At 29.0% G+C, this 203,502-nt stretch overlaps 17 protein-coding genes and 1 pseudogene across 40 annotated transcripts; 8 read left to right on the forward strand and 10 right to left on the reverse strand.

Annotated features, from left to right (window-relative positions):
- Nucleotides 1-2,805: 2,805 nt before the first annotated feature.
- Nucleotides 2,806-8,964, forward strand: LOC126838673 (uncharacterized). Its single transcript, XM_050573286.1, has 9 exons — nt 2,806-2,957; nt 3,160-3,183; nt 3,479-3,511; nt 4,890-4,925; nt 5,131-5,157; nt 7,122-7,184; nt 7,544-7,558; nt 8,405-8,509; nt 8,823-8,964. The coding sequence occupies exons 1-8, from the start codon at nt 2,903-2,905 to the stop codon at nt 8,461-8,463; spliced, it is 312 nt and encodes a 103-aa protein (XP_050429243.1). The 5' UTR covers nt 2,806-2,902; the 3' UTR covers nt 8,464-8,509; nt 8,823-8,964.
- Nucleotides 8,965-10,772: 1,808 nt separating this feature from the next.
- On the reverse strand, nt 10,773-11,186 carry LOC126837942 (uncharacterized). The gene has a single exon (XM_050571958.1). The coding sequence runs from the start codon at nt 11,184-11,186 to the stop codon at nt 10,773-10,775; it is 414 nt and encodes a 137-aa protein (XP_050427915.1).
- Nucleotides 11,187-24,352: 13,166 nt separating this feature from the next.
- Nucleotides 24,353-30,576, reverse strand: LOC126838675 (uncharacterized). Of its 2 annotated transcripts, none has more exons than XM_050573299.1 (7): nt 30,143-30,576; nt 29,971-30,032; nt 26,159-26,443; nt 25,188-25,335; nt 25,062-25,126; nt 24,693-24,729; nt 24,353-24,629 (listed from the first exon to the last, which is right to left on the reverse strand). In XM_050573299.1, exons 2-7 carry the CDS (start codon nt 30,001-30,003, stop codon nt 24,508-24,510), a joined length of 690 nt encoding a protein of 229 aa, XP_050429256.1. In that variant the 5' UTR covers nt 30,004-30,032; nt 30,143-30,576; the 3' UTR covers nt 24,353-24,507. The 2 variants fall into 2 exon arrangements, with proteins under 2 accessions (XP_050429256.1, XP_050429254.1); XM_050573297.1 differs by having other exon boundaries at nt 29,971-30,116; nt 30,502-30,539.
- A 12,917-nt stretch (nt 30,577-43,493) lies between these two features.
- On the reverse strand, nt 43,494-50,019 carry LOC126838883 (protein inturned). Of its 4 annotated transcripts, none has more exons than XM_050573657.1 (20): nt 49,861-50,019; nt 49,622-49,785; nt 49,294-49,537; nt 49,017-49,203; nt 48,876-48,961; nt 48,532-48,806; nt 48,383-48,472; nt 48,020-48,097; nt 47,790-47,952; nt 47,671-47,715; nt 47,466-47,525; nt 47,128-47,393; nt 46,921-47,022; nt 46,396-46,484; nt 46,254-46,334; nt 46,013-46,188; nt 45,084-45,145; nt 44,165-44,351; nt 43,993-44,093; nt 43,494-43,752 (listed from the first exon to the last, which is right to left on the reverse strand). In XM_050573657.1, the coding sequence occupies exons 2-20, from the start codon at nt 49,726-49,728 to the stop codon at nt 43,641-43,643; spliced, it is 2,511 nt and encodes an 836-aa protein (XP_050429614.1). In that variant the 5' UTR covers nt 49,729-49,785; nt 49,861-50,019; the 3' UTR covers nt 43,494-43,640. The 4 variants fall into 4 exon arrangements, with proteins under 4 accessions (XP_050429614.1, XP_050429616.1, XP_050429615.1 ...); XM_050573659.1 differs by having other exon boundaries at nt 47,128-47,182; nt 47,252-47,393; nt 49,622-50,019; XM_050573658.1 differs by having other exon boundaries at nt 46,399-46,484; nt 49,622-50,018.
- A 1,437-nt stretch (nt 50,020-51,456) lies between these two features.
- LOC126839432 (pterin-4-alpha-carbinolamine dehydratase-like) lies at nt 51,457-53,591 on the reverse strand. Its single transcript, XM_050574783.1, has 3 exons — nt 53,315-53,591; nt 51,963-52,085; nt 51,457-51,859 (listed from the first exon to the last, which is right to left on the reverse strand). Exons 1-3 carry the CDS (start codon nt 53,315-53,317, stop codon nt 51,683-51,685), a joined length of 303 nt encoding a protein of 100 aa, XP_050430740.1. The 5' UTR covers nt 53,318-53,591; the 3' UTR covers nt 51,457-51,682.
- Nucleotides 53,592-54,583: 992 nt separating this feature from the next.
- LOC126839431 (endoribonuclease dcr-1) lies at nt 54,584-71,282 on the forward strand. 7 transcript variants are annotated; one of them, XM_050574776.1, is made up of 31 exons: nt 54,584-54,746; nt 56,927-57,009; nt 57,667-57,818; nt 57,891-58,068; nt 58,190-58,315; nt 58,813-58,982; nt 59,045-59,267; nt 59,393-59,725; nt 60,270-60,397; nt 60,475-60,712; nt 60,783-60,895; nt 61,233-61,359; nt 61,428-61,655; nt 62,272-62,445; nt 62,811-63,024; nt 63,085-63,242; nt 64,092-64,273; nt 64,380-64,591; nt 64,730-64,977; nt 65,433-65,459; nt 65,727-65,798; nt 66,196-66,336; nt 66,794-66,937; nt 67,590-67,802; nt 67,870-68,014; nt 68,699-68,883; nt 68,942-69,218; nt 69,326-69,546; nt 70,552-70,720; nt 70,892-70,964; nt 71,032-71,282. In XM_050574776.1, the coding sequence occupies exons 2-31, from the start codon at nt 56,989-56,991 to the stop codon at nt 71,201-71,203; spliced, it is 5,064 nt and encodes a 1,687-aa protein (XP_050430733.1). In that variant the 5' UTR covers nt 54,584-54,746; nt 56,927-56,988; the 3' UTR covers nt 71,204-71,282. The 7 variants fall into 7 exon arrangements, with proteins under 7 accessions (XP_050430733.1, XP_050430735.1, XP_050430736.1 ...); XM_050574778.1 differs by lacking the exon at nt 65,727-65,798; XM_050574779.1 differs by lacking the exon at nt 66,196-66,336 and having other exon boundaries at nt 54,585-54,746.
- A 6,271-nt stretch (nt 71,283-77,553) lies between these two features.
- On the forward strand, nt 77,554-86,404 carry LOC126838860 (exportin-4-like). Its single transcript, XM_050573624.1, has 21 exons — nt 77,554-77,762; nt 77,827-77,932; nt 78,556-78,731; nt 79,389-79,496; nt 79,601-79,720; nt 79,836-79,992; nt 80,195-80,319; nt 80,408-80,565; nt 80,672-80,846; nt 81,601-81,867; nt 81,988-82,159; nt 82,250-82,427; nt 82,531-82,690; nt 82,780-82,952; nt 83,083-83,251; nt 83,369-83,662; nt 83,725-83,905; nt 83,992-84,110; nt 84,829-85,050; nt 85,161-85,253; nt 86,010-86,404. Exons 1-21 carry the CDS (start codon nt 77,706-77,708, stop codon nt 86,202-86,204), a joined length of 3,405 nt encoding a protein of 1,134 aa, XP_050429581.1. The 5' UTR covers nt 77,554-77,705; the 3' UTR covers nt 86,205-86,404.
- Nucleotides 86,405-87,599: 1,195 nt separating this feature from the next.
- On the forward strand, nt 87,600-98,253 carry LOC126838361 (SR-related and CTD-associated factor 4). Its single transcript, XM_050572719.1, has 18 exons — nt 87,600-87,879; nt 89,078-89,206; nt 89,280-89,441; nt 89,502-89,655; nt 89,865-89,944; nt 90,018-90,140; nt 90,209-90,336; nt 91,487-91,634; nt 91,991-92,160; nt 92,287-92,525; nt 92,594-92,802; nt 94,135-94,306; nt 94,394-94,618; nt 94,691-94,804; nt 94,864-94,986; nt 95,088-95,807; nt 96,106-96,393; nt 96,453-98,253. Exons 1-18 carry the CDS (start codon nt 87,850-87,852, stop codon nt 97,736-97,738), a joined length of 4,500 nt encoding a protein of 1,499 aa, XP_050428676.1. The 5' UTR covers nt 87,600-87,849; the 3' UTR covers nt 97,739-98,253.
- Nucleotides 98,254-98,889: 636 nt separating this feature from the next.
- Nucleotides 98,890-102,911, forward strand: LOC126838375 (GRIP and coiled-coil domain-containing protein 1). 2 transcript variants are annotated; one of them, XM_050572737.1, is made up of 10 exons: nt 98,890-99,126; nt 99,195-99,307; nt 99,658-99,789; nt 100,000-100,404; nt 100,481-100,645; nt 101,368-101,506; nt 101,594-101,826; nt 102,033-102,245; nt 102,298-102,509; nt 102,571-102,911. In XM_050572737.1, exons 1-10 carry the CDS (start codon nt 99,054-99,056, stop codon nt 102,752-102,754), a joined length of 1,869 nt encoding a protein of 622 aa, XP_050428694.1. In that variant the 5' UTR covers nt 98,890-99,053; the 3' UTR covers nt 102,755-102,911. The 2 variants fall into 2 exon arrangements, with proteins under 2 accessions (XP_050428694.1, XP_050428695.1); XM_050572738.1 differs by having other exon boundaries at nt 101,597-101,826.
- Nucleotides 102,912-108,533: 5,622 nt separating this feature from the next.
- LOC126837947 (DNA-directed RNA polymerase III subunit RPC7-like) lies at nt 108,534-109,387 on the reverse strand (annotated as a pseudogene).
- Nucleotides 109,388-112,032: 2,645 nt separating this feature from the next.
- Nucleotides 112,033-124,911, reverse strand: LOC126839182 (transcription elongation regulator 1). Its single transcript, XM_050574297.1, has 17 exons — nt 124,581-124,911; nt 122,635-122,877; nt 119,604-119,967; nt 119,101-119,286; nt 118,916-119,027; nt 118,581-118,852; nt 118,387-118,519; nt 118,056-118,317; nt 117,788-117,981; nt 117,556-117,725; nt 117,281-117,489; nt 117,064-117,214; nt 113,909-114,184; nt 113,603-113,809; nt 113,257-113,520; nt 112,637-112,714; nt 112,033-112,571 (listed from the first exon to the last, which is right to left on the reverse strand). Exons 2-17 carry the CDS (start codon nt 122,871-122,873, stop codon nt 112,344-112,346), a joined length of 3,345 nt encoding a protein of 1,114 aa, XP_050430254.1. The 5' UTR covers nt 122,874-122,877; nt 124,581-124,911; the 3' UTR covers nt 112,033-112,343.
- Nucleotides 124,912-124,957: 46 nt separating this feature from the next.
- LOC126839183 (coiled-coil domain-containing protein 149) lies at nt 124,958-129,450 on the forward strand. 2 transcript variants are annotated; one of them, XM_050574299.1, is made up of 12 exons: nt 124,958-125,100; nt 125,307-125,445; nt 125,543-125,683; nt 125,929-126,048; nt 126,614-126,718; nt 126,802-126,977; nt 127,054-127,126; nt 127,930-128,014; nt 128,085-128,229; nt 128,476-128,624; nt 128,682-128,729; nt 129,132-129,450. In XM_050574299.1, the coding sequence occupies exons 2-12, from the start codon at nt 125,440-125,442 to the stop codon at nt 129,278-129,280; spliced, it is 1,197 nt and encodes a 398-aa protein (XP_050430256.1). In that variant the 5' UTR covers nt 124,958-125,100; nt 125,307-125,439; the 3' UTR covers nt 129,281-129,450. The 2 variants fall into 2 exon arrangements, with proteins under 2 accessions (XP_050430256.1, XP_050430255.1); XM_050574298.1 differs by lacking the exon at nt 124,958-125,100 and having other exon boundaries at nt 125,145-125,445.
- Nucleotides 128,928-132,214, reverse strand: LOC126839184 (copper chaperone for superoxide dismutase). Of its 2 annotated transcripts, XM_050574301.1 has the most exons (7): nt 132,156-132,214; nt 131,920-131,962; nt 131,302-131,512; nt 131,033-131,228; nt 130,904-130,970; nt 129,836-130,017; nt 128,928-129,635 (listed from the first exon to the last, which is right to left on the reverse strand). In XM_050574301.1, exons 2-7 carry the CDS (start codon nt 131,929-131,931, stop codon nt 129,494-129,496), a joined length of 810 nt encoding a protein of 269 aa, XP_050430258.1. In that variant the 5' UTR covers nt 131,932-131,962; nt 132,156-132,214; the 3' UTR covers nt 128,928-129,493. The 2 variants fall into 2 exon arrangements, with proteins under 2 accessions (XP_050430258.1, XP_050430257.1); XM_050574300.1 differs by lacking the exon at nt 132,156-132,214 and having other exon boundaries at nt 128,934-129,635; nt 131,920-132,149.
- Nucleotides 132,215-143,324: 11,110 nt separating this feature from the next.
- On the reverse strand, nt 143,325-144,276 carry LOC126838960 (uncharacterized). Its single transcript, XM_050573783.1, has 2 exons — nt 144,180-144,276; nt 143,325-143,851 (listed from the first exon to the last, which is right to left on the reverse strand). Exons 1-2 carry the CDS (start codon nt 144,256-144,258, stop codon nt 143,577-143,579), a joined length of 354 nt encoding a protein of 117 aa, XP_050429740.1. The 5' UTR covers nt 144,259-144,276; the 3' UTR covers nt 143,325-143,576.
- A 587-nt stretch (nt 144,277-144,863) lies between these two features.
- LOC126838764 (uncharacterized) lies at nt 144,864-156,435 on the reverse strand. 8 transcript variants are annotated; one of them, XM_050573444.1, is made up of 8 exons: nt 156,266-156,435; nt 153,294-153,513; nt 149,572-149,706; nt 146,353-149,451; nt 145,996-146,144; nt 145,693-145,801; nt 145,426-145,610; nt 144,864-145,159 (listed from the first exon to the last, which is right to left on the reverse strand). In XM_050573444.1, exons 4-6 carry the CDS (start codon nt 149,440-149,442, stop codon nt 145,777-145,779), a joined length of 3,264 nt encoding a protein of 1,087 aa, XP_050429401.1. In that variant the 5' UTR covers nt 149,443-149,451; nt 149,572-149,706; nt 153,294-153,513; nt 156,266-156,435; the 3' UTR covers nt 144,864-145,159; nt 145,426-145,610; nt 145,693-145,776. The 8 variants fall into 8 exon arrangements, with proteins under 8 accessions (XP_050429401.1, XP_050429400.1, XP_050429403.1 ...); XM_050573443.1 differs by having other exon boundaries at nt 146,353-149,470; XM_050573446.1 differs by having other exon boundaries at nt 145,426-145,462; nt 146,353-149,706.
- Nucleotides 156,436-162,091: 5,656 nt separating this feature from the next.
- On the reverse strand, nt 162,092-167,941 carry LOC126839319 (putative lipid scramblase CLPTM1). Its single transcript, XM_050574584.1, has 11 exons — nt 167,594-167,941; nt 165,551-165,763; nt 165,274-165,429; nt 165,015-165,203; nt 164,756-164,873; nt 164,598-164,697; nt 163,942-164,192; nt 163,441-163,616; nt 163,126-163,372; nt 162,889-163,056; nt 162,092-162,386 (listed from the first exon to the last, which is right to left on the reverse strand). Exons 1-11 carry the CDS (start codon nt 167,627-167,629, stop codon nt 162,235-162,237), a joined length of 1,806 nt encoding a protein of 601 aa, XP_050430541.1. The 5' UTR covers nt 167,630-167,941; the 3' UTR covers nt 162,092-162,234.
- A 271-nt stretch (nt 167,942-168,212) lies between these two features.
- Nucleotides 168,213-178,305, forward strand: LOC126839320 (eukaryotic translation initiation factor 5). Of its 4 annotated transcripts, none has more exons than XM_050574585.1 (12): nt 168,213-168,582; nt 168,745-168,850; nt 175,749-175,863; nt 175,941-176,200; nt 176,264-176,367; nt 176,435-176,615; nt 176,684-176,847; nt 176,918-177,061; nt 177,273-177,404; nt 177,490-177,627; nt 177,717-177,902; nt 177,967-178,305. In XM_050574585.1, the coding sequence occupies exons 4-12, from the start codon at nt 176,044-176,046 to the stop codon at nt 178,081-178,083; spliced, it is 1,323 nt and encodes a 440-aa protein (XP_050430542.1). In that variant the 5' UTR covers nt 168,213-168,582; nt 168,745-168,850; nt 175,749-175,863; nt 175,941-176,043; the 3' UTR covers nt 178,084-178,305. The 4 variants fall into 4 exon arrangements, with proteins under 4 accessions (XP_050430542.1, XP_050430543.1, XP_050430545.1 ...); XM_050574586.1 differs by having other exon boundaries at nt 175,957-176,200; XM_050574588.1 differs by lacking the exons at nt 168,213-168,582; nt 168,745-168,850 and adding an exon at nt 169,402-169,420.
- A 1,775-nt stretch (nt 178,306-180,080) lies between these two features.
- LOC126838503 (protein amnionless) lies at nt 180,081-184,136 on the forward strand. The gene is made up of 8 exons (XM_050572995.1): nt 180,081-180,332; nt 180,495-180,767; nt 180,844-181,040; nt 181,265-181,514; nt 181,578-181,811; nt 182,407-182,557; nt 183,175-183,346; nt 183,631-184,136. The coding sequence occupies exons 1-8, from the start codon at nt 180,293-180,295 to the stop codon at nt 183,742-183,744; spliced, it is 1,431 nt and encodes a 476-aa protein (XP_050428952.1). The 5' UTR covers nt 180,081-180,292; the 3' UTR covers nt 183,745-184,136.
- Nucleotides 184,137-203,502: the final 19,366 nt, after the last annotated feature.

Raw genomic sequence — 203,502 nt, forward strand, 5'->3', positions numbered from 1 at the left:
GACACTATTATTCTTAAAATAATTGTATTATTTAGGTTTCCTTTTTAAACACATATACAAATACTTATTTTGGAAACATATTTGAGTCGAAATATAGTGTACTATTTGTATAATAACAGAACGTTAATTTATCTAAAAACACTAAATTCTAATAAAATATTTTGTTTGCAAAAACAATTTTTGGATACATAAACTATATTGAAACAGTTTTATTAAAGTAGGACGCAAGTGGCAATGTTATTTGTAAGATAACAGAACGTTCATGTTTCTAAAAAACACTTGACCCAGATAAAACACATTAAACATATTTCGTTAGCAATAAACAATTTTGGTTATCGTCGTATAAAATAATTGTCCAATATTTCAAATATTCCACATATTTTTTGAACCTAATAGGTCAAAATGTTAAATATATTATTACGCTGAGCCTCAAGGCAGAAAACTATTGATAAATAAGTTTCTTATTAAAAGTAACTCGTTCAAAAAACAAAATTATTTGGACACAAGATGTACCTTGCGATACCTATAAATTTAAGTAATTAAAGAACTCTTCCAAAAATACAATAACTTAATCTATGGGTAATATAAGGGCACATTACGATTTTAGTTCGACTGGTATAATGTAAGGTTGGTCCAACTAAAAGTATGGCTATTATGGGGCCAAAGTAAATTTCCAGTTGAAATAACTAAATAATAGGTCGTATGTGGATGTGTTTTTTTTGTGTCTGAAGTCAATATTACGTTTTTTTTTTGTGTACCGATCAAATTGAGTGGCGCCTTTATAGATCTTAATCATATACGATTGGTACTTTGGTGGGTAAAAATAGAACTAATCTAGAGAGATGTGTACGAAAATTTCTAAGCAACGTTTTTTTTTTTAATGGTGCCATATTCTATTTTACTATTGATTTTATACCAATATCCTACACAGAAAAAAATACATGGTAGGTTCCACTTAATCCGTCAGATAATAAACAGGGACAATATATAGGATAATATATAGGGACGTAATACATTACTAGGTGAAATAAATAAATAAATAGTTAATCCAACTAAATGTTTACTGGAAAAACTTTATATTTTATTATTTTAAATAGATATTTATTGTGCCACTATAATAACCATACTTTTAGTTGGGCCACCTTTTCATTAAACCTGTGCAACTAGAAATGTATTGTGCCCTTATATTAACCATAAATTTAGTTGGACCAACTATGAATTTTTGGAGAGTTACTTAATTACTCAATTTTATAGCTAACAAAAGGTACATCTAGTGCCTAATATATTTTGTTATTTCAACGGGTTGCTTTTAATAAGAAAATTATTCGTCAATGATTTTCTGATTTGAGGTTCGGTATATTATTATATTAAATATTTTCACCTATTTTGTTAAAAAAATATGTGAAATATTTGAAATATTGGATAATTATTTTATAATTATTTTATACAACAATAACCAAAGTTGTTTATAGCTAACGAAATATTTTTTTTCGGCTAAAGTGCTTTTTAGAAACATGAACGTTCTGTTATCTTACAAATAACATTGCCACTTGCGTCCTACTTAAATAAAACTGTTTCAATATAGTTTATGTACCATTTGTTAAAAATCGTATACTGTATTCGTTTAATTTTTTTTCGATCCGAAAAAATTTCCAAATTAGGTAATTGTAAATGATTTTAAAAAGGAAAAACTAAAAATTACAATTATTATAAGAAAAATAGTGCCATATTCCGATTTTACTATTGATTTTATACCATTCTCCTACACAGAAAAAAATACATGGTTGGTTCAACATAATCCGTCAGATAATATAGATAGGGACACAATACATTTCTAGGTGGAATATATAAATAAAAAGTTGGCCCAACTAAATATGCCCTTATAATGACCATACTATTTATTAAATGAACCAACTTTTTAATTAGTCCAACTAGAAATGTATTGTGATTAGGTTTAGCTGGACCTAAAATGAAATAATCTACATTTTATATACAGAATGGTCATCTTACCGTGAACTACTCAATATCTCACTGGGTTTAAATAATAATTGAATTTTATTTTTTCATAATGTTTTTATAAAATGTGATCTCTATTTCTTAAAAAAAATGTTGTGTTTACCTCCTACCCACTTAATTTTGTTGATAAAAACTTTTAAAACTTAAATGGTAACGCATATATTTCTTTAATTTTTTAATTGGGATTAATGTACTAAAAATGTTAATTAAACAATAAGTTATAAAAGTTTGAAAGTTAGGATGGGAGGAAAGTGTGGTTGGAAAATACGCTCAGATAAAAATAATACTTCACTCCACTCTAATTCCTCCTACCCTGAACTTTAAACTTCAATAAATAGAGACTGTTAGAGTGTGTGGCTGTTGAGGACATATCAGTCGTTCTGTTCACTGTTTGTTGTAAAATCGGGGATAAGATGAGTCATAGCAATGAGATTTGTAGCTTACTCAGTGTATGTGCGTTTAGTTTATTTTAATAAAAATGTAGTGTTACAATAGTACATAGCAGTAAAATGTATTATTCTATGTATGCAGTTTTACAAAATAATTGAGAGAAATACACCGGTTTTATATGTTACATTGGAATATTTTAAATATAAGGCAAATATTATTTTTTAACGTTAACCGAAAATGTTTATTGCTAACATAATGTTTGCTCCATCCAACAGGGTTTTTGGACACATGTACTGTTTTGTTTATTCACAAACAACATTGCCGTTTGCATCATACTTAAATAAATCTGTCACTATACACATAGTATAAATCTTGCTAAATAATGTATATTATGTACATTTACATTTTTCTCTGTACATTTTTAGGTTGTGTATCGTAGAATTCGTCGTCTATCGTAGAAGTTTTTTTCAGAATAACAAGAATTCATTAGTACAATATGAAAAAATCTACTATTTTATTTGTATTTTTTATTATGATGGAATTAGCATTGGGTAATTATAATTTATAGTTTTTTACAATACATTCTCAGGTTCAACACTATAATTACCATAGTTATATCATGTATGGTTTCTACTTAAATGACAAATTGTATTGAAAGAAGTTAACTTCATGAAGAAATTATTTTCATTTCATTATTATATACGCGAGTATGAATTTGTATTGAAACTTAATTTTGTTGTATATATATTATAGTCACACAAGGTCGACCATATCCAAGTATGTTTTATAAATTATATACAGCTAGTTTATTGGATAATATAGATCTAAAAGTAGAAAACAGTACTCTTAAAGATTACATTTATTGTACATATTATGTTTTTGGAGTATTTACACGGTACCAAAATTAAACAAAATATTTGATAAAATTAATAATTTTATTATGAAAAACTGCGTCTAGGAAAGTAATAATACGTGTAAATAAGGATATGTACTTGACTGTATTTTGCTATACAAAATTATGTAAATATTTTGTTAGTTAACAGTTATTTTATTTGTGTTATCTGTTGGTTAGGTGAGAAAAATGAGGACACAAAAAAGTTGCTAAGTAAATTCACGTTGTTTCTTAAAAATAAATGGGTCAAAACACCAAGTACGATCGACCTTTTGGAGCACTCCCCCGCGGTACTTTTCCAAATTCAACCTCCATGTGTGTTCCGACAATAAGAATGTTTTTCGACAGTAAATCAATTATTTTTCTTTTATTCTGGTTCTTATCATATAAATTGGTTTTCATATTTTTAGTTTTTTCCTTTACTCTTTTTTTTTAATCATTTTTTTATAGTATCTTCGGAAATAAGAAATATTTGTTAAAAATTAGTTTCTTTTGGAAAATAATGGATCTTTTCGAGTAACAGAAAGTCATTTAATTAAGTTTATAATCTAAAATGTTTATTTTTCCGTGTTGCCCAATATTTGAGAAATTTTCTCATCTTTTTTAGAAAGCTGCATAGTGCAATTGAAAAAAAAATCACAGTAATCAAAATAGTTGAAATAATTATGTTTAAAGTTAATGTACTTTTTTGTTTTTATTAAAATTATAAACTCAATTATTAACATTCTGTTTCTCAAAAAAAAAAATCTATATTCTTTCAGAAAGCTTAGATAATTTTACATAAGACACCTTTTTTTAATAGTTTTATATTTATGGCAGTAGATACTATACAAGAATGATAAATACAAAGTAAACAAAAAAAACTTAAAATACTTTACACGATTATGGCTAAAATAATTGAAAATATTCTTTTCATCAAAACAGACATGGATGGTAAATTTCAAAATATTTCACGGCGCCTGAAAGATCGTTCATATTTTGCGTTTTGGGCCATATATATACATATCTGTTTTTATTACTCACCGTGCTTACTTATTTATATGTATACCATTTTAAAATGACGATATTTCTAAACAAGCAGCCAGTATGAGTCCTTACTACAGTTATTGAAGCAATAATGGATAATTTGACTACCTCAAAGAAAACTAATCAATAGCTTGTTACATTTATTTTAAGAAATTTATGAAAATAAATTTAATTCTTTAAATATTACTCTACATTGTTGAAAACAATATTATATAACAGAAAATTAAAGATTTTTTACATTCATTTAAAGTTAGCAAAACAATAATTTGATTTTTATAACCTGTTGGTTTCCTAACAAAAAATATAAAATGTGGACATTTTAATAAATTTTCAAAGGTTAATATTTAAAAAAAATCGTAGATGAAAATGATTCTAGGCCAGATAAGTCTAAAAAATGTCATTAAAGATTTATTTATTTTATGTAAATGCTGCACCAGAGTATTAAAAAATTGTATAAAACATGATTTCTAATTAAACTCATTTAATTTTTATGTTTTTAAATACTATTATGTCAATTTAAAGTTAGGAAACATTAATTTGATATATATATTTTATTGGATTATAGGTGCTGATAAGAAGTTAAAACATTCTGTTGTAGTAGGTATGAACAGTAGAGTTAGTAGTTACCTAATGTACACATTCCTTATTACATTTTTAAAATGTAATTATTTTTTTGTAGAAAATGTTAGCCGTGTAAAAAATGTTATATTTAAAATCGATTATTTTCTTACATATTTACTATTAAAAATGTTTTGTTGTTTAACAATATGTTCTCAAATAAATTAAAAATTGTTTTTGTGTATTAGACGTTGGGTGTTCAACATTCAAATTCGGTATGTTTTCTAATAACCTATTACTTTGTTTCATGAAATTTTGTTTGCACAATTGAACTGTGGTACCAAAAATAATCACGGTTATAGCTAACTTAAATTAGACGTCCTAAATCTCTTGTTCATTTATTTTGAAATGTGGATTGTTGATAGTTCTATAATCGAGCATTTTTAAAACAATTTATAAAAGTTGTATACTACTCCAAAATCAATGAATTTGGAGTTTGTTGATTAGAGATCACGCTTTCCTTTTTAAACAAAAATTAAAGATGTTTAACATTATTTAAAATTGTAGTTAATTATCCGTTGTTTTTAAACTCATTGACATTCAAAAGCAAATGGTGTTAGAACTGATTGGTAAATTGTTCTAATTGTAAAATTATTTTTTACTTTTTACTTTTTTACTATTTTTTAGAAATACATGTTGTAAAAATAATTTTTTTTTATTTTACATTTTATTAATAGTCCTATTAAAAGTACTTAATAATTGCAAATAGATTATTGAATTCATTTATTTTTTAATTAAATCATTTTTTTTTGTATACCATTAGGTCAGTTCTTTTTCTTGTCACATATATTTTAAAAAAATGTTGAAAATAAATTTAATTCTTTAGAAGTATACTTATTACTCTATATTGGTGAAAACAATATTATAAAACAGAAAATTAAAGACTTTTTATAATAATTTAAAGTTAGCAAAACATTAATTTGATTTTTGTAACCTGTTGGTTTAGGTAGTAAATCGTCAAGTGACTTAAAAGGGAAGGTGTTAAAGCGTATTCCAAGTAAAGTATAGACAGTAGAGTTAATAATTACCTAATTTACACATTCTTTATTATATTTTAAATATTTAATTATTATTTTTGTATACCATTAAGTCAGTTTATTTTCTTGTCACATTTATTTTTAAAAAAATATTGAAAACTAATTCAATTTTTTAAAATTATACATATTACTCTATATTGGTGAAAACAATATTATAAAACAGAAAATTAAAGACTTTTTACATTAATTTTAAGTTAGCAAAACATTAATTTGATTTTTATAACCTGTTGGTTTAGGTAGTAAATCGTCAAGTGACTTAAAAGGTAAGGAGTTAAAGCGTATTTCAAGTAAAGTTTAGACAGTAGAGTTAATAATTACCTAATGTACACATTCTTTATTATATTTTAAGTATTTAATTATTATTTTTGTATACCGTTAAGTCAGTTTATTTTCTTGTTACATATATTTTGAAAATTAATTTAATTCTTTAGAAGTATACATATTACTCTATATTGGTGAAAACAATATTATAAAACAGGAAATTAAAGACTTTTTACATTAATTTAAAGTTAGCAAAACATTAATTTGATTTTTATAATTTTATTTTGAAATGTGGATTGTTAATAGTTCTATAATCGAAAATTGTTAAGACAATTTAAACAAGTTGTATAATACTACAAAAATCAATGAATTTGGAGTTGATTAGAGATTAAGCTTTCATTTTTAGTCAAAAATTAAAGATGTTTAACTTTTTTTTAGAATTGTAGTTAATTATCCCTTGTTTTCAAAGTAATTGACATCTAAAAGCAAATGGTGTTACAACCGATTGGTAAATTGTTCTTATAGTAAAGTTATTTTTTACTTTTTACTTTTTTACTATTTTTTAGAAATACATGTTGTAAAAATAATATTTTTTATTTTACATTTTATTTTTAGTCCTATTAAAAGTACTTAATAATTGCGAATAGATTATTGAATACATTTATTTTTTAATTAAATCATTTTTTTTTTTTGTATACCATTAAATTAGTTCTTTTTCTTGACACACATATTTTAAAACATTTTTGAAAATTAATTTAATTCTTTAGAACTATACATATTACTCAACATTGTTGAAAACAATATTATATAACAGAAAATTAAAGACTTTTTACATTAATTTAAAGTTAGCAAAACATTAATTTGATTTGTATAACCTCAAGGTTTAGGTGGTAAATCGTCAAGTGAAGAGAAGTCAAAAGAGAAGGCGTTAAACCGTACTCAAAGTAAAGTATAGGTAGAAGTAATTACGTAATGTACACGTTCTTTATTATATATTTAAAATATAATTATTTTTTTTTTATACTATTAAGTCAGTTCTTTATCTTGTCATTGTCCTTCTTTTTCCCGTGTTTTTCATCGAACTATTTCTCTGTAACTGTGTAAGTTAAAACCACCAGCAACACATGAGATGTGTTAATATTCTTCTTCTAGAATTAGAATAATAACCCTCCTAACAGTTTTAAAATCGTGTAAAAAAATGTTATATTTAAAGCTATTATTTTCTTACATATACTATAAAAAATGTTTGGTTAATAAAAGTTCTCAAATAAATGAAAAATGCTTTTTGTTTTTTTGTTTTTAGGCCGTGCAGGAAAAAGTATGTTTTCTCATCACCTATTACTTTGTTTAATTAAGTTTTGTTAGCACAATTGAACTATGATATCAAAAATATTCACGATTAAAGCTAATTTTTCTTTTAATTAACAGCTTTTAACGGATACCTGTTTTGAAAATGTGATAGAGCTCTACTTTAATTATATTTAATGTGATGCTATCATTAATAACTTATACAGGATACATTTTTTATCATGAGCCACTCAATATCTCACTGAGTTTAATAAATAATTGAATTTTTTTTTCATAGTTTTTTTATATTATGTAATATTTTTTACAACCTTTTTTGATTGGTTGATAGCCAGTTTTAGATAACTATTTTTACAGTTATAAAAGTTTAAAAGTTAGGACAGGAGGATAAGTGCACCCAGATAAAAATTATAATACACTAAACCTTTCCTCCTGCCCTAAACTTGAAACTTCAAAAACTTCAAAAACAATTACCCAAAACTGGTTATTGACCAGTCAACATTTTTAGTAGAATATTCTAAATTTAAAAAGTTTCAAACATATTTATGTTCCAAAAGTTTCCATCAAAGAAACTAGTTAAGGAGGAGAGTAGGAACATAATAATTTGTGAGAAATTAAGATCACATTATATAAAAACACAATGGAAAAAAATAATCAATTATTAATTAAACCCAATGAGATATTGAGTGACCCATTATAAAAAAATCACCCTGTGTAACTAGGCATAAAGGTTAGTGCAGTTGTGCAACTTAGATTAAAATACATCATTATGTGCTTATTTAAAATTTTACATCTATTAATTTTGATTTATAGTCTTCGTTATATTTTAATAATACCTAATACTTTGTTTACTTGTAAGTTGTTTCAGCTGCCGCAGAAAAGTCCTGTATAGGGCCTACTCCGACGAAAGAGGACTAAGATACAAATGCTTAAACATGTTTCCGCAGTCCATGCGTGTGCAAATGTAGGTAGTCGTTAATTATTTTTAAAAGATAATTTGTTTTTAATAAAAAAGAAAACGTTATTAAAGGCACGTTTACACAATAAGAGTACTCTTGCCATAGTACTATCAAGTCGCCCTTGATAATGTGATGGCACTTACATAACAATTCCTTGCCCGCGTCTTGATAATGGCATAGAAAGGTTAACGTGATTATATGAAAATACAAAACATAATTAAATTACATTGTTTTTTTTTTAACCTAGGTAACATTATAAAAATTAATTCTATTTAAGCTATGAATTAATAAAGTTTATATATTTTTTTTTTTTGACAGAGAGGATCCAATGACAACAATCCAAATTGCAGAAATATACAGTTATAAATACAGCTTCAAAATAAATATAAATACAAAAAATTAAATTGTGAACCCAAACTATTACTAAACCAAAAACATGTATTTCACGAATTCATAATAAACTTCTACTATCTGGCAAATTAAAAATATCTTGTTTTGCATTAGTACAAGTTTTCAAACTTGGTTACTATATTTTCACCCGATTTATTATTATAGTTGTGTTCAATAACAGTGTGTGTATGATTCCTCCTCTATTTTTATAGCCCATTTCAACATTTTGCATAATCTCAGAGGCACTTTTTCAATTTTGAATTTTAACCCTTTACAAGTTTGATTTAAAAATTTGAAATTTTATAAAATGTTCAAACGTTTCTTATTCATAGTAAGAAAAAGATATCAAAAAAGTGCTTTGTAGGATCCCAAGTAATTAATAGTAAGTAATAATATTTTCCCTAGGAAATGTTGCGAAGGTAAAACTCTCGTTGGGCCATATGTATTAAGTTTGTAACACAGCACCTCGTGTAGGCAATTATAATGTTTCGGCGTCGTCGGCGACAAAAGACACGTCGTTTTATTTTATTGATCCAATACAACTGCTATTAATTTACTTGTTCACGTCAATTTTGTAGAATTAAAATATTTAAAAAAAGAGCTTGTATTAAAATCTTTTGCGACCAAACATTGAACTCAATATGATATATGGAACGCCTAATGGACTTAAGTCGGCTGCTTATGAAAAGGCTAACTAATAGGAGGCTGCCATTTTGTGAACAGTTATTGTTTCGTCCATGATATGTATTGTTTTTTCTATGATTTATCAAATATAAAACGGAGCTATAATCGTATAATCATCATGTTATCATCGCCTATCGTAACATTTCTATGATTTATACCCGGTGATTCTCTTAACGTCTCACACTAGTTTGTTCTTAAAATAGCTTCAATTTTTTAGTTTTTCTTTTTGAAAACATTTTAGATCACGCTATATTACAATATAAGACAATATTCAAATTTTCATATTTTTTAGTATTTTCTCGAGCTTTATCAATTGTTTAAACTTAAACGGTAACGTATATATTTTATCAACTTTTTTAATTAAACTGTCCATTTCTCAAGTTTGTTGTTTTCGATTTGACAATAAATGATTCATTTAAATATTTTATGACCGCACTTAGTTTTTGTACAATCGAATCATTATTTTGATATAAAAATTGATTTCGCGTTTGTGTTGTGTACACAAACATATTACAATTTGCTAATAAAACCATATCAACTTGAAATACAAATTTATACATAGGGTAATAAATGTATACGCTACAACGTTATTTTTAGATTAATTTTTTAATCTACTTTAGTTATTTTGTTCTTTTTCGTTTTCGTATGTACGTATCTATATATTTAAATGTACAATGTTATAAAAAGTTTATAACATGTTATAGAAAAGGCTGCATGGTCAGAAGGATTATCATAAGAATTAGTAATCAATTTAAAAGCTTATAATTTTAGATTTATAACTGTATAAAATATCAAAAAAGTTAAAATTTAGTTGTAATTACTATATAAATTATCATAAAAGTTGTAAGAAAATGCAAAAAATGTAATGATGGAAGGTTAGGTTGGAATGATGTAAAAAGAAACAACTATACTATATTATCTAGGTAATTTATTTCAATAACATAATACATTACACATGTTATGCTATTGTAATTATTTCAGTTTTACACCCTGGACTTATAATACTCATACTTTGATATACCACCACACCTTAAGCACTTGCGCATATTATATACCTTTAATGTTTCATGCCGCGTGTACTTCTAGCGATTAAACTTCAAACACTGAAGCCCGACACTTGGTTATTAACCAAGTCTAACTTCTAGACATTTTATTTGATATTCTTCTCCTTCTTCTTTCCAGAATTTCCATCATTTATCTAACGGGGAGAGATCTAATTACTTTTTCTAACGCCAGATTGAAAAGTACAGGGGAAAGCGCATCTCCCTGTCCTAGGTCAGCTCTAACTTCTAAACTTTCTGGCAGTTTATTCGCAACTTTTACTTTACAGTATGTATCGGTATTGCTCTCTTTTATTAGCTGGAGTAATTTGGTCGGTATACCAAATTCTTCCAGTGCTGACCATAATTTTTTTCTCATAATACTGTCGTACGCCTGTTTAAAGTCCACAAAGCAAAGATGCACTTCTCTACCATACTCATAGTACTCTTCTAACAATTGTCTGATAATAAAAATGGGGTATGTGGTGGATTTCCCTCTCATAAAGCCGCTTTGGCAGTCCCCAATTATACCGTCGGCATAGACTTCCAGCCTTCGCAGGACTGCCATCGACAAAACTTTATAACGGGTGTCTTTAAATTTAAAAAAAAAATTACCATGAATTTCAAACAAGCAGCACCGAACACTAGCTTTTTTTAATATTATGTAGAATCGTACTAACTTTTCCGAGTGCATACTTATATTACGTATAAGATATGAAGATAAAAATGTTTTAAGTACTGAAAAATATAGTAATCTGCATGTATAATCACCCTGTACTCAATAAAGTAAACAGCTTTTGGATACAAAAAAATAAGACACGACTTGTTTACGCGTAAAAGTTTGGTCAGTACAAATAATAAAATTGTTTTCGCGGTTTCTTTAAATAAATAATATTTCAGTGGCGAATTTCACTGTAAAGTACGTTACACCGTTTTAAGTCGTACTCGAACCGTAGAAGCCATATCGTTTCAAAGTATAATTTTTTCCCCAGAGCAATAGCGGATTTTAAGGATGGCGTTCAAAGAAAGTCTTATCAGAATAGTGGTTTTGTCATTTATTGTTTTAGTAATGACTACAGGTAATTTATTATACATTTTTACAAATATATTATTGTAAATAATGTAACAAACAATCATTTTTTAAATATTTATAATTTTTAGTCTAATACGTATTTATTATATTATAATTTTAATAATTTCATAGTGAAACTACACATGATTTAAATAATTCAAGTCTTTGGTGTCAAACTATGGGTGTTAATTTAAACGAGTCATAATTTACATAATTTTTCATTCTGCCTCGCAGTGATAATTCTTTATAATTTTCAAACTTAACGTTCACGGTCTTATTAAAGTCCGTAACTTGAGTTTTGTAATTACCAGAAGATAATGATTTTTCTGAACATGTAAATTAAATTAATTCTAAAGCTATCGGAAACGTGGGATTTTTTTGAAACGTAACTGTTTGTGAATACTATATGTATCCTTGGTAAAATTGGCCCTAACATTTTTGTTCAGTTATTTGAAACACTTTTTAAGTCAGTCTCGAAATTAAATTTAAAAGTACAGAGGCGATCCTGCGCATAATTTATTATAAAGTCGGTATGTCTAGTAGGCATATTGGTGAGGTTGCTGTTAAGTCCTAAATTAATAGCAAAAAAGAACTTAATTGTTTCAAAGATGATAAGAACATAACTTAAATTTTATATAAACAAAATATTTATTTTTAATTTTTAACTTTTTGACCCTAAAAAAAGTTTTTGAAAAATTAAAAAATTTCTAGGGTTAAAAAATAAAATTAAATTATTTTCTTAAAATGTGGTTAAAGCACTCTTAATTAGAATTTTAACTGTGCAGGTTTCATGTCTATACCACTATCGGCGGTTAAATTACAGAGTCGGGAACATGATGTGTTTTTGGATAATTTTTTTTAAAAATTGACCTACCTAGGTCCAAAAAATAATTAAACAATTTTTTTTTCATTTTTTTGTTATTAAGGACCTATAAAGAATGTATGATAAAAATTTCAAACATTTTTTAAGTATAGTCGCACACCCATTAGGTGATTTCACGTGGAATGACCCCTAACCGATTCGAGTGACGGAAAATTGTTTAGTGTGACGTGATCTACCGGTGGTTTTTTTACCACTAGATGGCGCCCAAGCAAATTACAACCTCCAAAAACATATAAAATATGATTCAATGTGTTTTTCTGCGGAGTGGAGAAATTTACTGTGTGTGTGTGTTTTCTTTTAATCATTATTGTTGTTGTTATTATCTTAATTTTTTTTTCAGTCATAGCCGGAAGACCTGGAAATCCTGGAGGTGAGCGTTTATTAATACATTTTGTTTGCACCAAAACGAGCCTAAATAGAGCCTCACAGAGATTGAATATTTTAAGACAAAACACTTTATAAAATAATAGAAAAATGTCTTTAGAAATTTGTAATTGTTTTGTTTTGCTCAATTCGAATAGCTATCTAAACATTTGTTTAAATATAACACCTAAATTAAATGTCCATATATAAATTACATTAACAGGCTCGTACAGCCATGGATTTCTTCTCAGAGAAGTCAAAAGATCACTAATAGTGTAGTACAATAGTATAATAGTATAGTACATAGGTCACAGTGTTGGGAAAGTTCCTTTTTAAACGGAACTCGTTCCGTTCCCCGTTCATTTCCTAAAATAAGAACTCGTTCCACTTTTCGTTCCTTTTTGCTAACCAAGTTATTTAAGAAATTATTATTTTGAATTTGATTATCAGGTTAAAATTATCTTGTGATTTCAAGATATTACGTTTTTCGTCAAATTATTTATTTAATATCATTGGAGGCATTATATTAAAATCATTAATATCAGATGAGTATATTAAATAATTTTAAATTTTAAATTTTAAATCTAATTCAAAATTATAGGTACATCAATAAGTCGAAAATATGGGGAATGGAAAAACAAAATGAATAACTATTTCCAAAAAATAAGTAAACATAATTTGTTTTATTAAAATTTAAATATACTAGCATCTATTCAAAAGGCATCAATCTATTATCTATATAATATGTTTTATAACTATAAACTATAACATAATAAATAATAAATATCAGTTATAAATATCAATTGCCAGTAGTGATATGAAAACGGTCAACAATAATCTTCATCAACAGTCGAAATCTTATTTAAAACGCTTAGAAACAAAAAAAACTACACTAAAATAGGTTTTTAAAAATGTTAAGGAACTGTAATTTTCGTTCACGTTCCTCAAAAAAAAGAATTCGTTCATTTTCCTCGTTCTTTTATTTTTAAAAGAAGCAGTTCCAAGCTTCGTTCCTACAAAAAGAACTGTACAAAAAAGAAAGATTTTAATATAACGTATTATCGGTTATTTTAAAATATGTCTATTAAATAGTCATTTACATAATATTTTTATTCTTCCACCATGATAGAAACACAAATGTCTCGGTAAACGACGAGTTGTAAACCATTTTCGTCGTTTGGTCAAATATTTCTACCTTCTTTTAAATTAATACAATTTAACGTCATGTAGGGTAACAGGGCCAGTGAATGAACAGGTCCATAAAATGAACACTTCTCCAGTTTTATTTAAATAATAAGGCATACATCGATTTAATACAGTGATGTATTTAGCTTAACACTATTGTAATTATGATAAAGTAACACTGTAAATTATATTATCATAGGTGCATTATTTGATTACTGTTCATTTGCTAGGAAAACTTGTTTTTTTTTATAAACATGCTTTGTTTTAACACAATAAATATGTGACTTTAATGTTGCACAATATTTTGATATATGATACAAATATACTTTGAGTCCAGAAATTCTCTATTACATAGAGTTATGTAATTAAAAAATTTGAAAATCCTTAGGTGTTCATTCACTGGTCCTGTTACCCTATCTATATGTAAAATATAAAAAAAATGTTTAGACTATAATAACCTTAATTTATTAATTTTGTTATTTTCTAGAAAGCAAAGAAACTGAAAAAAGTATGTACACGTTTTGATAATAAATAATTATCATATCTTATATGAACCCAACGTAGTTTTGTTTGATATAATTGTACATTAAATTTATTGTATTGGTCACTTTGGATTATTTTAACTTGATTTTTTTATTTAGCAAGCCCGCCAGCAATCCAAGGTATGTTTACGTTTACAAAATAATAAACAGTTTACATAATATTTGTATTCCTTTAATAGTAATACTTTTACTTATTTTGTAATTTTATGTACTATAATAATTTAATTTTGACTAAAATACTTTACGTTTATACGTTTACGTAGATAAGTAAACAATAGTTACTCATTGTTTAGAATATAATATAATTATACGTTACTGTATCTATAATTAAGTTAACTGAATATTATTTTCTAGGATCGGAATCTGTCGGTATGTATTCTTTTATGCATTTAAGTAAATAATAATTCAGATGAATTTTACATTTATTACAGTATTATAATCATAATTACACGATATTGTATCTAAAATTTAACTAACTGAATATTATTTTCTAGGATCGGAATCTGTCGGTAAGTATACATTTACGTAGATAAGTAAATAATAATTTTTTATGTTACTTATATAGTCTGATAATAATTCATTAAATGTTGCAAATTTAATAATTTCTAGAAAGCAGTGCTGGTATGTATACGTTTACGTAGATAAGTAAACAATAATTTAGGCGAACTCTGCATTTTTTTCAATGTATAATACGTTATTGTGTCAGCTATTATTTAATTCAACACATATTTTGATTAACTTCTTAAATAATTTGCTAAACATTTTGACTGGTAATCTAAGACTCATTTTATAAATTATTAAAACGTTATAAGTATTTAAAAAAAAAAAAACATAATTCATTCTTACATATTTAAGACCATTACATTTTTTTTTTTTTGGACTGTAATAACTTAACGTTTATACGTTTACAAAATAATAAATAATAATTTACATAATATTTTTATTCTTTTAATAGAAATAATTATATTTCTATTTTTAATTAAATTTAACGTATAATACTAACTTAATTTTTATTTAAATTACGTTAATCTATATAAGTAAAGAACAATTTTGAATTTGTTACAACATTATATAAATATACGTTAATGTATCCAAAAATTAATTAATTGAATACTATTTTCCAGGAAAAAAACCTGCCGCTATGTATTCTTTTACGCATTTAAGTAAATAATAATTCAGATGAATTTTACATTTATTACAGTATTATAATCATAATTACACGTTATTGTATCTAAAATTTAACTAACTGAATATTATTTTTTAGGATCGGAATCTGTCGGTAAGTATACATTTACGTAGATAAGTAAATAATAATTTTTTATGTTACTTATATAGTCTGATAATAATTCATTAAATGTTGTAAATTTATTAATTTCTAGAAAGCAGTGCCGGTATGTATACGTTTACGTAGATAAGTAAATAACAATTTAGGCGGAATCTGCATTTTTTTTCAATACATTATACGTTACTGTGTCTAAAATTTAATTCAATGATTATTATAAATGAATTATTATTATTTTCTAGGAACAACACAACGTTCTCTTTCCGGTAGCATACTTTTAAGTACACATATTTTATTTGGATTTTTACAATACATAATATTTTCAATACCTAAGTTTTAAAAAAACCATATAAGTAGATAACTTTAAGAAAGTTGTTTTTTTGTTTAGTCGTTATCGTTCTTAGCTTAAACTACTTAACCGTATTTAATGAAATAGACATTAAAACCATTTCATATTTATTGAACTATTTAGGTTAATTTTAAATGTTCACAATATATAATTATACGTTACTGTGTCTAAAATTTAATTCAATGATTATTATAAATGTATTATTTTCTAGGACCAGCACAACGTTCTCTTTCCGGTATGCATACTTTTAAGTACACATATTTTATTTGGATTTTTACAATACATAATATTTTCAATACCTAAGTTTTAAAAAAACCATATAAGTAGATAACTTTAAGAAAGTTGTTTTTTTGTTTAGTCGTTATCGTTCTTAGCTTAAACTACTTAACCGTATTTAATGAAATAGATATTAAAACCATTTCAAATTTATTGAACTATTTAGGTTAATTTTGAATTTTTACAATATATAATTATACGTTACTGTGTCCAAAATTTAATTCAATGATTATTATAAATGAATTATTATTATTTTCTAGGAACAACACAACGTTCTCTTTCCGGTATGCATACTTTTAAGTACACATATTTTATTTGGACTTTTACAATACATAATATTTTCAACACCTAAGTTTTAAAAAAAACCATATAAGTAGATAACTTTAAGAAAGTTGTTTTTTTGTTTAGTCGTTATCGTTCTTAGCTTAAACTACTTAACCGTATTTAATGAAATAGACATTAAAACCATTTCATATTTATTGAACTATTTAGGTTAATTTTGAATTTTTTCAATATATAATTATACGTTACTGTGTCTAAAATTTAATTCAATGATTATTATAAATGAATTATTTTCCAGGAAAATTAAAACGTACTCCTTCCGGTATGCATACTTTTAAGTACACATATTTTATTTGCATTTTTACAATACATAATTTTTTCATAATAATATATATGTGTGTGTGTGTGTTTCACTGGGAGTATACTAAAATGATATAACTTATATAAAATTAATTTTTTTTCAGCACTCGAAACCGCAAACAGTAATAAAAATTGTTTTTTTATTTTATAACATTATTATAAATATCAATCTAATTTTATAGAAATCAAAATTTTGTTTTCAGACACTTTAAATTCGTCTTGGAGGTAATATAAATTATTTTAAATGATGTTATTTGTATTTAATAATATTGTAAATGTGTCATTAGATTGAGGGACAAAAAATGGTTTTAATCGTGAGTATAACTTTTATAAAATGAAATAAGGTATCAAAAAAAAAAATTATTCTCATTTTATTTAAAATTATAATTTATAGATTAACATTTATTAATCATTATTGTAATAGCAATTTTTATTTAACTACATAAAATGTTTGACCATTTTCATTGAAGTTATTTAAGGAATTCACATTTTTCATTTAAACATATTTTTAGTGTCAGTTAAAAGAAAACATTGGTTTCATTTTAGTGCTTAGTAGTGAGTATACTATAATGATTATACTTTTATAAAATTTAATCATTGATAACTAAAAAATATTTAAAATATTTTTTATTATCTGTTAAAAAAAATAAAAGTAACTAAAAGCATTGCAACTATATTGATACGATATTTTTTTTTAGGTTGCGCCATAATGTGAAATAGGACAGATGTGAGTAACTAGTTTAATTCTTGTATAAATAACATTTTTTTGTGTTATAATTCAAAATGTTTTAATTACAGAATGCTGATCCTTAATTCATTATCACTCATTTTATTCATATAAAATACTTTACATACTGATATTGATTGTTTAGTTATAATTAAATTTTTGTGTTACAAAAATAACTTATAATATAAAAAATGTATTATCCATTATCCTTGTTATTTTTAAATCAAGTTTTAACAGTTTTCTATGTAATAAAATTTCAAGTAATTAAGTTTCTATTAAAATGTATTTTCACCTATTTTTTTAATAATTTCCTTTATTATAATATTTAATCGATGACATAACATAATGTATTTATGAATTGTATTATACTACATATATTCATTTAATTATGCTTTGATTTTTTGATTCCTATTAAAGTAAGCCAGCCAAAAATCACACATAACTTCCTGACTGAAACAAAAGCAGAACAAATAAAATCTGTTTCAATCAGAAAAAATATTATATAGTTTATGCTACTTTTTTAATACTTATAAATGTTGTACTACATCGACTAATACAATTACTCAAATGTTAAGCGTTAAAAAAAAGTGTGCTTTGATAGTTGAATTTGTATAGACTAATTACATATTATGTACTGCGATTTGATGACTATCAATCGCAATAGTTTATAATTTATGAAATTGAAAATAATATAATAACTAAAGTAGATTAAAAAATTAATCTAAAAATAACGTTTTTATGCGCCTTCAAAAGTATAAAATAACCCTCCGGGGGTCTTGATATCCAAATAGGACAGATGAACTAGAAAAACGTGGGGCGCAACTTTCTACTTACATATCAAAACCTAATTTTTCATGCTAATGCATTAAGTTGTCTCTCTAACTGAACGGATCAGAAAGTGATAGTATGACTTTTTTTTGGGAATCAAATTTAATGGATTTCCGTGCCACTTGCCTTAAATTTCATTGCAAATTGAAAAGACTTAATTGCTATTCTCTCAAAAGTTTGTTTTATATAGGTTGCTTTAATTTTTTTGTTAACTACCTACTTGCTTAACATTTAAAGTAATGTGGTGCTCAATTTTACATGACATGTCATTAAGTATTATTTTATTTAGAAGAGAAAAGATTAATGAGAAGAAAATGTTATTATATACTCAGACTTGTGAAGTAGTAAAGATGCGCCCCGCGTTTTTCTAGTTCACTGTCCTATTTGGATATCAAGACCCCCGGAGGGTTATTTTATACTTTTGAAGGCGCATAAAAACGTTATTTTTTGATTAATTTTTTAATCTACTTTAGTTATTTTATTCTTTTTCGTTTTCGTATGTATGTATCTATACATTTAAATGTACAATGTTATTGCTGCATGGTCAGAAGGATTATCATAAGAATTAGTAATCAATTTAAAAGCTTATAATTTTATATTTATTACTGTATAAATTATCATTAAAGTTGAAATTAAGTTGTAATTACTCTATAAATTATCATAAAAGTTGTAAGAAAATTCAAAAAAATGTAATGATGGGAACAGGTTTGAACCTGGTACCGCTCATATCCGAGCACCGTTCACGCCCAAACGCACGTTGCTGGCGGGTGAGAAATAAGTCTTTTTGAATTGCATAATTCCACCCGGAACGACAGACAAGAAATCGACCTTATTTTAACCCCCTTAGGGGTGGAATTTTCAACCTCTTGTGGATAAATAATGCATTGTCATCGAATTGTGAGCTACCCTGAAAGTTTCAGCCGGATAGCTAATAGGGAAGTGCTTGAAATTTCAGTTGTAAGATTCCACCCGGAACGACAAACAAGATTGTAAGTTCATAAAAACGTTATAATAAAAAAATGATTTATTTTGACAAAAAACTAAACAAGTAATAATTAATAATTTAATCGATGATTGATAATTGAAATTAAATTATTTCTGTGAACATCAATACAACAGTTGTTAAAGGTGATAATAATAATAGTCTAATTATAAATATCACAATAAATAGTAGCTTTAAATGCGATAGTATGTATAGTTGATTTGTTTGGTATTCATGATTAACCAGCTTAAATGTTGAAAATTATGTTTTATTTTTAAAATATTTGTACAAGTTTATTTCTTTAATACCAAATGTTGTTCCTTTACAACTTGAAAATCATTTTTTAATATTTAACAGTTTTTGTGGCGTAGAAAAACAATATACTAACGCCTTTTTAATCTACCAAATTAATATATTTATATATATATATGTTATTATTATAGTATTGTGTAGAATAAATATATAAAGAACTTACATCATTTATCTTCGTTTAAAATGTACAAACAATATAATTAATACAACACTAAGCAGCGGTTAGAAAGTAACCGCCATCTTTTGTTGGGGATATTATAAACATAACCTTGAAACACAGAATTAGCATATAAATTCCTTCTAACTGTTTATTGAATACGTTAGTAGTTACATGTATATCATGGTATTGTATTATATAAGTAAGTTCTGAGTTATAAACTGTTTTTTTTCCTTTGCCATCTCTGAATAAATTTTAATAACAAACGATTATAACATAAAGTAATTAATTGTTTCTTTTAAGGTTTTAGATATTAACTATTTTTTTTGTCAAAGAAGTTTTGCAGTTTATGTGTAGCGTTAATAATCAGTATTATCGTTTGGCGACTGAAACCGTCAAATCGACAAATATCGATAAATCGTATTTTTATTTTCACATTGTCTTGTTGATTTGACAAAAAGACTGATGGAAGCCACAAGTGTTTTTTTCATGACGTTTAATCTACAAAGTTCTTGGCCCGATTTATATTGAATAGAACGCTATATTTTCTTCAACAAAAATATTTTTTTTATCAATTTTTATACTCCTACAACCCATATAAAAAAGGTAGGTGCTAATAAATAAATTAAAAGTGCCTTAATTGTAATACGAACAATGTTTTTTATTATTATTAAATAAAACGCTGTATTGTATTTTACATAAATATTATTTTTGATTGTTTTAATATTCCCACAACCAACAAAAAAAAACCCCAAGATAAGTGCATTATAAATAAATCAAAAGTGCATTAATACGAATAATTATTTTTTTATGATTATATAATATATGTTACATTCAATAAAGTTTTAAATTAAATCAATTTCGTGACATGCCATGTAATCGTAGACTTAACCACGCAATAGGAAATATAAGTCTGTATCGAAGATTATTTTTAAAAACATTTGCACCATGCATATTGGATTTCCTCCTATCTCTTTTCGTATTTTATCGACAAATTTTATGCCTACTCCACGAACTTCTTCTAAGGAGCTGTCGCTATCGGTCACTATCGATTTTATTTCGGGTAAATGATATGTTTCCTTATACTTCCTAGTCATTGTGACACTGGTTTCTTTAAGATATAACTTGCATTGTTCAAGATTATCGTAACACACTGCATAATTTTTGTAAATGTTTTTGAAATCCGTGTCGTCATGCAAAGACATTACTCTATCAAACTCTTTTAAGATAGTAATTTCGAAAGTGTTTACGTCTCTTTGATAGTTGCCGGATTCGCTAAGTCGGTTCGTATACGAAATTGTTATTTGCAACGCTATTATTTTCATCATGCCTGGTTCTGGTACTCTCCGAGTGGATCGATTCCTGTCAAGTTCATTTCCGAATCCAATCCCGGAAACCGTACTTCGACACGAACCGAGTCGGTGGCCAAAAATTGTTCAAAAAACAATTTGAATGCTCCCTCGTCGCGAAACAGCCACAAAGAGCCGAACGGATGCGATTCAGACGTGGAGGACCGCATTAATCGTTTAGCCCGGTTTTCGATGAAGTGTTTATGCAGTAATTGTTTGTTTCTTCGTATTGCGTTCATCAGGTCGTCGGGCGATTGTTTCGGTTTTTTTAGGGATGAAAAACACCATTTATTTTGCTGCCGGTGTTCGCATTTTTCGAATTCCATATTGAAACAGTTATCGGGTTTACACCTGATGTGTTTGATGCGCTTTGCTATTGCGGAATGCAAGCGTTCGTCCAATTCTAATTTTTTCTTTGAAATAGCAGCATCTACCGCCCATGTACCGTCTTTGATGATTGAATAGAAGAAAGTGTGCATTTGACGGGCCCATAAGAAAATTGACCATAGATCGTCCATCCGGTCGTTGCTCGGATCCACAAACGAATCGTTCATCATAGTCGCCTCATTGTCGAACGTAAAATCGTCGACCTTCTCCGATGTGACAGCCTTGTTAGCGTTCATCAAAACTAACTTTCTCGTCGAATTTAAATGCAACAGAGTGCTGTAAAGGTATCCGCATTCCAGTCGTTTGTTCAATTTGTCTGTTAGTGTCTGCAAATCTTGTAGGGGCCAGTCGTTCAAACTCTGACGATCGTATGGGTTTGGGATATCCGGGTAACCGGTAGCAAACTCCTGTAAGCTAAGCAATGTGTTTATGGACTTCTCGATTTCATCCGCCTGGTCACCGTACGACCGATAGAGAAATTGCGTTATAAAAAAAACAACATCACATACCACGGTTTCAATACAGTCATTTTGTAACTCTACGCTGTAGAACAACCTGTGAAATAACAAATTACATAGGAATTAATTTCTATTGGCCACTAACACGGTTAATTTTAGAATTATATACAGATTAGCTATATGAGGGCTATACACAAAAACGGCTACCGACTATACATGGGATTCCCGAATAAAATTTGGACACCGTGTTTTGAGTACAGCACCCCGTCTATACAAATATGATCCAAAATCAATTCTATCAATTCGATAAAAGACGGTTGTGAAGATTTTACTTACTCGAACTTGTAAATGTGACTTTCAATGTACTTGTGAGACGTGTCGATCTTATTTTCAGTAAAATAACAACCGTCGTTGCTTACATAAAGTTCTTATTTGCACAAAAAATCGTGCGGTGCGCTTACACATGGTTGACATGTTTTCGATACTTTGCGTTTACAAGGTGTCGGTTTGTATGGACTTGTTGTATGGATATCATATACATCATATCTTGCCCAATATATAGCTTAGAAGATATTGTACATGTGCGAGTTATAACTATAAGTTGCAACTTTTGAAACTTAAATGTTAACTTATACGTTTCATTAACTTTTTTAATTTATAATAGTGTATTAAAAATGGTGACCGGTTGATTTTCAGGTTTTCGACAACTACTTTTAAGCTATAAGAGTATTAAAGTTATGATGGGAGGAGAAGTGTGGTTGGGAGAAGCGCGCAGATAAAAATAGTACTATAGTAATACCTTTCCTCCAGCCCTAAACTTGAAACTTCAATAACTCCAAAAATAGTTGTCCAAAAGTGGTTATAAACTGATTATTAACTTAGTTGGTCAGAAAAATACCGATGTTGATTATTTTTTTAAATGAATTCACCGTCTTGATTTAATTCTCTCTTATCTCTTTTTGACGTTTTTGTATGATTTCGCACATCGGCGCATATATCAAAAGTGACACCGAGCAAAAACTCAGTTTTTTTACTTTAGAATAACACCTGTGTGATATTTTGATGTGCGTTTCCATTTCCACTGTTTACATAAATGAAAATAATATGTTCATAACGATGGTTTATGTACAATTTTTTTTCACGTTCAAAAGACGTAAGTAAACATTATTTTGATACAATGTGCACCTAACGTCGACTAATACAGGGCTTTAGAAATTCCAATAAGTGTACTGGTCCTGAGAATATCACATATTTTTTATGATTATTTTGGACATGGTCAAATTGTTTTTGGGGTAGCTGGTATCGAATTTTACATCAGTTCTCGATTATTATACTCAGCCAAAAAAAAACTTGAGTGAAAAAAAAAATTTAAACCTAAAACTTGTACTTTAGTACTCAAAACTTACTAGAATCACTCTAAATACATGTCCATACAAATATTGTCATGATTCGATCATTTTTTTTTTTTTATTAATATTTTTAAGAATTAAGACATTTTTTACATCCAATATCGACGTTTTTCCACTAGTATAAAGTAAAGTTGACCATAATGTTCCGACAATTAATAGGCGTAGTAATCTAAGACATATTGTTTAAAACCAACATTAACCGATTTCTGCAACTTTCCGTACTGCATTAATCTTGTAAAATTGCTTTCGATATTCAAGTTAAAAAATAGTACATTTTTAGGTTACTTTTAAGGTCATAATATAATGATTTAATATTAAGTTTGATTATAAACTTTTTAAGTTATTAACATAATATAAGGCTACAAGGTGTAGGAAAGAGCCAATTTGTATCCATCAAAGTATAATACAAAAATCGAAAAATATACAAACAAATACTTTGTTACACATATTTATTAATTCTTTAGCAGTTATATAAATTCATTAAATAATCTATTAATAATTAAATATAAAAATGTCTATAGTGCAATATTTTTGTAAATAGTTAATTCCTTAATTTTATTTAGATAAATATACTGTAATATGTGAAACAAGTTTAGATTTTTTAAATATGTTTTTAGCTTGCAATAAACAAAAAATTACTAAAAACTTTATAAATTATTAGTACATACTCAAAAACGTTAAATGTTTCAACGAATAAATAATGCCTTGAATTTATTGCTGAGTGTAGTATTTTCCTTAGTTATTAGAGTACCAGATGGATCTCCAAACAGTGGACTTTTACTTAAATATTCAAAAAAATCTTCTTTGCCTGGAAATATTTAAATATTAATCAATAAAAATGTACACTACAATGCTGTATCTAAGTATTTACCGTTTGTTGAAAGAAAATTCTTGTATATATTTGCCATCTAAAAGTTTAAAGAAACACATTATTATATTATTATATGATTTAAGACAAAATGCGTATTCATTATACGATAATATTAAATTTATACACAAATCTACTCTATAGGCTACATACTTAAATATAAAAATATTTAAGTGCTAAAATAATAAATAAAATATTAAAAATTTCAAAAATTAGGTTTTTTATATCTAAGACTACCATGCTTAAATAATGTGTTAAAAAATTATTGATGTTAATTTTTCAAGGACAGAATTTGAATATCATCTTTCCACCTGGTAGTATGATTAATCATACTGATAGAGTAAAAATAATATTAAAATTAATACTTCCTACCCTTGCCGTAGCCGCCAACATTTTTAGTATTTTTCGGTACTCCGTCGATTCAATTGGTAAACTTTCTGTAAACAGTTTGTAGATAATAAAAAAAAAAAATTTAATAAATAGTTAAGTTTTTACTACCGTTATGGCCAATAGTTTTGAGTACTTCTAAAATTTCTTCTTTGTGTTGGAACAGTTTATTAAAAGAATTCCATATTATATCTACGAAAGCTTCTCTAAAAATTTGGTAATTTGGAAGCAGCTTGTCAATCTCTTCTTCACTATGTCTCTAAAAAAATATAAGAAGCGCATATTATGTCAGTTTAATAATGACTTTTTTGGTAAGATTTAGATGCTAACAAATATTATATATGATGATTCATTAAAGATAATACACGTCAATTTTAAAGACACATTAGTTATTGTTCTTTACAAATTTTGACACACTCAAATTTGTATTCTTCCTGGTGTTCTATCAATTTTCGACACTTAAATGGTAATTTAAATACTTAAATAACTTATTTAATTAGGAATAATTTGCTGAGAATTTTGTCTGGTCGATAATTAGTTTTGGATAGTTACTTTTAAAGTTACAAAAGTTCTAATACTTTAAACTGTTTAACTCTTCTTTACCCTCATCTTTCCTTTTCTTAACTTATTACATAAAAATAGTACTTTAGATATTCAAAATCTATTCAACGTTAATATTAAAATTTACATTTTTCAAGTATTATATCGTCAATGTTCACAATATATTATACATAATTTGTTCGCATTTGATGATTTTTTTAATTTATAATTTGGTTGAAGTATGTATAGGATTTTTTTTAGAATTTTCATGGTTGGTGAGTTGAAAATTAATGAAAACATCAAAACTAAAAAAATTCTAGAGTGCCGGTGAATCGACCATTAAACATGTTTGATAATTATTCTCAACTTTAAATGTTAGTTCACTATTTACGTTCCCTTTCAAATTTCTAAAGTTGGACATTCTGAAAAATTGCGAAGCTTGGATAATTTAAAATATTACACAATTAAATTAAAAAAAAAGTTTTTTCATAAGGAAAAACTACAAAGTTCTAAAAATGGACCAATAAAAAAACTGAACAAACCTGTGACAAAACAAATATTATTGGTTTCATATCTTTCAACTTGCTTTTTGATAATAATTTTGGATTTTGTTGTTTGAATTTTTCGTAGCACATTGGATTATTTTTATTATTAATTAAATATATATATAACTCTGCTTGGTGAACGGTGACGAATCCTTTGAACTTGTCAAAAACTAGTTTCTGTAATTCTGTTGAGGAGATAAAACCATCACGATCGCTGTCGTACTCATTAAATATCGTTTTCCATTCCTTGTCTGTCAACTGATCCAGATTTGGATTTATATACTAGAATATTATGAACGATTAATTTTTCTTTTTTTTATTAATCGCTTTTGAGATTACACATTATAGCAGACAATAAATCTAGTTGAAAATTTAAAATTTTAAAATCTTTTGAAAAATACGAAAACATTATTTTTTGCACTAGAAACTTATTATATTTTGACATGGATATTTCTTTTGGCTCGGATTCAATAAAAAATCTGTGCGTGGGTAACGTTACATGGGACATTTGTGCGTGTGGCGCGATTTAGTAGTTGCTTTGTTTTTATCCGATAAATAATTTTGAATGTTATGGCCAATGATTGGAGATTAGAAAAAATAAATATGAGATTAAAGATAAGAGACAAAACATTAGAGATTATTATAATAAATTAAATATAAGAGATAAAAAACCAGTACAGTGGGGTCGGGGCATAGTGGGGACGGAGCATAGTTGGGTCGGGGCATATTGGGAACGGGGAGGTCACAGGTTTACAGGAATTTTTAAATCTGAAAGTGATAAAATCACTTTCGAAAAAACGCTTCGATGCAAATCGGTAGTTAGTATTTTCAAGCCAGTACAGTCCAAACCAAGCACAGTATAAACCAGCAAAGTTAGAAAGTTTTAAATGAAGATTCTGTATTTACAAATGAGCATCAAAGCGTTTATTTAAAAGCGATTTTATTCGAGAGGACTAGTACAGTAGAGTATTGGCATAATGTAATCAAAGCAATGAGGAAACGGAGTGGTCACAGGTCTACAAGAATTATTATAAATAAAAGTGATAAAATTGAATAAAATCGCTTTCAAATAAACGCTTTGATGCTCATTTGTAAATACAGAATCTTCATTTAAAACTTTCTAACTTTGCTGGTTTATACTGTGCTTGGTTTGGACTGTACTGGCTTGAAAATACTAACTACCGATTTGCATCGAAGCGTTTTTTCGAAAGTGATTTTATCACTTTCAGATTTAAAAATTCCTGTAAACCTGTGACCTCCCCGTTCCCAATATGCCCCGACCCAACTATGCTCCGTCCCCACTATGCCCCGACCCCACTGTACTGGTTTTTTTTTTTTTTTGCAAAAACTTAGTGGACCAAATAACACATATACAATGTCTTGTTATATTTTGTTGGAATGGTCGACGATTCATGTTTCAATCGTTTGTACTCCATAGTTTAAATTATAATCGCTTATTCTCAATAAAATTAATATTTATGTATTATATACTTCCATTAAAGCAATCTCAAACAAACTATTTATACTTCACAGATTATATTATTTCAAAGCTATATTATACTTCTATTTTACTAGATTGACAATGTACAAAATAAAATGCAACTAAAAAAACCTTTTCATAGATCCTTAAAATGTAAAGGGTGGGATAGTGAAACGGGTTTTTACCATTTAAATACATTAGAAAATCGCCGTTTTACTGCCTCATCCTGTATATTAATTTCTTGTTATTTTCTAAAGAAAAATCGATTTTCTTACATTTAAATTAAAATAAATCGTATACTGGTACTGTGATGGAGAAAACAATAAAATTTACCTACATTTATTACTTATTAGTTAAATATTACTAACATGTATAGCCACTAGCGGTCGGCTGTTGCCTGTTATTTAACAATAACCTATTATGGAGATTTTAAAAATTGTGTTTTTTTAATAATAGCATAGGAGCAGTATCATGATATTAAATGTTCACGAGATCTGATCTAGTCACAAAATAAAGTATTATCATTTATGACTTAATTATTATTAAAATTTATCTTAATAGTAATGGTACATAGTAATAAAATAATGAAATATTTTTTACAAAATTAGAGCTACAAGTTGATAAACTAAAAAAATAAAATTAGCACGAAGCAGATTATCTAATATTAGACAATTTAAACAATCAAGCGTGAATCTCTTTAAATGAATAACAGTATAACAATATACAAAACATAAGTTTTCCTTTAAAAAAATTGTGTAATAAAAAAAACATTTTGAGGCGGTATACTGCATAAAAACCAACACTTAATCTGAATCCAAAAAACAACAGTCCTCTTCATTATTTGCAGGTAATTGGACATTAAATACTCATAGTTAACCTTCGGTAAGGTTATATAACGCAGGCTATAAAATAACGAGATAACGACAGTGGTTTTGTCGTATCAGAATCATTAAATGTCTTAATAAGTACACGGATAGGTTTTTTTCCCAATAAATCGAGTGTCTACTATAATCAGTTACACGATTTAGTCGCCTAGGATATCATGTAATAAACACAATATTATGATACCGATCATTGGACCCTAACCTAATCTAACACGGATAGACGTTACCAACTGATAGTTTTTAGTGTCTGTTCGTTTCTCACATCTGGTACACTGGGTTTTTAGTTAAAAAAAAAAAAAAAAGAACATTGTGTAAACTTTAAGTCAAGAGTGGTACTTGAGCACAAAACCTAATAGTATCATTCTGCATAGATATAAATAAAATTGTTTTAATGATTTGATCAATTTTTTTTAAAGATTTTAAGTGTTTTTGTTAAAATATACATAATCTGCGAAAACACAGTTTCCCGGCAATTAAAAAAAAACTGTAGTGCCGAATTTTTTTCCCGTTTAATATGTTATGGGTACATATGAGTTCCAACTACTGGCAAATTTTCAACCCAAAAGTTTTAAAATTACGGCTAAAAACCCCGAAAAACAAAAAAACTTGTACCCCCTTTAGGGGGGCGGGAAATGGGTATATTTTGAATTTGACAAAACTGACGTGCGCGGGCTTACCAAATAAATATTTTTTAAACATTTCAACTCGATCCGACTCTTTTTCTTGATACTATAGCCAGTAAAAGTTCTAACTTAAAAACTCGTACGGTTTTTTTTTTGTTTTTTCAACTTTCGTCTGTGAAGACTTAAATTTTTTCAACTTTTACCCCCCCAAAGTACAAACTAGACAAAATTTGTGATTTATAGAGTTGCTATTCGAAGGAATTGGTCTAGTATTAAAGAAGTTACAGTGTATACAGATAAAAAAAAAACATACATCAGAGTAAAACCAATACCTTCTCGCTTTGCATCGAAGCTAAAAGTTAGAGATAATAAAAGAGACAAATCGGGTTTCTGCTAAGAAAAACGTTAAAAAAATCTTAAAAATTCATAGAAGTTTTCTTTTTTACATTAAAAACATAAAACAAATGATAATTTTACTTTTCAGATTTTGATGTGTTTATTTTGTGCTTTTTGCAGACATATTCATCCTTACATAGATGAAATATGAAAAACAACTTACAGTCACAGTGCTGCATCATTTGAATAAAACTTTATCTAAATAACACATTATTCATAAAAAAATGTTCTAATAATTTCAAATTTAATTAATAGAATAAGAATTTGCACCACTCTGCTCACAACGTTATCCATACAATAATCTTAACAATCGTCAATCTCTATCGAAAATTTGTTACCTTCTATATTTTAATGCAATAGGTTTTTATGTTATTTTGGTCATGTTTACTACAAGCTTATAAGTATTTCTGATTTTTAAATACATACCACCATAGAAGCTCCATCCACTGTATTGGACATATATACTTGACCTGTGGTAATACTCTTCTCTACAAGACCCAAGACACACAAAAGTAGTACAATATTTTTTGAAAACATTGTAATTCAAAATATGAACGTGGCGTGTATGAAACCTGTTATGAAATGAAAATTTGCTTACTGATACTCACAAACGGTCTTTTCGCACTATGAAGTATAAAAAGATATTTTATCGACGCGTAGGTTTGAATTGAAAATATATTTATTTGCTTTTAAAAGAAATGGTTTATGTGTTTTCTGCTGTTGTTGTCGTTGTAAGTGTTCTCGTTTGTACAAATGTTTTGAATACGAAAATATTTCACTAGAAAAACAATTTATTGTTTGTTGTGTAGGCCGATATGATACCAATAGTTGTTGTTACACTATGCAAATTGTTTTTTTTTTTTTAAGTTTCTACACCTACTTTTTGCGCATTGGAGAAAAAAATAAAATCGTTGTAAAACAAACACCCTTTATTATTAACACACGACTCACGAGTACCTTCAAATTTATTGCAAAACACTACAGGCGAACAGGCCAACATGGCGGCGGTGAACCAGCGTGGTACGCGTACAGGCCAGCATGGCGGCGGTGAACCAGCCTGATGGCGACGGCGTGGTACGCGTACAGTCCAGCATGGCGGCGATGAACCAGCGTGATGGCGGCGGTGAGACAGCGTGATGGCGACGGCGGAATACACATACACTGACGGACGACTTATGAAGCTGTAGCGGGGTACTCTGCGCGCACATTCTATGACTTATTCGAGGCCGTTACATTGATAATAAAAATATGGATAGGATATTCCCAATTACGAATCGAGGCCACTATATTTTTGCGGTCTTGAACTGATAAGAAATTGAGGCCGTTTGTTTACAGTACTGCATATTATCTTATTTAGATTATAAATTAAAAAAAGTGAATTCGTATCAATTTCGTTTTAAAACACGTAATTTAAATAAGAATGTTATAATTTTGCAGTGACATTTTATAGATTAATTATCGACGTTTTTTTCCGTTAAGGTAAAGTAAAGATTGAAGGTAGAATTACATATTTTTAAAAGTTGCTGCATATCGCATTTTAACGTTTCTAAAATGACAAATAAAACACATAAAATTGTTCTCGAAAAAATATATATAAACGCAAAGTACACTATATATATATATGTATCCTAATAGTTATGAGGTCAAACTATGTTAAAAATAAAAAGTCCGAGATCCATAATTTTATACACAACAATTTAACAAGTCTCTTCGTTTTCACTAAAATAACATAAAGTAGGTCGTTTGAACTAAAATATATTACATTCGATAGTCAATAAAATATCTGTTTTAGCAATAAAATTTATAAATTCGGTATGTAGAAATTCACACTTCTGTACATCACGGTCGAACAAATGTCTACGTTTTCACTAAAATAAGGGAAATTCGGTAGCTACACACTTTTATATACGACGGCTGACCGAATTTATATGTCTATCACTATAATAACTTGAATTCGATGAGTCGACCTAAACAACATTCGGTGAGATTAACACTTTATGCATACGACGGTCGAGTAAATTACTACATTTTTTAATGTAAAAATAACAACAAATTGATTAGATAAACTAATTTTTATTTTTTGCCACTTGAGCAAAAATTAATTAGCCGTTTATAACCTTTGCCCGGGACAAAATATAAAATCGATTAGGTACCACGAAACCGGCAATTTCGTGGTATATATTCGATCGATTCAACAGTTATACATTCAGTTTAACTACAAATCACAGACTGTGCCCACTTGTTTTACATACAATTCATAAAGCAATTTCGCGAACATGTACCGATTAATTTTTATGTTTTTGGCTATAGCCAGCGTTCGGTGTTCGCTCGTAAACGTGGATACGACGTCCGACTCCAATCGTTTCAATGAATCAGTTACACCTATTGAACCTTTTTCGCATAAGCAATGGATACACATTACCGTATCGTACAACGACGACGACAGTTATTTGGAAGTACGCGAAGCATTATTAAATTATGGAAAATGGACCGATCCAAATTGTAAGGAGATAACGTCTCCGAATGGTTTGAGAATCACAAAAAATAATCCGGTGACCATTCGATTGTGTGGCCGTAAAGACTCACCAACGGGTACCGAGGGCGAGTTGCTCTTGGCGCTTAATTATTATCAAGATGTTTACAAGGTAACGTTTGATGTGCCGTGGGCCATAACCTCTCCAAATAAGTTCAATTTGAAACCCCTCATTAAAGATGATCCGAAAGTGGTCTGCCAGGAAGACAGGAATGAGTCGTGGTCGAATGCAAAAAACATTCGCTGTTACAAAATAATTTAATGTGGTTCAACATTACCGAAATCGCATTGTATTTTTGGGTAGCCTTTAGTGAATACTTTGTGCAATAAAAATTATATTTTTGGGCGTTAATGTAGTCTTTACTGAATACTTCTTGTTAAAAAAATTGTATATATGTAATATTTGTTTGGTAAATAAACAACTAAATAATAAATTAACCATTATATTAATTGTGAAGCGTCTAGGCTTAGTCAATAATCCCGGCAAACTACTATTTTCCAACTTTAACTAGGCCGTCCATTTTTTTTTCAATTTTTCTAATTATATTTTAGGTCATCATGGGTAAATATTGTTGGTACAAATTCGGTTCTAAGCGTAGATCTTTTAAACATGCTCTGAAAGAAATATAAAACAAATTGAAATACGTTCTGTAATAACATTTGATATTAGTGCCCATCAAATTATAGTTTTTATACAAATTGAGTTAAAAGTTTAACTATAATAGTCAATTGAAACATAATGAAATATTTTAAATTTGTGTAATAAAAATATAAAATGTTAGTCTGTAAAGCTACTAAGATTAGAAAATGATGAATCTGTATGAACCATAGTTTGTATTAAGTAATTTAGATACTTACAACACCAAGAATAACTCCTCGCAAAGTTAAAAGTGTGGTTTTGAACTAAATCGTCACCCTTAAAACGAAAGCTACATAACTGTAAATAACTATGTATACTATGGTGTATTGGTAAATAAATTCCTGGGTAATGGGTATACGCCTTTTAGCTTTGATACAAATCAGAGATGCTATTGGGTTTACCATGATGTGGGCATTTTTGTTTCTGTATACACTGTAACTTTTTTTAATACTGAACCAACCCCTTCGAGTAACAACTCTATAAATCACAAATTGCATCTAGTTGTTACTATAAGGTGGATAAAAATTGAAAAAAAAAATTTCTTCACCCTCAATATTTTGAAAACCAAAAAAAACTATTCGAATTTTAAAGTTTTAACTTTTACTGACTATAATTTTGAAAAAAAATTGTTAGATCGAGTTGAAATTTATAAGGAATATTTATTTAGTATCCTTGCACACGTCAGTTGTATCAAATTTAAATTATACCCATTTCCCATCCCCTGCAAGTTTTTTTGTTTTTCTGGTTTTTTAGCCGTAATTTTAAGATCTTTAAGTAGAAAATTTGCCAGTAGTTAGAACTCATATAACATCATATAACTCCATAACATATTAACCGGAAAAAAATTGCTATCTAGTATTTAGTAGCTTCAGTATTGCTGATTCGATCAAATTTATATTATAATGTATTTATAATATCCTTATGTCACCTTATGACAGAACAAAGTGGGTGTTGGGAACATCTGTCATGTGTTATGTCTTTTGAGCAAGTAATAGGTTAGGAAAGTAACGTATTAAAACTCAAAACTGTACGTACACAGTGTAGGTAATACATATAATAATTGCGGTGATGCATTTTAAAATAATGGAAATGACACAAAACAAAGTTCATTATTACTATGCATTACATTACAGTTACATATTGTTTATTATTATTAAATGTAAAATACATTTTCCATACATTAATTTTTAATATTTCAAACAAAATGAAGTATATGAAAGGTCCTATAAATATGCAAACCGACATTATATGAACAAAAGAATAGCTCCATCAGATAGTACCAAGAGTAAAGTCTGTCGTACGTCAAAAATTCAATATATCGAGACAGAAATCGGAGACGTTAATGGCTGAACACAAATTGCGGAAACGGTATGCATACGGTATATTTTTGGTATATTTTAGGCTTCACTGATATTGTAACAAATAAACATATTTTAACATAAAAAACTATAAACCTAATATAATAACTGTGTTGAGGTAAATTTGTGTTCATTTTTGATAATAAATTGTGTACCCGGTATTATTTTTTTTTAATAGTATAAAAATATAAAATGTATTGTTGTTTTAGTGTATGCATTTGAATTATAAGTAGGTAGTGTATCTATCACCAAGTAAAATTTTATTAAATATAACCCTTTAGGGGCTTCTACGCCTACGTACTTTTGGTCGAAAACAACTCACTCTAATTCAAATGTACTGTTCCTAAGAATACTCCGATTTAGGTTTTGAAAAAATATTTGAGTTCTTCAAAACATTTTTAAGGCATCGGTCGTGGCACAATTTTAAAACTATTTTCATTTAAAAAAGTTAAAGTTTGCATTTTTTGATATTGAAATAATTAATACACTAAAAATAATTTTTAAATTTTGCCACGGCCGATGCCTTGATAATGTTGTGAACAATTCAAATGTTTTTTAAAAACTTAAATCCATTATTCTTAAGGACAATACGTTTGAAGTAGAAACATGTGATTTTGTACAAAAATAGATCCTATATGCGCTATAAAAGTTTAAAGAAAAAAAAATTATCAAAATAGATACTTCATTTCTATGATAATATGTATGTTTAAACATTTTAGCTTAATGTTAAGTTTAATAAAAAATTGCCTATACAGTGCGCCTTAATAAATGATAGTGTAGAGCCCCCTTAAACAAACTATGTTAGAGAAGAAATGTAGAGAAAACAACCAATAAGCTTAAAGAAACTTTATATGAGACAGAAAAAGAAAAAGTAGTTGTAGCAACAGATAACCTAGACTTACCAAAAGTAAATTTTTGTTTTATTTAATCAAAAGGCATACCTACGGACTTCGTAGGTTTGAACACGACTTATATTTTTAGAACTTTAAATAGTCCTTTATGATGTACAGGTAACAAATCTTATAACTGTGCATAGAACCGTTCAAATGTTGTTTTAGTTTTATTTTTTATTTTTTTTTTAATATTTATTAAATCATAATTTTTTTCTTAAGCTATTGTAGTGCCCCTTAACTATCGTACAGAAAAACAGGATTTTTAAAATGTATATTTAAATATTTTAGTTTTAAGAAATTACAGGTCAAACATTTTTCAGCCGGCAAATACTTGATAACACCTCCCCGTCAATATTTCATAACGCCGGCCCTGCCAATAGTATGTTTTCGCCCCACAATTACGATTGTAGATTAATATCAATCCACCTTGTGTGTTTTCTGTAGTATCGATATGTTTTTTTAGTATAACATTGTATTACATACAGTTAATAGATAATATGTACAGAATACAGAATATAATATACAGAAACTATTTTAGCATTTATTCGAACTGATTAGGTTAGGTATATGAGATGTCTAACAACATCTTTAATAGGCATCTATTGTGTTTATAAAAATGTTTAGATAATAAAGGATTCTATAAGAAATACGTCCATCCAATGTTTGGGCACTAAAATAAATTTTCATTTTTATAATTTAAAATTGTAATGCTTTAAGTTTTAAGTATTTTTAGTTATTAAAAGCCGTATTTATTTATTAACTCTTTATTATATTACCACATTAAGTCTATAATGTATACATTTCATAGTATTGACTATTGTTACTTAGTTTAATGTGTTCATACGAACAGTAAAAGTATGCTAAAATATTCTAGCTCGAATATTGTACACGTTGCAATATTACTATTGACGTCAGTTAAAACGCAATTTACTTTAAACACCTTGATTGGTTAATATAGATCACGCCATAATATTATGCTAACTAAGACAACAAGTCTATCTTAACAATATTTATGCGTACTTAAATTCTATGAAGAATAAAATATAAATAATTTTTTGCTATTTCAACAGTTTTGACACAGAAATTAGGGTAAAATAAGTTGGCAGGTAGAATTACATATTTTTTAAAGTTTCTGCAAATCGAGTTTTAACGTTTTAAAAACGACAAAAGAACTTAAAATTGTTCATGAAAAAATATATACAAACGCATAGTATAATATACATATAGGTGTATACATATGTGTATCTTAATAGTTAAGATAAGGTCAAACTATGTTGAAAATCAAAAGTCTGAGATCCATTTGATTTCATACACAACAATTAAAGAAGTTTCTACGTTTTCACTAAAATAACACCAAGTAGGTCGTTAGAACTAAAATATATATTCGATAGTGTATAACATATCTCTTTATGCAATAAAATTTAAAAATTCGGTAGGTGAAAATGCACACATTTGTATATCACAGCCGATCAAGTTTCTACGTTTTCACTTAAATAACGGAAATTCAGAAGCTAAAGCTACACACTTTTGTATACGACGGCTGACTGAATTTATATGTTTATTGCTATAATAACATAAATTCGGTAGGTCAACCTAAACACTTAATGCATTCGACGGTCAAGTAAATGACTACATTTTTTAATGTAAATATAACAAAATACTGAATATTTAAACTAATTTTATATTTTGCCACATGAGTTGCATTGCTAAAAATAAGGCAATATGCACACGTTTTTTTTAATATCGATAGGAACTATTTAGAGAATGATGAATTAATTTGACTAGAAAACTATTACCTATTTATTTGTATTTTTTTTTTCATATTGTTCTAAATTATTTTATATTATGCAATTATAACACTTGAAAATAATTAAGAATATTAATTTATTTTATGCCAATTGAGGTGATAGTTTTATCATAGTTACATTTTATTAACTTTTTAAATTAAGAAAAATTTGCTGAACATTTTGACTGGTCGATAACCAGTTTTGGATAATTAGATTTAAAGTCATTCAAGTTTAAAATTTTAAACGGGTGTAAGGGTGGGGAGTAGAGATGTTTTTATCTGCGCGCATTACTTAACCACCCGTTCCCCTCCCGTCATAACTTTTAAAATTGAATAACTTGAAAACTAATTATTCAAAACTGGCTGTCGACCAGTCAAATAATTCAGCAAATTATTCTAAATTCAAAAAGTAAATCAAATATATAAGGGACGGAGTTATAATATTAAAAAAATATATTAAATTTGTCCCAGCTAATAACAATACAATTATAAAAAAAAATAATTAAAAAAGTCTAATATCTTCTAAGTTATTGACTGGTCATAGTTAACCAATCACCCGGTACAGACTCTCAACATTAGAAAAAAATTAACTATATTTATTCTTTTTAAAAGGCATAATTTTAATAAGGTTGTAATAATTATTTTTAGCGCAATATATAATATACATAAATACATATATGTCTCCTAAAAGTTATGAATAATAATCAGTTAATAAAAATCACGGCCGATCTAATTTCTACGGTTTTGCTAACATAACGTAAATTCGGTAGCTACACAATTTTGTATACGTCGGCTGACCGAATTTATATGTCTATCACTATAATAACTTGAATTCGATGAGTCGACCTAAACAAAATTCGGTGAGATTAACCCTTTATGCATACGACGGTCGAGTAAATTACTACATTTTTTAATGTAAAAATAACAACAAATTGATTAATTAAACTAATTTTTATTTTTTGCCACTTGAGCAAAAATTAATTAGCCGTTTATAACTCTTTGTCCGTTACAAAATAAAAAATCGATTAGGTACCACGAAACCGGCAATTTCGTGGTATATATTCGATCGGTTCAGCAGTCATACATTCAGCTTAGCTACAAATTACAGACAGTGCCCACTTGTTGTACGTACATTTCATAAAGCAATTTCGCAATCATGTACCGATTAATTTTGATGTTTTTGGCTATAGCCAGCGTTCGGTCTTCGCTGGTAACCGTGGATACGACGTCCGACTCCAATCGTTTCAATGGATCTGTTTCACCTATTCAACCTATAGCGCATAAGCAATGGATACATGTTACGATAACGTACAACGGCGACGAAAGTTATTTGGAAGTACATGAAGCAGATTCAGATTGTGAGGAGATAACGTCTCCAAATGGTTTGATAATCACAGAACATAATCCGGTGACCATTCGACCGTGTGGCCGTAAAAGCGCATCATCTGGTACCAAGGGCGTGTTTTACTTGGCGGTCAATCGTGATGATGTACAGTCGTGGTTGGATGTACATCAAAAGTTGTCTTTTGATTACAAGGTAAAGTTTGATGTGCCGTGGGGCATCGGTTCAAATGTGTTTGAGTTGGAAGCCCTTAAAAAGGATCCACTGGTATACTGCGAGGAAATCAAGAAAGCGTCGTGGTCGAATGAAAAAAACATTCACTGTTACAAATTATTTTAATGCACAACATAACCGAAATCGAATTGTATTTCTGGGTAGTCTTTAGTGAATAGTTTGTTCAACAAAAACGATATTTTCGGGCATTAATGTAGTCTTTAGTGAATACGTCTTGTTAAAAAAAATATATTTTTGTAATAGTTATAATATTTGTTTGATTAAATAGACAACTAAATAATAAATTAACCATTTTTTTTTTCAAATCATCTAACTATATTCTAGTTCATCGTGGGTAAGTTTTGTTGGTACAGATTCAGATATAAGCGGAGATCTTTTGAACAAGCTCTGAAAGAAATAGAAAACAAATTAAAATCCGTTCTGTAATAATATTTAATATTAGTGCGCACCAAAATATAGTTTATATGAAATATGATTTAAAAGGTTAAATATAATAGTGAATTGAAATATAATTAAATATTTTTAATTTATGTAAAAAAAATATTTAATGTTGGGTTGTAAAGCAACTAAGATAAGAAAATAATGAATCTGTATGAACCATAGTTTGTATTTAATAATTTAGATATTTACAACGCCAAGAATAACTCCTTGCATAAAAATTGAATTTATATGGAAAAAAAATGTTAAGCAGCTCTTGGTTATATATTAAATAACATATAGTAAAGAAATTAATACTTAAACCTTTTAAAGTTTTTTTTTTTAATAAGCCACAATTAAAAAGATGAATTTTCTAAATGGCCTAAAACAACTATTTTTACACAATTTTATTACTTAACTCTGTATATAATATACTTTTTGATGTTTTAAAAAAAATTTTCATTTTTACATATCTTAGGTTCAATTATTTTAACTTTTCAAATTTTAAAAAACAGCATTAAGCCTAAAAAAAAATCCAGTTCCAAATACTTATTTAAATTTTTTCTGTACTTCGATAAATTTTAATTTTTTATTTTATAATTAATAGTAGAATACCTACCTAGAATAAATACCAATTTGTTTATTATCATATGGGCGTAGTCAATTAGTTTTTAAATAAATAGGAAATACTTACATTTTTGTTAAAAAAAATTGTACTTATAACAAATGTAATTAACAATACCTAGTAAAATAATAGGTATATCTGAAGCACTGAATAAAAATTCCCCAATTCAGAACAATACATTGTAAAATTATTAGTACTGAAGCTAATTTGTGTGTATATTATTATGCGATGCAGAAAGCAAGAGAAAACTACTGCATTATCTTTCCTGAGGATAATGATGAAATGATGATGGTTGTAGAGGTAAAGAGTCCCCCATTCGGATCTCCGGGTGAGGACTGCCAATAAAAGGTCGTCAAAAGAGAGGACGAAGAGGAGAATTTCATCATTCAACCAATCTACGGATTGAAAAAAAAAAAAATTATTATGTTGTATATTAAAATACAACATTAACGTTTGATAACTTTGGTTTGATAAGTGTTTGCTCCACCCCAAATGATTCTTTTCGCCAGCAGCCTACAATTATTATAGCTTATTATTACCTATATTTATATATGTATACATGGAGTGATCCAACTAACGTAGGACACTTATTTTCTCTGAAAATATGATTATTTACAGAATAAATATCCTGTAATCTTAGTAATCTGTAGATAAGAACCGTTTGTCTATCATTATTTCAAAATCTTTTATAGTGATTTCCTAGTTGTTAGAATGTTATCGCCAATTAGACAATGGGAACATAAATATGAAATTTATGTGCTACCGGGTTTGGAAAACCGACAAAATATAATAATTATTAAGAGGAAATGGAGGAGTATCTTTATAAAGTCATAGCTAATGAACAGATAAATGAAAATTAAAAATTAAAACGCATATTTCTACGTTTTAAAAGGCGTAATTTTAATAAGGTTGTTATAATTTTTTCAGCGACATTTTATAGAATTAATTTCGACGTTTTTCCATTTGGGTAAAGTAAAGTTGGCAGTTCGAGTTACATATTTTTAAAAGTTGCTAAAAATCGAGTTTTAACGTTTAAAAAACGGCAAAAGAACGTAAAATTGTTCTTGACAAAATATATATAAACGCATAGTATAATATATGTGTGTACTTAAGCTAATTTTATATTTTGCCACTTGAGTTGCATTGTTGAAAAATTAGGCAATATGCACACGTTTTTATTGAATATCGGTAGGAACTATTTAAAAAATGACTAATTAATTTGACTAGAAAACTATTACCTATTTTGTAATTTTTGTATTTTTTTCTTTATATTTTTTTGTATCTTTGTATTTTTTTTCATATTGTTCTAAATTATTTTACATTATGCAATTATAACATTTGAAAATAATTAAGAATAATAAATTTATTTTATGCCAATTGAGTTTTAATGTTAAAAATTGAGGTGATAGTTTTACATGTTTTTAAATATGACAGTCGATTGTAAAAATACATACAGACACATAGACACGGTTTTATAATACACGGAAATATATACACCTTCAACATTAGAAGAAAATAAGCATAATTATTCGTTTTAAAGACGTAATTTCAATAAAGTTGTTATAATTTTTTCAGCGACTTTTTACAGATTAAAAATCGACGTTATTCCATTAAGGTAAAGTAAAGTTGGCAGGTCGAGTTACATATTTTTAATAGTTGCTGCAAATCGGGTTGTAACGTTAAAAAAACGGCAAAAGAACGTAAAATTGTTCATGAAAAAATATATGTAAATGCAAAGTATAATATACATATAGGTATATATATATATATATACATATGTTTATCTTTCTAGTTATGAGGTCAAACTATGTTAAAAATCAAAAGTCTACGTTCCATAATCTGATGTACAACAATTGACCAAATTTCTTCGTTTTTTCTAGGATAACATAAAGTAGGTCGTTTGAAATAAAATATAAAATTTTCTGTTTATGCAATAAAATACCGTAAATTCGGTAGCTATATAGTAATAGAGCTACACACTTTTGTATATGACGGCTGACCGAATTTATATGTTTATCGCAGTAATAACATGAATTCGGTGAGTCGACCTGGACACTTTATGCATTCGACGGTCGAGTAAATTACTGCATTTTGTAATGTAAATATAACAAAAAACTGATTACTTAAACTAATTTTATTTTTTGCCACTTGAGTTGCTTGTTGAAAAATTAGGCAATATGCACACGTTTTTATTGATTATCGGTAGGAACTATTTAAAAAATGACTAATTAATTTGACTAGAAAACTATTTCCTGTTTGTTTGTAATTGTTTTTCATATTGTTCTAAATAATATTATAAACGCATAGACCATAGTATAATATACATGTATCCTAATAGAGATGAATAGTTATCAGTCTCATTGATTACTTAACCTGTTTTATTTTTTGCCACTCGAGCAAAAATTATATAGCTGTTTATAATACTAATTCTTTGTCCGGTACAAAATATATTTCCGCCTTTCGGGCGATTCTGTGGTAGGTATATATTCGATCGATTCAGCAGGCATACATTCAGTATAACTACAAATCACAGACTGTGCCCACTTGTACGTACATTACATAAAGCAATTTCGCGATCATGTACCGATTAATTTTGATGTTTTTGGCTATGGCCAGCATTCGGTCTTCGCTGGTAAACGTTGATACGACGTCCGACTCCAATCGTTTCAATGGATCTGTTTCGCCTATTGAGCTTTTTTCGCATAAGCAATGGATACACATTACGATAACGTACAACGACGACGACAGTTATTTGGAAGTACGTGATTCGTTTTTAAACTGGGGTAAATGGACCGCTGAAGAATGTAAAGAGATAACGTCTCCGAATGGTTTGAGAATCACAAAGAGCAATCCGGCGACCATTCGATCGTGTGGCCGTAAAGACTCGTCGTCGGGGACCGAGGGCGAGTTTTACTTGGCGGTCAATCGCAATCAAGTAAGGCCGACCGATAGTGATTACAAGATAAAGTTTAGCGTGCCGTGGGCAATAACCTCTTCAAATGTGTTTTATTTGGAAGCCCTCAAAGCTGATGAGCCGTTGGTGGTCTGCGAGGAAATCAAGAAAGCGTCGTGGTCGAATGAAAAAAACATTCGCTGTTTCAAATTATTTTAATGCACAACATAACCGAAATCGAATTGTATTTCTGGGTAGTCTTTAGTGAATATTTTGTAACATTAGTAGTAGAAAACAAATCAAAATCCGTTCTGTAATAATATTTGATGTGAGTATAATGTATCAAATATGTAATAAATCATAGGAAAACAATAACTGTACATAAAAAGGCAGCCTCCTACCGGGGTACATTTTTATAAGCAATACGCGTTCCATATATTGAGTTCAGTGCACTCTACTCAAACTCATAAATGCATAATATATACTAAAAAATGTTGTATTTCATTTTTGAGTACTTTATTAAGTTTACTCACATAATATAAGTGAATATTTTTTTATTTATCTAATATCCTAACAATACAAATTTTTTTACTTCACAAAAGGAAGTTGCAATTAACAATTTTGTTTATTTTGTACACGTATTTGGTGTTTACTTTGAAGTCAATGAGTACCTCTTGATGAGGTACCTCTATGATGATTAAATTATAAACTTACAGTACATCATTACCGGATACTTGCATGGACTTGTGATTTATGAACAGATTGTTGGTATAATAATTCGACAAGAAGTTTAATTGGGCGTCACCGTTTTCCGCCAAAGGTTATACTCCGAATTTCGCCAAAATAAGTAAAAATTTGTTACCTAAAATGCTTCAAAAACCCCTGAACCTTTTTTATAACGTTTTTTTTTTTAGTCATAAAATGAATTTATATATTTTTTGAAAATATCCCCAATTAATATTTATTTTGTTAACCTAATAAACATATCATAGGATATACCATCTATATAATATACTGTACTAAAATTTTAAAACAATATTACACTGACTGTGAATTCAATTTGTACTGCAAAAATTAACCGCCAACGATAACAGTTCAAATATTTTTTTTTATTCATTTATTTAAAATATAATATGAAAGTAAATTATAATTTTTTATATTAAATAACATAAAATGACAAAAGTATTTGATCACATTATAATATTGGTCCAGTTATAATTAAACATAATTAAACAGTAACGTATTAACAAAAAATAATAGTCATAATAATTACAAACATTAACAAATTTATATTTTTATAAAATCAATAGAATACTACAATTTAGGACATTATATCATATATAATAGGTAATCATGCCTTAAAAAAACTAGTTTTTTATCCAGCTGCACTTATACCCAATTTAAATGCAATTTCAACCATGTTTTGAGGTGTACCGTCTTCATAACAAACGTAAATTTCACGCTTCGTGGGTTCATTGAATAGTTTCCTAAATAGTTTAAATAAATATTATCCACGTTAATATACTACACTATACATGACTATTAGAGATAAAATTCACACAAGCACTTGCATAAGACAACTTGTTATTATTATTAATGACTTTGGCTCGTGATTTTTCACGTATATAAGCACACACATGGACTCAACAAATCCGATTGTAAATTTATATTTACCTTCTAACTTGGGAAACAATTTTTTTTAAAAATGCACACTCAAGAATACTTACCCAGTCACCCAAAATGTAAATGCTGATGATTTTTTAGAAGAATTATCAGTGTTGGACGATACATTGAACAATACACTGACCTCATTGATTTCTGTTTCGTCCTGCATAAAACATAAATATTATAGTAGTTAAAATCTGCTAAAAATCACACAGTACACATTATTTTTTATACCTGATTACATCTATTAAATGTTTCGCGAATTACAGTAACAGTTGAATTAAACTTTTCTTCGATTCTCTCAACGATGTGTTTGGCTCCCAAATCATAATTGTACATCGACGGAGAACATAACATTATACCAGTATGACAATTTAAATCCATATAACAATACAACATATTTAATTTGTTAACACTCATCCTTTAAAACAAACATTTGTATAAATTAGTGATTATTTTATTTATATTTATATGTATTATTTAATATGTCATTTAGTAGTTACTTATTACAAACGTTTGCAAAGGAATGGAGTTTCAAAATTTAATTTGTTAAGCTAATTAAATGCTATTCAACTATACTGACCAATCTGTTATTTAATAGAACATGAAAGAGGGTCAGCGGTGAGAAGTAATAGTATAGAGATAAAAAGGAGAATTAAAAATTATGATTTGCAAGCAGAAAATAAAAAAATACAGGATGAGTACGAGACTGGTGAAAAATATATAAGGAAAACACAAATGAAACCAAAAAGATTTGTACCTAAATGTTTTTATTTTCTTAGTTAATAAGTTTGTCATTGTTTTTGTATTATTTTTTTGTAATCATTTTAATGATTATGAATTAATAGAAAACATAATACATATCAAACAGTGGTTCTTAGTCATTTCTAGGTATTTACTATTAATTAAACAGTGGTGTAACTACAGTGTAAAGCGCATTACTGTACAAAATAGCATTAAAATAATAAGCCTCCAGTGGCAGCTATCTGCCTGCTCTAATAGTAGCTATGCCAATGAGATTCAATATAGTATATAGATGGATAATGCTCTCATATTATTTTGATGATTCCTCTTGTATTTTAAAAGAAATAAAATCCAAGTAAAATTGTATTAAAAATCGATACATTTGTATTTAATCTATAACTATTCTTACTTATTAGATAACGTTGGTGAATTCTTTATACCATCTGGCATATCAATTGATCGAGAGCTTTCCTGCAAATAGTTTTAATAAAATACAAATCTAGTAAAAATATAAATATATTATAAACACATAATTTTTTTTTTATTATTCTTATAGTACAACTGCAATGAACCTGCAAAGCCAATCACAAACATACTAGAACTGTCCTAAAACAAAAGAGAATATGAGCTACTGGACACACTCTGGATGGATAGTGTTATGGCACTTGTTGCCGACGGTGTTACAGCTAGCTGTTCGGGGATGTCAAATAGCCATCATCACAGTGAGTTAAAGTAGAGTTAGAATGGAGATAAGATCAAAATCGCAAGACACGAATACTTGTAGAAAGAGTTAGGATAAAGTATGAGGTGCGAACAAATTCTTTAACTTAAGCCTTAAGAGTCGGCCAGCGACAACTGAATACTCTTGACTGATGACAAGTGGTATACTGAAGTCAACTGACAAAAAGGCATTGAAATTTAATGTCTTTTATAATAGTTAAACTATTGCAACTAATTGTTATTTTCATTTTCAAACGTCAACGGCACCAACCAAACAATGAAAAATCATTTTGAGTATCATAATTTAGATCTAGAAGAAATTAAAAAAAACTTTCTATGAAAAAGGTCATAAAGTCGTTAACATAACAAACATACAAATGAAGGAACTAGACTATAACAGTACACTAACTCAGCAACCATCCAACTATATGGGACAACTCAAAAGACATAAGGCGTCTCAAATGCTAGAAGTCATATTATGACTTAGTTAAGTTAGACTAAAACAGAAGCCACTTTACTTGGAGTACTTGTGAACACTGTTCATTGTGAATTATATTCATAGAGACCGTACAGTTTTCTAACTAAAACTTTTAAGGAAAAAAAATCTATGTATAATACCGAAACAGTGCAATCATCATCCGAATAGTCAGACCATTCCAATGAAGATGCTTTCATCATGCGTTCAGCTCGACGCCCCAGCACTGGGCCTTGTGTAGTATATAAACTATCTTCAGTGCTTTGTGCACCACTACTTGTTAAACTTGTTTCTGACAATGAGTCCAGTTGTCTTGAATCTAAGTAAGAAAAATAATAAAAAATATGAATAAAATGTTTTTCACTTATTCACTTAATTTAGTACCAGTGTATAACAACTGTGAAGTTGATGTATCGTTTTTATGTTTTAATATTGAAGTAATTTCTGTTTTTTTTATTGGAGACCCTTAAACACAAATTTTAAAAAATACAATTAAAAACAATTTTAAGATAACAATCAAACATACAACCATTGGCCGTTTTATTATTTCCACTGATATTCGATGTTGAGTTTTTAACAAATTCTTGATTTGCATCATTTACATTGCCTTCGATCCTTAAAAAAAAATGATATGCATGCTATAATAATCATGTAATTTATTAAATAACTAAAATCATTAATAAATGAACGACCGGTATAGTACAGTGGTCACATAGCGACCAACAGTGATCAGTTTAATTTCCAGTACAGGGTAAAATTTCTCGCAGTGCTACAAAACCTTTTTATCAATTTTATGACCGGGTGTCAGTTCAAAATTTGCGTATCATTTTTACAACAAAGTTAAAATCTGTCCCAGATGTGCAATTTTTTAATTATAATTAGCCATTTTTTATTGAAATTAATTAGAAGATGATGTTTTTATGTTTTCTATGAAGACTACATAAGTAGTTTCTATAAGTATACAATTAATAACTAGCTGTTGTATTTGAACAGTTTTTAAAAGCTTAAAAGATAGTAGAGATTATGAATTAATAATTTATAGCTAAAATACCATTTTTCGGCAAATTCATCAATATTCATATTGATTATGTTTTCAAGTGTATTTTCAGCTTCTTCAACATAATCCGCACAAGGACCATCACTTGTTTCAGTTCTACGACAGAATGGCTTGTTAATAAAAATGTCTACTAAGCATATATATTTTTTCATCATATATAATCAATTTATACAAATAAATATTCATCAAGAATATACTCACACAAGATAGTGTCCGATTTCTAGTAATGTTGCCAACAGGTTGTATCCTCTTCCAACTAACAATAAATACCATTTAGCTTTAGGCAATGTATAAACGGACCCAGATACAGAATAATTTGATCTACTTGAAGATGGATGCACTTGTTGAAATATTATTAGGCGTTCTAGGTATTCCGTATTCAACAAATGAAAAAGACCTTTTTGTTGACAGAACATATGAATATCTAAATGATCTTCATAGTTTAGATGTGTAGACAATAAGTATTCCTAAAACAATACCTAGTAATTAATTATTATTATTTATGATTTGAATCAAATATTGTACAAAATAATCTTTACCTTATAATACACTGACGTCCCAATTATAATATACGGTCTAGGTTCTCTAGTGTCTTCATACTAAAAAATTAAAGCATATCTAGAGGTGCATTTTATTCATTTAACATATTGGCTGTTTTAACCTCGTTCGTTTTAATTCGTTTTTGATTTTTATTTAACTGTAGTTCGTCAGAATTATAAGAAAAATACTTAAATTTATACTAACCATGTAATTTGCTTCAAATTCATTCAATATATCATCCAACTCCATCTTATTATGAAACAAAAATTAAATCAATCATTTAAAAATGTAACTCTTGTTTATAAAATAAAATTTGAACTTACTTGCATACTTCTTACTAGAGGAATGGTCATAGAAGCGGGAATGTATTTTTTCATTTTTTTCAAATCAACAATATTTTGATACATGTTGATGCTTAGCAGCTCTGAGAATACAATTGAAAAGTATTTATCTAATGATGGAAAATTTGCAGTATTTGTAAAACAACTGAAAAATTTAAATTTAAAAATAATTTATAACAGTGAACAAGTAACAGAGCTTTGAAAACATTTACCTATTCAAATTTTTGTAGCAAAAACATAAATTTCTTACAATATTAGCTATTGTCCATTTGGCATATATTAAACATAATCTGTAAAATTAATATTATTTATTTAGATCCCACACAATTAATTTGAGTTAAAAAAATAACAGTAACATTGTGATAGACTTAATATCAAAACTGAGGTGTATTCGACTTCTTCAACCCTAAATATGATAGTAGTTCTTATTGGTTTTAATTATTATGTATATTTTATATAAAAACGTATTAAATAATATTTGAATATTTCATAGACGTTTTTAAAATCTCATATTTTGTTCTTTTACTTATTAATTTTTAACTCTAAATCATAAATTATTTACAATCCATTCTTACTTTGCATTTGGTACAATAAATAATAATGTACCTTTTCCTTCAGTCCAAAATAACACATGGACAAGCTGATCATTATACAACATTGATGTGCTATAATTAAAAATACAAAAAAAAAAGTGATTCGCAACATTTGGTCTAGTTAAATCTACCTTTGAACTTGATGTTTTACTATCTGTGGAACAATATGTAGTATAGTCTGAAAAGCTCCTCTAATTTTATTGAAAACCGACGATGAATTAGGAAAAATATAGATAGCATCAGATTTATCGGTTAACAGGTACAATGCTGTAATTGGACACTTCACCAGTTCAGATGTGAATTCCTCATTATCCTTTTTTGATAGTAAATAATTTGATAATTGCAGGCTAACATTCTTATTCATATCCACCAAACTAGCCGACACTCTCTGAACTACTAATCTGACCTATTAGAGACAAATTGTTAATAATAAAATATTTTATTAAAAAATAATAAAATAATAATAATAAGTTACTGTAGTTGGAAGGCTTATACTTGACAAGATTTCATCTAGTGTACTTGCCGTTACATTTTTTCCATTTATTATTTTAAGCCAGTCTCCTATAAAGAATACACATTAAAAAAATAGTACATTACGTTACAATTAAATAGTTACCTATTTTTATTATTCTCTGATTGTCAACAAAACTATTGGGAATGGTAGATGCAACCATTACACGGGTACCATCCTTAAAAACTGTGGTACATAAACCTAACAATCTTTCAGATAATGTTGCTCTCCTCCCAAGATTACTACAAGCATCATCTCCAACGTCAATTGTAACTTCTCTAATTTCACCTTCCTAAAAATAATTTCTTTTTTAATTTATTTAAATAAAAAGAAGAGACATTTTTTTTAACACAGTTTAAAAACTAAAATTAATTATAGGTACCTGTGTATCCAAAAAGGTAACTTTGTTTGTGTTCCCAGTATGTTTAAAACTATCATTTCTACCTCTTTCTCTTTTTCTTCGTTTTAGCAGCCTAACTAATTTACTAGCAGTGGTTTTAGTTTTTTTTTCAGTATTAGCTAATTCAACGCTATGCTTGCCAAAATCATTCAGTTTTCGGGGAGAACTTTTAATATAAAAGAGTTCACCATTGTCGTTTATTTCATTTTCCCATTCAAAATGAGAACTAAAAAAAAAAAAAACAATTTATACAAATTACATTAAAAAAAAAAATAAGCATTCAATTTCAATTTTTCAAAAAATGTCTTACACGTTAGAATTGACATCGCTACATTCACAAGACGAATGAGATGTATCGCTTCCATTATCGCTGTAATACATTTCATATGGTTCAGAGTTTACTTTTTTTCCAGCCATACTATTAAAAGTAAGAATTATTTGACTAAGATAATCATTTAGTTAACACAACACCAACTACGTACCATGAAAAAAAAAATTGTCAATTTACAGTTCAGTTAAAATAAACTTTGTAGTTGGCGCTATATTTACTGTTATACTGTGACGTAGTGAACACTTGTGGAATTATTGATAACATAACGCAAAACTTGTGATAATACCAATATGGCTGCTATGGTTTTTACACGGAATAGATAAAATCAAAAGGGTCACTGACAATGTAAACAAAACAGTTTACAAAAACCATTTTGTCAAGATCTATTTAGTTATATTATGTGTTGTATCTAAACACGACTAAAAATAATATTGTACAGCTGATATAACATTATAGTGGGGTAGCCTTAAGAAGATGGACGCCGCGTTTTTGTGTGATAAGTATCTTGCCTGGGGCCTGATTTTTACTCAAGAGTAATAATATTAATACATATTACATGTTTTTACACACAGTAATTTTGAGTATTACTCAAAGTCTAAGAGGTTTTTGTTTTTTACTTGTCAGACAGTAATAGATTTCTTTAGAAGAATATTGTGGCTGCCATGTTATCATGATTATTGTCAACTTAATATTAAGTTTTATTTACCCCAAGGTAATACTAATAACCTTGTTACATAGGAGAACTTTAATTATAACTTATGATACACAAATTCAACTGAATTCTGACCGAACCATTAACTTGAGAATGAAATTTCCCGTAATATGGCTTTATCAAATCTTAGATGTATTTATTTTTTAATAATTTACTTCAAAAATTAAAAACTTCGCAAGGGATTGATTTATATAATCTATAACTAATATTTTAATTAAAATATTCAATTTTTTTTTTTTATGAAGTATAGGTTAGAAAGATTTTTACTACACATACCATTAACATTTAAATTCCATTTTAAAATATTTGTATAAATACACTTTACCGGATACCTTTTTTTTGTTTGCCATACAATTGGTTTTTTATGCTAAAACGAATTTGAACTGGGAAATAGGCGGACTTCTTTAGTTCAAAAGTTACAGCTACTTGAACTTTGAAGTTTTCCCAATACAACAGTAGGCGATGGGACTATGCCCCCCCCCTTCGTGGTCTTTTTTTGTTTGCCAGACACGTGACACCGCGTGAAGCATCCAGAGTCTTGCCCAACGATATTCTTAAAGTGGAAGTAGCTCTAACTTGTGAACTAGAGAAGTTCGCCTAATTCTGACTTCAGATTCGTAAACAGTGTAAAAAAAAACACTTAAACGTGCAAAAAGAAAAAAAGGAGACCGGTAAAATGCTTTTACCATATAAATATATAAAAAATATATCATATAAAATCATATAAGTTCCAAATCGTAAAGAATATATTTTTAAATATACCTAATTAAATTCTAGTAGCTAATAGGTCTAAGTCATTATTTGTTAGTTATTTAAATGTAATAAAACTGCAACCGTATGCTTAAAACAGTTTAAAAACTTAATAAAAAGCCATGGTTGTTGCCATGTTTTTGTTTTTGCAATTAATAGCCTTCTACTCATTCTCATTATTCATCAAAGCGCTTTTTTTTTAGAATAATTGTTTCACTCTCAGTGTATACAGTATTAGCCTAAATTTTTGTGTTATCAAACTATTCTAAGTAGTCAAAATGTTGTCACGCTTTTCAGTCCAAACATAATGCATTCCACGGAATGCTAATAGTTAGTAATAACTCAAGAAGTATAGCGTTTTAAACATATTATTGATTATTTATTTTTTTAAGTACAAACATTTATTTTTAACAGCTAAATAAATTATGTAAATTACCATTTGAATTTCAAAACAATAGGTGATTATTGAAATAAATACTGTAAACAGGAATGATTTTAGATGGAAATGCTTGTAGTTTGCATGCGATCACTTGATTATATTATACAAGTAGGTATATTTTAAAATATACTACAAGTCTCTAAATATTTTTCTCGATTTTGTCCATAAACGTGGCAAGATTCACATCGTTTGTAGATAATCCGCTCACGTCGTGAGTAGCCAATGTGACTTGTACTTTATTGTAAACATTGAACCATTCTGGGTGATGATCCATCTTTTCACTTTTAACTGCAACTTGGGCCATAAACCCAAATGCCTGAAAAAAATATATACAGTTTTAATTAAAACTCAAAAGAAACATTTTTTTTTCTGTATATTTTTATGTTTCAGTAAAATTTATAGAAGGCAAAAATGTTTACTTGGATAAAGTCAGCAAACAAGAATTCTTTATAAATAGCGTCTCTATCCTTCACCATAGTCCACTTATTGGAAAATAATGGAGCCAACAGCTCATCCCGTTGTTCTTTTGTTAACAGACTAGGCTGAAACATTACACATTATGTTAATAAGTAATTAAAAAAAAATTTTGATTAAAATTTAACATCTGTAGCACCACACAAATAAAAAAGTATTCATAAACTCAAATTTACAGGTTCAATAGAATGCACCTCTTTTCAAATATGCCACTGCACAGTAGCTGAACTAAAATTAGGACTTTGAACTGAAATATTTTGTTGGCGGTTTTGGGGTTTTCCAGATGTTGAAAATTACAGGTTTTAAAAATCGTTGAACACCAGTTTTTTTAATGTACTTGGGTGTTATTTTTGATACTTTTTTTTGTAACTTCCTTGTCACATTAATATCATTTTGTGATCTAGTGCAGCTCAATTCATAGTAATACTAATGCATTTTTGTCATAACAAAGTATACAATATGACATCCGTCTCTTGTAAATGGTATGGCAGTGTGAAGATTAATATCGAAAATTGATTTGTGAAAATTTAAACCAAAGTTGTTTCATGAATACAAAACAATTCTCAAGAATTATTGAAGAAACGGCTGCATTGACGTTGACTCTATACTTTAATATCCGTACCTCAGAGCAAAAGTGTATTGGGTAAAAAATTTCCATTTACCAGTTTTTTAGTTCCTCTTGATTTAAATTTTGCGCTCTATTCACTGATATACCTTATACATTGTTTGGACTCTTAGATGAGTCAATCTAATATCATCCATTGAGGTAGATCATCCATTTAAATTAATTAATTACTATAATGAATTAAATAAATAAATAATTATTAATAAATAGTTTTATATTTTCTCCTGTAAAATTTACATTGTAACTTATTGATTTATGTAATGTTATAATACAAATGTATTATAACTAAATCAATTTTAAAATGTATTCAATTTTTTTTAATAATATAAATAATCAGGTATCTTTTATATTATTTATAAAATATTAAAAATTATTTTAGAAAAATATATTATTAGCCACTCACGTTTGGTTCATATCCACTGGCATAGCTCTTTGAATTAAAATATAAAGTTAGTTAATAAAATAAAATAGTCTAGTTTTATTAATGTATGCAATTTTGCAAATTCCTTTACTTTTCTAGTGGCATAACGACCCTCTATGTGTCAAAAAAACTAAATATTTTAATGAAATATTATACAAGAACATATCCTAACGTCTATCAAAAAATTAATAATTACTTTTTTTAACAAAATATGTTTATTTTATTGATCCTAGTTTTTGTGATTTACTCACCATTTTTCTAGTGGTTTTTGTCGAATATTGGAAGAACAATTAACACTGGTTTTGTCGAAGTCTTGAACAGTAATGTAGTCCTTAAAATATTATACTGAGGCAACTAATAATGTGAAAGTATTTGAATTCCAAAACATCGGTTTATTTTGTTGCTTGCGTCGTTGTTTATGTAAACATAATCGAAACTATTCAAGGACAAATTTCAAACCGGTTTCTTGATAGCTATTTAGTTGTTGATATTCGAGAATCAAAATATGGATAATTCACAATATTATTATTAAGAACGATGCATACTACTAAAAAAAATATGCCAATTATATGGTTAATTATAATTTTATTATTTCTTAACGTTTATTGAAAAAATGAAAACAAATCTAATTTTATTTTATATGCTTTAATTACTTATATTATGCTATTATGACGGTGTTAATATTTTGAAATTATTTCCCCGGCGATAATTTATTTGTTGTTATCAGCTATAGGTAGCTGTTAATTGTTATTATTTTTTGTTCTTACACAAAAAAGTTTTGCTTATCACCGTTTAACGATGCACATCAGAAGCATTGATTAAAATGTACAAACGTCAAACGTGTGACATTCCTATTATACTTAATATTTTGTTTATGCGTTATTAAAAAATATCTTAAATATTTAATAAGGAAATTTTTTTTTTTATTATTATAACATACTTTAATTAAATGTAAATTAAAAACGAAAGGAAAAAGTCGCAAAAATAATGTATTGGTCGGAGCACCCTTTTCGATCGATAAACTGCAGAGTGCAGATTTGTCCTATACTAATGAATTTTTGGATCACATTTATGAGCGGTTGTCTTTTAACCATGGACCTTAATTCTTATAAGTTGTACCAAGGTGGATTTATCCACCTTGATAAATCCACCTTGAGTTGTACTATAGACGTTTTTAGAATTGGAATATATGTATAATTATAGGTAGGTATAAGAACTCGAATGTTCATGTCCAAGTGACGTCATCGAGGCCCTTAGACAAATGTCCATTGGAACAAGCCATAATCTTGGATAAAAGTTCTTTGGAACAAATGACTCATGGAATAAAAAGTTGGTGGAACTACCTTTGGTTGTGATCCGGCAATCGGCATTAACTTAAACAAGGGCGGCAACCAAGGTGGATATAAATCCAACTTGCATAATGCATATTGCGTGGGGTCGGCATATTGCATAGTGGTAACTGGTAAATTGTTATCATCTGGAAGCCTATGACCGAACGCCAAATAAGAGATAACAAATGGCATTCTACCCGGTGGCCGTTTAGGATTTGGGTATAATATAATACATATTACAATATCTTTAAATATATTATTAATTAAAACAATTTGTAAATTGTAACACCTATTACTTATGTTTAAAATTTTTCTTTTTTGTTTCCGACGTGTTATTATTAGTTACTAGTCGGTGAGTATTCTATATCATGTATCAACTTTTTATAAATGTTGTTATTAAAACATTTAATTTAATTTAGTAGACTTTATGCAAGCTTGTTGTTTTTTTAACACTTCCTAATCAACCAATCGGAATGTTTAATTGATTATTTTCTACTAAACTAACTATTGTAACTGAGAGTTACGAAATCGCTCTCAAGTCTCAACATTTTCTCCTAGAATGTGTGGAAAGTTTTTCTTTATTTCATTTTTTTGAGCGTAAGTTTAGGACACTATATAAAAAGGTAGATGTAGAATGGGAGTTATGTTAAACAACATTTTCTCAAAAATATGTAGTCAAACTTGATTGTTTCTATGTACGAATTAATTAACATAGTCGGCGAGTATACAACAAATAATATTTTTTATTATGTTGTTGATTTTCTTAATAGTAATAATATGTTCATTTTTTGGGTATTTTTCGTGATTTTTAAGCAGAGTGGTGAATATTGTCAATTTTTGCCCAATAAAGTTCCTATCTAATACATTTGTCTGATCTATAGACTTTCTACTTAAAGGATTAAGTTAAGCCAGTGTTGAGAAGGAATTCGTTCCAAAAGGAACGGATTCCTGGAACGAGTTCTTTTTGTAGGAACGAAGCTTGGAACTGCTTCCTTTAAAAATAAAGGAACGAGGAAAATGAACGAATTCTTTTTTTTGAGGAACGTGAACGAAAATTACAGTTCCTTAAAATTTTTAATAACATATTTTAGTGTAGTTTTTTTTGTTTCTAAGCGTTTTAAATAAGATTTATTTTTAGTTGGTTTACGTTGACTATTGACAACGGAACAACCTCTACATACCCCAGCCTATATCTTGGGCTATTTAAATGAATCTATTGACTATAAATACTGTTATTAAGACATAAATATATATGTATATACATTTTTTAAATAATAAATTGTATGGTGCCAATTGGATATTATCGTCGTTTCTTGTTAACTGTTGTATCTTAAAGGTTTTGGGTTTTCCGAATTATTATTTTTAATTTCTATGTAGACAATAGACATCGGTCGCGTTGACACTTGACACAAGTTGTCAGCAGTTGTCTGCTGCTCTATAAATATTATTTTCCAATACTTTTAGATAAGGAATACCACAAATTTGTTTTGTTTTCGACTGTTGATGAAGATTATTGTTGACTGTTATCATGATCTCATTACCACTACTAGCAATTGATATTTATAACTAATATTTATTAGTATATTATAGTATGTAATTATAAAACATATTATATAGATAATGGATTGATGCCTTTTGAATAGATGCTAGTATATTTAAATTCTAATAAAAAAAATTATGTTTAATTATTTTTTGGAAATAGTTATTTATTTTATTTTTCCATTTCCCATATTTTCGACTTATTGATATACCTATAATTTTGAATTAGATTTTAAATTTCAAATTATTAATTATTTAATATATTCATCTGATATTAATGATATTAATATAATGCCTTCAATGATATTAAATAAATAATTTGACGAAAAACATGATATCTTGAAATCACAAGATAATTTTAACCTTATAATCAAATTCATAATAATAATAATAATTTCTTAAATAACTTGGTTAGAAAAAAGGAACGAAAAGTGGAACGAGTTCTTTTTGTAGAGGAATTGGATCTGGAAAGAGTTCCTTCTTTGAATAAGGAATGAGGATCTGGAACGAGTTCCTATCTTAGGAAATGAACGGGGAACAGAACGAGTTTCGTTTATAAAGGAACTTTCCCAACACTGAGCTTAACAGTTGGGAAAATAAAAATACATCATTGTAAAATCAAATAACATAATTATAAAAACAATAAAATTTATAAATACTAAGTAGGCTAAAAGTCATGTTTTCAAACATTCTCGATATTTAACTTTTGGCTTGTCCTCTGTTTATATGTTGAATAGTGTTTTTTGTTTTAACCATTCATAGTTTCTCATTGCGAAGCACTTTGATTTTATCACTTTCAGTAAAACTGTACCAGCTTTTTCTTGTTTAAAGTACTTGTGTTGTAGATCTATGTTTAATAACTAATAATATTATTTATATATAATTTCTCATTAATGATTAAGTTGATATTGAAATAATGTTTTACAGTCGGTTTAATAAAGCCTTGTATGCACATGTATAATAATAATGCTTAACTGTACATTTCTCTTTCAGATTATACCACTATCTACTGATCACAATTTTTCTTTTTTTAACAAACGCTGATTGATCTCACGATGGAAGAATCTGTGGAGGAGGTAAAAGAAAAATTTTAAAATTAATTATAGGCATAATATATTGAGAGTACATCCTTTTTTTTCTAAATAAAATAATGATATTGGTATGAATATGTTAGTCAAATGTGTATTCAAGAGGACAAAAATTGTTGTGTATAATTTTTATAAAAAATTGTAATTGTTAAAAAAAGAAAGATTGATAAAGTATACATTCTTCTTCTTAAGTCCATCTTCCAAAAGCGGAAGTTTGGTGACCCATCAGTTGACGTTGGCAACAATCTCTGACTGCAGACAATATCATGATGGGTTTTCTTGGGAAGGGGTTAATCAGGGTAGTTTCCCGTTGCTTTCCCTGATCGCTGTAGCATACCTTATTTCTAAGGGATACTACTCAAGCGTAAATAAATTATTTACGCTTGATACTAGTAGCGCTGCTGCCCACTTCTAGATCCATTTTAGTCGGTTCTTACTACAGGCTTGGACTACCGAGGGTGTATTCTGATCCCCACCCACAGGGTAAAGTATACATTGCTATTATTATATTATATAAGTATAATGTAATACTAGTTTAATATAATATAATAAAATAATATAATGCTTATTTTAACAGGTTATATGAACCTCCTGTAAAATTTGCAACTGACATAATTATTTTTAATTTATTATAATTTTTTTTAGAAACTTGAAAATGAAATTATACCACGAGATTATCAACTTGAACTATTGGAAGAAGTTAAGAAAAACAATACAATTTTGTATTTGCCCACTGGAAGTGGTAAAACTTACATAGCTACAATGCTTATAAAAGCAATGGGCTCTTATCTTACCTTGTATGTAAACTAGTTTTTATATTGATTTTTTGAGTACTACTTAAGATTATGTAATATAACAAAACTTTTTAGACCAAAAAAAGAAGAAAGAAAACGGACTTTTTTTCTAGTCAATACCGTGCCATTGGTTATTCAGCAAGCCTCTAGCTTAAAAAAACATTTACCATGGAGTATTGGTACATTCAGTGGCGATATGAAAGTTGACTTTTGGTCACAAGACCAATGGGACAAAATTATTGAAGAATGCCATGTAAGTATTAAATTCTTTAAAGCTCTCCATTACTGTATGAATAACAGTATTTTTGAAATTAAAATTTTTAAGAAAATTGCCTGTACAAAACCACTTACAAGCATATTTATAAATGTTTTAGATTATAGTAATGACGTCTCAGATATATTTAAATAACCTTCACCATGGTTATATGAAAATGAAAGATGCAAATCTTCTTATTTTCGATGAATGTCATCATGCTAAAGCAAATCACCCTTATCGACAGGTAAGTTATTTATTTACAAATCTTCATATTAATTATAATTTATACATTGTTATTTGGTATATGCACAGCTAAGTACTCAAATTTATCTCTATGGATATCTGTATATATTTTTTCCCATTATTTTAATTTCACCCCCCCAGTAAGCTTGTATGAGATGAGAGCAAACAACAACTGTTTATCAGTGCTGTAGGAATCAAACCTGATACCTTTAGTACTAAGTTTGACTCGTTATATTACTTCTACGCGTACGTTGACAATACGTCATATAGTTTTAAAAATTATAACTATTATTATTTTTATTTATCTTAAACTTTAGTAATAGTAAATACTATTTGATTTTTTTTGTAGTTAGATCTAATTTGATGACTTTTTATGCTATTGAGAAATATTTTCTAAGAAACTTACAAATATTTTATAATTTTGATTTTTTTTTTTTAATTTTAAAGAAAAACATTAGTCAACATTATTATGTAACTATATATTTTTTTAACATTTAGATAATGCAAGTTTACCATGACTCTAATAATCAAGAATGGCGCCCTCGGATACTTGGATTAACTGCTACTTTAATAAATAGTAATTGTAAAAATATAAAGACTGAGTTAGCTCTTTTGCAACAGACTTTTGATGCAGCGATAAAAACTAGATTCTCTGATAATATTAAAATGTAATTTGCTTTAAATTAAAAAAAAAAAAAATTGTTTCATTGAACATTATTATTTTTTTAAGGTTTTCAGCAAGTCCAGATGCATCTATAATTGTGTATGATAAATTTGAGCCATGTAATGAGTTGTCGGCAATCACAACGCATTTAGTTACCTTTAGTGAAAACTTGAAATGTATTATATCTACACCAAAAAATCAACCAATTATTGACAAAAAAGACATATTTTACATGGAAAATCCTAAACAAGCAACAAAAGATCTGGCAAATTATTTTCTTGATATTAATGTAATTAATATTATTTAGTATGTATATATATGTATATATTATATATATATGTATATATATATATATGTATATAATTTTTTTTTTTTTTATACTAAAATAAAAAAAATGCTTTAAATTGGTTATAGGTTAACTTTTTAGACAGTGGTGTATATATTGGTTATCTGGCTACCTGGCATTATATAATTGAACTAGAGAAAAAGAAAAAGTTATCTGAAGATATGGATAAATATACAATGTTATCTTGTGTTTTATCCCAATTAATTATTACAAGAAAATTATTTTTGAACCACATGTTAAAAAATTCCAAAAATATAGAAAACTTATCAACGTTAAAACAAAATGCATCTCCAAAATTGGTTCAATTCATGGCACTTTTGGACAGTGTAGAGCGAACGGACTCTTGTTTAGTTTTTGTAGATCGACGAACTACTGCAAAACTTTTATACCATTTTATTAAGGTAATTAATTATTTTCATATTTTATGTTTATAATTTGCTAACACTTTTACCTCCGCTACCAATCTCCATTCGGCGGCAGTATCCGACTACTAGTGGGCCCGCCAATCCGTGATCATCACTTGGTACATTTTCTAGAGATACATTTATAAATGATTTAGCCATTGGGGAATGGCCATTTTTTTACAATGGCCATTTAGTATGTGTCAATACCGAATTCTATGTGGTTGGTTTAAGTCTTCATCACAAGATTGCATGACAGTGCGAGCAAAATTTTAGAAATCACTCGGCCTCTGGTGCCTGTCCAGAGTTTTACGTGTGGAGGTGAACCTGTTAAATAAAAATAAAAAACACTATTTTTTGTGCAATCATGCCAACTACTTTAATTTGTTTTAAATTATTTTATTTCAAATTGATCCTAAAAAAAATATTAATATAAATATAATAAACCTAAGGACGGACAGCTAATGTGGTTACATTAGCTATTTAATTTGTTTATTAATATTACTATCATAATTTGTTATTTATTATTATTTTTGTTTATTAGGAATGTAAGCGTTACAATAGTTTTAAAAATATAGAATGTGATTTTATTGTTGGAGCTAGAGGTTTGTTTACAATGGAATCCAATGAATCATTGTATAAAAAACAACAAAATCAAGATATTGTTAAAAAGTAATGTATCCAACCTAAAAATATAATAGTTGAACATAAATCTGTATTTATTTTATAATAAAATTAAACTTTTTTAGTTTTCACAAAAATACTATAAATGTTTTGATAACTTCTGAAGTATTGGAAGAAGGTATTGACGTACCAGAATGCAATTATGTCATCAGGTATGACATGCCCAAGAACTTTCCTTCTTATGTACAATCAAAAGGTCGAGCGCGGTCCAAAAAAAGTAAATTTATTGTATTAGCACAAAATCAGGCGGAATGTGAACATACACAAAGTGTTTATAAAAAAATGGAAAGAGAAATTGAGATAGTATGTTTTTGTTTATTATTTAATTGCTTTATTATGTATGTTATGAAATAAAGTCAAGTAATTTAATTAGGTCTTAAAACATGATAATATTGATGATAGTATTGATGATGAAGATTTTGGAGAAGTTTTTGAAACTAAGTGTGGAACGCTAACAAGTGATATTGCTATTGGTATTATTAATAGGTATGTCTACTTATTACATTTAATTTATCAATTTATTATTCAGTTCTTTTCATTGATAAAACTGAAATAAGTAATTACATATTATTTATTCATTTTATATTCAACATGTAATAACTAAGATTAATGGGTTTAAAAAAAAGTCAATATTTGAACATAAATTATCTAGATGTATTTTTGACAATTGGATTTTTTGGTTGATAAAAATCAATTTAGACGTACAACTCGTCTTTAAAATTAATTTTCCTAATATCTATAGCGTTTCTATTGACGATACCGTCAACTCAAACTGTAATGAATGTATAAAGCAGTTCACAACAGTTTTATTTTTTATTCACAGGTACTGTACGTCTTTGCCTCAAGATCGTTTTTCTCCTTTAGGTCCAGAATGGTGGCTGGCTGAGAGTGAATTCCGAAAATATAAACTGAAACTTCCCATTAACAGTGCTATTAAAACTGCCATAGATGTATTATTTTCACTTTGTTTTTTTTTTTCTTTTATTCTGATGGTATTAATTATACATTTATTTTACAGGGTAAAGTGTTTCGTTCAAAAAAAAATGCAAAAAAAAGTGCCGCATTCAACGCCTGTATTGAACTATATCATGCTGATGCGCTGGATGATAATCTACTTCCAGCAACCATTAAAAACAAACCTATATTTAAAGATCTGAATTGGTTTCCACATTGGGTAGAGAATGATGTGGAAGTTACCGACTATAAACCAGGAACTAATAAAATGAAAAGAATTGTTAAAATTTATGTAAGTGTAAAATACAATACCATTCATCAATTTGTTCACACTTGTAATTTGTCTCTGATGTGGTTTAATTGATAATTGATTTTATGTTTAGTTTGATTTCTGTTGAGTACAAAATAGCAGTTCCCTTTAATTTGCTTATTTAAATGATCATAAAATGAAATACAAATCTTTCAACAAAATACATACTATATATAACCTATTCCATGTTAGATTGTATCTCAATAGTACAAATTGCTCATAAAAAAACATTATTCTTGCCTTATGAAAGTTTTATTTTTTGTTCTAGATACGATTTATAGATTTGTCTCTAAATTAAAAATATTTACTTAGAAAGTTTTTAATAAGTCATAACTTAATGAAAGTTAAAGTATTTGAATTTCGTAAATGTTTTCTTTTATTAGTATACATTTTTAAACAATTCAGTTTTCCTACAATATTTAGACATTTGTTTATTGCAATTTTTTAAGACTTCAAAATAATATAACCTATTTTTTATTTTGTAAATCCTGATTTTGAAACTCCAATGCCTATTTATTTATTTGAATATTTTATTGTGTAAATTTGTGTGTAGACGTTATAAGTTTTTAATAAAATGTTAAAATTTTTTTGTATTTAGAGCCCATCCTATTTGAATAATGTGTATCCACAACCAAATAAAACATCATACTTGCATGTTATTCAATGTAATCCACTATATGGTTGTCTAAACGATACGAAATATAAAACTTTTGATGGGTTGTTAAGATCAAATGAACATTTTGGAATAATAACTTCAAAGAAACTGCCATCTGTAAGTATAAAACAAATTTATTTTAATCATGTGAAAAAATAATTATTTATAAAATAAGTAATATGAATGTATTACTATTATATATTATTAATTAATTGTTTTTAAAATTATTTACAATGCACGTGTTTGGTTTTGCGGTAACATTTTAGAACCCATCTTCAGAGAATAGTTAGGGCTGTATGTTTACTGTCTAGTTGCTAGACAGCCATTACAGTAGCTATACAGTAGATAGTTAATAAAATATACTAGTTACAGCTGCCAGACTGTGACAAAACTCCCCTGAAGATGGGTTTAGATACATATGTAAAAAAATATTTTAATTACTGTATGTAAAATTTGAAATAAACAAATTTTATAATTTTTAGCTTTCTAATTTTCCAATATTCTTGAACTTTGGGGTTGTGAACATATGCATACTTGTCAATTCTGCCACAGTTGTACTTGACCAGCAACAAATAAAAAAGCTAGAACAATTCCATAACAAATTATTTGTAGATGTATTAGGTGTAAAAAAATTTCTAATGAGAAACTACAAAAATGAAATCAATTCATATTTATTAGTACCTATCATTGCTTCAGGTATATTCAATATTAACTTTGGTCTCCGCGTTTTATTACATCAATTAATTTAATTTCTAGGTGAAAATTATACTATTAATTGGGATGTTGTCGACATTGATACATTTGTGATGACTGAGGCTCCCACTGAAGAAGAACGAAAAGCTAAATTTTATGAAAAATATTTCGAAACCCCGCATATTATCTCTCCATGGTATCGAAATATTGTACCTATTCAAGTAAGAGTAATGATTTGTATAGTTTACTTTAATCATTTGCTGCAACCCCATTTTTATATTATTTGTCATAAAGTACTTACTCTGATACTAATTACAGTAATTGCAATAGAGTAAAAGAAAAAATCTGTAAATCATATAAGCCGTGATCAATTACGATAAATGTAAAAAAAAATTATAATGTTAATGATTTCAATGAAACTTGGCCTCCCAAAGGTTAATCTTAAGTAAATTAAAAGTAAACATATTTGCTCAATTTTAGCAACGTGTCATAACGTAAAGAAATCCAACTATGAATTTAGTCAAATATTTGGAATAGATGAAAAACGCCTACCATTAGGCAGACGTTTGCATGATTTTTGTTTTTTTTTTTTTTGGTTCTCACCACTACATGTTTAGTGCGTAACTTTTAAACGTCACATATAAATCTGTATACTTAATTTAGCTATTAAAATTAGACTGACTTAATGACTATAATCAGTTATCAGGTTTTCAATAGTCAATAAATATTAATCGAGTTAATTGCATTTAAAGTGATAATGATATTGAGATCAGTTAAAAAATACTTCATACCTAACTTCTTTATATCTTTGTACCTCTTTCCAATTTACCTTAAAACGGTAATGACTCTACTACTAAGTATTGAGGAAATTGGATATCAAACAACATGGACAATGTTTAATAATAGAGAAATTTGAGGTAATCATTTGCTGAAATGGTAAATTAGATTGATAATCTATCAGTGTTGTCATTAGTTAGCTTATAACTAATTTTGAAGAAAAAAAATGTTTGGTATCTTATTATTCGACTACTTTAATTTTATATAGTTAACTTTTTGTTTTTTTTTTCTAGAGGTACCTTGTTACAGATGTTCATAAAGATATGTCACCTGAAAGCATATTTCCTTCAAATAATTATGATACATATCAGGATTATTTTGAAGACAAGTACACCATCAGAGTAACAAATAAAGATCAACCATTAATTCAAGTGAAATCATTGGGTGTACCAAAAATAAACTATTTGGTTCCTAGGTAAAATATTAATTTATTTTAGTATTATGTTTAATCATGTTTGCCAATTAGGAATTTAAATAAGCTCATATATTTAATAACGCTAGTAAACCATTATTTTTAACAGAATATCTACTGGTAAAGTAGATAAACGGACTGAATACATCGAAAGACTCATTCCAGAATTTTGCATGTGGCATGAGTTTCCTTCAGTTTATTGGTTTAAAGCTTTAATGTTACCAACCATATTATACCGAATTAAACAATTATTACTGGCTGAAGATCTTTTTTTAAAAATCAACCAAATGTGCGGCTTTGAATTTTCGAAGGATTTAAAACGTAAGTATTTTGCCAAAACAAATTACGTAATAGATTTATTTTTTATGGATTTTTTTATATTTTACCTACTTGATATGTTTCACTTTGTAGAATATAAAATAATATGTATATATACTTTTGTTTTTCAACTTTTAACAGCTGGATCGTTGGAAGTGGATAAATTTTATGGACTAGAAGAAAATAAAAAGAAGGATACTTTTTTACCCATTAGAGAAACATTGAAATGCTTGAAAAATTGTCTTGATGACAATGTCAGTGAATGGAAATCCAAAAACCAACCTATTGACCTAGATAGACAAAAGAACACTACAGTCTTAGACATAATTAATTACAATACGTTCATGCATCCGAATCTTGCAGGGAAATTTAATGCTGATAAAAATACGGTTAGTAAAAGTTTAGTATTCGTTTAAAATTGTATTTGAATATTTTTTTTGTAACTTATTTAATTGAACTAAACGGTAATATTTTGTCTCCATTTAAAAATTATTTTTAAAAAACAACGTTATTTGTATAGAGGCCATTAAGAGGCCTGCACTCACCTTCATAGCAATTCAACAATTAAAAAATTTGTTTGGGAATGATACCTAATTTTAATTTAATTAATATAGTTATAATTTGGAGGTAAAAACAAAACATTTAATTTACCTTTTTTATCATACTTCAGTTGGCCATTCTCGTTGTGGTGTACTTGAGAGGTTTATCTGCACAGCATACTTGTGTAGGTAAATGTGTAGATTGTGTAGCTTTTGCCAAAATATGTCTACACATAATTTCTTAAGATAATGTTTAAACTCACTATACTATTATTCCCAAATTTAACGTTAATGTTTATTTTCAGAAATCTTCTCGGTTAAAAGCTCATGAGGTCAGTGTAAACTTTAAGACTTTTAAATAAACAATATAACAATTTTATATTTATAAGTTAAATACTCGGTACTGATATTGTATTGCTTTATTAATAATAAACAATATTAACAGAAGCAGTGATTTTGCACTCTTAATGGGATTCTATGCACAGACCATAATTATATAGGGATATAGCGTGTATATTATTATATCATGACGTTTAACATGCATATTAACTATAATTTGTGTAGGTTTTATTTATTATGTATATTATATTAAATTACAGTCTGAGACAAATTCAGAAAGCAAATTAGAAGATGAGGATGTTATTGAGAATAATTTGGAAAATGACGAAACGGTACATAAATTGTTTGGTATATTATATTGAACAAAACATGCTTTTTGTAGTTTAAAACATAAATGTTTGTTTTGTTACTTATAACATAAAAACAGCATGGCAGTGGTGTTTAATTATTGGCATGTGGGATAATGAGCTTTTAAATGTTCTGAATTAAATAAAAATAATGTAATTTTGCTTTTTAATCTTATGCAGGTTGCATAAACAATTGATTTGTTGTTCGTATGTGTCCACGCAAACCGGCATTTATATAGTTTTGTAGTTTTTTTAATTTAAAAAATGCATGCAAGCAAAACATTTAAGACTTACAAGCTGTTATGTATTTTTATTTGATTATGAATTTTTTAACGACATACTAACTAGGGTATTGTAATAATAATTGATGTTACATTTTTAGAAATGCAAAAGACCTAGGTATGCATCATACAATAAGGAGCACTTAGAAGAAATTTGTAGTTTAATGATAGAGTCGAAGCCATCTAGCGATATTATAAATAATTTAATTAAGCTCAACATCTTAAAAAATTATTCCAATTTTGTAAGCATTTTAATAATTGTTTGTTTTCATTGTCTTAAGTATAACTTAACTGTGCTAGACAATTTCTGTCATTGCATCCGAAACAAAATTACTATTAAAAATAAAATAATCATTCTTTAAAATGAAATAAAAATAGAGACCCATAAATATAATTAATTGTCTACTTATATTATGCAATAACGTTAAAATATTCTTAAGCTTCATTAAATTTAATAGTATTACTATAACTTATAAAACATCTAAGCCTTATGGTAGGTAATCTATGTGTTAATTAGTAATTATTGTTACTAACAATTTATTTAAGTTCTTAAAAGTAAATATTTATTGTAATCACATTTCAATAAAAATGGTATGTGGGTGTAACCTTTTTTTTTTCTTTGTTACTTTCAGCTTATTATGTATGTTAATTTGGTTAAAAAATCGTTTATTTTATGATTAATCTTAATTTTTAATCTAGGCTGCAATGTCTAAAATGATGAAAACCATGATACATGAGATGAACAGTTTGAATCTTATCAAAAGCAACCCGCCAATGTTAAAGTCATTATCAAAACATGTTTTAAACAAAAGTAATGGTCCAAAGCAGTGTGACATCTTAAAGGTAAAATAAAACATAATACAGTTTATAACCTCTATTTACTTACTATGATGATGATATCTATTTTGGAAGCAATGGGATATTTGTCTCATTTATTACAAATTTTTATTTTTCAAAATAGTTATACACTTTTTTAGCTTTAGTTGCAAATTTTTTATTTATTATATGAAATCACCCTTCAGCCCATTAATATATTATGTTACTGGAAATGTAAAATTATTTCTTATTTTTATTTCATAATGTTAATCCCTTTCGGCTATTTTATTAAAGTATTCATAAAACTTAAACGTTAAACATAACACTATAAGGTTCAAATTGCTTTAACATAGTCACATATATTTATTATATATTATAGTATAAACCAACAATAATAAGATAACAATTTATTTTGCGACCTTGCACATCTTGAGTTTGAATTTTCTTGAGACAACATGGTCCTCCTTAGAGCATTACCCTTCTAAAACCTATTCCTATAGGAGGTACCAAATATAAACCAATCAGTATTTCTCGCTTGAAGGTCTTCCGCCTGTTTTAAAGTGTTTAAAGAGTATAGTCAAGTAAATAATAATATAACTATAGTTCTTAATAATTTATAGCTTGTACATATTAAAAGCTTAATAAATTAACCTGTATAATAGTAATTAATTTTTCACAGGCTATAACACCTGCATGTTCTAATGATATTTTTCACTATGAGCGCATGGAAACGTTTGGAGACAGCTTTTTAAAATTTTCCACATCTCTAGTGTTATTTGATGCATTTGAAACAGAAAACGAAGGTGTTCTTACTGAACTAAAAATGAAACTAGTTGGAAATAGAAATTTACTATATGTTGGAAAAAACATTAATCTTGGATCCTTCGTCATGGTAATTTTAATGAATTATATTTTAGAATTGAAAATTATTTTAAAGTATATGTGTTTTTTATTATAAGGTAAATGTTTTTGAACCGTCAACAGACTGGGTGCCTCCATGTTTTTCTGTGCCTGAAAAATTAATAAACGATATCAATTTATTTGATCAATTACCATCAGATGTCCTTTATCAAATAGTTATTCCAAGAGAAGATAAATTCTCAGGTAACATGATGTTTAATTTAAATATAACAATAAGAAGAAGTTAAATTAATTAAATAATTAGCAAGTCTTAAATTTTGTTGGATAATTTTACCAATTATGACGGTTGAATAAGTAAAGAAGTTACAGAGGCTAGACAACTTTGTTTGAAAACAAATTTTAGATAGATAATTGGATTCTATTTATATAGGTTAAATTTGACTTATTTCTAAATACAAATACTTTTATTGCATTATTATTTATGTAATATTTAGATAAAATATATATTTAAATTGGCAATGCTTTTGCTTGCATAAAATTACATTTTGGCTAATAATAGCTACTGCAGTAATTTGTGCAATAATCTTATCTTCACTTAATTTGATATAGCTAAAATTATATTTTTATTTATTATTATTATTATTAAATTATCTTTGTTATATTACTTGTTAGATGTTAGTGCACGTTACACATTGGCTGTTAGCCTTTTGTGGCGTACCTTTATTTTTATGAAAGTGAAAATATTTAGAATTTCTGTAGTACTAATAACACATTTAAAGTTCACAAATAATAGCCCCGAAACAGTCTATTATTTTATTAAATATTTCAGTGTGTTTGACTAAATTATAATACAATTAACTATTAAAAACTTGGTTGTGCCATAAATAATAATTATTATTGTAGTTTTATTGAAGCATTTGGTTTTAGGAGAATTATCTGAAGAGACTTGGACACACATCGAAACAGAATGTGTAAGATTTAAAGAGATGTATGATACCGAAATAACAACTCGACAGGGCTACACTCAATCAGATTTATTTTTAGACAAGCAATCAGTTTCAGATAAAATGGTTGCCGACAGTGTTGAAGCCTTAATTGGAACTTATGTCTATGTGAGAACACACACAAATGTATTTTGTAAGCTTACTATGACACACCTATTGATTTTAGAACTGTGGGATTGAAGGAGGATTCAAAATTTTAAATGGATTTGGTATCATCCCAAATGAACACATAAAAGCTTATGAAAATAAGCCGATATTAAATAATTCAATAAACAGTAAGACGTTATCGGAACTTTTGCCTGGCTATGATTTATTGGAAAAACGGATTGGTTATGTGTTCAAATGTAAAAAATTTTTACTCCAAGCTATGACACATCCAACACATGCATTTGGGTTTTCTGAATGTTACCAAAGACTTGAATTCCTTGGCGATGCAATACTTGGTTAGTAATATTACATAATTTATTATATAAAACTAAGTTCCATGTATAAAATTGTATAATTAAAATATGCAAGGTATAAAATTTGATTTAGAATTATTCTGTTACAGATTTTTTGATAACAACTTATATTATTGAACACTGTAGCAATAAGTCGCCTGGTGAAATCACTGATATCCGATCGTCACTCGTGAACAATATCACGTTTGCCTCTTTGAGTGCTCGCATTGGATTACATCGATTTTTATTAGCAGAATCAATAAAGTTGACCGAAGCAATTGATCGTTTTTATGAACATCAGGCAAAGAATAATCATAAAATTGGTCAGGAGGTATACTTCATTTATTATCTGTGATACAAAGCAATGCTTATTAAAATGTTTGAGACCTGTAAGATAACCCTATATGGATATTGAGTGGTTTTAGATCAAATTATCACCCTGTAATTGAGTTTTTTTTAATTAAGTAATTCAGGAAGGATGGGGGTAAAAGAGATGAATAACTTTAATATAACTGTCCCGGATATAATTTTGAATCATAGATTAGACATTAAGTGAGGCTTAATTGTTATTCCAATGGAAGGATTGTATTTGTCTTGAACCAAAAATGAATAATTTTCTGCATAATTACATATAACGATACATTTATTTTCCCTTAAGTTTTTTTTAAGTGTACTTAAGAATGAAATTTGTTGTTTTGCTATAAAATGATACAACTTTAATTTCTGACAACAGGAAAATTTAGAATAAACCCAAACCTTTATCTATGTTGTGAGGGTTGGAATGGAGATGGTTGTCGGAATGGGGGTAGGGGTAAGAGATATGAGATAGGGGGTAAGAGATAGAGGGTAGGAATTAGGGGATAAGAGATAGTGGGTAGGAGATAGGGACGAAATTTATTCGGTAATTCAACGAGACATGAAAATGCTCTTTCGTGGTTGCAGAATTGGCTGAAAAACTTTTTTATCTGTACTCGTACTTGTTTTACAATTTTTTAAAGAAATGTTAAACAAAATTGAGGAACATCGCTTATTTTTCATCATCACATTTTTTGGTCATAGTTTACTAATGGACTTGCCAAATAAATTCTATCCCTCTCTCATGCGACTGGTTAACAATCCTCAATGTAAAGCGAATAAATTAATAAACCTCCTTCTTTAAGGAAGCAACGATGGCCGTTTAAATATAATAATAAGACCATCCCACCTTTCACCAAATTAATTCATATATTTTTGATTTATTATTAACTTCTTTATTTATTTAGTACGCTATTACTTGAAAATACAATTATTTTTATGTATTTTGACAATTTATATTTTTTCATTTTTAATTTCTAAGGTACTTTACCTGTTGGAAGAAAATGACTGTATGGCGGCCGAAGCAATTGATGTTCCCAAAGTGTTGGGAGATTTATTTGAATCTTTGATAGCTGCTATATATTTAGACTGTGGCAGAGACCTAAATTTTGTATGGCAGTTTTGCTATCAATTAATGGAACAAGAAATCAGTCAGTTGACAAAAAAAAATGTTATTTACTTACAGGGTGACCAGCCGTGTTAGTTACAAAATACATTTAATTTATTTGCTCTTGAGAAAATTACGGCTAGACACCCTGTATTGATCAATAAGTAGTGATGATTTTAGTATAAATGACATTGACAAAAGATTTTTTTTTCAGTTGAGTTTTGTACTAATGTCCCAAAAAATCCTATACGAATTTTACATGAAACTAAACTACAGCCAGTTTTTAGGTTTGTACCATTTGTGCATTTTAGTTGTTATATTTAATACTTACATTTTTTTCATTTTTTTTATTAGCAAACCATCTGCACACCAAGCAGCAACAGAACGTGGTTTAGGAACGATGATGCAGTTAGAAATATTTGTAGATGGTAAAAAGCAGACAATTTTTGGTTTTGGTAAAAATAAGAAAGAAGCTAAGTTGGCTGCTGCGAAAATGGCGTTGAAAAATTTAAGGAAAATGCTTTAAAAATTATTGTGTTTACTATAGTTTTTCTATTTATTTTATTTTGATCCAATACTACAATTTTTTTTTTTGATAGATTTTATTTTATTATTTTTGTTGTTCATTTTTTTAAGAACTATAATAAATATATATGTATATATATATATATGTATGTATATATTTATATAACTATTGCAAGGTGCCCAGTGCTAGTGTTTTTTTTTTGCTCAAAAACATATCTTACAAAAAAAAAGATAACGTCTCAAAGAATATGAAGTCCTGTGGCTCATGTTGAACTCTGATATTGAAAATTCAATTTTTATATGTCAATACTAGTTTTAGTATGTCAATTTCAACAATTTTTTTAAGGGGAAAGAAAAGGGAAGGGGTATTAACTTAATGGCAAAAGAAAGTCAATTTTTGACAAAAATTGATCTAGTAGCTATGTCGACTAATTTAAAGGTGAACTAATATTAAGTTTTTCTAGTTTAAAGTTAGTTATGGTAAAAGTTTGATCAAAATTTACTTATGTTTTTTTTTGGCGTATGGATTGGACGGATTCAAATTTTTTTTTTTATGTGATACTTACTATTTTCTTAATGAGGGCTAAAATGTCGAGTTTTGAATTAGCTAATAGATAATTAATTAAGGTTTATTAGAAAAAAAGTAAAAATATAAACGCTTATAGTAAAATGTTGAAAACAAAATTTAAAAAATCGTCCTTTTAGTCCCCGTAAATAGGATCAGGCCTGTACTGGGATACCAGAAACTTTTCTGGTAAATGGTACTACTGCTATCCGCACAAACCTAAGCTCTGCTTTTACACGGGTATCCTAAGGTAGAAGCTCAACCCAAGTCGAGTTTTTTCCACCTAAGGAAGGACTATATAAAAATATATCTCATTAAATTTATAAGAAATACTTTTCGGGGGTAATTTACTAAAATTTCCATCATTTTTTTATTTTTGAAAATAAGACATACATTTGTGTAGCATTTATAATAAGTTTCCAGCGTAATCAAAACTACTGAATTAGCTATGTTCATAATAAGGACGTGCCTACATATAAACACAAACTAATAGACTTGTGAATATTATTTTTTTTTTTTTAAATAAAATAATCCATATATAATAATATTAATACAACTCGTTAAATTTAGGAACACAAGTAAGCGGCGGTAATATAAAAATATTAGTAGGTACATGGCGTATTTTAAGTGATACTTATATTTTTATAATTTCACACAATTTTAAGAAAAAAACTATTACTTTGTCTGCATGGCAACGTACTTAGGTTGTCTTAAATTATGTGTTTAAAAAGCCAAAGTAGGTTTATGTATCCTTCAATTTGGTGCCTTATATTAAAGGGCCAGAATATTTATTTTAGATTTTAAACTGTTCGCTGGTTAGACTGTATTTGGTTTTTAATTATGTTTACAAGTTAATCATTAATAAAAAAAAAATATATATATATATATATATGTATGTATGTATATACAGTGGCGTCATTTTCTAGGCATTTATTGCTGTGTGAATTATACATGAAAATTCAATTTTTATGTTCTGGTGTTGATATTTTGTATAATGATAATATTTACAATTATTATTAATTTATAAACAACATGTTAATTTTAGTTAGGTTTAATATTACGCCTTTAATAAGTGTAATACAGACCTATATTAGTCCTAAAATCTGATAACATTTTTGACATAACAATTTAATTGTTAAATACTATTTTTATTTAATTCTTATAAGTTATATAAAGTATTTGGGATTCCATATAAATGAGTCCTATTTACTTATTATCTCAACAACTGAAAAAAAACTCATATTCTTTTTACAGTATATAATAAATTGATGCATGTTTGAAAATAGGGTCCGGTGAGTGGTGATATGAGAGAAGGGAAGGCTCATGTCTAGGGCTATGCGTTAAGAAGTTGGAAAGTACGTCAAAATCGTTCAGTAGGCATCTCTAATCATATCGTGGCCTTAATAAAACTATCCGTCCCTCTAAACTATACTTCTTAAATTGTATTTTAAAAAAAATGTAAAATCACATTCCTAAATCCTAATAATTATAGAAATAATATACATATGATTTAAGATTAAAAACATAATTTATTTTTGTTCACTGATTAAGGCGTTGCGTCGTCTGCACCAGTGTAATGTCAAAAAAAAGTAACAATGACACATCATATTATTTAAAAATATTTCCAAACCATTTTCATTAATATTTAATTAATTAAGTTTTACATCTTTCATTTGATCAAGATTATTTTTATAATAAATAATTGTTTGAATAAAACGCATGTGCATAATGGACGTGCTACTAAATTTACCCTTCTATCATCCACAATTACTCTGTCAATTAATTCAATCTTTGCTAAATTAATATTAATAATGTAAAGCAAATTTTGTGTTCAAAGAAATCCTTTATTATATATAATATAATATAATATAGGATCTCCTTGAAAACAAAATTTGCAAACCTTTGCTGACTCTATGTGAGTTTTTAACTGATGAAAACAATTCGTTTCTATGTTAACTTCTGCTTGTTGTTTGAATAACAAGACATAGCAATTGTATATTTATAGTATATTAAAAGTCATAGGTACTTAGATTTTAATATTTTCTGCGAACAATATGCATTGTGTCGAATCGTTCTGCAGAGATATTTTACGTTATAACAATTACTTTTTCGAACGATATAAACATTACTGTCATGTTCTACCATAAGTTTGGACGTAACTTCAAGCTATTTCAAAAAAAAATCCGAAGGCGACGAAAAACTAAAAAGGGGTTCGCCTGGAGACTTGATGGTAGGTATTTCGAACACATACAGTTATTATATTATGTAACATACAGCAATATGTTCTTCTCTCTCATTGTTATTTATAATAACTGTTTAAAAAAAAAAGAAAACTTTTATAAGAACACTTGGAATTTTAAAAGTTGGTAAATTAATTTAAGGATTTGAGGGTCTAACAGGGCGATTTCACCCTACAATTTCAGAGTAGGTAATGCAAAAACCCAGCATGCTGTGTAGAAATCTCTTAATATATAATAATTTAGATACCAAATCTAAAGTCCAAATCCAATTATTACTAAATACTATTTACTAATATGTTAAATTTTTTTTTTTAGATTCAAATGCAATTATTTACTCGTGGCGATCGATCATAAATTTCCTAAAAAGTATAAATAATACGAAGTAACCCGTAAGCAAAACATGTAGTTTTGAAATGTATTCTAAATATTAATAATAATTTAATTGTATACAGCTGTAAGGGTCCAGAAGTAACTACAGACGAAATAATTGTACTTAAGTTTCACTGCTCAGTAAAATTCTTACATATTAAATTCAAAATAATATAATTGAAAAACCTTTTTTTTATATGACTGGTTTGTTAATTCTAGACCTTTTTCTAGTGCTTGATTTAGTATAAGTAATGTATTCCTCAGACGAATTTATAAAAAGGGAGTGTAATTATTGGAAATATTTTTTTCAACTAAATCAATACATTTCTGAGTACTATATTCTGGTCTCCCTTGGAAGTAAAATAAAGATACCTAGTAGGTACCTACGCTAAAATATCTAAACAATTGAGTTACCTCCCCTCCCCTCTACTAAGTTAAGTACTGTGTGGATTAGGTCTATGTACGATGATGCCATTTTACTCTCAGTTCTTCCTTTATAAATTATTTTGGACAACCGCACAATTATAATTTATTTATTTAAGTAAATTTACACATTTTAGAACTATTGTCATTTTAGATAATTGAACTAAATTATTTTAAAAATTTTTTCGTTGGTAACTTCTCACTTTCGCGTCGTGGTCGTTCTCGTTATAGTTCATAAGCCTCTCACATTTTCTGCTCAGTAAAAATTAATTACATACTTTAAAATTTGTGTCCAGTTAATCAAGTCACAACATTTTGTACACCAACAAGATTTTTTTGTAAATCAAATTACCAATATCTATCCCGTGATCCTACTGGATAACCTCCTTCGTACTCTCTTTTACGTAAAGCCTGTCGATACCGGGATATTTTAGTCATTAAGTTAGTCATAAGTTATGCCCGGATCGACTTCGATGCGTAAGTCCACCATTGTCTGTTGCGTGGCCGCTCAGTCTGTCGATACCGGGATATTTTAGTCATTAAGTTAGTCTTAAGTTATGCCCGGATCGACTTCGATGCGTAAGTCCACCATTGTCTGTTGCGTGGCCGCTCAGTCTGTCGATACCGGGATATTTTAGTCATTAAGTTAGTCTTAAGTTTTGCCCGGATCGACTTCGATGCGTAAGTCCACCATTGTCTAATGCGTGGCCGCTCAGTCTGTCGATACCGGGATATTTTAGTCATTAAGTTAGTCATAAGTTATGCCCGGATCGACTTCGATGCGTAAGTCCACCATTGTCTGTTGTGTGGCCGCTCAGTCTGTCGATACCGGGATATTTTAGTCATTAAGTTAGTCATAAGTTAGTCTTAAGTTTTGCCCGGATCGACATCTATGCGTAAGTCTACAATTTTTTGAAACGCCCCTACCACACATTTCTGGTGGTTGTACAGTAAATACAATTTGAGCATCATCGTAGATGGAGATACCACGTTAAAAAAAACGAGCCAAATACTCTACCTCATAGGTGGTTTGGAAACGAGTATACAATCCCTAATACGAAGTAACCGGTAAGCAAAACATGTAGTAATTTATTTTAAATATAAATAATAATTTAATTATATACAGCTGTAAGGGTCCGGGATTAACTACAGACGAAATAATTGTACTAAGTTTCTCTGCTCAGTAAAATTCTTACTATTTAAAATTAAAATTAAATAATTGAAAAAACATTTTTTTATATGTCTGGTTTGTTAATTCTAGACATTTTTCTAGTGCTTGATTTGGTACTAGTAATGTATTCCTCCTTATGGACGTCTTTCAATAAGAAGGTACATCAACGAAATTCGAAAAAAAATAAAATTCATTGGCGTGTCCATAAACCTCAGCAGGCGATAACGATAATATCACGCATTTATTATTATTTAATTCTATTTTAGGCTTTAAAGTTAAAAGAAAACTTACATAAATTTTTTTTTTTTACATCATTTTCAGGAATACTTTAAAAAAAATGGAGCAAAAGACATAAAGGAAAGGTAATACAAATATTATTCGATGAAATTTCGGGGGAGGGGTTTGAACCCGGAAAACCCCCCCTGAATACGGCCATGTACTGTTTGATAACCAGTTTTGGATACATTTTTTTGAAGTTTTAAGAGTTCATACATCACTTTATTATAAAGGTACCCACCAAAAAATTAGTTTTTTATAAATCAATTTTAAAATATTAAAAACTGTTAGTTCCATAAACCATGTTAGGAACTTACTTGCTTGTGCCGTCCAGTGGCCAGCATTATTTATATTTAAACGGATAAAGCCCAATTACAATTATTTTTGTATAGGCATATCAACATTGAAATAGAAGAAACAATAATAATAAAAAAATAATTAAGAGGATGTTATATTAAGAAATATACCCCTTATTATTTATCAAGGAGTAAGGTATAGGCAATTTTTTGCAAAATCTTAATTTAAAGGTTTTAATTTAAAGTTGTGTTCAAAAGAATGTACAAAGGTGACAGGTGTGAGAGGCATTTTAACAATGTCTAGGTGGATTTTGTTAAACACGGTCTATGTATTTATTCTAATAGCTTAAGAACAATGGGTTTTTTCCGCAAAAAAATTATTTTTAAATATATTACAAAAACCTTTTCGTAGAGATGGTTTTTTTCATAAAAGATGAGGAACAATAATTTTTAAAATTGGTTTAATATTTACAAAATAAGAGCCATTTAAATGAATAAAAAAATAGCTATAATTTTGTGTGCGAAATATAAAACAAAGAATGGTCACTAGAATTATACCACTCTAAACAGTCCATAAAAAAAAAAGGATTAAAATTCTAAAACGAATAGGTTTTCTATTGCAATAACATTTCCAAAATCCTTATTAGGAATATTTTTAAATAAAACGAGATAAATATCCAAATGTCAATAAGATTTACAAATACAATATACATTTATGGAATTGCAGTGTGACTTTACCATTTTCTGTGCGAAAATCTATTAAGCGCAAAATAAATACATATGTATACTTTTAAAACATAGTACAAAATATAATTTAAAAAATAAATAATAATTTTAAGGAGCATTTATATACTAAATGACGGGTTTCCACTATATTTTATATAACCGCTGTTATGGGCAATCTGTTTGTACTATAAATCAATCTGGTTACTAGTATAGGCCGCTCGCTTCTCCGTGTTTCATACGCACAATTGATAAGGTGATATCAGTTATTAATTTTAAAAATATCAATATTGTGTTATACGTGAAAATGTATGTCCTATTTTCACACGGTGTACGAAAATTAGACGTTCATTGAAATAATGTATGATATTACATTTATTTTTATGAAAATTTGTTGATATTCTAAGTACGATTTTCGATATTAAATCCAGTTCACAAAAATGGAACAAGCGCATCAAGTACTACAAGAACTCGAAGCTGCTGGCAGAGTTATGCTTGTTAGTATTTTTTTTATTGGCATTAATCAGAAATTATTTATTTGATTTTTTATTCCTTGGGTAGGCATCGCCTTCACTTGTTTCCAATGAACAACGCTGTGCTGCTGAACAAGTATTCATGAATTTCCGCAAAACAAACATGCCTTATTCGATATGCCGTTATATACTTGGTAAGAATTAAAATTGAATTTGACTAATTTACATTAAGTTGTAGAGTTTGTCTATTAGGTATGAAAATATAATTTATATAAATATTTTTCATTTGAGTGTATTTATCGTACTAACTGACTTTGCTTTATCTCGGATTTGAGTACAATTTTTGTTTCCTTATAAATAATTCTATTTTTTTTTTTTTTTTTTATCACAAACCTATGATGATATCTTTACTTAATTAATCTAGTACTAAGGTTTATAAGTTATATTTTTGAATAAATCACTGTTTAGTATTCTAATAAAGAAGTATTCAAACAATTACTTTTATTAATTAATTATTTATATATTATTCTAAAATTGGAAATTATTCATGCATGCGTATTATATTTGTTCTTGCAGAAGATATAAAATAAAACTGGTGGCATTTCAGATACTATAATATAGTAATATATTATATTTATTCAAATTTAAATAAATTTACTAAAACACATTATAAAAGCTGTGTGTATAAAATTAATTCTTTAATGATTTGAAAAATACTTTTAGACAAATACCTTTTTTAAAAAATTGTTGTGGACATTACATTAATTTATATACTTATTTTATCATTATTAAAATAATTCAAATATTTATTATATAGATTGCAGTAAAGTTGATTTTGTGTTGTTTGAAACTGTTGGTACATTGAGAGACGCACTTATTAGAGACTGGACTCTATTGTCTCAAGAACAAAAAAATGAACTCAGACAGTATTTGTTCCATTTTATCATGCAGGAAGGTAACATAGCACCTTTTGTTAGAGAACGAATATTGCAGGTAATTTAATGTTTAATACAAGTATAAAATAATATATTAACAGTTATTTGCTAGTTTTTAAAAAAATTTTAATAGAACTGGACTTAACAAATTGTTTTTTCTATATTTTTTTAAGCTTTTTGGCACATGTAGTTATTTTTTCAAAAAAAAAAAGTTACTGAATTTAAGCACTTCAATTTTAACCCATATTTATTTTCATGCCCTAAATTTTAAAGAGGATCCAGGGATACTACCCAAGTGCATACAGTCTGTGGTTGACCACAAGTTATAGCAATTATAAACCTTTTTATTGACTATTTAGTGGTTAATATTAATATTAATTAATAATTACTTATCGTCTTCAAAAGTTAGTGTTATCTTTCTATCGAAAGATTTTTTTTTTTTAAAGTTAGTGTTTATTATTTTCAGTTATAATATTTACTAAAACAATCTGTGACCTCTACTTTATTTTCTCTCAACTATATTCAGTCCCTAGTATGTCGGCTTTATTTCAATGGTCTATTGTTTTAGCTTTATTGGATGACTGAATAACTATTGAGTTTACAATGATTTTCTTAACACTGTTATCACACCATAGAAATATTATTTAAAATGTATTACTATTTTTAAATAAAAAATTAACTATAAATCAACAATTACAATTCTTTATTTAAAAAGGTAATTGCAATCATGATTAAACGAGGAAGCGTTGAAGACAAAGGTCGAGAAAGGGAAAATATTTTAAATGAAGTAGAAAAATTAATTTTCAATGGTGATCCAAAAAAGGTAACATATTGGTTATCAATTGACAAATCTATTTATTTATGGTTACGTTTTTCTAAGTCTTACTTAATAAAATTGTTTACTTTTATTATAATTTCTTGGCTCAGCAACAAATTTTAGGCTGTTCAATAATTTTAGCATTAATGCAAGAATATTCTACTACAGTTAAATCTACTGATGTAGGTTTATCATGGGAATCACATTATGCCGCTAAAAAAGAGTTTGAGGTAAATTACGAATTAAACTGTTTACAAAAGTATAGATACTTCTGTCATATTTCTGATTTGTTACTTTTAATGTTTACAAAAAAAAAAAAATAATTATTTGGTTTTTTTTTTACAGGCTAAAGACTTGAAACGTATATTTTTATTTAGTACACGAGCACTAAATGAAATGCAAAATCTTTCACAGCCGTTGTCATCTGACACATTGGCTGTTCTCAAACAATTATTAAACATTTCTGAAAATGTTTTAGTATGGGGATTTATTTCTACTAGCAATATCCTTTTTAGCTATTTATTCTAGATGTTTATTAATTAAAATAAGGAATTACATGGTATTATCTATTGATTAATAATAATTATAATCAAATTATAGCTAAATTGAATATGAGTTGTTGCTGCTATTCATATTGTTAATTTATGTTTAAAATTTGCAGACACTATCTAAAATTCATAAATATTTCTTAACTATTTGATTACTGCCTAAGCGTTTAGTGGGAATGTTTGAAGTAATATATAATTCAGAAAATAGTCCTACATTAAAACTTGGATCAGAATGGAGAGATATTATTACAAATCCCAGCACTGTTAATTTATATTTCCAAGTAATATTATTTGCAATTCAACTCATAAGTAAAATGATAATTTTATTTATATTATGTTTTCATTATATTTTATTAATATTAATTTCAGGTATATTGGTTAGTGCGGGATAATCCACAATTCTCTCATCACTGTATGAACTGTCTCGTCCAGCTGTCTTCTATCAGTGGCAATGTATGGGTTGATATGAACGAGCGTTTGGCATATATGAAAAATTATTTAGAAAATTTCATAAAATTAATATCTATGTGAGTAAAATATTGTGATAATTTATTAAATATGTTAACTTCAATGTGAAGCTGGAAAGGTATTTATTTTACAATCATTTTTTTTTTTTATTATACTTCTTTCCAGGGTCAAAGTCTTAGATAGAGAATCAATTGGTATTTCTACTATTATAAAACGAGTAATAAGTGGATATCCTCCTTCAGTTTTTAGTCAATTTCCTTCTGAACTTATTAAAAGTTTTTTAGAACACATTACCATTCTTACTTGCCAGTTTGCTGAGGGGGCTGCTACTGAAGAGAATGTGAGTTACGTCTTTATATTGTTATTTATGTTTATATTATTATTATTCAGTCAGTTTTAAATTCCTTTAGTCGTTATTCAAACATGATACCTGATTGGTCAGTTCTGTTTTAAGGGTCTATATATTTATATATATATATATATATAGACTGTTTGCAGGCTATTTTGCATAAGCGATAATTTTCTCGAAATTCACTTTTTAGCATATGCGACACTATGGCAAATAGATAGAACGCACTCCTGAAAAATAGGTTTTTGGCACTTATGCCATTAGACTGCAAACAGTTGATATATATTATATATATTATTAGAGTGGTCCTTTTATAATTTTTTTTTTTTTTTTGTGAAATTCCACATTAGATGCCTATTAATCGTCTCTATTTCCATAATTTTTTTTTCAGATTTCATCCCTTTAGTTTCCCTGTTTGCACGTAAAGTTTTTAATTCTATAGAAAAATTGTGTGAGGTATAATAATATCTTTAATTTTGGTTAACTGTCTAACTTTATTTCTAACTTTTCCTTACAAATGTATAAGTCAATTATTTAGTTGATGAGAATGAAGTGTAATTAAATATGAATTAATGGTTTTTTATTAGCTTTCTGTATTTTAATATCAATTCTCAGTTGACAAATTTGAACTGGAAAAATAATTTAGCCTATGTGACCCATTAAGGGCTAACACCACATCCTTCTAGGAAGAAAAGTTAAACATTTTTGTTGTTTGAATTTACATTAAAAACAATTTTTTTACTAGTTATGCCAAGATGATCAAATGTATTTTGAAGCATTTAACAATATTTTACAACCATGGGTGTCCATAATTACCAATAGTAACCAAGCTTTTCCTGAAGATGTATGCAAAAATGCATCTATACAGATTTTTAACACGTATTTAAAATGTCATATATCACCACCTAATGGAACTAAGACTAATATTGATACTGAGTTTAATATAAACGAAGAAGATGATCGTGTAGCTAATAAAGAACAACTACAATATATTGGAATATTTGGTAGATTAGTAAGTAACATTTTTAACACATTTAAGTATAGCACATTTTATAAATATATGCTATTTAAAATAAAATATATAATAGTAATATAATATATGTTCTTTATTATTAAATTATATACAAAATAGGTTCTGGAACACACCTTACCACTGTTGGTAACTTTAATAGAAGGTCAAATTAAAGAAATGCGAACAGTTATTGAGCACGTTCATAGTGGTGGAGGAAGTAATTGGTCAGAATCTTTTCAACAACATGTTGACTCAATCCATGAAAACATACATTGGATGTTTTTAATAGCAGGTATATTTATAATCAATACGTAATTCGTGGACCAATCACTTAGAATGGCTTTAAGTTGTATTTTTAAATTATGTTATTGTTTGTATTTAGGGCATGTACTTACTGTTGATAGTGAGGGTGAACCCAGTATGATTCCATCTGAAATTATGCATCATAGCATTAAACAAAGTAAGAAGGTCAATATTGATATGACACTAAAATTCCTTATGAATCAAATGTTAGTAATGGACGTTCCTGGTTCGGAAGAAGCTATAGATGATGTTGTCAAGTAAATTATTTTTTTAGAATTGACCTAAGTTAAACCTTGAAAAAAAATAAAGCATACATGTTAATTAATTATGCTACTTCAATTAATGTTTATTAATGTTTAGATTAGTGTCAGTTGCGTTTCATTTGTCAGAATTAGAAAAAAAGTTGATTGAAGCAAAAATGGAGACGTTTTGTAGTCCATTAGTAAGTGGTACTATTGTATGGTTTTTACGTGAATTTTCACAAGCGTATTTAATGCCTAATGAAACTTATTATAATGAGGTAATTTTATATTTTATCCTTATTATTTAAACTTTATAATTTTAAAAGGCTGTTATTCATAATTTATTTGTTTTCAATAATTTTTCTAGTTAAGTATGCCATTATTAAAAGCATTCGGTCAAAACACAGATACTGCAAATTGGGTATTAAATTATTTACTTCATAAAGTGAAACATAACATAAAATCTCCTTTGTATGTTGATATAAATCTTATTGAAGATACAGTTGGCTTATTAATTGCACTGGTAGATGTTAGACACAAGTATGTAGAATGTTAATGTATATTATTTATAAAAATAAATGTTCTTAAATCGATTGAAAAAAAGTTATAATGTAATTTTTATTTATTTTGTCCAATAATTAAATCTATAATTATTATATATTGTATGTAGAGCTGAAGTTGTTGTAAACTGTGAAGGATTTGGTCAACTTTTCCATCTACAAGAAAACGTTCATAAAGACCAGTTAGTTCCTGAAGTCAAACAAGGATTGTATAAAGCATTTTCATTAGTTGGAGATGCTTTCAACAATAAAGAAAAACAAAATGAATATTTTACAAGTGTATGTAAAAATAAATTTTGATTTTTTGGTTATATTACTGATACCTTGGCTATTAACTTAAAAATAATTTAAAATTCTAGTTTTAACAACCTTTAATTAGTATATTACTATTTTCAGGTATTAAATCCTACACTCGAGAAGTTTAAGAAGATAATTTCTAACGTAAACTTTAGGAAAACATACAATGAAGATGAAATTAGATTAGAAATAATGGATATTCTCCATAAATGTATTGGATTAGCTAGCGGAGCAGTAATAAATACAACAGACACAATATTTTCTATTTTATATCCGACTCTGAATGATTTTTCAATGCTGATTGGCTTATATCATAATTATCAACTGATTGTTCATTTGATTCTTCAATTCTTTTGTGAGGTTTCAAAAAAATTATTATGTTTTCTTAAAATTGTAAGTATAAGCTCTATGTTTATAAACAAAGTGTTAAAACTCATTAATTTTTTTTATTTCAGGAAGAAAGTGATAGATTTTATGGATCGTGCTATCAATTAGTTGATATGTATGCTCGTTACAATATTAACAGACTTTCATTAGACTCTGATGCTGAAGATCAGTGTTATCAAGATCTTTATATTTTTTTAGACCTCCTTACTCACATTATGTCTAAAGAAGTTCTGGACCTTAGTTCTGATGGTATAGCTAAAATTCTTAGTCGTTTTAGTTATTTAACTATTCCTATATTTAGCATTAAATTTGCTCTTATTTGAATTTTTTGAAAGGTAAAAACACTAATGGAAAAACAGCCGGGGATGTCTGTGTTTATGGACTTCAAATAATTTTGCCTTTGATGACTATTGATTTATTGAAATTTCCTTCATTGTGTTCTCGGTACTATAGAGTAAGTATATGTCATAATTTCTAAAGAATTGTATTCAACATTAATATCTTAAACAAGGTTGCATGTAAAATCACTTTTCCTTTAATTATGTCCTCGTTAAAATCATTTGTGTAGTATAAAATAGCATTTTGCTTGATCATCTGATAAATGTTATTAGCTTATTTGACATGATGATAAAAGATACTCAATATGACTTCTTTGAGTAACCTTTGGTGTTGCAAAAAATTCAAAAAAAATTTCTTTTTTACTATATGTGTTTCAGATTTACAGTTTTTACTAATTTGTTATATTTCAATTGCTTGTACTGTTGGATCCATATTTGCATGATAGTTTAAAGGATAGTATCGTATACCATAAAAATCTAGTCCACTGATTTAAATAGTATTCCCATTTCAGCTTGTATTTTTTTTTTAATTCATTATTTAAAAATATGCTCATAATGAATTTATAAATTCAAGAAAAAAAACCCATTTGAACTAATTTATTATTCTTTTTAAATTTAATATCAATTAAGTGCTTTGGAATTGTTTTGTTTTGCGGTTTTATAATTTTCTTAAGAACTGGACTTAATGTATAAATACAGTCAACAAAAAATCCTGAATTTTAGAAATAAGCGTAAGCTTGAACTATGTAAAAGTTAATAAATAATTGTTAATTTGTTACCAACAATATCTATGAAAAAAAAATAACTGTGACGGTATTATTTTATTGATTACAGTATGTTTCCTACATGTGTGACATGGTACCTGCAAAATTGTGCATTGATAATGTTGAAATTTTTAAAGGCGTATTAACTACAATTGAATTAGGATTGACTATGTTTGGACATGAAATTACATCATTGTGTACAGACTTCCTACAAGCGTCTGCTTCATTTTTGTATAGCAAAGAAAATTGTACTTTATATGAAGCATATAGCTTATTGAAACCTTTTCTAAAGGTAATAAATCTTATTTTATATTTCACAAAAAATTTTAGTTATATGCTTGATAAATATTGATGTTAAACTACCAATGTTTTAAAATATTTTTTTTTATATTGATTGCATAGTTTTTAATGGAACTTATTATTTCGTGCCAAATTAGTTCAGACGCGTTATCAAACATTGGCCACGTACTCTATACATTGATATGTTGTTATCCGGTAAGATTACATTTTAAGTTAACATTAATTATTATGTAAAGGCACTTCTCCTTCAATGTTAAAGATTGGATCCATCACTCCCATAGTAGAAGCTTGCGATCCCATAAATATTTCCAATTATTTTCTTATGACTACTCTGTCATATTTTGACACACTTTTAGGCCTGCCGTCAACCATTGGTTGGCTGATGAGCAACTTAGATTCCGACCATGAAGATCTACTACCACCTGTAATCTAGTTTTGTCTACTTAAAACAATGAAGCTATTGGTATTTACTATCTACTGGATGTCATTTACACTGACTTGTTGCTTTAACTTGATTTACTCTAACCTGGTAAAGGCACTTAACTCATTGTTGTCCTGGCTTACATCTTATATCATTGACAGAAAGTAATGGTCATAGACATTTTTTTTCAAACCTCGCCAATTAAATTGATTGTTCTTTTCTCCTATCATTAATCGACTTCCGCGTACCAACTTTTAAAACACATTTTCATATCTCCTTCATAACCCAGTTTTATACCTCTAATTATTATGACTCAACTTCTTTTATAATTTGTCTTGAATATCCTATTTTCTATTAGTTTATTTTGAATTCGCTCTATTGTTTAGTAATCAAGTTGTACATTATATACTAATTCCATTTTGTTTTTGGGATCGCTCTGTATTATCAATAAATAAAAAATTAATTAATTAACATAAAGTTGATAAATATTGAAGATAAAAATATTTATTACTTGCCTTAAATTTTTTCAGGAAGAGTTTCAACAAATATCTATGCAGTTGATTACCAATCAAAACACTACTTTAATATCTGAACGTCTAAGAAATGCCTTAGAACTACTAACCAACAATATAGAATTCAATGGACAGCGTATTATGAAATGTCGTTTTAAAGACAATTTTGACAGCTTTTTGACTAATGTACGTGGGTTCCTATTTATAAAGTGATAAATTATGTAAATATGTGTTATAATAAATAACCCGACATATATTTTTATCCTACTGGAAGTTCACGTCTCTTTCTGGTAGTCTTGTTAGCTGACAAGTATCAGAAAAATAAGTGTAAAACAAATTTTGAGTAAGTGTATGCTTCGTCCAGACTGTGTTTGCTTTTTAATATATTTAACTATGTTTAGTGTTTTCCTGTCTTTTTTGTAAATACAGCACTTTATTATAACGGTACCTACGAAAAAATTATTTGTTTTTTTATAAATCAATTTTTAAAATATTAAAAACTGTTAGTTCCATAAACCATGTTAGGACCAATGACTTGCTTGTGCAGTCCAGCGGCCAGCATTATTTATATTTGAATGGGCATATAAAATATTTAAGAGGACATTATACCCCTATTTATTAAGGAGTTAGGTAGAGGCAATTTTTTGCAAAATCTTAATTTAAAGGTTAAATTGTAATCTGTGATCTGAACTATTTTTTGGTAGTTAATTTATTTTTCGGACTATTACAGCATCCTACAGCGATTTAAAGAAAAATGTCTTCTAAACATAGCTATGCGGAATACGTTTTACTCGGTCAATAGTTGTTTAGAGCAAAAAAACCTATTCTAAAATTAATATAAATGTATTATACAATTATAACTAAATTTCGGAGACAATGCAATATCCTATTTTGAAAATAATATCATAAAAAAAGTTAATCATTGTTTTAAAAAAGTAAAAATTTTAATTTTAAATATTCAGTATTAGGTTTATCAAAAAAAGGATATGAAATTGTCTCCAAAAATCTTGTCATCTTTCGTTTTTGTTGTAAGTATTTTATAGCTCTATAGTAGGTGTGTTTTGGACGCTAGATAATTGGGCGTATAATGTAGTCAATTTACTTAATTTGTTAACGCGATATAACCATAATGTAAAAAAAAGTCAAGAATATCCACACTTCATACAGATACATCAATAAACATAGATATGTCCTGCTCTAATCCACTATATCTATAAATTCACCTTCATAATTCCTTTATACTCCTCCATAATTCTCCATAAGCCTTGTGACACTTGTCGCTCAAAACGTGACGGACAAATTTTCTGAATGACCCCCAGCCATAAGATATATCCGTGTCAACACCTATTGGCCAATGACCTCGGTAGTTGAGGCCTTTTATTACAATAAAAACAAAAAGTCTACCTAATTGACAAGTACAAAAGTATGCTGCAATTGAAATTAAAAAAAAAAATCCCGCCATTTTGATATCTTCTCAATCAGTAGTGGCTGCACTGTACAGTGCGAATTCACATTTATCCGTGCAAGCCTGAAGCGGCGGGCGAACTGGCCGCTGCCAAGATCGCGGCGCGCAACCAATACAATGCGCCATCGCGTAATCTCGAACTCTTCAGTATAGTAAGTCGTAATCGTGTTTTATACCACTCACCAGTCGTGTGTATCGAAATGAAAATGGTCGTGTTCGGGCGATTTTGCGCTTTGCCGTGTAAATAAACACTGTTGTTTTGTTTTCACTGTTCGACGATAATATTTTTACCGATACATATTAATTATGCTTTGGTGATTAGTGTTCGTACGTTGTTACCCGTATTTCGTTTGTGCATTTTTCACTTGGTCGACTCACCCCTTGCCGCTCGCGATGGACGCGGTTAAAGCTTTCACAGCTGAGGTAGGATAATATTATAATAGTAGACGGCTATTTGATTTGGGGTATGGTCTGAGCAAGTTTGAACCTAATCGATCGATTAAATTTATCTCGACATCAGATTAGGTATAATAGGCGATAATAACTAGGCGGCTAAACCCAATTATGTAGTTGCTAGTAAAACGACAAGAAAGCAAAATGGGTATTCACCTATTTTGCCTAGACAAAATACTAGGTTGTTCAGTATGTAGTTTAAATAAACTTAAACCTATAATAGTATCTACTAGTTACTATTATTAAACTTATTTTGCTGCGAGCTTCTTTTCTTGTTATTTTACTATACTCAATTCCAAATAAGTTGACCCACTCTGTGATCATCTGTACAATATATTATATATAATTTCTCATTACCCTTTTTTTCAAACTTTGTAAATAATTTATGCTATGAATTAACTTTTGCAAGGCATTTTTTTCTTTAAAAAAAACGCTAGGTACAACACATAGTTTTCTTCTGTAAATTGGGAAAATTTTTATAATTCTTCTGTGATTATTGTCTTAAGTTTGTCCCACACAAAACAGTTTTGATGGGAAAAAAATTGTAGTCCTGTAGAAATGACTGTGTTAGTCTAACAAAAAAAAATTAAAAATCTAAGATTTTGAGAAATATTGCTTATACTTTACTTCTTAATAAATGGGTGGTGTAGCGTCCTTGAAGCATTATTATTTGCCTGTACTTTTAAAATGAAAATCACTGATAGCTACAGCGCTGTGACTAGTAATTGGTGATGCGGCTGATTTGCATACAGTATACTCCTTTACGCAAGTGCCGCTTAATGGTATTGCCCAAAGTTCAAGTAGCTTAAAATTTTAAAATAGCGGTTTCTGCGGGTTTCTTAGTTTAAATTTGTAATAAGAGAAAAAAAATATATTTGACAATAAAAAAAGGGTAACCAAATTAGTAAATTAGTTTTAATTAGATGCTAGGAAATTCACAAATGAAAGTTAGTATAAGTTATGTGCTGGGCCTTAAAGGCTCTTAAGCTTGAAGAAAAAGATTTATAGGAAAACAATTTTTTATTCATATGAATTCTAAAAAGATTATTCAAATAATCTTTATTCGAAATATGCTTTATTTAACTAATAGCTAGTTTTACATCTTAAATTACGACTGTATGGTATACTTTTAGTTAATTTTTTTTGTTTTTTGTTTTATCTTATACAGTTATATTCCATCACGGAAATGAAACCGCCTATATCAAAAGCAAAAATGACAGCTATTACTCGAAATGCAATTAAAGCCATTAAGTTGTATAAACATGTGGTTCAATGTGTTGAAAAGTTTATACATAGGGTTAGTAAAGCATTTTTATTCTCTTTTTAATACTAGATGTCTTTAAACTAATACTAAACATTTTTTTTTTTAGTGTAAGCCTGAATACAAGATACCTGGTTTGTATGTAATTGATTCAATAGTACGACAGTCAAGACATCAATTTGGAAATGACAAAGACGTATTTGCACCAAGATTTGCACGAAATCTAAAATCAACATTTTCACATTTATTTGTTTGTGCCGAAGAAGACAAAGTAAATTTATTTTTATTTAATTTGTTTCAACCTTTTTGTTTATTTTTATATTGTCATCAGAGCAAAGTAATACGGGTATTAAATCTGTGGCAAAAAAATGCTGTATTTACCACTGATGTGATCCAGCCAATTTTTGATTTAGCGGCAAACCCAGAACACGAAGAACCTAACCAAACTAATCCATTGTCATCAATTGAAAATAGCCCAAAAATAAGTAATTCTAATTTTAATATTATAGCTATTTGGTTTGTTATGTAGTTTATCTAGATGTACTACACTACAATCAAGACACAACTAATTTTATAAGAATGGATTAGCTAAATAATCATACTTTTCCCTATAAAAAAACATACCCTACTTATTTAAAAACCTGTCATAAATTTCATTGGGTACATTTTGAAAATTCCTATTTGTATATTTCAGGTGTTAAAACTGATATTTTTAAGAGCCAAGACAACATACCATGTAAAGATAATTCATCGAAAAGTTTTGATTCTTTACAGGTAATATATTTTAAATCTGTAGTCTATGATATTTTTGTGTTGGTTATTTCTTATTTAATTTGTTTTAATTTAGGGGTTGGATAATGATAAGACTTATGATCCAGCAATAATTCAACATTTACAAGCCATTCAATCCTTATTAAAGAAACAACCAAACCAGTCGTCTTCATCTCCACAATTGAAAAAATCTGACTCGGTAATTAACTTGTTTTATTAATTTATTGATGAATTTTTACTAATATTTTTCTAATTACTTTTTTTTAGGTTAAACTGTTTGATAAGAAACTTCTTGATTATGATTATGGAGAAGAGGAAGATGAAATGCTCAATCAGTCTCCAGAATTTCAGCAACAGCAACAACACCAGAATACATCATTAGAAGGACTAGACAGGTTTGTTTACATGTCATTTAAATACATTTTAGTACAATTTATGCTTATTCAAAATAGTTAATTGTGCTTTTAAGGAAAAAAATATTATAAATAAAATAATGCTTGTTAAAATAATAGCAAATAGTTTACGCTTAAGAGTAATTTTTATATAGGTATGAAGAATATATAAAATATATATTTATATACACTTATTAAAAAAGTATGAATTTTTCAAAGGATAAAAAATAAATTGTAAAATTAGCATGTTGATTTGAAGAACGGGAGAAAAAATATGTTTATATATGTATATAATATATATGAGGCTAATATATATTCAATCATTTAAAGATTTAAAAATGAAAATAATATAGATTGAATAATTAAAGGGTTATGAACAATATGTAGACGGTTAATTTCAGAATTTGGAAGAACAATAATATGTACTACAATGGTTTGTATTGAGTAATTTACATTTTTTTTGAAATATAATTAATAATTATATTTTCATATAGATTAGTGTTATGATTGTTAAAGAAATGAAACAACTATTTTAGGTTTTAGAAACGAAATACACATATTAACTGAGAATTTTTAATAAAATATAAGTTATTAGGTTTTACTTTTAAGAATCATAATTTTTTACACAGTGAACGATGAACAAATACACTTCAGTTGTAAAAAAAATCATATAATTATATCAGCATAAAATAAGGTGTTTTTGATATCATTAATGAATGCTTTACCTATGTTGTTATACATAATTTATGAACTGCATAAATAACAGGAATTAAGGACTACTCCTAGTCTATGATAATGTTTTACAGTTTTATTTAATTTAAAAATACATTTACAATAATTATATTATTAATATTTTTTGTGCACATACTTGTGTTTGGATTGCATGATTTTTTTTTTCACTTAGTTAAAAATAATTTTTTATGATACCACAACTATTTTGGAAAAATATAATATTATAAATAAGTTAAATATAGAAACTAGTTTGCCATCAATACATAATGCAAAAAAAAATAGCACATAAGAATATGCTTTGAAATATATCTTTAAATTTACCAGTTTTTTAATGTTGAAGTTATTACTTCTATTAGACGAAAATATTCACCATTTTGCATAGTGTTTGGTTTATAGAGAATTTTTTATTTTTTAAATTCAGCCTTTTGAGTAACCCAGAAGTTCTGCGCACCTTGCGTAATGTCGAAGGGCTTATGTCCACACAGTCTAAACAGCAGGCAGAGTTGGACAAGATTAAAGAAATGAGAAAAGAAGCGGAATTTGACAAACATCTTGCTCAAACTGTACAGGTAAGACTACTGCAAAACATTGTGTACCTATAATTAAGTATGATTAAGGCATTATTTGAAAAACTAAAAGTATCAGTCCAAACACGAGTCCCTGTGCTTATAATTTTGTTTAGTTCTTCAAAAAAAAAAAAAAAAATTTCAGTGTAGCGAGACGTCGAAAGGTAGGTAATATACTGAACGAGTGATCCGGTATCTCAGCTTATTTTTCCAGCTTGGTAAGTAATTAGACATAAGTATTTTATGCTTAATTTTGAACTACTGATGTTTATTCCTATATATGTAATAACAATAAATTATTAATGATCACATGGATAATTTTTTATCTATTAAATAATATTATAATTATTTTATTTCAGAATTTACCCTTTGCTTCCGAGTGTGAATTGAAACCAGCTCCGATGATTTCTCAGTCAATCGGTGCAATGCCAAATCTATATACGAATCAATTGTATAATACACAAATCTTTCAGCAACAGCAACCATTGATTACCTCAGATATCCATCATAAGCCAGCTCAACAACTTATGTAAATATTATATTTGAGTATTATTCGTTACTTTTTTTTTTTTAGAGATAACGGCTACAAATCATTACTTAAAATGTTAAATTACCTTATTACTCCTTATAATATTAATTATTATTTTTGTTTTAGTGGTTATGAAGATCCAAATCAAGCAAAACAGCCAGAGGTTATTGATCTAGATCATATAGCGTCACCACCACATCAAAAACAAGAGTCAAGACGTGAAAACTATGGAACTAGTTCATCTCGGAAAAGATCCCCGAGAAGAAGCAGCCGTGAACGTCAGCGAGAACGTGAAAAAGAACGAGAAAGAGACAGGGAAAGAAGGAAAAAATATTTACCTTCATTTAGGAAAAATCATTTGGCTGGTACAGTAAAAAATATTTATTAGTTCAAAATTCAATACAATTAATTCTCTTCAAACATATATTTACAGTTGTAAGCACCACTCTTTGGGTTGGTCATCTTTCAAAACTTATCCACCAAGATGACTTGTATGGCTTGTTTCAACCAATAGGAGACATAGTATCATTGAATTTAATTTCGCCCAGAGGATGTGCTTTTTTATGTATGAATAGAAGACAAGATGCGGCTCGCATTCTGCATAAGTTTCAAGGAGAAAAATTACAAGGAAAACCAATAAGTGTTAGTATTAAAGATTATATTTGTTAAATAAATTGTTAAACAAATATATTCTTATTATACTGGGTAATATAATAATATAAATTTATTGAACTTTAAATGACCCATATGTATATCTGATAAAGTAATTTATTTTTATATTAAAGTAACTCTTAATTAAGTTATTTTTGAATTTCGATGTGTCCACCTCTAGATTGGCGACCACAAGTAATAACTAACAGAAAAATATAATTTTTGTACGGTTTTCTTAAAAAATAGGTGTAAAATTGTTATAATAAAAAAAAAACATTTAGTGGCTAAACTTACATAAAACGAGTTTCTCTAATTTGATAAATATCGACTTTTCTAACAGCCATATCGTTGCAGCCACTGTTTTTAATTTTTAGGACTTAAGATCTGAAAATTAGATTAAAGTTAGATCTATGTGGGACTATACCATTTACAATTTTTTTCAAAATTTGAAAAAAGATTTTTTTATTAAGCAAAAAAAAAGAAAGAAATATAATTTGACCATGGTAAATTTCTAAGTTTTTATGTGTGAGTAAATCAAAAGTAATAGTATTCTGAAAAATATTTTTATTATATTATTAATTATAGTATATGGTTAAAAATTAATATAGACAGACCAATATGACTAATATTGATCACCCTTTTCACCCAAATATTCAAAATATAATTAAAAGCACATCTGTTTAACCTAACCTAACCTTTCATAGATTTTTATATTTTTACAATCTACAGATTTGCATTGAAGGAAGCGTTATTTGAAACTTAAAATAAACAAACCCATTTAAAATGTGACCGAAAATCATGCTAGTAGTGACAGGTGGTTGATAAACAAAGTTTTCAAAGTTCTCTTTAAAAAACGTATTCTAAATTATTATTATAAAATCTACTAATTTCATGGTTGTAGCAGCTCGTGTGTGAAAAACTTGTTTTATAATGTACATATAATTAGTACTATAAATCCTTTGCAGTACTTAAAACACATAAAAAATAATTCAATATAGTTATCATAGTATAGTAAAAATTTAATTTATTGAATTATTCTTTAACTTAAAAGAGTGTTGTGTCATAGATTTCTAAAAAAATAGAATCACCTAATACTATTTGATTATTGGGATGTTTGTATAGATAAATAAGTTAAATATAAATTTATGTAAGAAAACCTGGATATCTGACATCCATTAGGTAATTTTTTTTAAAAATTATTATTTCTGTTTCAAACAGCATATTATGTATTTTATATTATGTAATTGTAGTGGAATTATCATTTACTTAAAAAAATATTTACATAAACTATATATTAATGTATTTCTTTATACAAAAACATAGGTTGCTTGGGCTCCTGGTCAAGCCATGAAAGATAAAGAATGGAAAGACTATTGGGAAGTAGAAGATGGCGTTTCATATATACCATGGGAAAAACTAAATAAGGATATTGATTATGATGAACTAGAAGTGGGTGGAATGCTAGATGAAGAATCAATGCCAGAATGGTTAAAAAGTGGGTTATATTATTAGGAAATAAATATTTAAAAGAATTTACTTAATGATACAATTTATTAATATTGTCGGTGTATAAATATTTTAGGTCATCTAAAAAATTTACGTGATTCAAAAAAATCTGAGAAAAAAGAAGAAAAAATGATTGATGGCAATCAACAGGTATCTAACATATTTGATCAACAAGGTGTTCAATCTTCTCCAAGTGTTCAAATGCAAATGTCTCCGGCACAAAACAGTCAACCCAATCAAATAAGTTTTAATATACCTCACCAAGCAATGGGCATGCCTAATCCTTTTGGAATAAATACGAGTATGTCTTTGTTTTGATTAAGTAATCTCTGAATGTCATTTTTCCGAGTGAAATTTATAAATAACTTTTTAGGATTAATTAATCCAATGATTAATCCGATGATGCCAGGTTCTATGACACCTCTGGGAATGGGTCATCCATCTATGATGATGATGAACAGAATGCAATCGCCATTTGGACCTCCACGTAAGTGAACTACTCCTAGTATTAAAGAATATTTTTTAATTAACTTTTTTTATTTTCAGCCAACATGTCTATGATGGGTAACCCACAACAAATGGGAATAACCAATGATGGACAGAAACCACTTGGTGTTCCACCAGATATGGTTATGCCTTTCCCTTTTAATATGAATTTGCCCTCTCAAGGTAAGCAAATTTTAAATATTTTTAATGTTTGATTTATAAATTATATGTATTGCACAAAAAATGTCTTGATTGTTAATTTAAAATGTGCTTTCTTGTTTTAGCTGCTATTTCTTCTGCTCAGTCTATGATGGGATTAAATCCATCAATTGTTACTTCTAGTAGTAATTCTGTATCTAACCTTCCTCCAAATTCTAATCAAAAAGACGTTCCAATTGTGGGAAACAATCAATTGGACCCTTCAACTATGATGCAGTTCAACTTGCCTCCACCTCCGACCCTTCCAAATTTATCAGATTTTAGACACAATGATGCTGATACAAGTTTGGATAATGACAAATATGATCCAACTGTCGATCGAGAAGGATCTAATGATGGGGACAGAAGTATGGATAGAAACCGTGGAAGAGATAACAGGAACCGCAGTCGTGATAATAGAGACAGAAATAATAGATTTAAAGATAGAGATGGTAAAAATGACCGTGGTAGAAGAGTTGACGACATGAGATTAGATCCTAGAAGTCGTAACAATAAAGGATCTGAACAAAGAGAACGGAAATCATCTCGATGGGGAGACAAGGAGGAGGCGAACAATCAGAATCATACTGATAGAGCTGAAGGGTTAGGAATTCCTCCACCAAATCTAACCCAAATGGATAATGTAAATGATGTATTAATTCAACAAAATGATCCCTTGCGCCAAATTTTTAAACACGCGATTCCAGACAATGTTGCTAGTCCCGGATTCCAACCAGAAATGTTTGTGCCAAATGGACCGCTTCCAAATCAAATGTTTAATATGCCTCCTCAAGGCTTAGGACTGGGTAAGTTATCACAAAAAATAATAGTTACAGATAAGTTTGGTGTGAGGGTCTAATGTAAAAATTTAACCCCACTAAATCTTGAAGTTTAAAAATGTTTGGGTTAAAAGCTTAATATTTATATTTAAAACATGATAATTAATTTGGTAATTTCAACAAGTTTTTTAATTTCTGAATGTCGTGAAAGAAATGTTTTTTTGCTACTAAGCATAATTAATTTTAGTGGTTGTCCAAGATTGTTGAAAACTCTCGCATCATTAAAACAAATTATAATTATAAGTTGTACCTATATTCTCCTCAGATGGACCAAGATTTTCTCTGATGGATACTGGCAATATGAGAGGCCGAGGAGCCTGGAATCGCGGAGGTCGTGGTGGATTTAGAGGAACAACTGGTGGTTTTAACAATAATAGTGGACCAAATTGGGATGCCAATAATGGAGCTAATTGGGAAAATAATAGTGGACCTAATTGGGACAGTAATAGACCACCTCCTGTTTGGCAAAATCAACAAAACAGGGGTGGCATGATGGGAAGAGGCAACATAAGACCCCCTTTAATGGGAAATATGGGTCGTGGTCGAGGGAGAGGTAATAACATTTTTTACTTAAATTTTAGTCCATATTTCATATAATTTGTTTTTTTTTAGATATTTGGGTAGATAATAACTTACAAGGAGGAAGAAGTAATCGTGAGCCTGATACCTGGGGTAGCCGTGGTGGCCGAGATGCTGATAAATGGGGAGGTCGTGGTGGACGGGATTCTGATGGTTGGAGTGGTCATGGTAATCGATCATCACCATGGAGAGGTAATGCTGGAAGGCGGCGCACTGATGACAGAGAAGGAGTGCCTAATCAAAAACGATGGAGGCGTGAGGAAAATCCTGAATGGGATGAACAAAAACCATGGAAACGAAACGATGATGCTGACTGGCAAACTAACAAACATGGACCTCAGTGGAATGGTAAAAAAGATGACGGTAGTCACTCCAAATTTAAAAGTCGTGATAATGATGAACGTCCCAGAAAACCTAGCAAGTGGGGAGATAAACCAACAGATGATAAGCTCAAAGAAGATGATTTGAAATCTTCAGAAAGAATTGTGCCTGATGAAGATCCAAATGCAAAAACTCAATCCCAGTGTAGTGCTCCAATGGATCTAGAGAATTATGATGGAGAATCGTCAGAAAATTTAGAGCAGAAATCAAATGTTCAGCCAAAAGAGACATTTAGTGATAATGAATTTAAACCACATTGTAACGAACAATTTGAAAGAGAACACCATGAAAATACTGAAAATCGTCCTAACTTAAGTAGTGTTGATGATAAAACATATAATGAAAGTCAAGAATGCCTAACACAAAATTCTAGTAATCATCAAATAACAGAACAGTATGATGATAAACAAAATAGTTTTAGTGATAATTTTGAAGAATCAAAACACGACAATTATAATGTAAGTCAGGAAAAAACTAATGATACGCATGAAAACTTTGAAAAACAAAACATTGAAACTCAAGATCATTATGAAAGAACGTTTCATAATGAATATAATAGTGCTCCTGCTGAATTTGAGACAGACAAAAATGATAGTGAATTAACACAAATTGAAGATGTTGAATCTAAATCAAATAATGGTTACGGACAAAATGAACAGAATTACCAAGAATCTGGTAATAACTTTGTTGATAGCTCGTATAATCAAGAAAATAATGATTTTGTACCACACTATGACGAAAAAGAGTTGTCAACAGATAAACCCTGTGAACAACCACAGGGTAGTTTCTATTTCGGCTCTGATAATGAACCTACCATTAACGACTCCATTGAAATGAGGTGTACTGAGCTTCCATCTTCAGAATCTATATCAACTCCAGAGAACAGTGATGTACTCGATACTACTAATGCAACTGACTCTAGTACTGTACAAAACTGAACAGTCACTAATTTACTATTGATTTATTCAAATACTTAAATGATATTTGTAGAAAATATAATGGTAAGAACTTCTTGTCAAGTATGTTGTTAATTACTTTATAATAATCTAGTAGCCATGTTCTTACACAATTATTCAACTTATAAATTATTATTAAATTACATGTCATTAATAAAATTAAAATAATTATAATCAATGATGATTATTTTAAAAAATGTTACTGTTAAAACTGAAAATATTTTACATATTGACTTGAAATCTATTTTGAAAACAAAAAAAAATTAATTTTATTTGTATTCTGGTTTTGTTTTTTATTTAGACAATTGTTTGCATTGGGTTTTAACAACGTGAAAATATTTTACCTAATTAATTAGAATACTTTATTCAAAATGTTTTTAATTTTTTCAGTTGGGTGATTATTCATTTGCATATGTTATTTTTTTACAATTATTGTGAAACAAATTATTAATTACATGCCTATACGATTTGCATAAAACATCATTATTTTTCATTAACAGATTGTGTACATTTTTTAAAGAAAACAAAAAAAAAGCCAGCACAGTGGTTAAAGTCGTAAGCTTTTAGGAATCGCAGATAGTGATAAATCCTTTTCCAACTAAACACTTGGATGCAAATCTCTATAGAGAAAATAAACATACGGGTAGGTTTTTTATTTCAATAAAACCATCTCATAATTATTATTTAAATTCTGATTGAATTAAATGTTTGTAAAAAAATTCGGTAGAAATGCAGTTTGAAGTACTAAAGAATGATTAAAATTATCATTAAGGTGCTCTCTGTTGTAGTTGAAGGTTGTGTGTGAAAATATTTGAAATAATAGTGAAAAAAATAATTCGAGTAAGAATTTGCACACCAAGCAACCTGAAAATGTAATGCTTCAAGTGGGTTATGTTTTCCTTGAGTTATAAAAAAATGAAATTACAGATAAACAATATATATTATATATACCTATATACTATCATTAATTAAGTATACTTAATCACGATTATAAAGTTCTTTTTAACCGTGTACTTAATAGATGTATTTGTATTTAATCAACGATACTATATTATTCTGTGATTTTGTCATGGTGTCTATCTTATATTGATAAGGACGTTATCAATATTGATAACTGATAAATTTGAGTTTTTGGAATTTGTATCTTTGTATGTAACTATCATGACCCGTCACCAGTCACTAAGCCAAGCTTTAAATAATAAATAATAAAATGCAACTACTTAAATTTAAAAATTTTGTTTCCATAAATTTCGTAAAATCAGGTATGACATAATATAATATTGTATACTATTTTAAAATGGAAAAAGAAACTCAGTCGTCATCTACCAACGAACAATCTGAATTGGAAAAATACAAAAAAAATCTACACAGTAATTAATTTAAATATAAACTTTGATAATGTTAATAAAACGTACCTATTATACATTTTGGATTTTAGATTTAGTTGTTGCGTATAAGAAGCTAACATTAGAAAAAAATGCTTTGGAGGAAACTCTAAAGACTTCTGCTAAGTTTGACAGAGATGATGCATCTGAAACAGATACGTCGGAGGTACAAGTTGTTTCTTATTTGTGTAGTCATAATATACCCTTTAAATAGGTGATAATCTAAACTTCATATTAAGGTAATCTGAAGGAATTTGTATGAATGATAGTTAAATTATTTTTGGCCTTCAACTTACCTTACCAAAATTATTTATTATATTAAAAAAAAGAATAACCGTTTCAGCAGTTAAAATTTGTGATTGAAAATACATCTAGTAACAAACAATAAAATTAAACTTCATTGTAAACGAATACTTTTTCAACTGAAATATATATATATTAATTTAGAGCTATAAAATTTAAGATTATTTTTATTGATATTGTATTTTAATTTAAATTATTGAATCATTTTATTAGATATCAAATGATTCTCATCAATCTCGTTTTATCAACCTTGTAAATACAATAGCTAATTTACAACGAGAAAGAAATGAAGCTGAAGAAAAATCAGCAATAGAAAAAATTGTTTATCAAAACGAAAAATTAGAGGTTAGTATAACATAATGAAATGTCTTTATTCCATATCATCTACACTTAAGCTTCTACTTGAAGGCGTTAGTGCAATTTCAGGGGTTGCTAGACATATTGAAAACGCCTTAAACTTTAAGTTAGAACAATTGTTTAGCATCATTTTTTTTCATATATAGTTGTAACTCCAGTTATTATCTTTAATTTTTTTTATAAATATTTTATTTATAGCTTGAAAAAGCAGTTAAAGAATTGAATAATAAAATGGATACATTGAAGAAACTTCAACGATTAGAAATGGAAAATATCAAAGGTAAATTTAATAAGGAACGACTTCAACGAGAGAAAGAATTTAATGATCATGGTGTGATGATGAGAGAATTACAAACGTTATTAGCGGAAGAAAGAAGGCAAAAAGAACAGGCAGAATCTTTAGCTGAACAATTACAGAAAGAGGTAACGCACTTGCAAAGAGACATTGAAATATTTAAGAAACAAGCTCATGATATGGAAATAGAATTAAATGATATCAAACAAAAATTAAAATATAGAGAAGAAGATACTTCTGGAATGTTAGCACAATTAAGACAGGAAGTTAAAGCAGTAAGACAGAATCATACAGTTGCTATTTCTCAAGTGAGCATTTTACAGTTGTGTTAAACACTATTTAAAGTATGCATAAAATAATGAAATGATTAAAACAATTTTTTAGGAGCAGCAAAGGGCAGCTGAAGCTGAAAATCGTGCTAGAGAACTAGCAGTAGCACATGAAATTCGAGTATCAAATTTAGAGACTCGTTTATCTGAATTATCTAACTCAATTGGGGTTTATGATAAAATTAGAAATGAAGATGAACAGACGATAAAACATTTGAAAGTAGGTGGTTTCGTTATTGTTACATTGTATGTAATGTAATCTTTACAATATTATCTTTCATATCCTAAACTTCATAATTAACATAAACACATTTCTGTATCTATTAATTATTATCACAAAATTTAGGATAGGATAGAACTGTCTTAAATTTCAAACTTAAATAACTTAAAAATAACTGGTTAAATCATCCAATCAAAATTTGTTGTAAATTATTCTAAAAATTAATTACATTTTTTTTAAATTTTAAAATTCAATTATATATATATATATGTTACCATTTTAGTTTCAAAAGATGATAAAGCTCTATAAAATACCTAAAAAGAAAAAAATTGAATATTGTCTAATATTGTAATATAACATAAACAAAAATGTTTTCATGTGTATTTTAAGTACACATATTTTAACTTTGTTAAATTAAAACACGGTAAACTGTTTTCTTAACTACACGTGAAATAGAGACCTTAAAGGGGTAGAATAAGAATAAATGTATAAAAAAAAAGTCCTTTTTACTGACAATGAATCAATGATTTTTTTGTAAGTGGTGCATTGAATTATTATTCATGTATATATTTATAAAATTGATAATTTAATAAAAAAAAAACAGTGTAAAATATTATTTAGTACACCATCAAACTTATATTCATATATTTAGCAAACATTTATATAACTTATCAAATTTTAACTAATTAATTGATTAAATTTATAATTTTCAATTTTTTCAGGAACAAATAAAGAAATTAGAAATTGAACATAAAAATGATACCGATTATACAGTGTCCGAAATAATAGAGAAGTTTAAACATTATAAAAATCTTTTATTAAATTTAGCTAAAACTTCTGAAGTTCCTCTAAATATTGAAGGTTGGATATTATTCTTTAAACTAATCACTCTGATCATTACATTTTTAATTATTTATCTCTTGATAAATTGAAATGACTATTATTTAGCAGATGTCATTTTGAAGGATTTGGATTACAATATTTCTATAAATGATTCTAAAAGTAATGATAATACAAAAAAGTATGAGGAAAACAAAATTACTAAAGAAAAATCTCATAAGCAAGACACCCAAGTATTATTAAATCAAGTAAAAAATTTGAAACAACAAGTCAACATTTTACAATCTGAACGTGACCAATTGGAAAGGATATGTAAAGAAAAAATAGAAGAAGATACAGAAGTAAGTTTCATACATTTTTCAAAATTTTTAAAATTTAAATAAAACTAAAATTAGAATAATAATGTATTATGGTATGACATACATTTTTTTTTTTTTTAATTAAGTTGAATTTCCTTGAATTTATTAAGGTAATAATTGTTACTTTTACAAGTAAACTATATTATATAATTTTTTTAAAAATTATCAATCTTTTCTTTATGATTAAGGCCAGCGCTAGTTGGAAAGAAAAGTATATGAAAAATGATTTAGAGTGGCGTAAGCGTACATCTTATTTGGAGCAACAGCTATTAAGACAACGAGATAAAGCCCAAGAAATGGTGGCAGATAAAGAACAAGAATTAAATTCTCTGCGAGAATTAATACAATGTACGAAAACTAATAGAAAAATGTCTCATTCATCAACTGGCTCAAAAAAAGAAGTTAGCTTTTTTATTGATAAAAATAATTTTCTATTTTAATATATTTGTACAGTTTCAGGATTACATAGATGAGGAGTCAAATAAAAAAGGATCTCATTTGCTTCATTATGCACATGAATTAGCTTTAAAAGACATGGAGATTTCTAAATTCAGGAAATCTAAAAGTAAATTGGAATCCAAGTATAGGGATTTACAAAAGAGTACAGCTGACATGCAGCAACAATATGAAGGTGATGTCGATAGGTTAAATCAACAAATAAAAAGGTACAAAATAAAAAAATTGTATTACCATAATGAAATATGACACTTTTTTATTTTTTTTTAGACTAGAAATGTGCAAGTCCAGAGAAGGAGCTAACTTGGAATATTTAAAAAACGTTACTCTCAGTTATTTTCTTACGGCCGATGATAAAATTAGGAAGCATATGGTTAATGCAATAGCAGCTGTATTAAAATTCTCAGATAACGAAACTGAAAAGGCTGTAAAAAGTTTAACATTAAGCAAATAGTAATTTTGCAAAAAAATCTGTGTTGTTGTGAGAATTTTAATTTGTTTTATAATTTTAGTTCAATTTTAAATGAAAACAATTTCAAATGTGAAATAAAATAATTTATTACAAATTGATTTACTATTTTTTCAAACTATACGTATATATTATGAAGATATGATATAAATCTACATTAAGGAAACAGTTGTATAATATTCTTTTGGTTTGAAAGAAAAAGACTTTTAAGTAGGCAGTGGACTGAAATTTTATTAAAATGTCGTCACATCAAAAATGTGTTATCCTTATGTATCACATGTTGCCGCAGAATATGTGTATATAGACATTTTTTTAAATGTTCACAAACGTAATAATGTTTCCTAACATTGAAAAATATAGTTTTTTTTAATTAGATTGTTATAGTACTAAGCTGAAAATCAAAATGTTGATTTAAATATTGAATTACCGTGTTGTTGAAGTAAGAAGAATCGAACATATGCTGGTTGCTGATTTACGATTTTAGTTTATTATAATTAAGATGGTATTTGTTTTATAAAAATGTATTTTTTTTTTTATCCTTTAAGTAACAGTATATAATAGATAACGATAACTTTTTCCCTGTGGACCGATTTACTTAGTTCAGGAATAACTATTCAAACTACAAGAATAATAACTGATTACTAATCTTGGAGAAAAAGAAAGTTACGGGTCCCAGTTTAATATAAACCCCTGATATATATTTTTAAACAATATAGTTATATTATTATTAACTATTTAACAATAGTTTTCAACAAAGCTTGGCAAGATAATAAGATTTATATAATACTTTCAATTAAATGATGTATGCTTGAAATATCTAATTGTTTAGACAGATTAAGTATAGTTACTTCTTAATCGAGTCAAATACTTATTATGCATATGTTTACTTTCTAAGCAAACTTAATTATATTTTTAAAAAAAGTAACACTATCTTCTACACTATATTTCATCATTAATTTTCAACCAAATAGTTTGATGAATAAAAGTTTATTACAAATTATTATAATGTTAGTAATAAGAACTTGATCGGCTAAGTATGTTTTTAAATTAAAAAAAAAAACAAATATTATCTATAGAGTTAATAGTACATAATTAACCAAGCTTAAACACATATTAAACTATTAAAGCAAAAACGCAACATTAATTGTCCAGAGATGTAATGAATGAAATAGCTATTTAAATAATATATGTTACATGTGCTGTATTTGAAAACATTTTCAGGCTTTTCAATTCCAAAAAAGTTTCTCATAACGTTTGTGATTTCCGGAATATCGATCTGCAAATGAGTTTTGTGATTTTCGTACAGTTCCACACATTTTTGTATTTGATCCATATTTAGTCCAGTGCTCTAAAATAAAGTATAATGACTTATACAGCTTAACAGTTAACACTTAGTAACTAGTGATCTGTTTAACGTAAAACGCTCATTTTCTGGGAAAACGATTACAATAATTGTAGGTATAGTTTTACTTAAGAATAGACGTTGATATACGATTTTATGAAATTATTAAATATCTAGCTTTTTTAGTATTTTCCAAAGCGAATTAACTTTTATAAATTAAGTGGGAACATATAATACATTAAAATAAGAACATTTTGCCGAAAATATTAACTGGTTGGTAACCAACCAACACACAATTTTAAACTTAACAAGTAACTATTCAATACTGGTAATCGACCAGTCAACAAATGTTTGTTAAATTAAAAAGTTAATCAAATATGTACATTATACGCGTTACCTATTAAAAGCTTAAGGTGGTTCTTAAAGCATGAGTGGTTTAACGCACAAGTAACAGGGCTATATACCCTGTAAGTATTCCTGAAAATGATGTAAAAAAAAGAAAAATATTTTGATGTAAGTTTTCTATTAACTTTAAAGCCTAAAATAGAATTAAATAATAATAAATGCGTGATATTATCGTTGTCGCCTGCTTAGGCTTATGGACACGCCAATGAATTTTAGTTTTTTTCGAACTTCGTTGGTGTACCTTCTTATTGAAAGACGTCAATAAGGAGAAATACATTACTAATACTAAATCAAGCACTAGAAAAATGTCTAGAATTAACAAACCAGACTTATAAAAAAATGTTTTTTCAATTATTTTATTTTAATTTTAAATAGTAAGAATTTTACTGAGCAGAGAAACTTAGTACAATTATTTCGTCTGTAGTTAATCCCGGACCCTTACAGCTGTATATAATTAAATTATTATTAATATTTAAAATAAATTACTACATGTTTTGCTTACGGGTTACTTCGTATTAGGGATTGTATACTCGTTTCCAAACCACCTATGAGGTAGAGTATTTGGCTCGTTTTTTTTAATGTGGTATCTCCATCTACGATGATGCTCAAATTGCATTTACTGTACAACCACCAGAAATGTGTGATAGGGGCGTTTCAAAAAATTGTAGACTTACGCATAGATGTCGATCCGGGCATAACTTAAGACTAACTTATGACTAACTTAATGAATAAAATATCCCGGTATCGACAGACTGAGCGGCCACACAACAGACAATGGTGGACTTACGCATCGAAGTCGATCCGGGCATAACTTAAGACTAACTTAATGAATAACTTAAGACTAACTTAATGACTAACTTAAGATTAACTTAATGACTAAAATATCCCGGTATCGACAGACTGAGCGGCCACACAACAGACAATGGTGGACTTACGCATCGAAGTCGATCCGGGCAAAACTTAAGACTAACTTAATGAATAACTTAAGACTAACTTAATGACTAACTTAAGATTAACTTAATGACTAAAATATCCCGGTATCGACAGACTGAGCGGCCACACAACAGACAATGGTGGACTTACGCATCGAAGTCGATCCGGGCATAACTTAAGACTAACTTAATGAATAACTTAAGACTAACTTAATGACTAAAATATCCCGGTATCGACAGACTTTGCGTAAAAGAGAGTACGAAGGAGGTTATCCAGTAGGATCACGGGATAGATATTGGTAATTTGATTTACAAAAAAATTTTGTTGGTGTACAAAATGTTGTGACTTGATTAACTGGACGCAAATTTTAAAGTATGTAATTAATTTTTACTGAGCAGAAAATGTGAGAGGCTTATGAACTATAACGAGAACGACCACAACGCGAAAGTGAGAAGTTACCAACGAAAACATTTTTAAAATAGTTTAGTTCAATTATCTGAAATGACAATAGTACTAAAATGTGTAAATTTACTTAAATAAAAAAATTATTATTGTGCGGTTGTCCAAAATAATTTATAAAGGGAGAATTGAGAGTAAAATGGCATCATCGTACATAGACCTAATCCACACAGTACTTGACTTAGTAGAGGGGAGGGGAGGTAACTCAATTGTTTAGATATTTTAGCGTAGGTACCTACTAGGTATCTTTATTTTACTTCCAAGGGAGACCAGAATATATTACTCAGAAATGTATTGATTTAGTTGAAAAAAATATTTCCAATAATTACACTCCCTTTTTATAAATTCGTCTGAGGAATACATTACTTATACTAAATCAAGCACTAGAAAAAGGTCTAGAATTAACAAACCAGTCATATAAAAAAAAGGTTTTTCAATTATATTATTATGAATTTAATATGTAAGAATTTTACTGAGCAGTGAAACTTAAGTACAATTATTTCGTCTGTAGTTAATTCCGGACCCTTACAGCTGTATACAATTAAATTATTATTAATATTTAGAATACATTTCAAAACTACATGTTTTGCTTACGGGTTACTTCGTATTATTTATACTTTTTAGGAAATTTATGATCGATCGCCACGAGTAAATAATTGCACTTGAATCTAAAAAAAAAATTTAACATATTAGTAAATAGTGTTTAGTAATAATTGGATTTGGACTTTAGATTTGGTATCTAAATTATTATATATTAAGAGATTTCTACACAGCATGCTGGGTTTTTGCATTACCTACTCTGAAGCCCAAATGTGAAATCGCCCTGTTAGACCCTCAAATGCTTAAATTAATTTACCAACTTTTAAAATTCCAAGTGTTCTTATAAAAGTTTTCTTTTTTTTTTAAACAGTTATTATAAATAACAATGAGAGAGAAGAACATACTGCTGTATGTTACATAATATAATAACTGTATGTGTTCGAAATACCTACCATCAAGTCTCCAGGCGAACCCCTTGTTAGTTTTTCGTCGCCTTCGGATTTTTTTTTGAAATAGCTTGAAGTTACGTCCAAACTTATGGTAGAACATGACAGTAATGTTTATGTCGTTCGAAAAAGTAATTGTTATAACGTAAAATATCTCTGCAGAACGATTCGACACAATGCATATTGTTCGCTGAAAATATTAAAATCTAAGTACCTATTGACTTTTATTATACTATAAATATACAATTGCTACGTCTTGTTATTCAAACAACAAGCAGAAGTTAACATAGAAACGAATTGTTTTCATCAGTTAAAAACTCACATAGAGTCAGCAAAGGTTTGCAAATTTTGTGTTCAAGGAGATCCTATATTATATATATAATAAAGGATCTCTTTGAACACAAAATATGCTTTACATTATTAATATTAATTTAGCATAGATTAAATTAATTGACAGAGTAATTGTGGTTGATAGAAGGGTGTATATTATAGTAGCTCGTCCAGTATGCACATGCGTTTTATTCAAACAATTATTTATTATAAAAATAATCTTGATCAAATGAAAGATGTAAAACTTAATTAAATAAATATTAATGAAAATGGTTTGGAAATATTTTTAAAGAACATGATATGTCATTGTTACTTTTTTTGACATTACACTAATGCAGACGACGCAACGCCTTAATTAGTGAACAAAAATAAATTATGTTTTTAATCTTAAATTATATGTATATTATTTCTATAATTATTCGGATTTAGGAATGTGGTTTTACATTTTTTTTATGCAATTATTTAAGAAGTATAGTTTAGAGGGACGGATAGTTTTATTAAGACCACAATATGATTAGAGATGCCTACTGAAAGATTTTGACGTACTTTCCAACTTCTTAACGCATGGCCCTAGACATGAGCCTTCCCTTCTCACATATCACCACTCACTGGACCCTATTTTCAAACATTCATCAATTTATTATATACTGTAAAAATAATATAAGGTTTTTTTTTCAGATGTTGAGATAATAAGTAAATAGGACTCATTTATATAGAACCTTAAATACTTTATATAACTTATAAGAATTAAATAAAAATAGTATTTAACAATATTAAATTGTTATGTCAAAAATGTTATCAGATTTCAGTACTTATATAGGTCTGTGTTACACTTATTAAAGGCGTAATATTAAACCTAACTAAAATTAACATGTTGTTCATAAATTAATAATAATTGTAAATACTATCATTATACAAAATATCAACACCAGAACATAAAAATTGAATTTTCATGTAAAATTCACATAGCAATAAATGTCTGTCTATCCAAGGCAACAATTTATTGTCAATACTCTTTTTGGCAGAAAAAAACAAAAAAAATATCAAAAGGATCTATATATTATAGGTATTAGCATTGATTATAATTATATAGATGGCCCACCGAGACAAATTTTAGTTCTGTATACCGACACGGTACGGGTGTTAGTGCCTAGTAGTAACACAAATTACAATCGTAAAAAATACATTTATCAGTAATTAGTAACTACATTCAATGAGAGATGTATTAATAATACAATGGTTTTTTTTTATTAATCTAGGTGACAAATGAAAAACATATAATATGATACATACAAAATAATAAAGCTCATCACACAAAAATAATAGTTGAATCGTATTTGTAGATGGCGTCATTATCATCCAAACCATCATCCTCATCATCTAAATATCCTTCCCCGTTATCAAAATAATTTTTATTGTACTTTGTAGTCAGTTCCATCATCTAACTTAGAGTCGACATCACTTTCCAACTCATCATCGATATCTTTTACTTCTCCTTCTTTATCATCTTCCTCTTTCTTTTTTGGTTCTTCGCTATCTTCGACATCAATGTCTTTCTCTTCCTCGAGTTCTTTAACAACACTTTCATTGAACAATTGTGAAGTGGAAGAGCCTTTTTCATTTTTTTACCTTCTTTTTACTGGCTGGGTTGAGGAAATCGCTTATTTTGGCTTTCTTGGCAGATATAATTTGTTTTAACGACAAATAATCTCGGTTGGCTACTTCGGCTTTTAATTAATCCATCCACTACTTGTCTGTTAACGGTTTTTCATTTGGAGAAATTTTCTTTTTTTTTTTGATAGCAAGGATGAAGGAAAATAACTATATGTGTTTCTACACTCTTGAGGTACGACCAAGGACTAGTAAACTCATCTTTAGATATAAACGATGGAGCACTATGAAAATGCTTGGCTAATTGTTGTTCGAATGAAATTAAATCTTCGTTTTCACTGTCTTCTTCAATTTCGATAACATTAGCTCGTAGCGGCGGAAAGAGTTCATGTGCTTTGAAATCGAGTGGACCGTCTGGTTCAGTTCCGATGGATACGTGTGGCCGGCCAAATCCACCACCTCCTCGTCCTCTCGACGCGCCAGCCATAGGATCAACACTTTTCAAGACTTTTTGTTGTAACTGCTAGTTTTTGTTTGTGTGGTAAACTTTCCTAAAACAATACAAACACAAATAATTACATAATTAAAAAAAAAACGGATTGGGTCACGGGACCCTCGGTAGGAACGAAGTTCAGATATCATATAGTTGCATTCGATTAATTTATAAAAAGTGATTGATATAAAATCGTTTTATCATATGTATATTGTTATATATTACTAAATCTCGCATTCTGTCATAGAAATTAATGATTTATGATGACCAAAATATGATACGTATATTTTTGACTCAATTTTGTTCAAATATCTGGAAAACAGCATCAATGGTTGTACCATATTTTGTCGTAGATTGTGTAGGATCACTGTTCAGAGACAAATTATTAAACGTTTCGAAAAGAAAATTTTATTCTTTATTAAAAATATAAATATATTATAATATTCTTTATTAAGTTCCGAACGTATATGTCTTGTAGTAAAACGGGTGAAAGAATTTTAATTAAGAAATAAGAAATTAGTAAGTAGTAACACTTGAGAATGAATTTGAAGTGAGGAATAAGAAAAAAAAAAAAATAAGTACATGAAATTGAATAAAAAAACATGTCTTCGTTAAAACTTTATTAATAAGTATATATTCATTATAAATCTAATTTGTACATTCTATCATAGATATAATTGGCTTATGATAGCTGAAGTATGATTTGTTTCACATATGTCACATATGTTTGTGAAGTCATATTATGCAAGTATCTTGAAAAAACTGCATCAATCGTGGTATTATATCTTGTTGTGGAAATCGTTGGGTCATTATTCATTATTAAATTGAATTTATCAAAAAGAAATTGAGTTAGTGGCTCAGATTTTTTATCAGTAAAGTTGATATCGAATTTCAATAATTGAAATCACCAGCTAATATTATTACTGTTATTTCAAATACCGTTTCCGCGGTCAGCGTAGCAGTACACACATCAGCGTATACTGCTATAAAAACACTGTGAGAAAAATAAATGATTTTTATTAATTTATTAATTAAAAGCCCAGCAAGACATTGAGTGGCCCATGATAAAAGAAACCCCTTGTACATACATACATTAATACATAAATAAGTAAATGTTTTTATTTGTATTAATTTTAATTGTAACATTTTCTTCTGTCACATGTGTACTTACAAATGTTATCTTTAACAAAATGTAGTATAGAATTATTTGAAAAATAATTATTTTATTTTTTACTATATTATTTACAAATTTAATTCTGCGCATAAATCGAGAATTCATAATCGTAAATTACAAATAATAATTTTTTTATAGAAATTGATTTGTCACCATGATACTGTGCCACGGTCGGTGGTCGTTACGACACACAAAAATCTAAATTTTACCTAATTTTTTTAAGTTCAAATCAAACCGTTGTCTTCAACGCATACATGTATATACGACTAAGAAAAAAAATTCTTAAATTTATTATTTAAATCAGGAGAGCAGTGCCTTCTTAATTTACAATTAAAGTACACTTATATTGTCATTACACATACTTTGTTATTACAGAGAATGGAGGGAGAGGGAGATAGCTTGTCGAGGGGGTTGTTATTAACCAGTGTTTTTTTGCGGGTGACTGATTTGAACAACCGCATTACACCGATCGGCCGGACTAAGGCATACAATGTACATTCACTGGCTGATATTATTTTTATCTTTATATAGCAGGCAAGTTGTTGTACATATTGTCTCTATTCTTATTAATATTATTATTTAAATTGTAAGCGATGTCTCATAGAGCAATTTGTTTGCACTAAATGTTTTTTTAATTATAATTATACGTTATTCCTACTGCTATTAAAATTATTTAAAGATAAATATTGTTTTTAAAAAATTCTCTATTTTCTTGTATGAACGGTTTATTTATTTATTTTAGAATAAAGGTACATTTACCTAGATTTCAAAGTCTACATCTTAGCACAGTGAGCACTCGGCGTTTGTTGTTTATAAAATTTGCACTATGATAATATTGAATAATTAATTCTGAACAAATTACTGCAGTCCATTGAGAAAATAATTGTTTCGAGTTGTCGTAAAATAATGATTATTGTGTATTACCGTGGTTTAACAAATTATTAGTCATGCAAGTACGTCGACCAATTATTGTTATTATAATCATTCGTACATTATAATTATTTATAGCCAATACAAAACTGTATTTTTGATTACACATGAATCTTAACTCCTGACAAATTTCAAACCAAAAGGTCCTAAAATTATGGCTAAAACACACATAAGAACTTTCCCCCTTCTGTCTCGTTAAGGGCACACCGAATAAAATATATTCCTTATAAATTTCTATTCGATCCGACCGTTTTTCTCAAAATTATAGCTGGTACATTATAAAAAATCTACATCATAGTAAAACCAATAGCCTCTGCATAGAAGCTAAATACGCAACTTAGCAAACAAATTATGATCGATTATTCTAACTTGTGGGCAATGTGGTTTTAAACCATCACAATGTTAATGGCATAACTACAAGCAAGTTAAAAAATGAGCAGTTTGTGATATAAATAAATTGAGTATATAGAGAATATATTATGTACTATCTTTACTCGATGAAATATATGTAGCTTACTAAGCCACGAAGGCCCAACGTTGCCACCATAAGAGATATAGGTGTTTTTAATTTTAACGATTTTGTAAAACACAAGCTAATACTTCAAATTAATAAAAGTTATTTTTATTGAATCGGGTTGTAAAAGTGAAATCCTAAAGAACAGCCTAACCTGTACAATAAGATAAGTAAATTATACAAATACAACATTTCTGCTACTTACTGGTAATTGTACCTAAATCTATATACATATAAAAAAATAATAATGACAACACAATGAAATTGAATAAAAATAACATAATTAAAATGAAGTGTCTGAAAATTTTAAAAAAGTGTTATGCTTATCGTTAAAATATTTAACGATATTAAAAAAAGTATTGTTATTCTATAATAGATTAATAATAATAAAAAAAAATTATTTAAGTGTTCGTCGATTTGGTTCTGTGGCGGTGGGTGGAGGGGGTGGACCTCGTTTTTCCAATTCTTCAATATAGGAAATTATTAATTCAGTACGTTCCTCAGCTAAGCTATCCAAGAATAAATAACGTTTATCTTTACTCAGTATGTCTTCGACCTCTTTTAGGTATCCTTCATTATTTTCTTGTAGTTTTGCATTAGACAAATGTGTAATTAGTTTGGTTTCCTAAAATTATTTTTTTGTTATTAGTAAAGAAATAATTTAGACCATTTATTATCATAACTATTTACCATTAGAAGATTCTTGAATTCATTTTTTGCTATCACCACTCTATCCTTTAAATATTCTCTAAATTCTTTTTCACATTTCTAAAAAAAAAAAACATACAATAAATTATAAATCTTATTTTTATATTTTCACTGTAACATACAAAACAAGAACCAAAAATACATCAATTTTATAATATTTTCCTTGGTGCATCCCAATTTGGACTCAGCTTAGTTCAGCACATATTTTTTTCGTAAATGTGTAGTATGAACTTCAAAAAGTTTTTAAAAAGACCAATATCAGACAATAGAAAGTTTGTGATTTTTTTTTAACATGAAAGAAAATAATAAGTTAAGTCCAACTACGAGAGAACATAAATGTTACAGTGCTAAAAACTGAAGAATAATAAATAATATATATCACATTAATTCAATTTATTCCTCTCAAAAAACATGTTATACAAATACATTATTATTAATATGTATAATTCCCTTCAGTTCTTAGTATAGAAAACTAGACGTACTGTACATAATCTGAGGTCAGATTCAGTGATTGGAATACTATAAAATTTATGTTGTCATTGAACCTTATTCTAAAAAAGTTAAACATTTTTATGAAGAGTATTATTAATGCAAAAACTTACCCTGTCACTAGATGAAAATCGAACATATCTTACGTCTTCTTTTATTTGTTTCCTTATTTCTTTCCATGAACTATCCAAAGTTAAATCATTTATTTCATTCAACATCTCTCTAAACTTTTCTTTCTTCCTTTTTGTTATCTCTTCCACATGAACCTTATACAATTTCTCCTTTTCTTCAGAATCTAACGAATCAGCTAATTCATACCTACTGTCCTTCCTGAGCTGCCTCTTAGCTTCTTTCCAAGACATGTCATTACTTCTTACCTTTAAAAAACAAAGAAATTCTCCATGAAGTTAATTCATTATATTCAATTTTATTAAAAATTATATTGTAATAATTATTTACCAGATCAGCTAAAAGAGCATTAAAATGAACCACTGCCTCATCATGTTTATGTTGTTCCCGTTCGTTTTCTCTGTGTTTTAAATGTACAGCAAGGGTACGTTGCACTTCTTTTTCACGCTCTTTCAGACTGGCTTCAATTCGAGCTTCTTTGGAGTCCTTTGAATCTTTAGTCTCGTCCTGATCAATTTCATCAGATTTTTCTTCTTGCTATAAAATAAACCATTAAGATAATATATTCAATATGTTTTAAAATTAGATACAAACTATCAGGTTATAGTTTCGATGCAAAGCTTAAAAAGTATTTACTTTTGATTCAGACTTTCGGGATTCTTTCTCTTCTTTATCACGTTTATCTCGTTTGTGACTGTGTTTATCTTTGTCTCGATGTTCTCGTTCTTTTTCTCTTTTTCTTTCATCCTTCAAAATTCGTATATAATCCATAAAGTAATCTTCTCGTAAAGTACTTGAGTCAACTGCTTTATATCTACTGTCATGGTCTAATTTTTTCTTTATGTCAGGCCAACGAGTATGTCTGTCTATTTCATTATGTTCCTTTAATAGCTCTATAAACTGCTTTCGAGCCTATAAAATGTATTCACAAAATATAATTAGTTCAAATAGTTATTAACTAATGATTGTATCATCATTAGTTTGAATTTTATAATAATCAATAATCATTCTTAACAAGTAACATCATAGTTGCATTTGCATAGAAGATAAATGTAATAATATATTATTCCTATAAAATCTCTTATTATATTAGTATAAACAAAATCAAAAACTTATCATTATAAAGATTATTTTACTATAGGCTTTACATTATAATAACAATACTCTGTTTGCCGAGAGAATACAGAGTATGGATAGTTTATTTAACTATCTTAGCAATAAGTAAATATATTTTTTGTTTTATTAAAAATGCATTTTAAGACTATTAAACAACATATTAACATTATTTGTAATAAAATATAATAATAAGATTTTGGTTTCATATACACACACACGTGTCGCTGAAAACATAATAATTATTAGTTAAACAATATTATTTGTATAAATAAACATAGGAAATGAACAGTATAGTATTTAGAATACAATATACTTAAAATTGTTTGGTTAATTAATATTTTGGAGATGTTTAGGATGTCTTTTGGAAATTACCTTTTATAAATGTAACTATAATTTTATAATCCAGTATAAGAAACTATAACATAGGTAACCAATGTAATTGGTTAAATATTCCGAAGTAACTAAGTTATAATATATAATACTTACAAAATAAATTGCTGATATTATTTTTAAAACGATTTATCTAATAAAATAAAATGAAATTATATCAATTGTCTATTGATATAAAAATATAATTGGAATTAAGATGTCAGGTATACTGTCAAATGGATCCAATGTGTAAACAACATACTATTCTCTGTGCTACTAGAGAACACAACTGTATAGAAGCCTAAATAGGTAGCTTGCGATTGGGCAGGCACAGAATATGGTAGTAACATATTTTTGTTTCAGTGCAATTGCATTCTCGTATGGCACAGAGTATAAAACAAAAAATTATTCAAAATAATTTTTTTTTTAGGTGTTAGCTTATGTTGAAGTTTTAAATAAAATAAAAATAATAGCAAACAAATAAATATACCTAACATAATGAAATATATTTAAATTCTAATTAGTCAATCAGGTTAAAATTGTATACCTAGTATACTCAGTATTGGTATAAGGTATAGTTTCAAATTTATATTTATTTTTAAAATTCGAATGATACTTTGATTCTTTTGCGGTCCATTCTTCATGTTCAGCTTGGAGTACCACTTTGAAATTCATCAAAACTAGAAATCCATACTTTTTAAATAGTAAGTAATAAAGGATAAACAACAGAATTGTAACTTTTTATCCGTTTGTATCCAATAAAAAAAATCCATAAGGTATTACCTCAATGCTGGTGTTTGAATTGTTTCACTGAATCTCTATTGCCATCAGGTTCGCGTTTTATATCCGTCCTCAAGGTTTTAGGTTACAGGAAGATCCGACTTTTGGTGGCGATGGTTGCATATATATGTCATACAAATTTAAGACTCATACATTTCCAAACATACATGTCATTCAAATTTATTCACAATCCAAGGCCAACATTAAAATTCTATTTTATAATTTATTTTTAATTTTTTAAAAATACAAATAAATATTTATAATGTATTATTGACTTAAAACCTTAGACTTTACGGTCGAAAAATGCCAGTTGTTTATCCATTTTAAAATATGCAGCATATTTTGATAACACATATTTTGTAAAATTAGACGAACGCATTTGGTTTAAATCCATTTTTCTTCTGGTTTTATTTAAATGTACGCTGGGGTTAAACTTTGCAAATCTCAAACAATGGTTATGAATACAATTACTATTACACACAATTGTATTTTAATTTAATTCTAAATTAGTGGGTAAATTTATTTTCACTAAATCAAATACTCAATTAAATTAAATAAACATTTTTTTTCACAGTTTACAAGAATATTACAAAATATTTGTTCGTCATTTGAGACAAATATTGTGATTAAAACAACAATAATTTCAGTCAATATGAAAATAAGATCTCTTTCCACTAATAATACTTAAAGCAATACTATTTATTAGCATTTACTTTATAGTAATGGCCCAAGAGCTTGCTTCTTTAACATATCATAATGATGTAATTACCTACTTCGATGATTTTATTTTACTAAATAATATCAAAAAACATTTTCAACATTATAAATAAAACAAATAATTTATCCCCAAAGAAAAATGGATTTTTATATATTTGAAACTTAAATATATATTATTCAATTTTCATAGCTGATAATATTGACAAAATATTAATATGTTAATATTGCTTTTATAAAAAAAAGCGTTTTACTTGAAATAATAGTCAAATCTAACAATGGCAAATAAACAACACAAGGTAGTAAAATAATAATAATTTTAGCTCAATGTTAATTATATTAATATGTTTAAATAATTTATTAATTAATTAACTGAAATAGAAGTTTATAGTTTTAATATTTTGTCAATATAAATGAAACCTGAAAATAATAGTTATTAAACAGATACAACCTGAAAGTAAATCATTAATTATTTATTATATTAGCTTAATTAGTAATAACATTCTTACGTTTATTCACCTCATTAGTAATACACGAATCAATCCTACAGACTCTTAACTTAATAATGTGTTATATGAAAACGTATTTGTACAATTCCGATTTAGTAATTGAATGGAAGTAACTGAGAATTGAATGAAAATTATAAATTCAAAATGATATTTGCATTCAATAATAATTTTCTTTAACTGATTTATAATAAGCATTAAACAAATAACTAAATCTGTTAATCTTAGAAAAAATTGTACAAATACAAAATCAACTGTATAACAGCTTAGGATTATCAAAAATATTATGGGAAAAAGAAAGCTTACCTGTTCTCGCCGCATTGTCTTTTCTTCTTTTTCCTGTTTTCTTAATTCTACCATATATTCATTAAATAATCCTTCTCTTTCTCGTGATTTTTCAATATTTTTATACCTTTCATCCTTGGAATTTTTTGAACTGAATTCATTGTACGATGTTCTAAAAGTAAGTATATTTGATGAATATAACATATTTAAATTTTTTTAATCACAAATAAATATTTACTTAGTAGTAAGATTAGCTTCTTCCATCAACTGCCTAAATGCTTCACGCCGCATTTTCATTTTATTACGTTTTTCTTGTCTTTCTTCATCAGCGCGTTCTTTAACATATTTCTCAAACACCTGTTTCCGTTCTTTTGAAGTTAACAATAAATATCTAGGATCAAATACAATTTTGTGCAACTCTTTTTCCCATGTACTAAATGCTGATACCTAAAGATTATTAACAAAATTAAGAAAATCATTACCTGTAATTTGTAAATAAATAATACACATTACCTCTTTTTCCGATAACATTTCTCGAAATTGAGTTATCCGGGTTTCCAGAGGTACTACTGCTCTTTCCCTAGCAGCTCTTAATTCCGCTTCCATAGCTGAATCTTTCATTAAGTTTACCTTACTTTCAACATCAGTTTTACTATTGCTTGTATTTTCTTGAGTATTTTTTTCTAAAGATTAAGTTTCAAAATACATATTGCATAAAAAATTATTAAAATTCTATTCTAATTACCATTTTCATTCTTAGGTTTTTTAGTTGGTGACTGTCCTTCGGCACTTTTTAAGGCTTGGACAACTTCTGGAGGGTTTGATACCATTTTGTCAACATCCGTTCTTCCTTTTAAATCATCAGGCTTCTCCCAAACTGATGTTCTAGTAGAAGGTTTAAAGAAAAATACACGCCCATCTCCAGTCCATACAACACACCTAAATCATTAATAAAAATATGTTTAAGATTTACATATCTGTAAATGTTGTTCAAATTATTTCATGTAAAATACCAAGGAGTTCCCTCAACAGGTGTACTAGAAACTGGTCTGGTTTTATCTTGAATTTTGAGTTTTTCAGCTACTTTTGATTTATCATCAGCCTTAGCTTTTTTATTGGGTTCTTGGATCTCTTCGTCTTTTCTTTTAAATGAACCTCCCCCATCAGAACCATTCATAAGTTTTGCAAAACCTATATCTACTAGAGGATCAGTTTTTTGTTCTAATTTTTGTTCCGCCTCCTTCCTTAATTGAGCAGCAGCTACTTCTCGAGCCACTAAAAAGTTTTGATACAAATTACAAAAACTGCATGATTATATCTTAATAAAATATATGTTTAGCTTACTATCAAGTTTTTTCAATGCTTCTGGTTTTTCCCAGACAGACTCTGATGTCTTCATACTGTAATAGTACATTCGTCCGTCAGGTGAACGATGTTCGGACCATTCAGCAGCATTAGCAAGAATTACTGGATCAATCTAAATTTTTAAAATAGTATTATTTAAATTATTTGTTAAGGACTGTTGTGTCAAATTGTACTTTATTGTTGAGCTCCATTCCTGGCATCATCATAGATGGAGGTGCAAATCCTGGAGGCATCATACCCCAAGGGGCCTGAGAAAACGCTGGAGGTGGCATACCAAATGGAGGTGGTCCACCAAAGGGTGGGAAATTAGGTGGAGGCATCATTGTGTTAGGTGGCATCATTCCTGGAGGTGGGCCCATCATTGGAGGCATCATTTGTGGCATTCCACTCATTGGTGGAACACTAACATTTTGTTGTGTTCGTATAAATGCTCCTTGTTCATTTCCTAATTATAAATAAAAACTTTTAAAATATCTACTGTAAATATAAAACAAATTAGCTTCATTACCCATGGCTTTTTCATCAATAACTTTCATATCAGCATTATTTGGCGTTTGTTCACATTCATTAGGTCTACCAAAAGTGGCTTGAGCAGCATTTGGATTTCCGAGGGTTTCAACCTATTAAGAATACATGTTTTATGTGAACATTTTTGTTTATGTACATAAATATAAATTTATTTTCATATCATACTTGTTCTTGAGAAATGACAGATATATTTGGTCCGGAAGGTTTATCCCATGTAGTTTCACGTGTTCTAGCATTATAATAATATGGTTTCCCATCGCCTGATTTGGTTTCAATCCAAACTTCTCCAGACATTATTGGTGGAGGACCTTGAGGTGGAATTCCTCCAGTTGGTGGTACTACAGGGGGCATCTAAAATGTCAAATGTGTTTACAAACATAATTATGTTGGTTTAATTATACTTCCGAAATTAAAAGGCTAATTTTAAGTAATATAAAAAAATATAAAAAATGATGCCAAGATAAAAAAATACTTTTAGAAAAGGCTCTATATTAATGTTGTTTACAAAATCTTTTTTTATTATTGTTATGGAAGGTCTATTTACTTACAAAATAGAAAAGGGTATACATTAAATAAACATACTTTACACTGAAATCAATTGGCTAAAAACTAACGACTTCCATTTATCGATTAAATAATATAATTTTTTTATTTTAAGCGTAATTTACTTGTAATAATGAAGGTAACTGGTTAGCTGGAGGAGCTCCGATTTGACCATTGGGATCTTGTCCATTAAATATTGGTGGTACTTGTCCTCCAAACTGTGGTCCGCCTTGGCTGTTGGGTCCATTCATCATACTTGGAGATTTTTCTTGAGATGACCCATTCCAATTTTCATCTGCATTTTCCGACCACCTACTCCTTTGAGGTTTAAAATTACCATTTTGACTATTAAAATCACCTGTATCTCCCCCTCTAAATCTTCCATTATCATTATTCCCTCTACCAGAATTCCAATTGGATGGACCTCTAAACTTTGGATCTGAAGTCTCCTTATTACTACCAAATTGTCCGTTTTCATCATCAAAATCTCTAAACAAACAAAATTAATGATACAAATTTAGTTAAATTTCTAAAATTTCATTACGTAATAAATAATAATATAAAATAAAACCAATAGAAAATAAAAATATAATTATAATAAATAGATGCAATATAATTGTATAAAAAATAAAAATACAATTAAATCAATATTAATTTATGTTGGTCTCAATTTAATCCTAATACAGAGTGGGGTTAAATGAATTAAGTGGATTTGATTAGTCACTGCTCAGACTATGGTGAGGGAAAAAAGTTTTAAATGACCAAGTTCGGTTCAGTTGGTCACCTTTTTTTGGAGCAACCATAGTTTGGACTGGAGAACATTTGAGGTTATTTTCATACTGACGTATTTAGAAAACAACCGTTCTGTTATCGCGACGCGATGAGCATTTTAGTGATGCTTTAACTTGGTTCCAAATGGGAACACTATCTGCACTCTAAATTAGAACAGATTATTGAAGAAAAAGACTTGAGAGGATCTGTGGTTCTAACAGGATGAGTCCACACCTTACATAACCCGAAATTCATTTGATGTTTTAAGAGCAATGTCTCCCGGGCGTCTGATCTCTCTAAGCGGTGATGTCGAGTGCATTGTGATTTATTTTTTAAGAATACTTGAAGAAAAAGTATTAAAACATTTCTCTCACACTTTAAAAGAGTTAAAGGTTTGAGATTAGCAAAGAAGTAAGCACCATACCCCTCAATATATAGCAAAGAGCTGCATAAAACTTTAGTGAGCCATCAATGTGTTACGGCCTCCATCTCAAAGACATTATAATTGTCATTTCAAAAACCACCTAAGTCACCAATTTAAAAATTTGCAGGAGGCAATAAAAACTGTGCTACTCACACCTTAACGAATTTTTAAGAATTTTTTTCAGCTAAATGTAACAACTAGACCTAAATACGCTGAAAAAAAAAAAAAAATCACAAATCATGGAAAATTAAAAGAGAAAACCCAGAAAAACTGAGATTGACTTATGTTGTTTTAGCAGGAAACGGAGTTAATGTATATATAAAATGAAAAAAATGAGGATAATAGTCATATATTTAATGAAAATATTGAAGATACTCCTTAAAAATTGTAATTTATCAAAATTTATTATGGAACAAACGTAAACAAACAATTTAATCTAAATCACAGAACCTCACAGAACAGACGCTTGAGTCTTCTTTATGGTGCTAATCTGACATGTTTGTGTGCGCGCTACCTTGCGATGCATGTAAAAACCACATTAGTCATTGACTTAGGTTGTTTTACCAATGAACGTTATTAAGAGGGCGCTGTAAAATGGAGAAGGAATTACCTGACTAATGTTGTTTTAACATGGATTATAGGTCTACCTTCAAGCAATAGTTTGCGACCAAAAAAGCCATTTTGAAAAAAAGTTGACTTATGTGGTTTTTGAAATGACCGATTCAATTTCAAAACTTAATGAAATGAAATGTTGTAATACAGAATTTAAAAATTAAAATTACTTTTTTGTTATTTAAGAGGACGATACCCACCCGTAATTTATCTACAAAAAAAGGTTTTGCAGGGGACAAAAATGTGAGGGCGGTATTTAGAGTAGCCATATAAAATTTTTACAATGGATAGTGAAGAATTTAATCAACGGGGTAGTATTTTTGGTTTTTTGATAGCTTAAGCACAATCAAAATGATTTATTCATAAATATTCATTAAGTTTGCTTATAAAAAAATATTAAGTATAGATATCGAAAAAATTAAAACGCTACCCCGTGGATAAAGTTCTTTTCTATATATTGTGAAAATTTGGTAAATTTACTGTTTATACTGGCCTCACATACTTGTCCTGCACAAAGCAGTTTTAATTAGAAAAAAATTGTAATTTATCCTGTAGAAATGACTATGATAGTGTGACAAAAAAATGGCAATCAACAAAGTATCCTCATTACTGTACTAATAAGTATACATTATAGTTCAAACTCTAATTTAAGATTTTTGGAAAAATTGCCTATACTTTACTCCTTTGAAATGGCCTGGGTAGCGTCCTCTTAAATAAACCCATTCAAACCTGCTTAATTTTATTGCCCCATCCTGTATTATTAAAACACAAAATAAAACAAAATACAATTATCAATGTATTTGGGGCATAAAGATCAAATTTAGTACCTACTAAATGGTAATTTCTCCAAAACTGCAAAAAAGGCCATCTGAGTACACTACATTTCTCATTTTTTATTGGGGGAAAAAAAGTAATTTTTAATTTTTAAGGGGACTGGTTTTGAGAAGTTTTATATAGGCAATATTCAAGAAAAAAGTGATATTAATAAATTTCGACAGTGTCAATTTATTAACAGATGAATTTGTATAAGCTTCAAAGTATGACTTTTAACTTGTACAATTTGTTCAATGAGTAAACAACATTTTGGTGGTAGTTTAGATGTAAGAGTCTGACAAAATTACGCCTACTTTAGATTGTCTGATTTAATCTCTGTAAAAAGTTTAGAGTTCTTTGACTATTTTACTAGTTTATGTAGGAACCTGATTTTCATTTATAAATTCAGTTTGTTGAAAAAAAAATCAAAAATTTGTTTCTTACATAACCTAATGAAGTAGCCAGAGAACTCCTATACCGAAACTGACTGCTTTCAATCCCCTTAAATTCATAATAAATAATTAACTGTAAAGTACCTAAAAGATGTTCTTCCTTCGTTTTCATTAAATTGATGTCCATTTTCTTGATTATAAGAGTTATCCATAGAATCAACGTCTTCAGAATTCATATTGTCCTGATGATTAGAATTCATATTACTATCTTGATCATTGGAATCCATATTTTCATTTTCAAATGGATCCACGCTATTTTGAGCATTACTAAACTCTTGTTGTGTTGAATCCACTTCTGGATCCATTAAGTTCGAATCTGCCATTAACCTTAATAATAACATATAATTGTAGTATGTACATTACAAATTATTAATTCATTTGGATGAACAAACAATTATGGGAGTAAAAAAATGTTTTCCAATCATAAATCCCTGTAACCTATTAAAAGATTTTTTTTCTTAAATCTAAATGTTTAAAGCATAAATTCAAATTAAGCATATTACTATAAGATTTGTTATTTAACATATTTTTTATTTATTCGACAATGGAGATAGCACGTTGGAGATTTTATCATTCGATAGCTTATTTTTTTCTGTATCCAGAGATACCAAAACCTCAAAATTGTAAAATTGGCAAATAGGAGGTTTTTTCACAGCAATGACAATATATTCAATATGTATACAAAGTTTAAACTAGCCAAATGCTATATTTCACTTCTAATTATTCCATTTTTTATTATACCTACATAAATATTCATAAGTCTTATTTGCATTGCAGTACACAACTACGATTTTAATAGAATTGTTAAAAAAAGTAAGTGAGTAAGAAATGTTAACCAATCATATTAAGAACAATTTATATTACTTTTTTCACCTACATATGGGAGAGGTTCACATAAGTATTTTACCAGTATTATAGCTCTATCTACTTAGGCTGGAGTTCCTAGGGTTATAACAAATTAAAGTTAATTACAATTGTCATAAAGATAAAAACACAGCAGATTTAATTATAATAATTGTATTGTAATCAACTAGAATAGACTTCATGGTTAAATTTTTATGCAACCATTCTGTTTAGCTTCATACATAGCTAAAAAGATTTGTATTTCTTAAACCATTTATACAACTTTTAACTAGCAGACCGAATGTGTAGGAACTTTCAAGATAAGAAATCATACTCGAAAACTACTTTAAATTTTGTAAGGATAACAATTACTTAATTGATCATTTTTAGTAGGTAGATTATTCCGAGTTTAAAAAGTTAATGCAATACATATTATCATAAAAAAAAAAAAAAATGTTAGGTTACTAATATTTAAATCACTTTTGAATTGAAGAAAACACCCAAAAAATATATAACACAATAATAATCCCATTTATTGTGTATACATTATTTAAATGTATATTTAATAATTAATACCATCAGTAGTTTTGCATCATCAAAGGGTTTATTTTTAAGTAATTTTATTACTTTAAATTACAAATATTTCTAAGTACTTGTGGCTTCTCTGATTCTAATATGTATTAACTACACTGTGCTAGTTTAATCTTTTATTTGTATAGTAGTAGATGTGTTAAAATTTATATTTTTTTGTACGTTTATTAAATATATTTTAGGTTGCTAAGCTGTTTAACATAATTAATGTTAGAAATCATAAATAATGAAATAACTTTTTTAATATAGTTTTAGAAAATATTGCTAATAGTTTTTGGCTGGTAGGAGACCACACCTTGAGAATAAATAAGGTAAATCTTTGATCATTAAACCATTTGTGCTAATTTGAAGCTAAGTTATGCTTTAAGAAAATTGTAATTGTATACTTACAGATAAAAACAAGTATTAGCGTTTACATGATAAATAGACCTAGCTTGATGGAATTAAGAGATAATGAAAAACGCAACATATATTATATACCCAGGTTATCGTTTCATAAGCTTATACTTTGAATCCTCAATTATCTTTTTACGCATTTACTGACTATCAAATAAGATTAATATATGAACGAAAGATACTTTGAACAAACTTATTACCTTAAAATGTTTCCAAGTACGGTATTTAAAATTCAATTTTATTGATACGAAACACACAAACGAAAATATACATTAAAAACAGAAGCACAATATGTCACTATGACTTGGTAAGAATTTTTTTTTGTAGACACAAACCGCAATTTTTTTTAAGTTATTAAACTGATAATTTTCTGAAACGCCTTTCTTTTCGGTACTCCAACAGGCACAAATAGGAAGTCAGTGCAAACTGGTAAGCAATTTGTCAACACTCAATTGTGAAGACGAAATGAATCTGAATTCCGAATAACCATTCATTAACCAACAGGGGGACAGAGAGTCTGTGGAAGTAACGAAACATAGGTAGTAAATTCCTACACAAAGCAAAGAGGTTAAGTGTTAGCTAGTATGAAATATCAACACAAATTTGACAGTGTAGCAAACACAAATATTCCGACCGGTAAACACGATAAGAACCACACTGTACACTTCATGAAGACTATAAAAAAGAGCCCAACTCCGTTTCTCGTTATCACGACCATAGGTATTATTAAAGATAATCTATGGACTATTAAGTTCTAATCAGTAGATAAAAATATTATGATTTATGAATAAATAATTGCACCTATATCAAAATAAAGGGTCTACTATTTCTGTTAATCTAATTAACTAATCTTTTTCCAAATAGATCTTCTTCAAACTTATTTTAACATACTACTAATACCACTGTATTTACTTTTCTATGTGTAGAGACTAGAGCTTCTATAAAACGCGCAATACTGTTGAGCTGTCAACTTCATTTCACCATACATTTTTGTTTAACGTTCGAGTACAGAATTGTACACGAATTACCGTAAACAAACATCTATTATAATCGTTTCAAATGGATGTGAGTTGTTGAAATAAAAATATGTTGTAGCTTTTCGAGCGTTGAAGTTTTATTATGATACTGATGTAGATTTTTTGTTTATTAAATCTAATTTCAGAGTACTATTTTGGAATGTAAACTCAATAGCAAAACTGCAGCTCTAACTGTGTTGACTGAAGAACTAGAAAAATGTAGAATAGAACGTGATCATTACAAGATAATTTTGGAGAATCAAGTGTTTCATAATACCTACAACAGTGTACGGTTTATAAAATAGTCAACTTGTGTGGCATAGTGGGTAAAGCATCAAATTTGGGGGGGGGGGATCTAGCCTCATTGAGTTTGATTTTTAATTGCCATTAAATGGTGATCTGCTCTATCCTAGTACAAACTCGTGCTTTATTTAGAAATTAAATTGTACTTACACATCAATCCATTTGTATGTGTACTTCAGTATAGATATCTTTGATTAATATTAATTGTACACTATATTGACTATTTCAGAATTCTCAAGGATTAAATTATGATAAACTTCTTAGTAAATTAAGAGAAGAAAATAAACTTTTAAGATTAGAAACAGAAGATATCCGACAAAAGCTACGCGATGCTCAAGGAGACAATCAAGTGAGAGATGTGTAGTTATTAGTTATGACTAATTAATTATTATATTGTAAAAATGATCTAGCTCTATAATTATATTGGTTATATATCACTTAATAACTTAATATCACTTAAGAAGGAGTGGGTAAGGTGGCAGTATGTTAGCGCTCACTGTCACTGGTTCGACACTCAGTCAAACTCAGGGCGTTCCATTTGCTAGACAAGCAACCGTCCTGTGAAAAAGGAGCCGCCATCCACCTCTCCAGCAACAGACTGCCGACCCGTCCCGGATAGCGAATTTGTCAAGAACTATTTCATGATGGCAGTGTTGGGCCATTATGCCTATTAAGCTACGTGATTTATCACATAAAAAATGTTTATAGTACTAAAATAAAAATAAAATATTTAAATGTATGTTATCTCTCTAATGAAAAAAATGCTCATTAAACACAAACTGCCTTTAACTGTCAATTTAAATTTAAAATTTGATAGTTTGCGCTCTTTACGAAATATACTTTCGAGTATAGAATTAATTCATGTTATATAAATGTATTCATATTTCATTATATATTATATTTTTTGTCATCAGGTCTTACGAGCTGGTGGATTTGTCAAAGACTGCATTAATACAATTTTAATAAGTACAAATGGTAAAGAAGAACTTGTAAAAAATTTAGAAATAATTAATTCGAAAGTATGTTACGGATTTACACTATTTGATTTAATACAACTGAAAAATGTAACTCATATTATACTTCATCATTGGACTTATTTTAGTATCAACAATTAAAACTTGATTTCGCCTTACTATTAGATGATAAACAAGAATTAATTATTGAACGAGATGGATTTAGAAAGAAAATAAAACGATTAAATAGTGAATTGGGAGCTGCATTAAATGTAAACAAAAAACAACCTGTTATTGACATTGATAGTATATTATCAGAAAACAAGTACGCATAAACTGTGTTATCTTTCTACATTATGTATAGAAATAACTAAATATATATATATATGCATGCAATTTAGGTATTTAAATGAAAGACTACGATTAGAGGTGGCCGAAAAGGACATTGTAACAAAAAACAAAACATTTTTCCAGGTTTATGTCGCTTTAAGCTTATGGTATTTTGTAGAAATGTAAAACTATGTATTTAATTTTATAACTTTGGTCTGCAATAAAAATTGTTAGTAGCTCTTAGATTTCTTGCATTCTAGATTAATCTGAACAAATATTACTACCAACAAAAATTAAATAGAAAACCTATTCTAGTCAAGAAATAAAATAATGAAATATTTAAAAAAATAATACACTTAAGCGTATATGCGTATTTCGGCAGTAATATTACCATCATCGGTGTTCTTAAGGTTTTTTCACTCAAAAATATAAAAAAACATACGTTTGCAAAGAGCCAGCTAACCTAGAATAATTTTATTTTCTTGCAGACCATTGTAACTTCTGCACTTTTCTTTCGGTTGTTCTGGATAGTGTGCACTAAATAATACTTAAGAGCTTTAATTAGATGCGTGACCAACCTAAGTTTATCGTCATAACTATTAACTACAAAATTCAATAGTGATTTAAAGCGATAAGTGACGATTGTAAATTTGAGTTGGCCACTCTTTTTTAATTATCGGAAAGAGCTTAAATAGCCTATGTAGGACTATTTCTAACTCTGTCTAGAATGGTAGTTTCCTTTTCTGAGTCGGGTCATCAGCTTGACTCCTAATTAAGGCTGTCTATATAGTAACTAACGGTTCAGAAATTAACAGTTAGTTACTACAATTTCTAATATAGTAATCAATAAACGTTTAGCGTTAAATACTGTTGTGGCTTAAATGTATATTTTTAAAATTTTAATGTTAAATAAATAAACTAGACTATAAATTTATGTTTGTATTTAGAACTTATCAAATTCAAATCAAAAAATGTCTTTATCTAACATTACTAATTCATCATTAACACGGAAAGTAGCAGCTTGTAAACAAAGTTAGTCCATTAACTAAAAATCAATAAACGATAGTTAGTCATGTTTTAAAAAATTGTTTTTATAATATAGTGCAACAAATTTTGGAATCTGGAAACTTACAAGCATTATTTTCCAACAGTACAACTCTTGCAGACATGAGAAAATTGTGCCAGACATTGTTCGAAGCTTTACAAGACAAAACATTGGCGCTTAATCATCAGAAAAAAACTAACAAGTATAAATGCATATATCTCATATTTATATATTTTTAAATATTATTTAAAAGGGGGGGGTGGCGTTGTTCAGTAGAGGTGGTCTTCAACAATACTTGTTTAAAACCACTATAACATTTAAGACTCAATAAACAGTGTTTATAAAACTTTTTATTTTTAAAATAGTATATTTGTATACAATATTGTTTCTTAATTACCAAATTATGTATTACATATTTATTATAATTGATCATATTATACTTAAATAGAATATTGGCCAAAAGATTGGAAGATTTGGAAAAACAAATTAAGTCAATTAACCAAGGTGAAGCGATATTATCACCTTCACAAGTCTTGCTCGATAAATGCAATATGAGCACATCTGATGACACTGATAGTGATGCCAGTTTGAATGAAGGTAAACCATTTGTTGTTTATTTGTTATTTATGTTTATTTATTAAATTTACATTTTAGAATTTGATGAATCCCCAAACTCGAATGAAGACAATCATTCTATTTACAGTAAGTTTATAATAACTGTTTTTATATAATCATCAAAAGTTAGGTTATTTATTTAAAAACTTACATCCTTCCTTTCTTTCTCTAATTCAATCCACTATACTTTTTATTTTATCTTAACTTGGTTCTGTACTACATTTATTTATTTATTATAATCATTTTTTTTAAATTATCTTATATACAAGTGAACCAAAAAAATAATATGTATTCTGAAAAAGTCAGAACAAAAAAAAACATATTAATATTTGTCAAAGTTGAGCCCGAATATTTATTTCATAGCTTCCAACCGAAACCAAGAAGTGATTTGATTACCACTTATCAACTTTATTTTTACCCAATTTCTATTAATTAACTAAGTGTTATTCATAGTAGTATGACTTTATTAATCTAGCTTTCACATTTCAGATTTGAATTTAGACCAGTTTCCAAATGATGTAAGCACATTGCCAAGCAATATACAACAGCTTGTTAGTGATGCTATGAATACAACAACTAATAATCCTTTAAATTCACCATCAAATGACCTCTGTTCTATGGCTAAAAATGTACATTAGCTATATTTTGTTTGTTTTATTAAACAAACAGTTATATTTAACGGTTAATCTCTTTTGAATATCATATAACAATTGAGACAATGTTTTATTAAGTCAGTGTAGTATATCTTTATTTTTATCACTTGAAATACCTTTGCGCTTACCAGTTTTGAACTAATTTTGTTTTTTAATATACAATTATAAACAATTTTAATCACATAAATGTATAATTATTCAATTGTTTTTATTTCTTTGCCTGCCAGGACCAGCTAATGGAACATCTCTTTCTTCCCATAATGTAACACCATCACAAGCACAAATTTTTTTATTATTTTCAAATAAACCCGAAGACCTGGCTATTATTCCACATGCTAGCCTAAAAACAAAAATATTCACATACATATATTAAATAAAATATTATCAAATGAGCGCTACAGTATCAAAAATCATTCTGTCTTCGGCAATTACCAACGATGATAACATTTTTATATGTATATTATACATTAAAATTGTTGTAAAGTGTCTCATTTTGCGTTAAAAGAGGTTTTTAACAAATATCTTTAAAAGGTAACATACTTTTTCCCGCAATTGCCATCAACTTGAGATCTACTGTTTTCAGTTTTGCCACAATCGTCTTCATTTTCAGTAACAGCAACAGAACGGCCAATTAAATTTGAAACATTCAATACATCATCTTTAAAATAAAAATTTGCTCTGCCTTTTTCATCCGCAATAATGTTACCAAGATCTCCCGTGTGCTGTAACAAAAATATAGATTTAAATATACAAATAAGTTATTCTGAAAACAGTAACTTCTATTGGATTCACATTAAGGGTAATACAGTACTTTTTCATAACTTATTAATTGAGCCGGTTGAGTGAGATAACATTCAAGTAAAAGACATGTAACCAGATATTGTGTTTTATTATATTACATTGAATGTGATGCAGAAAGCAAAAAGGGACCTGTTGTCAAACATGTTCATTTCAAGAAAAACGACAAAATTTGCAAACTTCAGAGGGCAATAACTTTTTTTACCTACAATAATTTATGTATCATTTAAAATTATTACCAGTTGCTATTTACTTACGAGTAAGTAACGACAAAAACTACCTACTATACTCATAGTAGGTAGTTTTTGTTGATTTAAATTGCTTTTTTTTTCATGTACTTTAAATTACCTTTACCACAAATTCTAATATCATTGGTTTTCTAACGGACAATAATAGTAATTTTGTAGTTTTTTAAATATATTTGTTTGTTATTTAACAATACTTTTAATCAACTAGACAACATTTTCACTTGATTACTTACAAACTAAATTAATCACATAATTATGATACCAATATTTAAAAAAAAATCCATATAACCCGTTAAATCTTGATATTTCCATCACTGTGGTCAATGGGCTACTTTTGAGATTGACAACAGAATACTTTTTTATAATTCAAGATGGATTATAAAAAAGTTGTCTAGTTATAGTTGGGTTATCCAACTATTAGGGAGTAAGCAATTAAAGCACATTATCCGTAGTTATATTTTTACATCAGGCATAATCAAGGATCTTAAACTAAGAGCACCTTACCAATATACACTATTTTAATATAATATTAACAACACAAAAATCCAAAAGTATAATATACCCTATGATTTTCATCATTAGTTCGATCACCGTGAAGTGTCTGTTTTAAATTAAGGTGATTACCAATGCTGAAATCAAAAATAACTACTTTATGTTCAATAATTACAATATTTGTTTCATATACTAATACCTATCGCATCCATTAGATAAATCTCCACATTCATATACATGTATACCATGTTTTCCAGGTGACAATCCATCAATTGTACCGTCGACTATGCACTGTTTTTCATTTAATTGCACAAACCGCACAACACCTTTAATGTCTGAAACACTATGCCCAGTCGTTCCGCCCAACATAGCAACAGCAGCACCAATGTTAAAATCTTTTTTTTAAATCAATCAATAATATAAAATTTAGTATAAAATTAAAAAAACTATAAAAGAAATACAACTTACGGCTACTACTTCCATAACCTTTTAGGACTGCTTTATTTCCAGTTGATTCTATTGTAGTTAATATCAGTGATGATGGCAGATTAGTGTCAACAATGACTATACCCGTATCTAATGACACTTGTATGTCACTCTTTGGTACTCCAATTTGACAAAGTTTTTCATGAATTTTCTCAACACAAGAAGTACACGTCATTTGGACCGCAAATTCCAACTAAAATTAAAATATTAATATATCATTATTGTTGTTTCTTTGTAATTATTGGGTGTGCTAGAAACGGGGTTTTAATGAATTTTTACTACAAATGGTGTAGATTGGACGATTGTAGATATTTGCATGTATGTTTAAAACATAATAAAAAGAAAGTAAAAATTAGTGGTCGCAGTGTACCTAATTTTAATACCATTAATTACTTTGTCACGATAGATGAATCAGCCAAGTAAAACAATTCAATTCTAAAATTATACTTATTCATATTTTATAAGACTCTAAAAATTAACCACAAAGTATTCTTTACCAATAACGTTTAAATAGCTTTTATTCATTATGAGGAAAAGAAGTATAAACTAACTGTTATATTATGATAAATAAAGAATATTATTTACTAAGTATTACACTACCTTGGCAGACATTGTATATTATAATAACGCAGCTGCAACTTAACTGAAAAAATAAAGAAAAGAAAAACGTTAAAATATTTTGTTCACGACGGGACAGTTATTTTGCTTCGTATTTTTTCCTAATTACACCACTATACGTTTATGACAAATATTTTAATGTTTTAAACTTTGTTTTGATAATATAGTCATAGTTCAATAATGAAGCCTCATAATATTCAAGGTAAAATAGTTTTTACTTTTTATCGAATGACGAATGGATATACGGATAGTGGAATAATAATTCGAAAGGCGGGCGGCGGCATTTCTTATCAGTATAATTACTGATAAGTGATAACTAAACCCGGCTTTTATCATAAACGCGACTGAATTATATAACAAGGATCATCAGTGAAAAATAACAAATTCCACGATTAACCCACGAGGAGCGCTAGCAGTATCTCGCTTTTTCATATTTTAATACTAATATTAATTATACTTGCATATTTTGATAATATATTATCTATAGCAAATTAAATAACACAATTTGCAAAATAAAAAGTTAGTAAACCTAATTAGGCGGCAAAAGTTATATAAAACCATATTTTGGTGCAATAGTCTATGTACCAGATGTTTTGTACTATTTAATGCGTTAGACATAAAAGACCCTGTGTGCAAAAATACAATACATTTTCATTGTTTTTAGTGTCTTATTTTTTTAGTTTCGTAGCAATGAGAATAACAAAACATGAGTAATAGCTCACAAAAAAAAAAACACTTCACTAAATCAATACACATGCACATAAACAATTTTACATATTTGGAATTTAGCATTAAATAATTCGTTGCAAAAAAAAAAAAAATTGAAATCGACAATTATTTTTGATTTAAAATATTATGTAGGATTAGTTTTCGTACCTTGCATTGTTCTTAATTAAATTATATTCAAGCCAATCCAATACCATTGTGTTTGACCAGCCAGGATATTTTTTCTATATATATATATAATATTATATTCTACATTGTTTTATTATTATGACACTCACATTAGAATTCCAATTAGGTTATGTTACCTCTAACATCAAATCTCTATAAAATAACCATTAGGACGAATTGTCTCCTAGAAATATAAACGATGAACCTGGCACCCGAATTTGCACAGTCATTTAATAAAGGTAGAACAATAAGGAATGGATTTAGAAGCATAAATAAATAGTAGGAATAGATTAGATAAAAAAATACAACTTTACTTGTTCGGTAATTATTTTTTATATTGGTAGATATGATATAAAACAGAAATAGATGTCTATTTCTGTTTTACGCCATATCTTATTATGTACTAACAAAAAAATGTATTATATGGAAAATGTTATTGAAAAATCTTTCACTGTGTATGTATAATATTTTACAACTTCAGATTTGATTAAAATCTGAAATTTTAAAATATTATACAAAATATAATGATATAAAATAATTTTATAATGTGTAAAGTGATAATAATATTAATATAAATTATACTATATTATGTAATGAACAGAATACAAATGCTAGTGTTTTTGTCTAACATTAGGTTAGGATGTGGATGGAACTTGTGAACGTCCAAGTCGTAACTGTTCCTCAAGTGATTTTAATGGTTGGTTTATGTCATCAGTTGTTTTTCTGTATCTTCTTATGGCACCATATTTATCCGCTAAGATGCACGTACGGTCAGTTGAGTCAATCTCAAGTTTTTTTGTGTATATTATTGGAAATTGTGCACTCAAGTATAATCCTAGCAAACGACAATTCAGTAATAAAGAGGCATCATCGTCTACATGCTTCACAGATTTATCTAAAAAATTTGATATATATATTTTTTTAATTTACTCAAATTAGCTTACTCGTTATTAAATTGAACATAAATATATTGATTGCGTTCAAAAACCACATAACTCCATAATAATATTTACCTAATACACGACGTCTGATTATACTCTTTAAAGCTAGAACAACATATTTTCTTCTCTTGCCTGCAAGGGATTTCAATGGTCCCAATTCTATGAAAATAATGATGTGTAATGACCAAGTTTATAATAAAAATGAATAATGTTCTAGTCTCTTCTTATACATAATTATTGTATTACATTTCAAAGAATTGCGAAACAGCCAACTTTTTGTGTACAACCACTTATTAGTCTTAAAACTCAACAAATGTATTCTTTCTATACTTGAAATACCAAAGAATTTATTACACATTAACACTGTAGTCACTCTCTCTCTCTCTCTCCTCAACAAAAAGTTTAGTTTATCAAAATAAAATGTTTCGACATAAAACATTAAATAAATAAAACTAAGCAAATATCGACAGCTCTAAAACAAGCTTTTAATGCTATTTACGATTTTCAAAAAAATTGTAATTACTTAGGTTTTCATCGAATCCATAATATTTAAATCCTACAACAAATACATTAAACATGAAATCATTATGCAGTTAATAAAACCAGGTTAATATATTTTATACATAATATTCACTCTGTAACTGAGATTAATTAGATCAATAATTATTAATTCAAAATATTATTGTATAAATCATTTAAAAAATCATTTTTATATTATAGCGATGTTCAAATAAACGGTTTAAATTATTTTTCGAACGGTTCTTAAAAGCTTAAACATAAAACATATCTATATAGTTTTATAACTTTCGTTTATAAATCGAGTTTTCCTTTAAAACTACAAAAATATGTGGCTATTTTTTTAAAAATTTTACATTTACCTAATATACGTTCCATGTCGTTTATAATTTTTTGGAGGAAATAATTGGTTTCTAAAATTTAAAACAAGATATATTTAAATGTACTTACATATTTTTTATAATTGAAACCCATTATATATCACATTGGTGTTTGTCAATAGGTACATATTATGATTATTCTCAAAATATTTATAAGTATGAAATTTGAAATATAAAAATATTTACTTTGCAATAGTGAAGAGTTGGAAATGCTGAAATAAAAATAAAAATCTCGTATGCATAAAGAATAACAAAAAAACTGAGTGGTTTCCGTTAAGTACAATGAAAATGATTACCTTCAATTCTGGGAATGATTTCCCTTTGATCTAAAATTAACAACACATAAATTAATGAGAAACATGAAAAATCTTTGGAAAATTCATTATAGGATTAAAATATAGGAAATAATTTCATAAAATTCAACAAAAAACAATTACCCGGTACAGCGATCAAAAAATGAATTGTGCCTGAAATTGACATTACATATATTAATCATACATCGAATTGGATTTGCTATAATAAATTATTACATTATATTATAATTATAAATTAGAAGACGAAGGTCAAAGAAAAAAAAACTATAATATATAGACTAGAGAATACCCATGATATGTAATGGCTGAGTTGATGAGTAGTTTAAGCGATGAGAATAAAATAATATATTAAACAGACGAGGTTGATGGAGCTAACATCAGTATTTTCCCCCAAAGCTTCTATTTATATTTTTGTGAAAAATATAATAATTACAACACTCATCAATTATTGCATAAAGAAAAATTTGATATGCAGTTTTTATATTATTTTCAAGTATTTTTTTCTACTCTTGTCCTGATGGTTTTTTATTATTATTATTATAACTATGATTACAGAAATCGTTGTAGGTACTGTCATTTTTGACATCATCAACCATTGTCTTAATTACATGCTCCAATCCATCTAGAATAAACAAATGAAGATTTTGGTATTATATTGCTCTGTACACTATTCTACATATCTAGTGTACTTTTCTTAACTATTAAAAAAAACTATAATTTTTCGTTTACTAACAACTTGACAATTAGGTACATATAACAAAGCTTCTATATAATACATTAGTACTTATATTACTTTAAATATAGTATCTTATTTGCTCCAGATCTACCTTCCACAGTTAAATCATTTTTATAATGAGCAAGTTTGACGATTTCAGCTGATACATAATTTAAAAAATATGTATAAAAGCAGTGGATTTTAAAAACTTAAAAAACATTTGTTTGTAGAATAAAAATGTTACTAACTTGTAATGAAAACATAATCCATTAAAATACTCTATAAAAAAGTGAAATAATGAATTTTTTTTCAAATTTTAACTACCTTTAGTCGATAACTGTGCAAATAAAATAATTATCATATTCATTTGCCAAAACAACTACGAAGAAAAAATATGTTAATAAACAGAAGAATTTCATTTTTATCTGCGAATAATAATAAATAAAAACCATTTTATATTAATCACAGTTACCTTCGGTGCAGAGACGAGAAGGTTAAGTATGGTTTTGCAAGGCAGTTTTATGCCACTTGCCAGTTATATGATAAATAAATATATAAATATATATACACTTTTTTACCACTCACAATTATTCCTAGACTGTTAAACTGATTTTTTTATGTTGAAAGAAAGAAATCTAACTTGAAAAGATATTTATTTGGCCTAAATTAGTTATTGAACTATAATGAAGATAAAAACAAGTCTGTTAACTATTTAAATTGCATTGCATCGAAAAGGTGTGTTACACTATTCAAAATAGTAATTAGAAAAAAGTGTTTAACTTAATGTTGTTATTTAAGTTGGATTTTATGAAGTGACGATATTATGCACTTAATTTTCAAGCGTCTAAACTTAACCACGCACAATGCTTCTTAGTCAACCCAAAGAAAATAACATTTTAGAGAGAACGTCAAATCCGTTTTAAAAAATATCCTTAGAAATAAAGTTATAAAAAATATGTAAGATGTAGTGAACAAAAGAAGAACAAAGATGAACAAAAAAAAAAACACGGACGATGAAAACATTTTTTTAAATATTTATATTATATTTTAATGTTTATACAATTATCAAATAAACAATAAATTATAAGTGCAATTTTTTCCTACATTTTAGTATTAAATTTATTTATTTTTTAATAAAATATAGGCATTTTTTTTTTAGATCGCAGCCACTCTCTTATAAAATATATAGAAATAATTATTTTCAAATTTCTATAATTCGGGTTTTATGTTTTGTTTTGTTTTTAATTTGATGTAAAATAAACTAGTCTACGGTGTGAAATGTATGATTTTTCAAAAAAAATGTAATATTTACCTTAAAAACTAGGTCAAATTAAAAAAAAAATTTGTTTTTGCATGTTTTTAATTTTAGAATTTTATTTTTGGCGATTACAGAAAATTGTTAAAAATAAAAAATTGTACACGTTTATTATGCAAAATTTAATTCCCTATGATGTTGTATTTTTTAAATCTTTGTACCGTAGAAACTTTTTTAGTTATAATGGAAAATCTTAATATCATTTTGTTGAATATTGCATTACTTTTAAAACTTTAACTTTTTACTTATTAGGCTCATGCCTTTTTAGTTTTAGCATAATTACAAACTTTTTTAGAGTTTAATAGAAATACTTACTGAAATTGTGCAGTTGGTACTTGGACAACAATCGACTTGATCAGCTTTTGAAACTAAACGTACTGCTTGTGACTTTTGGATGGGCTTTTACTTCGACCGAAAAATCACAATCCAAATATTTTTTTGCAGTGTAAATATTATGTTCATATTTTATTCACACAACTGGTTAATTTTTGTTTTTTTTGTGATTTATCGTGTACATACATTACTTAAAAAGCGGAGTTTCGACTTTGTTTTTCTACACAATATACTTAATTAAAAAAAATGTAATAATGGACGGAATAGTATTTTTTTTACATTTTTTTATTATGGTTTTACAAAAACTGTTTTAACGGTTTTAAAATATTGAAATTTTAAACAACTTCAACGATATCGAAATACTTAAATTCGAATAACGTACATTATATTATTATGATGTGTTATAATTAATTATAATTTGACTAATCATTTTCAGAAATAATTTAAAACAAAATGCCTTATGCCAATTATGTTTAATCCAAAACAATGGCTAGACCTTTGAGTTGTTAAACGATCTCGAATTGATTTGACGGATTATCGGTTAGATTATTGTGGTTAGGATCACATAACTGTGTGACATTATAATTTTTAAACAACCTCAGTAAGTTAACAACTGTAGCTACTTTGATTGTAATCTATCAAAATTATATTTTTCTACAAATTGTGATCAATAACAATATGTCCTTATTAAACATTTCATATACAGGCACGTTAAAAAATGAATATTACCGTTGAACCGGATCGGTAAAGTCTTAAGGTAAAACATTTTTTTTATTTTACATTAAATTATTTTTCATCGAAAAAAAAATGAACAATGTCAAGGACAAATTCGGCTATTAGTCGTTCAGTGAATTTTTTTCTATATGCACTAATATTAAGAATAAAAAGCCAGCACAGTGGGGTCGGGCATAGCTGTACACAGCGGTATTATTTTGTATACAGCTGTTTTACAGGCGACGAATAATCTTAGACATAAGTATACCGATAAAACAGTATTATACAAGATGGACAATTAAAAAAAACCCGGTTTGATATTTTGTATCATCGACAAATCAGTATCGTTCTGAAAAAAGTTCATCACTTCTTTCTTTCAAAATCGAGAAAAACATCCTAAAAATGTACTTATTGTATATCTTAAACTTACGGCGGCACAGGCTATATGAAAACAGATAGCTCACTCGGTCGAGAACAAAGGAAATTTTTAAAAAGACTGACAAGGGCTTCGTAAAAGTATCAGTGTATATAATTTTAGACGAGTTTTACCATTTATTCCTGGTTTATTTTTTTTAATTAAGATAATATGTCAGCATAATATTGCATGCTCCTTACCAGTTAGTTACCTTAAGTGTATATACAATATTTAATGATGTCAGATTTTATTATGTATAGTAACAATAATACGATAAACGATAATATAATATGTAATGAATAGACGACGATTTTTTTTTACATTATAATTACCATTGTTTTTAATTTTAAATTTAATTGGATTTATTATTTGTTACTTTTCTTCATATAAGAAGTTTTGCTATGTCCTTTGGTAAAAGTATATCTTGTGGAAATCCAAGTCGTAACTGTTGTACTGTATCGTTTATGTTAACTAACAATAAGCTTATTTTTCTGTATTACTTTTATCTTTCAGGATACAAGTACCATCAGTTGAATCAATCTCAAGTTCTTTTGTGTATGATTTTGAAAATTGTCTACTTATGTATAATCCTATCGAAGGACACATCCGTAATAAAGTGCCATCATTATCTACATACTGCACAGATCCCTCTAAAAATTATAATTTGTATAATTTGCTTACTACTTACTACTTTTTTTTTTAAGGGGCAAGACACAACTATTGTATTTGTTAATACAAAGTCATAAAAAAATATTGCAATATATACGAAATTCAACAAATGTATTCTATACTTGAAATTCCAAATAATTAATTACACATTTTTACTTTAGAATAACACTTACAGGGTTTTTAGAATTTCATAGCCGACCTGATTTATTGACGCTTCTCTAAAATGGTAAAAGAACGACTTATGTGCACCTGTGTATACAAATATTAAAACAAACTAGAAATGTCTTATGCCAATAGATTGTAGAATAGTAAATGAATTTTGTCTTAAAAGTACTGCAATAACACAGGGTGTGATGTTATACAGTCGAGTCAAACAGTATAACTTAACTGTTGAATATTATACTTGTTAATGTATGATAATATACCTATATAATGAATATCAAGATTATTCTTTTACTTAGTCTAGCAGCGTATGTTTCGTAAGTATTTTTTTTGACATTTTCATGTCTTAGCTCTGGCACATAACCGAAAAAAGCGTTACCATAAAAGCGTTACCAAAAGAGCGTAACGAAAAAAGCGAAAGGGTTGAAGATGAGGTGGGTATGGGAAAGGGGTGGAATTAGCTATGGCAAATAACCGAAAAAAGCGTTACCAAAAGAGCGTTACCACACGAAGATGGGTTGGAGGTGGAAATAGAGGTAGGAGATAAGAAGTGGGGTGGAAATAGGGGTAGGAGATAAGGGGTGGGGGTGGGATAGGGTTGGGGTTGGGGACAGGAGATAGGGGTGGGATATAGGGGTAGGGATAGGGGTAAGATATAGGAGATAAGAGATATGATGTACGTTCAACGTTCAAATTAGAACTAAATAATAAATTCAAAACAGTTTAATTCTCTATATTAAACGTTAAGTTACTTTTGGCCAGATAATAAACACTACAATTTTAGCCAGAAACATGATTGTACATAATTTTTTAATCTCCTTGGCTTATGCTGTAACTGGTAGCTCCATGTAATTTTTTTTTTTTAAATTATAATTCCACAACTAATCTATATTTATTCGGTACTTCAACGGGACATGAAAATGCTCTTTCGTGGTTGCAGACTCGGCTGAAAAACTTTTTAAACATTATTTCTGGCTTAAAACTTGCATAAAAAATACAACCAAACCGAGAGTTTTGGTTTTTAAAATATAATTTTCAAAATTAACGTTTACTTTTCAGGTGTGGCAAAAATAAATCAACGGAAGAAGGTAATTAAATAGAATTTAGTTGGTAGTTTGAAAAAAAAAACATTTAAAATAAATTTAATTTAAAAATGTTATAAGCTACTTAACGGGTTTACTACCTGAAACAGGACTGGGCATTGTTTGAAAATAACACGTTATTTGTTTAAGCAGACAATTATCTAATGTATTTAACTACATTTTTTATGTATAATCACCTAATAATATGTAAAAAACCCTAAAACGTTGGTTTGACTAATAATAATTAGTGTTTATTGTTTTCATTTGCACCAGCACGAAATAATAAAAAACTAAAAACTCAAGTAGATTCTGAAGAAAAAACTGCAGCTGAACTGAAATTTGTAGCCGGACTGAAAATTGAAAAAGCGTCGAATCGAATTAAAATTTGTAAAAAATATTATTAGGTACGCTCCACTAGTCTCAAAATTAGTTTTCAATATTGTTTGTTACAAAAATTGTTTTGATACTTTTGTATTAAATTAAAGTTAGAATCGTAACTTAATCATTTGAGTTAAATTGATTCAATTTAAACTGTTTTTTAGCACAAAAATGTATACATTAAACTACTTTGTAAATGACTGAGTATAAAGTTCTATTACTCTACAATTATCTTAAGTTTTTATGATATAAGAAATCCCTGATTATTGGTATTTTGTACTTAGTCGAAAAGGTACTTTATTTTGCTAATCCCTGATTATAGTAATCAATAAAATAATGTTAATTTTAATTTTTTAAATCGGGTAATTAAACATTAAGAGGGCGTCACACATCCGTTATTTTCTTCAAAAAACCAGCCTTGCGCGGATTAATTTTACAAAAGCTATAATCAAAACTAAGAAACCAAATTTTAACATAATTAAGACAACAACATTGTCTGTGTTCTATCATGGCCCTTTTTTTTAGTATTCCAACCAGTTAATAAATAGTTAATTAATTAATAAAGGACTTTTTTAAAAATTATATAGCTTCGGTTGTATTTTAGGAATATCGAAAAATACGGATACTGGAGTACAGATAATTTTGTTATATAATAGAATCGCTGTCAATGATGCTGTGATAGTCCAAAAAAAAAATTTAACTACCAAAAAACGAGTCCTAATTACTGGACTAATAGTAACACATCACAGTTAAACCTTTAAGTTAAGATTTTGTAAAAAATTGCCTATACTTTACTCCTTAAAAATGAGCGATATGGCGTCCTCTTAAAGATGTAATAATGCGACGTGTAATTGGCATACTTGCCACTACCTTTATAATATTTTCTAAATTCATTTTAAAAAAAATAACGACCACTTTATAGGTTTAATTTTCTTTTAGAATCCGTGTAGTACATTTTTTGTTTTGTTTTTGGTAAAAAAAATTCAAATTTAACTTTGTATTGATAAACAATTTTCAGATTGTAGAAGATGCGTTCCATGATTGTATGAAATGGGTCATTTGGTACGAAAATTCCATACCTCATTGTATGGCAACGTGGTATTTTATCACGTACATGGGTAATACTGAAAAAGATGAAACTATCGCGAAAAAGTACATAGAACGTAAAGATCGCCTCTTGGCTAAAAGCATGAAAAAAGAATGTAAACATTTACTACACACGTTACATATAATTTAATCATATTTTTTTTATCTTCGACGTGAAACTGTAAAACAGTTGGTTTAAAGGAAATTATTTTCGTTGGATTTATAAAAATTAAAATATGTATCTTTTTTAAATGTTTTAACAACTCGCCTTATTAATTATTTGATGTTATCAAAGTTTAGACAAATATAAATTTATCATTACTAATGCAATACCTTTACAGCTGCATATCGAAGCTAAAATACACTGTTTCATCGACAACTGCACCACATCATGTCATTATTATAATATACTACATGTCACTACATATATTATTTCGATTTTAATTTAAAATGTTTGTTTTATTTAGGTTGGGTAGATTTGCAAGTATTTGGTAAACTTTTCAAACACCATTGCAAACACTATAAATTACCCATTAAAGATTGCGCTAAACTAAGGAAGACGCAGCCGAAGTAGTGATGAGAAATGAGACAGAAAGCGACGAGATATAGGAAACACCTAAAACTGAAATACCCTTATTACAATTTCCCTTTTTAATTTTTATTATAATAACAATATAACTTTTTTTTTTAAATATTCATATAATAAATAAACTAATACAATAACAATATTTTCTATATTATCTAGTCTAATAGTATTTTAAAATGTTATTAAAATAATGTTTCAAAATACAATACTTCTTAATGACTTTTATGACTCCAAAATCGCTGTTTCTTTTTTTAAATAAACACCGATTACTTACATGTTGTGCAATATTATTTTTTATTTATAAGAAAAAATAAAATCTCTTTTCTCGAGGTAACTGTAACAACTATATTATAGTAATTGTATGATAATCTGTGGATACTGGACCCCACTTTGGTAATTTCTTACTGTACTAGTTTACACTTTGAACTGTACTTAGTTTATACTGAATTGGTATAGACAGAACTGGATTTATACTCTACTGGTTTAAGCTGTACTGATTTAGACTGTACTAGGTTGTACTATAATATATAACGATTCGCATTGAAGCTTTCGAAAGTGGTTAAATAATTTTTAAATTAATTACCCTCATTGACTACTATGATAATTCATAATTGAGCTTTGTTTATACTGTACTAGTTTGGACGACACTGGCTTTTTTATGCATACAATTTTATGCACTACAAGAAATCGCGACTAATGTAAAATTTTCAAAAATGTACCTGTGCTGTTATAAAGTAGCTACTCAAATACGTTATTGTTATTATTATTATTATTATTATCTTCTAATAAAACAATACATTTTCATTGAAATCAGATTGTTATTTTAAAACAACCAATACATATTATATAAATAAATGTTTTATCCAAGCATAATATACAAACCTCTTTCGTTGTTATAGTAAATTATTGTCTGTGTTTATTTTATATGGTCAACCTAACCTAACCGTTGGGTTTTCATCGATCCGTTGTAAGCCTTATTTCAAAGGCATTTTTAGTCATTTTTTTCCATTATCGCCGACTAGGTATAAAATGGAAATTAAAAATTATCCGCTACATAGAAAAACACAAATATTTGTCGTTTTCCCTCTCCGGTCGGGTAAATACTATATTTAAAATGTAATTTTTTCAGGAGACCATCGTCAACAATCCAGGACACGGCCAACGTCGTTATCTATGTGGAAGCCGGTGACGCAGTCGATAACATCGACCACAAGGGCGATGTCGTCATTTTCGTCGAGGCCGTAGAAGCGGGTACCGATACCGCGGCCGTTACTGGAAATGATGCCGCAGTTGTAACTAGGCGGGCAGTTCGCCGCTTCCAGCGCGACCGTTACTATCTGCGGCCAAGACGTAACCGGTACAACTTTCGACCACGACCTATGATAAACTATAGCATTGAGTATGTACTCAATGACTATAGTCAATGATTAATTGATATTATTGCCATTTATTTATATAATATGTCACATTTTGTTAACGACAATAGAGAAACATATGCGAGACAATGAAATACGGGTGTAATGGGGTTTGAGTTGGGAATCGTCTGGGGGAATTATTTTTGTAATTGTTTCTTGTATATTTGTGTCTTTCCTTAACCCCCGCGTTGAAAAACGCCGCGGACGATTACCAACTTGAACCGTTACACCTGTATTTCATTGCCCCTTGCATATGTTTCTCTATTGTCGTATAATTTGTAATTATTTGTGTTTTTATTATTTTTTGCAATTATTTTTGTTGCTTACAAATCAAAAGTGAATATGTATATAATTTCTTCCAAGTATATAATTGTTTGATAAATGAAACGTCAGCCATGTTTTTCATTGTTTCCTAATGCATAACACAAACAAATTTACAGTGTAATTAAAACCGAAAAATTACATGAGTATTCGACAAGCGCACTAAAATCTACTGAATACATATTACTTTGAGCGTTGTGCTTTGCCATAGATAACCTAACCTGACCGGTGTACCATCAGTGTTACAATTATTACAGAATAAAAAAAATGTAATGTATTTTGTCACGAGAGCAACGGATTTTAATTTACAAAAATATTAAATATGTGAAACCGGAAACGCTCTGCCTAATGAATATATTATTTTTTTTTTAATATTTATTTTAATATATAATTGTCAATATGTAATACGGCGATTTGTATAGGCAATTTTGATTCGTTCATGTAATTAGGTGTTTTGCTGAATTATAGTTTACACGTTTTAAATTATAATGTTAAGGCATTGATAGGCTAATATATATCAATTTAAAGTAACAACTAATAATCTCATATAGTTGTTAACCCTTTTTGGTCTTTGCTAAACTTTAGCGAACTACCATTTTTAGCAGTTTAATTATAATAATAACCGTAATTTAAATGTGTATGTATATATATATATAAAAATCTTAACTGCGAATCAGCTTAGTGCAAAATCTCATAGCCAAAACCTTATTTAATCTAATTTGTTAGAGATTTTTACATAGATTTTCAGTTGATTAGTTTTACAACATAATAGAACAAATATTTTACATCTCATGCTAGTTTTTTTCAGTTTAAATTGTAAGCTGTAAATATGTACTAATTTTATTTCTAATTAAACATGATATTACACGTTAATAGGCAATTTTCAATTTATGGTAAGTATATATTGTTTTCCCAAGTCGACTAAAAGATAATATTAAAGCGGTGTATTTAGCCACACACCGGCGGACATACCGGAATAATAGTTTCTGTGAACAAAAAAATGAATACATAATATTAATATATCTGAATAAAACGACTGTTTTTTTTACAATTATTTTACAGATTTTATTTTGGCATTAAAAATGTAATTTGAATTCTTATAATTGTCAATAAACGAGTGCAGAATAATAGTGTACAGAATAGTGTGATAAAAAAACAATTAAAATTTTAAAAAAAATACTATAATAATACAACTAATAATACGATTGCTAATTGTTTATGCTTAATACTTTTTTTCCATTTTGTAAAGTACCTTTTCTCCAGAAGATTTATTGGAGGAACCAATATTTCTGTAAAAAAAAAAGACTAATTTCAAATCCAATAGAACTCCACAATGCTTGCTTTCAGTTTGATTGTTTATTCTCGACTTTTTATACAAGGTATTTTTACAGCTCATCCATATGTGATTATGATATTGCCTAAGCTAATATTCTTAAGCTATGTACGAAATTTCAAAAATAAGACAAGTGAAAATATTAACATAAAGTATAGAACAATTAAAAATAATGGTATGTTATACCTGTAGTTGTTTTAGAAATGTTTATATGTATTTATTAGATTATGTCCAATGGCACAGTTCTTGTTAGCCTTCTTGTAAAATGTTCTATATTTTACTTCTAGTTGGATTGCTGAAAAGAAAATAAGTGATTTTTGTTGTGATTAAACAAAAAACAATTTTTATAAAAAATAATGCTATAATAATAGCCGAGTAGTGATATACAAAAATTATAAACAATACAAATATATAAATTTTACACATACTAGATACTTAATAGATATTTGAATAAAATGTAATGGCTACCAATGGAAAAATTATTATTACAGTTCTGTTAAGTCGTCTTCATCTTCCGAAGTGTTTCTTTTTTGTTTACCCCCTTTTCCACATGCATTCATAGGTTTGTGTTTTGTTGTGACTTTTGGTAGTTTTGCTAATCGATTGTACGAAACTTTCCTCATATCCGAGTGTGTTTCCTGGAAAACAAAATTCTTATATAGATAAATAGTATGTTAAAATATTACGGTTAATTTTTTAACGGAAGAATTATTTCCCATTTCAGTTTCGTCTAGAGTTAGCATACTGAAAACTCTCTATTCCGCACCCATTTATTGGAAATTATCACGGAGTAAAAGGCTTAAGCAATTGTACAGAAAAAAAAATACCAACCGTCGTGTAACTCACTTTTAAAATTGCCCGTTTGATTCCTATGGCTTTAAAGTAAATGGGCGCTTTGATTTGCTGCCGTATCCGCTCCAACAGCAACGGCTGCATCGACCGTGCTAGTTCTTGAGACAATTGCACTCCTTGAACAATGTTGTATTTTGAAGGTTTGGCATTGTGTATTTCGTTCATTGCACACACACATGATACGCAACATGCGATTTTCACACCGGCAAACGCTATCAACTTCTCGGTGGTGGGTCCAAAACAAGTAACACATTTAATTCGTGGACACGATTCACCCGAAAACTGATAATATGAGTCTTGTGAAATACTTTGCTCCAACGCTTTTTTCGTTATTGAACTCTTTTTCGATACAGTTATGGAGCTGTTCAATACTTCGTAATCGGGAAATTCCATTTTCAATAATTTATCATCATCATAGATCTCGTCTTGCGATTCCGAATCATCTGTGGTATCTTCTTCGTCCTCTTCCGAGTCACAATCGCTCTCGAAAGATTCATACGTACCGTCATTGCGTTTGATGACCAATTTTCCACTTTCGCCTTGAACTATTTCAGATTTATCATCGCACAATGTCATGGTCGCATTTATAGTCTCGGAATCGAGTTTGTCCCGGTGAGACTCCAAAAACAGCTCAATTGCATTGGAAAACATTGTTGACCATTGTTGTGGACAGTACAAGTTTTGGCAATTGTCGGTATATACCGCTGGTGCAATCGCATTTGAAATTACATGTTGTAAACAAACCATAAATCTCTGTTGCGCATCTTCAGATAAAGTGTATTTAGGAATTTCAGAACCTATAAGCGTGATTCCCATTAAATTAATAAGAGAAGAAGTCACCAATTTAGAAATTGCCGTGATCACCGAGGGAGTACAAATCAACCCAACAATGGGCTTTAGAGTTATCAAATTTTTGGTTTGAGCATAGCCATCGATGAGTTTACCGTGTATTGTTTCAACATACCAAGTTATTCCGTTACTGAACAAATGAAATGCCAAACTACGACATTGCCATATTATTAACTCATTTACAAGGCATCTCAAGTCCTCACTGACTTGACTCTCGTTCTTAATCCAATGATTTTCATAAAACAGCTTAAAAACTTCGTTTCGAGATAATAGGCAATTTGCTCTTTCCATAGCCTCATATCTCGTAAGCTGACATCTAGTTTGTTTATATCGGTTTTCCATTATGTTGTGAATATCTCGCAAACTTTTGTGTATTTTGAGCATCGTGTGGTGACACATATAGTGATGCACGCCACATTCTTTCATGAATATATTCCAAATAAAAAATGCACTCTTATTGACATTTGATGAGTTATTTAAGGATGCGATTACTTTGTCATTTTGTATATTTTTAGACGCTTGTTCTTTGTTATTCACATCATGTATTATTTCAGTAAAATGTTGTTTTATAAAAAGCATACATTCTGCCGATATACAGTCATTAATGTTAAAATTTGCATAAGACGCGATAGAGTCCTTCAAATATTTATTGGATAAGAGCTTCCATCCATGGGCGAGAAGCGATTTTGCACGGTCCCTCTTAGCATTGTCATCCCAATCACACAAATCTTGAGTTGACAAACGCCAATAGTTGAAAGTCAGGGCCTCCAGTTCACCTTCAACCAAAGGCACCGTTTCATATGGTTTGTTAGAGTTTGCGTATTTTGCGTCTCGTTTCTCTCTGATATTTTTGACATTTAAATTGTATTCGTTTAGACGGAATTTGAGAAAATACACTGCACAGTCAGTCATTTCTTCAGGAACGACTCCGTATAACAGATAATAGCAAAGCAAATCTGTCGATGCATTGTTTATCATTTTAGGTATAAATTTACAATCGCTTATTTCGCTCGACATGTGTTTTAACATATCGCCAAACTTGTGTGGGGCCAAACGCAATCCTTCTGGCATTGACGATAAACCGCGTAACGGAATCAACTTCAAGTTTTCCGGGTATAAATAACGTTTGTTGTATCTAGAATCATCTATTACTTCAAAATTATAATCTTTCTGAGACGTAAATTGTATAATAGGAATGGGGATAGATTTTCCTTTGACATTGTGTACAGGCGGTTGAAACGTGTCAAGTTGTTTTTTAATACGCTTGGGGAGAACAGTTTTTCTAGGTGCCTCACTAAAAGAGGTAGCTGGTTTTACTATAACTTTTGATATAACCGCATAGTTTGATGTACATTTCCGTTTGGGATTATCGCATAGAGTGTGGAATGAAAATTCGATTTCGTTATTAGATACATCGCCATCAATAGTCGAACTCTCATCACTATTGATTCTAGTGTTTCCGTTGCGGCTCTGGAACATGACATTGATCTTTTTATCACGTGATGATGGTGTTGAATGTTTCGTATTGTTAGATACATCTTTATTCGGTTTTAACGACGAAAAAACTTTTTTGGTTGATTTTCCCTCTTCTTCGTTTGATGATGACGACAAAGAAGAACTTGACAAAGATGATGACAATGATTCAGTTTTGACAAATTTAAACGATTTTGGATCTTTTTTTACGACTACTGGCTTACCTATATATTGTTTCTTCGCATTAATATAGTTTCGTGTAGTCTGATGGGATGTCATCTTTCGTTTCCTCGGCCTCGTGAATATTTTTTTGCCAGCACTCGCCGATTGCATATATGCACAGCGGTCTTGAATGGAAATATTCATTGAATCATACGACGGCGAGCAATCGACAACGTTCAGCCCTTTATTCACTTTATTTACATTTTTTTTTTCAATATCAACTCCAAATGAAGGTATAATACTCACATGGTTATGGTTGTCGGTGTCGTTTAAAAATTGATCAAGACTATTGAGCATATCGTCCGATGTACTATCATATGTTGCTATAGCATTATTATTGTATTGAATTTCCTCGTGGTCTACCAATGTGGCATTATCATATTCAATGGCTTTATTGTCATTGTTATTCGGGTCGTCTATTAAAGGAGATGCATTTGCCAATTGCAAGAGTCTGAGTTGACTGTTAAAATCTAGTGGAGTGTCATAAGGAACAATGTAACTTTCGGCAGTTAACATATTTTCATATGATCTTTTGTCCATAATTTGGCACTAGTCAATTAATAATAATCTGGTCAATGCCATATTATATTTAGTTAAAATTAATGTGTTTTCAAATGAAATCAAACTTTTATTAAAGTTATTTATTGTTATTATTAATAAATAACTTACTAATAATTATGTCGAAACAATAAAAAAAATAATACTCAAGTGTTGACAGATGAAAATTATTGAAATCTTGTGACATTACTCGAAAATCCTTGTTTTTCTCGTCAGTCGACCTAGAATACCTCGGAATTCCTGCAACTTTTTTTCAATTTATAAATGTATAAATAATTTAAAAAACCTACTTAGGTACATAGGTATCATAATGTATATATAATTACTGATTAAATATACTTAATACTTATATGTTGATGACTAACTTATTGATAATAATAAATATATTTTCATTTTTCATTATCTATTGACTTTTGATTCACTCACGCATATCAACTTGGAAATTGACTACGGTCAAAATGTAATTTTTCCATATTTTTTAGGGGGTTTCCTTAATAAAAAGCAAGTTGACTTCAGATTTTTGAGAAAATTGTCCTCGAGGAGAGGGTTTATGATGTTTTTTAATTTGTCAATGTTTATAGGTAGTTAAAGAATATTCCATACAAATTGGAACTAAATCGACTATTTTTCAAAAAAGTCATAAATCTTTTTCTCGATTTTGAAAGGAGTGGTGAATTTTTTAATTTTTGGACAAGTAAAGTAGCTTTTATATAAGATTTTTGATCAATTGAGTTGCAACAAAAAGAAACCGATGCAGTGGTTTAAAAGATATCGTGGGTCCAGACGGTTAAATAAAAACACATCATTGTATAAACAACACTTTCTTAGCTCCGCATCGATGCTAATAATATGTACAAATGTAATCTTTAATTACTATTTTGTTTGTCCAATATGGTTAGCGGCGATATTAATTTTGCATACATATTGGTACTGTATTTTTTAAATAGTGTTTAAATTAATTATGTACTCCTAAATAATAACTAATAGTATGCTAGTAATGAGTCCTAAATCATCAATTATGTTAACGTTAATACGTTGACCATATTTTGATTAGGCATAGTCGAATTTGAAAATAATTGAATTGTGTCATTCTTTTTTTAAATTGCATTATCGACTAGTAGTGCCACTTAACTTGAATTTTATGGATAAATCAGTAGAATTATAATAAATTGTAACATTTTTAGCTCTTAATGACTTAGAAATACTTTATATACATAAATTGTAATTTAGTTTTAAATATTGTTCATTCAAGCGTTCCGTTGGCTAATATGTTTAATTTTAAGGAATTAATAATTACAATACAATAAAAACTTACAAGAGCATTACCATAATTATAATGTGAATTTTTTTATTATTTAAAAACATAATATAATATTGTATGACATGACACTTGCGACCATACTCTGTTGGACATGTACATTTTATTATGATAAGTTGAATAGTTTTAATAAGTGGTAAACCTTTTATGAAAATCAAAAAATTCTTATTAAATGTAAAAATAATATAGGTGTGTAATACTAATGATTAATATATTATCTGAAGATACAGTTATCAATAACATTCATACAATTTAACATCGTTATAGTCATGGAACAATTTTATTAACAAATCACAATGTACCTAAACTAGCGATAATTGTTACTACAAATTACAATTTCCCCATAAACGTTGTAATCCTCGATTGGCATTTGCTTAAGTAATCACTTGATATTACTTATCGCACATATATTATTGTAGCGGTAGCAGTTCTATATTATATATTATGCAGTTGCAGTTATTTCCCTTCGTTAGACACACGAGCGCTAAGCATATTATCGATGAAGTTTGATCCACAAAAGATAAAAACGTAATCAACTCATTGATAAACAGGAATCAAACACTAAGGCGCCGGCATGGTCTGCATCATCTCACACGTAATAACACAGTTAATATAATAAATAAGTATAATTAAGTAATGTAAAAAAAAAATAATTACATACATTTATAATACGTTATGTTATTGAAAAAACAACAGGGAAAAAACAATGTATCCAATGCACTTTGTAGTGACCTTTGGTAATCTTTGCACTTTTATAACAAAAACCGTCATCGAAAATTATGAAAACAATACCACAAATTAGTATCTATAATTATGTCCATTTAAAGAATTAACATTACATGAAACAATCAAAGGTTACTCAGATCTACACAAATTATTGTTCAAAAATGTTTAAAAAATTATTTTATACCTAATATTTTCTAATTGATAAACAATTTTCAGATTTATCCATGTTTTCAGTTTTTTACTGACGTTTTGATCTCATTTAAGAGTCCATCTTATGAAAGGGACCAAGTCCACTTTTCCTATTTTTTAGAAAAGACAAAAAAACTAAATAACTTATCAACTTAATCGTTAAAGTTTCGAAATGTTTGTACTAAATTTAAGTGAATTTACCTCAAATTGTTTACCTCAAATAATAAATTTAAGTCACGGACTTGTCTTCTTTCTGAAGAAAACATTATCATGGCTACTTTATTGATATAAAAAGGGGGAAATATTATCAAATAACTTAAAATATTATTTTTATTCATCACTTTTTACCAAATGTTATCATTTTGTGTCCCTTAAATTAAAAAATTAAATAATATCTATAAAAAATATTTACATAAAAATATAGATCTGAAATCGTATACGGTTGGTACTTTGATGGGCCAAAAATTGAAAAAGTCAACTTCTCCACCTTCGAAACCGGGAAAAAATGTTGACGGTTATTTAACTTGCTATGACTTAGCGAAAAACGGTTGGATTTAGTCAAAAATTATGTCAAATATTCTCATTAGGAATGCCCCTATTCGCAAATAGGCTCAAATCCAAATATTTTAATAAACCACACCATCCCTGCAAGACTCGATGTTTTTTCGTTTTATTTTTTTAGGTGCAGTTTTAAGACTTCAAAGATAAAATTAGACTGGAAATAGGTTTATTATATACCTTAATCTATTATATATACTTAAAAAAATCGAACGCATCATTGTATTTACAATGATGTGTTTTTATTATTTTTTTGTTTTATGTCTGGACCCACGATATGTTTATCTTTGTTTTGAGATGTTTTATCTTTTAAACGGGCTAAACCGATTACTTCGTGAAGTTACTCTATACATCAGAAATTGGCCCAAAAATTAAAAAAAGTCACCCCTTCTCATTCAAAACCGAGAAAAATACCCAAAAAATATACATAATTTTCAAATAAAAATAACGATGCTCTATAACTTTTAAAAAAAATAGTCGAATTAGTTTCAAATTTGTATTGAATATTCTTTGAACATAGTACTACCGATTAACATTAACTAACCAAAAAAATATCATAAAACTTTTCCTCTAAAAGAGATGGACATTTTTACTTTATTTCTCTTTTTCAAGCAAAGTTAGGGATTAAAGTCTGAAAAATAGACCGGTGGTAATCTAGAATGGAACTATAGTATGTACAATTTTCTCAAAAATCTGTAGTCAAATTGTTGGGGGTTTTTTAATAATAAATAAAAAAAAGTGTAACACTGTTTTTTTGAGAAAATTATGCATTATAGTCCTACTTTAGGTTTACTTTCAGTCTAAATTTCAGACTTAAAGGCCTAAAACTACGCCCAAAAAATAGAAATAAAAAAAAATATTCCACCACTTCTAGAGGAAAATGTTCTTGATAAATTGGAAAAAAAGTAAATAATTAGCAGTAGTATTATTAATTTCAAGCACGTAAATCAGACAAATAGTACTTATTTGTTAAATTATAAGTTTTTCTAAACTTTATTTTGACAATAGTCAATATGATTTAGTAATATATCATGCAACTTACCTCTGAAAACTTTGATGATGTCAAGATGTTACCCGGAATCGTACACAATTTCGAATGAAAGTTTCACATCAGTTTTCTTTATATATGCTCATATAATTTTTTGATAATGTAGTATTAACGCAAATGCTTGATTTATTTATTTCAGTCTAATTATCAAGTCTTAATATAATACAACATCATATTAAGCTGATAACAAATGCTAACTAAGCAATGATCGTACCTGATATTCGAAGTTCTTATTATAATAAATTGGGCTTTATATTTTTTTTAATCATATGCTAAATAGTGTGCAAACCAAAATTTAATTAAGTATATCATTTTAATTATATTTTACAGATAGGTGCCACTTAAATAACCAATATTATTATAAAACTCTATTTCTTGTATTATTGAGCTTTAATATTTGATCTGTACAAAAATTTTTATCTAACTATAGTTGGTTCTTATTATTCTAAGTTTAATTTCTTTAAACAGAATATTATTTAAAAGAAAAATTAAACACCTATATCTATATTACCTAAATATTATGCACGGTGATTTTTTTATCATGGGCCACTCAATATCTCACTGGGTTTAACTAATAATTAAATTTTTTTTTCATAGTTTTTTTATATAATGTGATCTCAATTTTTGAATTATTTTTAAAGTTATAAGAGTTTAAAAGTTAGGACAGGAAAGGAAGTGCGGTTGGATGAAAATAATACTACATTCCACCTTTCCTCCTACCCTAAGTTTGAAACTTCATAACTTCAAAAATAGTTATCCAAAACTGGTTATCGACCAGTCAAAATTGTTAATACATTATTTTCAATTTACAAAGTTAATAAAATAATATATACGTTACCATTCAAATTTCAAAATTAGCTATCAAAAAACTTATTTGGGAGAGGGGTAGAAACATAATAATTTGTGGAAAATTGAGATCACATTATATAAAAAAAACTATGAAAAAAAAAATTAAATTATTAATTTAACTCAGTGAGATATTGAGTGGCCTGTGATAAAAAAACATCACCCTATATTATGTTTGGTTTGAAGAACACGCGATAACACAAGTTATCAGTATGTGTATATTTTTATTCTCTCACTGCGTTAGAAAATAAAAATAGGAAAAAACAATATTAATACTGTTACAGTTATGGTAGGAGCGAGAAATGACACAACTATAAAACTAAGCAATAAATCTAGGTCAAACAGCAAACGGTAAAATGGCTAATACAGCGAAAATTATAATTATTTAAACCCACACAAATCGCTGTACTCTCTTGGGCTAGATTAGGTTAGGTTAGTGTCCGGGAAATTATTAGTTTCTCCCGTCTAACAATTTCAACAATTTGTTTTATTGCCTTTGTGTTAATTATTATACTATTGCCATTTTTGTATCGAATAATTATAGAGTTTGTTTTTATTTCATTTTAAAAGTGTTACCTTTTGCTTTTGGTGAAGTAAGTACAATAAGTTTTATACTTATTCAACGATGTGGGAAATAGTCACTAAACGCCATAAAGCTATGTGCAGAAATAGTCACTGACTCACCTAAGATTATATTTTAGCTCGAAATTGACAATATGTACAGTACAGTATTGTTGAAATTAATAACAATATAACTATAATTAAACAATAACTATGGTAATTTAATTTAAAGTTGAAAAAGTGTACTTACACACACACAAAAAAAAAAGAGAATAATTATAAACAAGAAATGAAGCCATCGAAGAATGGGACGTATAAGAGCACAGTATAAGGCTTTGAGAGAGGTAGCAAGGCGAAACTCAAGCAACGCACGGTTTAAGAACCCGAGGAGTTTAAATGCCTTTCAGCATAATATGTCTTCGATATGCTTAAAGGGGTGCAACAGTCCTAAACAGGTTGACTTTTATTTACAATTTACATAATATCACATAGGGTTTTATAAGAAATTAATTTTTTTTTAACATTGTACTTATACAATGTGATCTCAATATTGTTCACAATTTTTCTTGTTTTTACCCCCTCTCTGAACTTAGTTTTTTTGACAGCAACTTTTGAATTTAAAATAGTAACGTAAACATTTTATTAAATTGCGAATAGTGTACTAAAAATGTTGACTGGTCAATTACCAGTTTCGGATAACTATTTTTGAAGTTATTGAAGGTTCAAGTTTAGGGCAGGAGGTAAAGTGGAGTGTAGTTTTATTTTTATCTGCGCGCATTTCCGAACCGTTTTTCCCCCCCCATCCTAACTTTTAAACTCTTATAACTCTAAAAATAGTTGTCCAAAACTGGTTATCAACAAGTCAATATTTTTAGTACATTATTCTTAATTTAAAAAGTTAATGAAATATATGCGTTAACATAAAGTTTCAAAAGTTGCTATCAAAATAACTAAGTTTGGAGGCGGGTAAAAACAAAAAAAGTTGTGAAAAAATGAGATCACATTGTATAAAGACAATATGAAAAAAAAAAAATTTCTTATAAAACCTATAGGATATTGAGTGGCCTATGATCAAAAAAATCACCCTGACAATTTTTTGTTATTTTCCTATTAAATATACTACCGTCTACTTAGAAAACGCATTAGTAACTACCCTCTGAGATTGAAAAAAATGAGACAAGGGGTATAATACATAAGTACTTTTTTTTAAATAAAAACACTATAATTTTTAACATCTGTAACTATTTTTCATGGTTGATTTCAAATGTTAATTAAGTTTAATAACAAAATATTCACGGTAAAAATATGTATTTGACATAGATTGACCTTTTAATGTTCTATGTTATTCTACGATCTTAAATCGTTAAGATTTAATTTAATTGATATATTTTTTTATTGATTAAACTGAACCAGTCAGGCGGTATTATTTAATTGATATATTTTATTTAAACGTTCAACAGAGATAACAAAAACGACAGTACCCGTTTAATTAAAAATTATAACATTACAATTTAAATACATTGTACATAAGTACCTAGTATAGTAATTTATCCACTTACCAAATATTGGTTTAAATATAGGGTACCGGGTACCCTTTTTTTTCGTTTTCTTTTTTTAACGTCAGTACTTTTGATGCTAATTACGATTGGTGTAAAAATTTTGTTCCTTTTGCACTTAATTTAAAAGATTAAAAAGTTTACAAACGTTTAAAGGTTGTCCGTCATACTGATTACACATACCATAATAGGTACACAATACTACGGTTACTGCCCACGCATTAGGTTAGGTTAGGTTAGATTGCCTCTGCCCAGTGTTGCCAAGTTGGCTACAAGTTAGCTTTTATAGCTAAACCTAGCATAATATTTCAAACCACAAATAGCTAGTAAAAATACCAAAATATAGCATATTGCTTGAAAAATGGGGTTTTTTTTTTTTGGTAACTTGGGTACAAAATAATTTATAGGTATAATAGTTGTAAAGAAAAATTGAATTTAAAACAATTATTATTCAAAATTACAAAATATCCGCGATGATAACATAACTTAAAAAATGGTTCACTATTAAATTTCACTCTCAATTATTATTAATGTTAATATAGTTATTTGTTATTAAATTATAAAATGACCTTATTGGTTTCATTTAATATATATATTTTTTTAAAAATTAATTGAGTAAAATCTTGGTTTTTTACATTTTTATTTGTTTATAACTTGGTATTAAAAAGAAATGTTACAATTATTTTAAGCATTCAATTTTTGTATTAGTCTATAAAAAAAATATAAAAATAATTATATTCATACCATGTTTGTTAATTTTATAGACCCAATTTGAATTTTTAGCATTATAAATCATAATATACATCGTTATACTCGGCTCGTTACACATCTTTTTATAACTTAACATTAGTAACTTTTGGCATTAAAATTGAATGATTTAAGTAACTTTATCATAAAAACTAAAATACGAATTTGTATTTAATCAATGCTAATAGTAATAATAATATGATACGTGAAACGATAGGCTAAAAATAGGGATCGCCCTATCTTTAGCCAGTGTTGCTTTCACCAAACTTTTTATCAAGAAAGAGATTATAGTTTATAAATATATCAACATCAGCTATATTTATTTTATTGTGATTAATAAATATGACAAGGTGTTTTATTTTTAAACGATTCTCCCTTTATTAATATTTCTGCAATTGTTGGTTTTTTCATCTATAAATTAATACCTACGCAAAATAACGCAATGAAATGAAACAAAATATAATATAATGGATTTCAATTGGTTGAGCCTAGTTTTAAGACTTTAAGTCTGAAATTTAGACTTTTTTTCTCAAAATTATAGCCAGTAAAAGTTGAAACTTTGAAACTCGTATGGTTTTATTTTTATTTTTCCAAATGTTAAGGGTAAAGAAATGAACAAAATTCTATGTCTAAACTTGACACAAATATAAATACAGTATAGACACATAAGTTATGTAAATTAAAAAAAATTCTCTTGGTAATTATCCGAATAAAATTTATTATCGAATTTTCTTTTATAAATAATTAAAATATTCTTTGCTTTTATTTACATTAGTTATTTTACATAAACACAAAGTAATTAGATAAATTCTGATCAAAACAAAATAATTATGAAACATTTTTCCTAATATTTTATACAAAACGGCAAAAATTATTGATAAATATTATTCCACTAACTTTACTACAAGCAATGACTAAAATTCATTGACATTTACATATTATTTTTTTTTTTTTTATTGCATATGATAATATATTCATTGGCATTCATAAACAAATATCTAATTCTTACAAACAATTCTTATACACAGTATTACTTTGCTATATAATATAAAAACTCATTATTTATCTTGAACCTCATTATTTTATGTAACACAGACAGAACCATTATTTTAGCTAGCTTGTGCGAAGCACCTGTCCAAATTTTCAAAAATAAATCAATACTTGGTATCGTTAACGAACCATGAATACAAAATTTCAATTTTACATAATATATCAAGTTCAGAACCATTATTTACTTCAATACCAGTAATTAAACACTTTTCTACCTTTGAACCGAATAACTTAATGACGTATGTAAAGTGTAAACATAACAGTTTGATCTAGGAGACGTTATATTAACCTGATAATGATAATTAGTTGCAATTTGTAAGATTTTCTTTATCTAAGGTTTCTTGCGTACATTGCATTATAGCATCAAATTTAATAGCAATAATAAATATCTTATCAATAAAAAATACAAGCATTATGTAAAAGAACGATAATAAACATGAAACATGGCGAAAACTTCAATTGCAATAATAATAATTCTAAAAAAAATATAGCATAAACAATACAGTTCAAATATAGAAACACAAATAGGCTAATTTGATAAAAATAAGGTAAATATAGGCTAAATATACATAAATGAAGGGCCAATATACATACAAATAACAGCAATCTTTATGACACACATAGGTAATAGGTAGGTACATAATTAAATCGAATGATACAAGAAAAGCTACGTTGATCATTTTAATATTACATTAAAAATATAATTATACCTACATAAATGGTATATAATTTATATATAATAAATAAAAGCCAGGCATACATACAGGCCAACATATAAAAAAGTTAATATAGGACAAATGTATAGAAATGATGATGCTATAATTAGGGTTATTTTTTTTCTTCATAGTTTAAACAATCACCTTTCTTCTTTTATACTTAATAATACAATGCTTACCAATTAGTGTATGCGGACTCATGACCATGTTGCAATTACAGCAAACACAATAGAGTCTATGGATCTTGCCTATGTGGCTTTTACAGCATAGGTCTGATTAGACCTTATAAGTCAGATTGTATTATCATGGTAGTCAATGCATATGAGTACATGTAATTTTATTGGTTAATGGTAAATCATACAATCTCCTCAGGACTTCAATAGAAAACCACGACAAGGTTGAAGTGAATAATTAATAACAACAATATAGGAATATAAATAAACTATAATATATATATATATATATTTAATCTTCCTATGTATGCTCAATAAATTGTCATATTTAAACACATACCGTACACCCCATTAAGTTTCTCTCCTTTTTCCACTTTTTTCTTTGATATTCTCCTTTTTGTTTCTATCACATTAGCTAATAAGCTAAATCAAGCTCTCGAGTAATCAATAAATGACTCACACATATGAGAAACCTGGAAACTGACTACGGTCAAAGTAAGTGTAATTGTCCTCCCTTTTTTAGGGTTTTTTTTTCTTAATAAAAAAAAAAGTTTGACTACAGATTTTCGAGAAAATTGTATAATATGTTATAGATCCATTCTAGATCTACCTTTGGCCTAATTTTTAGACCTATATCCCTAAAACTTTAATTGAAAAAGCAAGAAAAAAATTCTATGCATTCTAAAAGGAAAGGGTTTATGATATTTTCTTTGGTTTGTAATTTTAAGTTGAAGAATATGTAAATTTATTGGGTATTTTTCTAAATTTTAAAAGGGAAGGGGTGACTTTTTAAAATTTTTGGGCCGTTACAATACCTTTTAGGTACGATTTCTGATCCATAGAGTTGCTACACATAGAGAAATCGGCTCAGCGTTTTTTAATATATTGTGGGTACAAAAAAATAAAAACACATCATTAAGGGGCCCCTACTACACTAGCATTCATTAAAGCGCATTGTATAGGCAATTTTTCGCTAAACCTCAACGTTAAGCTAAAATGTTTAAACATACATATTACCCTAGGAAAGAAGTATCTGTTTTGATAATTATTTTTTTTTCAACTTTTATAACGCATATAGGATCTATTTTTGTACAAAAACACGTTTCTACTTCAAACGTACTGTCCTTAAGAATTCACCGATTTAAGTTTTTGAAAAACATTTGAATTCTTCACAACATTTTCAAGCATCGGTCGTGGCACAATTTTGAAAATTATTTTCAGTTAATTAATTATTTCTACATAAAAAAAATGCAATTTTTAATTTTTTTCAACTGAAATAATTAATTAACTGAAAATAATTTTTAAATTGTGCCACGACCGATGCCCTTCAAATGTTTTGAAGAACTCAAATAATTTTTTCAAAACTTAAATCGGAGTATTTTTAGGAACAGTACGTTTGAATTAGAATGAGTTGTTTTCGACCAAAAATACGCAGGTGTAAAGGCCCCTTAACAGACTTTGCCTCATGTACGAGTAGAATATACACATAATAATTAAAAAATATTTAGTAAGATTTAATAACTTAACAGCTAATAGATTCGCAATTTTAGATTAGTTAACATTAAATTTAAAGTGTTATTTGATGATAATATTATAATGAGTTGAATATAAAATAGTTATTATATATACAATTGATTACTTTTAAATTTGTAAGAAATTTAAAGGAAATATTTTTGTGAAAATGATAGGTAGTACATACTTTTTGTTTGTATTTTTCTTGTTCTTTCGTATATTTTGCAAACAGTTGGTCCACTTTTTACCTACATGTTAGCCAAGCCTTTGGTTGACTTTAGATATAACTTCAATGAGATTGATTATGAGATCACCGTTTAACCTTTAAGTTAGGATTTTGTAAAAAATCGCCTATACTTTACTTTAAAAAAATGGCGGAGTGGCGTCCCCTAAATTGTAAACTTTGGATAACAGTGTCTTTTAACTAGAGATTTTTCAATCAAGCAATTGGTCAAGGGAGTTAATAGTTTCATATATTGTTTTTTTTTTTAATACCTCATACAGCCTACTTAAAATTTATCGTGTACGTCGTACATGTCTAAATCAACACTGTCATTATGAGATGGTTATTTAATAACTATTTAAATACTTATTTATGATGTATATTCAAGTTCAAGATATAATTTTAGTGCGGAAAACAGCTAGACTGTGTGAATTGGCAAAAAAAGAAAAATAAGTGTTCAATCAATTTGAGCGCCCATTTAAACTTATTTTTAATCGATTCCAATGTTTGCAATTATTTCTTAACTATATAAATTAATATCATAGAGCAAAACAAAAATGAAAAAACTTTTTTTGCCAAAATTTTTTTAATGTATTTTAAAATACTTTTGAAAATTATTTGTATTTGTACAAAAGTATTTTGGACTTGAATAGTAACTCAAATCCAAAATAAATATAATGATTTATAAGGAATATATTTTAAATAGGTTTTAAGGGAATTCCAAATGCTTAAGTTATTCAAGCTTTTTATGGATAATTTTTTTTACATTTTTACCGGAGAGCTTGTCTTGTGTTCACTATAAAAGTTAACTTTGTATAATTAACCGGCAGGCGACAACCATAAGTGTCTATAGATCCTACATAATTGTGTGGCCAAATGCCAATAACTTTTAAGTAAGAGACACGTACTTAGAAGGACATACAGCATACTCGATACATCATTGTTTTTTTTACTCGCAGGAGCCGAAAGGCAGTCGCTATCGCCACTTAGTCTCAGATCTTCGCGTGATACTTCGGTCAGGAGTCGTTAGCTATGGTCGACAAATTCACTAACTCGAACACATTGAAAAATTTAAGTCCCAATTGATAAAACTACAATTGGAACCTAAATGCAATTATTAACATGTATATTGCAATTGTATAATGTAGGAATAAATTCATGTGAAAAAAACATAACTACAGTTTTTTAATTTGACAATATTTTATATTTTCAACAATATAAAATGCTAAACCAAAATATTTCACTCACACGCCTTAAGATATAAACTAGAAAATACTATCCTAAAAACAAGGTGCCAAGTCCACCAACGAAAAATGTAATAACACTATGTAGACATAAATAATGAATGATCTAATTTATCTATAGATACTTAAAATTATATAATAGAAGAATAGTTGAAACGCTGAAGTAACTTACAAAAGCCACATTTTATAATTAATTATTATGCCGATATTTATATTTATAAATATATATATATAAAAAAAATGAATAGTATAACATATTATATCTACTGACTGATACAAACGCATTTGGTTAACAATTATTAGTTTATTAATCATTCTTTTTGTCATCTTCGGTTTTATCTTCTTCGATCGCTTGCGTCTCTTCTTCGGGTGGTACAGCTGCATATCCAAACTCGTTTACTCTCGTAGGATCAACTCTGTAAATCCATCTTTGGTACAAAAAGATGAAAAACACAACATCTGAAAAATAAAATTTCAAAATGTAATTAAATATAAATTATAATCATCAAATCAATAGCCATTAATTAGAGCCTCAAAGGAAAAATCAAATATAAATAAATAATAATATAAGATTTACATTTATAATTGTACTGTCATTTCATGACTCTCTAAGCACAGAAAACGTTTAATATACAATATTATAAATCACATCAAAGATTTATTTTAATAAACATTTTTATGTTAAATTTTTAAATATACCAGAGTTTAAAAATATATTTTTACTAATATTATCTTTTCTGGCCAACGACAATAAAATATAACTATTATTTAATTGTGTAGTCATAAGGGTAAACATTGTGTGTGCCCATCTTCTACTTTTTTATGTATATTATGTATTGAAATTGATTATTATTTTAAATAATGAATATTGTGTAAAAAATTGGGAGGTGGGTATATCAGCATGTACCCCATGACTACATAACTGCTAATAAACTGCCAAGTATTCATATTCTATGCTTACCGTCTCTGAAACACCCTAATCGATACATTGTGGGCATTTTTATAACAAATGCAAATATGTCGTCGATGAACGTGTTCAAACATTTGTAAGACATCATGCGCCATGGTAAATGGGCCACCGATTTCAACTTGTAGTTGATGAACAACTGTGGTGTCATAGTGATAAATCCTGAGAAAACATTTTGACAAAATTAATTTCGACGAAAAACATTAAAAAAAAATCCCAAATCAAACTTACCAAACATAAGTAAAAATCCATACAGCATGTTAAGAACCCATGAATACCATCCTTTATGTTCTTCATACACTAATGAATATAGGGCATAAGCAATGAGCAATGGATACAACACCCAAGATAAATATTTAAAAGCAAGTTGATCGTATTCTTTGGTGGCCGACTCTGCGTATGAACCCTTTTCTTTGAATTTCAATTTTGGGATAATTCCAAAGTACCGAGTTTCTCTGTCCAAACTTATGTCCACCACCTAAATTAAAAAACAATTAATTTTAATATATTTTTTTTACCAATATGTAATATACACAAGTTATTTACCTTGTTAATTTTCCAACATTCAATAGCCAAACCAACAAAGCAACTGATACGAATAATTGTATTTGTATCGTTATCAAGTACATACAACAATACAATAACAGACTGGAATACATTAAAGAATACTGCACGAACTGATAAGCCTTCCAAGGATTTCCTTTCTTTCCAAAATTGAATATCTGTCGGGTTAAAAAATTAAAGTAAATCATTGTTTTTGGACACTTAGCTAAATAACAAACATTTTTAACATTAGTAAATTTTCTCTTAACGATATTTATGTTAAATAAAAATGAAAATAATAATTAGAGTATACAATGTTTTATACCACTTCAACCACATATTCTGAATAAATAAAATAATACTAAATTTTCTGTGAAATAAACGAAACTAATTTATTAAGTTGTGGTGTCCACGATTTTCTATAAGCATGTTTTTTTAATAAAGCAAAGATATTAACTTTCTCAAGGCAGGTCACCCTACCCTAACTAATTAATTTAAACTTACCATTTTTAAATGCTAGCAATTCAAATACACTGTGTAATATCGATACAATTATAGTAGCGGCTAAAATATAAGGAGAAGTCTCTAATAATGCTTCTTTTAGCGAGTCTTGATCTTGATCATCTTCATTAGATTCTGCTCCGAAAGCGTCACCTAAGAACCCAGAAGTCCACTTATTTCTCATCGATTGTGCAGAAAACATTTGCCATTTGAATAACGACATCGGTTGGAATGTTAACGATAAATCCAATTGTCTAAAAATAAAACAAACATCATTATGTGCATTTTAATAACTATGATTAATAGCCAAAATAGTGGATGTAAAGTTATTTTAGGCCCTGCAATTACTAGCACCTGCCGCATATTTTTTTAAATGCTAAAAATCCAAAAGTAATATATTGTTAAACAATAATAGTTTAAGACTCATTATTGTGCAAAAATATATAAGCAGATTATATGACGATTTAATTTAAAAAGTTAATCGAGTCATAAAATGAATAAAAAGAACAAATGCAAAAAACGTAACAAAAAAATATGTAGAATTGTGATTTTATCATTTGCTATTATTACCCATTCACTCAAATATTTGTCGCTATTATTACTTTTAAGATTATTATTGCGCAATTTTGGCCTAGAACTACAGATAATCAAACACTTACTTCACAGTTTCATTAATTGGCTGGTAATCTCGAAGCATGTTCCAAAAATCATTAAAAAATACCATTGGTTTATACTGATGATTTGGTAAAAATTCTAGATCTATAAAATACATGTAATTTAGATTTTTTTTTTTTAATTGAACAGTAGCTACACTTACAGTCGCTGAATGGCTGTGGTAGAGATCCTTTTGTCCAGTTTGTTTGATCTGTTACCATACAAATTGTTAAATTTGGATGCCAATGTGACATAATTTCAGTCTCAACCTTTTCTGCTTTCTAAAATTAAAAGAGTATTATACAAAATGATCAAAGTAAAAGTATAGTGCCCTATTATGATTTAAGTATTTTTAAATTGAAAATTAATACAAAAACTGTAATCAACATTTAGAAAATGTACTTAATTTTTTTTAAACTTACTTCTATTTGCTCAGGTGTAAGTGATGTCTGACCAGTAAGAAGATTGTGGGTTTTCATGAATTTAACTTTTTTATACTTATTTAATTGTTTGGAAGCGTATGTAACATAAGGATCAAGTTTGCTAATATTTGAGTTTGTTTTTTTAATGAAATACACATGTAAATAAATAGATCCATTGTTTTGTAAGCTCTGAAAAAATGTACAAAACATAAGTTATAATACTTACCTAATTAAATAATAAATGAAATATAACATGTACCTTAGTAGGAATAAAAGATGTCTGTATAGTGTATGTACCATCAAAATTAGGACCAGAATCCCAGTCTCCATATACTAGATTAGTTTTATGCCATATTAGTTCTTTATCGCGAAATTCTTGTAAAAACTTATCTTCTGATAAATAAACATACATATCCTTCAAAGACAGAAAAATCAATCAAAATTAATTGAAAAAAAAATAAACATTAATAAAAATTATTTAACGTTTTTAGCGCTTTAAAATGTTTTAAAATTTGAATGATAAAAATATTGCTTACAAATGGTGTTCCGAACTCGAACAAATTTGTATATGGAACTGTATCTAAAGATGCTCCACCAGGACTTGGTGCCGGAGCAGGTTTTTTGAACATCGATGTAATAAAATAAATAATTAAAGATCGAACAATTAATGTTTTCACTACAGAAAAGAACATATTAAAACGTCCTTGTTGGGGTTGTTCTTCCTGGGCTGGTTCCACATCGCCACCGGCCTGTAAATAAAACATAATATGAATACAATTTTTAGTTATTAATAGAACATATCGACTGCTGCAGCGAAGATTAAATAACCTGTTTTTTGCCACTTTTGAGGAGAGTAAAAATAAAAATTTCAATTTTGATTACTTATCTTAATTTTGTATGAATTATTCAAATAAATAAAAATTATTATACACAAGTTTCTTAAACCGGTCCCACATGATCCACATACTTGGCAAATAATCGTCAATCGCAATGCTTTACGAGTTGTGTAGGAGATATTAAATCGTAAAGTATGACGATTATTTTTACTCGGTGAGTCACTCGTCATTTTCCGATCGTTGTCGGTAAATATGACACGTGTCAAAGGGATAACAAATATTCGTATAAACAATTGTTGTGTCTCCCAGACGACTCAGAGTTCATATAAATATTGGCGAGTATTCGCGATGACGATGATTGTCAAGTACACGAGTCTTGTGGGACCGGCTTTATGCTTTCAGATGTTTTTCGTCGATGATAGAGAAAAAAAAGAATTGATAAAATCAAGTTGCAACTTCCATGCAGCAGTTGAAATTTTAGTTTAAGCGAAGTATTCAAATAATTTTTATTTAAAAAGACAGGTTCACGCCTACATAGATTTCTTGTGCGACACATTGTACTTTATGAAATACAGTTAAGTTTCCTAAGAAAAAGTCACATATCTATTGATCGAGCTTAATATACAAAACTATTGTTATTTTTGGTTAATGCCTAGATTACACGTGACGAGCACTTACGGCCGAGACAGTGATCTAGGCCGAGTACTTGACTATCTAAACCACATAAGGTACAGTACTCGGCCTAGTGAATAGGAACAGTTTCAATTCGCTCGCCCGAGCAGCAAAACGAGTTTCTCAGCCGAGTATACGTCATGTGTAAACTAGGCATAAATTATTTGATGTTGAAGTAGTAAAATAATAAGTGCCCATAGATATGTGAATCGTTAAAAAAAATTGAATTATGTTTATAAAATGAACCAATTTCTAGATCATTAGCAGATACCAACTAATTGGACTCTCATTCACTTTGAACTTTTCCAAGTATATAACAGTAGGTGGTGGGCACGATCGCAGGCGACGGCAGTGGACCGTGGACATAGCGCCCCGACAGTTACATAAAAGCCTATTATTTTTTGTTATTTTGAAGGGTTAGGTTAGGTAGCTGGCGCTTACAGAGCAGAGTATCAGGTTAGTATAGTCCTTTAGACAAGCTATTTTTCCCTCTAGGGGTTTGGGGGCGTGGGCCCCCCTCCTAACGAACAGTCTAAATAGGCTCGAGTCGTTTAATATAGTTGTAGTAGATTTATATATTTCCCACAGTTTATTTTAAAAAGGGATATGTTTTGTACATTTTTCCCTGTTGTAAAAAACTACCACATTGAGCGTAGGTATGTGAAATTATTAATGCCCTGCCCTTTGTAGGTATATTATGATCAAGGTAATTTATTGATAACAAATAGGAAACAAACTGCTGTGTTTTTCAATCACGATTCACATCGCCGACAACAGCTGCATGGTGCAGCGGCCGCCGAGAGCCGTGAAAGTGTTCAAATTTTAAGTAGCAATAACTTTAGAACTAGAGGAGTCCACCAATTTCCGACTACAGATTCGTAATCAGTGCAAAAACACTACAAGACGGCAAAAAAAACCAAGGGGGTCTCGTGAAGTATATTTGTTCTAATGCTAAAACCAATAAGATATATGTAACAAGATAAGGTTAAACAGTGTCTTGGCTAGACCTAGGTATGGTAACCGGCCATAAAGGAATTACATTGCATAATGACCAATCAAAATTATCATTACCTCGTTGCCGGGCTGGCGCACTGCAACGTCCGTCATTATGTTCTTGAGTCAACGGTTCCGTAGTAGTACAAAAACTATTTACTGTCGACAGTAAATATACAATAGCGGCTACGACAATTCAATAACATGAGGGTCGTTGTTTGAATGAATTGTTTATTAAAAAAAAAAAAAAAATTTTAACCAAAAACCTCGCACTACGACATGGTTCACAAATAAAGTACGACAATATTTTATTAATGAAAATAACAATAAATTACAGTCGATAATCTTCGGCGGATTTAGGGTTCGGTTTTATCCGCTCTACATGATAACCACAACGGGTTGGGACTTGGGATCGGCGTTACGTTGTCAGCGATAATTATTGTTGTCATCAATGGGAGGAATAATTAGTGGGACGGGCGTGGAGAATCCACTGATAACGTCGCAGTGCTGCCAACGCGCGCGCGCTTCGTGTTGGCCAGACCGTCGGGCTCGGCCCAACGACACCGCCCCGATCGCCACCGTTTCTCTTTCCAACGCGGTTTCTCTGTCGCGCCGTCTCCCGACCCGACCGTCGCGGCGACACCGGATTGGCGTTTGCCGTTTGCGTTACACACACACACACACACACACAGCACATGCATACGACCGCACCGCTCGGGCAACCGCACGGCGCACTGTAGTAGCAGCTTTTTCGGTAACGTTTTTGGTTTCATTTGATGCGCGGGTACCCGTAGCTGTCCACGGAGCAAGTCTTATCTGCATTCAGCACTCGTCTCGTGACGTGTTTGGTGTCGCGGCGTCTTGTCGATCAATCCGAACAATCGCGTTACGGTACAATCACGGATTAGATCTGTGGTACAGTTCAGATACAATATTACTATCGCCGGACGTCTTTTTCGTTGTCCGCCGCCATCGTCGAATTCCGCAATATTGCGTCGTCTCGAGAATTGTCCGCAACGACTTTGTCGGTTCCCGGAGGCGCTGGGCTTGCCGTCAAAGATTCACATGTAAGTATAACGTTTCAGCTGAAGTGCAGCCAATTTATTGGTGTACTTTGGTACTTGTATCGACCTAACCGTTTTTTAAATATTGTGAAACTCGCCGTTAAGTGTCGTATTGTGACGTGTACTGTTATAGTATTAAGTTCTTATTTTTTTTTTTTGTTACAGCTTTGGCCAAGTCGACTACGGAAGCGAACCAAAATCGCTTATAATTTCATCATTATTTCCGCGTCCCAAAAGGGTGACACCATTTATATGAAGTTTCTCGCCACTGGTAAGATTATATTTTATTCGAGAATAATATGCATTTATTACAACGATTTTTATATTAATGCATTGGAGTATTGGACTTTATCAGTCTGCGTGTAACGTGCACGGAGTATTATAACCTTGAAATACCGCAAATCCATAAGGTTTTTTTTATTTTTTTTTCTAAAAATATTATCATGTTCACGTCTGATACGGTTGCGGTCGAATAACTCGAAAAGTGCCATATGGTTCACTCGGAATTTTTTTTTTTTTTTTCATTTTACTGCACATATTATTTGCTTCTTGGGTTTCAACAAGCCTTTGATAGTATTTTTATTGGCCGCTGTATTAGTTTGACGTAGATTAAACGATAAGACCACCCGACGTTTCATTCCACATCAAGATTAGCGAGCTGCCAATTATTTTTTAATGAGGTTAATTCCCTTGAAATTTATCTGTTCCTCTAACGAACTTAGGTCAATATTCAGTTAAAAACTTTGTTCTTAAAAAAATAATATTATAATAAACAAAGTATCCCAACTAAATTGGCACATATTTTTCTACAGTTTAACGTGTTGTGCTAGATCCGATCTAGGTACGTATTGGGATTTTGAGACAAACCTACCTATTTTATTTGTTTCCAATTTTTCTTTTTAAAATTTTAGTTTTGTAACAATTGCATAGTACAAAAGTAATGGCGCGACCAGAATTTATTTTTGTGCTGATGGAGGTTATGAAAAGTGTTAAGCCAAACTAAGTGTCTATATCGCTAAATCATTTGAGCACCGAGGGATCACAGCAGTTTGTTATCAGTATTGGCCCTTCATCACGCTCCTATACTCTAGATGTGGGCGCAGTTACCTAGTGGTCGGCCTAGAAAATGCTAAGATATTACTACAAATAACTGCCAAACTTCCATCCAGGATTTGCTATTGTTTACAAGTGTTTAAATTTATTTGAGAGTTGAAATCGTAGAAAAACGTATTGGCAAACTAAAGAAATATTATATTTTTCATTTGGACATTTTTTTGAAATAGAATTCGATTTGAGATTTTTAACTTTCAGAAATAATAAAAATTCATTAGTTGATTTTCTTTATAATTATTTGATAGTAAAATATTCCTAGGAACATTTTAATTACTGTATTTTGAGAATTGATATTCTTCTGTACTTGTATGGACTATAATTAAGTAATTTTGACCATCATTACTATAGAATTTTTCAAGGTTAGATTTAATAGTCAAGCATGTTATGTGGCAACTGTAAATACTATGGTAAGATGATAATGTCTCTAGTTTGAATTGGTTAATTCTGTTTATTTTAGTTTTTTTTGTTATTTTACTTATAAATTTAAAACTTGGTAATAGTTGTACAAAATTCATTTTAACTTGAGACTAAAATAAAATGCACAACTGAAAAGTTGCATACTAGCATTAATAGTTTTTAACAGTGGTGGAAATTGAAAAAAAAACCTAAAGCCCCACTTTTATAATGATTTAAAAAATCCCCCTCTACCATTATCGTAAGAACCGTTATATAACCCATTGACCTACCAGACCTTTGTTACATGAATCAAGCTCTCAAGTCTCGTGGATACTCCTTATTCTATTTCATTCTCAAAATCAATAAAACAATTTTACTAATTTTAGTTTTGTCAATATAGGTATTAAAACAACATCTTTCTTGAAATTTTATATAAACATTATTTCATCGCACCAAACGTACTTACTACAATTCACAATCAGTTAGCTGCAGCCATAATTTAAAATCAAAATTTTGATATATTTATAGATTATAGTTCTGTTTTAAATTTGGAATTTATTTATTTGACTAACCAAGTCAATAACAATAATGAGAAATTATTGTGGTACACAATTTGTTAGATTATGCAACTGTTTTATTTTATATCACATTTCTAATGTCCTAATATTCTTGACAAATAAGATTGATAATCTTATCAAAATAAATATGTGTTCAAGATTTCATGTAGGTGATTTAATTTTTACTGTATTATTTTTTTTTTCAAATGATAACATTGCCCTAATAATTTATAAGCAGTATTTATTTAATGATATACACATATTTTTAATTTTGTCTGTAGCCACCTGGAATTTAAACTTACTCCAAGAGTACACAGTTGGTAATGTTTATTTTGAGATAAGATTATGTTATGTCATTATAGCTCTTGTTGTTCTTTTCTTATTTCACTCATTGTTTGGTACAAAGTATATTTTCTGTGAGCCAATAACAAACCGATTTCGTAAATGAAGGTGCTCCAAAAGTTTTTTTTTTAATCTTGCAGTTTTTCCATGTCTAAATTGATCTTAATAAGTGGGGAAGTAGGCTTTTATATTGGTTTGGCACCATAAAGGTCGATTCACACATATTAGTGACCGTTTCGAGATTCCGCCAGCCGTGATTTCTATTCACAATGGTCAGTGTTTCGTCCGTCATTAGGTCTTGAGGTCGTGGCCAAAATGTTTTCGGAAAATGAACTACTGTTGATTGCTATGGGTTTGGACGAAGAAGAGGAAGAATACGTGGTTAATAACGGATGTGGGTTCATAAGGCATGGACAAATAGGCCTTCAGAAGGGGAATTTTCTACATTATATTAAGAATTAACAGATGATGGAACGAAGTTTTTAGAATGTCAGAAAATTTGTCATTCATATTTTTAAATCACTATTTACAACGACCAACTGAGAATAGAAAGAACCAGAAAATATATTGAGTTTTTCTATTCACAGTTAGCACAACACGCAATAGCTGAAAATCCTACCGACACGCAGTCGTGAAATTGAAAAAATATCGTCGGGAATCAATGTGATGATCACGGTATGGTGTCGGCGAAGGCACTGTTTGCACTGTCACTGCCACGCGCCGGTCTTGTATGAACAGGCCCCTTAAAATTCCTGCACTGTCACGTCACTGATATGTGTTAATCGACGCTTAGATAACTAAAACTTGAGATCTAAGGAAGGGCTTTGTCTTGCTGCTCCTACACCGCACTTTAATATTAAACTTTTTTGCGATATAATTTATCAATTTGGAATTTTCGTAGGTTTAAACAAATTATCATAAACCCTTTTCCTTAGGAGGGGTTGGTAACTAGTACTTTATTTATCTTTTTGAGCTAAGTTTTAGTATTGAAAATAAGATCTAGAATAGTATGGAACTATGACAATTTTCTTAAAAATCTTGAGTCAAACTAATTTTTATAAAGAAAAAAAAATGAAAAAATTGCTATAATTTTAAGTTGAACATTTTGAAATTTATTAGGTGTTTTTCTCAATTTTGAAAAGGAAAGAGAGTACTTAATTTTTGGTCTGATTTGGCATGAATAAATCGGTTTGGCGGCTTAAAAGATTTTATGGGCCCAGGCACAAAAAACAAAAAAAAGGTATATATAAAAAATAGATCACTGTAAAAACAGCACTTTCTCAGCTTCGCATTAAAGCTAAAATATATTTTTGTGAAATTCACTATAAAATACTGAACACAGGCATCGCTGTGTAATTAAAATATAATTTTCCTCTATTATTGAAAATCATTTTACATCATAGTAATCATTTATTACTTAAAAATTGATCATCCATTATTATTTCTGCGAATCAAGTCTGTGACCGGTTTTAGATTGTATTATTATCATTGATTATAAATAATATTATTTAAAATCAATTGTTTTATCTATTCTGTGATAAAACAACGTGTGATATGAATTATTTAATTATAAAAATTCAATAAACCTTCTTTCACACTTCCAACAGTATACTCGACTGCTGTTTTTCGCTGATAATCAATTATAGTTCCAAATTAAACATTGTCACTTGTTTTATTTAAATAAATTGGTCCATGTGCCTGTATACAATATTATTCCTACTAAAACATTTAGTTACCTCAGTATAAATGTGGCTAAGTGAAAAAAACAAGATGTGCTTTAGCATAAGTCTCCTTAAAGTATGTAATTAAGGGGAATGAAAGTGGACGGGTTTTTAAGGAGTTTTATATACCTAGGTAATATTTAAGAAAAAAATGGTGTTTTAATACACTTCGCCTTTCGGCCATGTCTATTTATTTGCAGATTAATTTTTGTACAAGCTTCAAGGTATTGTTTTTAACTTCTAAGATTTGTTCAACGAGTAAACGGCATTTCGGTGGTATTTTAGACCTAAAAGCCTGACAAAATAACAACCCCTACTTAGGATTGTCTGATTTCAATTGTGTAAAAAAATTTGAGTTTATTAATTAATTTACTAGGTTATGTAGGGAAACCAATTTTCATTGAAAAAAATGTAGTTTCTTGTAATTAAATAAATTAAATTTGAATATTTTTCAATACTAAAAAACATTAATTTTACATAATGGAAAAAATAAAAAATCAAAATTAAAAAATTATTTTAATTATTTTTTTAAGTATTTGTTTTTATAACAGCTTAAATAAGTAGTTATATTCGAATAGCTGGTGTTGATGTACCCCTGACAAATGGAAAACCTAGTGTTGTAGGCTACTGTTTTTGCAAAACAGCAGATTTATATAATAAATGTCATTGCTCAAATAACTGCAGCACACGTTCCATTGTTGTATCAAGCTGTTTCGCCAAATGTGTAAACCTACCAATTTGTTTAGTGTAAAAACAATAAACCAACGATTCCGTTTAAATAATTTTTATATTTTAATTTTAATATTTTCTGGACCGTGCACGGAAATTTATATTATATTTTTTCTTTGATACAAGATAATCTCAATTGTATCTTAGGTTTTCTCAAAAGTTGTATGAATACTTGGAACTTTTTTGATACAGTTTATGCAAGAACTTTTTGTTAGACCTTTTATTATAAAGTTCTTTTGAGAATGTTTGCGTCAGAACTTTTATAGTAGAGAAGTACATTTATAATAAAGTTCTTCCAAGAACTTTTTGGCCAAGACTTTTATGTAGAAGTTCTTTGTTATAAAAGTTCCCACGTAAATTTATGTACACATTTATTTAACCTATTTCCAAAAAAATAAGCTTATTTTTTAAAGTTATTTTTGAACTTTTATGTTAAAAGTTTAACTGGAAAAGTTCTTGTGAAACAGTTAAACTTAAATATAATCACTTACATTCCCAAAATTTGTAACAGTAAAACAATTATTAATAAATTTTTGCTGCTGCTGTTAGTTCCCAAAAAATTACCCCTCCCCCCAGCACCATACAAATTGTACCCCCGGGCAATGTCCTGTACTCTTCGCGGGGTAATCAATAAAGTCTGGAGCTCTGCTAGGGGATGGGGGTGAATGATGTTGGATGCTGCGGTAGTACAAGAGAAAAACGGCACGGAATTCTCGGGGGAGACGGGCCGAAAAGGAGACACTTGGCGGATGCCGCGCCTGATAATTTATTGACCCGCGACGCAACCAACACGGCTTGGGCATGTGCTTACCGAACGACAAGCGACGCGCAAGGCTTGTGCGTGTCACTAACGGCGGTGGCAGCAGCAGCAGCTCCTCCTCCGAACTAGCGCCGGCCACGAGCCCGTGTGTAGGTAAAATATTGATTTTTGGGTCTGGCTTGCCGCTTGTGCGGCGTATGTATGTGTGTGTGTGAAAAACTGTAAGTACTACGTGTACTCGTGTTGCCGCCGTCGTCGTTGCAAGTCAGCCGCTTTGCCGCAGTCCGCCCAAAAGTGAACCGTTTTTGGATTGAACGCCTTCTACGCGTTTATCTTTTTTGGAAATATTCGCCCATTTCGTTTGTTCGCCACACTCTGCCTCTGCTGTCGTGTTTTATCACCTCCTCCCGTCCTAAAACAACAAAAAAAACCGCCGCGGTATTTCAGTCGATCCGGATTTTTATCCCAGGTTTAAACATTAATTTACCGAAGACGTCTGGTAAACATATGGTGGTGCCATATCGCATAGGTGAGTTTACTTAAAATAAAATGTTGACTGTGGCTTTTTCCAAAGTGTAGTAAAAAACTGGTCCAGACAAACGGACGGCGCGCGACGACCGGCGCCGTCTATTAGCCAAACCATTATGCAGTATGCACACCTACGCGTAAAACCCAGAATAATGGCTATAAGGTATTTTAAGCCATTGCGTATGCACAACAGCCGGTAGACACAACGTGCCTAGTATACAGGGTGATTTTTTTTATCATGGGCCACACTGGGTGTAATAATAAAATATTAATTAATTCGTAATTAATTTGTTTTTTTTTTTAATTTGAATGGTAAAAATACTACACTCCTCTTTCCTCCTACCCTAAACTTGAAACTTCAATAACTTAAGAAATAGTTATCCAAAATCGGCTATCGACCAGTCAAAATGTTAAGTACATTATTCTCAATTTAAATAGTCAATGAAACGTATGCGGTCAGTTTCAAAAGTCGCTATCAAATAAACTAAAATGGGAGGGGGTAAAAAACAAAAAATATTGTGAAAAATTAAGACCACATTGTATAAAAACATTATGAAAAAAAAACAAATTAAATTTCTTTTTAAACCTTATGAAATATCGAACGGTTCACGATAAAATGATCACCCTGTATGTGTATATACATATTATAATTATAATAATAGCGCAGGTACAGGTAACACGTTTCCGCCCTTCCTACCTTTCTCTCTCAAACATCAAACACTTAACTTATTAATATCTATTTCGCCACCAGACTATCGTATAATGTATTATTTATATTTTTGTTTACTTTTTTCAATGCTAGTTTCCTAGAAACCGAAGGAATCGTTTAAAAATTCAATAACTCGATGTATATTCTATTCAGTTTAGTTCGTTTTTTCTTTGTGATGATAAATAGAGGTATCCAATCTTTAGATGAGCGTGTATTTCGAGGATATTGTACAATTAATTGTAATTGTTAATTTGGTTTAAAAAAAAATCGAACCTAATATCTATTGTTTTTTTCTTTTTTTTGTTATGTTGCAGTATCGACATCATTATCCAGAGCAAGATCTGGCAATTATAAAAAGCTCATCGAGCCATTTATTGGCCCTTCTACAGAGTGCATGAGTTCTTCAAAATACCTGGGATTTAGTTTTCGGTAATAACATTAATAATTTTATTAGCCAATAAATGACAAACGGTGTATTTTTTGTTTATTACATGTTATTTTTATAGACATTTGTTGCAACAGGACATCAAAATACTGCTGCAATCGACACAGAAAATTCAGGGAAACGTGACAGGTTATACTTAAAATAGGAACGAAATAGCTGCAACCATGGGTAGCGTGAACGTTAATCGGAATGTCAGTGATGCATTCTATAGATATAAAATGCCTAGACTCATGGCTAAGGTCGAAGGCAAGGGCAATGGCATTAAAACGGTTCTTGTCAACATGGCTGAAGTAGCCAAAGCGATTGGACGACCAGCTACGTGTAATTTAAAAAATATTTCAATTTGTGTATACTTTGGGTTATATTTATGGTTTTTTTTTGTAGATCCAACTAAGTTCTTTGGCTGTGAATTAGGCGCTCAAACCCAGTTTGATTTTAAACACGATAGGTTCATTGTAAACGGAGCTCATGATGCTGGCAAACTTCAAGTATATAAAAATCTATAACTAGAAAGAATGATATCCACTATTTAATATTTCTATCTGTTTTCTTAAGGATTTATTGGATGGCTTCATTCGGAAATATGTATTGTGCCCAGAGTGTGATAATCCAGAGACGGAACTAATGATCAGCACTAAGAAAGGAACAATACATCAAGGATGCAAGGCCTGTGGTTTTTATTGCTTATTGGAGTCCAAACATAAATTAAATGCTTACATTCTTAAAAATCCACCAAGTACGTCGTTCAACATATATTTTTATTTGATATTTTATTTTTAATTATTTGTTCCAATCGTGTTATAGATTTGAATCCAGCTGCCCAAGGATCTTCTTTGACTGAAGGTAAACGCAACAGACGCTCTAAGGTCAAAGGTGGCGAGAACGGTGAAGGCGGACGATCCAGTTCTCCAGAAGAAAACAATTCAGAACTGATTGTGCAAGCTCCTGAAAAGTTGGCCGGAGACAAAGTAATTGTTGTTTAAGGGAAATTATAAAATAAAAATCAATACGTCGACACTAATATTATTTCTATAAAAGGATGAGGATAATTGGGCCGTTGATGTCTCTGAAGAAGCGGTAAGAGCTCGTATGCAAGATTTAACAGATGGCGCTAAAGGATTAACCATCGATGAAGATACTGACAAGACCGAAAAGGAGCGCATGGATATATTTTACAACAAGGTACAGTTTATAATATCTTACTTGGCCACACCTATTGCAGACATACCTGTATAAAAAATAATAGAGGTCTTCAATGATGCTTTTTAACCGCGATAAAATATGAAAATGTTATACTTTAATTTAAAATCAATATCTCATTGAAAACTTCTGTTGAGAGAACCGTCATGAAAAATATGTAAGCTTAATAACGAACGTTACATACATTGCCTAGGTTCAAAAGGCGCGTGATTCTGGTTCGATATTGGCTAAAGAACTTGTGGCTGAAGCTGAACGTTTGGAAGTTAAGAGCAAGGCGACTTTGGTGTTGGCTGAATTGCTGTTTGACGATAAGATTCATTTGCAGGTAAAAAATTTAAATTGTTTAAAATAAATAGCTAATTTGATCGAAACAAATTAATAACAATTATTATCGCTTGAATCGTTATTAGTTGAAGAAGCACCGTGTCTTGTTTTTACGTTTTTGTCACGAGGATCAAAAAGCACAAAGATATTTACTCGGCGGTATTGAACAAGTCATTGGATTGCATAAAACAACTCTGTTGCCAAAAGTCTCCGCTATATTGAAAGTAATTATTTTCATTCTAATACTGATAAAAATATAACCCAAATGTAAGAATAAAGATTTAATTTTTTAAATTATTTATTCTATTTTTAGTTGTTTTACGATGCTGATATTTTGGAAGAATCTGTTTTGTTGGATTGGGCTAGCAGAATTAGCAAGAAATACGTGTCGAAAGAACTCAGCCAAGAAATACATAACCATGCGAATCAGTTTATAACATGGTTGCGAGAAGCAGAAGAGGAGGAAGAAAGCGCCGACGACAGTGACGATGAACTAGAGGTAATTATCGACGACAATAGTTGAATAATTGATGGTTTTGTAATTACGAAAAACTATTTTTTAGATTGAGTACAACGATCGTGTGCACACGAGTACTTTAAAAGTACAACCCACTCCACCTGTCGTTAAGCCTGCCGCTGCTGATGATAATGAAGACGATGTAGACATAGATGCCATCTAGATTGCAATTATTAACATATTGTCATGTTTGAGATTTATTCTTTATTAAAATTAAATGGAAAATAAATAATTAGTATTCATAATAATCAAATACACTACACAATTTGTCATAAATTTCAAATACTTTTTTCCATTTTGTTATTGAGTTATTTATAATATATATATATATATATAAATTTACATTCAACGGAATAATAAATGTTAATGATTTTATTTGACAACATCCAACATCTGACATTAAATTTAAAACTGTAACGAGTTCTTGTCATAGTTTATGCATTTATACAATTTTGTATGTATTTATGCGAATGTGCGGTGTGGTGTGACAATTTTTAAGTTTACTCAACATTCTTTTATTCAATTTTACTCTATTATTTTTATTTACAAAATAAATGTCATATTATATAAAATAAAATAAAAATGATTTTAAAAGAACCGCCACGTCTTTAAGGTGTAGTTAAGTTTGCATTTAAAGAATTTTGGTATTATGTTGTAAACATTTTCCCAAAAGATAGAATTGTAGAGAATTTAAACATTCTTTGAAGCTATTTAGTTCCAATTGGTAAAAAAAAAAACTAGATGTACACGTACAAGAAATTATAGAATTTTTAAATGATTGGATCATACTTTAAAAGTTTAAGAGTGAAACAAATCGATCTGGATTTGGAATACTCTGGCACCCTGGTGTCTGTTATTTGATGTAGTTAATTCGATGAGACTTAAAAGTTTAAAGCAAAGAAGTGTTAGGAGTTAATTTAAAGCAATGTATAGGAAAAACAGAGCACCGTTAAACTTGGTCAATAACAAGGTGTTAGTTGACGGACAGAGAACTTGTGTGTGTGTGTATAAAAACAAGAGTATTAATTATAGTAGAGCATTGAACTGACTAAAAGTGAGTAATTACAACTATTAATACATACCAGAGTCCAGAAATAATTTTGGTTAAGCAAAGTTTTGGGAAGATAATATATTTATCGGCTTAATTCATAAATTGCATGAGTTAATTAATATTGTAACTATAAATAACAATAGATTATCTATGTATATAGATAATGTTTATTATTTATGTATATAGGTATATACATAAATAATAAAATGTAAAAAAACATGGTGTCAGGTGTTATAAATTAATATTTTTAATGCTCTTTTTCCCTTGATTTTATAACGGTTACTTTTTGTATAATAACTGACTAATTAATGGATTTGAGTAATTTGTCTTCAAATTTTAAATTGAATAAGAAATGTCAGCTTTTCGTTGGATAAAGATGACCTTAAATAATAATTTGTCTAGTTCATCTACACTTTTTGGACTATTATCTGATAGTAGTACATATTTTTATGGGTTAATGTTTGAAATAAAAATTGGTAGAATATATATTGACACTTACACATAGCACACATTAGATATCTAAAATGTGCATATAGTTACACATAAAAGTTATTTTAATCAAAATGTAGAAAAAAGACCTATACAAATTTAAATTAAATGAAAAGGTCAGAATATCTAAATATAAACATAGTTTTAGGAAAGTTTTTAAACTCAAAATTGGACAACGGAATTATTTACTATTACCAACATTTTAGATATTAGTCCTAATAGCTATAAATTGGCTGACGATAAAGGTGAGATAATTTCAGGATAATTTTTTATGATCAAGAAATTAAAAAAATACTAATTACCTACCCTAATACATATATTACACGCCAAGTGTTCTCACCTGAAAATTAAAACTTAAACTTAACTACTTAAATTTTAAATCCGTATATGGGCTATATGGCAGCACGATATTTTGGCATTTAAATAATTATTGGAATTATTATATTTTTTATAAACATTGTACGACACGTATTGTAGTGTTCAACGTCAATCATTATCTGTTGTGTTGGGCGACGATCGTTCCTCGTGGGAATTGAAAAAAATAATAACTTGTATTTTTTTCGATTTCCATAATCGGTTCTACTATAAAAGTAATATTATTACTGAATGTATGTATAGACTGTACAATCTGTACTTAACTGTAATGGACACCCACTAGTTGATGTGTATATGTTATGTACAGCGCTCGCCGCCGACCATAGTAGTTGGCTTTTAATTTTCGGTCTAGTCGCAAAATCAGTTTGAATTAGTAAATTACACATTTAAGTATACACATACACATTGGTTTTATTGTACACACACATATATTGAAGACCACCGTCGAAAAGAAGAGATGTCACTGACAGTGTTCGTGCCGTTGCTGTTGCTTTCAGGTCAGACATCCATTAAAATAGTACCAGACACTTAGGGGCATAAAATCAAAGGCATTGTCTTATTTCATACAGTAATGTGATGCGATAGCATGTGATGTGTTCTATTAATAATTATTTACCATAGTAGTTGTATTAAATTAAGTGTGTTATATTTACCACTAGCTGTGGAGGGCCAGAAAATGAAATCCTGGAAGCCCAGCGTCGATTTCGAGGACTCTGTCAATTGGAATTTGGGGAAGACACCGTCTTCCGTGGATGTGGCGGTCTTCCAGGAAGACACTGCTGTCCCCGTTGTCTTGCCATCGGTCGGTGTGGACATTTGCGCATTGATCTTACCGAACAACGGTCAAGTGATTCTCAAGCCCAATGCTGTCATCACCGTGTCTGCTTCTTTGCCAAGTTATTCTGCTGAAGGAATCGGGTGCACGGGACAAAGTTAGTTGGTCCTTTTTAAAAAAAAATATATTTACCAGGATAATACAAAGTTCTACGTTTTCAATATTATTTACAGCTGTGAAATTTAAAAAAAATTCTCCATTGTCGTGGGCCGATCCGGACAATTGGTCCAGCGAGGCTTCCAGTGCAACGCCTCACGTCGAAAGAATTCCTTGTGTACACGATACCGTGGTCTTCAATCCAGATAACTCGTTTTCGGCTTATGTCCCTGACATACAGATAAACGTAGGAGCTGTGAAGTTTGGAAATCAAGTAAGACGTTCATCTTCATAACATCTCTCACTGTCCCTGCCTCATCTCTTATGACCGAACCATCTTAACTTACTATTCACACTCATTTTCCTCGCAATTGATGCAACTCCTAGACTCCCCCCCCTTGTGTATTCATTTCTTATTCTATCCTTCCTGATCACTCCACTCGTCCATCTTAGCATTCTCATCTAAAGCTAAACACTGTCGTTGGTTTTGGGGGGCAGACATTCGGTCAAAACGAGCTGAACGAATTTCTTGTAACGGACGTGGGCGACCAAGAATTAAAAAGCACTTCGCCCAACAACCAAGTGTCGATAACGTTGACGACAACCGATTGCGATGATCCAACGGGATGCGAGTGTGGCACTGAAAACCTTCTAGACGATGTATGTCGAACAGAGTCGAAACGCTGTGCTAAAAAATTAGGTTGTGTCAACCCTGTGAAGCCAGAAGGCCACTGTTGCTGGATTTGTGGTGAGCGCACATTGCTGATGCGAGATTGAAATATTGAAAACATTCTAATGAATTATTTTGCAGGAGCTTACTTTCTAGTTCACTACAACCCGAGATCGTATGTGGAAAAGAATTTTAAAAATGCTCTTAACGAGACCGTCAAAGACATTGTCGGCAAGTTCAAAGGCTATGGGCTAAACTTTCATGCTCAAAAATTGGTCAACGGAATTTTGCAGTTTGTAATATTCAGCGACGGAGAATACGTCGACGAAATCGATAAAATTGCTCAACAAATAAACGAAAAACTTTCAAGTTCGTGTAAGTGTTTTAATTATAATCACAGATTTGATACAACTAAATAGTGCACTTCCTATTGAAGCAATTATGTAATTGCTGAAAATGCTATCAAGACCCTCTTCAACTCGGAGTAACCTCTGGTAGAATTTAGTAATAAAAATTCTTTATAAGAAATTATAGTTTCAGATCTGAGCATCACTTAATAAGAATATTACTGAATAAAAATAATGTTTTTTTCTTCAAAATGTTTGTATGAAACTTTAAAAACAAAATCTATCGAATCGTAAACTTTCACCAAGAAATAATAATACCCTACCAATAATTATAATAGTATCTTATTAGGTACAAAGAGTGAAAATATAGGTATTTATACATTAAAAATATTTTCAGCTTTTCAACTTTTGTAGTTATTACATATTACTCTCGACGTCTCTACCTTTCGAATATTTAAGTTAAAAAAAATCTTTGATCTACATTAGCTATTCATCGTTACCGGCCATTACCGCAATGGTACACTGTGCAAATTAATTACCTACGTTTAAGTTACAATATAGTGCATTTTTTTACACCTAATATACATATTACTGATTTACTGCCTTGTTACTTTCAAACTTAGACGCTAATTTGGGCATCACAAACGTCAAAATGTACAATTCAGGCCTGTCGTACAACGTAGATGGCATGACTTACGGTCAAATGGCTCTGTTTACTTGCATCGTCACGGTTTCCTTTATGCTTGCCACTATGTTCTACTACACCGGTGAATGGTAAGTCGTTCCTATATAGTGTTGTCCTTTTAGCGAATGTCAATATTTATGTTCAATAAACATAATATACCGTTTGTAGGGGTAAAAAACCCGTGTAACGCATACATTCATTATAGTTTTTACTAAGAAAAAAACCACTGTTTTACTTTCTTGTCATATTTCGGATTTCATTACAATTATTGAAAACATTTTCAATTTTAGCTAACTTTTTCATTAGCTATGCAGATCTCTGGAGCTGCCATATTATTTAGGATCTTATAAAATTCACCTTTACATGTAGAAGTTCTGTGAAGAGTTTCAGAACTCTATCTGGTATATAGTTATCATTCCCTACAGACCTTTTAAGTCGCATATCATAATTACACATCTCCCCTCGATTAAATAATAAAATATAATATATTTTAAATAATTCTTCATGAAAGTCTACATACCGACCCCAACTTGGCAAGCGTTTAAATTATGTCTATATTATGGACATCAACCATAGTTCAAATGTAACAAGCTATACATAAACAACTTTATTAAAATATAATAGTGAACTGCTCACCATGTGAGTGTTCTGCGGTATCCGTAAAGAAAAAAAACAATTTATATATCACATCGGTATGTAATTCTAGGAGAATTGCAATTTTCAACCCGAGGTCAAGTGCAGGAGTCGTGCAGTTCGTCAAGTTTGACAATGACAATATCGACGTGGAAATGATCGACGAAGATCCACGGGTGCGGCGTAAGACATCGTTCAGCAATCCCACATATGGAGCTATAGAGAATTCACCATCTGACTCACAAGTAGGCAAATGTGTAATTACAAGTATTTAAAAAAAAACCCGCGTTCAGCATAATAGGGTCAGGGCATAGTGAAGTCAAGACATAACTAAGTCAAAAGGTCTGAGTAGTTATCATAGATAATATATATAACAAACTAGAATTTAGATTGCTAAGTTTACATGTTTTGTAGCCAAAATCACTAGAAAATGTTCTCAACTTGTTTATCTGCTTGTACGTTAATACTCATTATTTTTTAAAAATATCTAAAAACTCGGTTAATTAGTAAATATTGTTTTTTGTTTTAGAATATTAACGAATTGCGTTATTCTGATTTGCCAACAACATCAAAGTCTAACAATGATAATAATATGGATGTCGAATTGGTGGAAACCGGTGACAATCAAACTTCATCAACGTAAAAACATATCACAAATAAAATATAATCAAGTAGTTTTATGAAAAAGAACGGATTACTAAATAGGAAGACATCATAATGGAAACTATTGGTTTTAAGGCGTCTCGGATAGGCAATACCTTTTACATAATATTAACAATAACATAATATTTCTGCCTTAGTAAATAATCATAATATTCTTAGTCTAGTTATAAATGTAAAAATGGAAATGTTAGTAAACAAAAATATATATTTAATATAATTATAATATCCGTAATTAATGGTAATATATTTTATTTATGGTTTTGTTTGAACATAATTTAAAAAAAAAACTGTTAAAAACGTAAAAGCAATATTTCATGAAATATAGTTTCAATAAATATCAAGGCGTTAGAAATGCATTGATAATAACTTGAACGTGTTTTGTGTTATATTATTTTTTTGAAAACAAGTTAAGCTAAAATACCGAAAAAAGAATAATTAGCATTCAACAATAAAATGCATGTTAACTGTTAAGTGTATCTTTGTGTTAATTATCGTCTTTTATCATACTAGATAGGATTAAAAATGTTTTCTTTAAAACTCCCAAGGCTTTTGGGGAATACACATTATGTGTAAAGTGCAGTATATTTTGTAATATTAGCCATGACAGTGTCGGTTACATTGGCCAATCTTAAATTACAAAAAAAAAAAGCCCTATAAAAAGGCGTTTTATAAACTTGATTAAGTTTGACTTTACATACTATGTAATGTTTTCCGATTCTGTATTCTATATACTTGCTTTGACGTTACACTACTAGAGCTACTTCGCTTTTTAAAGTACACACCTATTTTTAAGTCGATAACTTGGTAGTGGAAATTACATTTTAAAATTATCGTTTGAATCTCTAATTTTCAATAATCGATTCTTTACTTTGTAACTTTGTAAATATTTAAATTTAAAGTCAATAGTCGTTTGGTTTTTAAAGACAAGTAGCACAGAGATTTCCTACTAAACGATTTTATCAACCCCTACAATAGTACCAATAAATCTCGTGTATGTCTTGAATATCAAAATAATAATGACAACACTTTGGCAGAAAAATTAAAATCTTTACAACATTTATTATTCAATAGTTTTTCGTTTTCAATATGTTAATTAGTTAATAATTATTATTAGATTTTACTCTTATTACTACTATTTTATTTTTAAAATAGATACCACATTTTCCATTGGTGTTTGCGACACCATTCCAAATTTCATCTTTATGGACAATATGTTTTTACAAAATATGTAATATTTCTCGTGTTTTCTATATTTTCCCTTGTTAATTAATTAAAAATCAAAAAACATGTCTCCAAAAGCAATGTCTTTTGTATACAATGTACTGAAAGATGGACTGTCAATTGGAATTATCAAATTCGTAGACTGTATGGCGGATGTCAAGCCCGCAGCGAATATGGAAACAGCCAAAGCCACATTCAAACCTACCTGCAAAGCCGGCGGAGACGTTGGCGTCAAACCCGTAGACGCGCAACAGTGGCTTTGAATTGGTTAATTTTGCACATTTTTCAGTTTTTTCGTTTGATATCTTCCATTTGTAAGCTTGGTAATTTATTTTTTCCTTGTTTTTATTGGTATTACGCCCATGTTGACTGTATCCATTACTTTTTATATTCATATATTGTAGTTACTTTTTTATACTTCCTGTTAATTCTTACTCTTTCTTGTCCTTTTAATGCGCGGCACTTTCTAAAGCCAATAATGTTTAATATATTATGTTCTTTGATGGTTGTCTATTATTTAATGTAATTGGCAATTTTCATATTTGTACTCGCTTTTAGTCGTTATGTAATTTTTTCTACCACTTTAGTTTGTATTAATTGCTACATGTTGTTTTCCTATTGTAAAATCTTGTTCTCCATAATCGTCAACAACGTCGGCCGCCAGAAATTAGGCTTTCTGGCCAGTCTCAACCGTTGGGTAAGGTGTAAGGTCAACCGTTTCGAATGCGTGCAAGGCCCTTAAAAATGAACTGCTGTCCGGAACTCATAAAGGCCTAGGCTGTACGACGGTCCCATTCGAAGCCACAGACGTCAAACCGACAACCAAAGCGACCGACCGAGGAACGGGTACGGAAACCGAACGCTGTGACCCGCTTCGGCCAATCCACCACCATCGTGGACGCCGAGTATGAAGCCAGGTTAAAAGCCATCGCTATGAGCTTGAGAAAAAGGCCCGGTTATCTGGACATATCCAACGATAAAGAATTTCACTATTCGGGGTTTTAACATACCCTTGTGGCTTGCACCTCCAGACCTATTTGATTCACTGTAGTTATTTATTTGATTCATAATATTATTACTGTCATTTGTTTCTTGTTGATTATTTTGTATAATACTGTACTTGGCATTTTTCCTATTTTTTTATTGTTTTAAAATCGTTTGTTACCATGTTATTCTGTGTAAATGAAAAAAAAAAATGTTCATGATAAATAAAATATGTTCCATTTATTTCTTTAGTATAAGACAGGATATTTAAAAAAAGATAATGCGTACAAATATACATACCTAGTAGTTTTTTGGAAATTTTTCACTGGATCTATGAAAAGTTTAATACATTTTGTTTTGTAAATAATCAAATGATACAACGCAGTAGTAATACTTGCCTATTTTAACACAGATGTGTTGACAAATCCTAAAAAAGTGTATATCTGATTCGACAGTACTGTCAACTTGTGATAAACCTAATCCCAGTATAACCTTAGATTTTCTATGCTATTATACAGCAAGCGCTTTCAAAAACACAAAACATATATTATTAAATCAAATCCGAAGAAGAAATTCCGTTTTTCAGTATACTTAAGCCTAACCTTTATTATTTGTCTTTATTTAATCCATACACACATCAATCGGGCATTTATGGGTACAACGTATATTATGTCTAATATTTTAGCTGTAGAATTGGATTCAGAGTCATTGGCTTCTAGAAGGTTATATAACGACTTAGGTTTTATTCATAAATTAATAAATGGTAAATTATCCTGTCCAGAATTCCTAAGCAAAATAAACTTTAAAATTCCAACCTTTAATTTAAGAAATAATCGCCCGTTCTTAATACCACAATGCTACACAAACTTAATTAAATATAGTCCAAAGTGTTGCATTTAAGATGCATGTGACAATATGTACTTAATTTTGATTTTTCCTTTGATTCCCAACTTAAATTAAAAAATATTATATATTGAATAGTAATTAAGCTTACATGTGTTTATTGTGTATATATTTACTTGTTATTATTTCTATTTGTATATCTAATACCCAAGTTGACGCTGTACATTATTTTGTGAAACTTTTAATAACTGTACTCGTTTAGTAATTAAGCTTACATGTGTTTATTGTGTATATATTTACTTGTTATTATTTCTATTTGTATATCTAATACCCAAGTTGACGCTGTACATTATTTTGTGAAACTTTTAATAACTGTACTCGTTACCCATTTGGGGTGTTAAGACTTTAGATAAACAAACAAATATAATAATAATATGTCTGGCTACTATATTATACAATCAAATGTTGCAAATAAACTAACGGTCGTCACGACGGCCGTTGTTTTTTTGTAACTATTGACTTGTCTAAAATTGTACTGTGTATCGTTTTCATGTTTTATATTTCTCTTGTTCTCTTTATCAAAAATAACCTTTTCTCCTAAAGCAATGTCTTTTTTGTACAATATCTTGAAGAACGGGCTGTCAATTGGCATTATGAAAGTGTTAGATCGTATGGCACCCACCAAGTCCAAAGCCGACCAAGCCGGCGAAGATGCCGCGGACGTGCGACAGGCTCTGGATGGGTTAAATTTTGCATGCCAATTAATTATGGTCTTTGTTCATTTATATCGTTTGATTTCTAGTATTAGTGCACTTCGCAATTTATTATTTTTTATTTTTTCTTGGTATTCCGCCCACGTTGACTGTGTCCGTTATTTTTTATATTCCTCCATTTTGGTAACTTTTTTATATTTCCTAATAATCCTATGTCTTTCTTGTAAATTTATTCCAAAGCCAATAATTTTTTATACTATATGTTTTTTAATGTTTTTCTTTTATGTAATGTATTTTTATATTCTCATATGTTTAATTGCTCTTATTAGTTACGTTATTTTTTCCACCGCATTGGTCTGTTATCATTGTTACAAGCTGTTCTCACATTGTAAAAAATTGTTTCCCGTAAACGCCAACGACGTCGGCCGCCAGAAGTCAGGCTGTCTGGCCACCAGTCTGAACCGCTGGGCACGGTCAACTGTTGCCGGTGCGTACAAAGCCATTATTGACGCACTTCTGTACGAAGCCACCTAGGTCAAACCACCGACCATCGAAGCCCAAAGCGGCGGCGACGACGTTGCCAGCGGCCCGGCCCAGGAACCCGCCGAAACGCGACCGGCCCAAGAACCCGTACGTAGGACACCGATCGTGGCGGTCCGCTTCGACCAAAGCACCGCCACGGGGAACGCCGAATACAGAGCCAGGATCGCGAGGGTAAAGGCCATGACCAAGAGCCTAAGAAGCAAGCAACCGTACCCGGACATGCCCGTCGACAGAGGATTTTATTATTCCGGTTTCTAACGTACCCTTGTGGCTTGCACCTTCTACCTACCCCCCCCCCCCACCATATCTGTTATTTTTACTGTAAATATTTATTTGATTCTACTTAATGTTGTTGCATTTTCTTGCATTTTCAGCCTATCTGTTTAATTTACTGTAAATATTTTTGATCGTTAAAGTTATTGTAATAATTTATTTTTTTAATAATTGTTTTGTAAAATTATTGTGTTTCCTATATTTTGTTTATATTGTTTTCAAATCGTTACCATGTTATGTTGTTGTGTGTAAATAAAAAAATCATTTTTCATGATATAATAAACATTCCATTTCTTTATCGTTGAAAAATACAATAAAAAAGTGTTATACATTAAAATAAATCAGATAAAACAATTTCAAAAAGAAACGATATACCTGATCGTCATTATTTTCTTAGACAGAAATATTATTATATTGTATAATACCTAATATTTTCTTTTTTTCGATATCCAATGCTGATAAACATGATAATATTACAGTTCTAGTATTAATACAATATTAATGTTATAATTAAGTAGCGTCTTTAGCGGGCGATAAAGAAAAATAATATTTTATTTAAAACTATTTCTATAATATTATTATATATTATCGGTACCGTGTTATTCTGCTAATAAATCAAATCGGTAAGAAGTAATAACACTGGAATGCTATTATATTTTTTCAACATAATTCGTAACACATGTAATAAATATGTAACAAAAAACTAGAAACATTGATTTAAGGTAAGAAAAATGTAATTAAAACTCTACCTACCTCTTTTCAAAACGTTTATACATCTTGATAACTACTTAACAATTACAATAACAACATAATATGATATATCAATTATTTACTCTATTAATTAAATTAAATGTATAGATTACAATTTATAATTATTACTCGTCGATAATTATTAAATCCTAATTAAATGGTGTACAATTTAGTTGGCTTACAAGTGAAATCCAATAAGTCACCGTTTTAATGAAATTATGTAATTATTTTAGTAGTTTTAATTTAATTTCCGTGTAAAAAAAAAATCAAAACAAAAAGATTAAACTCCAAATAACTCATTAATAACACAAAAATCTGTTTAAAAAAAATTACAGTTTCCTTAACATAAAAAAAAAATGTTCATCTGCAAATTTCTCAAAACATTATTTGATACGGTTTAAAGTGTAATGGCCCTCCCTTAAGTCTATATATATGTTATTATAATGTGTGGTAATAAATTTAAAGGTGAGTAGATTTAATTTAAGGTACAACGTGAATGTTTCAATCGCATTATTTTAAAAGTCATCGTTAAGATGTTTTATATTTTTTACAATGCTCAATTTTTTTGTAGTTTGTAAAATTCACTGTTTTTTAAAGAGTCGTGGACGTTGTGAAAACGATTCCTTGGGATACAAAATGTCTTCAATTTATTATGGTCTTAAGATATAGTTTGTACAAATTGGAGTCTTAGTCAGGTTAACCGTGTAACAATCAATGTTCATAAACTAATTTGTTTGCATGTAGAACTTGTTAAGAAAATAATTTTGGTCATTTTTACTAAATAGTAAACACTAGGCCTCATCTGCTATAATATTATGTAGCTAATATTGACCAATATTTTACTGACTTTCTCTTGAGTAACATTGTTAGGTGTCAAATCGTTGATTTCTTTATCAAATCTTAGTACATTACTAATTATTACTTATTTGTGTCTTAAAAAATAGAAAAATAGAATATTGCACTAATACCTTATGATGATGATGCGAAAAATGGAAATTACACTATTTATTATTTTATTTTAAGTTATATACCAACAATAACAGTATAATTATTGTAATGAATCGTTATTACTTTTAAATGTCAAAAATTTAAAGTATATATCATTCTATCACGTTACATAAATAATAAACGATTCAGATATGGAGTATGTTTGTTTGAATTTTCAAACAACTCGAGGACTGAAAAGGGTAAAAAAAGTATCTTTTTTTTTTTTAGCTCAGAATTTTTTTATTATAACTGAACTACAGGAGCAACCATATTGATTAAGTGACATATTTTACTGTATTACCGGTTATTGTATTGGTTAGATTAACAGCTGTACACTCATAATGATTTCTATATTATGATCAATTTTAACAATTATTTTCAATACATTACATTAGACAATACATTAGGGTTAGATATTGTTCCTGTATGGTTGCTGTGTTTGTGTGCAACAATAATATTATACTCTTTTCCAAACCACCCAAGGGGTAGAGTATTAGGCTCGTTTTTTTTTTGGCGTGGTTTCCCCTCTTAGAACATTCCCTCAAAAGAAGATTGTCTTAAGAAGGCCTAGTCCACGACTGTGAAAATAAATATTTAAATTAAATTAATAATGTTATACCTACCTATTTGTCCTAGTGGCGACCGTGTTCGATCCGGAGCTGAAATAAAATGATGACATATAAGAAATTACGGTTCAGCTTTTACTAAACCATGTCTATGTTCTGTTTGTTCGCCCCTACCTGTTTTCGTTAGCTGGTATTTCTCTAATAAAGTTTTTACATTTTTTAAATTTAATTTTTTCTCCATTCTATTTCTACCACCATTTCCAATTGATAGACAGCTAGCTTTTTCTTATCTTGCTGACCGGCTATAGGCCACATTTCACATTATCACTGGTCTTACTACCACTTTGTATAACCGTTTGTTCGGTTTCTTCCATAACAATTTGGATCCCATTAATCTCGAGAGTGATTTATGTTGGCACCAAGGTACTTAAAATGGTTTACTTCTGTTGTTTGATTCGTTTGACGTTTATATGAATACAACTGACTTACCGTCTTGAAAGGGAACAATACAATTTATCAACTGTAATAACATCCAATTTTTTCATTGTTTTCGAGCCTTGACCATTTAATTTAATTTTCTTCAACTGAGATACTTAGCTCGCCAAGCTAATTTAAAATTACTTTAAAGAAAGTATTTTCTAAATTATATATATTTTCTAAACTCCATATTGCCCTTACCTTATAATATATATTTCAATTTTTTACCATTACACATTGTTTAATCGACCGCCCGGGTGTCCTTTACGCGGGTTGGGTCCGATTATTCGCGTGGTTCAATAAATAATATACTAATGGGATTGTGAAGATAAAGACGAATAAAGTGGACTGTACAGGTGATAAGGAGGGTACTTACAATAAATTGAAATCGAATACGGAATTGAAACAAATAAAATATGTATTAAAACATAAAACATAAAAACGAACAAAATGAGTAATCAATGGGGACAGGGGCGAACACTTATAAAACTAATGCCACACGGCGCAATAACCTAACAAAAAGAATAACTATATTTACATTAACATTAAAGTACTTGTCGACTATGCATATTGGTATTGTATCTGACCCAATGGTCATTAGGATGGCCGATGTGTAGTTGAGGAGATATTCCACGCAATGAATGACCAGGGCGATATATACACACACGCTAAAAGTGTAGGCGAATCGTACAGCGAATTAACTTTTATAACTAACGGCCCCTCTCTATGAATATCACACAATACGGTTTCATGTGTTAATAGACCGCGGAATTATCGGCGGTTTTGATATAATGACATTTACAATCCGGTATTGATTGTTGTATTTTAGCGATTCGGTTCGTCACGAATACTTTAAACGATTTTTGGCTGACAGTTAACCACGACAATACAACAGTGGAATCGGTCCACGCATAAACCTTTGTAACATCAATGTCTAGACATGTTTTTACGCGATTTAATGTTGTGGCGAGTAATAAAGCAGCACAGAGTTCGAGGCGTGGCACTGTAGTTTGACATTTAGTGGTTTTGATTGGCGCTACTTTAGTCTTACAGGTGACGAAATTCACCGTGGCGTGACCTGAAGTGTCTACCACTCGCAAATATACAACAGCCGCGTAACCACGTAGCAAGGCGTCGGAAAATCCTACTAGTTCAATTTTCGAATACACGCGTACGTCAATATGTCGGGGCAACATTATTTTATCAATGGATGGCAACTCTTTTACAAATTGGCCCCATAACTTGTCTAATTCCTCTGGTAGGTTAGCGTCCCATTCAAGACCCGATTGCCATAACCTTTGCCCATAGGAGTGTAGGTCCATGCGTGCCTATAGGATCAAAAAGTCTAGCGATTATAGACAGCACCTTACGTTTCGTATAAGGATGACCGGGTTGAATATTAGTGTGATAGGCAAACGTATCCGATTTATCGTCCCAATGCATACCTAACACCTTTACGGACGAGTCATTCTTTGGGTCTAATGACAACAGCGGCGAGTGATCTACACAATTTACTTGTCGAAGTACTTGAGGCGAATTACTTGTCCACTTTTTTAGAGAGCAACCACACGTCTTTAAAAGCCCAATCAAGTCGCTTTGAATTCGTAATATTTCATCAACGGTGTCAGCGCCGACTACAATATCGTCGACGTACGTGGATTTAGCCAATACGCCTTTTGCGGTCGGAAAGTCAGACCCATTTTGAGCATCCAATTCGTGTAAACATTTAATGGCGAGGTACGGAGCGGACGTAACTCCGTACGTAACTGTACATAGCTCATATTCAATAATCTCGGACTCAACTGAGTCCCGCCATAGGATGTACTGATATCGGCCGTCTGCGTCGCGCGCTAGCACCTGGCGATACATTTTTGTAATACCAGCGGTCAACATATAACGCTTAAGTCTACACTTTTGAAGAATGTCAAAAATATCATTTTGGAGTTTAGGACCCGCTAATAATACATCATTCAATGGAGAACCGGTTGATGAGGCGGCACTCGCATCAAATACTACGCGTAATTTTTTGACATTCTTGCCATCGCGTTTTACTACGGCGTGATGTAATAATAAACCGGAGGGTGCAGGCAAGATATGCACAGGGGTGCACGGCGAACTATGCACATGGGTGCACGCGATTTAAATGCACAAGAGTGCAGACGAACTATGTACAGGGGTGTACACGGTTTAAATGCACAAGGGTGCAGGCGAATCGCAGGCCGATTTAAAACGATCCGAGAAATGACCATGTGCTAAAAACTAACCACATGGAACATCAAGCAAGGCCAAGATGGCGCGATGTACATCGGCGAGCAAGAAAGTCCGGTAGGTACAACGGTCAACGAAAGTCGAAAACATGGGTTGCTGACGAAGGCGAGCTGCGTTACATCAGCGTCCGCTCCAGCCGGTAGTGGTGACACAAGCAGTGTTACCGGTTCACCACATAATAATAAACAGGGGGCGCATGTGTGCATAGCTGGATCGAACACACATTTTAGAAGTATTCAATAAAGGTAATACATTGATACTAATTAAAAATACAAGCGCGCAATTATTGTCGAACGAACAAATTAGGAAACGACCGTTCGCTCGGTACTACGGAAATTATTGAAGTTTAATAGTGAACCAAGTTTTTACTTCATTGTTACTGAAGTATGAGTAGATTATGCGAAAAACAATATTTGGGAGCCAATTGCTGGAAATCAACTGTGATGGACTTGGTTCGTTTTTGCTCTGAACCTTCCACAATTGTCACAAACAGTGTAATTTAACTGAGTTTTACTTATTTGCATACGGCGAAGTTAAAAAACCGTATATTACATACAAGTATTATCTGTACACAGTAATTACAATCGGTCAAAAGGTTGGTATTTTTCCCCTCAATCTAAAACCGTTTAATAAAAACGATTTTCAATTTTTATTTTTTATTTTTTTATTACACTGTAACTTTTTAACAATTAATACTTTATGTTTATGTACACTAAAGATATTTGCTGCGGTTTCCACGACGGGTCACTGTTGCTACGTGACGTTCAATACAGATAGTATTTGTGTTCAATTTACTTTTATATGCATATATACATATCTGCGGTTCGTAATGAAATATATATTTATTTCTATATTTTTAATTTATACTTGGTTCATTTTTGACATGGACATGTCTTGTCGGCCAAGACAATTTTGTATCCATATGGTCCTATGTACTAGTTAATGGTTCTTCTCTAGGCAAGAACAAAATAGACAGAGTGCATACACCGAGCACTGTCAAGCGAGAGACCAAAGCCCGAGCCGAATACAAAATGCGTTACTGTAATGTATAGTATGTTACTTATTGGCCTTGCTTACTTTGCTTCTCCAGGGAAGAACACAGTGTGCATACATTCAAGGCAACGGAGGTGCAATGATGGGTCGTCGGCAAGAAACGGGCAACGTCTTAATGTGGAAACTTATAAAGTTCAACTTGTATGCCGATTGCAATTATATTCAAGTATGGTAAGTATATATTTATTTTAGGCAACCACCGGACTTCACAGGCTGCCGGTAAGTGTATTGTAAATCAAATATACCTTATTTTCAACCAATTTTAGCGCGCGTGCGTTTGTATTGTATCTCAAGAAATATACATGTCCCTTTATAATTTCTATGTACTAGTTTATGCCAATGGCAAATGGCCAGAGTACATACATTTAGGAGGCAATTGGGGACATATGTTATCAGCTATTCGACGGTGTGTCGATTTGATTTAAAACCGTCGAGTTCAGTGTAAACCTAATCGAAATTTGTTTACCGAAAAATGTTTTTTTTCTGATGTAAAAATGTCTACTTGCAAACACTTTTTCCGCCATTCTTGTATAAAGGTCAAAATTCAACAGCAAGGATTGAACTCGTTTGCGGCATGGAGTTGGAAAAATTCTAATAATGTAAGTATTCCTAGATAAAAAAATGTAATTATATAGTTATAATATATATATAGTTCATGACTGGTTTGGTTGACTGCCACACATCCCTCGATTGAAGCATTTTCTCCACAAGTCCGTCCGGCACTATACAGAAAGTAAGTAAAACTGCTGTTTTAATTTATACTTAGGTCATTTTTGACATGTACATGACTTATAGGGCCAAGTTATTAGTGCATGCGGCCGTTCGTGGGTGCGTTGTTTTGTATCTTAAGACATTGGTTGACAGAAGACACGGGCATCGTCTTAATGTGAAAAACTGTACTTATAAAGTTCAACTTGTACGCAGATTGCAATATAATATTCAAGTATAGTAAGTATACATTTGGGCAACCGCCGTGGACTACATAAGCCGGTAAGTGTATTATAAACCAAATATTTTTGCACAAATAACGTGTTCAGTAAAAAAACCGAATTTGTAATAACGACTACAGACTTACAAGCGAACGTTACAAGCATGGTGGAATAAATGTGAAAACTCAACAACACGGTTTGAACCCATTTAAAGTGTCATTAGTAAAAATACTAATAATGTAAGTATACAACAGCTGCCTATACCGAATGTATGAAGTATTTGATTCGTAAGTAGATATAGATTATAGTACGTGTCTACCATCAAGTCAAATTATATATTAACCAAAATATAACTTAAAATTATTTTAGATATTTTAAAGGTAAGTTTTTGTTGTTATTTAAACAAAAATAATATTAAATAATATAACAATTATTTGTTTCCAGAGGTATGAACCGATGGTCTGTAATGGTGATTAAAAAAATGTGTCAAGTTCAACAAATGTACCGGTCAAACGTTTCATAGGTATTGTCTGACTGAAATCGATTTTTTATATTATATACACGTTTGTACCTAATCGAATATTATTTAGTTTTCAATAGCCGTTGGAACCGACTTGGTTGACGGAAGACACGAAGAACATCTAATTGAGGAAAATTGTACTTACAAAGTTACACAGATTACAGAATTCAACAGCATGGATTGAACCCATTTGCAGTGTCATGAGTAAAAATTCTAATAATGTAAGTATACAACAGCGGTCTATGCCAAATGTATGAAGTATTTGATCCGTAAGTAGATATAGTGTGTGTCTACCACCAAGTCAAAATATATTAACCGAAATATAGTTTTTAAAAATATTTTAGCTGTGTTGAGGAAAAAATAAAAGAAGTGGTTTAACAATAGATAACAGACTTGACAAAAGTAAATATTTGTTGTTGTTTAAGCAAAAAGCATATTGACTAACTTACAATTTATTAGTTTCCAGAGGTAGTAACCGATGAAGTTTATATTCTTGAATAAGAAAATGTATTAGTAGCAACAGACATAGCCAAGACTTCAGATTTCTTCTGTATTTAACAAAAGGCAATTTAGTGTTTAACGTTCGGACAACTTACCTTTATTGAATACTTCTAAAATGTGTGTTCGATCCAGTTATGCACACATGCGCCCCCTGTTTATTATTATGTGGTGAACCGGTAACACTGGCGTATTGACTAAATCCACGTACGTCGACGATATTGTAGTCGGCGCTGACACCGTTGATGAAATATTACGAATTCAAAGCGACTTGATTGGGCTTTTAAAGACGTGTGGTTGCTCTCTAAAAAAGTGGACAAGTAATTCGCCTCAAGTACTTCGACAAGTAAATTGTGTAGATCACTCGCCGCTGTTGTCATTAGACCCAAAGAATGACTCGTCCGTAAAGGTGTTAGGTATGCATTGGGACGATAAATCGGATACGTTTGCCTATCACACTAATATTCAACCCGGTCATCCTTATACGAAACGTAAGGTGCTGTCTATAATCGCTAGACTTTTTGATCCTATAGGCACGCATGGACCTACACTCCTATGGGCAAAGGTTATGGCAATCGGGTCTTGAATGGGACGCTAACCTACCAGAGGAATTAGACAAGTTATGGGGCCAATTTGTAAAAGAGTTGCCATCCATTGATAAAATAATGTTGCCCCGACATATTGACGTACGCGTGTATTCGAAAATTGAACTAGTAGGATTTTCCGACGCCTCGCTACGTGGTTACGCGGCTGTTGTATATTTGCGAGTGGTAGACACTTCAGGTCACGCCACGGTGAATTTCGTCACCTGTAAGACTAAAGTAGCGCCAATCAAAACCACTAAATGTCAAACTACAGTGCCACGCCTCGAACTCTGTGCTGCTTTATTACTCGCCACAACATTAAATCGCGTAAAAACATGTCTACACATTGATGTTACAAAGGTTTATGCGTGGACCGATTCCACCGTTGTATTGTCGTGGTTAACTGTCAGCCAAAAATCGTTTAAAGTATTCGTGACGAACCGAATCGCTAAAATACAACAATCAATACCGGATTGTAAATGTCATTATATCAAAACCGCCGATAATTCCGCGGTCTATTAACACATGAAACCGTATTGTGTGATATTCATAGAGAGGGGCCGTTAGTTATAAAAGTTAATTCGCTGTACGATTCGCCTACACTTTTAGCGTGTGTGTATATATCGCCCTGGTCATTCATTGCGTGGAATATCTCCTCAACTACACATCGGCCATCCTAATGACCATTGGGTCAGATACAATACCAATATGCATAGTCGACAAGTACTTTAATGTTAATGTAAATATAGTTATTCTTTTTGTTAGGTTATTGCGCCGTGTGGCATTAGTTTTATAAGTGTTCGCCCCTGTCCCCATTGATTACTCATTTTGTTCGTTTTTATGTTTTATGTTTTAATACATATTTTATTTGTTTCAATTCCGTATTCGATTTCAATTTATTGTAAGTACCCTCCTTATCACCTGTACAGTCCACTTTATTCGTCTTTATCTTCACAATCCCATTAGTATATTATTTATTGAACCACGCGAATAATCGGACCCAACCCGCGTAAAGGACACCCGGGCGGTCGATTAAACAATGTGTAATGGTAAAAAATTGAAATATATATTATAAGGTAAGGGCAATATGGAGTTTAGAAAATATATATAATTTAGAAAATACGAATAATACTTTCTTTAAAGTAATTTTAAATTAGCTTGGCGAGCTAAGTATCTCAGTTGAAGAAAATTAAATTAAATGGTCAAGGCTCGAAAACAATGAAAAAATTGGATGTTATTACAGTTGATAAATTGTATTGTTCCCATTCAAGACGGTAAGTCAGTTGTATTCATATAAACGTCAAACGAATCAAACAGCAGAAGTAAACCATTTTAAGTACCTAGGTGCCAACATAAATCACTCTCGAGATTAATGGGATCCAAATTGTTATGGAAGAAACCGAACAAACGGTTATACAAAGTGGTAGTAAGACCAGTGATAATGTGAAATGTGGCCTATAGCCGGTCAGCAAGATAAGAAAAAGCTAGCTGTCTATCAATTGGAAATGGTGGTAGAAATAGAATGGAGAAAAAATTAAATTTAAAAAATGTAAAAACTTTATTAGAGAAATACCAGCTAACGAAAACAGGTAGGTACGAACAAACAGAACATAGACATGGTTTAGTAAAAGCTGAACCGCAATTTCTTATATGTCATCATTTTATTTCAGCTCCGGATCGAACACGGTCGGCACTAGGACAAATAGGTAGGTATAACATTATTAATTTAATTTAAATATTTATTTTCACAGTCGTGGACTAGGCCTTCTTAAGACAATCTTCTTTTGAGGGAATGTTCTAAGAGGGGAAACCACGCCAAAAAAAAAACGAGCCTAATACTCTACCCCTTGGGTGGTTTGGAAAAGAGTATAATATTATTGTTGCACACAAACACAGCAACCATACAGGAACAATATCTAACCCTAATGTATTGTCTAATGTAATGTATTGAAAATAATTGTTAAAATTGATCATAATATAGAAATCATTATGAGTGTACAGCTGTTAATCTAACCAATACAATAACCGGTAATACAGTAAAATATGTCACTTAATCAATATGGTTGCTCCTGTAGTTCAGTTATAATAAAAAAATTCTGAGCTAAAAAAAAAAAAGATATTTTTTTTACCCTTTTCAGTCCTCGAGTTGTTTGAAAATTCAAACAAACATACTCCATATCTGAATCGTTTATTATTTATGTAACGTGATAGAATGATATATACTTTAAATTTTTGACATTTAAAAGTAATAACGATTCATTACAATAATTATACTGTTATTGTTGGTATATAACTTAAAATAAAATAATAAATAGTGTAATTTCCATTTTTCGCATCATCATCATAAGGTATTAGTGCAATATTCTATTTTTCTATTTTTTAAGACACAAATAAGTAATAATTAGTAATGTACTAAGATTTGATAAAGAAATCAACGATTTGACACCTAACAATGTTACTCAAGAGAAAGTCAGTAAAATATTGGTCAATATTAGCTACATAATATTATAGCAGATGAGGCCTAGTGTTTACTATTTAGTAAAAATGACCAAAATGATTTTCTTAACAAGTTCTACATGCAAACAAATTAGTTTATGAACATTGATTGTTACACGGTAAACCTGACTAAGACTCCAATTTGTACAAACTATATCTTAAGACCATAATAAATTGAAGACATTTTGTATCCCAAGGAATCGTTTTCACAACGTCCACGACTCTTTAAAAAAACAGTGAATTTTACAAACTACAAAAAAATTGAGCATTGTAAAAAATATAAAACATCTTAACGATGACTTTTAAAATAATGCGATTGAAACATTCACGTTGTACCTTAAATTAAATCTACTCACCTTTAAATTTATTACCACACATTATAATAACATATATATAGACTTAAGGGAGGGCCGTTACACTTTAAACCGTATCAAATAATGTTTTGAGAAATTTGCAGATGAACATTTTTTTTTTTATGTTAAGGAAATTGTAATTTTTTTTAAACAGATTTTTGTGTTATTAATGAGTTATTTGGAGTTTAATATTTTTGTTTTGATTTTTTTTTTACACGGAAATTAAATTAAAACTACTAAAATAATTACATAATTTCATTAAAACGGTGACTTATTGGATTTCACTTGTAAGCCAACTAAATTGTACACCATTTAATTAGGATTTAATAATTATCGACGAGTAATAATTATAAATTGTAATCTATACATTTAATTTAATTAATAGAGTAAATAATTGATATATCATATTATGTTGTTATTGTAATTGTTAAGTAGTTATCAAGATGTATAAACGTTTTGAAAAGAGGTAGGTAGAGTTTTAATTACATTTTTCTTACCTTAAATCAATGTTTCTAGTTTTTTGTTACATATTTATTACATGTGTTACGAATTATGTTGAAAAAATATAATAGCATTCCAGTGTTATTACTTCTTACCGATTTGATTTATTAGCAGAATAACACGGTACCGATAATATATAATAATATTATAGAAATAGTTTTAAATAAAATATTATTTTTCTTTATCGCCCGCTAAAGACGCTACTTAATTATAACATTAATATTGTATTAATACTAGAACTGTAATATTATCATGTTTATCAGCATTGGATATCGAAAAAAAGAAAATATTAGGTATTATACAATATAATAATATTTCTGTCTAAGAAAATAATGACGATCAGGTATATCGTTTCTTTTTGAAATTGTTTTATCTGATTTATTTTAATGTATAACACTTTTTTATTGTATTTTTCAACGATAAAGAAATGGAATGTTTATTATATCATGAAAAATGATTTTTTTATTTACACACAACAACATAACATGGTAACGATTTGAAAACAATATAAACAAAATATAGGAAACACAATAATTTTACAAAACAATTATTAAAAAAAGAAATTATTACAATAACTTTAACGATCAAAAATATTTACAGTAAATTAAACAGATAGGCTGAAAATGCAAGAAAATGCAACAACATTAAGTAGAATCAAATAAATATTTACAGTAAAAATAACAGATATGGTGGGGGGGGGGGGTAGGTAGAAGGTGCAAGCCACAAGGGTACGTTAGAAACCGGAATAATAAAATCCTCTGTCGACGGGCATGTCCGGGTACGGTTGCTTGCTTCTTAGGCTCTTGGTCATGGCCTTTACCCTCGCGATCCTGGCTCTGTATTCGGCGTTCCCCGTGGCGGTGCTTTGGTCGAAGCGGACCGCCACGATCGGTGTCCTACGTACGGGTTCTTGGGCCGGTCGCGTTTCGGCGGGTTCCTGGGCCGGGCCGCTGGCAACGTCGTCGCCGCCGCTTTGGGCTTCGATGGTCGGTGGTTTGACCTAGGTGGCTTCGTACAGAAGTGCGTCAATAATGGCTTTGTACGCACCGGCAACAGTTGACCGTGCCCAGCGGTTCAGACTGGTGGCCAGACAGCCTGACTTCTGGCGGCCGACGTCGTTGGCGTTTACGGGAAACAATTTTTTACAATGTGAGAACAGCTTGTAACAATGATAACAGACCAATGCGGTGGAAAAAATAACGTAACTAATAAGAGCAATTAAACATATGAGAATATAAAAATACATTACATAAAAGAAAAACATTAAAAAACATATAGTATAAAAAATTATTGGCTTTGGAATAAATTTACAAGAAAGACATAGGATTATTAGGAAATATAAAAAAGTTACCAAAATGGAGGAATATAAAAAATAACGGACACAGTCAACGTGGGCGGAATACCAAGAAAAAATAAAAAATAATAAATTGCGAAGTGCACTAATACTAGAAATCAAACGATATAAATGAACAAAGACCATAATTAATTGGCATGCAAAATTTAACCCATCCAGAGCCTGTCGCACGTCCGCGGCATCTTCGCCGGCTTGGTCGGCTTTGGACTTGGTGGGTGCCATACGATCTAACACTTTCATAATGCCAATTGACAGCCCGTTCTTCAAGATATTGTACAAAAAAGACATTGCTTTAGGAGAAAAGGTTATTTTTGATAAAGAGAACAAGAGAAATATAAAACATGAAAACGATACACAGTACAATTTTAGACAAGTCAATAGTTACAAAAAAACAACGGCCGTCGTGACGACCGTTGGTTCATTTGCAACATTTGATTGTATAATATAGTAGCCAGACATATTATTATTATATTTGTTTGTTTATCTAAAGTCTTAACACCCCAAATGGGTAACGGTTACTTATTTTGATTTGTAATGAGCGTTTTTAACATGTTTCTTAACACATAGTCACTTTTGCCACGAGCAACACTATATAATATTCTACACCTTCATATTAACAAAGAATGTAGCAGGATTCCTGCTATAAGAATACAAAAATATATGTATTTGAGCCGTTCGCAATTTTAAATTCTTATTTGGTGCATGCATTTACACTTGTAAAGTAATTGTTAAATGTATATGGTCAACAATTAAGTATCTTAGAAATGGACAATGTCTGTGTGTAAAATAGGGTTGATGGTTGTTGTATTAGGGTTGCCTGTTTAAAATTTAATTTATCTAGAAAAAAATGGAGGAATTTGTATTGTTGAAAAACGAATTTACTTATTAATAAGCATTTGTTTTAACTCATTTGTATAATTATACGAGGATATTACATAACTAACTACTCATTTAGACTTTTTATTTGTTTATTGCCATAAAATAAAGGAATACAGATAATAAGGTTTTCAAAAAAATACATTTCTACATTCCTGTCTTTGCTGACATTTTTTCAGTTGCTTTTTAAAACTAAAATAACAAATGATTTTCATTTTTTACAATTTTTAATTGTTACAGCTTATAATTACTTTAGAAAAGCTTGTTGTTTTACTTAATATTGAATATTGATTAATGAATTATACCTAACACGGCAAGCAAACATTTATAAGAGCTACCGCTATGGTGTTATGTCATTACTCATTACTCATTTATGAAAAAAAAATTTATGACATTTTTATCAATGTACTAAATTAATTACTAATTTTACAAGAATTACGTTTTCAAAGTGTGGCAACACTGTTAGTTAAATGCCCTGCAACGCTACATTCGTTATTTAATATTTTATGTAATTCCATATTCGTATTTCGATTCTTTGTGAATTCGTTTTGTCACCGCTAAGTTTCTTTTTGGATAATTGCGCGGTAAGGTTTTTTTTTTTTTGGAAAAAGTATAATCGTCAGCCGTTAAGAGGACGCTACCCAGGCCATTTCTAAGGAGTAAAGTATAGGCAATTTTCGAAAAATCTTAAATTAGAGTTTAAACTATATTATATACTTATTAATACAGTAATGAGGATACTTTATTGATTGCCATTTTTTTCGTCAGACTATCACAGTCACTTCTATAGGATAAATTACAATTTTTTCCCCATCAAAACTGCTTTGCGCGGGACAAGAATGTGAGGGCAGTATTAACAATAGATTTACCAAATTTTCACAATGTATAGAGAAGAACTTTATCTACGGAGTAGCGATTTTATTTGTTTGATATCTATACTTAATATTTT

This window comes from Adelges cooleyi, unplaced genomic scaffold (assembly GCF_023614345.1).
Source record: "Adelges cooleyi isolate 19-005CV unplaced genomic scaffold, UGA_ACOO_1.1 ACOO_flye_CR_arks_rails_tigmint_CR_PRNA_30, whole genome shotgun sequence".
Taxonomy (NCBI): Eukaryota; Metazoa; Arthropoda; class Insecta; order Hemiptera; family Adelgidae; genus Adelges; species Adelges cooleyi.

What these genes read in the sequence shown, in the direction of transcription:
- LOC126838673 (XM_050573286.1), top strand. Translation starts at nt 2,903, where the DNA reads ATGAAAAAATCTACTATTTTATTTGTATTTTTTATTATGATGGAATTA. An exon ending in TATGATGGAATTAGCATTGG is followed by an intron (nt 2,958 to 3,159) that starts GTAATTATAATT and finishes TATATATTATAG; the next exon opens with TCACACAAGGTCGACCATAT. An exon ending in GTGTTCAACATTCAAATTCG is followed by an intron (nt 5,158 to 7,121) that starts GTATGTTTTCTA and finishes TATAACCTCAAG; the next exon opens with GTTTAGGTGGTAAATCGTCA.
- LOC126837942 (XM_050571958.1), bottom strand. Translation starts at nt 11,186, where the DNA reads ATGGCAGTCCTGCGAAGGCTGGAAGTCTATGCCGACGGTATAATTGGG.
- LOC126838675 (XM_050573297.1), bottom strand. Translation starts at nt 30,081, where the DNA reads ATGTTTTCAAAAAATATTGTACTACTTTTGTGTGTCTTGGGTCTTGTA. An exon ending in TAATATTTGTTTTGTCACAG is followed by an intron (nt 25,336 to 26,158) that starts GTTTGTTCAGTT and finishes ATATTTTTTTAG; the next exon opens with AGACATAGTGAAGAAGAGAT. An exon ending in TGTTGGCGGCTACGGCAAGG is followed by an intron (nt 24,730 to 25,061) that starts GTAGGAAGTATT and finishes TTAAACTTTTAG; the next exon opens with ATGGCAAATATATACAAGAA.
- LOC126838883 (XM_050573657.1), bottom strand. Translation starts at nt 49,728, where the DNA reads ATGGCTGGAAAAAAAGTAAACTCTGAACCATATGAAATGTATTACAGC. An exon ending in GTAAAACATCAAGTTCAAAG is followed by an intron (nt 48,473 to 48,531) that starts GTAGATTTAACT and finishes TTTTAATTATAG; the next exon opens with CACATCAATGTTGTATAATG. An exon ending in CATTTAATAGATGTAATCAG is followed by an intron (nt 44,094 to 44,164) that starts GTATAAAAAATA and finishes TGTTTTATGCAG; the next exon opens with GACGAAACAGAAATCAATGA.
- LOC126839432 (XM_050574783.1), bottom strand. An exon ending in TGTTTGCTGACTTTATCCAA is followed by an intron (nt 51,860 to 51,962) that starts GTAAACATTTTT and finishes TATTTTTTTCAG; the next exon opens with GCATTTGGGTTTATGGCCCA.
- LOC126839431 (XM_050574776.1), top strand. Translation starts at nt 56,989, where the DNA reads ATGGAAGAATCTGTGGAGGAG. An exon ending in ATTTTCGAAGGATTTAAAAC is followed by an intron (nt 64,592 to 64,729) that starts GTAAGTATTTTG and finishes AACTTTTAACAG; the next exon opens with CTGGATCGTTGGAAGTGGAT. An exon ending in ATTTGGAAAATGACGAAACG is followed by an intron (nt 65,799 to 66,195) that starts GTACATAAATTG and finishes TTACATTTTTAG; the next exon opens with AAATGCAAAAGACCTAGGTA.
- LOC126838860 (XM_050573624.1), top strand. Translation starts at nt 77,706, where the DNA reads ATGGAACAAGCGCATCAAGTACTACAAGAACTCGAAGCTGCTGGCAGA. An exon ending in GATATGCCGTTATATACTTG is followed by an intron (nt 77,933 to 78,555) that starts GTAAGAATTAAA and finishes TTTATTATATAG; the next exon opens with ATTGCAGTAAAGTTGATTTT. An exon ending in TATTGAAACCTTTTCTAAAG is followed by an intron (nt 85,051 to 85,160) that starts GTAATAAATCTT and finishes TTGATTGCATAG; the next exon opens with TTTTTAATGGAACTTATTAT.
- LOC126838361 (XM_050572719.1), top strand. Translation starts at nt 87,850, where the DNA reads ATGGACGCGGTTAAAGCTTTCACAGCTGAG. An exon ending in TTTGTGCCGAAGAAGACAAA is followed by an intron (nt 89,442 to 89,501) that starts GTAAATTTATTT and finishes TATTGTCATCAG; the next exon opens with AGCAAAGTAATACGGGTATT. An exon ending in TACAAGGAAAACCAATAAGT is followed by an intron (nt 92,803 to 94,134) that starts GTTAGTATTAAA and finishes ACAAAAACATAG; the next exon opens with GTTGCTTGGGCTCCTGGTCA.
- LOC126838375 (XM_050572737.1), top strand. Translation starts at nt 99,054, where the DNA reads ATGGAAAAAGAAACTCAGTCGTCATCTACCAACGAACAATCTGAATTG. An exon ending in CTGAAACAGATACGTCGGAG is followed by an intron (nt 99,308 to 99,657) that starts GTACAAGTTGTT and finishes TCATTTTATTAG; the next exon opens with ATATCAAATGATTCTCATCA. An exon ending in ATCAAAACGAAAAATTAGAG is followed by an intron (nt 99,790 to 99,999) that starts GTTAGTATAACA and finishes TTTTATTTATAG; the next exon opens with CTTGAAAAAGCAGTTAAAGA.
- LOC126839182 (XM_050574297.1), bottom strand. Translation starts at nt 122,873, where the DNA reads ATGGCAGATTCGAACTTAATGGATCCAGAAGTGGATTCAACACAACAA. An exon ending in GAAGCTAATCTTACTACTAA is followed by an intron (nt 117,215 to 117,280) that starts GTAAATATTTAT and finishes ACTTACTTTTAG; the next exon opens with AACATCGTACAATGAATTCA. An exon ending in GATTTTCATCTAGTGACAGG is followed by an intron (nt 112,715 to 113,256) that starts GTAAGTTTTTGC and finishes TTTTTTTTTTAG; the next exon opens with AAATGTGAAAAAGAATTTAG.
- LOC126839183 (XM_050574299.1), top strand. An exon ending in AGTATATTATCAGAAAACAA is followed by an intron (nt 126,978 to 127,053) that starts GTACGCATAAAC and finishes CATGCAATTTAG; the next exon opens with GTATTTAAATGAAAGACTAC. An exon ending in TGATGCCAGTTTGAATGAAG is followed by an intron (nt 128,625 to 128,681) that starts GTAAACCATTTG and finishes TTTACATTTTAG; the next exon opens with AATTTGATGAATCCCCAAAC.
- LOC126839184 (XM_050574301.1), bottom strand. An exon ending in TTATCTAATGGATGCGATAG is followed by an intron (nt 130,971 to 131,032) that starts GTATTAGTATAT and finishes TTTTGATTTCAG; the next exon opens with CATTGGTAATCACCTTAATT. An exon ending in CTAATGATGAAAATCATAGG is followed by an intron (nt 130,018 to 130,903) that starts GTATATTATACT and finishes TTTTTGTTACAG; the next exon opens with CACACGGGAGATCTTGGTAA.
- LOC126838960 (XM_050573783.1), bottom strand. Translation starts at nt 144,258, where the DNA reads ATGAAAAACATGGCTGACGTTTCATTTATCAAACAATTATATACTTGG. An exon ending in TACATATTCACTTTTGATTT is followed by an intron (nt 143,852 to 144,179) that starts GTAAGCAACAAA and finishes CATTGACTATAG; the next exon opens with TCATTGAGTACATACTCAAT.
- LOC126838764 (XM_050573444.1), bottom strand. Translation starts at nt 149,442, where the DNA reads ATGGACAAAAGATCATATGAAAATATGTTAACTGCCGAAAGTTACATT. An exon ending in TCAAACGGGCAATTTTAAAA is followed by an intron (nt 146,145 to 146,352) that starts GTGAGTTACACG and finishes TTTGTTTTCCAG; the next exon opens with GAAACACACTCGGATATGAG. An exon ending in GAAGACGACTTAACAGAACT is followed by an intron (nt 145,802 to 145,995) that starts GTAATAATAATT and finishes TTTTCTTTTCAG; the next exon opens with CAATCCAACTAGAAGTAAAA.
- LOC126839319 (XM_050574584.1), bottom strand. Translation starts at nt 167,629, where the DNA reads ATGACGGACGTTGCAGTGCGCCAGCCCGGCAACGAG. An exon ending in CATCTTTTATTCCTACTAAG is followed by an intron (nt 165,204 to 165,273) that starts GTACATGTTATA and finishes ACATTTTTTCAG; the next exon opens with AGCTTACAAAACAATGGATC. An exon ending in ATTAGGGTGTTTCAGAGACG is followed by an intron (nt 162,387 to 162,888) that starts GTAAGCATAGAA and finishes TTTATTTTTCAG; the next exon opens with ATGTTGTGTTTTTCATCTTT.
- LOC126839320 (XM_050574585.1), top strand. Translation starts at nt 176,044, where the DNA reads ATGGGTAGCGTGAACGTTAATCGGAATGTCAGTGATGCATTCTATAGA. An exon ending in CATTCTTAAAAATCCACCAA is followed by an intron (nt 176,616 to 176,683) that starts GTACGTCGTTCA and finishes ATCGTGTTATAG; the next exon opens with ATTTGAATCCAGCTGCCCAA. An exon ending in ACGATAAGATTCATTTGCAG is followed by an intron (nt 177,405 to 177,489) that starts GTAAAAAATTTA and finishes AATCGTTATTAG; the next exon opens with TTGAAGAAGCACCGTGTCTT.
- LOC126838503 (XM_050572995.1), top strand. Translation starts at nt 180,293, where the DNA reads ATGTCACTGACAGTGTTCGTGCCGTTGCTGTTGCTTTCAG. An exon ending in GCCGTTGCTGTTGCTTTCAG is followed by an intron (nt 180,333 to 180,494) that starts GTCAGACATCCA and finishes ATTTACCACTAG; the next exon opens with CTGTGGAGGGCCAGAAAATG. An exon ending in CCACTGTTGCTGGATTTGTG is followed by an intron (nt 181,515 to 181,577) that starts GTGAGCGCACAT and finishes ATTATTTTGCAG; the next exon opens with GAGCTTACTTTCTAGTTCAC.